Genomic DNA, 288,358 nt, shown 5'->3' on the forward strand with positions numbered 1-288,358 from the left:
TCCATCGTCAATCATCCCAGTTTTGGTACATTTGTTTTCCAGATACATGAACTGTTGAAATATTACATTTTCATATGTTAAAGAATGATAAAGTCAAACAAATGCAAACGCAGAATACACTTTTTCCTTCGTTGCAAGTAACGTAACCGTAGCTTAATTATTTGTCTCCCCTGCTGGGCGATTTCGTGAGGGCAAAGCCGTCCCTTTATCTTGTGCCTTGCATTCCCGTACTCACCACGGCACCTGACACAAAGTTGAAACTTTGGGAAAGATATGGATGATGACATCCTAAAAGAAAATTTTAGTTTATTTGGCAACAATGCTGAAGTGTCAAGATGATGACAGATCCCAGTGGGAAATCCAAAGACTGATTTCGTGAGTTGCAAAAAAACTTGACAATACCAACAAGTGTGGATGAAATTAATTAAAAGGAAATCAGTGGGGAAAAATCATATTTGTCAGCTCTACACAGAAGTAGAGCACAAGCCAGGATAAAAACAAATTTGAAGCAGCTGAAACATGAAAGAATTAATCCAATCCAGGTGAATATAAGCCTACCTAACACCACTGACAATGAAAAGAGGAATTTTGTCTTCTTGGACATAACCAGTGCCAAGATGATGCTGGAGTTAAGAGAGAACCAAAGAGCTTGGTCTTTCCCAGCTTCTCCTTCCTCAAAGAGGCAAAGCTGTTCCTGCAATGAATGGGCACATGTATGTTGGTGATATATATTAGCTAGCCCAGAAGGAGAAAGAGAATCTCACCTGCCCTTCCAGGATATGCAGGGGCAGATGGTGGCTGGCATGGGTGTTCCCTGCCAATGCCATCCTGAATCAGTTCCAACCTGCTGCTATCGGTTATTTGTGCCAGTGATGCAACAGGCTCAGGGTAGACCTTCTAACCAGTTGGTTCAGATGAGACCTAAACCAGTCCAACAACAAGGTGGAGACATCAGAGCTTCAAAGGAATGCCAAACACTATGGGCCAGGCCATGTCCAACCCTTTGCAACCTAGCTTCAACTGGAAATGGTCCTGCCTTTCTTGGCTTCCCCATACCATTCAGAAAGTCAAGATCCCCACTGCTATACAGAAGTTAGCATCTCAGCCTCTGCTATCACTGCCACCCCTTAAGCTGTTGCTCCATATAAATAATTTCCGATGTCCTCTGGGCACCAAGCCTGGAGTTTACGTGCAGAGCAGGAGTCCCCAATAACCTCTATGGTGGGCATCTCTCCCCAATGCTGGTCACTGTTCACCAAAGGAGTAAAAGATGCTGGAAGAATGTTACAGAATGCTGCTGTGGGTTGTCAGTTCTAAATCCTGCAATGCGATGCACTCTCTCAAATAGCTCTGCTCCAAGGTGTATGAAGCTGTGGTACCACTATAGGCTTATCACTCCCTGTCCAATAGAACTTTCTACAATGACAGAAATGTTCTATAGTCTGCACTGTCCAGAATAGTAGCCACTAAGCAAAAAGGGTTACTGAGTGCTTGAAATGTGGCTAGTGTAACTAGATTTTTAATATTTATTTAAATGTAACTAGTCTAATTAATTAATTTAAGTAGTCACATGTGCCTAGGGGCCACCGTATTGGACAGGGCAGTTTATCACACCAAGAAGGAAGCTGCCCATGAGAACAACAAAAAAGTGAAATAGCTCCTCATAGGTTATAGTTGAAGAACTGAAAATTCTCACTTGCCCTGTGGAAGTCAACACCAAGAATATCAAATGAAAGCTTTAAAAGGGCATTTTGTATCATAAATTCCATTATCAAAAATACAGTGCTTTTCACTTATAAAAATCCAGATTTCTCTGTGACCCAGTTTTAACTTTCTTTTTTCTATTTCTGCATTTTCTTCTCCCTGAAAATTGGTTTTATTGGAGATACCCAAGCTTAAGTTTCTCCATTTAAAAGAAGAAAACAATCAATTCAATAAAAGCCACGAAAAAAAAAAAAGACAAAAAAAAAAAAAAATAAATAAATAAAACAATAAAAGGCACGAAGAGAGCGGGGGGAGGACAAAAGAAAAGAACAAAGAACAACCATTCTAAAAACAAAACACAAAAATAATATGGTAGAAATAAATCCAAATATATTCATGGCCATAATCACAGAAAATAGAAACAGAGTCAACTGTGGATAGGGTGGAAAATGTTCTCCTTTCCAGACAACATATATGCTTAATAAATGAGAAAGAATTAGTCCGGGAAAAATCTAACTGCAGTAAAATACAGTTTTTCTATTTTCTTGTGTCCTGAGATAACACACTACAAATATTGAGGATATATATTAAAAATCCATATCTAACTCTATGTATTCAAAGCACTATAGAAACCAGTTCTCCCTGCATATCAACCATGGGAAGGAAGTATATGCCAACAGCCGCTGTTCCTCGTGGATATGAATTGCAAGCCACCAGAACTTTATCGGGAGTAGATTATTGCAAGCCTACATGAAGTTTAGGATTAAAAAGGTATTAGCTCATGGGAGAGATGTAAAGTATGGGATTTCCATAAATCATTTAAATTGGGATTGTGTAAGGGAAGGGCTTTTGGCTATGACTAAAATAATTTTGATGTTTCAAATTTTCATATACCTGTTGCAAAAATTTCATGGTTCATGCTACTATTAAGAGCAGTGCTATGTCTTCCAAAGTGAGGTATTAGGATATACATAGAGATAGACAACATCCAAAATGAGACATACTGAGAATTTAAAAATTTTAAACCATTAATAATGCATTTGTAGAAATCTGACTTTTGTAATAAATGAAATGAAATCAGTAATTTCATGAAATTACTATGGAAGGATTTTCCTAATTTTCTAGTAAGTTTAACAATCTTAGTGATCACTGGAGAGAACATGAAAGATAATGTCTCCTACCAAAACATAATAGCGCTAAGAAAACCAGTATCACTGAACTTGTGTATATTTGAAAGCATTTTTATTTGTATTGAGTTTTTTCCCCATTTCAATAACTGCCTTTTTAAAGCATTCAATTTGGATTAAATAAAAAGTGTTGGTGAGTTTACTCCATCATCAGTAACTTGGTCCCAAATTCAAAGCAAACCAGTATTTATATGCAAGGTGGAAGTACAATAAAGAAAAAGACTTTTGGGCTTCCCCGGTGGCGCAGTGGTTGAGAGTCCACCTGCCGATGCAGGGGACACGGGTTCGTGCCCCGGTCCGGGAGGATCCCACATGCCGCGGAGCGACTGGGCCCGTGAGCCATGGCCGCTGAGCCTGCGCATCCGGAGCCTGTGCTCTGCAACGGGAGAGGCCACAACAGTGAGAAGCCCGTGTACCGCAAAAAACAAAAACAAACAAACAAAAAACAAACCTAAGGACAGCCAATCACAAAGAGCCAACTAGGTTTTCCCAAATAAGGCCACCACTTAAGCTATAGCCAATCATCTAATTTCCTTGCTTCGCTTCTATGTCTCCTCTATAAAAGTCTTGCCCCAGCTCCTGTTAGTGGAGCACTTCTAACCACTTCTGGTTGGATGCTGCCCAATCTGAATGGATTTTTGCTCAGATAAACTCTTAAAAATTTTAATATACCTCAGCTTATCTTTAAACATATCCATCTGACCCCTCCTGTCATCTTCTAGCTCCTTCATCTTGTTTTATTTTTTCTCATTACAGTATATTTATTTCTACCCAACACATAGAGTTGTTTGTCTCCCTGCACTGGACTTTATGCTCCTTGAGGGTAGGACCTTTGATAATTTTTGTTCATTGCTATATCCTCAGAACCTAGCACAGTACTTGGCAAGTGTAGGAGCACAAATACTTGTTGGCATGAATGAGGTTCTGGAAGGTAAGCATTCCTATTCTAACTCCCTGGCTAATGGATTAGACCCTGTCCCTGAGGATGTGAGTTCTCCAGGTGTTTAGCCCTTAGTTCTTTCCTCCTGTTTCTCTCCATCAGTTCTCTACAATCACAACTTTTTTCTTAATGCAACTTTGATCCATTTCTTATCTTTTGCCACCATTTCAAATTTAGTCCCCTTGTCCTTCCTCTGTGACCTCCTGAAAACTGCTACCTTCAGTCCACTGATGTCTCCAAGATACATGAACATATTACTATTTCTTCCTCTCTCTTTCCTTGTTTGTTAATATTATACTGAACACACACACACACACACACACACACATGAGAACTCTGGACTAGAGACAGATCGTTATTATTCACTTTAAACCAAGTAAACACCCTGTGGTTCCCCAAGTCCCTATTCTTTCCCCTGGCTTGATACAACAAAAGCCAGATATTACTCTACAAATACAGGGGTTGTATTGCAGGAAAGCGTTCCCCACCACCAACAAAAAGGAATCAGGACATTTATATAAAAGAATCAAGCAGCTGTCCCCTTCCCCACAGAAAGTCTCCTTGGAGGTAGGATGGAAAGGATCCTGGATTCTCATGTAAATAAACCTCTCGTGGAAAAGACCATTGTCTTCAGCTTTACAACCCAGGGATGCCTTCAAGGTCCTGGCTTTCCCCCCTCCCTCCGCAACTCTAAACACATGCCTCTCTGAGGTAAATCTCTACAGAACTCTCATTATCTAATTAGTCGTAAGTCACCTTTAAGGGCTTGGTAGAACCAAGTTCCAGTAACATTTGTTCAGAAAGCCCTAGCTAGGTAGACACATAAAAACATTTTCTCTACAGCCCTACACCATTCTACCCTCCAAATTTGCTAGTATCCATCAAAGAACTTAATCGCAAGCATCAGAAACTTATGACTGATTTAAGCTGAAGAGGAGTTACTAGGAAAAAAACAGCCAGGCTTAGGAACCAGGCAAATCCAAGGGAATCTGGACAGCAGCCAGGTTACAATCAGGATCACTCTGCAGAAAGAGTCTGATGCACAGCAGACTATTTTTTGCTCTAGTATCCTACTTGGTTCACCTGAGTCAGGCCTCACCCTCTGCAATCAATCTTCCATACTTCTATTATACATATGTCTTTCAAATATTTGATCATCCCCCTGCTTAAATTCTGTAAAGTGGTGTTTTGTTTGTTTGTTTTCCTTTTTTCTTTTGGCCGTGCTGCATGGCTTGTGGGATCTTAGTTCCCTGACCAGGGATTGAACCCAGGCCCTCAGCAATGAAAGTGGGGAGTCTTAACCACTGGACCACCCTGGAATTCCCTGTAAAGTGGTCTTTATCATGTTCAGAACACAGTTCAGACTAGTGGAATGGCATGCAAGGCCCTTCTAAATCTCCATTTTCAGCTTCATCTTCTTTTGATATTCTGCTATATGAACCCCTCACTCCAACCATGACAAAATATTTGTTCTCCAAATGTATAGTGCTTTCTCACATATCACATCGATGATGTCCTGTTACCTTTCCTTGGAATGTTCCTCCAGCCTCCTTTACTTGCTTAATTCCTACTTTTTCTTCAAGACTCAGCTCATGACACTCCCTAGATGAGTTAGGGGTCTGCCCTCTAGGATCCCATTGTTTATTCTACACACATATATTACACTTTAATCACCATGTGTTAGGTTGTTTTACTGTCTGGCTCACTCACTGAGTGATTTCATTGAAGTCTTTCTATCTCTATATTCTCCTTGTTCCTCCCTACAATAGCTACTCTTCTACAAGACATACTGCCTCTTATGAAAATCTCACTACAGATTTGATTCTGGAAATATGCTCCTGCATATGGAAGGGACACATGATTTTCAGTAGAAAATATTAAAAGATATCACCCCAGCAGCAAGTCTCATTGGTAAGAGGCTACATAGCCTCAGGAAAAGTTACCCAGGTTTTATCAATTTCATATACACAGAAATTCTATCATAAAGTATTTAAAAGTCAATGTCTTATAACACCCTTGGCTGATATGCCTCAGTGATGTTTGAGGTAATGTTACTTACGTGAAAGCAAAAATCTGGATTTTGAGAAAGACAAATAATGTATAATATCACTTATATGTGGAATCTAGAAAAGACAAACTTCAGAGAAACAGAGTGTAGAGTGGTGGTTATCAGGGGATGGGGGTGGGGGAAAAGGGGAGATATTGGTTAAAGGGTACAAACTTCCAGTTATAAGATTAACAAGTTTGGAGATGTAATATACAGCATGGTGATTATAGGTAATAATATTGTATCATATACTTGAATGTTGCTAAGAGAGTAGATCTTAAATGTTCTCACCACAAAAAAATAAATGGTAACAATGTGATAGGATGGAGATTGTCATCGTTTTGCAATTTATAAATGTATCAAATCAATACACTGTGCACCTTAAACTTACAAAATCACATCTCAATAGAGCTGGGAAAACACACACACACACACACACACACACACAGAAAACAGCTAATGCAAGAGGGAAAAATATCTGGGATTTAAGGAAGCAGGTAATGTTTTAAGACATTAACATGTCAATAATACGGGGTGGCTTTGTGCTATCACCCCCGTTAAGCAAATCAGATAATTGTTTACATCCCTGCCAGTACTTTGATGCTGTAATTGCAGTAATTGTATGCTCAATAAAAGTAATGGAGAACAACCGACAGGCAGTCATGAGCACATGGATGACCCAAAACAAAGCTGTCAGACTCTGCATGTTAGGCTGTAGTTATGGACCAGAGCAGAATCCACCATGATTGGAAGTCTAATTTTGGCTCAGTACCATGACTCTGGGAAAACCAGAGAAGTATTTCCAAATCATTACTGCCAGGTATTTTATAAGCTCAGGCTAACAATTAGCCATACTTACATGGACTGTGGTAATAATAGGTAATAAATATTTTCTTTTATCTTTAAAACTGCATCCTTTTTTTTTTCTTCTATACCAGGAAGGCTCAGAAGCTTGTCGTTAGAATAATGAGACAACAGACCCAGTTCTAAGATGAAATAGGTATTTTAAATAGATGAGTAAATTCCTTTTCATTTTATTTTTTATTCTTTTCAAAAAATCTATTTAAAAAAACTTTTTTGGGCTACAAAAGGTCTTAGTTGCGGCATGCGGGATCTTTCATTGTGGTGTGGGCTCTTCGTTGTGGCACGCAGGCTTCTCTCTAGTTGTGGCATGAGTATTTTCTCTCTCTAGTCGTGGCACGTGAGCTCCATGGCGCATGGGCTCTCTAGTTGAGGCACGTGGGCTTAGTTTCCCCGTGGCATATGGGATCTTAGTTCCCTGACCAGGGATCCAACACGCATCCCCTGCATTGTAAGGTGGATTCTTTACCACTGGACCACAAGGGAAGTCCCTAAATTCCTTTTTAATGACTATTATTATCTCTCAAATGCAATTAAGTTTAAAATTCAACTGACAGAAAAACATTACACAATTTGTTAACACATATATGTATAATAGAACTATATATTTATAAATTTACACATTGATATTAATTCATTTTTTAAAAAAATCTTCAAGGGTAATACCCATGAACCTGATAAAGGTGTTACTTCTGAGGAGGGACATTATATTGAGAGAAGTAAAGCTAAGGCCACATGCAGAAATTTATGCATTTATTTTAATGTCTCTATATTTTTTATGTTTTTATCAAAAAAATCCCAAGTTGTATTAAGTATTAATCTTGCCAGTTGAAAAAAACAAAACAGAAAAAACACATAAACTGGTAGAGCAGGATTTGACAAGGACTTGATAGAATTTCCCATGCCCCTAATAGCTCTGCTACTATGACACAGTTATATTATAAGCATAATTACATAAAACATTCAGAAATAATTTTAATATGTATCTGGTATTTTATTATATAGATGTAGTATAATTTTATTCATAGGTCTCTTATTTTGTTCCCAACTATCTAAAACAACTTTTAAAACTTTTTATTACGTTTGCCAAACACAAACAAAAGTAGAGGGAATATTCACAAGTAACCCCCAAGTATCCATAATCCAGCTTCAGTGATTATCAATTTAAGGCCAAATATGTTTGCCTAAAATAGCTACTATGTAAAGTAAAATGAAAACTTTACTTTCTCTACTCATATAACTTCTTCCTCTTTGTAATCATCTTTCTCTAAAGAAGAAATTTTTAAATAAATTTATTTATTTTTTATCTTATTTTTAAATTTTTGGCTGTTGGGTCTTCATTGCTGTGCACGGGCTTTCTCTGGTTGCAGTGAGCAGGGGCTAATCTTCCTTGCAGTGCATGGGCTTCTCACTGCAGTGGCTTCTCTTGTTGCGGAGCACAGGCTCTAGGTGCACAGGTTTCAGTAGTTGTGGCACACAGGCTAAGTAGTTGTGGCATGTGAGCTCTAGAGTGCAGGCTCAGTAGTTGTGGCACGTGGGCTTAGTTGCTCCGTGGCATGTGGGATCTTCCTGGGCCAGGGCTTGAACCTATGTCCCCTGCATTGGCAGGTGGATCCTTAACCACTGTGCCACCAGGGAAGTCCAAGAAGAGATTTTTATAAATATCTGGATGCTGATCCACTCACCATTCTCAACAGTTTTAATTAGGCTTTGAAATAATCTTTCATTAATGACAAGGTCATTTATCAGAGTTTCACAACTACCTGGGCAAGCTTATTTAAAATCTAGATCCTCTAAGATTTTTCTCTATCCCTGTGACAAAAATGAAATATCAAAAAATATAAAAATCCTGTGCAAAGAACTACAATGATAATTATGTATATAAACCTATCAGTGTGCACTGACAGATATTTAAAGAGTTGAGTAAAATAGAGGGATCAGAAAATAAAATAACTTGGAAAAAAAGTTCTAAGATTTGTACCCACACTTAACATTTTCTTTCAAGCCATGGTCTTTGGCTTTAAACATCTTTTGATCAAATGAAAATAAACTCAGGTGGCAGATGCAGGCCAAGTTCACTATTTCAGGGCCTCCACATGGCATCTTCCTGGAGGTGCTTTGCAACTTAAAATAGTGTTCACGTCCAATGCTTGGCAGAACAGAATTCAGAGGCCAAGACCGTGAACCAGACTGGAGAGCAAGATAAATGGAGTGTAGGTAGATCAGAGAAGACAACACCGGGGTGTTTTAGCACAGTGGTAATTCAGGACCATGGACAGTGATGTGCGTGCCCTTACCACCTCTGTTTTGTTTTGTGTTTTCTGTATCATAAAAGTATATTTTTTAACATCTTTATTGGAGTATAATTGCTTTACAATGTTGTGTTAGTTTCTGCTGTATAACAAAGTGAATCAGCTATATGTATACATATATCACCATATCCCCTCCCTCTTGCGTCTCCCTCCCACCCTCCCTATCCCACCCCTCTAAGTGGTCACAAAGCACTGATCTCCCTGTGCTATGCAGCTGCTTCCCACTAGCTATCTATTTTACATTGGGTAGTGTATATATATCCATGCTACCCTCTCACTTCACCCCAGCTTACCCTTCCCCCTCCCCGTGTCCTCAAGTCCATTCTCTACGTCTGCGTCTTTATTCCTGTCCTGCCCCTAGGTTCATCAGAACCATTTCTTTTAGATTCCATGTATATGTGTTAGCATACAGTATTTGTTTTTCTCTTTCTGACTTACTTCACTCTGTATGACAGACTCTAGGTCCATCCACCTCACTACAAATACTCAATTTCGTTCCTTTTTATGGCTGAGTAATATTCCATTGTATATATATGCCACATCTTTATCCATTCATCTGTTGATGGTCACTTAGGTTGCTTCCATGTCCTGGCTATTGTAAATAGTACTGCACCACCTCTACTTTGGATAGTTTGCTTTTATAGAAAAGCATATTTTATTGTGTATCATGCAGTAGTGGCTGGAGTGAAAGCACAGGCACAGGTCAGAGGCCAACTGCAGAGGCCAATCTGGCATCCACAGAGCCCAGGCAGAGGCATGGTAAAGGTCTTAAAATCAGTTATCCAGGAGTCACACTCAGGGAAAGGAAAAGTCAAATCTGAGAACAAAAATAAGGATTGGGGTACAAGCTAAAGCTGTATAAAATAGAAACGGAAGGAATTCAGACTTGAGAACTAGAAACAGCACTTTCAAGTGAAGCAGCAGGCAAGCAGCTGCCAACAACAGTGCACAGAGAATAAGGTCTTCCTGCCCTTTGATCTGATTCAATTCAATTCAATTTGATTCAAGTCCACAAGTACTCAATGCATGCCAATAATAGTGAGACAATGGTTTTAAGCAATAATCCTGTGTGGACAGATAACAGCTAACAGATTCGCGCTGCTCACAGGCGAGAACAGCATTAAATGGAGGCGATTGATTACAACTGTGATGTAGGTCCTCTGGAGCCCTCATGGTCTTGACATTCTAGAAGCAAATACCTTAACTCACTACCGATTATTTTGCTCTAACCCAGAGAAGATTAAAAAAAAAAAAAAACAGAATGAAAAGAAGAATGAGGTAATTGGGGAAGGGGGAAAAATGATGAGTACTGATTATTCTCATCTTTATTTTAGGAATTTCATTTTAACTTTTTCTGTCAAGACAAAAAATGACTTTATATGAATCTGCTTTAGGAAGAAAACCACAAATGTGTGTGTGTGTATATGTGCATATTAGTTGAGAAGACATTTTGTCTTGATTTTATCCAAAATAGATAAAGGGGTGCCAACACAACTGGGAAAAATAGACAAGTAAGCAGAGTATATAGAGAAAAGTTTTTTCCATTCAAGAAGAAAATCACCTCTTACTTAATGGAAGAACAGAATTCTTATAATCTCTTTTTACATATTTTAAATAAAGGACAATCTTATTAAAAGAAACAAACCAAGAGTACAGGAGGTAAGATGGTTAACATCAGAGGCTCTTTTCTCAGAGACTGACAGTGTTGGCCAACTAAGTGGGAAGAAACTCTAACTAGAAGTTCAAGAGTTTGGCAAATAAGCAAGCAGAAGTAGTAGAAGACCATATACCCACTTTATTTTGCTACATCACCAGCATAATTATCATGGATGCAAATGTAATGTGGTATTAACATAAGTTCATTGACCTCCTCAATGGATTTGGTATAATATGACTGACTACATGGATGTCCTCAAAATTCTTCAATGCTCCATGTGTACTTTTTCCAAATTTGTGCTTTGTTGGTTACAGGATAAATTTCTAGATAAGAGAGGCATTTTCTTGTCAGAGATATACAGGAAACTATACCACTGCCTAAGACATTCAGGTCTTGTCTAATAACTGGGAATATCAAGGGTCAAGCCTGGACCATAATGATTTTTATTCTGCACATGCTATGATTAGGGCCTTAGAGCCAACTCCTAGAATAGGTGTCAACTAACTGTTTCTATAAAGGGCCAGATAGTAAATATTTTTAGGCCTTTGTAGACCTCATATTCTTCTCCATCACATATTCTCCTTCATTTAAAAAAATTTTAAGCAACAATTCAAAAATGTTAAAAAAAAATTCTTAGACCACAAGCCAGATTTGATCCATAGGACATAATTTACCAACTCCTGCCAGGAAAAAAGTTAGAAGATTAGAGTTAATTGGTCTAAAGAAAGTAGTGGGATGAGGGTCTATCAATGAAAACCAGAGAAATATAAATAACTTTCTAAAGAAGATGTGCCATTCTTTTTTTCAAAGGAATGATATGGCCATGCTATTTATGTTTTGGTTTTTCTGACAGCTAAAATTAATTTGTCCTTTGGAAAAGGATATGATGTGTCCATTCCCTATGAGCAGCAATGTTTATAGGAGTAAATTAATAAGAAAGACTGCTGACAAACTCAAGTGGAATATCACTACCCTCCTTGATTTTCTTCTTCATGACAGAACTGTTTAAGCAATAACTTGAGAGAAGAAAACTTTCCTTCTATATTATATGGAGAAAACCTGTATGTGGATAGGTGTGTGTATTTAGATATAGGAAATAGATGAAATATATGTTATATCTATATACATATATGATACTGAATATATAAAATGTGTATATATAATTATATAAACATATTTACATATTTTCTCTAGTTCACAGTTCCTACTTTTGCAGAACACAGCTTTCATATATAATTTCAAAAGATATATAAAGGAGCTAATAGAATATGATCAGATGAGTAGGAATGGTCACTGCACAGCCATTCAGTTAACTAGTTTTGTGCAATCATTGCCTCCCACCTCCATAAGGTACTGGACATACCCACTCATGTAGCGAAGAGGTCTCCAGTGTCACATTATAGAGCAGTACTCACGTCTGGAGTGAAGAGAGTTCTGCATTTGCCTGACAGCTATTGCCAAGGTACACCTTACCTGTTTCAATTAATCAATCTGCCACTCCTCTTAGGGGAGGAAGTTTTTCATAAATGTATGAATTTAGATTAAACTTACTGTCAAGGAGGTGGCACTGTCTGCTACAAATGGATCCCATATGTGCTAATTACGGTACAGAACACAGGAGCTATAGAGATTAGCGTAATGACTTGGATGGATGAACAAATAGGTCAGCTAGAGATGAGGGAACTGATTTGTCTAATATTAGAACCAAGCCCTACAAACCCCCTGCCTGAACTAAATCATTCAATTGCTTCTGCAGCTTTAGAACTTAAAGTATGATTTTAAACCTTCAGAGTTTTTGATTTTCATGTATTTGCAGGTCATCTGCCTCTGGAGAATTACAGGAGATGTAAAAACACACTATCTAACAAAACTGCATTCCTAGAGGTTTATGATTTGTCAAAAGATTCTCTACCATTCTGTAAGGCTTTCATGATTTCCCAAATACCCATCATATAAAGGCTCTGTACATGAAAATCCTCAGCAACTGCATGGGCTGCAGTCATGAACAAATATCAAAATATAACAAAAAGATGTTCCTCCATAACATTTATCAGTAGATGGGACTTTATGATTTGAATAGATAATATATGGTGATAAGCTGCCGACACATTGGGTTGGCAGCTGATCTAGGAGTTGAGGGACACAGGCTCTCAGTTCATTTCTGCCTTAAGGGCCTTTGTAAATTTAAGACATCTAACACCTCAGTCCCTCATTTTTCTCTATAAAATTGATTTCACGTGCCAGGATCTATACCTTAGTTAATGCTAACATTATCTGAAAGAAGGAACAGGAGAGGGTTCTTTATTGTGCATTTCTCCCTGCCTTTCAAATGTACCCTTCTCAATTTTTATCCCACAAAAATAAACAGACCAGATTAAGTGATAGGACGAGAAGGATCATTGGTTAAAAAAACAAAAGCTAAGCTACTGGGCAATATGATCTGATGTAACACGTCAATTTCCTTAGTTAACCAAAGACCATCTCTGTATGTGCTGCCCAGACATCTCACCTCTATGGCGAGAATTGGGTCAGAGAGTTTAAGAGACCAGTTTTTACCACCATAGGAAAAATTGAAGGTTATTCACATTATGGGATGTAACGGGGCCGTACTGAGTCAAAATCAGCATTTAGCCATGTCTGGACCAGACTTTTGTTTTGTTTTTCTACTTTTCTCCTCTGCTGTCTCCCACACCTGCACACTCCCGCCAACCACATACCTGAGGCCACAGATGGAGAAAACAGTATGTTCTGTGTCTTGGATACTTGTCTCCTGGCTCTGTTCCATTTATTCCTATTGGAGCCCTCCAGAAAGAGAAGTTACAAAAAAAAAAAATTCCAAGGAACACATTACACGGCACTCTAGGAGCTAAGGGAACACAGCTGGACATAGTGAGGAACAGGGGTATTATCCACCTGTCTTCTCACAGCACAACATGACTTGGCATCACCAACAATAGCTTCAGAAAATGCAGGGCGGCTTCAGCACCTCCAGATTTGGCAGCTCTGAAAGCAATGAAAGATGGCACCTTCAATAGATTCAATATTATATTGGAAGTGGGCAACAATGCCAGGTACCACTTTCAGGGGCTTCCCTTCACATTAACCAGGTGACCAGAATCCCAGAGCATATGAGAGGGCCTCCTAAGCTGATGTGAATCATTCCTTAAGATTCAGAGGGATCCTGGAAGTCCAGTGATAGTAGGTGGGGGCGGTAATGTGAAATTTGATTGATCACTTATTTAACGCCATTTGTACCCACAGGCTGGTAAAGACTGAGGAATTCAGCATTTGTGGATTTTCTGGTAAAAAATCCAGATTTCAAATAAACCATGGAAATGCATAAATTTCATCTTCAAGTTATATGGCCCATTTGGGGGCAGAAATATAGTTGGCATATTCATATGTTATAATCAGAGAGGTGTTGGGAAGAACCCTTGCTAGAAAAAAAAATCATTTCCATTGACTGCTGAAATTCCACCATAAAGAATATATTCCTTTTTTTAAGCACTGATCTCTGAGAGCAGATCTGTTCCTTTATCAGATGAAAAAAAGGTGGAAAAGGAGTAACGGGGGTAGCAAAGAAGTGAAAATGAGAGGAAACAATGAAGAAAATGTCTTGTGCCTTGAAGTCTTCCTCTGGCTGGAAGGCAGAAGGAAAGGGCCCTTTCAGTCTCTGCTTCAGTCTCCCCCCTCCCCAGTGTGTCTCTGAGCAGTTTCTAGTTATGCTGGTAAGATGGGTGGCATGGCTGGGTGAAAGGATCACTGGACTTAGGAATAGGACACCTGGTTTTAGACCTGTATCTCTAACTAGCTAACTACAGGTTCTTGGAATGGGGGATGGTGGGAGATGAGTGGCCATGATTTGTAGTATTTGCCAATTTCTGTGATGTCTATGTTCCCACCATGACTTATTTCAAGCTACCAGCATGATGTCACTGAACGTGGAGTTGTGAAGAGATGCAAAGTGGCACATCACATAGTACTGCTACCATACAGACATAATAGATGTAAACAGTAACCGCAAGAACATAGATGGCAATAGAATGTAGAAAAATAATTAGGAAATGATGAGTTCTAAGTAATTCTTACCTGTGTGTGTTCAAAATAGCTGAATTTTACTGAATTACTACTGTGGGTCAGACTTTTTTTTAAATTAAGGTCTAACTGGCATAAAATAAATAGCACTTACTTAAAGTGTACAATTTGATAATTTTTGGTATATGTATGCACCCATGAAACCATCAATAAAATATCCACCACCCCCAAAATTTCCCTTGTGCCCTTTTGTCATTACAAAATGACATCCTCACATCCTCACTCTATTCCCCAGGCAACCACTGATCTGCTTTCTGTCACTATAATTTGGATCTTCTAGGACTTTATAAGAGTAGAATCATACAGTGTGTACCCTACTGTTATCTTGCTTCTCTCACAGACTAATTATTTTGAGATTCACCCATGTTGTATATATCAATAATGTATCCTTTTAGTTGCTGAGCATATTCCATTGATGAATATATGATAATTTGTTTATCCATCTACCTACTGATGGATGTTTGGGTTGTTTCTATCTCAAAGTTTAGTGACACTCATTTTAAAAAAAAATTCTTGGGATTTCCTTGGTGGTCCAGTGGTTAAGACTCTATGCTTCCACTGCAGGGGGCACGGGTTCAATCCTTGCTCAGGGAACTAAGATCCCACACCAGCATGCCATGTGGCGCAACCAAAAAAAAAAAAAAAAATTCCTTTTACTCTTTGAGTTTCATTGTAATGGCTTCTATAGCTATGTATTCAAGTTCATCCATTTTCTGCAATGTCTAATCAGCTGTTAATCCACTCTAGTATATCTTTTCATCTCCAACCTTGTAGTTTCATCTCTAGAAATTATATGTGGGTCTTTTTTTCTATCTTCAGTGTTTCTACTTAAATGTTGACCACATGGAATATAGCTAAAATAAATAATTGTTTTACAGTCTTTCTGTTAATTGTGACCTCTGCATCTGTTCTGAGTTGGTTTTAATTGATTACTTTTTCTTTTTATGACTCCTTTTTTCCTGCTTCTTTGCAATCCTGGTAATCTTGCATTAGATATTGTGAATTTTACTTTGTTGAGCGCTGCATGTTTCTGTACTCCTCTAAATTTTCTTGAGTTTTTCTGAGATGTAGTTAAGTTACTTAAAAACAGTTTGTTCCTTTTGAGCCTCAATTTTTAGGGTTTTTAAGGTGAGGACAGAGCAGTAGTTAGTCTAGAGTTAGATGTTCCCCACTACCGAGGCAAGACCTTTCTGAGTATTTTATCCAAATTATGAGTTTTTCCAGCTGGCAGGAACAGGTACTATTTCAGATCGTGTGTGAGCATAGAATACTATTTTTGGTAATCCTTTCAGATAGTTGTTTTGCCAGGATCAAGTAATTTCGTTACATGCAGGTACTGGTTAGTACTCTGCAGAATATTCCAGAGGGACCCTGTCCAGAGCTCTAAGATGCTCTCTCCCTGCAGCTCTCTCCTCTGCTAAGTTGTCCTGAGAACTGTAGCTGCCTTGGTCTCACTAGACCCTCAGCTATATCTCAACTCAGCGAGTCCAGGCTCTGGCTGTGTGCTCCCTCTTTGCTCCATTGCCTGGAACCTTTCTCAAGGCAGTAAGCTGGGGCCACTTGCAGGCTTCTTTTTGTTTGTTTCTCATCTCTCAGGGATTGCTGTCTTTTGTTACCAGATGTCCAGTGTCTAGAAAATTGTTGTTTCATATATTTTGTCTAAGTTAAAAATCTTCTTTTTCAGGTGGACAAGTCAGGTCATTTCCTGTTACTCCATCTTGGCTGGAGGCAGCGTAATTACCTTTATTTTTAGTATAATTTATTTCATTATAAGTTTATACAATTTAATTTTTAATAAGGACTGTGTAAATCAACTGGCTCACAAAGTTCCTGAAAATTTAGCAATTGGCTTTCACAAATCAGTATAAGCTGCCGCCAGAACACCACCGAGCCTCACTTTCTACATCCATCTGACAAAGAGATTACCTTATTCAATTTAAGATTACTTCTAGTTATCAAGTCTAAAATTCCATGGCCTAAAGAACTGTTCTGGTGAGATTTATTCAATAATTCTAAAAATTCTAATTAAAAAATGAAGCAAATAAAATAAAATTAATAAATTCTTTAGGATTCAGCCTCAGGATTTAACTTACCGTATTACTCTCTTCTCTTTATTCAGTGGAGTCTCTTGCCTCTATGCAGGCCAAGGCACATTTCTAGCTCAGGCCTTTGTCATCTCTAGATTAAGAAATTATTGCAGGGCTTCCCTGGTGGTGCAGTGGTTAAGAATCCGCCTGCCAATGCAGGGGACATGGGTTCGATCCCTGGTCCAGGAAGATCCCACGTGCTCCGGAGCAACTAAACCTGCAAGCCACAATTACTGAGCCTGCGTGCCACAACTACTGAAGCCCACGCACCTACAGCCCATGCTCCACAACAAGAGAAGCCACCGCAATGAGAAGCCGATGCACCACAATGAAGAAAAAGAAGGAGAGTGTTCAAAACAATAAAATTAGAAATGAAAAAGGAGAAGTTACAACGGACACCGCAGAAATATAAAGCATCATAAGAGACTACTACAAGCAACTCTATGCCAATAAAATGGACAACCTGGAAGAAATGGACAAATTCTTAGAAAAGTACAACCTTCCAAGACCAAGACTGAACCAGGAAGAAATAGAAAATATGAACAGACCAATCACAAGCACTGAAATTGAAACTGTGATTAAAAATCTTCCAACAAACTAAAGTCCAGGACCAGATGGCTTCATTAGAGAAGAGCTAACACCCATCTTTCTCAAACTCTTCCAAAAAATTGCAGAGGAAGGAACACTCTCAAACTCATTCTACGAGGCCACCATCACCCTGATACCAAAACCAGACAAAAAGAAACCAGATACTACAAAAAAAGAAAATTACAGATCAATATTGATCCTCAACAAAATACTAGCAAACAGAATCCAACAGTACATTAAAAGGATCATACACCATGATCAAGTGGGGTTTATTCCAGGAATGCGAGGATTCTTCAATATATGCAAATCAATCAACGTGATACACCATATTAACAAATTGAAGAATAAAAACCATATGATCATCTCAATAGATGCAGAAAAAGCTTTTGACAAAATTCAACACCCATTTATGATAAAAACTCTCCAGAAAGTGGGCATAAAGGGAACCTACCTCAACATAATAAAGGCCATATATGACGGACGCACAGCAAACTTTACTCTCAATGGAGAAAAACTGAAAGCATTTCCTCTAAAATCAGGAATAAGAGAAGGATGCCCACTCTAGCCACTATTATTCAACATAGTTTTGGAAGTCCTAGCCATGTGAATCAGAGAAGAAAAAGAAATAAAAGGAATACAAATTGGAAAAGAAGTAAAACTGTCACTGTTTGCAGATGTCATGATACTATATATAGAAATTCCTACAGAGGCCACCAGAAAACTACTAGAGCTTATCAATGAATTTAGCAAAGTTGCAGGATACAAAATTAATACACAGAAATCTCTTGCATTCCTATACACTAACAAGGAAAGATCAGAAAGAGAAATTAAGGAAACACTCCCATTTACCACTGCAACAAAAAGAATAAAATACCTAGGAATAAACCTACCTAAGGAGGCAAAAGGCCTGTACACAGAAAACTATAAGATACTGATGAAAGAAATCAAAGAGGACACAAACAGATGGAGAGATATACTATGTTCTTGGATTAGAAAAATCAATATTGTGAAAATGACTATACTACCCAAAGCAATCTACAGATTCAATGCAATCCCTATCAAACTACCAATGGCATTTTTCACAGAACTAGAACAAAAAATTTTACAGTTTGTATGGAAACACAAAAGACCTTGAATAGCGAAAGCAATCTTGAGAAAAAAAAAAAAAAAACAGAGCTGGAGGAATCAGACTCCCTGGCTTCAGATTATACTACAGGGCTACAGTAATCAAGACCATATGGTGGGCTTCCCTGGTGGCGCAGTGGTTGAGAGTCTGCCTGCCGATGCAGGGGACATGGGTTTGATCCCTGGTCCAGGAAGATCCCACATGCCATGGAGCGGCTGGGCCTGTGAGCCATGGCCACTGAGCCTGTGTGTCCGGAACCCGTGCTCCTTAACGGGAGAGGCCACAACAGTGAGAGGTTCGCGTACCGCAAAAAAAAAAAAAAATTAAAGACTGTATGGTACTGGCACAAAAATAGAAATATAGATCAATGGAATAGGATAGAAAGCCCAGAGATAAGCCCACACACCTATGGTCACCGAATCAATGTCAAAAGAGGTCAGAATATACAATGGACCAAAGACAGCCTCTTCAATAAGTGGTGCTGGGAAAACTGGACAGCTACATGTGAAAGAATGAAATTAGAACACTCCCTATCACCATACACAAAAATAAACTCAAAATGGATTAAAGACCGAAATGTAAGGCCAGACACTATAAGACTCTTAGAGGAAAACACAGGCAGAACACTCTTTGACATAAATCACATCAAGATCTTTTTTGACCCACCTCCTAGAGTAATGAGAATAAAAACAAAAATAAACAAATGGGACCTAATGAAACTTACAAGCTTTTGCACAGCAAAGGAAACCATAAACAGGATGAAAGGACAACCCTCAGAATGGGAGAAAATATTTGCAAATGAAGCAATGGACAAAGGATTAATCTCCAAAATACACAAACAGCTCATGTAGCTCAATATCAAAAAAAGAAACAACCCAATTAAAAAATGGTCAGTAGACCTAAATAGACATTTCTCCAAAGAAGACATACAGATGGCCAACAAACACATGAAAAAATGCTCAACATCACTAATCATTAGAGAAATGCAAATCAAAACTTCAGTGAGGTATCACCTCACAGTGGTCAGAATGGCCATCATCACAAAATCTACAAACAACAAATGCTGGAGAGGGTGCAGAGAAAAGGGAACCCTCTTGCACTGTTGGTGGGAATGTAAATTGATACAGCCACTATGGAGAACTGTATGGAGGTTCCTTAAAAAACTAAAAATAGAGCTACCACATGACCCAGCAATCCCACTCTTGGGCATATACCCAGAGAAAACCATAATTCAAGAAGACACATGCACTCCAATGTTCACTGCAGCCCTATTTGCAATAGCCAAGTCATGAAAGCAACCTAAATGCCCATTGACAGACAAATGGATAAAGAAGATGTGGTACATATATACGATGAAATATTACTCAGCCATAAAAAGGAATGAAATTGGGTCATTTGTAGAGATGTGGATGGACCTAGAGACTGTCATACAGAGTGAAATAAGTCAGAAAGAGAAAAACAAATATCGTTTATTAACACATATAATGTGGACTCTAGAAAAATGGTACAGATGAACCGGTTTGCAAGGCAGAAATTGAGACGCAGATGTAGAGAACAAACGTATGGACACCAAGGGGGGAAAGTGGGGGGGGGTGAATTGGGAGATTGGGATTGTCATGTATACACTAATATGTATAAAATGGGTAACTAATAAGAACCTGCTGTATAAAAATAAATAAATAAAATAAAAAATTTTTAAAAAGAATAAAAATTATTGCAACTGGTATTTCTGCTTTTAGTCGTGTTTCTCTTCAATTCTACTCTCCATGGCATCAGGAGAACCTGTTCTAAAGTCACAGGTTTGATCAGGTGTTTTCCCATTGCCTACAGGATGAAGTCCAAACTCCTTAGGATGATATACAAGGCCTTTGCAATAAAAGAAATATAACAAAATAAATCACTGCCAAATCTTATTCCCCTTAGTAATATACATCCACATCCTTGTCGTGGCTCCATGGAGGCACAGGGTGATTTCCCACCCTTTGACTTTCAACTTGCCCATGTGATTGCTTTGACCAATGGTATGTTAGGAATGTGACATGAACAGGGGCTTAAAAGGAGCTTGCATGGTTGGGCTTGTGCTTCTGCCATCACTCTAAGACCCTTGGTCCCTGCAGCCTGAGTCCAGAATGAGATATGTGGGCTGGACCCACAACCTGAAGCAGAGCTTCCCAGCCAACCCCTGCTTAGATCAGCTGATTAGCAGTTGAACTGCAGACCTATGAGCATGAAAATAAATGCTAATTATTGCAGGCCAAAAATATGTTCATGGTTGTTTATTACACAGCTAAAGATGATAGATACAATAACTAACATTTTAGTCCTTATTCAGTGCCAGGAACTTTCACATCTATTAGCTCATTTAACTTTCCCAATAACCTATGAAACAGTCTTTCTTGCACTGTACGGATGGGAGAACTGATATTCAGTGAGCTCATGTTACTTGCTTAAGTCTATAGACTAAGTAAGTGTGGTGGATATGGGATTTGAACTCAGATTTGTTTTTCTCCACTACACAACTTCATTTCCTAGTGCTCCCCTAATTTCTGCTATTTTCTGCTTTGGCAATAACATACTCTAAAATACCATTTATATCTCCAGCCTTTGCACATGTTGTACCCCATGCAGCACCTACCATATGGTAGGTACTCAACAAATATTTATGGAGTGGCTAATGAATAAGTGGCTGTTTAGAATTCCTCTTTTTTGTCACCTAGATAATTCACAAACAATCTTCAAAACCTGGTTTAGAGGTCACTTCTATGTGAAGTTTTTTCTTCACCTCTCCAATTTCCTCCTTTGTGCTTTTCAATCTTTACCACAGTCAAAAGTTCTGCCTCTCATACTAAACTGCAGTTACTTCATGACACATTTTTTTTCCTGATCTTAGGATTTCTCAACGTTAAGTTTCACAATAATTCATGTTGCATTCCTAGGGCTAGTCTGGGCACATGCCTAATAAGTGTGTTTTCATTCTAAGTGGTATTTTTGATCACCAAAATAATACCAGATCTAAGCTTCCAGGAAATTCCAATGAATTTAAGCATCATGACCATCCATCAATGCTATCCACATTTATAAGCAGATATTAAAAGCAAAGTTAAAACTAGTAAGTTTCAAGAGGTGTAGGAAACTCCTTACCTGTACCCTAGGACTTTCCACCTCTCCTCCATGCCCCTCCTGAAAATCACTGCAGAGCAGGATGTTATGATGGGAAAGCACCGCACCTGTGAAGCGCATACTTGCAGGGGGAAGAAAGTTTGTTTAATTTCAAGGTTTCAGACTGATTTTTCTTAACCAAACTATTTGAAATGCATAGAGTTTTATAAGGATACATAAAATTAACTACATTTTGAAGTAAGTACTTTTAAAATCACTTATTCTGATAGAAGCTGCAGAAAAGACTCCCTGGATAATACTTTATCAAAGAATAGCAACAACCACTAGATGTCAGCACTTATGAACTGAAATCCTGCCAATGGTTCTGATGTCAGTTTCATTTTTTTCTTTAAGGTTATGATTTATGAGAAAAGATAATTGGAAAACATATGAAATGTTTGCTTGAAATATATAAAATAATATAGTTAGAAAATAATAAACTCAATTATGGTGACAATTCTTAAAACAAGAATAAAAATCTAACTTTAAATGACCATTTTGCAAGCCCTGGAGGTTCACCAACTGGCACTTTGCCAAAACAGGACCAGGACAAAATTCCATGTGCAAGGATTCTCTACAAGCAGTACCCTATCATCTCAAGAACCAAATAACTGGACTTTGAATCTAAGTATTTGGGAGTTCCTTCAGGTCATGAGAGCAAGATGTTCTTCACAAAAGAACCTCGCTAGCTATGGTCCTGCACACGTGCTGCCTGTGTTGCTTCTTGGCACCTGCCCAACAACTATTTTCAGTCTCTCCTTTCAGATTTAGGCCATAGAATCACTAAGTTCCCTTGTGCACCTCTTTTGAAGCATAGCCAACAAAACAAATCAAGGTCAGTGCACTGACAGGCTGCTTAAAATACAAAAATTGTTTGCTTGTTTTTCCTAGAACATAAAAATCCCTCTTGGGCCACTTCTGAGCAGCAAAACAAAGTGAGATGCGTCAGGAGAAAGGAGCATGGCAAAGGTGTGCCGACTGGGCGGGGTCTGTGAGTCTATGGCTGGAAGTACTGCAAGTCTAATTAGCTGCTTAATGAACTATTATTAAGCTGTCTGGGGTTGAGTGAGGAATGTACACAGTTGGCTCAGCTGACTGGCATCATTTTGCTCAGAGTCTGCAGTGAAACAATAGAATTTGTTAGGTCATTAGATATATTTTCATAGGTAGTCTCAGAGATCTCTTCCATAAGTAAGGTTCCATAACACGTGAGGCTAATTAAATAGCCCCTGTCTCTTCCACCACCTGAACTTAGTTTTAAGAATATGAAAATGTTTTTTTCTTATTTAAAAATAAAAACAAGGTAAAAATCACACCACAGAATTAACATTTCTATTGAGCGTGCCTTATGACAGAGAAGTAAAATAAAGCTCTAATATTGCTTTCCATTTTCCCCAGCCTCACATTTTTGTTTGCATGCTCTGAGGATTCTGTCCCAGACTATTAGTTAAATTATTATAATACACTAAAATTTTCTTTCAGTGATTATAAGATTTATATTCCACTTTCTAACTATAATTACCAGAGTTATTTGAATTTAATTCTGTGTTTAAGTGGGTTCAATGTGTATCGACAGTTCTTTCCTACATAACTTGAATATATATTTTCATTTACATTTTAAAGATGAAGAAAAAAATTCTTAAACTGCTTTTTTTTAAATTTAATTTTTTTTGCGGCATGCGGGTCACTCACTGTTGTGGCCTCTCCCGTTGCGGAGCACAGGCTCCGGATGCGCAGGCCCAGCGGCCATAGCCCACGGGCCCAGCCGCTCCGCGGCGTGTGGGATCCTCCCGGACCGGGGCACGAACCCATGTGCCCTGCATCGGCAGACGGACTCTCAACCACTGCGCCACCAGGGAAGCCCCTTAAACTGCTTTTGTTTACTTGTTTCATTAAAGATTATATGGAGGTTTAGAGATAGAATTAGGGTTGACATTCTTTTCTTGTTTTGTAGAGTCCTTATTTTCTTTAATCTCCTTGAGACTCAAAGAAATTATGTAAAATTTTGTTCTTCTGAAGTGTACTCTTTATCATTTACATCCTCTAGTCCATTCTGTTTTTCTTCTAGCATTTCTGTACAGGTTTCATGGGAGTGTCTCTTGCTATGTGCCAAAAAATAGTGTGGTGGAATCATTTTAATGCCTTTCCTTATTCATTTGGGGACCCTTTGAATCATTATTTTAGAATATGAGGTGGAGGTTTCATTTTGATGCTTTTTATCCTATAATCAGTCCCCTGGTTGCCTAAGAGTGGGTGGGTGGGTGGTTAAAAGCCCATGGGCTGAAGGAAGCCACAGTGTTAGGGCTTTATGTTAAAAACTCTACCACTGCCCAGTTATACCAAAGTATGAAAAGTATTTTATCATTCTTACTCAGTGGAATATCCTTGGGTGTTGGTCAAAGGATGAGTCAAAGAATTTGATTAAATATACACACTACTATATATAAAATAGATAGCCAACAAGGACCTACTGTACAGCACAGGGAACTAAACTCAATATTTTGTAATAACCTATAAGGGAAAAGAATCTGAAAAAGAATACATACATATATATATGTACATAAATACGTATAACTGAATCACTGTGCTGTGCATCTGAAACTAACAGGACATTGTAAATCAACTATACTTCAATAAAACAAACAAACAAAAAACAATAACCCCAAAGAATTTGATTTAAAAATCAGGTTAGTGTGATACTCCATGATTTTTTCTTTCTTTCTTTCTTTTTTTGTTTTTTTGAGCAAGTCAACTTATTCTTTTCCATCTAATCATTTTCGTTCCTCTGAGCAAATCTGGTTTCTAATATCGACTCCCCTCTCTCTTACCCTTCAGAGCCCTCTCGCCCTGATTAAGAAGCCAGGTTAGAGAATTTTTAAAGTGGTAGCTAGGGGCCACAGGGTCTATTACAACCGACCATCTGCAGGGGGCTCCAGGAGGCTTAGTCTCTGCTTTTCTTACTGCCTCCCATGCTTTTAGTCTTGCATCTTCAAAATGGGGGTACAGGGAATGCCCTGATGGTCCAGTGGTTAGGACTCCCATGTTTTCACTGCTGAGGGTGCAGGTTCGATCCCTGGTCAGGTTACTAAGATCCTACAAGCCACGCAGCATGGCCAAAAATTTTTTTAAATGGAGGTACAGTGGGCACCTTATCTTGACTTACTTCTGATAATACTACAAATAATCTCAAGTAAAGGAATGCTTTGTTGATGCCATGGAAAAGTACATAACAAAATGTTACTCTGAGGATTCTACTTGGTATATTATGTACTCTATCCTGTTCTAATTTTTCAATAAACTTGTTTCATTTCAGTAACTTTAAGATTAGAGTTTAGAAAATTAATCAGCTTTAATATTGCAGATAAAATTTTAGTACTAAAAATTTACATGTAGAATGGTTATATGTAAATAATAAGAAAATACTTTGTAGAAAAATGGATAGAATAATGATTAAAGAAGCAGCAATAATAAAAATTTTTCCAAATGAAGATAAATACATTAGAACAAGTACATAGGCTGAGAAAGGGCACAAATCTTATTGAAATGCAATGAAAATTGTATTCAATATAATCTAAATATCAATCTGAAGAAAATATTGAAGAAAACGGGGTCTACAGCCTCTTTTGAATTAACTGAGTTTAGAAACGTTCAAATATTTGAGGATGCTGGAACTGCTTTCGCATTTATAGATGTGCTCTAACAGATTTTCCCAATTATCATGAAAACTATTCCAGTTTAGTAGACCACAGGCATCAATCACAAGCCCTTGAAACAACCTCCCAGGTGTTTCTATGAGATGGTGATTACATTACACGCTCTCTCACACACACAGATATTATAACTTGAACCAGACAATTCCCTCATAATACACTAATTATCATTAAAACCCCTTCCAAGTCAACTGTTCAGCTAAGTAGGGATGCCTGTGTTTCAAGCCCTTTGGGAACCTTGCAGAAATTTGAGAGTCTAAAGAATTTGATCATCTCCACACCACTCTGAATCAACTGTTTATTTTATGGCTAACTGCCCCACAGCTTTATTGTGAAGATAGGAGCATCACCATAGCAAAGCGAGTTGTTAGATAAAAACACCGTTTTATGAATCAATATCATAGATAATATTTGAGTCCCAATTCTGCTTCTTATTAGTCTTATTAGTTGAAACACAGCCCTCCTGTTCATGTTTCCGATTACTGTCCAAACAACCCTTGGAATAACCATACCATCCTCTACATCTCTGCCCAATGTGGTTCTGGGAGGTGATGAGAGTTGGCTTGAGCCTCTACCTACTATCAGGACTGGGATTCCCAAGTCCATTCCTTTGACTAGTCCATGTAGCTCATGTTCTTCTTTGGCAAACATTGCAGGATTCTAGTCCTTGGCAATGCTTTCTGGGCTACCATTTTCACTATCATCCAAAAGTGGGCACACTTCTTTGCATCTCCAGCCATAATGTGGTCTTTGTTGTATTGACCCCACAGTGGAACACAGAGAGGTGATAAATGTTCTTTCTAAATGATACCCTTTTGGACTTCCCTGGTGGCACAGTGGTTAAGAATCCTCCTGCCAATGCAGGGGACACGAGTTTGAGCCCTGGTCTGGGAAAATCCTACATGCCGCAGAGCAACTAAGCCTGCATGCCACAACTACTGAAGCCCATGCGTCTAGAGCCGGTGCTCCGCAACAAGAGAAGCCACTACAATAAGCCCGCGCACCACAACGAAGAGTAGCCCCCGCCTGCCGCAACCAGAGAAAGCCCGTGCACAGCAACAAAGACCCAACACAGCCAAAAAATAAAATAAATAAATTTATTTTAAAAATAAATAGGGGCTTCCCTGGTGGCGCAGGGGTTGAGAGTCCGCCTGCCGATGCAGGGGACACGGGTTCGTGCCCCGGTCTGGGAAGATCCCATATGCCGCAGAGCGGCTGGGCCCGTGAGCCATGGCCGCTGGGCCTGCGCTTCCGGAGCCTGTGCTCCGCAACGGGAGAGGCCACAACAGTGAGAGGCCCGCGTACCGCAAAAAAATAAATAAATAAATAAATAAATAAATAAATAAATAAATAGATGATACCCTTTTGGCCTCCAATTATAACTTTTACTATGAAATAATTCCTCACTCTACTGAACAGTCCCCTCTATGAGGGAAGGTACCAAATCTATCTTGTTCATTGCCATATCTCCAGGGCATTTCCTGGCACACAGTAAGTACTCAATACTATTTGTTCAATGAATGTTCTAAGTCCCTCAAGGATTGGCTAGAGAATTTTTTTTTTTTTTTTTTTTTTTGCGGTACGCGGGCCTCTCACTGTTGTGGCCTCTCCTGTTGCGGAGCACAGGCTCCGGACTCGCAGGCTCAGCGGCCATGGTTCACGGGCCCAGTCGCTCCGCGGCACGTGGGATCTTCCCAGACCGGGGCACAAACCCGTGTCCCCTGCATCGGCAGGCGTACTCTCAACCACTGCGCCACCAGGGAAGCCCAACACTGACTTTTAAAATAGACTTTCCGGTGGGCTTTTGGTCTAGACAAAATGGTATAGACTTTTCTAACCAAGAACAACTATAAACCCTGGAAATGACAAAAGAGGCAACCATAGACTAGGGACCCAAGACTGGAGAAACAACACAGTGGCTGGGTATCTTATGATCCTCCCCACCCAGCACTAAGAGGTAACTCATACTCCATGTCTTCCAAATCCCAACCTAGTGGCAGGAGATGGCCCAGGTAGACTCATTCCTCCCCTGTATCAAACAAGAGTCCTGCCAACAACACCAGACAGGCCAAGTGACACTGGCAAGGGGGACAGAGTGGAAGCTCCTCTGAAAACAAGTGGCCCGGGGGTACAACTTGTCATCCCTGTGGGCTGAAGACTTCCTTTTCCCACCTAGAAGCCAGGTGGCTTGCACTGGGGAAGTGTCTCTCAGCCCCACAGGTGGCAACAGCAGGGATCAGTGGAAACCCTAGTGGCACCAGAGGAGAGAAGCAGACCAAAATAGTACAGCAAAGGCTCTGAATATTAAATTGTCATTGAAACCACAGGCTACAAATACACCAGGTCCTGCATGCTAAACCTGAGCAGAGTGACTGCCTGCTAAAATAAAAGATTTAAACAGGACCTCGAATTTCCTAACACAACAGCCCAAATATCCAGGATACAACAGAAAATCGCCTCTAATACTAAGAGACAGGAAAAATCACAACTAAATGAGAAAAGACAAAATGAAACAACACCAACACGAAGATGCATCAGATGTTGGAATTATCTGACATGGATTGTAAAGAGGCACCATAAAAATGCCTCAACAAGTAATTTATGATTTCTCTTGAAACAAATGAGAAGACAGAAAATTGCAACAAAGAAATGTAAGTTAAGAAAAAGAACCAAATGGAAAATAGAAAACTGAAAAGCACAATAACCAAAATAAACGAATCACTGGATGGGCTCACTTGTAGAGTGATGACAGGATAGAAGCAGTGAACTTGAGGACAGATAAATAAAATTCACTGGACCTGAATGACAGAAAAAAAAAAATAGACTGAAAAGAATATCCTCTTCCTGATGAGATCCAGAAGAACCTCTCTTTTGCTATGTGGTGAATTGTTTCCCTGTCTGACACATTAATCCCAACCCACATCCTCTACAGAGGTTGGGGGGGATTTCATCTGCCCTTTGTCTTAATTTCATTTTCACAAGGACCTAGCTCTTAGATGCAAAGCTTTCTCCCAGGGCTCTGGGGCCTCTAAGCAAAAAAGGAAATTCTGTAACCTGCTTTGAGGTTCACACTGGATAGATTAATAACCAATGTCACCTTCTGCATCCTTCCATCTCCCATCCATCAGACATTTCTTATGCTTCCTCATATAAGATAGTGTTGGGCTGCCCTACCAGGATTCAGAAGCACAGTCTCCTAGCTGGAATCTATGACAATCCTTTAAGCTCCAGAAGTTAGCTCTGCAAAATGGAGAAGTAAATGTTTAATGTAAATATATAAACAATATATAAACTTTTATTAAGCAAATACTATAAATTAGTTAGCTACTCATTATACAAAGTAAAAAATATACAGAAAGTGATATTAAAGAAATACCTCTTTTTAGATACAAGTCACATTCCTTTCAGAGTAAATGTTAACTTATATCTATGACTCCTTGATCTTTAGTTTTCTCTGCTACCTTTAAGAAAAATAGAAATATCCCACTTCTGGTATTTTGGACCTGTTCACAATTGTGTTCGCTGTTCAGTTGGTATGTTTTACTTTGGGAACAGTTTCAACATCTAAAGCCTTACTTTAGCTGTTTCAACTGCTTTGCAACTTTGTGTTGTCAATGCTTAGGCTGGAAGTCTCTTGTTAACTAATTAGCTCTGGCTAATTACTTGCATATTCTAATTGCCCTGCCTATCTGTCTGAATCCACCATAATCTCTGGGACCTGATTTCTTGGCACTTCTCTCACTGTCAGATTTAGCTTCCGTCTGTTCTGAAGCTTGCCTGCTAAACCCTTCTCCTTCCTGTCTCTCTCTTCAAACCAAGAGCCTAAGAGAGGAAAACACGGACTCAAATCACAAATCACAAAATATGACTCCTGCCACTTCCTTCCCCCAAACTCATGGTAAGCTCATCATGATTATTCACACAAAAATTTCAACAGGAGCTACACTGTTCTAGGCAAGGGGCTGGTCTGTTGAGAAAAGTAACCACACACGCATCTTCCCAGTTAAGTCTCTCTTCCGATCTGATCTACTGGTTTTTGTATTCATAATACTTTGCATTATTTTTCCTGAGTTTAAATCTTAGCTTAAGGACCTACTATTCCTGTGTCCATGAGCAAACTATTTAATACCCACTCCTCCCCCAACCCCAAGTCTCAGTTTATCTGTTTATAAAGAAAGAATTATTTTAGTACCTACAAAAGTTGATTCTCTGGTAAGGATCAACTGAGTGTTATGATCACCTGGAATATAGTAAGCATGTGATAAATGTTGGCTATTGTCACTCTTCTGATTTCTGTTACTAAAATAAGTTGTTCCCATATCCTTTATTTACTAAATTATAAATTCTGTGAGTGCAGGACAGTCTTATTCCTCTCTGTATACCATTTTAGAAGGCTTCACTTGAAGCTGATTGACCATTTCATGGTTGCTGTTGCCACCCCTAATGTCACCATTGCCACAGACTGTGTCACACTCTTCCAACCAGAACCCTCTGCTACATGGCAGCAAAAAAAAAAAAAAAAAAAAAAGCAGAAGTCTCTGCTACATGGTGACAATATATACTCATATATATTCTAAATATGTCTCAATACAAATGTACTAATAACCATATCCAACTTAAAACTGTCTTCTAGAAACATGGCTGGGTGGCTACTACTTGTCTCTGTTCCCACTCTCTGGGCTTGACATTTGAAGCAGTGATTCCAGGTAAGTGGGTCATTCCAAGGTCTAGACGGTGAGAAGTATTAGGAAGCTTGATTGGCTAGTTTTCAATCTAGCTTTTTTGTTTTAATCTCCATCTGTCTTGCTTCTCTGTATATATCTTAGTTGGTTCAGAACTGGGAAAGGAGAATGGAGTATTATTTAATGCCTCATCAAGTCAGCAGAAACTAGTGACAAAACCAAGGCACAGTAAAGGAAGAAGAAAAATTCCTGTACAATAAGGAAGTATTAAAGAGAGACTGAAATAAGGAAAGCAAAACAGAAAGAAAAGAAGGATATATATTTTAAATAACTACCAGTGATAAGAATGGCACTAACAGTTGCTTTTGATGCTATTCCTGAGAGTCAATTGAGGAAGAGACTAGGTAGACACTGAAATCTAGAATGCTGATCTCTTATCTCTTTATTAGGCACTTTATTTGCAGATTAAAAAATTAGTAATTGACCATTTATAATACAGAAATGAAATTACAGATACAGATACTGGTCACTAAGGAACTTCATCATGAACAGAGATAGATTAACTGATGACTTTAATACCCACCCACCAGAAAAGCCTTCATAATTTTTATGCCTTCTGTATAATTTAGTTCTTTTGTTCTCTTGAAAGTGTCCCAGAAATTATGATTCAGGGGAATTGATTTGAGGTCCAGGAATTTAAACTTCTGTTAAACGCTAGGTGATTTTGGTGTAGGTGATCTGTGGAACACCCTTTGAAAACATGACGTGAGTAGCCTTAGAATCTTCCTCTGTAAAGGGAAACAACTATGCCTATTTCATAGGTTTCTTATGAGATATAAATAAGATAATGTACATAAATGCTTAGAACAGGGCCTGGCACTTAGGATTCAACACATGTTAATTCTTCAACTGCACCCCTTCTTTTCAACTTTAGAGATTATTTTCCACTATACAAAAAAGGAAATGTGGAATTACAATATAATTTCTCCCTACTCAATCAGATCACAATAAATACATTCTGGTTTTCAGCTAGATTTACTTCTGAATAGATTTACTGACTGCTTAACATTAGTCTACCACCTGCCCCAGGTTAACCTCCATTATACTGTGTTTCTAATAAATGGAAATCAAGATGGCTATCACAATATTTTAATTCTGTCCCATAATTTGAGCTAACTTGTTCATGCTCATCTTAAATAGCAAATACAATTTGTACTTTAGCACCGTCTTTCTAGCTTGATCTGTAGGGCCGAAAGCACAGCAATTTCAGCTACTATGGGAAGACTACTGGATGGAATGACCCGGGCGGATCAACTGCGAACCCTTTGTGCATCAGCTCTATAGAGATTTACAAAGTCAAGTGTTTAATATAATCTACGCTAAAGCTAAATAACAAGACAAACTGTATGCAAATCTGCAGTTTTTTAAAATTAATTAATTTATTTAATTAAAAAAATTTGGGGGGGCTTCCCTGGTGGCGCAGTGGTTGAGAGTCCGCCTGCCGATGCAGGGGACACGGGTTTGTGCCCCAGTCTGGGAAGATCCCACATGCCGTGGAGCGCCTGGGCCCGTGAGCCATGGCCGCTGAGCCTGCGCGTCCGGAGCCTGTGCTCCGCAACGGGAGAGGCCACAACAGTGAGAGGCCCGCGTACCGCAAAAAAAAAAAAAAAATTTGTTTTGGCTGTGTTGGGTCTTCGTTGCTGCACACGGGTTTTCTCTAGTTACCGCGAGCGGGGGCTACTCTTTGTTGCAGTGCAAGGGCTTCTCATTGTGGTGGCTTCTCTTGTTGCGGAGCACGGGCTCTAGGCACGTGGGCTTCAGTAGTTGTGGCACGTGGGCTCAGTAGTTGTGGCGCACGGGCTTAGTTGCTCCGCAGCATGTGGGATCTTCCCGGCCCAGCGCTCGAACCCGTGTCCCCCGTGTTGGCAGGCAGATTCTTAACCGCTGCGCCACCAGTGAAGTCCCAAATCTGCAAAGTTTTGATGCATCCTTCCTTTTCCTTCTTTGACATTTCAAAATATGTTGCAACAAAATAAATCCAATGTGTTTATTTTCTCAATAGATCTATTCTTATGGTTAGTCCTTGACCCCTCTGTGAATTTTTGTTGGAGGAGAATCTAGAATCTAAAACTTGACCTAAAAGTCAGTAGAGACATCTTCATGGCTATTAGTACCTGAGGGGCATTTCTAGTTAAAAAAAAGAAAGAAAACCACATAGAGATGTGTCATTTCCATCTCTTACCCACGGGCTAGAACTAGTCACATAGCTCTGCCCCGCTGAAAGTGACCAGAAGAGAAACTATGGATGTGGGGGAGCATCAGAAGTATTTTCTACAGGCCACCCTTCTTACCACCACAAAGCCTTATGTCTCTTCTTCACAGACACAGAATCAGTAACCTCTTTCCCAAGGGAGACAATCCAAAAGTGACATTCAGTTATGGCATGGAGCTCAAAATACTAGATCTTTGAGTGATTCACAATGGTTCCTCATTGGGTCCATGTGGGAATCCCCTTTATTTCAGAATATATGAACTGAAGAGATAAGATATCAGCCTTCCATTTCTGGAACACACCCAATACACAATGGCAGAACTGGTTCTGCAGTCAACACTCTTATTCTGAAAGGAAGAAGAATGAAAGACACAACAGTAGTCACTGGTCTAAAGCAATCTGGGAATCCTGCTGGGTGGATGTTGTGAGGCGCCCAACCCAGCTGTAGGGAAACCTTCCTTGATTAGGTACTGATTTTGTTCCTTAAAAGGAACTTGCTTGTTTGTTGCTCTCCATGGCCTCGGCTCCCCTTCCCTACCAGTCCCAACATGCCCAGAAGATTCTTCCTTTTCTACTACCTCTTTGGCTACATTTGAAGTGGTTGTTGAAGACTATCCCTTTGTTGGGGGCTGTACATGTTTCTCAACCCTATGCCTGCCCAGATTCTCAGAAGCTTAAGAGTAGTTGATGGAGTGTGTCAAATACCAACAATATAATTTGTACCGTTGACTTACTTTGATAGTAATCGTAATGGTACCACCTCTTCTCCCATTTTACGCCTCTCTTTATGTTTTTTCTTATGCTTTCTTTTTGCCTTCAAGAGGGATCCATCTTTTATATCTCTAGTATCCTTTTCCTCTTTAGTAGAGACTTCTAAATTAAATAATAAGTTAAGAAGTAAAGACATAAGTTTAGAAAAAAGAACACCTCATTTATTTAATCCTTAAAAAAAAAAGTAGTAGTTGAAAGTCTAGAACGGTTTCACACAATTTTAGACAAGGTTGGTAATGCCTTTGGCAGCATAACTCTAGCAAAATATAGGCTTCTTTTCTATATGATAACAAGCCAGTTACTGGCTCAATGTGCCATGAACAACATCCATAGTTTATTCTGATTTGAATTAGTTCTCCCATCTCTCTCTCTTTCTCCAATAATAGATGGTTTGAAAGACCCACACTTTAGCCCCTTTTTCGTGAAACACCTCATCCCAATGAAAAGATTTATGGGTGCCACATCCTTGATTTGATCTTTGTACTTAGATTCTTAATCCTTTTAGAGGTTTTTGTTTACTCTGGCTTCTGCTTCAAGATCAATTTTTAATGAGCCAAAGCTTTTCAAACTCTTGCGTTTTACTGTATGAGGTAAAAATGTAGTTGCCTTTTTAAATATTGCACAACCCTGAATTTTTGACCCTCTTTTGGCTAGTGGTAATAAATCCTTTCCTGTCTCAAAGGCTTAGGAGAATTGGATGAAACTAGTGCAAGTATTCATCTATTGAATATATTTTACAACTGTTTATTGTGTACCTACTCCAAAGAATAAAAGCAAGCAAACACACCTGTCCTCGTGGGGCTAAATTATTATTACATTGTAACATACGAAAATGATGCTACTGACGCACCATCATTAAATCTTGGATCTTAGTTTTCCAGAAGTAAGGAAATCGTGATAAATTTCTTATTAATCTGTACTTTTCTGTTTTCATTGTGCCCTTAAGCAATAGCAGGGCAGGATGAGGACTGTGCACTGGCATCCACCCTGGATGCTCCAATCCAGTGGTTTCCAAGTGGAATGAGCACAGAAGATAATCCAATGAGAAATGGGAAATACATAATTACAATTTTATTCTTATCTCATTATCTTAAATTTCCACTTTGTACATGTTTTACAGTGCACATAATGTATTTTTCTGGTCTGAATATAGAGTTTTGGGTTTAATTAGTAATAAGTACATAAAAACCCATGCAAACAAAGTCAATTATTAACTCAAGGAAATAAAAATGCAGTATGGGGTAAGAATAACAACACATCACTTATATAAGATTATGTTGCATAATCTTAATTATGTAAACATTCTTAACCATAGTCAATAATGTAAACACTTAATTACATATGCTGGGAAAAGGGGAGCAGGAAGGGAAAGTGTAACGGTCTTAATACACAAGTATATGCATACAATCTATAAATAAATAAATAAATATACATATATTGGAGGAGATGTGTGTTCATTGATGAGGTAAAACATACACATTTTTACACCATGGCTCTAATAATTTAAAATACAATTAAAATAAAAATTTTTAAATGAACAATAATGATTTTTTTAGAAGTTGGAGCTAGATAAGGAAGTTTGATTTTAAAAAGTTGGGGGTTATAATTCTTTCTATGACTATGATACAAACTATTGGCAAGGCTGTGGCCAATAGTAATAAATAATCTTTCTGCCAAGCATTCCTTTTCTCCTGGTTGGCTTACATGACCAGACTACCCATTCAAAGGAGGCTTTACTGGTTATTTCTAGCCAACTGCCTTAAAGCCCTGAATTAGGTAGACTCCTCTAAAGCCAAGCATTTAAGGCATTAACAATTTTTAAGTGATATCTGATTTCTCTAACTTTTAAAAAATTTATCCAATTTACCAATTCATGAGGTTTTATAAATTCTAATGTTTGAGAGAACACTGGAAATATGAAGATGTTCAAACACATAAAATTAGAGAGACTAGTACGATGAACTACCACATACCTATACCAAGATTCAACAATTAAGGTTTTGTCATATTTGCTTCATTGATCCACTCTCTCTCATTTTTTGGAGACTTTTTTTTTTTAAACAATTGAGTTTTCAAAAAACAGAAAGGTTTTTTTGTTGTTGTTGTTTTTGTTTGTTTGTTTGTTTTCGGTACGAGGGCCTCTCACTATTGTGGCCTCTCCTGCTGCGGAGCACAGGCTCCGGACACACAGGCTCAGCCGCTCCGCGGCATGTGGGATCTGCCCAGACCGGGGCACGAACCCGTGTCCCCTGCATCGGCAGGCGGACTCTCAACTACTGCGCCACCAGGGAAGGCCCAGAAAGGTTTTAAAGAGTGTTTTTCATAGAATTAGCATTAATACCTCGTCATACTTTATTGCTTTTACTAAAACTTTTTCAAATAAGTAATACACTTACATGGTTCAAATATCAAAACTATATAACAGGCATATATTTAAGTCTTGCTCCCACCCCTATTCCATCCATTCTGATCTATCTGTCCCCCATAGGCAAACGTTTCATTTCCCAAGTATCTTTCTAGCATTTCTATATGCAAATAACGACAAATATAAGCAGTATACTCATATTATCTCCTCCCTTTCTCACACAAAAGGCAGCATATGTAGTGTCTGGCATGCAGCTTTTTATATTTAACTATGTATCCTAGAGTCCCTTCCATATAAGTACACAGAGGGATTTTCCATCCATTGTATCAATGTACCATTGCTTTTTATTTACTCAGCCTCTGTCAATGGATACAGGTTATTTCCATTCTTTTGCTATGATAAAAATGTTCAACCCGGGTACACACAAAATTTGTTATGCGTGCACTTATATCTGTAGGATAATTTTCCAGAAGAGGGACTGCTAGGTCACAGAGTATATTTATAATTTTAATAGATATCACCAAAATGCCCTCTCTAAATGTTGTGCCTCTCCTGCACTCCCACAGCAGAGTATGAAGGTAGTGGTTTACCCACAATCTTGCCAACAGTGCTGTCAAACTAGGATTTTTGCCAGTTCTATAGGCAAGTGCAAGTTTGTCATAACTTTTACGAATGTTAAACTTTCTGCCCATTTTCATTTTTCTCCTCTATATGTGAGAGACAGTTCAAAAGATACCTTATAATTTGGGTGATAGCGCTTGCTTTATAAACTTTAATTTTGAAAAGACGACAAATTATGTTTGTGATAGGCATATAGAAGTCTAAAATAAGCGTCTGTGACTGGAGTTATTTCTTTTACCATAATAAATGGGGGGAAAAAACCCTATGTGGATCTAGTCAGTTCCCTGCAGAAAGATATTCATTTTTCAGTGAAGAAGCAAAATCATCTAGTTCTAACAATGATAATGTTATGGGATGAATTGTGCCCCTTCCAAAAAATGTTGAAGTCCTAACCCCCAGTACCGGTGAATGTGACTTTATTTGGAAATAGGGTCTTTGCAGATGATCAAGTTAAGATGAAGTTATTTGGGTGGGCTCCAGCAAACAAATACAATACTAACCTTTCTTTATTCATTTTTAAAAAATCTAATCTTTCCTTTTTCTTAAACTCTAGTTTAAAAATTGTCTTAGAGCAGGAAAATAAAGATAGAAAGAGCCTAGTTTTTAAATATCATAACACTCAATACTTGTAATTCATAAGTAAAATGACATGATCTCTGGGATTTACTTTCATATACTATAGCCATCAAAAAAAGGGGAGGGTGAGATATAATACATCACATTCTATATTTTCTAAATGTCTTAATTAGTTGCTCGAAAATGTATTCAGGGTGCATTCTCATACACTAACTAAAAAATGACATTTCTTTTATATCCACTATGTGTCAGGCACTGTTGTAGGCACTGAGGATATTAAGAAGAGTAAGATAAAGCCTGTGCTCTCAGGGAGTAATTATCAGATATAATTTTTAAAGTAAAGCAAATTACCGCCATGGCCCCAGGTAGAAAGATACATTTTTAGTAAGTAATTGCCAAGAGCCACACCCAAATGATAAATTCATTTGCCTTTAATGTTGTCTTGCGGCTTTTCACCCACTTCTAATCACGCTAAGATATTCTTTAGTAAGTGCTTAGTCTATCAAAGTTCATTATCTCCCCTTCCTGGAACCTGATATGAAATAAAACATTAAATATTACAATGTCCCATTTTTCATTTTTGTACCAGCACCATGATGCTATGGTGATAATTAGTTTCTTTTTGAAATCAAAAAGAAAGATGACCTCGTGATTATTTGGAATACTAAGTCTAGGTTATGTTTTAATGTTTTAAATTTTGTTTTCTGATTACAATTCTTCTCAGGACTTTAAACAGGTATTACATAAATATACTTAAAGTCTTACAAAGCACCTAAAAGACAGAGTATTGCAAAAAAAAAAAAAAAAAGACAACAAGAACAACCCAGTTCATTCTGTAAGTGTATCATTTGTAAGCTCTACTTATAAATAAAAAATTACTATAATGCTTTTAAGTCAATCATATCATATTTCAGATGGTGATATATAATTAATTGCTGTTTTTATTTCTACTGATCAATGTCTGCATCCTTTTCCACTAAATTATATTTGAAATCATAAAGTATGTAGTATTGTATCAAATCTATTGCAATAGATTGATACAATGGTTAAAACTAAGAATTGTATCCAAAAGAATCCTCAGTACTACTCAATGAGTAATGTGAAGTATTTACTTTATGAATTTGCCAGTGTAAAGGCAACTTTAAAGTCAGTCATGTTCTGTTCTACACGTTCAGTGGAAAATTGGGCAGCCTTTTAGGAAATGTATCAAAGGTGGCCGACCTGGAAAATTCTTGGGGAGTCAAATGGGATTTTGCTTTTGATCACTTTGTCTGCACTTATCTCATCCCCAGGCCGGAAGTGTTTTCTCTAGACAGTGGTTATCCCTGACAGATGAACTGGTTTCCTAATCCTAATCCAGGAATTGGAAGGGAAAAAAATGATCATCATTACACAGGAATGGTTTGGAGGCTTGCCTTTTAGTCACAGGTTATCCAGCTAACTGACCTTTATTAGTCATGTTCAAACTTTTCCACTTTTAATTTACGGAAATTATATACATACATCTGGTTTTTAGTTTGCTGTAATATTTAATCCTTTGAATCAGTTCCACCAAATAGTCTATATTTGATCAGACCCATTCACAGATCACAAGGCTGTGTTCAGTTTTGCAGCTGGTCAGACAATGACTGATCAGGACCACGCATTTGGTTCTGAGAAAATAAAGAGAAACTTTGATAAGAAAGAACTATTAAGTCATTACGTCGAAAATAATACGGGAGAAGGCAGTGATATTTTGGGAAGATATACCAAAATACCACAGTTAGGTAAACACATAGTACAGTATGTTTGGCCACAGATCTTTTGGCACTTTGTGAGATAACGTCTGTATTCAATTCGAGGTTGAGTATTTTACTGTTTAGGAAATACAATGTAGAACTGAGCTGATAATAGGTTCCTCAAACTTCTGACATTATCTACGATGCTCACTGGATTCTGAGATACGTTACTCATTACTGCTTTGAACTGCACAGTTAGGAGTTCACTATCTCCTAGTACCTTCACAGAGTTTGTTGCTTAAGGAGCAGACAGCGGGGCTGAGGATACGATTTGGTACCTTCTTACAGTTTCGCTTCTGCCTCTCTCCAGGCGCGGCCCAGGGATCGCCATCTGAGGCTCCTCCAGGAACCAGTGCAGCGAGCGGCGGGACCGAGTGACAGGCCCCTAAGCTCGCAGCCGCCAAGAGAAGAGCCTGCGGCGGCGGCGGCGGCGGCGGCGACCGTGCGCGCCCACAGCCCGCGCGGGGACGCGCCTTCGGGTCGGGGCGGGTGGCGCGCGTCCCCGCGAGCCCGCGGGGAAAGCTCCGCCGCCGCCGCCCGCGCCCGCCCGGCCCAAGAATGAATGGAAAGTTCAATCTCGCGCGCTCGGAGCGGGCAGCCAATGGTGAGGCCGGGAGCGGCGACGGGCAGGTGTGCGCGTGCCGCCGCCTGACGCAGGGCTCGAGTCGAACAGCCTGGTGTCGCCGCCGCCGCCGCCGCCGCCGCGCTCCGCGCCCCCCCACCCGCCCCGGTCCAGCCCCCTCCTCCCCGCCGGGCTGTGGCGGCGGAGCGGCGGCAACAGCGGCTTCCACTCCGGCAGCCGAGCACCGCCCTCGCTCTCCGGCCCCTCCGCGCAGCGTCCCCTCGCCGGCTCACAATGTGCTGACCCTCCCGGCCCCGCCGCGCGCATCCCGGGTCTCCGGCCGCCGCGCTCCCTCAGGAAGTGACAGACTCCAGGCCCCTTCCTCCGCCCCGTCCCCCCGGACTAAACGCCACACACGTACTCACACCCTCTCCCCCGCCCTACCCGGGCGAGCGACGCGACCATGAGGCCCCGGAGGTAAGCAGCGCGCCCCGTGGCCGGGCGAGTGCGAGTGCGGCCGGGTGTGCGCGCGGGTGCGGACGCCGCTCGCGGCCCCGGGTCTGGCACGTGAGCAACGTCGAGTGGAGCTCTGTGCGGCGGAGCAGGAAGAAAGGAGGCGTGAGCGCCAGGGAGGGGGGAAGGACGGGGCCAGGTGGGGAAGTGACAGGTCTCGCAGCAAGTTGCCGTTTGGGAGCCAGAGCGGTGTCCTGCCTTTGCCGGCCCTGATTTATTGCCCCAGTGTTCCCACCGAGATGCGGGCGGGCGATGTACTTCCGGGTTCACACCTTTCTCTCCTCGCTCCGCGCCGCTGGGTCGGCGCTCTGTGCCGGCGCGGCGTAGCCTGCACGGCCGACGGGTCTCGCCGCGGCCGTCGCCGCCCGGCAGCAGGAACTGGCGGGCCGGGTGGGGAGGGGCGCGGGCGACTCGGGGGCAATGGTGCGGCGCGGGCTGTGGTCCCGGCAGCCGGTCCGCGTGGCCGGGGTGGGCGCCTCGGGCCCGAGGGTCTGCGCCGCCAGGGGGCGTCCTCTCCTGCCCTTCGCGCACTCCGCAGCGGAGCTGCTTTGTAGCCGCAGGCGTCGGGGATCCTTTTTGCTTCGGGATTGGTAATGTAAATTCATGAATTAGAATTAAGGATTTGAGGAGAACAGAGAGAGAAAAACGCACTTGGACTTAGGTTGCTTTTGAAAAGAAAACAACCAAAGAAGAATCAATACATTAGCAGGAGCAGTAACTCACTATTGACTGGAACACTGGATGCGGGCGCCTTACGAGGATTTGTACTCCAAAAACTTTTTTTTTTAAACTACATGTTGATAAATACTGAGTGTTTTCGAGTAACATCTTACAGTATGTATTTAGTGTCTTCATTGCGGAAATTTCTTAAATGTAAGTAATAGTCCGCCATTTTGAATTGTTTCATGTAACAGACTGAAATCTTAGGTTCCTGTGTTTCCTTGAGTTTCCTTTCTGTTCCCTCTGTGGATTTGTTTTCATCCACAAGATATTAAGGTTATCAGGTATTATTACTGCTCATAGAACTAAATTCTTCACTGAGGATTTTTACACCTACAGTTGTTAATGCGGGGGAAAATATGCTCGTGTTTTATTGTAGTTTTGAATTTCTTGGTCAAAATATTGTGGAAGTTAAAATTACACATGACAACTGGTATTAGAATGAATTTTAAAACATTTAACAACATCCTTAGAAAAGTATGACTTAAAATTATTTTTAGTCGGATCAAAAAAATCCTCATGTTTCATTTTTTGTGCAGATTATTACCATATTTAGTTAGGTGATAATGCAGTAACGCTTTTTAAAATGCATCTGTTGGTAAAGCAAAATTTTAAGTCCAACAGTAAGTTGCGAAGCAATTTAATTTTATAAGGACTGCGGGAAAACTGCAAAATTTTAAATTGAATTATTGGGAATTTATGGCAGTTTATGTGGTTTACAAAATATAAATTTAATTGTTATGAAATTTATGCCATGGATTTTTTTTTGTTATGAGTTTGCACAGATGTAATAGAGAGGTCATATTATAAATTAACACAATCTGTAATAGTACACCATTTAGACTAATAATTAACAGACCCGTGTTCATTTAGGGGACAATTCTTGCTTCTCATATTCTTTATCTCTGAATGTATGAAATAGGACAATCCAGGTGCCCAAATTTCCTAAAGAGCTTTAGGAATTAAACTGACATAGGCCTCTTTCTAGTGCTTGCTGGGGAGGGGAAGGTACTACAAATGAATAAAATGCTTTATTTGACTTTTCCATTTTACAAATAGGATCAGCTAATCGTTGCTTGGTAATAAAATGTCAAAAAGAATATAAGGATATGAATCAATTTGTGGCGCATATTGGTTATTAGAACTGTTTATAGGTGATCCTCAATAGATCTGGAAGCAAATGATTCAACGAGCAAGCCTCATTAATCCTTGTCAAATTGTATAGTGTCGTATTACATGTCTGTGCCAAATTTCTTTCAGAAACAATGAAAAATTTGTTGTGAAATTAATCACGATTTAAATTAAAAATTGACTGTATTATGGGGGAAAATGCAGTTAACTATACCTCTTTGTAAGTGAAGCAGATTAAGTTTTAATATGGTAGTACTCAAAGTTAATCTTCAGAATGACTTATTTTAAAGTGTGTTATACATGTAAATTAAAAAAGAAAACACTAGAATTTTAATAAATATAGTGGATTTAAGGGTTTTTTTCCTGTTTACTCTGAACAAAGAGAAGATTAAATAGATCTTACCTGTCTAATAGTTTGATAATGTTTGGTATCTGATGATGTACAATAATTTTTTTTTGTATTTGTAACACACTGCTATCATACTTTACAAACCACAATTAAGAGAAAAATAAGTTGTTAAATAAAACATATGCATGTTTTCAGGTAACAGTCTTCATAACAATCTTCACGTATAGAATTGATGTTTCTTTAAAATAATTGAAGTGCTATTCAAAACTACCAAATTTGGGGATCGTATTAGAAAGCTCAGGTCAGGAAATGATCATTAACATTTATGTTAATGCATAGTGGAATTGACTGAAAAGAAAGGAAAATGGAGATTCAGAGATATATCAGTTCAGAAGTAATTAAAGCTATTGATTATGAAAGGGACTATACAAAATTTTGGTCAACTAAAGAGTTTTCTTATTTGGTAACTTTTAGTAGAATATTATTGTCTTTTAAAATTCTGTAGCCCATAAATACCCATAACTTTTGGTGTTTAAATGCTTTAGAGCCTGTACTTGATTCTCTTGCTTGTTAAAAGGACTGTGTTTGCATTATAAATAAGTACGGTTTTTGATGAACCACGTGGTAAAGAATTTCTAGTTTGCCAAGCATAACAATGAAAATTCTTTACATTACAAAACTTAAGACTGATTTATATGAACATATCTAGGAATATATGAAGTATAGAATCACATCGGTTTGAGAAACTTGCCCAGTATGTACATGTACACTGTGTTGGATTTCTCTGACACAATGACTCTCTATGAAGTCGCTGACCATAGTGCTGAACCAAGACAGCCATGTTGGCCACTGCTAAATCTGACTGAAAACTGTACACAGAAATTGTGTAGATGTTCAAGTAGCATCATCATTGTAGGAAATATATACATATATTTCATATGTACTTTTTTATATCTTCTTTGTACCCAGATGTATTGAAATCAACCAAAAATTGTGATAGAGAAATTTTATCTCTGAAGTATATTAATATAACATTGATTTTAAGTAGTGTCAGTAAAATCAATGGGATCAATGCTAGAGGTTTTCTCTTTCTTGGAAAGCTGCCACTTGCAGATGAAGACAAGATTTTAAAACAAGTTAAGTGACCAATGAGTTCTCTCAAAAACTGTACAATTTTAGGGGACACCACTGTAAGCTTGAGTATGAACTTGATATTTGCAATTTTTGATTCAGGTTTATATCACTGTCTAAGTGGCACTATCAAAACCAACATCAAAACATGGTTATCAAAAGTAATAAAATTACATCACTCATGAAGCAAGTTATACTGAGAAACAATAATACAAGCACTTTTTAAATAAAGAGAAAAATATAAATTTTGAAATTATAATAATCTTGACTTAGCACTTTGGGGAAATTTTCTATTGTTTAAACCAGGATAAACACCAGGCTGTCACTCCTAACAATGTTATTGTGTTCTACATTGTGTGAAATGAACACTGGTATGAAACCATTGTAGAAATTACCTGAAAAGGAATGTTGTAACATATTTAATATTTCAGTAAAAAGTACTATTTTAGGCATAGAACTATGACATGATTTTCCTAAAAATAGAATGGGTTGACATGCAGGATCATCAAATTAAGGGTCAAAGGTGACAAACCAGGACAAAGGGCATGCAGCTCATTTTCAAGCAATCAGTTCCTAGTTTTTTCATGGCTGAACAAAAGCTTAATTATATAGGAAAAAGAACTTAGTATTGAATGACCAGTTCTATTGGTGGAAAAACATATTTTAAATTTTTTAGATATTTTCAAATCAGTATTTCTTATTTGGGAATGCAAGAGCCAAAATGCTACTTTTATATTTTTCAAACAATTCTTTTATGTAACATTTCTTTCAGACACTACAAAAACATTTCAACTAAAATATTCTATACTGTATAGGTTAAAAACAGGCTTTACTTTTTTGTAGATTTAAAATTTTAGAAAATATGTGTAAATTATGTTTTGTCTTTTTTGCGTTAGGTTCTTGGTGTAATCTCCTTTGCTAGTTAATATCTTGATTTTTAAAAAATATTACATTTATTACACCATTAGATCACTGGCAGTGATGTAAAAGTGAGCAGCCTCTAAAACATCTCTTGATCTTTCTAAAATGTTTATTGAAGCTATTCCAAATGCATGAAAAGTTCTCATTTATTTGTTAATCTCGTGATATAAATTTTTAACCATTAATGTTGTATATCAAAACTTAAAATGTCTATCAAATAAAATTTCCTTGTTAACATTGTACTTATATAGAACTGTTCAGGTTTACTTAAAATCATTTTTGTTTATCATATCAAGAAGCTACCTTAAAGTTTTTATCTTAAAGTTATGGTGGGCCTTCAAAATATATGTGATTAGCTTCTTTACGACACGACTTTTGCCATTATTTTGACTCTTTTTAATCTAAAACCACTATTTTTTTCTTCTATTCAATATGACCTCAACAGTGACTCAGTTATGAGCTTTATTATATGAAACTGTTGTTTGATATGGTAGAAAATACAGACTGCATTAGCAAAACCAACTGTGCCATGGCTCAGTTGTTTTACAACATTCACATTTAAACTAAAGAATTGTGTTTACCAATTAATATTTGTGTCATAGTTGGTACCTTTAAACAATTTTGACAATATGCTAGTTGACTTAAATTATTACTTTGAAATTTTTTATTTTCTAGAATAAATTATGTTTTGCTACAGCAGTTGAAGAGAATGCTAGAGCTGCCCATATCTTAGGTGAAATCAATAAAATTTCCATTTGTAAAATGGTTAAAGTTAAATTCATCTCTATGATTCAATAGCAGTATGACAAATACTAGCCTTTAATTTAAGGTTAACTGGTTTTTAATATGTTACAAATAATTTTTCATTCATAAATATAAAAGTAATTTTGAAATGTTTTTCATAAAGTAGTATAAATTTTTTCCATTCTCTAAAGATAATGTTCAAAATAGTTTAGTAAATGTGAGGTTTCTTGTTTTAGCACTCCTATCTATACCTATGATTTTTCAATTGCATAAAGTCACATGTAAATATTTGTCTTAACTTTAGTTTTAAGTATTTTCTTTTAAATTTTCTGTATCTGTATATAATTGAAGGTACAGCATTTTTAGTTTTATCCAGAGTTACAGTAGGATGATGAGTTAAATTACACAATAATTTACCCTGATTTTGCTTAGATAGCATTTGAATTTAGTTTATTGACTAATCAGCAAAAAAATAATTACAGTGAAACATTTTACTGCATATTAAACATTCCTTTAGAGGACAGTGTAAGAAAACATTTTCTTAAAGCACACACATTCACTGCAATGTTGAACCTCCACATCTAATGTTTTATTTCGTATGTGTATGTGTTATATTTAAGTTATAGTAAACGTAAATAAGTACTGTGCTTTAGGTTTTACTCTGGTGTTTATAGTATGTTTGCTGTATGATTTTAAGTAATCATTTAAAAACTTTTCCCCCCCAACTATTCTTCTAAGAAAGGAAAGTTACATTATTGCCTACTTTGCTTTCCAAAGAATGTATTTAGTTCAGGGATGGCTGAGACACATTGTAAATAGGCTATAATTTTTGTTATAAACCATGAAGTGAATATTTAATGAACTATAATGTGCTTTACCCTTACATTATTTTAGAAAATATAGTAAGAAACAAAAATTTAACCTTTTTTTTAAATGTTGAGAAGTTGTAGTGATGAGAATAAATAATGAAATACTTTTACTTTATTATGGTGAATATTCTTGATTGCTAAATCATTTTTTGCCAACCTAAAGTAACTTTTGCTTTTTATTAATATTAGAAGTAAAAGCTAATATGATGTCAATTGAATTTAAATAAAGTTCTCAGTAATATGTTATATAGCAGTATTTTATTTTATTACTACTCAGTTCTCTGGGCTTAGCATCTTGGCAATTTTAAAATAAATTATAGTGTATAATGCATAGTAGTAAGCATTTTCCTTTACATTGAATAGTTACAATAGTGGATTAACAACAATATGCAATGTACTTGAGAAGAATATTGTTACATATTTTACTAGGAGGAAATATGAAATCTTGGAGTGTTTGTAATGAATGGTGTTAAGTTAGGCAATTTTATAATATTAAGTCTATAGTATATTTAAAATAAAATCATTGAAGTCACTTTATTTGTACATATTTTATGTTTGCAATAGTCAAATGAATAATTCCCTATCACATTCTCTTGGTGAAAAGATTTTAAAGAAAAAATTTGTTTATAAGTCTATTTAATTCATAAAAGGCATCCTAGAGATAGTCAGCCCAGGTTCAGAAATTCATTAAGTCTTTGATTCATTAAAAAATATGTATTGAACACTAAAGAATGCTAGGATTACAATGATGAGCTAAATGTACTCTATTCCTCCCACCATAGAACATACAGTCAAGTTGGGAGAGAGAACATCATGGGCTATTACAGTCAATTACAGTACAGTGCTAAATGGTAGAGGCATTGTACTCAGTATGAAACAATAAAAAAAAAGAGATCTAAGTGGAGGTTTAAATGATGATTAGGGATTATCCTAGTGAAGGGGCAGAGAAGTGCATTATAATATTAAATAGAGATACCTGTGTATAAAATTATAAATAACTGTTTTGGGAGTACTTCGTGCATTTAAAGAATTATTGTCATTCTTTATTGTTATTTCTTTTCAAAAAAGTCACCTATAGTCAGAATATGAACATTTAATATTGTGAATATTTTATATAACATTAACCTAATTCCTATCATAGTTCATATGGATGGATATTAATATCCATATTTAAACTTAATTCTATTTTCTCTTCCAACTCTTTTGTTTGTGAAAAATTTTAAATCATTATTTAACATCAGTGAAATATATTGATATCTGTGAAATAATTCCACCTTTTCCTTTGAAAAGGTTGATAATATTAAAACTACCAATAACCAAAACCATCATGTGTAAGTTTGGCTAATGAAAAATCTGAACATCTTTATCATTCAAATTGTCCGGCTTTCTTTAAACCCAGAAAGCTCATAGTTTGAGCTCTTAAAATTAAATAGTGTTATTTAGCTAATTCTTACACCATTTGCCTTTCACTTTATATTAGATCTATCATTTATAATAATTTATCATCTGACTTATTTGAAAAAAATGTTTGCAAACACTTTCTGTGTTTCTTTCACATCTTTAGAATATGTTATTTTGAACTTTTTTGCAAATATATAAGCAGAGAAGATCAAGTCTGGGCTGTGGGCTATTAGAAAAACATGGGCTAGGTTTTGCTGAAATTTATTTATAGTATTTAAATACCCCCTCACTAAACCAAATGTGCAAAATAAAATTTAATATAGGCTCAATGTAAAGGAAAACTAGTAAGTTTTAATAATGAATTTTGTTAACATTAGGGACTCATCTTTTTTTTAATTTATTTATTTTTATACAGGAGGTTCTTGTTAGTTAGTTATCTATTTTATACATATTAGTGTATACATGTCAATCCCAGTCGCCCAGTTCATCCCACCACTACCACCACCACCACCCCCACCCTGGCTATCCCCCCTTGCTGTCCATATGTTTGTTCTCTATGTCTGTGCCTCTATTTCTGCCTTGCAAACCGGTTCATCTGTTCCATTTTTCTAGATTCCACATGTATGTGTTAATATATGATATTTGTTTTTCTCTTTCTGACTTACTTCACTCTGTATACCAGTCTCTAGGTCCATCCACGTCTCTACAAATGAGGGGCTGTCATTATCGTTTGTCTTTTGGTTGTAAACACAGGATAACTAAAGGACTTAATGCACAGAGGTTCACGTGCCTTTTGTTCACATTCTTCCTCTATTCTTTTCAAATCTTACTCAGTGAGATTGTCATCCTTTGTAAGAAGAATCTTGGGTCAACATTCAGTAGAACTCTGCATTTGGAAAAGCCTCCATTTCGTTTTGAGAAGAAAATTAGATCACAACTTAGAGAATTTACACATAATGATTTATTTTTTGTGATACAGTGTGTAAAACTTAGTTAAGGGAGGAAAGACAGCCCTGGGTGGTAGCAGGTGAGTGTATGCACGTTCAAACCAATCTGTTTTCCAAGCTTTAATAACTCGGACTCGAGGATAAAAATGATAATTCAGTGGTCGTCAGGAATTTTTCTTCCAACCGCTATACTTCATTACTGGGTGACCTCTTTATTGCAAGTTTTATTGTGTTGTGACATCTGCCAGTGGATATATTAGAAACATTAGTACTTGCTCATATTTTTTTAAGGAGAACTGATTTTGCTTATAAAATCTGGGTTAATGCATATTAGATACCTTTAATTAAATATACTCAATGATTAAATGTATTACCTCTTAAAGTAATATTTTTCTCAAAAAGTATTTGAATGTAATAGACCCAGTATCAGGGGTATAGTATCACAATTAGAGTCTCATGATTTATCTTCTAAAAGATATCTGAATAGTCAAATTAGTCCATCAAGGAACACAGTATTATAGGTTAAGTTAATTTTTAACTGTGGTTAAAAAAAAGAATGGGATTCTTGAATTACAGTGTAAAATTAAATATTAAAAAAATTTAAAACTGCATTGTTCCTGAAATCTGAATCTTTGACTACATCTTAGTGGTCTTGTTTAGAATGTTTTTTAAACTACCATCCTTTAATTGGAATGAAAGGCAAGTTTATGCCAATTGGTTATCTAATTTTGCTAGGTGAGTCTTAAATTGTAAAAAAAAAGTTTACAGGTCACTTCACAGAGTCAAAACCTAAGCATTTTATTGCTTTCTAATGAGCCATTAAGCTGAAGAAGAGGCAATTAAATGAGCAATTAATGTAGTACTGACTTGAGCTCTCTGATTTTAGGTTCTTCAGAAGACAATGAGGTCATTCAACCAGGTTTCATCAGCCCCAGGTTAGTCTTTTTTTTTTAATTAAATTTTTACTTAACTAATATTTATTTTAAAAGATCATTGGAGGCATATGAGAAAACATGACAGCCCTCAGGCATTCTCCACTTTGGCAAGCTGGATATGGTACCCATCTTGTACCTACTGTACTCCAGATCACTTCATCTATAAACTGATACTCCCACCAGAATTGCATGGATGAAATCTTCTAATTAGCTCCTTTTCCTCCTGATTTTAGCAATATTAGATTTTGTGATTCCCTTTTCTGTATCTCAGGCAAAACAGATAATATTTAAATGTTAATGGAGCTGAATGAAAAGTATTTGTGGCTTGTTCATTTTTGTAAAGCCCGTAGCAAAATAGGCACTCACAAGTATATGTTGAATTAATTTAAAGCTAGAGACTTGCTCCTGTTTTCAAAAAATTTACCATAACATAAATAGCACAGTCTATTAGCCATGTTTTTCAGGGAATTAGAGAATTTTCCTAATCTAGGAAAGCTCCATTTATTTTGCTTTTCATGAGCATGTATCAAATTTGTTCCTCATTATACTACAAAAATGAGTCATGTGAACTTCTAACATCTTAAACCTACACTTAAATATATATATATATATATATATATATATATATATATATCTCCTTTCATTTATTTAGATGTACTGTAAACTTAGGCTTTTAATGGAGAAATACTCTCTTACATTACTGAAACTAACTGAAAACTGACAATACTGTTTTCAGTAACAGTTTTATTTGTATTACTGTCTTAATGTATTACTCTGGCTTCCGCTCTCATGCAGTTAATGCCTTGGCTCTACTCCTGACTAATACTGCTTTCAAAACTCTTAAGAGCTATGAGATGACAGAGTTTATGAGCATTTATAAGTACAAGTGAAAAGCTGTTATTCTATTATTAAGCTTATCAAATACAGGATTGTAGGTAGCCAGAGGAAAGCAGTAGGGATCAAAAGGTTTAATGAGGAAACCACTGATAGGCATTGCCTTTTGACAAGCACTTTACTTTTTTCTGGAGTGAATCCTTTGACATAGAGATGATGCTCTAAAGAGTACAATGAAAAAGAAGAGGCTGAAAAGTTGCTACAATATTTTAATTTACCAACTCTTTCCCCCTTACTATTGATTGTGGTTTTCCTCTGGGGGCAAATTGGAGGCAGTCCAGAGGCCCTTTTCTCTTCTGCTGGGAAGTAATGTTAACACCAGTGTGTTAAGTGACTGCAATAAAGTTTCATGTCTCTGTTTCCTTGTGATTAAAAAGGGTTGGCCGGGGAGAGGTTGCACTTTCACCAAAAGAAAGGTTATTGCCAGAGATTGCATTTAAGCCAAAGATTTGAACATCAACTGCTCCAGTGTCCTCACTTTGCAGGTGAGGAAACTGAGGCCCAGAGAAGCTTAATGATCCAAGGACACACACAAGGTCATTAAATGGGACCAGAACTCTGGCCTCCGGTTTCTAGCTGGGTGCTTTTTCTCCACAGATTTGCCTCCTGCACAGGCATCTTTAAAGCCTGAAGATTTCTTCTCATTTGCCTCATCTTTTACTCTTGTACTATTTTTTCCCTTCCCAATTTCCACCTACCTGTCCTCTTCCCCCAAATTAACCTAAAGTGGAAATATTAAAAGGAATACCTAGGAAGCAGTCCACACTCCTTTTTTTGTTTGTTTTTGGGTTTTTTTTTGCGGTACGTGGGCCTCTCACTGTTGTGGCCTCTCCCGTTGCGGAGCACAGGCTCCGGACGCACAGGCTCAGCGGCCATGGCTCACGTGCCTAGCCGCTCCGCTGCATGTGGGATCTTCCCGGACCGGGACACGAACCCGTGTCCCCTGCATCGGCAGGCGGACTTTCAACCACTGCGCCACAGTCCACTCTTATTCCAGTTATTTGTTTTGATGAGATTAAGTTTTAAAGGGTAAATTTTCATTCATTGCTTTGAGAGAGAGGGGAAAATTGTATGTTTACATTATTTAGTGTCATTTCTGCAGACTCAGAATATTTATTGCAAAAAGATCTGTAAATTATGAGGCATACCTGTTCAAGTAGTAGAGGTGAAAAATCTGGACTCATTTTTCAAATGAAGAACCTTCATTTTGTGCTATTCTGGGCAAAGTAATGTAATGCTTATTACTAAAAGATTTCTCTAACCTATTGCTGTCTTAATTAAAATCATTTAGGAGAGTATTTGCTGTGCACAATTCAGAAAATATTTGGGAGGAGTAATAATAAAATTTTTATTTTTCTTTTAAATGAAGAAGTATGTTAATAGAATATGATTTTTTGCTATTCCAGTTAAAAAAATAAACTTTCTACAAAATGATGGTGTTAAAATAATGCCCCTTTTCTGAATTAATTTTGTTGCTCTAAATACTTGGCTGAAAGGTAAGGGACCAAAAAGAAGGAAACATTTTCAAATGCTTGTTTTTTGAAATATAAAGGCAATCTTATCTGGCACACTTAAAATTTATTCTAATCGTTTCCCGTATTTCCATAATTTTATTTAATTATACCTGGGGAAATATGTTAACCTATTTAAGGAAAATATTTAAGAGATTTTTACAAGCTGTGTAAAAATCACCAAATTGGAACAATTGTGTTAAGCCAGAGCATTTTGCTCTCAGATAAGGAAATTAAATGAGAACGGAATTTTGCTCTTCGGAAACAAAAACAAATAGCCCCCATATTCTAAAGTGCCTGTGCTATAAGACCAACGCACCCAGTCCAGTACTCCTTTCAGCTGACTCCGTGTTGCAAGAATTTCAAGGAAGTTATTTGCGGGTAAAGTAGTTTACTGAAACGCAGTGGGAGGGATCGGCAACAGTTTGCCCGACGTGCGGGTCCGCAGCCTTTGGGCGGGAAACCTCAAGCCGCGGCCAGACAGCGGGTTCCCTAAAATCGCCCCTGGCCGCCCCCCACCCCCTTCCCCGCCGACAGCTTTTCCTGATCCTCCAGAGGCGCACGGCGATGTTTTCGTGGCTTCCCGAAAGGACGGCGCCAGGGGTCTGTGTGAAGACAGCTCCATTTTAGGCATGGCCTGGTGGGGGAGTAGGGGGTGGAGTGGTCATTCTCTCGGGTCCCCATGACCCCTCCCCCCCTTGACTTCACTTTTTGGTTTGCGGAGACTGACATCTCCCAGATGAAGGAATCAGATTATACATGATACATGTCTGGAAACGCAGGGGAGGTAGTAGGGTGCGTCAAGCGTTGCCTCCATCCTGGTGAAGGCAAAGGTTTCTTTTGTTTGGTGTTCCTCTTGTCGGGACGAAATGACAAATGTGAATGTCCCCTAATTAGTGAGAAATCCTCAGCCTTCTTTGGAACGGCTTGACTTCTCGAGAGGAGGTGGTGATGTGGTGACTAAAGGGAAAGGTGACTGGAGAGAGAACGGGGAGAGGAAGTGGTATGGGCGGGCGGTGGAGGGAAGGGGCAGATACGCTGACCTGGGGGTCTCGGCGACCCTGGGGGCGCGAGCTGCGCGTGAAGATCCGCGGCTGCGAGGGCAGCGCGGGGCTGCAGACCCCGGCCTTGTCGGCCGGGACGCAGAGCACGGGTGGAGCCGCTCGTCGCAGTGCCGCAGCCCCTCCTCCTAGTTTTAAGAAGAACCGAAGCATTGTTTCAGCTGTAATAGAAGTCACTCATTGCTTATAGTTGAAAACAACGACGGTGGGCTCTGGCACCTCTTTCGGCTCCTTGCATTGTACTGTCGGAATTCTTAAAAAAAAAAAAAGAAAGAAAGAAAAAGAAAATATGTACGTTTTTTAAATGTAGAAATCTTAGATTGTGATAACCAACGGGCGTATGATAGGTTATTTCCTTGATTTTTTTTTTTTACCCCCAGTGCATTGAGGATTCTTTGTAGCTACTTGAACTCATTTTAAAGACATTTTGCAAGAAGTATGATAAATCAAGCCACTGAAACATTTGGCTTCCACAAGTATAAAACATGCGTTTTGAGTCAAGCACAGGTCTTTCTGGCACTAAAAACAAGTAGGAAATGAGAAAAAAATTAAAACCAGAAGACTTCAGGAAGGTGACAAATTGGAAAGCGTTCTAGGAGATTCATGGGACCATTTTAGGTGAAAGAAGAACTCTATGAGCTTAAAAAGATGATGGTTAGTTTCATAAAAGGATCTTAGGCTCAAAAGACTGAGGGGGGAGCAAGAAAAGATGAGCCTATTTAAAAGACAGTGCCATATCCCTGAAATGGGGACTGATATTTTCTGTCACTGTCTCCTTCCTTCTCTTCCCTCCCTCCCAATTCCCTTCCCTGCTTCTCCTCCCTCTACCCTTCCTCTTCCCTTCTCTCCCCCTTTCTTTTACCGACCCCACTCCAATCCCCACCCCCAACCAGGTATGTAAAATGCATTTGCCTTAAATTCTTTGTGAATGAATGTTAGAGGATTTCTCAAAGTCCCCAGTTGGAAAAAGCTTTCTACACGACTTGAAAGGCCGATGTCCCTCTCAGGAAATGAATGAGTCGATAACCTCTGACACCAGTGACCAGTCCAGTGAACCCTACCTTAATTCCACTAATACTGGAGGCCCCCAATCAGGCAAAACTGAATCTCATAACCATACCATCCAGTGTGGTTCACTTATGGCATTTCACCCTTTTCATCTATGTATTTATAGGTTTGAATTTCATCAGATTTAACAAACAAGGATTCAGAACCCACCTACATATTTCTGATTTTATGATGATTAGACTATTTTTTAATTAAAAACAAGCTTACAGATAAAACATTGTTTATCATGAATGTGTGTCAGTGACAAAACTAAATTATACTGCCTGTGAATTTTATGATAATTTTACATAAATAGTGGCATTTCCTCAATTTGCATGAATACTTTTCACATTATTCCTGTTACCAGATGTTGATTTTTAGAAGTAGTTCTTTCATTTAAAATATTTTTAAAAACACAACTTATTCAAATTAGTTTTTCTATTTCCTGTTATTCAAAATATTTAACCTGGAATACCATCGTTAAAGTTATTTCATTATAGGTCAGTGTAATCCGTTGATTTCTACTATTAATGCCTAGTGAGTGTTTTGTTAGTAAATAATTTTTTTGAGAGCTTCAGCTTTTGGGACTCTTGCAAAATCATTTACATTTTTACACTTTTTCTTTCCTCCCTACCAGCTGGCACATGGTTATCCCCCCCCCATACACACAAAGTAAATAAAATGAGAAAGCTTTGCCTCCTTTCTTGAGAAACAAAAGAAATAAACAGACGAAAAATCTTTTCAAGTTAAATCAGTCTCGATTGAAGCCTTTTACCACAAACAGCTGAAAATAACATTTATTTATATACATCAATTTACTTCAGATCTGAACTAATTAGTATAAATTTATATTTCATTGTTTAGTATGGGGAGGAGGTGTAAATAGGTGCATTATGTGGATTTTCAAAAGCTTTTAGATTCGGTCAGAATCCCTACGTTTTAGTTTGTGTGAAACAGTGTTAGAGTTAGGAGTGTGTTTGGAGAGACGCGGAGGGGGGTTGCGGGTATAGTGGGGGAGGGTAAGCTCCGTAGCTTTGCCGAAGGGAAGTGGTATCTGTACAGTTTCTCGGTAAACTGCTTGTTTAAGAAAATGGGGGTGGGGTGGGGGAAGAGTAGTGGTGCGTTTTAATGTTTCAAAGACGGGTTTTATATTCTAAAGGAAATCCAGCATTTCTAGTTGATCTATAACATTTACTGTAGTGGTCGATGAGGGAGGCAGTATTGGTGTCAGCATCTAGTAATCAACAATCGTTTGAACCAATTTTAAAGGTAAAGGGTAAGCAGTTTGAAACCGGGGGCTGGCCGGGGAAGGGACGGTAGGAGCCTAACCCGTTATTAAGTTTTCGTTTATTCAACTCTTCTGTCCCCTGGTAGTGGACTTTTAAAATGTCAGGGTCCAGTCAATAAGATATAAATTTACCTTTTTTCTCCCACTTGCCTCCCTTTTTCACCCCCTCCCCCCGCCCGCGCCCGCTGTTTCTCCCCCACCTCTTTCTCTGGCTCCGCAGCCGCCTGTGCTGGCGGCTCCTCTTCACCTCCCCTGCCTGGCGCTCCCCTCCCCCTCCCTGCCCTACGTCGCCTTGCTCTTGGGGAACAATCGCCACTGATTGAGGTTCACTCTATGTTAGGCTGGAAAACTGGGCTGTTATTTAGGAAGTCATTAATCACATCTCCTCCCCCGGAAAGAGATGGCGGAGAAACCTGTGAAGTACAATTCCTTACCAGCCCCCTCCAAAATGTTCCGAAATGGTAAACCTAAACACAATTTGACTACAAGAAGGTGATAGCGATTTTTCCGGTAGCATTTTATTTTAAATTTGAAACAAATTTCAGGTCACAGGTAATTGTGTGCATTTCTCTTATTGTAGGTGTAGGTTACCATTATCTAAAGTTTCATGGGTGTGTAATTAGGTTCAATTAGATCTTTTGTAAATTACATATTTTCCTCTAAGAATGGAATTAAATATGAAATTTGCATCCCAAGCAGGTTTACTGTTAACGGAGCAGCTGAATTCTTAGGGGGAAAAAAGCGTAACGTCGGTTGCTTTATTTAAATGGCTTTTTCCCCCTTAAATGAGATTATTTAGACAGGCTTGTGTGTAAGGCACGCGTGTGCACATATATGACTGTGCCGTTTTTCTAAATCGACGATTCACAAGGACCCTCCATTGTGTTTAAGTAAAAGCACGAAATCGGCATTCTGATTTATCGTAAAGAAGCGTCCCAAATTGTCTTTAAGATAACATGTTTGAGTTTTTCGTGTTCATTCATAAATTATTTTGATGTCAGCATAGATGAAATGGCGATTGGTTATCTCTTCCTCTTGCCAGCCCCTTAAGGATCCGAGGTGAAATTAGTAGCAAGAAAGCATGTAATTGACAAAGTCACGTGTGCTCAGGGGGCCAGAAACTGGAGAGAGGAGAGAAAAAAATCAAAAGAGGGAAAGCACATTAGACCATGCGAGCTAAATTTGTGATCGCACAAAATCAAGATGTTAGATTGATGCAGAAGATCACTCCGTTGCAAAGGGAAAGTTTTCATCTCACGAGTTTGGAGCAGAGGGCCCGTGGGGCAACATGGCCGAAGGTTAATTTTCTTTTCTATTGTTTTACTGTGATTTTCTCTCTTCCTTTCTCCCGCCCTCTCCCTCTCCCACCCTTCTTTGCCCGTCCCCCCTTCCCCTTTTACCCCAATACTGAGCAGTACCCCCCACCCCCCATCGCGCAGTGGGGCTTTCTGCAACCTATTGTTATAGATCTCCAAAAATGTTTTGTACCGCCCACACTGATTCACAACTTGAAAAGCTTTCAGGGGGCTATTGTTTGAATTGTTTGAGTGTGATTAAGCGCAGTTTCAGTTAGTGAGCCCAAGAAAACTTTTATACACCTGCCCCCTCCCCCATTCCACCCCAACTTTAATTGAAAGTTATTGGGGGGGAGGGGAATGCACATTGCAAATAACCCTGGATCACTGCTGCCGCATGTGCATTAACTAGTTCTAACCATCTTCACGATTTCTCTTTCCTCCTCGGGCACGCCGGAGAGAATTAGTTTCGCTGAAAATTTCTCTTTGTAAATGGGATCAGTGTTAAATCAGCAACATGCAAGTAAAATAATCGCATGCTGTACTGTAATATGTGGCCGAGAAACAGAGTTAAAAGAAAACGTACACGTATGTACAGAAACGTGGAAGTTGTGATCGATAGAACAGTGTGGCTTCCTCCCTCCCCCGCTTTCCCTTTTAAGCCTTTAATTTAAAATATTTTCTGCCGAATAAAAGAAGGAATCAACCATTTAATAGCTTTTTTTTTTTCATTTCCTCTCCCCTCCACCCCCACTCCCAAGCAGGTTTTTTTTTTCCTTTCACTGAACTGTATGGGAATACTGACTAACTGACTTTTTTGTCCTGTTCTACTCAGGCGGGGCAAGCAAAGGTGGTGGAGAAGAGCCCGGGAAGCTGCCGGAGCAGGCAGAGGAGGAATCCCAGGTTTTGCACGGAACTGGCCACTGTAAGTGGTTCAACGTGCGAATGGGATTTGGATTCATCTCCATGATAAGCCGAGAGGGAAGCCCCTTGGATATTCCAGTCGATGTATTTGTACACCAAGTAAGACAAACTTTTTTTGTTTTGGTTTGGTTTGGTTTTGGTTTTGGTTTTTTCTCTTCGTCTTCACCTTTTTCATGTGGAGGAGCCGACCGGTAGTTTTGTCAGTGGGCTTACAATAATGTGCCCTTCAAAATCTTCCTTACAGTCACGAGTGAATACAGTTATTAGGGTGTGTGCATGGGCACCTTCCTGGGTGTCTTTTCCTGAACAGAAAATGAAATCTCTGAAATTTCACTTCTGGGTGGTGGTTGACTTGATTAAGCAAGTTCCCCTCTTCTTTCGACAGCGAAATTGCCGTAGTGTAGCTTCCGGTGTTACCGGTTACGATACGTTATGTGGCCTGTGCCTGGGGAATGAGTGGGAAATGAATGAGGAAACAGTGATCTTATTAAGTTTTGGTTTTTTTTAAGCCAATTTGCTGTTATAAGAAATCTGTAGGTCCCTTTATTTTAGACACCTCTAATCACAGTAGCTTCCCCAATTATTTTATATCTGTCTGTCCGGTAGTCTTTTGTAGATTCAAATTAAAATAATTTGATTTCACAGTAAAATAGAGTAGAACATTGTTGGCCTAGTATAGATTTGAAGAAATGCAAGAGAGGATTGTTGGTAATCAAACATTTTAGAAATGTGCTCCGTGTAGGGCATAGGTCCAAGGATACTGTCTCTTTAAGAGACTGAACTCAAAAAAACATGTGGCCAGAGGCGGCTCTAGCTTGTATGTTTAAAATGTGCTAGTGGGCTACTTGGGGTAAATTTCCACTGTTGCTTATATTGTGTTGTAACTTTTTAAGATGCTTAAATACCAAATAGAATGTCATTGCTTCTTATTTTCGAAATTTTACGCAGAAACAAGGAAATTAATACCTTTCCCCCTTTCACTCCTCTGTTGTGCTTAATCTCTTAATAGTAAAAAAAAAAAAAAAAGGTATTTACAGTTTGCAAGCTTGATTATTTCATCGAAAGAAGTTAGAGAAATACAAATTATCTGTAATGAATTCTTAGGAGTAAAGGGATTTAGGACTAAAGAAGTTTATTTTAGCTTGACATCTAAGTTAAAAATAATCGAATGAATGCATATCAGTCCTACAGGTTGACTGACATAGATACATGCAGAAAATAAATATTTAGTATATTTGCATAAAAATTTTCTGTTTTGTTTGATACTATGTTGCATGTTCTTAGTAATAATTTACAACCTCCTTTCCCCCCTAAGGAATATCATCTTCAAATTAAGTATATAAACAATAGAAACATATGAAACCATTCTGTTTTGATCTGTTGTCCTGTGTGCTTGGTAGCTTCCTGACCTTGCTGTGTGGTGTGTGTTTTCCTTTCCTAAAGGCCTGGCTATCATTATTGGCTGTTTACATGTGGAAGGATCAGCATAATCTGTGAATTGAAACAGGGTTTAAATACATAAATAGAACTCCACAGACAGGCTACTGGATTTTATGCCTCCTACTTTATATGGCAAAATGAAGCCACATTTTCTGCTTTTCTCCTCCCTAGACTGAATGACTGAAATCATTGACAAATCCATTTTCTCTCAGGCCCCTGCTTTCCCTGCTTTGAACCTTCTTTAGGTTGTTAAATTGTTCTTTACAATCTCATAAATTTGTTTTATAGATGAATGAAAAAAAATAGCCCTTTTCTTCTTTGTCTGATCACGCCTTGTTATAATTTGGTTTTCTATGTTTACCTTTTAATGTATTCAAATAGTAGACATTTTATTAACTGATATTAATGTTTAGAACAATGAGACATCCAATTTTAAACTATTTAATGGTTGTATGTTGATAAACATTCCTATATCCACTGAATTAAGAAATGCTATATTGCTGGAAAAGTTTTTTTTATATACATAGTGAATAGTTTCTAGAGTACAAACATTGATTACTTATATTAGACTTACTTTAAATCTTCTGTTACACATCATGTATTTACTAATAGAACAGTATTAAAATGATGTATGTGATAAAAAATTCTCTCAAAAAATATGTATTTGTATTTTTCATAAGAATATATTTGGATACATTCTTAGGAAGAAGTATGTAAAAAGTCAGTAAAACTCACGTATTAGCATTTTTGTGATGTAAAAAAACAGGGCAGTAATAATCTTTAAATTTAAAATTAGAAAGTGACATTTTAGGGCAGTTTTTGATGGTTAAAGTATTTGCTGTTTGAAATATATCTCAGTTTTTTCCTAGGGAAAACTATTTAGAATCAGTTGCTTTGTTGTTATTGTTGCTGGTTTTTTTGTTTTGTTTTTCTTTGTTTTTTTTTTTTTTTGCTTCTTAACTTTGATGCCTAGGTAAAGGGATTTCTGTCTTATATTGAAACTTATATAAATTGCATATAAATCATATGAATAATTGTTTTGAAGAAGGCAGAATCCCACTGATTTTAGCCAAGCAGCTACAAGTAACAATTTGATGGCCATAAATAATGTGTGCAGCATCACTTACACAATCAGGTTGCAATTGAGGACCATTTTATAGAAGTTTTTAAGACATTTTAAAAATTATTTTTTTAGCTGCCATTTTTACTGTATGAGCATTTTTGAAAGCATACTAGATTTTATGTATAATTATAAATTAGATTTTTCCCCATTACATCTGTATACTATTTTGTTATGAAAGAATAGGCATCATAGATAATTAGGAATTTTAAATGTTCAACTAGAGTGACATCTAATTATTATTTTAAATATATGAAGTAGTGGCGGTGTTTTTTGACTTTTTGGAAGTACATGTGTCATTGGATTTTTAAAAAAATATTCTAAAACGTTTTTAATAGTATATGTTTGGGGAAATAAAAAAGAAATGATTTTAGTTTCTTTAAAATAATATTTAAAAAATCGTGCCAAGGCACCCAGATATTTTTTCTCCTTTAAAAATACTGACTGCAAAGAACTGCACATCAAAAACAATCAGTTGCTATGAATTGAAGAGAATATATGAGTGTGTTCTTAAAATAGAGCTATACATTTATGGTTAGGTAATTCTATTTATAATTTGTTGGCAAAAATACAACCAAACTTTCTTTTAGTTTCTGTAATGCCACCAACTCCTCAAAAACATGCCCAAGACTTAGGTGCTGTCCTTTCTCTATCTTCAGACTTGTTGATAAATGTAGTGAGACTCTGCCATTTGAGCATGGTATGTGACCATTGGTTTAAAATGACTGTCTTCATTGGATTTTCTAATGTTAACTGGTGATTTAAATGATCGTATTTTTATGGATTTGTAATGAGTAGATGTATTCTGACACGTTAATACTGAAACCTTGATAGCATTCAGTATTTTTAAAAACAACAAAAATGTATAAATGTTATAGTTGTGAATTTTGTCACAGCTCACTGTTTTTAAGGTGTTCCTTAAAATTTTTAGTATTTAAAATATTTGGTGATGATTTAGTTTGTAAGTAGGATAAATTTGTAGGAATTTCTTACTTAAGCATCCAGTGCAAAACACTTGAGTAGTAAGAGTATAGACGATTAATACAGATTTTAAGTCTAGGTTCTTACTCAATTGATTTCATCAATTAGAATACAATTATTTTGTAAGTGCTAATAATTAATACTCCTATCAGTTTATTGTTATTAAGTTTTTAAAAAATTGCCTCCACAGTTAGATTGTGGGGTAACATATCTAAATTACCTGGAAAGGTCTTTGGCAACTTCCTGAAATATTATAATCTTTTAATAGTACTTATATATGTGATGATACTTTAAATGAATCACATGGTAATTAAATACTAGATCTTTTATGGAGAAGGTCAGTATTACTCAATAACTACCTGTTGATGTTATGTAAGTTTTTCTTTACATAGATTTTGACATTTATTTTTAAAGTCATTATCTCAACTAATAAGATAAAAATGATCATTGGAACTTTATTTTGTCCGGAGGGGGGTTGGAATCCATTCTCCTTATTACCCTCTCTACAGCTCATTTGCATAATAATATTTTTTGTTGGGTTATATATTTGGGATTGTTTGCCATCAAATAGGATACAAAGAATTTTTTTCAAATAAATTTTTTTATGTTTATTTTTGTCTGCGTTGGGTCTTCGTTGCTTCACGTGGGCTTTCTCTAGTTGCCGCGAGCGGGGGCTATTCTTCATTGTGGTGCACAGGCTTCTCATTGCGGTGGCTTCTCTTGTTGCAGAGCACAGGCTCTAGGCCCGCGGGCTTCATTAGTTGTGGCATGTGGGCTCAGTAGTTGTGGCTCGCGGGCGCTAGAGCGCAGGCTCAGTAGTTTTGGAGCACGGGCTTAGTTGCTCCGCGGCATGTGGGATCTCCCTGGACCAGGGCTCGAACCCGTGTCCTCTGCATTGGCAGGCGGATTCTTAACCCCTGCACCACCAGGGAAGTTCCACAAAGAATTTTTAACATAAATGTATTTCATTTGTTTCACAGTTTATGTAAGAATTCTTTTTCAAAGAGAAAGAGTAATTTCAAAATGACTGCAATTTAGCTATTATTACTCAGTTGGCTTAAATATTTAATTTGGTTTTTAAGGCTTCAATTACCTTTCAGGTATTGATGTTTTCTTCTTTTGCTCCTTATTTCTGATTTATAGTTTGATCTTTATGAGAATACAAATGCCTATATTACAAAGATTTTATATATTTTATGTTCCTTTTATTACTTTGCTCAGAAAACATTTCAAAAGAGTAATGGAAATAGAAGAAATAAGAGATAAGTTTAAAGCATTTTTATTAATAGTATAGGCTATGAAAACATTTGGAGATGACTAATATTTAAATACATGAAAATTGAAGTGTTATACGACGTTCAGTTGATGTCGCATGGAGTTCGTGTCTCAGTGTTTTTAACATTAATTAGCTACACAATTATGAAAACTGATTTACTCCAATATGCTCATGTTTAAGGGCTTTTCATAATATTTAATTACCAATTTATTAGCCATATTACTTTTGTCATAGTTTAGAGTGAAAACATTTTTCACATTCAGAATAGATATGGTTATATTTTTTTCTTGGGGCTGTTGAAAATGTCAATATCAAAAAACATATTTAGATAGAGAAATCTTGGAAGTTTAAAAATGTGATAATAAACAGTTATACCTCATTTGTTAGTGAGTTACGCATTTTAATATTTTGAAAATGGTTCCTAAAGCTACCAAATTTTCGAGATGAATTGCCCACATGACCAGTTTGGAAGAATCCCAAATGAAATGCTTTGAAGCTATTTAATCATAAAATCACATTTAAAGGCATTTAAATAAAAACTGTATAAGACTTTAATTGTCTTAAAAGATATTGGATACATTCCTTCTGGTTTTCAAATACTGATCCATTTTCAGGAACTTTTCTGTATACTTCTAAAAAGATATCCTCGTTCAGTTCAAACATGAAATGTGAATTGGGTACATAATTAAGACATCGTCTTCACTCCTCATTTTAAAGAGTATTGATGTAACTCTTAAATATTTTCCTCTTACTTACTTTTGATTCTCCTTTTTTAAAAAGACCATTCACAGCAAATGAAGGTGATAAATTCAAGAACTGTTTTTTAAACAAATATGTGACAAGCCACTTATGAGTATTTAGCATAATATCTTTAACCTGTCTTTGACTCATCTCAGAGTTCTTGGGTTTCATAAGAAGTTAAAAACTTGTTTTGTTACCTGGACTCAACATGGAAGTCCTTCGAGGTAAATTTTGTTGCTTTTGGACAGCAAGGAACCCTAATAAGGGTTTGAATTTGGTTGAATTCATCGTCCTGTTCAGAAATTGCCTAACTATTGCAGATAGTTTTGTATACCTTAACTGAAAAGTTTTATTGGTATTGGGTTTAAAAGTTACTAGTTAAAAATATGGTGTACTGTATTTTTATTTCTAAACCAAGTATAACCTAAACAAGTAAAGTAAGGATATTTCTGATTCAACTGGAAATTTATTACTTTAAATATGATATTTTGTAGACTTGATTTGGAACTAAATATTGAGATATTTCTCACTGAATTTCTCACTGGAACTTCAGCTTGTTCAATATGTAGTTACTGAGGTTATGGCTCTGTAACATATACAGCCCATAAGGAACTTAAATGATTTATATTCTTATCTAAAATAATGTGGTAACATTTCCTAATATCAAAAAAAATTGATAACAGTAATATATCAAAAAATACATTGTAGGTAAGTGGGGTACATTGAGAAATTATCTTTTAAAAGAGTACTCTATTAATTGAGTAATAAAAATGTTTGTTATGCTGCATTTTGATACATCAGGATTAATTTTATCTTCTGTCTAGCAACAAATTAGAAGATTATCTGATGATTGCCCCCCTTCCCATATCTAAATATGTGATAGTTTAGAAATGCTGTCTCAAATAAGATTTATAGATAATTGATAGCTTTAGTCTTATGTTTCTTTCTGTAATCAGCTGCAAGTTGGAATAATACCTAACTTTTCAGGTGTTGTGAAGAGTAGAGATACTATTATATAAACTGCCTAGCAGGTATGTGTTGAATAAATAAACTAAAATGTAAACTAGTCTTTTTGCCACAACAAAATCAGGGATAAGTTATTATCAGTGGTATATATTTGTGGTTGAAAATGAAATTGGTATCTTTTATGTGCTCTCTTTAAAATTAGGCAAAATGTATTGTGTAATATTAATAGCTTAATTTTAATTACAGTGAACTATATAAAAGGCTTTTTATTATAATTCTATAGTATAGAGTATTGTTTAATATTGTTTAACACATCAGGATATAAACTGAGACTTGGACATAATTTTGTGATGCAGATGTTTTTGTTTTAACAGTTTGTTTCATCATGAGATTTTTACCTGTGTATTCAGGTATACATATTCAGTTTGTATTCTTCAGTATAGGCTAAGGGAAAAATATGAAATATTGTCTTTAATAGACCTGCTGTGATAATTTAATACCTATTGCTCTATTAATAATTACTTAATACTTGTGAGATATGATACAGTGGTATAGAATCTGGTCAAATAGATCAGTGTTCAAATCCCAGTTTATTATATGTCTGTAGGGGAAGTAAGTTACCTTGTCAGTGTTTCAGCATCTTACAAGGGAAGGGACAAAAAAGTACCCACTTTGGATAGGGTTATTTTGAGAATTAAATGTTATTACACATGTAAAGCATTTAACACAGAGCTTGGCAGATAGTAAGGACTCAGCGATGTTTGTACATAATTATTATTCCAAAGGAGATATCATGTGGTAGAGTGAGGGAGAAAATATCAGAAACGAAAGTTTGGGTTTGGCTGTGCCACTTGGGTGGGTTTCTTACTTTTGGCTAGTTGCTTCCAAGGAGCTTCAGTATTCTCATGCGTAAAATGTGGCAATAATATCTTGCCGTCCCTATTTTTGAGGGGTGGGGTAAGGGTCAACTGAGGTATCATACATGAAAATAAGAATTGTAATGATCCAGGTTTAGTTTTAATCTTCATTTCAAGCACTATAATTTTTATCAATACCTTCATCATATAAATCTTTGTCAGATTTTTCAAAAGATAGTAAGCTCATGTCATTTATTTTTTTTGCCTTGTCAGCTTAATTGAGGTATAATTTATATAGAATAAAGTTCACCAAATTTAAGTATACAGTGAGATGAGTTTTCACAAATTGTGTAACTACCACCACAGTCATCATACAGAACATTTCATCAGCCCAAAAAAATTCCCTTATGCCCATTTGTAGTAGTCACCCTTGAAGAAGAGAGGCACAGTTGTCCTATATGATATTGATATGTCATATTAACTGGTTAACTGACCTGTTTCTTTTAACTTTGTCTATTTAGGTATACGCTACAACCCATTATCCTTTATGAAATACAATCCACTTATTTTCATGTTTTTTGTTTGTTTCTCTTTAGTTATTTCTGCTCAACAATGACCTTTTCACCAGTAGTTTCTGTGCTTGTGGAAGTGAGATTACTTAGCATACATTTCACTAATCTTCAAACTTAATTTCATTTACCCTTATGGTACTTTTTCATACAACATAAACTCACTGCTTACCTAAAGGGCATAATTAGACTTATTGTTATTCTTATTTCTTGTCAGAAATTTAATGAATTTCTGTCTCAACTGAGTTTTTGTGTAAACATTCTTAGAGGTTTAAATCGGCAAGAAGGCTTATTGCTGTATAAAAGTATTAACTTTTAAGAAAGTGGTAACACTAGAAAAACTTCTGGTTCAATAATTTATCTATTCAACTATTTTTTTTAATTGATCACATACTAAGTGTAAAGCATTGTTCGGTGATAGTTTTAAGAGTTCTACTCTCCAGATTGCTATATATTCTTCCTGTTTACTTCCTTTTGGCAAACTTTTTAATAAGATTTTTCCAATTCTCATTCTTTTCATACAAGGTATGAAGCAAAGGCTCATTTTTCCCATGTACTACTCACTTTCTTTTTACAAAGTTTAATTATGCTCCTCTCTCTACCCACAATTTGGGGATAATTATGATGAAAAAATGTTAGTTTTTAAACTTTTGAACTAAATACAGTGATTTCTCATCAGTCTTATATAGTCTTCAGATTTCATGCATAGAAACTAAACTGTCTTTACCAATTGCTGAGAATCATATTATTTTATTGTGCCATTAGTAATATGCTTATTTTTTACCAGCTGCTCTTTTTGTTATAAAACACTTTTTAAAATCAAACCTCACTGAAATTTATTATTTTTGTTCACCTTAAAGTTAGCTTCTATTTCAAAATCTTGTAAGTTTAAATTACTAATAATTCTAAAATTTTCTTTTCAGTTTTATTGTTCTATGTTATATAAATACTCTATGTAAATTTGAAATTAATTTTAATTTGGCCATGATTTGTTCACGACCATTTGTTAAGCTTTGTAAGCAATTCCTAGGTCTTTACTGTTAGTAGCTACAAAGTTCCTAGATGCAGTAGTTCCTAAATTCTTTTATCTTAACGTGTTTTCATTCAAATGAATTATCTTTTCCTTAGTTCAGTCTGTAACAGAAGTCTGACAACACAGGTTATATCTATCACTTTAAATACTTAATAGATCATTGATGTGTTGTAAAGCTTGGAATGAATGAATTCTATCAAGTTTTTTCCCAGCTAGGATTTTAATAATACATCATTTTGCTTACAATATGGAAACACTGGTGCTTGGAAACTAATTCCACTTTTCAGCAACTCCTTTAAATAGATTAAATGATACGAGAGACACGCACCTAACACAGTTCAGTGTAAGCCATACATTTAAAAGGATAAATGAATGAATTTTCTTCAGTTTTAACAAGAAAAAACAAAAAACTTCTCTTTTCAGGATTGGTTAAACTATGAGTCAGAAATTTAATCACAGTCTTGACCTCATTTTTTTTTTAACTCTCTAATTAAAATTTTTAGTTGAATACTAAATCTAAGGACAGTTGGATTTGCATGTTTGCCCCTTTCACTGTTTCCTCCCCCTTGCCATTGAAGAATTTTGAATGGGGAGGAATTTGCGCCCTTTGGCTCAGGTTGCAGACCCACTTGATCAAGCCAGAGCAGCCGGGGTCAGAACTATTCATTGCTTATCTTTTCCTTGGGCCACTTGTAAATCCTGCCTTTCTGCTCTGCAAAAAATCTCTTTATATTAGACTTATAATAAAGCCTGGAGAATAAAAATGGGCATAATAGTTGATGCTTGATTGTGACTTCACATGGGTTAATTTCACTATTTTTGAAGTTTTTCATGCCACTGCAGCTTATTTGATGTATGTAATTTTGTTTAAATAATGCTATTTCATTCGATACTAGAAAAGTATCCTGTTGGTAGTGAAAGTTTGGTGAGATGATATTCTGTCTCAGGTTGAGACTTACACCTTTGAAATGTAGTGATTACTTTTAAGTAAACTGAATTTATTAATTTGAATTCAATCTATAAAAGCCCCAAAGTATTTTGTTTTGATGTGCTTAATTTTCTAGCATTTATGCTGACACTTAAAATTTTCCTGAATCAACTATAGCACAAGTTTATGAACTGTATCAATAATGGTATAAAGACTTTAAATATAGACCCAGGTTTAAACAAACACAAAACACTTTGTTCTTATCTCAGCATCCCTTAAAAGTATACAGCTCTGGTTCAGGACCTCAGGACCACCCATCACCCTGGACATTGGATACTCCTATTTATTCAAGAAGCTTGTGAAGTATCTGTGTGCCAGTGGGGGGATGGTGTGTGTATCTGTGTAGGGAATCACAGTTAGGTGATTTTACCCCAACAAAAACAGCACCGTTGTTTATAAGCTGAATTATGTCCCTGTAGAATTTTCTAGTTGTAAAACCTAATTTACATTAAATGTTTGTTATTTTATGCAAGCACTGGTTGCAGTTTTCATATTTTTGATGCTTCCATAAGGTTAAAGTGGGCGTCCATTAAGATTAACCTCAATCCATTACAGCCTTTTGGCTTGCAGGCCCCACCCGTTGGCCTTGGATAGCTAATACCAAGCTTTTGTTTCTTCCTGTAGAAAGGAAAGGAAAGAAAACTGTTCTTTCTTTTTCATTGTGTAAGTCATGTGACTTCCTTTTTAGTTAGTTACAGATAGGGTTGAAGTGAATCTCAAAATGCATAACATAGCAAATGTTATGTTTATATGAAATATTTATTGAAATGTGCCTCTTATTTAATTCATGTGTTTTATGCATTAAAATATTTGTTTTGAACAACTATACCTTATATTACATCCATGCAGCTTTTTAGGAAGCCAAAAAAAAGGTTACCAAATAGATTTTAAAAATAAAACTGATCTTATCTATGTCATGGTAGTTTCTTAGTGTATTCGTTTTTCTCTCAGTTATCTTGTAGTATCACTTGAGGTTTTTTAACTGTAGCTTATTTCTCAGAACTCACAGTGTAAAGAAAGTGACAGTGGTGTTTGGGATGATTTTAGTCATGAAAATTTGCTGATAGGAAACAAAATGTGTTGCAGAACTGCATGTACATATAAGAAGGAACTAACTGGATGTATTTCTTTTTGCTCCTCTCCTCTCTCACCTCTCTATAATAGTAAGTGGTGTAGCTTGCTGTTTAGGAGAAAATGCTATCCAGCTCCTAGAATATTTACATTGATGCTTAGTCCCAATTTGGGGATTTAGTCATGATGTTATAATTTACTATTAAATATTTAATCTTTAAAATTATTTAAATTTGTTCTTAAGCTGTTTTCCCAAACCTTTAAATTCTGTTTTAGTAACGGTATAGCTGTCCCCAAATAATAAATAAAATATTTTGAAAAACAGTAGTTCTAAAGGAAGAATCCTGTCAATGATTTTTAAAATACAATGTTCTTTGACACATGATATTTCCCTGCAAGTCAGTACTTTTAAAAGACTTCTAAGGAGAAATCCTACTGTTTTAAAATCCTTTATGCATTTTTATTTAAAATGTTGTGTTTCAATAAAATAAATTCTTACATAAAAAGCATTGTTTCTTACATTTTCAATAGTCTTATACATCTTGAAAGTCAATGATATTTAATCCTATGATTGTGCCGTTATCCAAGATAACTTGGTTAGTTAAGATTTTTTAATATGAAAAATCTGTTGAGATATACAGAAAAGCTACTTAAGTTTAATAACACTGGGTTATCAGTTTTTCAATAACCAGGATCTGGTGTGAAGTCTGCAGTATGCTTGTCATGTTTTCATGTTTTCATTGACATTAAAGTGTATAGTAAGTAATTTATTTTGCATGTGCTTTACAATTATTTGAACTTCAGTATATTTCATTAATTAACTTAAATATTTATTGATATTTTATTTAATGTTTAAATTGCCACTAAAATTTTGCTTTGAGGAAAGGTTTAGGATACTAAATCTTTCAAATATGTGATACTTCTTCACTTACCATTTGGATAGCAAGGTATTCATAAAACACCAGCAATCTATTATTAAGTATTTGAATTAGTACCGACATTTTTTGTTGAAATAATCCATTTAGTATCTTAGTGTCACTCTGAGTTTAAAATAAAAAGATTAAGAAACAAAGTCTAATTTTTAAAAATTACTACCAGATTTTTTGTGTACCGCATGCTTTTTTTTTTTCTAACAAAATATGATATTAGAAAGTGAAAAGTTGGGTGCTTTTCCCTTTATAACTCTCCTTTTCTCCTGCAAAGTTTTCTTTAACTTGTGTGGAGAAGAGTAGTTAAATGAATTTATATGGCTTTAAGTGTCTTCATGTTTAGTCAGAAGTACAAGGTTCATTTGTGGGGAGTAATACCACTTGGGATATTGCTACTTGTTTTCATGAGGGTTACTGTAAATAAATGATAGGTGAATGATTTGATTTCTAAATTTTCTTCCCCTAAAATAAACTTTATAAAAAAATGGGGAATAATTTTTCAAATTGTTGAAATATCTGAAGGGCCAAGTAAATATGGACATTTGTTTCAGTACATGCTCTTTAGTTTAGGGTTGGGTATTTTTTTTAAAGATATTCTAATATAAAAAATCTTAATAAGTAATGTTTGGGAAGTAGTTAGTTATTGACCACTTTTCCTTACTCTCTGCCTTTACTTTTAAAAGTATCTGGTCACTGTTAAATCATTAATATTCCTAAAGGTAATCCAGAATTTCCTATGAGATTCAGTGTTCAACATGTATTCAATTACTCAAATTTACAAAATTCAAATGATTTTTGGAAAATCTCATAAGACATGGGATAATGTTTTCAGAGTAAGATTTTATGGAATAGAATTCATTATTTTGATACATATGTATATGTTCCCATTTTTAGCTGTAAATTGAAAAAATAAATTACCCCAATTATTAAAGCATTATGTTATCCCCAAATGATTCCTGCCCTAACATTATCATTTGATCTGCCACCAGGAATTATTACGGCCTTAAGTGGTCTCTCTCTTTAGTGTCCGCCTCCCCTTTTCCCCTCCCCCACTCCCCTTCGGGAAGGAAGCCTGGGGCCCTAGCTCTAGAGATACCAGAAAAAAGCAGTCACTCAGCAGAAAGTGTCTGTCTTTAGCAGAAGTATCATCCCTTGGAGAAGAGTGTAGTTGAGAAGAGGTTAATAACAGATATTAGAGTTTATCAAGCTTTAATTTAGAATTCGTTTTTGGTACAGCTGGATATTGTGGTGTTAAGAAAAAAGAAGTCTACTTTGTCTGTTTCAGGCATTAACAAAGTCAAATTCAGTCCTTCACCACTTTTCTCTCTTTACTTAGCTTTGGCTAAATCTTTTATACTGTTTCTAAAGGCTGTTGCCAGTAATTTTCCTAACTTTGAAGAGGAGTGTGAGTTCTGAAAAAAAAAAAGCCATGGATGGTTAGGTAATTTTAACATTTCTAAACACTTACTGATTATTTGAAATATTTTCCTAAATTTCCAAAGAAAGTTTATATGAAATGTTTTACTCAATATCATTTGTCATCTAATGTTTGTGTGTCTAGCGTATTTTTGCCTAGAAGTCTTTTTAAACCACAAACTAACTCATAAAATAGGCTAACAATGAAAATAAATTGATACTGATAGATCTAGAAATGTTTTAATTATTTACTTCCTTAGATTGTTCATAAATTCCTTCTTTTGTTTGTTTCAGGATGAGTAAGGAAATGCAGATTCAGTGTGGTAAACACTATAAACTGTAGTGTAAGATTGCTGAAGGGCCCAAGTTTCTTTGTGCTGTAGATATATGCGCTAGCATTTCTTCATCTTAAAGGGCAATCCCTTTACTTAGCTCCACATGTGTTGGTTTAAGTTTCTCATACTTACTGACCCTAGTTTGAAAAACTTAAGCAGAATGGCCATGGAATCTCACAATTAGCTTAAAGAGGATTTTAGAAGTTATAATTTATGTCTGAAAGATAATAAAAATGAATATTGTGTAATACTTACGTTTTATGGAATAAACCAAAGATATTTTGAAATGTTTGAATGTTATTTACTAAAAGGACAAACACAAAAATATGACATAATTCAGACATATTTAAAGTAATATAAAAATGATAAGTATAAGCAATCTTTTGATAGAATACTTGAAAAAGAATGTGATCATATATTCCTTTCTATTAGTCTACCCCCTTTCCAGATCAACAAACATTTATATTTGTTTTGTTTTAGCCTCTTGCTAATGCTAAGTTCCCACTACTACCATTCCCCGGGGGATAGACCCCAGTTTGCCGTCATTGATCCTAACTCCGGATCATCCAAAGACACTGGTATGACTCCCCTGTAACAAGGCTTCTGTTCTGCCAACACAAGAGAACTCTTCAGCCATAGCCAATCAATACTGTAGCAGTGATAGTGATCAGGACATCAATAACAGAATGATGATAATAGTATCGTGTAAGTTTTATAGAGTGTTTGCATGTGCCAAGTGCCGTGCTAAGCATTTTACATCCATTAAATTTTCACACCTCTGAAAGATAGTTACTGTTGTTGTCTCATTTTTAAGATGGAAAACATGATCTCAGAATGGTGAATTGCCTACCCTCACACAGTTGAGCCAGCAGTATGGCTCCAGAGCAGTGCTGTTGAATCTCTGGTTTCCAGCCACATTTTTAGCTGTTTTAGTTTTATATTAATATGCGTAACTTATGCTAAGTGATTGAGATTCAATTATGAGCCAAAAGCAGACAGGGATTCTGATTCTGACTTCACGGAGTTTAAAGAACAGTAGGGGAGACAGACAATCAGATCACGTAAATGAAAGTAAAATAAAAACCATGATGAGTGCCATGAAGAAAAGGTACATGGTGCTGTAAGTATATAACCGAGAGGGTTCTGACCTAGTTTCAGGATCAGGAAGGCTTCTTTGGGGCAGTAAATTTGTGATGGGTGTTGAAAAATGAGTAGGCAAAGAACAAGGAAAAGAATGTTCCAGCAGAGAAAGGGGGAATGTACAGAGGCAGGAGGGGAAATGAACATTAGCTTTACAATGTGTTAGGATTACAAAGATCAGTAATGTCCAGGCCCTGTCTTTAAGAAGCTTGCAGTTAGAGTGTATGTGTGTGTGTGCGTGTGTGGGTGTGTTGTGTGTGTTGTGTATGTGACCAGCCGTTACCACAGAGTGATACGTGCTAGCATAAGAGCAATAAGGCAGGAATTGCCCATGTTTTTAGTAGTGAGAAAGGCTTTATAAAAGAAGAGACCATTTGAGATTGGCCTTGGAAATACCTAGGAGCTTGGCAGCCCGAGAGGGCATTTCATGTTATCCTTGTGCAGAGATGAGGAGAGGTGAAAGAGCCTCCAAAGGCCAGTGTGTAGGTAGGGTGCCAGGTGCTTGCTGGGTGGAAGCAGCAGGTAATGGGCATGGTAGACCAGTGCTGGGAGAAGAAACTCAAGCCAGGGCTGGGCCAGCTTGAGATCAGGCAGGTTTATCCTTTGGTCCTCACCCTAAACATTGCTATTTATGAATTTCTTTAAAGTACTCCCTCTCCCAAAAGCTTCATTGGCTATTTGTTTTCAAATAGAATTTAGACTTTTTAGCCAAGCATCCTACCTCTTTGTGACCTGATTGAATCTACTTTTCCAGTCTTTCCTCTCATACTTATTTGTTTGCTTTGTCAAGTCACAATGTACCCTACACTTCTTTGCCTCTTCCCCTTTGCATAGATAATACTGTCTTTCCCTTAATTTCCTTCCTACATTCACTTTTGGAAATCACTGCCATCTTTCAGAATCCAGCCCCAAATTTAGATCCTTCTTTCCCTGATGCCTTTCCTTATCCTTCTAGCTAGAATTGCTTGCTTACTTATAAACTCCAAACCTCCGTTTGTCATAGATTGTCTTCTGTTACATTTTGTTGTCTTGTGTCTCTGACTAAATTGTAAACTCTTGAATTGTCTTACCAAATTTTGTATTTCATGCACTATATGGGAGCATGCTTTTCATAATTCATACTCAAAACCATTTCTTGAACATTCAAAAAAGTATAATACATTAGGAACATTTTCTCCTATCTTCCATTGGATAAAAAGATATGCATGTTATCCAAGAGAGTATATGTATAGTGTTCAACTTATATTCAGTTCCCTTTGAATATCACTGTTACATGTTCATTATGCATCAAGTTACGCATTCTGCTTTTGTGGGCCCAGGGTGCTTTGGGGCTTCTTCCCCTCCCTTTTTTCTTAGCAGAAAAGATGGTGGCTTCTGTGCTGTATTTATTACCACAGTTTGCTAAGTCTAAAATGTCTGCAGCTTATTGGAGGGGAAGGACCTTTGTGTCTAATTCTCTATTTAAGTCCAGAAGGCTTGAACTTTATTTTCTTTCCTTGGGTAGAACTTCCACCAGTGACAATTCCTTTCATATATACTGATTTCCAGTCTGGAGGATGTGCCTCTCTCACCCATCCCCATCTCAAACTTTTCATCAAATTGGTTTACTTGGATATGAAAAGTTAGTGTCATTTCTGACTCATGACTCTTCTTTAGCCCTCATGTCCAACCAGCAATTGTTGCTCTTGCCATTTTTATCATCTCAAAATGTCGCACAACTTCCTATCATCTGTACTTGAGATCTTAATGATGAGAGCCCAGTCTTGATTAGCTGCCTAGCGTCCTTACCTAAAAGAACACAGACCTGAAAGTTAGGCAAATCAGATAAAGCAGCTTTGGAATTAAAGACAGGTATATGATATGATTTGATGCCGTAGTCTTTCTTCCAGGGGTGAGCTTCTGCAGGTAGATCACTTTCCAGAGGGGATCATGGTGGTAGGCAGTCTCCATCAGGACTTAGCTCCATTAATTCATTCAACAAATAATTATTGAACACCTAATATGTGAGATATAGCAATGAGCAGAAGAAGACAAATGAAAATTCCTTTTTCATGCATTCCCATTCCTCTATCTCTTTTTTTATATTCTATCTTCACTGTGAAAAAATAGGAACATAGACTAACAATACTCAATATAAAATACAGTATGTTTTTAAAAATTAATTAATTAATTTAGTTTTGGCTGCGTTGGGTCTTTGTTGCTGTACGCGGGCTTTCTCTACGGTGAGCGGTGAGCGGGGGCTTCTTTTCGTTGTGGTCCGCGGGCTTCTCATTGTGGTGGCTTCTCTTGTTGCGGAGCATGGGCTCTAGGTGCGTGGGCTTCAGTAGTTGTGGCACGTGGGCTCAGTAGTTGTGGCACGTGGGCTTCAGTGGTTCTGGCTCGCGGGCTCTAGGGCGCAGGCTCAGTAGTTGTGGCGCACGGGCTTGGTTGTTCCGCGGCATGTGGGATCTTCCCGGACCAGGGATTGAACCCATGTCCCCTGCATTGGCAGGCGGATTCCTAACTACTGCGCCACCAGGGAAGTCCCCAAATGCTATTTTTGAATCATTTGTTTTTTATGCTGTTTGCCTAACATTTGTTTTTGCAAATGGGGAAAATAACTCTCAATTCTCTTTCTCAAATCACTGCCAATTATAAATTAGAGAAGTTTAATACTAATCAAATTATAATAGGAAAATAAATTATAAATTGGAAAATTTTATCATCTGGAAAAATTCAGGAAAAAAACAACAGAATCTTACTATGTCTTTATTTTCACATGCTAAATATAGAAAGGATTGGTATGTTGTATTTATTTTGTATAAAAATTTAGAAGGTCGTTATTTAATCTTTGGCTAGTTTTCAGTTTTATAGGCAAGTTAATATTTTTTTCTCCTAGCTGATAATGGAATTCAGTTCTGCTAACTATATTTAGAGATTACCTTAACTTCTAAAATATATTATTTAAAATTCTGTAATTCAGTTTCTTAAATTTAATAAAATGCCATGAAATAATTGTTATTAAAATTTATCAGTTTGTACAAGTTCTGATGAATCTGTATATATAACCAAAGCATATTTAGTACCTGTCAGTGTTATTTGCAGTTGAGAGAAGGTGAGTTTTTATTTCTTTTAGAAAGGAAGATGTTTGGCTACAGAGCAAGGAGTAAAAAAGCATTCTGGGCAGGGAAAATAATGCAGATATTAAAAGGTAAAAGCAGTCTTTTTTTTTTGAGTTTGAAAATTTTGTATGACATATGGAGTTCCCAGGTGCCCCTCTCGACTTGAAATCCCCAAATTGGTTTCAGAGATACACAAAGATATATATTCCTTTTTTACTTTCAGAAGATTATATGCTTACCTAATTTTAAGTGGCAAATATACTGCAGGTCTGTCTGGCATTATAGGCATTAAAAACCTATATTAAAGGAACAATTTTCATTTAATATGAAAGGAAACAGGCTTTATTATACCTTCTTTAAATGTTCCTTTCTCAACAGTGGTTCATTCATTATCTGCTTATCCACATATTTACTAGTTGTCACCCCTGAGTCTTCTTTAAACACTGAGATTCCCCCTCTATACTCAAACTGAATTAACCTTTTCATATCATTCCCACTTAAATTCTTGGCCACCCTACTCATTTTCTCAACACAACCACAAGGAACAGCACACCCTAATCCTGTGTTATTAATTTTATTCTTACCATATATTTAAACTGCTATCAGTTTCTGCTGTGTATTTCATGCTATAAATTTTCTCTTGTCTCCTGGATGTTTGGCCCATTCTTAAGCTAATGTTTATCAGAATTGAGGTTGGATGCCCCAGTAGGTTCTGGAACATCGTATTTTAGCTAGCAAAAATAAAGCATCACAAAGGATGCAGGACATATTCTTCCACATTATAAATTCACCTTAGCCTTTGCTTTCTTTGTGCTATTATTTTCCCATCTGTTCTAAAACACTTCTATTTTAAAACCTTTCACTCATTTTGCTCCTCTCACCACTTTGTGTGTGTCTGTGTGTGTTTCTCCTCTTGGTCAACTTCCACCCCCACTCCCTCTTCCTGGTGTAAAGAGCTTCTGTAGGAAATTGATAATCAGTGTCTTTCTGCTTCAAAGTCTTTAACACATGGAGCTGGCTGCTAAGAGAAATTGACCAGGTTCCTGTGATCCTTGTCAGTTTCTCTGATTAATCAATTTTTCTTTACTGGAGGAGCTGCTTTTAACAAAAGAAAACTAGCTTGAAATTTCAGTCATTTGCCCATTGCTGCCTAGCTTGCATCTGCTCTTCTTCTGTTCCTATCTATCACTTTACCTTTTATAAACTTTTAATTCTTGGCTTTCAGTTACCTCATTTAAACTGGAGGGTGAAGAGCCAATTTCGTTTAATTTGTATATCCTCCACGATTACAGCTAATTCTAGTACTTGCACAATTTAATTTATAATGCTGCTTCCTATTCAAAAGGGGATGACTGCAAATCAAAATGAGTGTTATTTCTTTCCTAACTCTTGTTGACTTTCCTACGAAAACCAAGGCAAAACAATTCCAAAGCACTTAAAAGGAAATCATGCTGTCATAGAAGCTAAAGCAATGAGATCTAGAAAAACCAGGGAGAGTTACTATATTTTTTTTATAGGGATATTTCTTTAAACATGTCAAGTAGTATTATACTTACATACAGAGTTACAAGAATTTGTCTTTAGGTCATGGACAAGTTTGAGCAGCTAGTTAGGCTGATAATAAGGTTATAAGATCTGATGAAAAAATTTTACAGAATGACCAAAATGTATTTGGACTATTCCTGAAGCACTATATAAAGGTGTTTGCACACAGTGATATTAGCTATAGATAGGACTGTCATAGGAAGGAGTTAATTTGAATGGCCTCAGGCTCAGTGGTGAGATTGAACTATGGCTAATGCTCTAAAGCGTGTTTTGCAAACAAGTAGTTTTATGGTGTTTTAGGAAGTGTTCCCTGGAAGGGAACACTTATTCAGTAAGTTTGGGAAATTCTTGGTTACACAAAGTTAATATATGACTTTTCAATGCCTTATTATGCTAAAGTATGCTATCAGCCACCAAGATAAAGATGTAGAATGTGGTATTTTTACATGCTTGTTGAACATTGGCACATTGGTACCTCTTTTTTTTTTTTTTTTTTTTTTAAGAATCATCTCATGGGACATAGTTCCATGGGAACAAGCTCTGAGAAATTCTTGGGTTATGGTCAAGAATTAATTAATATTAGTTAATTATCATATATTATTGTGTAATAATACTGTGTATCAATAAATATTAATATCTTTACTCTTTAGCTCAAAATTTATCCTTAAGTTGAAAGAAGTTAAAGGTCTTTTAAACATCTTCTGAACATTTTTAATGATATATTTTTATTTTACAAAACCGGAGATATAAATAATATTCAAGACATCCAGAAAAGCTGGGAGAAGGGGGTGGTACATCATATAAAAATAGCCTAATAGATGAACTAAAATCACGTAAGTATTTATAAAACATTAGCCATGCATCTGGGCATTTAAAGGAGAGTGAAGATAGCTCAAGATTGGTAAATGTTATTGGTAGTGATGGTATAAGAAAGCTGAAATTTGGCCGGGGAAAGTGGAATAAAAAGAAACAAGTGGTACACATTTGTCTTTCACTAGCAGCTTCTGGGAATGGCCTCTGGCCTGGGGCACCTGGCTTCCCCCATTTTTTTTTTTTTTTACTTTTTAAAAATTGAGCTATAGTTGATGTACAATATTATATGTTACAAGTGTACAACATAGTGATTCATAATTTTTAAAGGTTGTAGTCCATTTATAGTTATTAAATATTGGCTGTATTCCTTGTGTTATATAAAATATTCTTGTAGCTTATTTATTTTATACATATTAGTTTGTACCTCTTAATCTCCTTCCCTATCTTGGCCCTCCCTGCTTCCCTCTCCCCATTGGTAACCACTGGTTTGTTCTATCTGTGAGTCTGTTTCCTTTTTGTTATATTCACTAGTTTGTGTTATTTTTTTCAAATCCACATATATGTGATATCACGCGGTATTTGTCTTTCTCTGATTTGATTTATTTCACTTAGCATAGTGCCCTCCAAGTCCATCCATGTTGTTGCAAATGGCAAAATTTCATTCTTTTTTATGGCTGGCTCCCTTTTTTTGAGTAGCAGCAGAGTTTGCTTGAAGGCAGCTACCCCAGTTATTCAACAGGACTATATCAGGTGTACTCTCCTGGCAAACTTTGGTATCCTAGAGTAGTGATGCCACACTTTTTTTTTTTTTAATTTCTGATCTCTTGCAGACCAAATACCATTGTACAAATGCTTTTCTTAGTTTGTATACTTGTCATGGTCCAGTAATGAACAGCTTACTTACCAGCGCTGATCCTCAGACTGCACCAGCACTGTTTCTAGATTATCACCACTTCTACCCTGCTCTCAACTTGAAAATGTCTCACCACTTACAACTGCCAAAAATTCTTCCTACTGAGGACTAAACCTTTTATTCTACAACTAGAGAAAAAAGTGATTTAAAAATATAAATGTTGTTTCTGTATCAGAGATTGTAATTTTGGCAATTTGTGGACCAGTAAACTTTTTTTTTTTTGGCTGTGCTGGGTCTTCATTGCTGCATTCGGGCTCTTCATTGCAGGCTTCTCTCTAGTTTCGGTGTGTGGATTAGTTGCCCTGTGGCATGTGGGTTTAGTTGCCCTGTGGCATGTGGGATCTTAATTCCCCAACCAGGGATCGAACCCGCATACCCTGCATTGGAAGGCGGGTTCTTTTTTTTTTTTTTTTAAATTTTTTTTTAAATTTTTTTTTAAATTTATTTATTTTTGACTGTGTTGGGTCTTCGTTTCTGTGCGAGGGCTTTCTCTAGTTGTGGCAAGCGGGGGCCACTCTTCATCGCAGTGCGCGGGCCTCTCACTGTCACGGCCTCTCTTGTTGCGGAGCACAGGCTCCAGATGCGCAGGCTCAGTAGTTGTGGCTCACGGGCCCAGTTGCTCCGCGGCATGTGGGATCTTCCCAGACCAGGGCTTGAACCCGTGTCCCCTGCATTGGCAGGCAGATTCTCAACCACTGCGCCACCAGGGAAGCCCGGAAGGCGGGTTCTTAACCACTGTACCACAAGGGAAGTCCCTGGACCAGTAAACATTAAAAAAAAAAAAAAATAGGGTGATTTGGTAAATGTTTAATAACCGGCTTTCCAAAAAAAATTGAGTGTGTCTTATAAGTTTTACTGATATAAAGGATGTACAATACAATTTACAAATAATACATGTATAATACTCTTTATTATAAATTCCATGTGGCCAGTTGATTCTCACAGAATACCTTCTTTGATTTTTTTTCTTGAACTCTTGTATCTATAGCCAAACTCTGCTTGCAATTAATGAACAAGTGTAGTTCTTACACGAATATTAAGTGATTTTTATACTAATGAGTTAGCACAAAAGTAAGACAAAAATGATGTATGTCAGAACTTTATTGTGATTTTTTTTGATGACTTGGATAACAGTTTTTGAATATTGTAAAATATTTCCTCAGCTTTTGTGCTGTTCACAGTGTAACAGCTATAGACATGAATCACTGTTATATTTAATCTGTATTGTTAACATTTTCTTCATCGCTTTCCTAAGTGTCTAGACAATCAGCAAAACAATATATCATGCCATGATTTGTAGTACATGCCATGATTTGTAGTTTCCATGGTATGAACATCATGGCCAATTTCAAGCTATCAATGTAATGTCAGTGATGTGGACTTGGAAGAAAGGCACAGTGACACACCATTATGTAGTAGTTCCACTGTACAGATTCAAAAGATGTAAATAACCTCACAATGTAGATAATAGTAAAATGTAGTAAAATAATTAGGGAGTAACAACTTTTTAGTATTTTTTTTACCACTTTTCCATACAATTTATTTAATTTTATCTTTATACTTTAATATTTAATAGTGGCTGTATTTAACAACCATCTCATGGGATTCATACAAATTTAACAATGAGGTGTCTTCAGCTGGTACAAGCCAGCTCCAGCACACTGCTGCATTGCTGTTTCTTATTTTGCCATGTAAGGACATTTGTAATTACTGTAAGTTCGTGGGAGGGATACCATCTCTGAATAAAGGAAAAGCCCTAAGAAAGACAACTTGCAAGCATCGACATTGTTCTTATGTTTTACATTAATGCAATGAAGTATTTAAAATATCATCTGAGTTCCCACACAGCTATATGGGAACCACTATCCTGGATAGTGTAGTAGCATTCAAATGAAGCTAATTTTTATTTAAGTGTAGTGAATACATACCAGGGATCACTCAGATACTTTTCTGTTTTGGTAGGGATAGGAGTTACTGTTAGTCTTAAGAATTTCATAATCTGAATGGATGAGGAGAGGCACTCACAGATAAGAAAGAATGTAGAAAACAAACCCCAAAGACTTAAAATTTTGCATAGGTTTTTATTTTTTTTAACCTTGCCCATTGCATTGGTAGGTAGATGCTCTGTTAAGAGCTATTATTATGCTAGGGTTGTTATTTTTGAGTTGTAGGATAGTCCTTGAGCACTACTTTGTGCACTACTTCCTGCAGTTTATGAGGTATACATTTTTTTACACTTCTCTTCCCCCTCTTTTCCTTCCTCCCACTTCAATTCTGAATTAGCTTTCTATTACCACGAACTTAGTGGCTTTAAAACAATACCCATTTATCAGTTCACAGTCTATAGGTCGGAAGTCTGGTGCAGTGTGGCTGGGTTCTCTGTTGCTGGGTGCTCAGAATATCAGAAGGCTGAAACCAAGGTGTCAGCCAACTTGTTCTCATCTCTAGCTCAGGGCTCTCTTTCTATTTGTATTGCTGGTACAAATTAGTTCTTTGTGATTATAGAACTGAAGTGTCCATTTTCTCACTGGCTATGAGCCAGGCACCACTGTCAGCTCCTAGAGGCCATATTTACATCCTTGCCTGGTGGACCCAACATCTTCATGTCAGCAGTGGTGGGTCTTGCCTGCTTCCAGTCTCTCTGACTTCCCCTTTTGTCACCAGCCAGAGAAAATTTTCTGCTTTTTAAAAACTCATGTGATTATATAGAGCCCCAAACACACCCCATAATCTCTCTTTTGATTAACTCAAAGTCAACTGGTTAGTAACTGTAATTATATCTGTGTAACATAATTACAAGAGTGATATCCCATCATCTTCACAAAGGAGAGAATTATTTGAGGGTTAGGGAAAATTGGGAGTGACAGAATTCTGTCTACCACAAATACTACTAAATACATCATATCTCATTTAAACATAATGATGGCTATGTTAAAACTTTCCATATAGTGATAAAACTAAAAATTATATCTGAACTGCATAGCTATTTCCTTCAGAATAGAAATTAATTTTTAGTATACATAAAATTTAATCTCTTGAATTAGTTTCTTAAAATAATGAAGCGAAGTTATTAACATTTAAAAATAGTGAAGTAAAATAGTGAAGACAAGATTGTATTATATTTAATTCTTAAGTCTAAGTAGTAATTATTTACTTAAAATACATTAATAGAAGAGACAACTTATTTTGGACGTTATCTAAATGTTGGTTTAGAAAATCAGTTCAAAGATATTTAAACATTATGTAAAAATGAAGTACCTAATACAGTTGTATAAAATATAGAGCCTTGTGCCTGAACAGGTAGTCCAACTAATATGCTTACTCAAGAAGAGGGAGTTTCACCAAGGTAGAGGAAAAAAGGTTGAAACTCATAGTAAATAAAGATTATTGTTTATCGAAAAACCTGGCTTATAAGGAAATAGTTAACCAAAGGCTTATGGCAAAATTTATTGCATTATTGATAATGCAAATATCGACATGAAGAAAAATGTACAAAAATCAGCCTATGGTTGAATTATGGTATGTCCATAGAGTGGAAAAACTTGGACCTATTCATTCATCCAGTATTTATTGAATACCTACTATGTGCCAAACACTTTGCTCAGTTCTGAATAAAGTAATATATTAGCCATCAAAAAATAATTTGGGGCCTCCCTGGTGGCGCAGTGGTTGAGAGTCCGCCTGCCGATGCAGGGGATACGGGTTCGTGCCCCGGTCCGGGAGGATCCCATATGCCGCGGAGCGGCTGGGCCCGTGAGCCATGGCCGCTGAGCCTGCGCATCCGGAGCCTGTGCTCCGCAACGGGAGAGGCCACAACAGTGAGAGGCCCGCATACCGCAAAAAAATAAAAAATAAAAATAATAATAATAATTTGAAGAATAACTAATGACTTTGAATATGTTCATTATGAGGCGTTAAGTGCTATAAAACTAAATTTATTAAATACAATTCTAGGTCTATTAACTGATATACACAGAAAAAATTGAAGAAAATAAATGCATTTTAAAAAGATAAATTTTGATTGTTCCTTATTTTTTCTTAATCATGATTAGGAAGAGGTTGTACACCTTTCTTTCTTAGCTACTCTCAGCATTTACACTCTGGTAGTCTATAAAACATTGCTGAGTTCATGTAACAGCTGTGTTACATATCTGTTGTGACTTTTGACATATAAATTTATTTTGACAATTTTTTTTAGTATTGTAAGCTGCTGTGTATTAAAACTTAGTGTAATCTATAGCATGGAATACTTTTCTGATGCCATAGAGTTTAATATTATGTTTTTTCTAAGTTATTCAGAAAACAAATGTCTCAATAGAAAAAAATGAAGAAAAGAGGAAAATGCCTTTTTACTCAAAAGGGAGAGGAAAATAGCATGGTTTGATTATTTTGGAGAGAGCAAAAGCCCTCTATTCAAGGGGAAGGAGAAGGGGAGGAAGTGGGAAAGGCAAATTACAATTAGGAAGTTTCTAATAAGGGTCAGACACTGTGAATGCAAATTTGTTTCATTTTATTTAATCTTGGTATTCATCTGGGTTAGATATTATTTCATTTTAAACTGAGAAGATTGAAGCTCAGGTTAAATAAACTTAACTGATGTCATAGAATTAGTAAGTGCCAGAGCTAGTATTCTCATCTGTGACAACAGAGCCTTTACTATTATATTTTCGGTGGGAGAATGGAAATTTTTTTTTTTTTTTTTGCGGTATGCGGGCCTCTCACTGTTGTGGCCTCTCTCGTTGCGGAGCACAGGCTCCGGATGCGCAGGCTCAGCAGCCATGGCTCACGGGCCCAGCCGCTCCGCGGCATGTGGGATCTTCCCGGACCCAGGCACGAACCCGTGTCCCTTGCATCGGCAGGTGGACTCTCAACCACTGTGCCACCAGGAAAGCCCACGAGAATGGAAATTTAATTTAATTGTATGCTTTCAGTGGTTATATCGTTTCAGTGGAGATTTTAGATGTGAAAGGACCTAGAGAAATACGTAAAATGTCTTTTTTATAACGAAAGCATCTTTCCATCCAATACCTGAGGTTTGATTTAGTGGTGAGAGTTGTAAAGCAAAGAACGTTATAAATTAATACAGACTTACGGGCTTCCCTGGTGGCGCAGTGGTTAAGAATCTGCCTGCCGGGCTTCCCTGGTGACACAGTGGTTGAGAGCCCGCCTGCCAATGCAGGGGACACGGGTTCGTGCCCCGGTCCGGGAAGATCCCACATGCCGCGGAGCGGCTGGGCCCGTGAGCCATGACAGCTGAGCCTGCGCGTCCGGAGCCCGTGCTCCACAATGGGAGAGGCCACAACAGTGAGAGGCCCGTGTACCGCCAAAAAAAAAAATATATATATATATATATATATATATATATATATATATATATATATATACATATAGACTTACTATTAAAGAAAATCAACTTAAGATGCCGAAATTAGGTATTTTATTTTTTTATTATTATTTCTTTACATATTTATTTATTTTGGCTGTGCCGGGTCTTAGTTGCGGCATGTAGGATCTTTGGGATCTTCGTTGTGGCATGTGGGATCTAGTTCCCCAACCAGGGATTGAACCCGGGCCCCGTGCCTTGGGAGCATGGAGTCTTACCCACTGGACCACCAGGGAAGTCGCTAAAACTAGGTATTTTATTTTATTTGTTTAATTAATTAATTAATTAATTAATTAATTTTATTTAATTTATTTTTGGCTGCATTGGGTCTTCATTGCTGCACGCGGGCTCTCTCTAGTTGCGGCATGCAAGCTTCTCATTGTGGTGGCTTCTCTTGTTGCAGAGCATGGCTGTAGGCGCGCAGGCTTCAGTAGTTGTGGCACAAGGGCTCAGTAGTTGTGGCTCGCGGGCTGTAGAGCGCAGGCTTAGTAGTTGTGGTGCACGGGCTTAATTGTTCCATGGCATGTGGGATCTTTCTGGACCAGGGCTCAAACCTGTGTTCCCTGCATTGGCAGGAGGATTCTTAACCACTGCGCCACCAGGGAAGTCCCAAACTAGGTATTTTAGATTTTGCATTGCATAATTATTCTTCTAAGTTATGTTTCTATGAAGGAAATATTTAGGGCTATGCTGTTCAATATGATAATCACTTATAAAATACAGCTCTTTAAATTTAACTTCAATTAAAATTTGAAATTTAGTTTCTCTGTTGCAATAGCCACATTTCAAGTGCTCAGTAGCTGCATATGACTAGTAGTTATTGTGTTACACAGTACAAATATAGGACCTTTCCATCATCACAGAAAGTTCTGTTGGACAGTGCTGACTTAGATTCTTCATTTTTATTTTATTGAAAATAATTGTTTTCTAGTTGTCAGGTTAACTTCTAATTGAAAAAAATTTTACCTGTCTAATAAAAGTAGTCATACCATAGTTTTCCCATTTATATTTCTTTGGGATTGGAAGAAAATTAGAAATTGATTAAGGCATTTATTAATGGCTTTTAAAAAACTTTTAGAATTGATTTTTATGCTTAATATTTGAAGACTTATTATATATAGCTGTAGTTCATCCATATTCATATATGGATATTCATATATCCATAATTATATTGTATAGTATTCTCTTATATGAATATACCGTATTCTATTATCATTATTATTAATCAATTGATTTTTAAATTTTTTGCCATTATAAACAATACCATACTGAACATTCTCTTACAAGTCTTCAGGTACACATATGCAAGAATTTTTCTAGACTATATCTAGAAAAAAATATTTGAGTCATAAGGTATGTGTATTTTCAACTTGATTAAGAAAAGCTAATTTGTTTTCAAATGCTAAATTGTGGTTATATCAATTTCTACTCTGAGATTATAAAGTTGTTTTCCTTCATTTTGTTTTTAAACCTTTAAAGTATTTTCTTTCACATTTATGTCCCTGATTTTATGTGTTTATTTTTTAATTTTTTTAAAGATTTATTTATTATTTAATATTTATTTTGTTGTTGGCTGCGTCGGATCTCAGTTGCAGCACGCTGGATCTTTGTTGAGGCATGTGGGATCTTTTGTTGTGACGTGGACTTCTCTCTAGTTGTGGCGTGCGGGCTCTCTCTAGTTGTGGTGTGCAGGCTTCAGGGCACGTGGGCTCTGTAGTTGTGGCGTGCGGGTTCCAGAGCGCGTGGGCTCTGTAGTTTGCGGCACATGGGTTCTCTAGTTGAGGTGTGTGAGCTCAATAATTGTGGCACGCGGGCTTAGTTGCTCCGCAGCATGTGGGATCTTAGTTCCCTGACTCCAGGGATCAAACCCATGTCCCCTGCATTGCAAGGTAGATTCTTTACCACTGGACCACCAGGGAAGTCCCTATGTGTTTATATTGATTAGCATTATTAAGATTACTTTTATTGTTGAATAAGTAGCCAGTGTTTAATTTGTTCATTTCAGGATTTAAAAGGTAAGATCTTAAATCTTGTTTATTTCTTATGAGCATCAGTATAAGCAGCAATTCGGAAAGTCCTAAACTGATCATCTTGTAAAGTTTCTTTTTCTTTTAGCATTTTGCAAAGAAGTTATTTATCTCTAAAGATGTCATTAAGGTACACCAGTGCTTGATAGAACATCCTTTAACTTTTAGCCTTACTTTTTTTTTTCCTATGAATTAAAAATTTTTAATAGTATAGAGAGGTCCTGTGTACTCTTCACCCAGTCTCCCCAAGTGGTTACATCTTACATAACTATAGTACAATATCAAAACATTAAAACAATATCAAAATATTGGCATTGGTACAATGTGTGTAAAGCTCTGTGAAATCTTATCACGTGTGGCTTCGTGTAAGCACCATCACAATCAGGATACAGAACTATGTGAAATGGTGTAGCACCAGGAACATTCTTTGTGGTGATAGCCTTACTCTTTTTTTTTTTTTTTGCAGTACGCAGGCCTCTCACTGTTGTGGCCTCTCCCGTTGCGGAGCACAGGCTCCGGACGCACAGGCTCAGTGGCCATGGCTCACGGGCCCAGCCGCTCTGCGGCATGTGGGATCCTCCCAGACCGGGGCAAGAACCCGTGTCCCCTGAATCGGCAGGCGGACTCTCAACCACTGCACCACCAGGGAAGCCCAGCCTTACTCTTAAGATTCATGGAAAAATTATTTCTTTTGCTGTGAATTAGCAAATCAATTATTTAACTTATTTATGAAGTTCTGTTTTGTGTCAGGCATGGTGTTAAATGCTCAGGATACAAAGCTGAATTAAGTCAGGTCATGGCTCTGTCTTCAAGGAGCTTGCAGTTCAGAATAGGAGAAAAAGCTATATATACAGAAGTGCATTAAAGTGATGTAGATGCTGTTAGGAATTACATTGGAATTCAAAAGGGGAATATATGCTTGATTTTTGTCAGGGTGTTAAAAATATTTTATCTGTGGTGATTGTTAAGCTGAGTCTTGTAAGAGGAGAGCATTTGTCAGTCAGACATCTAGGGAAGTGATTCTCAGAGTGGGAGCATTATACCCAAAGCCTAGCATTTTTAGGACATTTCATATAGTTGAATATGGCTGAAGGTTGAGGGGACAGTACAAGAGAGTCAGTTGAAGAGGTGGGAGGTTTGGCCTTCAACTTAATGACACTGGGGAGCCATTGAAGGATTTTAAGCAAGGAACTAATTTGAGCAGGTTTTCAGCCTGGATGGTTTTGTACCATATTATATTGAAGATGGATGTGAGGGAGGTAAGAGAACTATAGTTTAAGGGGGAGGGTGGTAAGGACCTTAACTAAGTAGTAATACTGGGTATAAACAGGAAGATGAGAGATGTTATGAAAAACATTAAAAATACTCAAGATTTGGTAAACTGTTAGTTGTAGAGGAAAGTCTAGATTTCTCACTTGGGTGAGTGAATGGGACAGACACAGGTTTTTGGGGCCCAGATACTGAGTTCTGTTTTAGATATGTGAGTGTAAGAGCCTTGTAACCATCCAGTTGGATAGATCCATGTGGATCTTAGAAGGCTGGATTGTAGTTATCACTTTAGAAGTCATCAGATTTAGGTGGTAGTGAACATGAGGTGGATAGCATCACACAAGAAGAAAATGTGACTGGCAAGAAAAGGATCCAGGAACAGAATTTGGGGATGTACCAGTAAATAAAAGGGATTAATGACATATCTGTGTGTTCCTTCTTTGTAGTGAAATAAAGATATAAAGTTTGGATCCACAAGGAGCTTATCTGTTTTTTATGGAATTAAGGAACAAATGTATATTTGCTTGTGGTGGAAGCACATTTACTTAATGTATATGTAATATGAACTGTAAAAGTATATACTGAAACTAAAAATAGTTTGGTTTCAGATAATAGGCACTTTTAGTTAATAGGTGATTTGAACAAGATTCAAAGAAGCATTATATAATTATATATATGTAAATGCCATCAGGAACACACTTGAACAACAACAACAAAAAATTGTATATATGAACTTGAGGCAGCAAGGGACACGGCACATCATGTGGAACCTTGGAGCATCTCAGTTAAGGGGGGTTGTTAGAAAAGACTTATAGGATTTGGGTTTATGTTAGGTGATTTGGGGAAAGGGTCAAGGAAACTGGGGTTTGCTCTGGAATGGATGCTGTGAGAAGAAAGCAATCATTCTGTGGTTGGGTATCTTAATAATACTTCTCTAGAAGGCAGGAAGAACACAGCAGGGCTATGACTGGAATTGGTAAGGAAGCAGACAAATTATCCAGAAAAGGGGAGTGTTTGACCATTTTTGGGTTTGGACAATATTTTTGTTTCTTGTTTTTGTTTCTGTTCAGGTAGAATCACAGAGTGGCCTTGTCTGAAATCGTTTGTGTTGAGAATAAAATGTTTTGCTATGCACACCCTGGTGTAGCTGTGAGTGCCAAGCCAGCATCACAGCGCCTGACTCAAGAGTGACAGGCCAGCCCCCAGCTGTCAGGGGCTGCTTTTGTCTTTCTCAGTCTATAACAGTGATAAGGGAAGAGGAGAATTTAGCAAGGGCGTGGTGGCAAAGATAAATGTTGGGTGTCGTTAGGAATTACTCTAGTTAAGTTTGTAGTTGGAGTACAATGAGGATAGTAAGTAAGGGCAGTTAGGAAGAGTGGAACGGTAAGGAAAGACCATTGGTGAATGGTTTTAAATGATCAACTTAGAATATAGTTCAGGTAGATTCCTAAACCAGATTACGGTATGATGAAATGAATGTTTGTGAATGATACAACTGTTTTTAAAATTATTAACTACCTAAAAATGATTTTAATGAACATTTCACCTTGCCTATAACTTAAAATAACGATTTTTCTTAAAAATACTTGTCCATATACTTCCTTACATTGTTATAGTTATAATTTTATATTCTGAGCTTTAAAACGTTTTTGCTCAGTGTACCATTGTACACTTTATTCTGTGTCTTTACCTTGTTTGAAGAAGATCATTCCAATAGTTGTATGTGAGGCTATCAGTTTTCTCAGAAAGGGAAAGACAGTAAAAGCAGTGATATAAAAGAAATGGTAAACATTTTGGAGGAGGAATTAACGAGCCTCTGTTACTGATAAATAGAGTAAAGGAACAGAAGAATAAAAAACTCTGAACCCTTGACAGTGACAAAATTGAACTACACCTATATACATAGTTTCTTTGTTGGATAATAGAGTATCAACAAAAGTATGTAATACCCACCAATGCTGTTTCTGTAAGATATCCTGAAAGTTGCAAGTTATGCCTGATTATTAAAATAATAATGTGTTTTTAGGCTGAAAGATTTGACATTTGGTGACAGTGGTACAAAATAATGACGGTGGTAGAGTTTGCTAGTGGTAGGAAGTTCATACTTATACCGAACTCAGAATTTGTAATCTGCGTGTGGCTGGATTCACATCCCATAAAAATTAGTCTAAGAGCATTAGTGAAGGCTCACACTTCCGGGTTTCGATGCCTAGCGTCCCCATTAGCGTTCCTGGTATTCATCGGAAGGAGCACTAGCATTTCATCCTTAATTTATTCCCTGGTGCCTTTTTGATAAGGTTGTCTTCTTTAGATGCCTTCGAAAAAACTGTCTTATTTATACACAGTAATAAACTGAGGAGAGAAAGGTTCCATTATTGGAACCTGATTGTTCAGCTTGTTTTAAATGTTTTTATACTGTAAAACATAAGTACTTTTGTTATCCACCCAATTTGTTCTAATCATATATAGAATAGGTTTAGATACAAAAATGTAATACAAATAAAACCATATTATAACAGAATATTAAAGTTAACATGCCTAATTCCTGGCTCATAATTTTAAGAAGTATTTCATGTTGTAAAAATTCATAAGGAAAAAATTTATAAATGGTTGAAGTTCATTGCAGTACAATTTATTGTATAATTCAAGTCCTGAGACTACATTTATTTCATTCATAAAACATAAAGTTCAAAAAAGAAGGATGTAAAATTATTTATCATTTTATTTAGATTTTTCAATGTTAAACTTTAGCAGGGATCATACTTAACAAAGTATATACCCTAAAATAGTTTAGGATTAAATGATTTACTTCATCTAATTTTACTCTTAGTATAATAGTTTAATTTATTGTTAAAATGTAGACAATAATAACCAAGTAGTTATTTGTGACTTAAAACTTTTTTGACCTTTGCCATTTATATTTAGCTGCTTTTTTTCTCTCCAAATGTGCCAGCTGTGTCATGTTACAGCTGCATGTATAAAAATTTAATTTCTTCTTGCTTTTTCATTTCCTCTTAGGATCCAATATCACTAGTCATTCACTGACATTGACACTTAAAGTCAATTTTATATTTAGATGACCTATTGTTTATAAAAGTAATGACGGCTGTTTAATGAGTGAAATCTTTTATTCCAAATATATTTTAATTTCATAAACTACAGTTTAGTTACACATTGGAGTCATACATTCAAGTAAAGTGAGTAAATTATGTATAAATTAATATGAATATATCTGAAGGATAAGGTAAACCAGATTTTTTTAATATTGTGCTTGACCATGGATCTTTTTCATGTTAACTCTATTTAAATTTTTAATTAGATTTTAAAAGCTTGTAGAAAATTGTTAGGAAATTAAAACGCAGATTGCAAAATAAGAAAATTATTTGCAGTGCAGAGGCAAAAAGTTGCTATCCTTGCAGTATAAAGAAGTCTTGTGACAGTAAGAAAATACAAGCATCCTCATAGAAAATCAGCAAAGGACAGGAACATAGAAATTCGTAGAAGTATAAATAGAAATGAAAGAAATGTAAGTTTAAGACAGCATTTAATGGATTAAAGTTTGGCAAAGTTATTTATTTTAATGATCATACCTGATGTTAGTAAAGTTGCAGAGAAATGGTCAGTCTCATATACCTCTGGCAGATATATACTGATACAAATTGCTAGAGTATAATTTGACAATACATGTCAAAAGCCGCCTGTAAGTAAGGATGGATGTACACAAACGTTTTTATCATAGCACTTTTTTTTTCTTTTTTGTCTGTGTGGCATGCAGGATCCTAGTTCCCCGACCAGTGATCCAACCCGCGCCCCCTGCACTGGAAGCGCGGAGTCTTAACTACTGGACCTTCAGGGAAGTCCCTCATAGCACTTTTTATAAAGGGAAGCAACTAAATTTTCATCATTAGGTAATTAGTTAAATTACGAACATCTACAAAATGTAATATTGTGTAGCCAGTTTTTTAAAATGATGTTTTCAAACTTAGATTGTTAACCTGTATTCAGAAGTGCCCTTGATTTCTTTGGAGGAAGTTTGAGGACCCTGGGAATGGGGGAGGCTGAACACAACTTAATTCTGCTTCAGCCACAGCAGCTTTGTCTCTATTTGTTTTTGGTTTTGTTTTTATTAAAGTGTAATTGACTTACAATATTATATTTGTTTCAGATGTACAACATAGTGATTCGATATTTTTATACACTACAAAATGATCACCACAAGTCTAGTAACCATCTCCCCAGAGTTACTACAATATTGCTCACTATATCCCCTTTGCTGTACATTATATCCCCATGGCTTGTTTACTTTATAACTGGAAGTATATACCTCTTAATCTCCCTCACCTATTTCACTCATCACCTCTCCTCTCTCTTCTCTGGCAACCATCAGTTTGTTCTCTGTATCTGTGAGTCTGTTTCTGTTTTGTTATCTTTGTTTGTTTTGTTTTTTAGATTCCACATGTAAGTGAGATGGTACTGTATTTGTCTTTCAAGTGCCTGACTTACTTCACTTAGCATAATACTCTCTGGGTCCATCTATGTTGTCACAGATGGAAAGATATCACACTTTATTAGGGTTGAGTAATATTCCAGTGTGTGTGTGTGTGTGTGTGTGTGTGTGTGTGTGTGTACCACATTTTCTTTATTCATCTGATGAAGGACACTTAGGTTGCTTCCAAATCTTGGCTATTACAAATAATGCTGCAGTGTATATAGGAGTGCATATATCTTTATGAATTAGTGTTTTTGTTTTCTTTAGACATACCCAAAAGTGGAATCGCTGGATCATATGGTAGTCTCTTTGTTTTTTATACAGAAGTTTCAAATAAGAGTCTGCCTGGAGAAAGGGTAGGAAAGTATACTTGCAGCTTTAAGAGGTTCAGTGCAGTGGAAAGTTGCTCATGTTACTGTGCTAAATGAAAGATAGTAGAGTACAAAACATTGGGTTAGAATACGATCTCAATGTTTGAAAAAAGTCAGATCTCCATCTGCCTATGCATATGAAAAAATGGAAGTTTAATGGTAATAATGGTAATAAAGTGATTGAAAAAAATGGTAACAGTGGTATGATGGAATTTCATGTGATTTTTACTCTGTTTTTCTTATCTGTAGGTTTTATGTTCTATAATTTTATAAAATTAATTTTATATTTAATTAAATGTTTTATAACTATAAAATTAACAGGTACTATTTGTGATAAGAAAAAAAGGCAATAGTGATAACTTACAAATACTTTAAAAATGTTATCAAATGTACATACAAAGTTCCCTTTTAATGCATATATGGTCAGAACTAGTTTTGGCCTTATTGGCTAACTATTCACAAGACCTTTATTTATATAATAGAAGGTATGTTGTAACTGAGTTTCTCTTGTACTACTATTTTTAATGGGTAAAATGGCTTAAGTTTAAAGAATATGTAAAGAAAATAAGCAGAACTTGGATTAAAAATATTTATTAAATTAAAAAAAATAGAAAATGCTTCTTTATCCTAGAAACAATAACAATTAATCATAGAATTTACTACATGCCAGGTACTGTTCTAAGTGGTTGATGTATGTTAACTCATCTAATTCTTATAACAACCCAATTTAGGTACTGTTATTATATACAGAGAGCTTAAGTAATATGACCAAGGTCACATTCAGACTACCTGGATATATCTCCTCTTGTTTTCAAAGAATTCCAATTCCTTGAATCCCAGTTCATATTACTAATTGCCTTAAATTTCAGGAATAGTTCGCAGATGGTAGATGTGAAACATATAAATATGTTGACATGTTTGTATATATTTTACATTTCATTTAGATTTTCAGTTTTTTATCTCATCCTGTTAGAAGCCTTTGACCTGCTGCTGCTCTTGCTTCACTTATTGCCACCATCTTATGCAGAAAGGAAACAAGAGGATCTTCTAAGTCGATGCAATGCCCTTTTTTAAAAAAAAAATAAATTTATTTATTTATTTTTGGCCACGTTGGAATTTCATTGCTGCATGCGGGCTATCTCTAGTTGCAGCGAGTGGGGGCTACTCTTCGTTGTGGTGTGTGGGCTTTCTCTTTGTGGTGGCTTCTCTTGCGGCGGAGCATGGGCTCTAGCTGCGTGGGCTTCGGTAGTTGTATGCAGGCTCAGTAGTTGTGGCTCGCGGGCTCTAGAGTGCAGGCTCAGTAGCTGTGGCGCACGGGCTTAGTTGCTCCATGACATGTGGGATCTTCCCAGACCAGAGCTCAAAGCTGTGTCCCCTGCATTGGCAGGCGGATTCTTAACCACTGCACCACCAGGGAAACCCACAGATACCCATTCTTATGAAAACACTTTAGAAGCCTATCTTTGGTAGCTTTGGCCCTGAGTAACTATGTTTGCTTTAACGTAAGCTGAGCACCACACTTATATGGAAATGTACAGTGTTTACATGCTTTGCCTCTGGAACATATATAAATCATTTGCCCTCGGAACGTACACAAATCACAGTTTTTTATACTTGAAGATGGCATTTCTTTTGGTATTATTTCCTGGTCCAGACTTCGCACTGTCAGCATGATTTATGCTTGACTTATTTATGGTAGTAACTGATTGTCTTGAGCCATCCACGTACTCTCTTATCTGTGATCCTGTGGGCCTTCACAGAGCTAGGTAAAAAATCTGGGAGAGGTCTGAGTGCATTTAGACACCAATCATTTCTATGAATATGCTTTTTTCCAAGAGGAGATAGTTCATTTCCAAAATGTTGTTTAGGTTTGATAAGTGTCAGAAAAAAAAATTGTCAGGATTCTAAGGGAAAATGGGACATGTATAAGAGAAAGGAAGAATTATTAACTAGGGCAATGAAGTATTCAGAACAGTTGGATAGAGAAGACAGGAGAATATAAGTATTGGATAAACATGCTAGTGAAAGTATCATGGAAATTGAAACAATATTACTGAAAGATGATAAGCTAATTAAAGCAATATTATATTCCTATGAGTAAAAGGGATATACAAGCCCTGCTCCAAGATTTTCTGGATATTAAAAAAAAACATATTACTAGCTGGAAGTTAATTTTTTCTAGCAAGTATTTAAACGATAGAGATAGGGGAGGAAGGATAAAATACATAGCACAGTCATAAATTAATGAAGCCCTTGCTTAAACTTACATCTTTTTCTCTTCTGTCTGATTATTTGGAGTAATTTGTAGTAATGTAGAAATTGTAATGTGGCATAGCTGGGACATTGCCTTACATGTATCCAGTGATTTATCCAGTGAAAGAATTAGAGCAGAGTTGTGGAACTTGTTTCATGCCTGGGAAGATCCCCTGGGGCTTTGTGACCCTTCTGTGATCATTGGAGCAGGCTGGGCACTTGAAGAGATCCTCTGATTTTTTTAGAGGAGGAAGGTTTGTTCACTTTTTTTGCCCAACCTTGCACCAGCCATAAAGATTTTCTCCCATGACACATAATATCCTGCTCTCTGATACATAGATTGGAAAATGAAGGTGGTCATGCAGTTAATAAAAAAAATTCAAAATCATGGATCTCATGGTCATTACCTATGTTAACTCTTTTACATTAATAGGACTGAACAGTATAGTGATCTAGAGAATTCTCTGGCAGTCCAGTGGTTAGGAGTCAGTGCTCTCACTGCTGAGGGCCAGGGTTCAATCCCTCGTCAAGGAACTAAGATCCCACAAGTCTCGCGGTACAGCCAAAAACAAAAACAAAACAAACAAAAACAAACAAAAAAACCCCAAAACTGTATAGTGATCTATTTTCAAACCTCCTTTGCAAAATACCTCTCAGGTCTCTGACATAACTCTAAAACCACACTGTTCAAGATGGCAGTCTAGCCCGAGTGGCTATTTAAATTTAAATTAATAAAAATTATAAAATATTTGGTTCCCCGGTTGCACTAGCAGTATTTCAAGTGCTCACTACCCACATGTGGCTAGTTGTCAGCTACCATCTTGGACAGCTCAAATATAGAGCATTTCTGTCATTGCATAAAATTCTATTGGTCAGCACTCCTCTAGAGGATATATCTTTTGAGGCAGTCATTGATTTTGCCTTATCCATAGCTTTTAAAGCATAGGTTTATTGATGAGAAACCATGGTGTTTTTTCAAGTTGGGCAGACGTTCTTGTACCTTGACGGTATATTACAATGACACAGTAGATTTGTGAGTTAGCTAACTTTACTATGAGGGGAGTTTCATTCAAGTTAATCAGTAATGGAGATTACTGTGTTAAGCTGTAAAATACTATAAAGTTAGGCTTGTGGGAAACAGCATTATGTAGTTAGTGAAAAAGAACACTAACTTCGAAGAAAGTAAATGTGATCTTGTCCCAGCTTTGCCACTAGTTATAAGACTTTGGTCATTTCATTTTCCAAAGTTAATTTGGGATTTAATTTCTTTATCTCTAAATTGTAGGTTTAAATACAATATTTTTTAACATCTCTTTTGTTACAATATTTAATTCTGGGCCCTTTGTTCCCTCAGATATAACTTTTATCAAAGACCTACTGTTTTGAATAGGAGAAGTAATACAAAGAGAAAGAGGAGGTGTTGATGAAAACTGCCAAGAGAACCCTGCCCTTATTCACTATCATTTTAAGATAGCGTAGTTAGCTATAGAAACCACTAAACCGCTGCTCAGGAATATGAGAAGGACTGTTGGTCTTAGATTATAGCAGCTTATCCGAAAATACTGTTGCTTTCATTGTGTTCACTCCTTCTGCCTAAAAACCTTCTTTAGCTTTGGACTCACGCAGCATGGTTTTGGATTTAGACAGCATTTCCCCTGATGACTGAGCAAGTTACATAACCTACCTGTCTTCATTTCCTGTTGGATGAATGAAATGAAGTGATATCTCTTGGGGCTTACGGTCAATTCAGAGGGAAGGACACATTACTACAATAATAGATGGAAAAGTCTGTTATAGATGTGTACCAGGTATTTATAAAAACAGAAAGGAAGGTTGTCTACCTGAGACCAGGCCAAGGTAGAGAAGAGAGCAGTAGAAGGTATTCCAGGCAGAGTGGCATGAGCATGGACACCGGTATGAGAGGTAAACAGGTAGAACACTGAGAAGGAATAGAAGAGTATGATAAGAGTTAAGCCTAGGAATTTAAGCAGAGGCTAGAAATTAAAGGACTAAGAAGTTTGAACTTCATGCCGAACACTGTGGGGATAACTGAAAGTTTTAAGCCTGGGTATATGAGCAGGGTAGTGTGAAGGTCTGGGTAGAGAAGGCGCATACCTGTGCCTCAGGATATTCACTCTAGAAGCAACGTGGAGAATGGGTTAAAAGCAAAGAGACCAGTAGGAAGCTGTTAATCCAGTTAAAGTGAGATATGATGAAGACTTGTATTAGGAAGATGGGAGAAAGCGAGCAGATGCTACAGGTGCTAAGTAAAATCATTATGAGTTGAACGTGGTGACTGGTTGATGTGTGGGGTTAAGGGAGATGGAGGTCTCTGTGTCAAGCAACTAGATGGATGATGATCACTTTTCACTGGGTAAGGAAAACAGTGACGTGACTGGTGAGTTAACGTAGTGTGTGTCTCAGAGGCTATACCTCAGAGCCAGACCTTGGATTTTACATCTGAAATCCTAGCTTTGCCATTTATTAGCTTTGTGGCCCTGCCTTAATTTCCTTCATCAGATTCACTTACACATACATTAATGTGTTAAAATGCTTAGAATAGTTCCTGACAAGTAAGCATTATATGTGTTTGCTGTTATTGTTCCTGGAGGATATGCCTTAGTTAAGTTTTAGACATAATAAAGGAGAGTCATGTACCTATATGTAGTAAGCAGTTGGATATATGAGACTGGATAGAGCTCAGTAGAGCAGTCTGTGCTGGGAATACTATAATGGGAGTTATTATGTAAGTAGTAGTTGAAATTAAGGGAATATAGAAACTATCCCAGGGGAAGCAGATACAGTGAGTAGAAGGCCAAGGTGGAGTTCCAGGGAACAACGATAATTTAGAAGTCAAGGAAGACGGGCTTATGGGTGTCAATGAGGGGGGGTGTCAATGAGGGGGGGTGACAAGAGGCATAGGAAGAAAATTAGTCCTTAGGATCCTGGATACTCAGGGTAGTGAGGGAGTGATTAATGTCAAATGCTGTAAAGCTGACAAGATAAAGATTAAAGATTGAAGAGTCCACTGATTCACAGTGAGAGCCTTTTTTTTTTTTAAATAAATCTGTTTATTTATTTATTTATTTTTGGCTGTGTTGGGTCTTCGTTGCTGCGTGCAGGCTTTCTTTTTAGTTGCAGCAAGCGGGGGCTACTCTTTGTTGCAGTGCGCAGGCCTCTCATTAAGGTGCCTTCTCTTGTTGCGGAGCACAGGCTCTAGGTGTGTGGGCTTCAGTAGTTGTGGTACATGGGCTCAGTAGTTGTGGCTTGCGGGCTCTAGAGTGCAGGCTCAGTAGTTGTGGCGTACGGGCTTAGTTGCTCCGCGGCATGTGGGATCTTCCTGGACCAGGGTTCCAGCCCGTGTCCTCTGCATTGACAGGCGGATTCTTAACCACTGTGACACCAGGGAAGCCCCACGGTGAGAGCATTTTTGTGGAGTTTAGGGCAGAGGTCACTTTACCAAGGCCTGAGGAATGAATGGATGAGGAGGCAATGGAGATGTTGAGTTTCAATCTCTCTTTCTCCCCCTTTCTTTCACTGATTGTTTTAAAAATTAATTTTATCAAAGTAATAGTTTAAAAAAATCAAATAGTTCTATAAGGCTTAGAAGGAAAAAAGGAAAAGCAATCCTGTGCTCCATTCCTCCCCACCCCACTTCCTTTTTTATAGAGGAAACCAAAATAAAATTGTCCAGCTGTTTCTTCTGGAATTTACTGCCCTGTTTCATACTGCTGTTTCTTTTGCTCCTTAGATATTATCTATAGACTTCCTACTGCAGAATATGATTACCTTTACCTCCCCCATTCTTAAAAAAAAAAAAAGTTTAGGACAATTTTTTTTTCTCCCCTCCCTCTTGAGCCTCCCTCCCACCGTCCCTATCCCACCCCTCTAGGTTGTCACAAAGCATCGAGCTGATCTCCCTGTGCTATGCAGCAGCTTCCCATTAGCTAGCTATTTTACATTTGGTATAGCACAATTTTTGATTAAAGAAATATTTAGTATTACTTTATTGTAGCAACATAAAAGTTGTTAACAGGAATCACAGTGTACTGTGATTTTTCCTGTTTTAAAAACAATTTTTAGAGTTAATAATTGCTTTTTGCTTTTTCTTAATTTATTATATATGTATCATTACTATGTCTCCAAAGTATTCAACAGAACTGGAAAGCTACTCCATAGCTTCAAATATCTCAGATCGTCTGCCAATTTCATTTCTTCTTTCTTGGAGCATCCCTTCTGGAGTTTACCACACTCTTGCTCCATGCTAAACCCTGTTGTTCTGTTCAGGCCTGCTGAATAGCTCTTGTCCCATGCTTTTTTTAACTCTCATTCTGGGAACTTTTTTGCCTCTTTGCTATTTCTGGATCTCATGTCTTCATATTTCTTGGTTTTTATTCCATGTTTGGATGGAACACATCCATAAACTTCTTCCTAAGAAAAGTACTAAGGAAGTACGTTTTCAAGACTCCATGTGTCTGTTAGTTTGGCTAGGTATAGAATTTATATGGAAATATTTTCCCCTCACATTTGAAAATATTTTTCTCTCATCTTCTAGTGTCTGTTGTTGCTGTTGAAAAGTCAGATGCCATTCTGATTCTCACTCCTTTTTATAAGACTCCACCTTGCTTTTCTTTCTCCCTAGAAGCTTTTAAGTCACTCCCCTCCCACCAACCTGGGTTGTTCTGAGGTTTCACAGTGATGTGCCAGGTTTTGTTGTTTTTTTTGTGTGTGCCAGGTTTTTTAATTAATTTTTTACATGACTTGATCCTTTCAGTATGAAAACTCATGTCTTTCTGTTATTGGAACTATTCTCAAAGTCCTTGCCTCCTTGTTTTTTCTTTTTGTAACTCCTATGGGAGGATGCTGTATTTTAAACTTTTCACTCTTATTGTTCATCATTTTTGTCTTTGTGCCCTTTTGGAGTATTTAATCAATTTTCTGACACTTCTGTTGAATTTTCAGCGTCTCTAATCGTATATTCAATTTCCAAGAGCTCTTTCTTGTTTTCAGGAGAACCCTGACTTGTTTCATTTATAATATATAATCTTTTATCTATCTGAGGATGTTAATTGCAATTTTTTAAGCTTTATTCTCCCTACTTGTCCTATTTACTCCAGACTTTTTTTTTTCTGTTTGCTTATGTTGGCTCCTTTTCCCATGTTGAAAGAAAGGTGATTCTTGGCTCTCCATTCTTAAGAGTGACCAAGATGTTTTGTTATGGGACAATTTTACTAAATGCTTTGACACCACATAGCATGGATTGCCTTCTAGTATAATTTAGTCTCCCGCTTGCCAGCCCATAAGATAATGGCAGATATTTTAGGTGTTGGGTATGGCCACAACTCACTTCTAGATTCCTTTTTCTGTACCATGCAGGAGAGTCTAAATTGTGTTTTGGTAACAAACAACCTCAAATTTTCAGTGGTATACACGATTAAAGTTTTATCTCTCTCACATGTACAATGTGATCTACAGGACCCTGTACTCACGGTCCTCACTTTAGGACTCAGGCTAATGGAGACTCTATCATGAAACCTCCTTCTCTGATTGCTGAAGCAGTTATAGGTAATAACAGCAGATTGGGCACTAGCTCTTATAACTTCAATCCAGAGGTATGTAAGCCACTTCTACTCACATTTCACTGACCAAAGCAGGTCATATGGCCATGCCTAATTTAAAAAGTGGTGAAGTGCGAGCCTACCATTTGCCCTGAGGGAGTGAACAACCAGAATGTTTGTAACAGCTGTAATAGCTACCACAATCGTACTCCACTTATGCATATTCTGTAATTTCTTTATGCTTTTGCTATTTTAATGGATTTTGCAATAGATGTATCTTTCAAGAGTGAGATGTCTAAGTTCTTTTCCAGCTTCAAAGTCTATGGGTATATGAGTTAAGAACTGCCATTCACCCCTGACAACTTCTTGAAAATTACTGTGTTCAATAAATGTAGTAAAAATAAAACCACTAATATTCTGTCAAAGATGGGAGCTATTTTCCTCAGTAGCAGTTTATTTCTTTCAAAAAAGAAACAGATTCAGAAGCTTGACAGAATTGTAGGACATTTTTGTTTCTGTCTTGAATCACTGGCGATATTTAGTAACTGCTTTGATTCTTGAATTATAAATGTCCAATGGGGAGGTTTTAAATTTTTAAACAACCACGATTCCTCAGTTAACTTAAATGGTCTTTCTTGGTTGAAAATAAACATGTATATTTTAAAATATATCTTCTTAAAAATTATAAGTTACTGTATGTTGTCATATAAAAAAATACCTCAAGTATCTTAATACCCTTCAGCCAGATAAAATTTCACTCGCATTTATTTTATTTTACGCTTTATTTCAAACTTTGTTTTAAATTTTTTTGCTGATGTTATCTTTGTAAGCCCAGTGACATTGTAACACCACATTGCTAAATCAGTAAGCTTTTTCTCTGTCCATGACTGTTTTCCCCAAATATTCAATTTAGTAGTTTTTTTTAATGATATAATTTTGTTTTCCAAACCACTAAGTTGTTCATTTTACTCTAAAAATAAATTAATAGCTTTATTTTCATTCTGTGTTTGAAAATGACATTGTATCTTGACAGTGACCATACAAACACTTTGCTCAATTTCATTATTTGAAATACATGTATAAACAAGTTTTATTTTCAAAAAGGAGTACCCCAGCACCAAGTAATGTTATAATATTTGCTTGCCTTTGAATGATGATTTTATATGAAAGTTTTGGGCACTCTTCACATAGTGGAAACAGTAGAACAATTTGTTATTAGCATAATGGAACTTGTTTTGCCTTAAGTCTAAAGACTCTACACATTTTTTTAATTATTATTTTTTATTCAAGTATAGTTGATTTACAGTGTTGTTAGTTTCAGGTGTACAGCAGAGTGATTTAGATATATTATATATATATTCTTTTTCAACACATTTATTTTTAAATATCCTACTTTTAGGCAAGAAGTAGAGAATTCTTTTTAGCTTTAAAAGTAGTTATTTTCACATTACACACACATTGATATTCAGCTGAAGAGGAACTCTTAAGATATTATAACAAAGCATTTTATGTGTTCACTTGTTAATAAGCAGCTGACAGTTGTATTGTATGCCTGGGTCTTGCCACATTTGTGTATATCACATGTGCTCTAGTAGTGACTGCACTTGTTTGATTTTTTTGAGTGGCCTTGAACAAGCCAGAAGCTTTAATGAAAGAGCAATGGAGGGCTGTACTATTTTAAATTAAAAGCGCAAGTTTTAATATATGCACTGAAAGATACCAGTTGAAACTTCTGAAATGTGAACCCCCCCCAAAAAAAATGTGTAAACCTGGTGGTACTGAGTAACATGTTAGGCATTCTACTGACTTAATTTTGTGTCTAATATGATCATTGTATGTTATAGATCTTAAGGTACTTAAAAGAATATTTTAAAATAGGAATTCAGATCAGTTATTGTAGAATCACTGAAGCATTTCTCAGAACTCCAGAGTTTTTTAAGTAGCAAGGTATAAGAGTCATTCTTTCAAAGGGCCTCAGATGGGTGTGAGCGAGGGAGTTGTGGAAAGCTGAGTTACTGATTTTTTTCTGCATTGGATAAACCCAAAAACGTAAGTTTGGAGTTTTTTGGGGGGTTTTTTGCGGTACGCGGGCCTCTCACTGTTGTGGCCTCTCTCATTGCGGAGCACAGGCTCCGGACGCGCAGGCTCAGCGGCCATGGCTCACGGGCCCAGCCGCTCTGCAGCATGTGGGATCTTCCCGGACCGGGGCACAAACCCGTGTTCCCTGCATCGGCAGGTGGACTCTCAGCCACTGCGCCACCAGGGAAGCCCTAATAATGATAACTTTAATTTCAACTTAATACTTAAATTTTTTTTAAGTATGGCAATATATCTCTCACTCAAAGTATCTCTTTATCAAAGGTGTGTTTTTAATAATATTTTTAAATGAAAAATGTGAAACATAAAGAAGTTGAAATAATTTTAACAGTAAACCATTATTATATGCAACATCTAGATTGTATAGTTAACATTTTCCTGTACTTGTTTTTCACCTAACTCTATATCTTTTAGTGTAGATCCATTAATCTGTCTTTTTAATGCATTTCAAAAGAAGTTGCAGACATCAGTGCACTCCCCCCTAAATCCTTCAGCATGCGTATCATTAACTAGAGTTCAGTATCTTTTTTGAGGTAAAATTGATATACAGTGAAATGCATGAACTGTAAGTGCACCGTTCAATGACTTTGACAAATGGCTACACTTTTGTAACCTGCCTTAGCCACTCTTAAAACACTGAACATTATCATTACTCCAGAAGGATACCTTATGTCCTTCCTAGTCAATTTTGTACTCTTTTTGTATAGAGCTGCTTTCACTCAGTACTGTTGGGAGACAATTTTCCTGGGGTCTCCCAGATTGCTGCGTGTTTTTTTTTTTTTTTGCGTTACGCAAGCCTCTCACTGTTGTGGCCTCTCCCGCTCCGGACGCGCAGGCCCAGCGGCCATGGCTCTCCGGCCCAACCGCTCCGCGGCACATGGGATCCTCCCGGACCAGGGCACGAACCTGCGTCCCCTGCATCGGCAGGCAGACTCCCAACCACTGCGCCACCAGGGAAGCCCTGCTGCGTGTTTTATGCATGAGGCATTGACTCTCCTTTGTTCTAGGCTATATTTTCAAGGATATTTATATAGCAAACAGCTTTGGAACATAGAGACAGTGTTTCCTTCCAGTGTAAAGGGCAATACTTACTGCCCATTATAAAAATGCAGGTTCCCTAAGGTCAGTGTTCCTCTCTTATAATGCAACCCACTGTGTGTAAGTTTTATTTGACCTTCTTCACATCACCCTGTGGGAATTGGGGCTTGTAGAACCAGCATAAAGAAGCTGATACTCTGGTCACTACTATTGCTCTGAATAGTAAACTGTCCTTTGTCTCAGAATCTGTAGTACTGTGCCTTCTACCAGCATCTTTGAAATTTTAGCATTTTTTAGCTTGCATTTGAGGTAAGATAAAAGACCCTTTACAGTTCTTGACAGGTATTGTGATATATATACCAGTAATTCATTCCTTTTTATTTTTCAGTATTGTCTGTTATATGTACATAGCACTATTTATTTACTTGTTCTTTTATTGAAGGATATCTACCCTGTTCCTGGGTTTTAGCTGTTAATGGATAAACCTGTTATCCAAAGTCTTGTAAAGATTTGCATACAAGTCTTTGGGTAGACATCTGTTTTCATTTCTCTTGGGTAAATACCTAAGAGTGAAATACTGGGCCATACGACAGGTATATATTTAAGTCTATTAGAAATTGCAGAACTTTTTCCAAAGTAGATCTGCCATTTTATACTCCTACCAACAATTTATGAGAGTTCTAACTCTTCCATAAGATTTTGACTCCAGTTCAAATCTGTGGATTTTTTTTTTTTTTTTTTTTTTTTTTTTTTTTTTTTTGCGTTACATGGGCCTCTCACTGTTGTGGCCTCTCCCGTTGCGGAGCACAGGCTCCGGACGCACAGGCTCAACAGCCATGGCTCACGGGCCCAGCCGCTCCACGGCATGTGGGATCTTCCCAGACCGGGGCACGAACCCGTGTCCCCTGCATCGGCAGGCGGACTCTCAACCACTGCGCCACCAGGGAAGCCCAAATCTGTGGATTTTTTTGACCATACCACCAAGCAATTCTGTGACACCAGCTAGGTGTACTACATTCAACTCAATTTTGACTCTGTCTACCTGGAGGTAGCATCATATCCCAGGTAAAAGGCAGGTTAAAGGCTCAGCCCCAGAAGACTGCACCCCTCCTTCAGATGCCAGTTCCACCTTGTCACCTGTGCTTCTGACTGAATGGCTGTTAGATTAGAGGCTCCTGGACTTCCCTGGTGGCGCAGTGGTTAAGAATCCACCTGCCAGTGCAGGGGACACAGGTTCGAACCCTGGTCCAGGAAGAGCCCACATGCTGCGGAGCAACTAAGCCTATGTGCCACAACTACTGAGTCTGCACTATAGAGCCCACGACCTGCAACTACTGAAGCCTGCATGCCAAGGTCATGTGCTCTGCAACAAGAGAAGCCACTGCAGTGAGAAGCCACCGCAATGAGAAGCCTGTGTACTGCAACAAAGAGTAGCCCCCACTCGCCGCAACTAGAGAAAGCCTGCACACAGCAACGAAGACCCAACGCAAACAAAAATAAATTAAAAAAAAAAAAAGATTAGATGCTCCTATGACCCCCCCACCCGGTTTTGCTTGATTTGCTAGAGCAGCTCACAGAGCTCAGAGAAGTATTTTACTTACTAAATTACTGTTTTAATATAAAAGGATATCACTAAGGAACAAGTAGATGGAAGAGACTCATAGGGCAAGGTATGTGGGAAGAGGGACAGATCTTCCCTGCCTTCTTTAGGCACACCACTCTTCTAGCACCTCCACATGTTCACCAAACCAGAAACTATCAGAACCCAACCTTTTGGTTTTTTGGAGGCTCAATACAAAGGCATGACTGATTAAACCATTGGCCATTGGCAATTGAACTCAACCTCTAGCCCTTCTGCCATCCCCAGAGGTTGATGAGAGGGGTGGGGAGTGAAAGTTCCAACCCTCTAATCACAAGGTTGGTTTCCCTGGCAACCAGCCTCCCTCTAGGGATGCTATACCAAAGTCCACCTTATCAATATAACAAAAGAAACCTTAAGGAAATTCCAAGGGTTTTAGGAGCTCTGTGTCAGAAACTGGGATGAAGACCAAATATATTTCTGCCTCCCGTCCCCCACCCCCTAACTGCAATGGCTAGAACCTCCAGCACAGTGTTGAACAGAGATGATGAGAATGAGCATCCTTGCTTATTCCCAGTCTGAGGAGGAAAGTGTTTAATACTTCATTATTGAGTTTGATTTAGCTTTAGGTTTTTTTTGTTTGTTTTGTTTTTTCTTTTAAACTAACACTCACTTTACTTATTTTTATTTTTTGGCTGTGCCATGTGGCATGTGGGATCTTAGTTCCCCAACCAGGGATCAAACCCACACCCCTGGCACTGGCAGCACAGAGTCTTAACTACTGGACTGCCAGGGAAGTCCCTGGCTTTAGCTTTTCCATACATGTCATTTAGTAGATTGGGATGTTTCCTTCTGTTCCTAGTTTGTTGAGAGTTTTTGCTGAATTTTATTTTCAGTTATTATTTTCTCTTTTGATTGTTAAGTCCTATTTTTCAAAGAATTGTCCATTTCTCCTAGGTCATCAATTTTATTGGCAATATTTGTTCATAATACTCCCTTATTAGCCTTTCCATGTAAGATTGCTAGACCCTCTTTGGTTCCTGCTTTGGGTAATTTGTGTTCTTATTTTTCTTATTAGTCTACCTAGGGGCTTATCAGTTTTGTTGAAAGCCCTGACTTTTGAGTTTCTTAGTTTTTTCTGTTTTTCCCTATTTTATTGAATTATGCTCTTATTATTTTTTCCATTTACTAACTTTGGATTTTCTTTTTTCTCACTTATTAAGGTGAAACCCTATGACACTGATTTGCGACCTCTCTTTTATTTATAATATAAGCATTTACATCTGTAGGTTTTTCTTTATGGTTGGTTTTAACCACATTCCACAAATTTTGATATGTTGTATTTTTCATTATCATGCATATAAAACATTTTTCAAATTTTTTGTGATTTCTTTAATTTATCAAGTTAATCAAAAGGGTCTTGTTTACTTGCAAATATTTACATTTATTTACCTTTCTATTTCTTTTTCATTTTTCTTATTGATTTGTGGGATTCTTTATATATATTCTGAATACGAGTCCTTTGTTGAATGTATGTACTGCATATTTCTTTTCCCACTGTGTGGTTTGCCTTCACTCTCTTTTTTTTTTTCTTTTGCGGTGCGCGGGCCTCTCACTGTTGTGGCCTCTCCAGTTGCGGAGCACAGGCTCTGGACGTGCAGGCTCGGTGGCCATGGCACACGGGCTTAGTTGCTCTGCAGCATGTGGGATTTTCCCGGACCAGGGCACGAACCTGCGTCCCCTGCATCGTCAGGCGGACTCTCAACCACTGCACCACCAGGGAAGCCCCTACCTTTCTATTTCTTAATCAGTATTGTTTTCTATTTTAATTCTGTTTTGACCTGAGACTATACTCTGTAAGATCATCTAAAATGTATTGAGACTGTTTTTTTATGGCCCTCCTTATGGTCTATTTTGGTGAGTGGGCCATGTGGAATTACAAAGAATTGTATCTTGCAGTTGATGGGTGTAGTTTATATATGTGTGCGTGAGATCTATATCTATTTATAGCTGCATATCCATACCTATATCTATGTCTATTAGGGCAAAGTGGTTAATTGTGTGTTTTAAGATTTTCTTTTTGTCCTAAGTGATTTTTTTTTCTAGTTTTATCAACTGCTGGGAGTAGCATATTAAAAAGCCTCCAACTATGATTGGATTTTGTCTGTTTCTCTTTCTAATTCTGTCAGTGTTTGATTTATGCATTTCAGAGCTCTGTTACCAGGTACGTAGATATTTATGATTGTTGTATTTTATTTCATTTTGAAATGTCCTTCTTTATTTCTGGTAGTACTCTGTCTTAAAGTCACTTTTACTATTATTAACAAAGCTGTAGCCTTCTTATTGCTTATTGTTTTCATGTTATGTCTTTTCCATCCTGTAGTTTTTTTTAAGTGTCTTTATATTAAGGTGGTTCTTTTGTAAACAGCACATAGTCAGATCTTGCCTTTGTATCCATTCTATCAATCTTTGTGTTTTAGTTGGAGAACTAAAATGTATTTATTTATATGCTTTGATTTAGATCTACCACTTTGCTGTTTTTTGTTTATCCTGCTGGTTTTGTTTTTTTTGGTACCTATTTTCTTCCATTTCTGCCTTCTTCTGTCTTAGTATGATATTTTTAAAGTTCCATTTTAAATCATCCACTGGCTTTTTTTTCTTTTCTTTTTTTTTTTTTTGTGGTACGCGGGCCTCTCACTGTTGTGGCCTCTCCCGTTGCAGAGCACAGGATCCGGACACGCAGGCTCCGGATGTGCAGGCTCAGCGGCCATGGCTCACGGGCCCAGCCGCTCCGCGGCATGTGGGATCTTCCTGGACCGGGCACAAACCCGTGTCCCCTGCATCGGCAGGCGGACTCTCAACCACTGAGCCACCAGGGAAGCCCCATTGGCTTTTTAATTATACCTTTTTGTATTATTTTTAGGGCTTGCCCTAAGGTTTGCATTCTCAAAGAGGATATCATAAGAATGTGAAAATTGGTTTTAGAGGTAAGGGCAAAAACCATCCTAGATATTACAGTAATTTGTGGCCCTGTAAAGAGCCACAGTACATAAGTAAATATTCAGTATATCAGTGTTATTAAAGTTCCATGTGGGAGGCAAGTAAGAAAAAAGTCTCCTTATGAGGGGATGATGAAAAACAGGTTGAGAAATACTTGTCTCAGTTTACAGTGTACATCCTTAAACTTTCAATAATATACATAGACTTAATATCCTACCACACTGTGAGTAAAATCAGAGATATGTTTTTTAAAAAATCATTTTTATTTCCATGACATCTTAAGTTATGCCCTTTAAGACTGCTTTATTTTTTTAAAGCAGTTTTAGGTTCACAGCAAAACTGAGATAAAAAAAGTACAGAAATTTTCCATATACCCGGTGCTCCTACCCATGCATAGCCTCACCCATTATCAACGTTTTCTGCCAGGGTGGTAGGTTTGTTACAGTTGTTGAACCTACAGTGATACATCATAATCACCCAAAGTCCATAATTTACCTTAGGATTCACTCTTGGTGTTACATGTTCTGTGGGTTTGGTCAAATGAATAAGGATATGTATCATTGTTACATAGTATCATACAGAGTATTTTCACTGCTCTACAAGTCCTCTGTGTTCTACCTGTTCATCGGCCGCCCTTCCCCAGACCCCTGGAAAACACTGATCTTTTTACTGTTTCCATAGTTTTACCTTTTCCACAATGTTATGTAATTGGAATCAGACAGTATGTAGCCTCTTCAGATTGGTTTCTTTCACTTAATAATATGCATTTAAGGTTCCTCCATGTCTTTTCATGGCTTGATAGCCCATTTCTTTCCAGTGATGAATAACATTCCGTTGTCCGGATGTACCTCAGTTTATTTATCCATTCACCTGCTGAAGGACATCTTGGTTGCTTCCAAGTTTTGACAGTTATGAGTAAAGCCGCTCTAAACATCTGTATGCAGGTTTTTGTGTGGACATAAGTTTTCAACTTCTCTGAGTAAATACCAAGGAGTGACATGCAATTGCTGGATTGTATGGTAGGAGTATGTTTAGTATTGTTAAGTAATTGCCAAAACTGTCTTCCAAAGTGATTACACAGTTTTGCATTCCCACCAGCAATGAATGAGTTCCTGTTGCTAAATATCCTTGGCAGCATTTGGTGTTATCAGTGTTCCAGATTTTGACCATTTTAATAGGTGTATAATCATATTTCATTTTAATTTACATTTTCCTGATGACATATGATATGGAGCATCTTTTCATATGTTTATTTGCCATCGTTGTATCTTCTTTTAGTGAGATGTTTGTTTAGATCGTTGGCCCATTTTTTAATCAGGTTGTTCATTTCCTTATTGTTGAGTTTTAAGAGTTCTTTATATATTTGAATAACAGTCCTTTATCAGATGTGCCTTTTGCACATATTTTTCTCAGTCAATGACTTTCTTCTCATATTCTTGACATTGTCTTCTGCAGAGCAGAAGTATTTAATTTTAATGAAGTCTGGGTTATCAGTTATCTTTTCATGGGTCATGCCTTTGGTGTTGTATTTGAAAAGTCTTCATCATTCCTAAGGTCATTAGGTTTTCTTCTGTGGTATCTTCTGGGAGTTTTATAGTTTTGTGTTTTAAATTTAAGTCTATGATTCACGTTGAATTAATTTTTGTGAAAGGTATAGGACTGTGTAGAATTTTTTTTTTTTTTTTGGCATGTGAATGTCCAGTTGGTCCGGCACCATTTGTTAGGAAGTGTTTTTTTATATGTATATATAATTATATCTAAATATATAATATATATTTAATCTAAATATGTACTATAATATATAATATAATAATTATTAATATATAAAAGAAATGTAGAATTATTTCAGTTTGATGAAATATGAATATCATTGAAGGTTAGATTCAATCGGGATATTTAAAAATTTTTTAATTTAGCCATCATGTATTAAGTACCTCTAATTTTCAAAGGGACACAATAAAAATAAGATGTCCAACAATAAAAGGGTCGAATACTTACAATTCAATGTATCAGCTGAGAAGTTTTACAGAAAATTTTTAATAAGAGTTAAGTTAATAAGAGTTAAGCAAAACAAGGGGTAAAAGATGAGCATGAGTTGGGTAGGGAGGTCAGCTTCAAGATTCTAAACCTAATGTTGAGACCTTGGTGTTGAGGGACAATTGAAATACTCTGGAGAATGTTACACTAGGCATCATGGTATACAAGGGCTTTTGGTGTCAAATGACCTGGCTTTGAGTCCTGGCTCTACCATTCATCAGATTTGACCTCTCAGTGTCCTCATCTAAAAGAGACAAAGTCACACTACTTTGTCCTTCCTCCCGCCCTCCTTCCTTTGCTCCCCACCACCCTGATTCTCTTCCTCTGCCTTGAATATATACTGAGCACCCGCTGTGTTTCAGGGATGGTTTTAGGTGTGGGGATGTAAATGAAAAATTACAGTACTCCTTTTTAGGAAGTTTGTAGCCTTATAGGGAAACAGACACATGATAATGCAGTATGGTAGGTGTTATAATGGTGAAGTATGCCATATATAATTAAAAAGAAGTACCTATATTTGCTCAAGAATGTCATGAAAGAGTTTGAAGATGAGATCGTGTTTAAACTGAAACTCAGTAATGTGCAGACATTTGCCAAGTGGGTGTCAGGGGTAAGGGTAGGTTGGATCAAATGAAAGCATTCAGACAGTGCCTGTGGTTTATTTTTCCCATTATGGTTTATTATAGGATATTGAATATAGTTCCCTGTGCTGTACAGTAAGACCTTGTTGTTTATCTATTTTATATATAGATATTTGTATCTGCTAATCCCAAACTCCTAACTTATCCCTCCCTGAACCCCTTTCCCCTTTGGTAACCGTCAGTTTGTTTTCTATGTCTGTGAGTCTGTTTCTGTTTTGTAGATAGGTTCATTTGTGTCATATTTTAGATTGCACGTATAAGTGATATATGGTATTTATCTTTGTCTGACATACTTCACTTAGTATGATAATCTCTTCATCTATAGGTCCATCCATGTTGCTGCAAATGGCATTATTTCATTCTTTTTTATAGTTGAGTAGTATTCCATATATATACCACATCTTATTTATCCATTCATTTAGGTTGCTTCCATGTCTTGGCTATTATAAATAGTGCTGCTATGAACATAGCAGGTGCATGTATCTTTTCGAATTAAAGTTTTCTCCAGATATACAACCAAGAGTGGGATTGCTGGGTCATATGGCAACTCTATTTTTAGTGTTTTTTTTGCGGTACGCGGGCCTCTCACTGTTGTGGCCTCTCCCATTGAGGAGCACAGGCCCTGGACGCGCAGGCTCAGTGGCCATGGCTCACGGGCCCAGCCACTCCGCAGCATGTGGGATCTTCCCGGACCGGGGCCCGAACCCGTGTCCCCTGCATCGGCAGGCGGACTCTCAACAATTGCGCCACCAGGGAAGCCCCTATTTTTAGTTTTTTAAGGAACCTCCATACTGTTTTCCATAGTGGCTACACCAATTTACATTCCCACCAACAGTGTAGGAGGGTTCCCTTTTCTCCACACCCTCTCCAGTGTTTATTATTTGTAGACTTCTTAATGATGGCCATTCTGACTGCTGTGAGGTGGTACCTCATTGTAGTTTTGATTTGCACTTCTCTAATAATTAGTAATGTTGAGTATCTTTTTATGTGCCTATTGGCCATCTGTATGTCTTCTTTGGAGAAATGTCTCTTTAGGTCTTTTGCCCATTTTTTGATTGGGTTGTTTGTTTTTTTGTTATAGAATTGTATGAGCTATTCGTATATTTTGGAAATTTAAGCCCTTGTTGGTTGCATTGTTTGCAAATATTTTTTCCCAGTCTGTAGGTTGTCTTTTCATTTTGTTTATGGTTTCCTTCGCTGTGCAAAAGCTAATAAGTTTGATTAGATCCCATTTGTTTATTTTTGCTTTTATTTTTATTGCCTTGGGAGACTGACCTAAGAAAACATTGGTATGATTTATGTCAGAGAATGTTTTGCCCACGTCCTCTTCTAGGAGTTTTATGGTGTCGTGTCTTATATTTAAGCCTTTAAGCCATTTTGAGTTTATTTTTGTGTATGGTGTGAGGGGGCGTTCTAACTTCATTGATTTACGTTGGCTGTCCAGCTCTCCCAACACCAGTTGCTGAAGAGACTGTCTTTTCTCCATTGTATATTCTTGCCTCCTTTGTTGAAGATTAATTGACCATAGGTATGTGGGTTTATTTCTGGGTTCTCTATTCTGTTCCATTGATCCATATGTCTGTTTTTGTGCCAGTACCATGCTGTTTTACTGTAGTGCAGACAGTGCCTGTTTTTAATAGGTTCTTGAACCTGTTTGTTTTCTCTTACCTCTCTCCCATACGCAGACCTGGATACTTACAAAAATAGTATAAACCATTTATTGAGCTGCTATTCAGTCTGCTAAGCACTGTTCTAGGCATTTTATATTAATTATTTAGAATCTAGCAATAACTGTAGTAGACATTTTTTATTCCTTGAAGATATTATTATCCCCAGTAGATAGATAAGGAAACTGGAGCACAGGGTTTTTTAACATGTCTATGGTCATGCAGTTTGAGGTTGTAAGTAGTAGGGTTAGGATTCAAACCAGTATTCAAATCCAACTTTAATCACTGCCTGCTTTCCATTATGTCACTTTAAATACCATTCCAGCAGTTTTGCCAGTTTTAGTGTACCCTTCTCAGTTTTGAAGTACAGGCCAGATGAAGGGACTTAGTTAGGATTTACTTCAATATCAAGAAAAGTATAAAAATCTCATTATTTTTAATCCTATTTATGTGAAATTTAGTAATTTGACTGGGGCTAAACTGAATTTTATCTATTCACATAAAGCTCAGTAAACATTGACTTCTACCAGGCCACCATATTTCTTTTAGCTTCTATTTTCTTAAGGGATTTGAGTTAAGTAAGAACTAAAATCTCGAGAACCCGTAAAGGGAAATTTCAGCATTGACTAAAAAATAGTTACTTGTTCATTTCAATCTCTGTCTACATAGACAGAGTGAAGTCATAGAATTAAAAATACATATTTTAAGAAAGGATAGAGACTTGTGTTCTATAACAGAAAGAAAAGAAGGAGACCCCCCCCAACTGTAAGCAATTTGTCTATCGTTGTGTAACACATTAGTTGTTGGAGCCAAGACTGAGTCCCAGACCTCCTAATACTTAGTCCAGTGATATTTTTGTTGTGTTCTTATACGTACCTCAGGCTTAATGGTTCCTGGGGTATCTTGACATGTAGATCAAAAGCATATAGTCCTTGGGGACTTCCCTGGTGGCGCATTGGTTAAGAATCCACCTGTCAATGCAGGGGACATGGGTTCGAGCCCTGGTCCGGGAAGATCCCACATGCTGTGGAGCAACTAAGCCTGTGTGCCACAATTACTGAGCCTGTGCTCTAGAGCCCACGAGCCACAACTACTGAGCCTGCGTGCCACAACTACTGAAGCCTGCGTGCCTAGAGCCCGTGCTCCGCAACAAGAGAAGCCACCGCAATGAGAAGCCCGCACGCCTCAACGCAGAGTAGCCCCTGCTCGCTACAACTAGAGAAAGCCCGTGTGCAGCAACGAAGACCCAACACAGCCATAAATAAATAAACAAACAAACAAATTTATTTTTTTAATAAAAGCATATAGTCCTTAAGAGTCTTAACCAATATTCATGCATATTATGTAATATCTCTGCTGCATATTGTGTAATAATTAACTGCCCTTCACTCATTGTATATTTTTCCACTGATACCTTAGAAAAAAATAGTCTTTGCTTCAGAAAAATATATTAAAATATTGAAAAGAAGCAGAATATACTTGAATTTTCAGCTCTTTAGCCTCCTAATGTTATCTGATATTCCAGAATTTTTTTTTAACATATCTGTATCACCCAGCTTTATTGGACTGAAATTCTCCTACAACTTAATTTTAATTATATTCTTATTATTCTGCCCAACAGTGAAGTGAATCACTTAAGGCTTTTCTTATCGTTAGAGTAAGTGAACTATCAAGAAGGTATCAAACAAAAATAAACAAATGGGACCTAATGAAACTTAAAAGCTTTTGCATAGCAAAGGAAACCATAAACAAGACAAAATGACAACCCTCAGAATGGGAGAAAATATTTGCAAACGAAGCAACTGACAAAGGATTAATCTCCAAAATATACAAGCAGCTCATGCAGCTCAATATCAAAAAAACAAACAACCCAATCCAAAAATGGGCAGAAGACCTACAAAAACATTTCTCCAAAGAAGGTATACAGATTGCCAACAAACACATTAAAGGATGCTCAACATCACTAATCATTAGAGAAATGCAAATGAAAACTACAATGAGGTATCACCTCACACCGTCAGAATGGCCATCATCAAAAAATCTACAAACAGTAAATGGTGGAGAGGATGTGGAGAAAAGGGAACCCTCTTGCACCATTGGTGGGAATGTAAATTGATATAGCCACTATGGAGAACAATATGGAGCTCCCTTAAAAAACTAAAAATAGAACTACCATACGACCCAATACTGGGCATATACCCTGAGAAAACCATAATTCAAAAAGAGACATGTACCACAGTGTTCACTGCAGCAGTGTTTACAATAGCTAGGACATGGAAGCAACCTAAGTGTCCATTGACAGATGAATGGATAAAGAAGATGTGGCACATGTATACAATGAAATATTACTCAGCCATAAAAAGAAACAAAATTGAGTTATTTGTAGTGAGGTGGATGGACCTAGAGAATGTCATATAGAGTGAGGTAAGTCAGAAAGAGAAAAACAAATACCGTATGCTAACACATACATATGGAATCTAAAAAAGAAGAAGGTTCTGAAGAACCTAGGGGTAGGACAGGAATAAAGATGCAGACGTAGAGAATGGACTTGAGGACATGGGGAGGGGGAAGGGTCAGCTGGGACGAAGTGAGAGAGTGGCATGGACATATATACACTACCAAATGTAAAATAGATAGCTAGTGGGAAGCAGCTGCATAGCACAGGGAGATCAGCTTGGTGCTTTGTGACCACCTAGAGGGGTGGGATAGGGAGGGTGGGAGGGAGACGCAAGAAGGAGGAGATATGGGGATATATGTATATGTATAGCTGATTCACTTTGTTATAAAGCAGAAACTAACACACCGTTGTAAAGTAATTATACTCCTATAAAGATGTTAAAAAAAAAAAAAAGAGGTATCAATTGGCCTGTTCAAGGAGTGGTGGTTAAAAAAAGTGCCAGCTTTTGATTTTTAGAGTTGTTGTCTTCCAGCCAACAGTGTTAGATAATCTTTTCTGTGATGAAGCACTTGGAGCAGTCTTGCAAAGATGTTTGTACAACATCACTATCCATTTACCAATAAATTTTTCCATGGGGCAAGTAATAATTTACAGCAGGTGATATGTATGGCTCAGAATGTATTTTGCAAAACGAGTTCCTCCTTTCATTTTTAGTTTATTTGTAACCATCTCTTGCTAAGACTATGACAGTTACCTTGTAACAGGCATCCCCTGTAACAGACATTCAATCCTCATGTCTCCTCACATCCATGGTATTGCCAAAAAAGTGATATTTTTTGAAAACACAGATTTGATCTTACAACTTATGAAAGCAAAACGTATCAGTAGGTGTTTATTTCATACAGAATAAAATGCTTAGGATGTCAATAAATAATTTCCATTTTCTGGCTCTAACTTGCATTTTCCAGCCTCATTTATGGTCACCCTCTTCACACTAATATACTTAAAGTAAGCTTCTTCCCTTCCCCAAATATCTGCTAAGTATCCTGCTGTACAAGCATAAGGTTAAACCATTAGCTCAGTTTGGATTACTGTTTTCACTCTCCATTGAAATCTCACTCTCTCTTCATGCAAGGAGAAATGTACCTCATGTGTAAAAGCTTCCGTAATATGTATTCCATAAAGTATGCTTCACCCAGGATAGGCCTCTCCTTGGCATTCCCTTTAGCTCTGGGAAATTTTCTCACACTATTCATTTAATAATTTATCTCCTCCATCTTCTGTATTTTCTTTCCCAGGACCTCTAATCCAAGGTTTGGGTATATTTCATTTGAGGGGATCCGTTTATCCTATGTGCCAAGAGATTTTCTGAACTTTTATTTCCAACTCAATTTTTTTTAAATTGTCTGAGAGTATTATTAAAATTCTCTGATTGTTTCTGTTCTTGTTTTATTGATATTATATTGTCTCAAGTATCTGTAGAGATATTAATTAGGTGGTGGATAAAATTTCTTTTGTTCCCTCATTTATCTTGGCTTTTTTTCATTATGCTACTTGTTTTGTGATTCTTGGTTGACCCTTCAGGTATAAGAATGAGGGATAGGAATGATTTAAGGTTGAGTGGGTAGGGAGACAGCTCTTGCACCTGTGGCTTCCTAATTGTCAGAATGAATAGAGGTTTGTGTGTAGGATCCAATTTTTCACAAGTTGTCTAGATACTTCCTTCAGTCTCTTAAGAGAAGGGCCTCACATTATTTGCATTGGGGTATTGTTTGCCTGTTTTCACATGTGTAGGTGGTAATAAGGGTGGGAAAATGAAACGGGCATCTAGTCCATATACAAACTTTCCATTAATCCTTCTGTTTTCGTTGTACATGTAGTGTCTCAGCACAGTCTCTCTGAGTTCTGTTAGGAATGCTGGTTCCTACTTCTGCAGCTCCTCTTTTTTAGTTTTCCTAGGGTATGGCTCCTTCAACTCAGTTGACCAGTCATCAGTCTTTCTAACTTCCAGAAATTTCTTCAAGTCTGCTTTCTCTTGATGGCACCCCCCCTTATTCTCTTCCTTATTGTGAATTTATTTCTTTTTATTATTTTATTGTAGTTTTGATGCCTTTTAAAGAGTAACATGAGACATGTTTATTCAGCCTGCTATCTTAAATTGGAAGTCAGCTTATGTTTCCTAGAGAAGAAAATATACTCTTACTTCTAAGGAGAATCAAGTATAAAACTGTAGCAACACTTTATTGCTTTCCTAATCTAGTTGGAGAGAAAAACACATGTGCCAAAAGAGATAAGTAATCTCATTACTAATTGGAACCTTGGGTAGAATACTTGGCAAATAAAGTTTAGTATTTGGACCACTGTCGTTTGACTCCATGTTCACGTCATTCTTTGAAAGTCATTTAAAAATGATTGGGAGGTGGGACTTCCCTGGCATTCCAGTGGTTAAGACTCTGAGTTCCCACTGCAGGGAGCGCAGGTTCGATCCCTGGACGGGGAACTAAGATCCCACATGCTGCGTGGTGCAGCCAAAATACATACATACATACATACATACATACATACATACATACATACACACATACATACAGAAGGAAAGAAAGAAAGAAAGAAAGAAGATGGAGGATTTATGAGAACAAGGTTCTCCTCTTTAAAAAAATGATTGGGGGGGCTTCCCTGGTGGCGCAGTGTTGAGAGTCCTCCTGCCGATGCAGGGGACGCAGGTTCGTGGTGCCCCGGTCCGGGAGGATCCCACGTGCCCTGGAGCGGCTGGGCCCAGTGAGCCATGGCCGCTGGGCCTGCGCGTCCAGAGCCTGCGCTCCGCAACGGGAGAGGCCACAGCAGTGAGAGGCCTGCGTACCGCAAAAAAAAAAAAAAAAAGAAGAAGATTGGGAGGAGGAAAAGGAATATAGCAAGGAAATTGAGAGTCAGTATTTTTATAATCCTGAAATAAATTTTTTCCAAAATGAATTTTAAATTTTGGAATAAAAGGAAGTGGGAGAAAGGGGAACCTTATTGGTTGGAGGAAGAGGAACACAAATTAAAGGTGTTAGATGAGTTAATATGTGCACATTCAAAATTGGCCTGTCCCCTTTGTAAGTGCCTGATATCTTAGCAGGCATGTCAGCAGCTTCTAAATGCTTCTACAATCATTTGGTCATTCCTTTGTTCATTTATTCATTCAGTAATTGCGATTCTTTCCTGTAGAAGATAAACGTCTATTTTGTCCAAACAAATGTTGAAGATGACAATGTAAGCCCAAACACCAAATGTCTCGCCTTATGAAAGTCTTACACGTAGATTGAGCAAAAATCTACATAAATCTGCGTTCTTGGTTCTCATAGGCAGAGCATCATGAATTGTGAGGCATATCAATGAGAGTGATTAGAGAATATTGGAAGAAGGAAGAACAAGAAAAATAGATCCATATTAACTTCTGAATGGAGTCAGAGAATAACATTATTACCACGAACCATTATAATCCTATCAGCATTTTATTCCAAAGGTATCATGCACAGTGTCACCTTGACACTAAAAGTAGAAGTTATTTTATGTAGCAGAAGTAGGAGCTGGGGAATTTGACTTGGCATGCGCAATTCACTTAACCCCTTAGAGTTCAGTCCACCTTTTTTTTTCAAGTGAGAGTTGGACTAAATAATGATTAATGATCTTACTGATGCTAAATCTATGATTCTTTTAAGTACTTATTGAATGATAGTTGTTTGCAGGCATTAGGCTAAGTCCTTTGGGAAATACTAAGATATATATCACAGTCCCTGACCTTCAGGAGAAGAGAAATCCAAGAGAGCAAATAAAAGTAAGGCATACACAAATATCTGCATTACACAGCAGTGTATTATAAAAACTATATAGAATAATCAATTAAGTGAAAGAGGAGGGAATTTCCAACTTGGGCAATTGAGGATGATTGCAAAAAGGATCATATGAATTATGCCTTGAATCTTGAGTAAGATTTTGACAGACAGCTAATGACTAAGAGAATAATGCATCCCCACCAGCCTAAGTTGGAGTACAGAGATGAGAAAACGTGAAATGTGCTTAGGGAAGTACAAGTCAGCCAGCTTTATTAGAGTAATGGGAAAGGAAGTGGAAGATATACCTAGAGGTAACATTATGAGTGGTCTTACCTACAATTTAAGGGAAGTATTGTAGATTTTTGAGACAGGAGACCAACAGGCTAAGATTTATTCAGAGAAGATATGCAGGTGTGGAAGATGCTAAGGAGTAGGGAGGAGACTTGATGCTGAAATAGCAATGAAGAAACTATTACACTCATCCAGGTAGGAGATAGTTAGGACCAGAAGTAGGGCAGTGGCAATCCAATGAAATGGTTGGGGCAGATGAAAGTAAGAATACACGTGATTCAATAAATGGTTGGGTAAAACTAAGGATTGAAACCAGTATGACTGGAAAAATGGAGGCATCTTTAATAAAAATTGCCAAGGCAAGGGGAGAAGTTGATTTTTGTGAAGAAATAAAATAAGCTAATTCCCCACCTTTAACAAATCTTTCCCACTTACGTAGCAGCAATTTTGGTGTAATAGCAAAGATAGAATATTCTTTGTGAATTCTTGTCCTTTTCTTGCAAAGCCATTATAGTTTCTTACGGATATTATTATTATTGTCAATTATTGTGAATCTAAATTGCCTTATGTACTCATTTGGGGAAGGAGGGGAGTATATGACAGAATGGGGGGAAAAAGTATTCTTTCAGAATATCGTGAAGAATAGCCAGAAGTTAGTTAAGAGCAGGATTTTACTTTAGATTCGGAAATGCCGTTCACTTACAAATGATACCTATCAAAAATTGTAATAATGGAAAATGAAATCAAATTAAGTGTGCCAATACACTAGGAACTATGAGGAAATAAGTGACAGAATTTTGATTATAGAAACAAAGCATGAACATATGATAGCTCTAATTAAAACTGCTATCCCTCCCTTCTCTTAATTGCAGTAGTTGACCCTATGCGCCACTTCATCTGATTTGATAATCTGTGCTTTTTAGAGTGGGGAGTAAGAAAGGAAATGAAAGCAAAGGACTGTTTATAATTAGTGAGGAGAGAGCTTAGGAGAAAAAAATTGAAGATTTGGAAATATTATATAAAGCTTTAAAAACAATAATTAAAAAAAAATTTTACAGCCTGTAGGCTGTAGGCTGTTGTGATTTTTTTTCCTCTAATTCCTACACAGCATCAGAGAGCAGAAAAGGTGCTGCCAAATTACACTTCCACTTGCAGGCTTTCTCAGCGTCAGACGACCTGCACTAGAAACTGGTTAAAACCCCTGTTTTCATGTGCCGTATTACTTTCATAGTGAAAAGTCTCCTTTTGCATTGAAATTTGAAGTGTTGTTTTTATCTTTTCCATGTAATTATTTGGTTATATGTAATTATTTACCTGCCTTTAGAGTCATGGACTTGGGAAGGGTGGAGATTTTTCTGGTCCAGCATTTCCCTAAGTATGTTAGTCATCTGTAGTTATAAAGAAAGGTCTCTGGGATCAATTAGGTCGGGAAATTCCTGAGTTAAACACAGTTAAACAAGATTTTTATTTCAGTGGAGGTTGGGGAGAGTATGAAATCTCAGAGACTTTAATATGCTAATATGATCCAACTAAGAAGAGACCAGGTGTAGCAATTCACAAACTTATTTGACCACCAGATCCTTTTTCATGGAATCTTTTTTAGGACCATTGTTTCTCTGAACACATGAGGGGAAACTCAAATTCCTTAATTTTACAGAGTAAACAGAAAAGAGAGAAATGACTCATTCAAAGTTGCATGCTGCCTGTTTTCTTAAAGAACTGCACTTGAACCAGGGTCTCCTACCTACTATATTCAGATTTGCTTCCTTTTGCCCCCAAATTCAGAAAAGTCTTGAAGAACTACATGGTACTCAAAATTAGATCTGTAAGACGTACACAAGGGGATTTGAAGAAATAAATAAAATTAGAATGATTTACTCATTTTAATATAGTTTGAATTGGCACATTGACTTTGATGAAGAGTTAGATTGAAAGAGCCAGTTATTTGTAACCAAAGTTACACTTTTCCAATCAGGAAACTTTTTTTTTTTTGGTAAAAACCAAGTATCTTTCAAATTACAAAAAAGCTCAAACAACATAATAATGTGTGTATCCAGAAGCTTCCCCACTTTCCCAAAAAAGGACTAGAGAAAAATGACTGTTCATGATTTGCTGTCGATTGTTCCAGACCCCATTGCTACATAAGTAAACATGTATCTTTTAAACACTTCTCTACATAGATGGTGTTATGGTAGACACACTGTTCTTTACCCTTACTTTTTTTACTCATCAGTATTACATGTTTATCTTCCCCACATTAATACATATAGATCTTTTAATGGCTCAATACTGTTACATTATATACCTCTACTATCATTTATTTCATCAGTTTACCATTGATGGACCTTAGGGTAGCTGTAATTTTTCTACCAGGCAGCAGTGCTGTAGTGAATTTTGATATAGGTTTTTGTGTGTGATGAGGGTGGAGGGACCTTTGTGTGAGTGTGTCTGTAGGAGAGTCCTTGAAGTGGAATTGCTGGGTCAAAAAATATACACATTAAAATTTTTGTAAGTATTGCCAAATTCCTTTAAAAACGGTATTAGTTTATTCTCCCACTGCCAGCATTACAACAGGAAACTTTTAAATGGTATGCCTTTCACTGAACTTTAAAAAAAAGATTTTATACTTAGCAATGAATAACTGGGGATATCTTGCTGTGTTAATCTTAAAATCACAGAGATAATTTATAAAGCATTAATAATCATGATCTCTCTTTCTCTCTCCCTCCCTCCCCTGCTCTTCTCAGAGCAAATTATTCATGGAAGGATTTAGAAGCCTAAAAGAAGGAGAACCAGTGGAGTTCACATTTAAAAAATCTTCCAAAGGCCTTGAATCAATACGGGTAACAGGACCTGGTGGGAGCCCCTGCCTAGGAAGTGAAAGAAGACCCAAAGGGAAGACACTACAAAAAAGAAAACCAAAGGGAGACAGGTAATCATTTTACCTTGTTAGCCTGTGAGTTTATTGTATTTGGAAAAGATTTCTAAAATTTTTATTTATATTTTTATTATGTTATAAAATCTAGCCACAATAAAATAAAATGCAACCACTGAGCATTTGAATCGAATTTATCAGAAATATAGGCTATCTTGCAACTTGAACTCTCTGCAGAATATACTTAACTGAGCCTTCAGCATTGCGCACTAGACAGTCTCCCAACCATTATTTCCACCAGACTGTTCAGAGACCACAAATGGGAAGTTGAAGTTCCCAACAAACAGAGGTGCTCCTCTGTACATCTTAACACCTCACCTGTTTTTTCAAATGAAAATACGTTTATTATTTTGTCTGTTTTGAAAAGATACATCACTACAGAAAATTCAAATATAAAAAAATCACTGGAGATGTTAACTACAGGTGGGAATCATAATATATATGCAGTATTTTTGAAACTTGCATTTTTTTTCACTTAGAAGTGTATGATGGAACATTCCATGTTAGTCTTCAGCACCTGCATAAATTCCCACTGTGTGAATGTACCAAAATTTAAAACAAGGCTATGTTAAATTAATTTAATTGTTAAATTTAGGCTATTTCTAATATTTTAAATTTATCAATAGCATCATAGTAAGAATCCTTATATGTACCTTTTTTTTAATTGTCTGATTATATCATAAGGGATAAATACCTAGTACTGAAAAAATCTGGATCAAAAACTATGCACTTTAAAAATTTTGGTATCTGTTTCCAAACTGCTCTTCAGAAATGGTTAGGGCCAATGTACAACCCCTTTAAAATTGAGACTGCTCATTGAATAATGTCATCTTTTAAATCTTTTCCAATTACATAGGTTAAGAAATGCAGCTTACTTTTTTTCTTTGCATCCTTTGACTAAGGTTAAATATATTTTTATATGTTAATTTTCATTTTTATTTTTTTCTTCTGTGAATTGCATGTTTCTTGTCTTTTGCTTATTTTCCACTGAGATGTTCATTTGCTATTGTTGATTTCTAACTTCTCTCTTTAGAAAAAAATCTCAGTTTTCCTCTTTCCTGTGCTGGGAAAAACTCAATTCTTCCATATCATGTTTCTCTCCTCTGTGTCTCCATTACTTTTACACAGACTACTTCACTTATGGTCACCAAATTTGTGGAGGTTTTTCCCCACACCAAGCAATTCTCCACAATGCCAGCTGGGTGTCCTACAATTTAACTCAATTCTGGCACTGTCTACCTGGAGATAATGTCGGGTCCCATAGATTAAGGGCTCAGTCCCAAAAGACTGTCCCACCACATTTCAGATGCCAGTTGCAAGTAACCCAGGTTACCCACAACTTCTGTCTGTGTTGGCTACAAATCAGAGGTTTCCACGACCCTCTCCTCAGGTTTGTTTAATTTGCTAGAGCAGCTCACAGAACTCAGGGAAATGCTTACATGTACCAGTTTATCAAGGTTATGATAACAGCAGATAAAGGATACAGATAACAGCCAGATAAACAGATACATAGAGTGAGGTCTTTTGAGGGTCCTGAGCATAGGAGCTTCTGTTCCCAGCGGGTTGGACTGCTTCACCCTCCCAGTGTGGATGTTTGCCAACCTGGAAGCCCTCTGCATTTTGTACTTTGGGGATTTTACAGAGGCTTCACCACATAGGCTTGATTTTCAACCCCTTTCCCTTCTCAAGAAAACTGGGAGTGGGGCTGAAAATTCCAAGCTTCTAATCAGAGCTTGGTCTTTCCAGTGATCAGCCCTCACTCAGGAGCCATCCAGGAGCCCACCCAGTGTCACCTCATTAGAACAGAAGGCCCTCCTATCACCCAGGAAATTACAGGGGTTTCAGGAGCCCTGTGACAGGAAGAGAGGTCAAAGACTGATATTAGAAAAAGAGCTGCTTCTAGTGTTCTTATCACTTAGGAAATTACAAGCGTTTTAGGAGCTCTGTGCCAGGAACCAGGGGCAAAGACCAATATATATTTCCTGTTATCTCACATTCTCTTTGTATATTTATCATGGTAATCTTTTGTCTCAAATATATAGGAAGTATGTTTTTCAGCTCGTGAAATATATGTGCGCGCGCACGCGCACACACACACACACACAATGGACTATTACTCAGCCATAAAAAAGAATGGAATCTTGCCATTTGTGGCAACATGGATGGACCTTGATGGCATTACTCTAAGTAAAATACTATATACAGATGCTATACATCTGTAATATATTTTAAAACTTTAAACAGTTTCCACAAAGGTGTGAGGTAACATCTCATGGTGGTTTTGATTTGCATATCTCTGATGATTAGCAGTGGTGAGTCTGTATGTCTTCTTTGGAAAAATGTCTAGTCAGGTATTTTGCTCATTTTTAATGGGATTGTTTGGTTTGTTTGTTTGTTTTGATATTGAGTTGTATGAGCTATTTATATATTTTGGATATTGACACCTTCTCAGTCATATCATTTGCAAATATTTTCTCCCATTCAGTAGGTTGTCTTTTCATTTGTCAATGGTATCCTTTGTTGTGCTTTTAAGTTTAAACTTAAGCTTTTAAGTTTAATTAGATCCCATTTGTTTATTTTTGCTTTTGTTTCCTTTGCCTTAGGAGACAGATCCAAAAAAATATTGCTAGAGTTAATGTCAAAGGGTGTTCTCCCTATGTTTTCTTCTAGGATTTTTATGGCTTCCAGTCTTACATTTAGGTCTTTAATGCATTTTGAGTTTATTTTTGTATATGATGTGAGAAAATGTTCTGATTTCATTGTTTTACATGTTGCTGTCCAGTTTTCCCAGCACCTCTTACTGAAGAGACTGTCTTGCCCCCATTGTGTATTTTTGCCTCCTTTGTCATAGATTAATGGACCGTGTGTGGGTTTATTTCTGGGCTTTCTATCCTGTTCCATTGATCTAGGTGTCTGTTATTGTGCCAGTACCATGCTCTTTTGATGGTAGGTTTGTAGTATAGTCTGAAGTCAGGGAGCATGATTCCTCTAGTTCAATTCTTCTTTCTCAAGATTGTTTTGGTTATTCAGGGTCTTTTGTGTTTCCATACAGATTTTAAAATTATTTGTTCTAGTTCTGTGAAAAATGCCATTGGCATTTTGATAGAGATTGCATTGAATCTGTAGATTGTCTTGGGTACTATGGTCATTTTAATAATATTAATCCTTCCAATCCATGAACGTGGTATATCTTTATATCTGTTTGTGTCCTCTTCAGTTTCTTTCATCAGTGTCTTATAGTTTTCTGATTATAGATCTTTTACCTCCTTAGTTAGATTTATGCTTAGATACTTTATTCTTTTTGATGTGATTGTAAATGGCCTCTGCCCATTTTTAAATTGGATTGCTTGTTTGCTTTTGACTGGTATGAATCCTTTATATTCTTTGGATATTAACCCCTTATCAGATAGATGATTTGCAAATATTTTCTCCCATTCTATAGGTTGCCTTTTTTGTTAATTGTTTACTTTGCTGTGCAGAAGCTTTTTAGTTTGATACAGTTCCATTTGTTTTATGCTTTTGTTTTTGCTTTTGTTGCCTTTGCTTTTGGTGTCAAATGCAAGAAATCATTGCCAAGACCATTGTCAAAGAACTTAAGGCTTATATTTCCTACTAGGAGTTTTATATTTCAGGTCTTATGTTCAAGTTTTCAATGTTTTGAATTGGTTTTCCTGTATGGTGTAAGGTATTAGTGCAGTTTCAGTCCTTTGCATTTGGCTCTCCAGTTTTCCCAACACCATTTATTGAAGAGACTATCCTTTCTGCACTGTATATTTGTGGTTCCTTTGTTGTAAATTAATTGAGTTTATTTCTTAACTCTCTGTTTTGTTCCATAATATATGTTTCTGTTTTTATGCCAAATGCTTGAGTACTATTGCTTTGTACTGCAGTTTGAAATCAGGGAGTGTGACACCTCCAGATTTTTGTACTTTCTCAAGATTGTTTTGGCTATTCTGGGTCTCTTGTGGTTCCATACAAATTTTAGGGTTGTTTGTACTATTTCTGTGCAAAATTCCATTGTAACTTTAGTAAGGATTGCATTGAATCTGTAGATCACTTTGGGTGATATGGACTTTTTAATAGTATTAATTCTTCTAATCCATGAGCACAGAAGTCTTTCCATTTATTTGTGTTTTATTCAATTTTTTTAAATTATTCATTTTCTTTCATCAGTGTCATGTAGTTTTTAGTGTATAGATATTTCACCTCTGGTTACATTTATTCCTAGGGATTTTCATTCTTCTTCATGCAATTGTAAATGGGGTTGTTTTCTTAATTTTCCTTTTTGATAGCTAGTTGTTAGTATATAAAAATTAACTGATTTTTGTATGTTGAGTTTTTTTCCTGCAAATTTATTTAATTCATTTTTTAGTTCTAACAGTGTTTTGGTGTAGTCTTTGGACGTTTCTATGTACAATACCATGTTATCTGCAAGTAGAGACAATTTTATTTTTTCTTTCCAATTTGGAATGCTTTTCTTTCTTTTTCTTATGTAACTACTCTGTCTAGGACTTCTGGTACTATGTGAATCAAGTGGCAAGAATGGGTGTTTTTGTGTTGTTTCTGATCTTAGAGGAAAGCTTTTGGCTTCTCACCATAGTATGATGTTAGCTGTGTCATATATGGCCCTTATTATGTTGAGGTACATTCTCTATACCTACTTTATTGAAAGTTCTTACCATGAATAGATGTTGAATTTTGTCAAATGCTTTTTCTGCATCTACTGAGATAATCATGGTTTTTATCCTTCATTTTGTTAACATGGTATATATCACATTGATTGATTTGCAGATGTTGAATCATCCTTGTATTTCTGGAATAAATCCCACTTGATAGTGATGTAGGACCCTTTTAATCTATTGTTGAATTTTGGTTTTCTAAGAGTTTGCTGAGGATTTTGCATCTGTGTTCATCCGGGATATTGACCTGTCATTTTCTTTTCTCATAGTACTCATGTCTGGTTTTGGTAACAGGTAACATGTCTGGTTTTGGTAACATCTCATAAGATGAGTTTGGAAGTATTCCCTCCTCTACTATTTTTGGGAAAAGTTTAAGGATTGATATTAATTCTTCTTTAAATGTTTAGTAGAATTCACCAATGCAGCCATGTGGTCGTGGACTTTTTTGATTTTTAGATGTTTTTGATTACTGATTCAGTCTCCTTACTAGTAATTCATATGCTCAGATTTTCTATTTCTTCATGTTCTAGGCTTGGTAGATTGCATGTTTCTTGAAATTTATCCATTTCTTTAGTTTATTCAATTTGTTGGTTTATAATTGCTCTTGGTAGTCTTTTATAATCCTTTGTATTTCTGTTGTATCAGGTGTAATGTCTTCTCTTTCATTTCCAATTTTATTTATTTGGGTTCTCTCTCTTTCCTCTCTCTCTCTCTCTGAAGTTTAGCTCAAGCTTTGTCTATTTTGTTTATCTTTTCAAAATATCAGTTCTTAGTTTCATATATCTTTTCTATTGTCTTTTTAGTCTCTATTTCATTTATTTCCACTGTGGTCTTTGTTTTCTTCCTTCTCCTAATTTGGGCTTAGTTCATTTGTAACCTTTTGAAATTAGCTTTTTTTACTCAACATAATGGCTTTGAAATTCATCCCAACTTTTGAGTGTATCAATATATTATTCCCCCCTTATCCACAATTTTGCTTTCTGACGTTTCAGTTATCCATGGTCATCAGCTGTCAAAAATATTAAATGGAAAATTCTAGAAATAAACAATTGGTAAGTTTTAAACTGTGCAGTATTCTGAGTAGTGTGATGAAATCCTGTACATTTGCTTTGTTCCATCCAGACCTGGATCATCCCTTTGTCCAGCATACACTGTCCATTAGTCAGTTAGCAGCCATCTTGGATATCAGTTTGACTATCATGATGTCGCAGTGTGTGTGTTCAAATAACCCTGTTTTTACTTAATAATGGCTCCAAAGCACAGGAGTAGTGATGCTGGCAATTTGGATATACCAAAGAGCAGCCACAAATTGCTTCTTCTAAGTGAAAAGGAGAAAGGTCTTGACTTAATCAGGGAAAAAAAAATCATGTGCTAAGGTTGCTAAGATATGATATGAAGGAATCTTCTATCTGTGAAATTGTGAAGAAGGAAAAAGAAATTTGTGATATTTTTACTGTTGCATCCCAAGCTGCAAAAGTTATGGCCACAGTGCATGATAAGTGCATAGTTAAAATGGGAAAGGCATTAAATTTATATAGTAAGATGTTTTGAGAAAGAGATATTCATATAACTTTTATTATAGCATATTATAATGTTTCTATCTTACTATTAGTTATTATTGTAAAATCCAGAAAACTGGATTGTTTTCTTATTGTTGCATTTTGAGAGCTCTTTATATAAATTGTGGATACAAGTCCTTAGATTTGTGATTTGCAAATATTTTTTCTGAATTTGTGGTTTATTGTTCCAGTCTCTTAAGTATCTCCCACAGAGCAAAAGTTTTAAATTTTGATAAAGACATTTATCAATCTTTTGTTTTTTGTCATGTTTAAAAAATCTTTGATTAACTCCAAATTTGATTAATCACAGAGTTTTTTTCCCCTGTGTGAGGTGTGAGGTTGAGGTCTAGGCTCATTTTTCGCCTGTGAATAATATGAATTGTTCAAACACCATCTGTTGAAAACTATCTTTTCTCTTGAAATGTTGAGTTAGAAAGTTTAATTTCTGTCATTTCAGGTTAAAAAATTAAAGCTCTAAAGTGTTTATTTTAATAAATTCAAATTTGGTTTCGTCATTCAAGAGAACTTATTTGTTCTCTCTCTATATACATCTATATATAGAATCATATTTTTGAGAAGATTTATGTTTCTGTGGCAAGAAACAAAAAATAATTTTAAAGATTCTGTCTTAATTTTAAGTAAACTATTTGCAAAAGAAAGTGGGTTTATTTTTTTATTGTCTTAATTCTGCTGAATTTAGTATGCTGTTACTAGCATCCAGCTACATAATAGCAGTAAATGTTAACTTTTAAATTGTCTTATGTTTAAAATATTTTCTTAAAATTTTAAATGAAATTATTTTTTCTTTATATTTGCTGTTTACTTTTTCTTATGTTCATTATCAGAAGAGTAAAGAGATTTAATGACCTTATAAAAGCTCTCTTTATACTAACATGAAAGTTGTTGTTAATAAAAGATTTAAAAACTTAATTCTTATTCTGAAAAACTGGCGTAGATTTTGGTATCTTTTTATTCTTTAAAGAGCTACAATTTACTATGAGGAAAAAGAAGTAACTTCTAACAGAATGAAATTGTGGGGAAAGATAGTAGAATGAGGATTTTATTTATTTGTCACTATCTTATTTATATGAAATTATTATGTCAACCTGTAATATAGAATTAAATATTTTATATAATAAAATTTCAGTTCATATTAACTTATGTGTTATATTAGTAAAAATGATGTGGACTGAAACAAATGGTCTGGAAATGTTTCTATGTAGATTAAATTATTTTAATCCTTAATAATTAAACAATAAAAATATGTGTAATTTAAAAAAATATTTGAAATGCATATATGCATGATAGGTATAAATATATTGGGTATATACATATAATTTTGTGGGTTTTTATTTATGGTTTTTTTAACCTCCTTTTTTATTGTAATTTTTTTCTAGCATAGTGACTGTCTTCTTTGTTCTCAACCTTCCACATCTTTTGACCCAACCGCACAGTGCAAGAAGTGCTATTCATAATAATGCAAGTTCCCTTTCAACAATGTTGACTTGAGATTTTTTAAATAACTTAGAAAATAATACCAACGTTCTATTGCTTTCATTCCATTTCAGGCGATAATACATTTGCATCACTGCATTAGCACATGAGTAAGCTTCTTGATTTTCTACATGAGTTGAACTTTTAATGTATTTTGTTTAGAAAGAAGGTTAATTGTTACGATGTTCAGTGTTACTGCTTTTGGCATGGAAGTGTAGGAAAGTCATTTGTTCATGTTAGAAAGACTTGTTAATTTATCATTTTTAAGATGCTCTTCATTTAGACTTAAAAACTGATTATGAAATTTGACATTCCTTATAGTCCAGTATTAAAATGGTGTTAGAATGGTACATTATGTTATATTTACCATTTATGGCCAGAAAGACCAAAGTGAATGTAAATAGAAACTCATTATATATGTCTAAATTATTCTCAGCTCAGAAGAGCTAACTTGCCTTTTTTAAAAAAATTAAAGATGTATGATAGAAGAGTTATTTTTACAGGGTCATAGTTTTGTGATTTCAAATTTTTTAATTTGCAAGAAGATTTGGAAGCCATAAGGATTTTGCTTTTGTCTGTCCTCACTGAAGGACTGTATATTTTCACCTATTTATTAAAAAGAAAAAATACTTATTTAATGCCCTCATTCACCTTTAGAGCAAGTGAGCTCAAAACTAACTAGTGGTAACCCTCCTCCACCCCCTCCCCATCCACCTCTATGGCAGTATAATCTCTTCCACTCATTATCTCTGTGGTATAGTTTGAAGTTTCCCAGGTACTTTATAGTTAGGAATTCTAGTTCTATATTTTTGAAATCCACGTAGCATTCCTGGAAACAATAAAGCTGTACTCAGGTTTATGGTGCCATTTTATTAAGGATATCTGTTTTATATTAAAAGTTCTTTCAATGATTTTATTTTCATATTTATTATGTCCCAGAACCTGCTCCCAAAAGAAAAAGAAAAGTGCTCTTTAGGTGCGGGAGATGTTTGAAAATGTAAATCAACGAATTCCAATAAATAACTGTTTCACCCTGATACTTGTGTGATTAGATTTAGGAATTTGCTGTTTAGTAGGTTCCTATTGTGGAAGAGAAATCTCTCAGGCATGAATTGATAGTCCAGATCCTTTGAGGTCTGTCTATTCTGACCTATGACCCCTATTCTTACAAGGTCAACATCTGAGGGCAGGAGATTAAGGCAGTTTAAAGACCGGAATGGTAAATGGAATGGAAAAATTAGCCAGCACATTTTGGGTGCAAAACATCAAAGTCATCAAATAGTTTGCTTATTTTAAACCTGGCTTGTGGTTGTAACAAGCTAATTTTACTGTGTTTGTTGGAATCAGAAAAATTTATTAATCATAATTCACTACAAGATTCTATTTATACAATGTTAACTGTATAATACAAAAAAGCTTGATCTCAAAATATCAGGAAATGCAAAAATAATTTGTCACAGTTTCAATACATTTTAGTTTTTCATTCAGTTTAGATGCTTAATTTAAATCGAAATTGGGAAAATATTTACCTTAGCTTTTACTATGAAATAATTTTATCAGCAGTTGAATGAAATATATATTCAATTATATATAATTTAAAGTGACTGAGGATTTAGTTGTAATTATATACCATTGACATAAGAAAAATCTGTTTTTAAAACATAGAGATAGAAAACAGAAGAAAGTAAATTGGTTAAGCAGAGACCATTTCCTTTTTTCCCTTTCCTTTTTTCCCTCCCCTTCTTAGACTTTGCTCTTTTATATTTTACCTCTTTCCCTCTTATGTCTTTAATTGTATGCTCTTCATTGTAATTTCAAAATAGACTTTAAATCTTAGTTCCTAAGTTTTGGTCCCTTGTAAGCAATTCCCCACCACCCTATATTTTACATTTGTTTGTATCCTGGACAGCTGTGAATCTGCATCTTCTGCTTCTTACTAATGACTGGCAAGGGCTGGAGTTGAATAACTGAACTGTTGCATCCACGTTTCCATTCATTCATACAGTGACTAAGAAAATTAGCAAAACCAGTGGAATACCCAAGTCTCCTTAATTCTGCATTTTTTAATTCTACCCCAAATTTTCCTTATTAGATACCTAATTTTAGGGTGGTTTCCTTTCTTCTTGTGATTATTTGGCCAGAGATCTCTTAATGAGGCAATTATGGTTGTTTCCTTCATTCACATTATCTTAGCAGATGCTCTCCCTGCTGTGACCTCTGTTCAGACTGGGCAGACAATGTGCCATTCTCATCACCCACCACAAGATATTGTGTGGGCAGAGCTTCATTTGGCGCTGCATAGGTCTCCCAAGTTGCCTGATGAGAATGGTCAGAAGCCAAGTGGCAAATAATCATAATTTTAGGTTGATTCTCTGATTGCCGTTTTATTCTAAGCAAAATAAATAGTAAAATCATGCCTATAGAAAAGAAATGGTCCAGAAGAAACTTATAACAAGTAGAAATTGTGGGTTTAAGAAGTAACTTTACATAGCTTCCTTACTTTAGACTGGTCTTGGTGAAAATAAGATGATTTATTGTATGGTTTTAATACAAGGGATTATGAAAAATGGCTAATACTTTTAAACTTGGAGATCCTTTCAAAAAAGGAAATTAATTTAGCCTTTAATACTAAGTATGTATATTTTTAATGAACATGCAACATTGTTGTTACTTTTAAACTTTAAAAAACATAAATCCTCATGCTTATATCTGCTAGGAGATCCAGTCTGTTCCTGTTTGAACAATAAGGGCTGATTAAGATGAAGACTAATCAACAGAAAATGTCTATACTTTATACTGCCAAATCCCTCCACTGAAATACTAGTCCTGTGTCCCAAGCCCAAGTGCCACTTTCAGAGAATTACAAAGTTGTTAGCAGCCTTCAGCTAGGCTTTCTTTATTCTCCATTAATAGGAAAGTACAAGTCAAATTCAGTTCTTATGAACTTGAAGAGCCTTTTGCAAAGCTCCTTGTAAATTTACACTGGAATTTTTGTATTTTGAAATTTGGTTAAAATAAACATTAAGAGCTACTACTTGAATTATTCTCATATGATAAAGAGATGGTTCTTTTTGTTGGTGTAGATAGGATCACCAAATTTTAATAAATAGATTTTAATATGCTTGCACTTATCAATAAGAAGTAGTAATTTAGTAAGACAGTTTCCACTTCTGTAAAATCAGATTCATAATAAATTACCATGTAAAGTAAAAATTTTAACATATGCATTTTCATATAATGAAGAACTACCTGTAAAGTATAGATACTTTGGATATAAGCAGAGAACAAATATTAAATTTAGAAAATGTTTTTGTAAAGGGGAAAATGTTCTCTTAAAAGAAAATCTAGAACAAGTCAAGCAAGAAGTCAAGAATTTTTACCTCTAAAACTTTTCTTTAAGTTTAAAATTTTTCTTTAAGTCTTGTCTGTTGCATAATTATTTTAAATATATGGGCTAATAAGGATCAAAGTCAAATGTTTCCTTTCCTTTTGGGATAGAGAGTTAATATTATCTATAGTTTTTTTTTGTTGTTTTTTTTTTTGTGGTACGCGGGCCTCTCACTGTTGTGGCCTCTCCCGCTGCAGAGCACAGGCCCTGGACGCGCAGGCTCAGCTACCATGGCTCACGGGCCCAGCCGCTCCGCGGCATGTGGGATCCTCCTGGACCAGGGCACGAACCCGTGTCCCCTGCATCGGCAGGCGGACTCTCAACAACTGTGCCACCAGGGAAGCCCTGAAATTATTTTTAAAACTCAGTTTTTCAAGACTCTTCTACTAAGGACAACTGAATTTCATAGATATCCTCATTAACTGGGAAAGCAGTATATGATCATGGTTAGAGGAGCTCAGTTGCCTGTGCTAAATTTGAACCAGACCTCTTTATACTTAGCCTGCTTCCTCACTTCTATACTGTCACAAATAAAAGCCTCTGGGGACAGTGATTTTTTTTTTTATAGGATCATTGTATGGAACTGCTATTAAGTCAATTCTTTCTTTTTCCTACTTGGCCGACTTGAGATTCTGTTCTCTGATTTAAGCAGTTGCTTTTAGTCCTCTCAGTTTTAATAGCCCATCTAGAGTCCCCTCTTGGGTTTGTTATTGATACTACTGGAGGTGCTACCAATGCAATAAGAGAAGAAAACTAAATAAAAGATCGAAGATTGGAAAAGAAGAAAGCAAATGCTTTGTTATTCACATCAGTATGATTTTATGTCCATGGTTATCCATAGATAAATTATTGGAATAAGTAGAATAAATTTAAAAATTTAACAAGATTGCTAGTTATAAATTCAATACACAAAAGTCAAACTAAGAACAAATGAATATCTGGAATGTAAGGACAGTTCTACATCCTAGGAATTCACAATTAGAAACTGGTATTTTAAAAAGGGTTTGCTGAGACTTCCCTGGTGGCACAGTGGTTAAGAATCCGCCTGCCAATGCAGGAGACATGGGTTCAGGCCCTGTTCTGGGAAGATCCCACATGCCGTGGAGCAACTAAGCCTGTGCGCCACGACTACTGAGCCTGCGCTCTAGAGCCCATGAGCCACAACTTCTGAGCCCGCGTGCTACAAGTACTGAAGCCCACATGCCTGGAGCCTATGCTCTGCAACAAGAGAAACCACCGCAGTGAGAAGCCCGTGCACTGCAATGAAGAGTAACCCCCACTCGCCACAACTAGAGAAAGCCCATGCAGCAAAGAAGACCCGACACAGCCAAAAAAAAGAAAAAAGTGCAATCATTAGGTGTCATGGCACAATTAAATTCTTAAAAACATTTAAAAAATTAAAAATAAAATAAAAAGGGTTTGTTTCACAATTGGAACATAAACTGTAATATACTATACCTAGGAATAAATCTAACAAAACTATGAAAGACTTTTATGGAGAAATGATAAACTTATATTGAGATATATAAAAGCAAACCTAAATAAATGGAGAAAGGTATTTTGTTAATAAATGGCAAGACTCAATATTTTAAAGAGCATAATTTCCTATAAATTAATCTACAGATTCAATGTAATTTCATTCAGAATTCCAATAAGGTTGATTTTAAATTGACTTGGAAGTTAATAAGACCAATAATAACTTCACAATTTTGTAGATGAAAATCGAAGTTTGAAGGCTCTCCCTACCAGATATCTATATTTATTATACAACTATGTACGTATATGTAAATAAGTGAGGTGATGGCCCAGTGAAAGATGAATAGACCATTGGCAATGAGAATATATACAACTCTTAATATATGGCAGAGGTGCCTTTCAGATCTTGGAAAATAATGCAAAGATTATAAATGGTCCTGGGAGTATATCTGACTATAGAGAAAGAGTAAAATTGGACCCCGACCTCATAACATATCTAAAGATCTAAAGGTGTAAAGCAAATCTTTACAGCTGTTAAGTTTGGGAAGGATTTTTTTTTTTAAACAGACACAAAAAACACAAACTATAAGCAGTTAGATTAAATTGACTACTTCAGAATTTATAATTTCTACCTGGCAAAGGTTTCAGTCAGGAAGATAGAGCCACTTTAAGTGGTATGAAAATTAAAGATTCAGAACTTACACAAGGGACTTCCCCTGGTGGCGCAGTGGTTAAGAATCTGCCTGCCAATGCAGGGGACATGGGTTTGAGCCCTGGTCAGGGAAGATCCCACATGCCGCAGAGCAAGTAAGCTCGTGTGCCACAATTACTGAAGCCTGTGTGTGCTCTAGAGCCCGCGAGCCACAACTACTGAGCCCGTGTGCCACAATTACTGAAGCCTGCGCGCCTAGAGCCCGTGCTCCACAACAAGAGAAGCCACCGTAATGAGAAGCCCATGCACCGCAACGTAGAGTAGTCCCCACTCACCACAGCTAGAGAAAGCCCATGTGCAGCAACGAAGACCCAATGTAGCCAAAAATAAATTTAAAAATAATTAATTTTTTTAAAAAAAGAACTTACACAAACAGAGTTGCTGGACAAGGGAAGAGTCAGTACATACAGTACATTAGAGAAATATTCACTAACCAGTCTTCAGAAGCCCTGGACTAGATAGACAAATAAGAGCATGCAGGGAAATCCAAAAAGCCAAGCATATCTGGTATTGCAGAGGAACTGGGGAGAGGGAGCCCCTGGGGAGAGCTATGGAAACTGCTGCCTCTGTGTTGTGACAACCTCTCTGGATTTGCAGACAAGGGATGGTGTCAGGCTGCTGGTCAGTGGGACCAACATTGGGAAGACAAGGTGGGCACAGAGCACCAGAGAGGACAAGCCAGGACGTGCTGGGCAGATCTGTGTGTGCTACCGTGGCTGACCATGATAATGGCTTCTGCTTTGTTTTTGCTTTCCATGTCTTGTATATGAGTTTCTCTTTTGGCTGACTGTAACCCAGAACCATCCAGAAAAAAGACTCTGGGAAGCATAGTTACCAGGCATAACCTAACTGACATAAAATAGTCCAGCACCAACAGTATAAACAAAGTTAGAAAATACAATATAGAGTGGGAAAAGATATTTGCATTGCATGTAGTTGATAAAGAATTAATATCCATAATATATAAAGGACTACAAATCAAAAGGAAGTAAAAGCCCAACAGAAAAATGAGCAAATAAACAGTAATTTATAAAAGAAAAAAATAAATATTCAATAAACAAATAAAAAGATACTGATTTAAATGAGATACAAGTTCACTCCCATAGAAGTAGCAGAAATTTTAAGGTCTGACCATACTAAGTGTGAAGAATGTCACACAGTCCTGATGGGACTCATAATCGATGAATCCACTTGAGAGAGCAATGTGGCAATATCTGGTGGAATCAAAATTTTTCATATATTTTGATTCCACTTCTAGGTGGATTTACCAGAAAAATTTACCACATTTTTCAAAAAGTGGGCTGGGACCCACTAGTGCCTTTTGATATTAATTTGGTAGATTATGGAAAGTATTAGTGCTATTTTTTAATGAAATAGAACAGAATAAAAATCATCAGAGTGCATTGCATGTAGTAAGAGTAACTATTGTTTCATATACTTTTGGGTTATGCTGGGTGTTTGTGTGTGTGTGAGTACTGAATCGTGACGCAAAATGTTTTCTCTGTGGGTTATGGTCACGTACACAAAGAATTGTGCAAAAAAATGTTTATTGCAGCATTGCTTGTAATAGAAAAAAAAAAAACCTTAGAAACAACCTAAATGTCTGTTACCAAGAGGATGATTAAATTATAATATATTCTCAAAATGAAATTGAGTTAAAATGAACAGATTACAGCTACCTTTATCAGTCTGGATTACTTTTTAAAAAATCCCGCTATGATGTTAATTAATAAAGCAAGCAGCAGAATGATCGATGCAATATTATTCATCTTTATTAATTTTTTAAAACCATCAAGTAATATTATGCATGTCTGTGAATACTTATATTTGTGGTAAAAATATGAAACATGATGAACACTGAGTTCATGATAATGCTACTCTGATGCCCAAGAAGAGAATGGGATTGGAGGAGCATATAGGTTATGTTGACCCATTTTTTTCAAGTTATTTTTGTGTCCTTTATTTTTACTTATTTATTTTTTGGCTGTGCTGGGTCTTCCATTGCTGTGCGTGGGCTTTTTTCTCTAGTTGGGGCGAGCGGGGGCTACTCTGTTGCTGTGCATGGGCTTCTCATTGCGGTGGCTGCTCTTGTTGCGGAGCATGGGCTCTAGGTGTGTGGGCTTCAGTAGTTGCAGCACGCAGGCTCAGTAGTTGCAGTACACGGGCCCCAGGGTGCGCAGGCTTCAGTAGTTGCGGCATGCAGGCTCTAGAGTGCACAGGCTTCAGTAGTTGTGGCTCGCGGGCTCTGGAGTGTGGGCTCAGTAGCTGTGGCACATGGTCTTAGTTGACCAACGGCATGCAGGATCTTCTCGGATCAGGGATCGAACCCATGTCCCCTGTATTGGCAGGCGGATTCTTAACCACTGGACCACCAGGGAAGTCCCTGTGACCTTTAATAAGTTACTTATATAGATTTCTTGTGATGATTATTCTTAGGTATTTTTGATGCTATTGTGAATAATTTTTTTTCCTTTTAACTGGCCATTGCTATTGTAGAGAAAAACTATGAGTTTGGGCAATAGTTTTGTCTTCTCCAATAGTCATACCTATTATTTAATTTTCTTTTTTTATGGAATAGACTAGAATTTCCTAAACAGTGTTGAAACTGCTGCTGACAGCAGGCATCCTATCTTCTGATTTAATGAAAATGGCTTTAATATTTCAAATTTAAATCTGTTATTTTCAGTTAATAATCATCATGTTTAATTGCTTCCCTTCTCTTTTTATTATGAATACCTGTCAGATTATCTCAAAAAACTTTTCAGCATCTATTGACATAATTATGTAATTTTTGACTTCAAGTTATTGATAAAATGAATTACATCTATAGATTCTATGAAGTTGAATAATTCTTAATTTCCTGTGGGAAAAAACCCTTCTTAGTCATGATATGCTGATATATTCCGTTTCATAATATTTATTGGTCTTCATGAACTTGGACTTTTTAATGTGTTTTCCTCATCATGTTTTATTACTAAGGCTATTTTATTTCATGTTTAGGTAGTTTTCTGTCTATTTCTATGTTGTGGGGTAATTTAATATACATAAGAATTAAAGTACTAGTCTCCAAAGTGGAAAATCTATCTCCAATAGATAGACAAGATAATAGATTCATTTTATTCATACATGGAAAAAAATATCATGACTTGTGTTTATATTTATTTATTTAATTTTTTTGTTTAATAATGTATACATTTACTTTATAAAGTATGCATCTACTTTATAAATACAAACAAATATACATATATTGGGATGGATATTCAAAAATATTTTACTGATAAGTGTGTGATCAAAATGATTTGGAACGCACAGCTTAAAAGGTGATAGAACTGAGCTACAAAACATCTAAGCCCTTTCTTTGCCTTTTGTAGTTTAAAAAATTATGTTCTCACAGTCTTATCTATTAGGTTTTTCTACTTCTTTTTTTTTTTTTTTTTTTTTTTGCGGTATGCGGGCCTCTCACTGTTGTGGCCTCTCCCGTTGCGGAGCACAGGCTCCGGATGCGCAGGCTCAGCGGCCATGGCTCACGGGCCCAGCCGCTCCACGGCATATGGGATCCTCCCAGACCGGGGCACGAACCCGTATCCCCTGCATCGGCAGGCGGACTCTCAACCACTGCGCCACCAGGGAGGCCCGGTTTTTCTACTTCTGATTGGTCAAATTTGGTATATTTTGCTGGGGAATTATTTACTTCCTTTATATTTTCTGATACATTGCCATAAAGTGGCAGTAAGATTCTCTTATTCTTTTAGTCTCTCCCATGGTGCAATTGGATTTTAATATCTCTAGCACTTTACATTTTTATTTTGTCTGTTTCTTCCTATTTAGGCTTCTTGTGGATTTATGTTTCTAAATAATTAGTTTTTATCTTATCTATATTTTCTGCTGCTTTTGTTGGTTTTCTCTGTTTCTTTACTTTCAGATCTTACAGTAAAAAGTCTTCAACTTTTGTTAATTTTGTTTTATTAATTTTGTTTATTTTTTCTACTTTCTGAAGTTGAATACTTAAGTTTTAGTCTTTATTTTTATTAACAATAAGGATTCCAGACGATAAGTATTCCTTTAAGAAAAGCTTCATTGTGTTGCATAGGTTTTGGTATGAATTTATTATTTTCATTATTTTCTGGATAATTAAAAATTTTAATTTTCACTTTGCTTCAAGGGTTATTTCATTTTTTTTCATCTGTTTGGAGATACATTGGTCACTAATCTTTCAGGTGTAAGTAATATGAACCAACTCATAATGGCTTAAGACAATCATTCACAGTTGTGGTCCCTGGACCAGCATCAGCATCACAAGGACTCTTGTTAGAAATGCAGATTCTCAGGCCTCATCGAGACTTACCCACCAGGATATGGACCTCAGCAATCTGTCTTTTGTTTTGTTCTGTTATTATTTTTTTTAAAAAAAAACAAACCCTCTAGGTAATTTTGATGTGCTCTGAAATTTGAGAACCACTGGCTTAAGGAGGAAAAAAGGAAATACATTGACTTGCATAATTTATAATTCCAGGAACTAGAGTAGTTTCAGAGATATCTGGGTTTGAGTGCTCAATCCACATGCCAAGAGGGATAGAATTACCAGCAATTCTAGCAAAAGCCCAGGATTGCTCTAACCTGTAATGCGGCGCTCTGGTTTGCTAGACAGCAGTCATTTGCCCACCCCTTGAGCTGAGGAGTGAGGTGAGCCCCATCTAAACCACAAGGGTTTAAAGTAGGGAAAGGAGGACTCTCCAAAAGCAAACCAAGGTGCTGTTATGAAAAGAGATGTTGGATGAGTTAGGCAAAAACAACTATTATCCATAAAACAGTGCTATTCAAAGTAGCCATTCTGCAAACTGTTTCCGTTCTTCAACAACACTAGGAACTTGTGCCATAATGTAAAACATGCTACTTCCTTCACTTGAGAAAGTCTTAGTACAAAAACAGGGTCACCTGTACTAAATATTCATTTTTTCATGTGTTCAGAAATTTTCTTCTGTAATTTGTTTACATATTCCTTTACTTGTCTCCTTTTCTCCTTTTAGAACCCCTCTTATTCAACTGTTAGTGCCAAAATTGGTCTTTAAAGTTTCTTATTATTTTTTTTCTTAGTATTTCCATCTGTCTTACTTTTTGTTGTAAGATTGTTCCTCTTGAACTTCCAGCATATTGAGTTCTCAGGTGTGACTCTCTCCTTTCACTGTTCTTCCTATTTAATTTTAAAATTTCAAATCATGTTTTCAATTCCAGACAGCCTTTTTTTTCTCTGTTCTAAACTAACTGGTTTAGGTTAAAATTTTCTTCAGAGAATTTCAGTGGGAGCATTTTCTAAAGGTGCATCTTTCTTCATCAGATTACATTGTCCCTGTGTTTTTTTTCCTGCTGTTTATTTCTCCAGTCATGGTTTTTCTTCCCTAAACAAGAGTATAGAGCTGGCCTTTAACATTTTTTGAGCAGAGGCAAATCTCTGAGCTGTTGAAGGTATAGTTTCTGCTCTTCTGAGCCGTCAGTAAACAAATTAGCAAACCATGACCCTTTTGCTAAGGGAGATAGGAGGATGGAGGACAGTGGAGAGAAGCTCTGTTATCTTCCTCTGCTCACTGAAGAATATATTTAATTTACCAAAGGAACAAAAACTGAAAACACTTAGGAATAAAGTTTAATAAGAGATATGCAGGACCTAAATAGTGAAAATGAAAACTATACTTTGTTAACATAAAAGAAGAGTTAAGTAATCTAAACAGATGTCTACAATCTGTCCTGGGGTATATTATCATTGTGTGTGTATGTGTTTCTGTACTATTAAAATTGACATTTTTTTCCTTCTTTTATTTTTATAATCTTTTTTTCTAAATGGAATTGATCTTGTATAACATTTTTGTAACCAGCCACCTTATTAACTTCTTTTTATTGATTTTAATAATTTTTCAATGTATTTATGGTTTGCAAGGTATGAAATATTTTCACCTACAAATAATAATTTTGCCTCATCTGAGATCATCTTTGGCACATCCAATTTCATTGCTCTTTCATTTGGTGAGTTCTTGCATTTTGTTTCTGCCTTTGTTTCTTATAGATCAGATAAATAGTGATCTATATTTTTTCTGGTTTATGGTTTATTTCTTTTAACTCTTAAATCCATCTAAAATTTAATTTATACCTTTACATAAAATAAAGCTTTATTCTGAATTTCCCCATACTCCGTATCTCATGTTTGAACTCTTTCCATTAACTTGAAACCTCTTCTGTTACATAATGATTTCTTCTATATGTTATTTCTAAGATGTGTGTTTCAGGACTCTAATTTTGTATTGTTTGTCTTGATTTTTCTTCCACCAAGTGTCTTTATTTCTCTGTATTTGTAATACCTTTTAGTACCTAGAAAGCAAATCTCCCTTTATTACTGTTCTAAAATATTCTTGTGGCTCCTGGATGAACTTTATTTTTTTTTAAACTTTTTATTTTATATTGGAGCATAGCCGATTAACAATGTTGTGATAGTTTCAGGTGCACAACAAAGTGACTCAGCCATACATATACATGTATCCATTCTCCCCCAGACTCCCCTCCCATCCAGGCTGCCACATAACATTGAGCAGAGTTCCCTGTGCTATAAAATAGGTCCATGTTGGTTATCCTTTTTAAATATAGCAGTGTGTACATGTCAATCCTGGATAAACTTTAGTATCACTTTGTCAAGTCTTTGTCACTACCAAGAGAATCCCACTGGTATTTTGATAGGAATTCAAGTTATTTTATTCATGAAATTCCTGAGGTGCAGGAATCCTTACAGTTGATAAATCTGAGGAACAATATTATTGATATAAATAGAAATTTAAATTTCTATAGTAAAGCCATAAATCTAATCATAACTGTAAACTATCACTTCATATACTTTGGTCTATTGTTTTCATGCTCTAAGAATTGAATTAATACAGTCATTGGATATTACTTTAATAGCAATAGTTTAATATCTACAATTGTGTAATAAGTGAAATTTGGATCTATGATATATTAGAAAGGTGTTGTTAAAGATAGAAGGGAAAATAATGCTATAGATATATGTATTATGAATAGTCTAGCAGTTAAACTGTTAAAAGTAGAAATAGAAAAAGCAGATAAATAATCCCATCACAGACTGAAAATTATAGGAGTACTTGAAGGCGTTGTCTCTTCTAGGTATATTTTATATAGGTATGCCTGTTTAATTAAATTCTGGGTGACCCTTTATCTACTCATTTTAAATTATATTTTCTTAAAAAATTAAAAAGCTATCATGTCTGCAAACACTTGAGCCATGCTAAAAAAAAAAAAAAATCACTCCTTTTTTGGCTCAGGAAGGAAGTCTAATGTCTCGTAATGCATGACCAGGCTGCTTTTCAAAGTCCAGTTGGTGGGATGCTGAGCAATACCTGGCCAGAACTCAGATCTGTAAACTTGACCACATGCCTCTCCAAATGATTAATATACGATGTGCTTGCTATCTAGTACTACTTTTTAAAAAATCTGAAGCTTCGGGGCTTCCCTGGTGGCGCAGTGGTTGAGAATCCGCCTGCCGGTGCAGGGGACACGGGTTCACACCCCGATCCGGGAAGATCCCACATGCTGCAGAGCGGCTGGGCCCGTGAGCCATGGCCGCTGAGCCTGCACGTCCGGAGCCTGTGCTCCACAATGGGAGAGGCCACAACAGTGAGAGGCCCGCGTACCGCAAAAAAAAAAAAAATCTGAAGCTTAGATATTCTTTCTTTCATGTACTGTTTTCTGTCTATTTTCTGAAATGGCATTTTTTATAGTTAGTAATTTTAATTAATACTAAATGGCTTTGTAATGTTTTAAAATCACTGTTTTTATATTATCAGGTCAATTATAAGCCTCATTAACTTTCTTAAAATTTTTTTCTTAAGTCAGACATAGATCACCAAAATATCGGAGAAATGTTGATTTAGCCACTTTTGTTTCCTTAGGAGATTCAGTACATGGTATAAAATGTAAGACTGTTTTACAAATGATGTAAAAGGTGTATAGGACTCTCTAGGTTAAGTAGCTATACCTAAAAGAAAAAAAAATGCACTTATATTGGGAAGTTGCTAAGAGGATAAATGTTTAAAAAAGTTCTCATCACAAGACAACAAATGTTTTTAACTGTGTGATGGATGTTAACTAGACTTATTGGGGTGATCATTTCACAATATGTAAAATATTGAATCATCATGCTACACACCTGAAACTATTGTAATGTTGTATGTCAATAATAACAATTTTTAAAAGAAGAAAAAATGCCATTTTTAATGAATAAAAGAAATAGACAACCAGGGAACACCTAGTTGTAATTGAATTACTAAGGAATGTCGAGTTCTAGCTTTGTGTTTAGTTGTCTCAAAGGACTTTTTTAAAGTTTCAAAGAAGTGTGTGTCATAGAAAGAGCGGAAGTCCATGAGACCTACAATCTGAGTTGCTTTGACATATAAAATCCATGAGGATAGGATCTGATCTTCCTTATTTATCATTGTATATCTAGCTTCAAGCACCTGTGTGGTATAGAATTAGTTGTTGGTAAATATTCCCAATGTCTCTGTGTGTGTATGTGTGTTTGTGTGTTTGTCTACATATGTATGTATCAATATTTGCCTAAATGTATGGCTCTTTCATAACCTGGTAAGTTTTTAGCCAGTAATCTCTTTTCTACTGTTATACAGTTTCATCTTATCTAAAACCCATAACATATTCAAATTTCCTCCAAATAATTGTAAAATGTCCTCTTCAGCTGGCTCATAATCAGTATCTAAAGTGGTGAATTTGTCAGTTTCTCCTTCTACATCTGTCCATTTTTGTATGTATGTATATAAATATTTAAATTATAAATTCAATTATTTTTCATCATGTAGCATCCTTTTCTATTCCTAGGAATATATTTTTGTCTCAAAGTATATTTTTTCTGTTAATATTAATAAAACCAGGGCTTTCCTGGTTGGCGCAGTGGTTAAGAGTCCACCTGCCGATGCAGGGGACGCGGGTTCGTGCCCCGGTCCGGGAAGATCCCACGTGCCGCGGAGCGGCTGGACCCGTGAGCCATGGCCGCTGAGCCTGCGTGTCCAGAGGCTGTGGTCCGCAACGGGAGAGGCCACAACAGTGAGAGGCCCGTGTACCCCCCCCCCCCACACACACACGAGGCCACAACAGTGAGAGGCCCGTGTAGCCACACACACACACACTATATATACATATATATATATATATATGTATAAATAAAACCAGCTTTCTTTTGGTTAATATTTGTCTGACGTTCTAGTCTGCTAAGGTTGCCGTAACCAAATACCACAGACTAGGTGGCTTAAACAGCAATTTATATCTCACAGTTCTAGAGGCTAAAAGTCCAAGATCAAGGTGTTGGCAAGTTTGGTTTCTCCCGAGGCCTCTCTCCTTGGTTTGCAGATGGTGCCTTCCCACTTTGTCCTCACCTGGATGCACACATACCCCTGGTGTCTCTTCCTCTTCTTATAAGGGTACACTAGTCATTTTGGGTTAAGGCCTCACCCTGAAGTCTTCATTTAACCTTGATTACCTCTTTAAAGGCTCTCTCCCCAAGTACATTGATGATTAGGGCTTCAGCATATGAATTTGTGTGGGGGGCTACATAAGATCTAATATATAATATAGTTTCTTTCCTCTCTTTTTTTTTCAAGCTATTCATATTATTTTGTTTTATATGTCCTTTATAGACAACATATATCTGATTTTTATATTTTTAAATCTAATCTGACAGTCTGTATTTAAACTGGTACATTTAGTCTGTACACATTTAATGCCATTATTGATATATTTTTATTACAGGTTTTTTTTTTTTTTTTTTTTTTTTTTTTTTTTTTTTGCGGTACGCGGGCCTCTCACTGTTGTGGCCTCTCCCGTTGCGGAGCACAGGCTCCGGACGTGCAGGCTTAGCGGCCATGGCTCACGGGCCCAGCTGCTCCGCAGCATGTGGGATCTTCCCAGACCGGGGCACGAACCCGTGTCCCCTGCATCGGCAGGCGGACTCTCAACCACTGCACCACCAGGGAAGCCCTATTACAGGTTTTGTGCTATCTATTCAGACTGGATTTTTTCCTACTTTTTTCCTTTCTTTCTGTTATTGTTCTCCTTTCTCCTTCTTTCTTTTTTTTTAAATTTTTAAAAATTTTTGTTATTTTTGTCTGTGTTGGGTCTTCATGGCTGCACGCGGGCTTTCTCTAATTGCGGTGAATGGGGGCTACTCTTCATTGCAGTGCGCAGGCTTCTCATTGTGGTGGCTTCTCTTGTTGCGGAGCGCGGGCTCTAGGTGCGTGGGCTTTAGTTGTTGCAGCTTGTGGGCTCAATAGTTGCGGCACACAGGCCCTAGAGCGTGCAGGCTTCAGTAGTTGTGGATTGCAGGCTCTAGAGCGCAGTAGTTGTGGCACACAGGCTTAGTTGCTCCGTGGCACATGGGATCTTCCTGGACCAGGGATTGAACCCATGTCCCCTGCATTGGCAGGCGGATTCTAAACCACTGCACCACCAGGAAAGTCCCTCTTTTACATTTTTATCTTATCTTTCTATGCTGTGTTCTATGTAATTTCTTGATATTTACTTTCTAGTTTATCAGTCTAACCTTTATCTGTGTCTAAGTGCTGTTTAATAATTCCACTGAGTTTGAGAGGTCAGCAGTATTGATTCGATACCTAATAGTCCTTCAAATATGCCTGGTTATTTTTGCTAGTCTCTTGTTGGTTGTTCATTTTTGTAACTTCGTCTTTTTCTTTCTATTTCTTTAAAAACTCTGTCTCTAACTATTTTATAGGTTGTTTTTGACAATGCCGATAAAGTTCTTAGAAGTCTAACTTGGTAGTTTGTTGTTTCTGCTGACCCTTACCTCATGTTGGTTTATTTCTTGGTGTCTCATTATCTTTGATTATGAGGTCATACATGTTTGATTATATCTATGGAAATAGTACAGGCTTAAATTGAGAAAACTTTCCTCTAGAAGTAACTGTGTTTGCTTCTGCCTGGAACTATGGGTTTCCATAGCCCTCATCATTATAACTAATTTCAAAAATCCCTTGGTGTGGAAGATAGTTAAGATGCTGCTGGCCCTGTGACTCAGTCTAGTCACCTGTTACAGCACTAATATTATTATCCATCCTCAGGGAAGCCCTGCCTTTCGTGTTTGCTTATAACTTACTGCTCCTTGCTCTAACTTTACCTTTAAGGTTATTTGGGGAGGCTCTTACCTTTATTTTCTGCAAGCCCAGCTTTCTGCAAGCCCAGCAATGCATGCAAATGTGTGTTTTTTCCATGCGTTTTTTGGAGAATTGGTTGGTCACAATGCTGGAAGCAGAAGTTCTTAATGTTCTCTTCAGCTATTTCTGATCTACTTTTTAAGACATCCATTGAGTTTTTAGTTCCAATTACACTTTTTAAAAAAATTTGAGTGTTCTGTTTATTTTTTTCAAATCTGCTTGTCTTTTGCTCCTGACCATAGTTTCAATCCCTGGTTATTTCTTTAGATTAATGGTTCTCAGTGAGCATGGTCCTATCACACAGAAGGTGTTTGGAAATTTGTGGAGGAGATTTTGGTTATTTTCCCTACAAATGGTAGTCAGTGATGGGAAAGGGTATTTTGATCATTTCCTCCACTTCAGTCAATAACGGGAACGGTTGTGTAGGAATGTTAGATGATTTCAGTGTATGAGACAGTCTCAAAGGACACACACGTTGGCCTCTCTACATTTACTAATGTCTTTTTTTTTAACATCTTTATTGGAGTATAATTGCTTTACATTGTTGTGTTAGTTTCTGCTGTATAACAAAGTGAATCAGCTATATGTATACATATATCCCCATATCCCCTCCCTCTTGCATCTCCCTCCCACCCTCCCTATCCCGGCCCTCTAGGTGGTCACAGAGCACCAAGCTGATCTCCATGTGCTATGTGGCTTACTAGTGCCTTACCTTTTTGATAAAGACTTTCGTTGTTTCATTGATTTAATTTCAACTTTAATTTTTGTTGAAAATCAACTGGCTGCACAAAAGTAGCATGTTTATGGATTCTCTTATATTAACCTATCTGTCCATCCTCATGCCAGTACCACCCCATCTAGTTTATTGTATGATAGTTGGGGTTGATTTTTCCCTGAGGGGACATTTGGCAATGCCTGGAGACATCTTCAGTTGTTACAATTAAGGAGCGGGGTTGCTGCTGGCATCTAGTTGTTAGATGCTAGGGATACTGATAAAAAATCTTTCGGTACATAGGACAGCCCCCACAAGAATTATCTGGCCTGATGTCATTGTGCCGAGATTGAAGAACCCTACTGTATCTTTATAGTAACTCTTGAAATAAGGTAGTATCAGTCCTCCAACCTTGTTAATCTTTTTTCAAAATTGCCTTGGATATTCAGGGTCCTTTGCATTTTTATAGAAATTACAAATGAGCTTGTAAACTGGAAATTTGATTGGGATTGCATTTAATCTATAGATTAGTTTGGCGAGAATTTACATCTTAACTGTTTGGAGTCTTTGGATTCATTAACCTGATATATAACCATGTATTTAAGTTTTCTTTTATTTCTCTCAGTAACGTTTTGCAGTTTTTAGTATTAAAAGCCTTGCATATCTTTTGTTGAACTTACTCTTGAGTATTTTATGTGTTTGGATGCTCTTATATATAATTTCCTTAAATTTTGTTTACTGTTTGCTGCTAGTATATAATAATACAATTGATTTCTTGAGTACTGCATTTATCTATTAATTCTGTTATCTTTTGTAGACTCCTTAGGATTTTATGTGTTAATAATCATGTTGTCTGCAAATGAAGATAACTCCTTTTCCATCTTTATGACTTTTATTTCTTTCCTTTTTTTGTTTTGTTTTTGTGGGGTTTTTTTTTTTCTCCTTATGCACTGGCTAGGTACTTGAGTAAAATTTTAATTAGAAGTGATGGACATCCTCTTTCTTTGGAGGAAAGTGTTCAGTATGTCAGTATTAATTATTTTGTGATAGTACTTTGTCAGGTTGAGGAAGTTTTCTCCTGTTTCTAATTTCTGAAAAATTTTATTCATGAATGAATGTTGGATTTTCTCAAATGCTTTTCTGTGAATGTACTGATCAGGTGTTTTTATCTCCTTTATTAATACGACTTTTAAGTCAGTTAATTGACTTTTCAATGATAGTACCAATAGATATGTATTTCTGGGATAAACTCCAGTTGCTCATGATACATAATCTTTTTTATATATTGCTGGACTCTTTTTGCTAATATTTAGCTAATGATTTGTGTGTTCATGAAGGATATGGGTATATAGTTTTATTTTCTTATAATGTATTTGTCAGGTTTTGGTATTAGGATTATTTAGATCTTATAAACAATTTCCCTCCTTATAATGAAAACTATTTTGTAATATTGTATAGTTTATTTAACATAGAATTCACTAGTAAAACCATCTGGACTTTCTTTGTGGAAATTTTTTTTATTACAAATTCAATTTCTTTAATAGATAGAAGGTATAAATAGTCAGAGATCTCCAGGGAAACAGACCAGATTTTTTAAATCAAAAACTAATTTTAAAAACCTGGTTTTTATCAAACCCGACAATCTCTGCTTTTTAATTGGAGAATTGAGACTATTTGTATTTAATTATTAACATAGTTAGATATAAGTCTACAACTTTGCTATTTGTTTGCTACTTTTCTCACTTTTCTTTCTATTCATTCCCTGTTTTCTTTCTGATTAATATTGTTTCATGTGCTGTAAAATGTAAAGCACTTACAAATGGATAATTTCATTCACCCCTGTGTCATCCTTTGTGCTGTTTATTGTGTCATATATATTTACTTTGACATAACTTGTAAATTCCACAATTCAGTGTAATTGCTTTTGCTTTAGATTAATATTTATCTTAGAAGTAAATAAGAGTAGAAAATAAGTAGCATTTTATGTTTATGTACACGTTGCCAATTTCCAGTTCTTTTCATTTCTTTGTATAGATTGAAGTTTTCATGTGGTAGCATTTCCCATGAGCCTGAAGAAATTTTTTTTCCTTTTTTTTTTAGCATTTCTTCTTGTGGAAGTCTGCTGGCCACAAGTGCTCTCAGGTATCTTTATTATATCCTCATTTATGAAGGATATTTTAATAGATTCAGAATAGTCAATTAAAAGTATTTTTTCTTTTACTGTTTTGATGATGTTTGTTATCTGGCCTCCATTAGTTCTGAGAAGACATTAAATGTCATTCATTTCTTTGTTACATGGTGTGAAATGTATCCCTTTTCTCCCCTTGCTCCTTTATTTGGGTTTTCAGTAGTAAGTATCATTCATGTGCCAAGGTGTGTTTTCTTTGCATTTATCATGTTTGGTATTCTCTGAGCATTTTTGATCTGTTGATCCAAGATGTTTTTCATAAAATTTAGGAAATTTTTAGCCATTATTTCTTCAAGTTTTTTTTCTCTTTCTGCTCCATTCTCTCCTTTTTTTTCTGGGACTAATTACACATATAACACACTATTTTGTATTATCCCACATGTCACAGACACTCTGTTCGTATTTTTCAGTCCTTTATTGTATCTGAAATTAGTTCATATTATTTCTTTTGTAGTCCATCTTTAAGTTCACTGACTTTTTTCTGCAATTTCCAGTTAGTGAACTTTTCATTTTAGATATAGCTTTCAGTTCTAGAATTTCCAGTTGGTTTATTTTGTTTGTTTTCTTTTTTTCCCTGCCACAATTCCCCTTTTTTTTTTAAATTAAGCAAGTCCTTCTTTTCCTTTTCATTGTTGAATGTATTTATCATAGCTGTTCTGAGGTCTTTTATTTCCAACTTTTGGGTCTTTTCAAGGTCTTTTCTCTTGTTTGTTTTTTCCTGCTTCTTCATATGTCTAGTAATTTTTTGTGTGTGTGCAGAATGTTGCTGCTAATAGTTGTAGGGAATCTAGGCTTTCACCTTTTTTACAGGTGTTGAGTTTTATTCTGGTAGGCAATTGAATTACTGTTAGTTTTTTATTCTGCCAGCCCTGTTTTTATTCTAAGTTAGTGTAGATCTATTTTGGTTTTGTGTTTAGTCCTAGGATGCAGCCTTTCCTCTGGGGTATGGTCCTTATTCCTAAGGTATGAGTTACTGGGATCTCAACTGAATACCCAAGGTGCTGGATTAAGAATCCAGTGTGGTCTTACCACCCTGTCTGGCTAGAACTCCTGTATCTGACAGCACTTTGTGACCTTGGGTATCTGGTATCTGGTTATCTCTGCACCAAACAACAGCACCCTCTTTCTGCTGTGCTTAGCAAGTCTCATTCTGTATATGGAGGTAGAGGGTTCTCTTTTGCACACATTTCTTCTATCCAGTAGTCTGTTCCATAATTTCAACTGCTTCATAAACCTTTAGCTCACATCTTTCATTCTTCTGCTTATTAACATCACTGTGCTGTGCCTGGGTTCTTTCTCTTTGACCCTTAGTCCCAAAGTCTACTCAGGAAGCCAGATCACACGTGCTGCTTATTTTGAATGTTTTCCTTCCATAAAGCATCAGTTTTTCACTGCCCGTTGTCCCATCCAGTGCCTGTAAACAGTTACCTCACATATCTTTTCCAGTTGTTTAGTTGCTTACTGAAGAAGAAGTCTAGTAACAGTGAGTCTGTCATGGTCAGAAGCCTACTGAACCTATGTATTCTTAATTTGTCTGCAACAAATTAAGATTTAAAAATTGCATGTAGAAAGTATTTATTTTAGGTTTGCAGTTTGCTTTTCAGACCTACTGAAATACTGTCTCCAGAAACAATTTTTCTATAAGCTCTTGTATTATTGTTTTGTTTGCCAATCCATCATCTATTCCTTGTCACCTATTAAAGGGTATGGTTTCCAAGGTCTTTTTATATACTTGACACTGAATTTATGTCTCAACATGAGGTACAGTTAAAAGATACATGGTAAGTTTTCTGCTGTACTTCATCACTATTGTCCACTATGTTACAACATGGGAAATTGGGTACTGCACTTATAAATAAGGTCTAGCTCACTTGAAGAGTGTTGTATTTTCTCATATTTTATATATTGATTGTTGTTACATTTGCCTTGACATATTATGCTACTTCAATTAAGGTCATTCCCTTTCTCGTTTTATATATACATTCGCACTAATTTTTATTCTAGTATTCCCCTGTACCTCTTCTTTTTTATTTTCCTGTGCTTGTATGGAATGGCTTCTCTTAAGTCCAGATTTATTTATCATAGACAAGTACCAAGCACTGACAATTTCATTATGTCTTCTAGTGTGGTTTTGTTACTGCATTTTTTATTGAAATATGCATTATTTTACTATTACTTTTTCTCCTATATTTTATACTTAAGGGATATATATATAAATATATGCATATATAATGTGTTTATGCAGACTAGATTATTTTAAATTTCTGTCACGATAAGAATAGGGGTATTACAAAACTATTTATTGTACAAAGTAGACATGGGCCTGATAATGTTAAGAACCATTGCCTTAAACATATCAAAATGTATTTATTTTACAATTTGAATCTAATCAACCCAATATCGGAGGTCTTTGGTTCTGATTCTACTGGCTGTAGTTCATGCTACCCTATTTTTCTTTTCTTTTTTATGATTTTTTTTTTTTTTTTTCGGTACGTGGGCCTCTCACTGTCGTGGCCTCTCCTGTTGCGGAGCACAGGCTCCGGACGCGCGGGCTCAGCGGCCATGGCTCGCGGGCCCAGCCGCTCTGCGGCATGTGGGATCTTCCCGGACCGGGGCACGAACCCATGTCCCCTGCATCAGCAGGTAGACTCTTAACCACTGTGCCACCAGGGAAGCCCTATGATTTTTTTTAACCAGTTATATTTCTTGGACTTTTACCTGTAGAAATTCTTTGACTCCTGGCTTGAAAAATGCATTTTTTTTCCAGGGATTTTTTTGTATTTGCCTGGAGACATTTGTACCAAATGGGAACCATTTTATGAGAAATGCTCAGCTTATGCCACATGTCCACGTGAGCTGCAGCCTGGGTTGTGGTTATCACTTCTCAGGGGAGACTTGTTTTCTCTTCTCCCAGCACCATTCTGGGGGTGGGAAAGTTTCCATGCCATACTCTTCTTCAGGGCAAATTTGTTTTTCATTTATCTTTACATTGTGGGTGCAGTTTTGGGGGGGTTTCGGCTCTATGGGACAGGATCTCCTATGACACCCCCAACTTCTGAGCAGATCCTAGACTTTGTTTCCTGCCCCTTCTGCTTCATCATCCCCGTTACAAGGTCAAAGCTTAAGGTTGGCAGTGTTATATGGATGCCTCCAGGGTGAGAGTCTGTTTCAATGCTCCACTTACTGCCCTGGTTTCCTGCTTTCACTTCCTTTTTGACTTCTAAGCATTCCTTACTTTCTTGCCTGATCAGTAATGCATTTCAAAAGATGTTTTAAAAATATTTTGTCCAGTATTTTTAGTCATTTTCAGTGGTATGGTCAGAGTATTTTTATATGCTACTTTGAAGGCAATATAATTCTTTTTTTTTTTGTATGGTTGACTCAAATTTTTTTTTATTTTTTGCTAGTGTGAGTATTTTAAAAGTATTTGTGTCATTTTTCTTTCCCTTTTTGTGAATTTCCTGTTCGTATCTTCTTTGTTTTTCTATTTGTCTCTGGTGATTTCAAAAATATATATATTATACAGCTTTGGAAGGGGCTTATTCTCTGCTCTCTGAGGGACTCCTTTTTCCTAAGATATGCGTGTTAAACTCTGAGGAAGTTAAGTCTGATACTGGCACTGCAGTTCAATTTTAGCTCCTTAATCCTTTTGTATTCATTGTATGTTCTATCTGAGGCTTCTTACTACTGCTTGCTTGCTAAATCCATCAACCTATTTTAATACTTCATCTTATTAGCCACTTTCTCCACTACAAAACTGTATTTTCTTTTAAAATTTGAATCTAATCAACCCAATATCTGAGGAAACTGGGGAAGCCCCTCTTTTTTGCCTTCCTACTGTCGACTGAAAAAAATTGCACATAACTCTCAACTTTTAGGTTGTGCGATGAATGTTGTTTCAGTGGACACTACTACCCCTCTGACTGTTCCTTCTTAGACACCTCACTGGTTCTTCCACCTGAAAATTATTAAAGAGAAGTATTTCTGAAAACTTTGCAGGTCTCTTCTCACTCTTCACATTTTGCTGGTTGACCTTTGTCCCATGGCTTTAACTACTATCTGTCCTTTCAATGATATCTCCCAAATCTGTGACTTCAACCTTAGCATCTCCTCAACTTTCAAACTAGCAGTATCTCCAAGGATGCACATCAACATACAGTTAACTTTTAGTTCTCCCATTACATCTTTGAAAACTCCTTATATAGTGAATACTGAAGCTTAGTCAAAAGTCCGAAAGACTTGTCAAAAGGTGACTAGATAAAGGGAAATTGAGCTGAATTTGGTAGTTTTTGCCCAGGAGATGAGGCTGTTGCCATAGGGTTGTATGATGGCCTAGTGGGTGCCTGTTAATCTGCAATATTGTCTAGAATAGAGGACAGTAATGTCAGTACAAAAAGTATGGTAGGTGGGAAGGCATGCCTTTATTTCTTTTTGGCATTAGTTACTCTGTACCTCACCCACTTTCATGATGATGCCCTTTTGGTACTGAATTCTCTCTTTTCCACCTTCAGGTTCCAGCAGCTCATAGTAATTTTCCTTTTCACTGTTTTTATTTTTTATTACACTATTAAAAAGTAATACATGGTGACTAATTTAATAAATTTTTGTTTCATTTATATTATCTAAGATAATCCTAACATGGTCATCACTGGTTGGTAATTGAGTGGACCAAGTGGGTTGTTAGATGTACCTGGAGTATAAGAATGACCTATCTTTGACATGGCATCAAGACAGAGACCAGGAAACTATCCCCAAGTGGACAAGATACTGAGAAAACTGTTTATAGGTTTAAGAAAGTTGACCCAAGAGTAAGCTTTATGTTTCCATTTTGCTTTTAAAAGACAAAACAAATAGGGCTTCCCTGGTGGCACAGTGGTTGAGAGTCCGCCTGCCGATGCAGGGGACACGGGTTCGTGCCCCGGTCCAGGAAGATCCCACATGCCGCGGAGCGGCTGGGCCCGTGAGCCATGGCCGCTGAGCCTGCGCGTCCAGAGCCTGTGCTCCGCAGCGGGAGAGGCCACAACAGTGAGAGGCCTGCGTACCACAAAAAAAAAAAAAAAAAAGACAAAAAAATAGTGAAGATTTTCATAGTACTTTTCCTTTTCTTTGAGGCATCCAAGTAATATAACAGTAGACACTATGAACGCAATGATGAATGATGGAACTTACAGGAAAATTAATCAGTATTGGAAGACATCTGGAAACAAGGGGTCAAAATGGCCTTGAAGAGATGAATTGAGTTTGAGATTATAGAAAAATATCAAAGTGGGAATAATTTGTGAGTGATCAGCATAAATAAAATAGTTTGTTTAAGGAAATGGATGAGTTTTTCAAAGGAGAGATGATAGATAAGCTTATGTTTAGATTTTGGTGAATCCAGGAAGATACTGAGAATAAGATAGGAAAATAATGTCAGAAAGGTAGAAAGAAAAGCAATATAAAGAGTGTCCTAAGAGCTAGATGAAAGAGTAGTTTATAGAATATAGGAATAGTGAGCAAATTTCCCATACATAAAGCTGTATTATATACAGATTAGTGTCTTTATAATTTTCTTCATCTACAAAATTTTCTGATAGAATTTATTAAAACAAAGTTACTCTAGATTTGATTTTTAGGGACTCCAAGTTATAAATCAGAAAAATACTGAACATTTCAACAGTTACCTACATATAAGAAAAAATGCTTGGCATCTGCAACAAATCAAATTAGTTTACTCATCAAAATGCAGAGTAGGAGATGGTAAAGAAAATCCCAGTGGACAAGGAATGGTAAATGCAAATTAATTATAGAGCATTCATAAGATAAGCAATATATCATTATTAGGCTATTTAGTTTGTTCTCTTTACTATTCTTGAAAATGGAAAGATATTTTAAGCTTTTCCTGTTATTTGTTTTTGTTTTCTCCCACTGTAATTCATGAGAACTTCAGTTCTTCTACCATTACTTATCTCACCACCAGTGGAGTGGAAGTGCTTCAGGAATATAATATCTAAGATTGGGATAGGGAAAGAAATTGTACCTACCATTTATAAAGAGCTTTGTAATTTGTAAAGCATTTTAAAATATTTATTTCACTTGAGACCAACGGCAACCCTGTGAAGTAAGTGAGAATCGTTATCATCTTTAAAAAGGATTCCTGAATGATGAAACTTATTTATGGATGAGGAAACCCAGAGAGATTAAGTGATTTATCGTGCATCACTGGAGTTATAAGGTGAAATCCTGGGCTATCCATTATTAGGTTTGTGGTCATGAGCAATGCATGTGTCAGCTTTGAAACTCAATTTTTTCATCTCTAAGATGAAAGATTAAAAAAATATTGAACTATAAAATATATTTAATATTCTGCTTCATAATCTTGGTTTCCATTTGCTTTTTTTAAATAAGTTTATTTATTTTATTTATTTATTTTTGGCTGCATTGGGTCTTCATTGCTGCGCGTGGGCTTTCTCTAGTTGCAGCGAGCAGGGGCTATTCTTCGCTGCAGTTCATGGGCTTCTCATTGCGGTGGCTTCTGTTGTTGCGGAGCACGGGCTCTAGGCATGCGGGCCTCAGTAGTTGTAGCACATGGGCTCAGTAGTTGTGGCTCACGGGCTCTGACGCACTGGCTCAGTTGCTCTGTGGCATGTGGGATCCTCCTGGACCAGGGCTCGAACCTGTGTCCCCTACACTGGCAGGCGGACTCTTAACCACTACCACTGTGCCACCAGGGATACCCTCCATTTGCTTCTGCAAGCTAGCCAATTAATTGCCTTCCTAGACATATCCTCCAGGTTTCCACTTCTGTTTTCTTATTCATGCCATATATTCAAATGGCATGTTTTCTCTTCTATCTAAACAAACCTTACTCATTTTAAATAGCCTTTAACTAGCTTGTTGTAGCCAGGTCAGCTCCTTTACAAAGCCATTCCTATTGCTCCCAATAATTGTGACCATGTCTCCTTTTGAAAAGATGTTAACACTTTCTTTCTCTTACACCATTTGTCAAACTCTATGTTTTATTAGCTGCCAATATACCAGGAAGAATAGTCATCACCAGTTACTATCTGAGTTTAGTGGACTCTTGTAAAACATATTTTAAAAATCATTTTACAGGTAGTTTACAGATATAAAAATAAAAGGATGTTGTGAAAAACAACTGGATTCGAAATTAATAAGAATTTAAATGTAACAGACCCAAATTTTATTCCATATTTTTCTGGTGTGAAGATATACACATCCAAAAAAAAGTATTCTTTTTTACCTGTCAGACTGGCAAAAATAAAAATCCTTGTTAAAAAAAAAAAAAGATATACACATCCAAAATTGGCAGTATCCTTTGAACGAAAGTAATTGCTCATAGCTGAGCCAGGAACATAGCTATCTTATAAATAATGATCTAGATTTCAAATATATTTCTAAGAGTCCAGCTTTTTATTACCTCTGGTTTTTCTTGCACTTCTATCATCAAAATACAGTGCTTTGAAAACTTTTATGGCTCGTAATTTTGTTGAAGAGAGGGTGGTCATTTTCCTCATCAGTAGCAACAAAATATTTTCATTTTAGATATTGATTAGAATGATCAATTCAATGAGCTTTTTCATTTCTGTGCTGTTTATCTCCTTTCAGTCAGTGCCTTCAGCATTTATCTACTTATGAGTCATATCAAGTAAATTCCCTAGCACAAGCTTGATAAAAGGTGAAAGCGTCCTGTTACATGTCCTTTTTAGTAAACATATCTTGTCAAAAAAAATACTGCATGATGACATTCTCCTTGAAGGACTAACTGAATAACAGATTTCCTTTTTGTCCATAGAAATATATTGTTCACTCATTGATTCTTGAGTTTGATAAAATATATTTCTAGGATATATTATGTGAAGACTCATAATCTGAGATTTAGCTTATATGATTAATTTCATCATCATCATTAGAGTCTGGAGTATTACTGTCTGTCTTTTTGTATTTGTGTTCTTTTTCATCTAACAATAACGATTGTGAAATATCTTCTATCATTTTCTTCTCTTTGCTGTTATGGACAGAAAATGAAAATTTCTGAATTCTCAACTGTGTTCAATGAAGAGTTAAAAGAAAAAGACAACAGAAGTCCTGTCTCCTGATGTCTTTTATACCTTCTGGAAAGATCAGACGAAACTTTGGGCAATGCAATAACAAGGATGTTGAAATAGCGATGATTTATTTCACTATTTTATCATCCCTCTAGATGATCACATCATTTTTAAATTTTCTCTTTTTTTTCTGTGAAAGCCTTAAATTCAGTATGGTTAGTTATATTTGCCAGTTGTCAGAAAATTATTTAATTGTATAATTAATAGATTTCTCTGGAGGCAGATCAAAATAATGTTAAGCAGGTTAGGTTCTCTGCAAACAGTTTTTGAACACCAGGATTGCATGGGGCAATTGAGTAATGACTTATATAATCTCAATTCCAAATGAACATGTAGCATAACTGATACTTAGGGTTATAAAATTATAGAAGATCTAGACTATTGCATCTAGGTATTTAAAATCCCCCCCCCTTGTTTTTTCTTTCTCTGAGTTGCTTCTGGTCTCAGGTGTCTCTCCTCCCAGCTTGGACCAACTCATTTCAATAAAGCTTTTATGAGAAAACTTGTCCTCCTCATCCTTTTGTCCCTCCCCACCATCCACCTTTCCAACCCCAACTCTAGATAAATTTGGGTCTCTTCTACCTCCCATTGCCCACTATGGGGCTGGCAAATATTTCTCAGATAAAGTCATAAAATCAGGCTGAGTTGTGAGTTGTGAGTGTAGAGAGATACCAAGATCATAGACAGTTTAAATTGGGAGACAATCAAGAGAATTCAAATCTTAGCACCATCTTGCAAGTGAGATGGAGAGTTAGTTAGCAGTAGAGCTAAAAACAAGTGCTGAAGTTTCCTGACCTTTGTTTCAACGAGTTTCCATCATAGTGAATTGGGAAGTAGGAAAGTTACATAAAATATGAGAGAAGAGAAAAACCATTAAGGTGGCCTGAAGTTCTGTAAGAGAAATATTCTAAGCCCCCTCCCCACCCCAGCTTTATTGAAGTATAGTCAACAGGTAAAATTGTAAGATTTTTAAAGTGTACATTGTGATGATTTGATATACGTATACACAGCAAAAGAATTCCTCCCATCTAGTTAATTAACACGTCCATCACCTCACGTCTTTTTTTTTTTTTTTTTTTTTTTGCGGTATGTGGACTTCTCACCGTTGCGGCCTCTCCCGTTGTGGAGCACAGGCCCCAGACGCGCAGGCTCAGCAGCCATGGCTCACGGGCCCAGCCGCTCCGCGGCATGTGGGATCCTCCCGGACCGGGGCACAAACCCGTGTCCCCTGCATCAACAGGCGGACTCTCAACCACTGCGCCACCAGGGAAGCCCACCTCACATCTTTATCTTTTCTTTTGTAAGAATATTTAAGTTCTACTCTCTTGGCAAATTTCAATTATACAGTACAATATTATCATCTGTAGTCACCATGTTATACATTAGATCCTCAGACCTTATTCATCTTACAGCTTGAGAGTTTGTATACTTTTTCCAACCTCTCCCTATTTCTCCCACCCTCCAACCCCTGGCAACCACTTTTCTATTCTCTCTTTCTATGAGGTCGACTTTTTTTTTAGATTCAACATATAAGTATTTGTCTTTCAGTGTCTGACTTATTACACTCAGCATAATGCCTCTGAGGTTCACCCATGTTGTTGCAAATGGCAGGATTCCATTCTTTCTTATGGTTGAATAATATTCCATTGTATATACAAAAATGCCACATTTTCTTTATCCATTCATCCATCGATGAACACTTAGGTTGTTTCTATGTCTTGGCTATTTTAAATAATGTTACAGTGAACATGGGGGTGCAGATATCTTTTCAAGATAAGGATTTCATTTCCCTTGGGTCTATACCCAAAAGTGGAATTGCTGGATCCTATGGTAGTTCTATTTTTAATTTTTTGAAGACTCTTCGTACTGTTTTCCACTGTGGCTGCACCAATGTACATTCCCACCAGTAGTGCACGAGGGTTCTCTTTTCTTCACGTCCTCATCAATACTTGTTATCCCTTGTCTTTTCGATGACAGCCATTCTAATAGGTGTAAGGTGATATCTCATTGTGGTTTTGATTTACATTTCCCTGATGATTAGTGATTAGCACCTTTTCATGTATCTGTTGGCCATTTGTATGTCTTCTGTGGAAAAAATTAAATTTTCATACTATTTTCAGCTCCTTATCATACATAGTTGGATGTAATTCCCAGGATTATGAAAGAGCAAAGTGTTTCAAGGTATAGGAAAAATAAGATCACTGAGAAGAAACACAAAAACGTAAATTGGGTCCAATAACCCTGAGACTTAAAGTTAGTTGTGCATTTATCTGATCTCTTTTCTAGATTTTATGTGCTTAAAGAACAAGGTCATCATTATGTCATAATGATCTTTGCATCTCATGCAGTGGCTTATCTGGGATAGATTTATTGTATAAAAATTATAGGACAGTTTTCAAAAAAGGTAACATCATGACTCTTATACAGATACAAAATGAGCAAGTGTTAAAGATTTTATTTAACTCAAATGAGGGAAACAAGCAGATGTTATAACCTTTTCAAAGGAGAATCCAAAGAACAGACACATTTGTAGTTGAGGAATATTGAAATTATGCAAATGGAAGCAACACTAGCTTTTTCCACGTGGGAAAGGGAAGTAAATTGAACCTGACAGGGCAGAATTTGCTACTCCACGGGCAAGAATAACTTTGCCAGTATCGGTGATTTAAAGAGCTGTAAGATAACTCCCATACAGTCAGAATCAGATAATCCATAATTGTGAATGCTAGGTCTAGGCAATGCACAGTTTTCCAGGGAAGCACAACTTTTTCCTTACACATATGGTGTGTTCAATTAAATTATAAACATAAAACATAAAGAGAACTTCACACTCAGTGTGGATAAATAACACTTTGCCACTTGTAGGTCTCATAATTTTAAATGTTTCTTTGTTTTCTGAAATACATACATACATTTTTAGAGTTTCAAGATCAAGTATCATCCAAAGAAGCTTACCTCCTTTCACCACACCTACCAGTATATTTGTCAAGAATTTTTTTGTTAGGGAGTTCCCTGGTGGCCTAGTGGTTAGGATTCTGGGCTTTCACTGCTGTGGCCTGGGTTCAATCCCTGGCTGGGGAACTGAGAGCCTGCAAGGCTGCGCAGCACAGCCAAAAAAAAAAAAAATTTTTTTTTTTTTTTTTGTTAGAGAAACACAGAAAAATTCTTTAGTGGCTTTGTTTCTTTTGTCCCACTGAGAGAAAACCAAATTCTTCATGTAAACTTTACCAGCCAAATTTAAAGGATGACCAAAGGAGATGAAAACTCCATCGTTCAAATGCTAAAGGAATTGTATTCAAGGCAAGCCATAGTTTGGCTTATAGAATATGCATACATAAATTTGTTAATGTGTAGAATCTAGTCCTAATGGTTTGCACTTATTAAGAGTATTTGGGCATGGCTTGGCTCCGTCCAAGGACCTACCTGCTCTTCTCATACCTACCTTCAGTTTTTACCTCCATCCTTGGCTCCACAGCTGTCTCTTTTTATACTAGTGGCTGTGTGTTCACAGAGTCACAGCTTTAAAATGTTCACGTAGGGAAACAAAATTCCTTAAGGAATCAGTGATGAGAGGAAAGATCTGCAAGGATGCCTTAGCAGCTTGACCATCAATCTTTAGTCATATGAAAAGCTGGGATGATGTGGAGGGCAACTGCAACCAGTAAGGAGGGAAAAAAAGAAGTAGCCATGAGGCCAAGAATCCCTGACATGGCTTTAATTTTCAAGATGAGACCTCTACAGAGAGGAGATAATATCACAGTTTATAGAGGTTATCTGAACATAGTAGCAATTTTCCTTGTTCAGCTTTCACCTACCTACCTATGTATGTACATGGTAAACAATTTAAGAACTGCTGATTCTTGGCAAAGAGCAATATATAGCCAGTCACAGGAAGACCCATTGGGCTAGAGGGGAAAGTGAACAGAGGTCATTTACATCTCATCTGTACTTCATCATTTTCCTCAGCAGTAGCTGGTGCTGGAATGGGAGATCAAATTTATCGATTGTTCGAAGCCTTTCCTTGGTGATTTCAGCAGAATAGTTTTAACTCCTTCTGATTCCTGAATAGCTGTAGAGATAGAGATGGTTTGGCACAGTCTTCTTTTGCATCTTGCATGTGAATTAATCCTGAGGGTACGTTTTGGGTAGATCACACCAAGCAACGTGCTCTAGGACGACAGGTCCTCTATAAATATATTTTAATGCTACTCATATAAACATTGTCAAAGTGGAAAGTTTACACATAGTTCTTCTTAATTCAGGAATATAGCAACAATTCAGTGTTAATAGTAAAAATATTAATTCACTAATACAACAATAGGGTGTTGTTTTAACACTATCTTCATAGAAACTCAAATGCTACCAGCATTATTACTGGCATCAGAGGTAATTAAGCCATGGTAACGTCAAAGCTTTAAATAACCAATTTGGCTAAATAACAACAACAACAATAACTCATTTGGCTAAAACTAGGATTGTATTTTTTTTTTTTTTTTTTTTTTTTTGGCTGCACTGGGTCTTCGTTGCCGCGCACGGGCTTTCTCTAGTTGCAGCGAGTGGGGGCTTCTCTTCATTGTTGTGCGCGGGCTTCTCATTGCGGTGGCTTCTCTTGTTACAGAGCACGGGCTCTAGGAGTGTGAGCTTCAGTAGTTGTGGCACGAGGGCTCAGTAGTTGTGGCTCGCGGGCTCTAGAGCATAGGCTCAGTAGTTGTGGTGCATGGGCTTAGTTGCTCCGCGGCATGTAGGATCTTCCCGGACCAGGGCTCTAACCCATGTCCCCTGCATTGGGAGGCAGATTCTTAACCACTGCACCACCAGGGAAGCTCCAGGATTGCATCTTTTAATCCAGCCCTCTTTTTGCTTCCAGCTTGCAAATAACCAGCATAAATCTGGAACTGTTATCTAACCTTCCTCTGTGCAGTTCATCAGTCATGGCACTAAAATTGATTCTTGACCTCTATACATCATTCTTCCCTTTGAAACTTCTCATGCTGTCTCTTCCTTCTCTGCTTTAATGGAGGAGGTGTGTGTAACAAAATATGAGCGAGTCACTTTTTAATTTTGCAGTCCTCATTTGAATACCTAAGGTTTTTTAACCCTTAAGTATTTTTACTATGTGCTTAAATTTTCTCATATATTGTTTTGATGTTTACATCTACTTCTCTAGATTACAAATTACTGTTTCACCTATCAAGTAATCATAATGAAATTTGTCTTTTAAAATTTCTTGTGCCTCTGACCAAATGTTTAATAATGAAAATATTCAATGTACAATATAAAGATCACTTTAGAATGATTTGTGAAATAATGTCAACCATAAAAATAAGGCTGGTTTCCTGAGCCAGAGCCTAAAAGAAATCATGTGATGAGCAGGAAAAAACATTTATAAAAGTTGACACAAAAGCAGTAGTGGAATTGTCCTTCTTCAGGCCAAACCAGTGCTTATTTACAGCAGATGTTACACCTGTGACACTGGTGAATGTGAAACGGTGTAGTAGAAACCAAGCAGCCCTGGGGTTTTATGTTTTCAAGCAAGGCTGCTGTGACAGATAAATGAACCAACATTTCCAGATTGCTGTAATCAGATTATTATAATCTGATTCTTCCATCTAAGTAAATACCTAATTTCAACCATCTCAAGATAAGTTAAATTTTGAATGTCTTTCCTTCATATTTAATACCTGCACTAACCTTCTGAAAACACTATACCTTAAAGGTCAATGTGATCAAATATGGTAGATACAGTGACCTTGGTTCCAGCAAGAAACCAGCAGTTTGGATAGTTGTAACACTGCCATTTCAAAAATACATGTGGCTTTTGTGTGTGTGTGTGTGTGTGTGTTGTCCTGACCTGGACACTCCTCCCTAGCTGTGTTGGGATCATGCAAGCCGTGCTGGCAGAGTGCCCACTGCATGTAAGATTGGGTCCTATTTTATAACAGACTGCTTTTACTCCCAAGAAATTGGAAAGCATTAAGTTATCTGTATTTGAGTCCGTTTTTTCTCCTTGTTTTTTCAAATTTTCCATTAGCCAGAAGGGATTACCTGTGTGGGATGTCCTTTGTCACCTAAAAGAGAGATAACATTTCTATTTCAAATACAGATTTAATTTATGACCTAGAATTCATTATTATACTCTTTCTCAAGTTGTGGTGCAAAGTAGCAAATTCTCAACAAATGATTATTGTTCTGTGGAATTGCCGAATAACCTACAAGTAATTTTTTTAATGTTTTTTTATTGTGGTAAAAGTCACATAATATGAAACATATTTTTCTAACCATATTTAACTATACAGTTCAGTGGCACTAAGTACATTCACATTGTTGTGCAACTCTCACCATCATCCATCTCCCAAATGTTTCACCTTCCTAAACTGAAACTCTATCCCTTTTAAACACTAACTCCCCGTTCCCCTCCCCACCCCCGACTCCCAGGTCCCTGGCATCTCCCAATTTACTTTCTGACTCTATTTTTAAACATAATGGAATGAAATACAAAAATGCCTGATGCCTTCCGTGTGGTGGAAGGGCCCTTACATGAAAAAGGCTCCCTTTTCCCCAGTTCCTCCAGTGATTTCTCTCCCTTTCATGTCCTCTACTCTTTAAAAACTGTTATATGTTCCATCCCTGCTTCTTTTGACCCTGCACCACCATTCATCACATCTGTCCCCCACATTTTTCCATCTTATCTTCTTGTTTTTATAAGATGATGAAAGGTTTGTGAATAGAACTATTACTATATTTTAGCTGGTTGTCAAGATACTGTGGGGCATTTTTAGCTGGTGTTATGATACAGACGACAGACCGTGGCATTAATCAGAGAGAGTGTCCAAAAACTAATAAACATAAGACAATCCAAAAAGCAGTCAGGCAAAGACATCAAACAAGATTTTATATACATATATATACACATATGTATGTATATATTACCGTCCAGCCAACTATGCACATACATTTTATTAGTATCTAGTACAAAGTTGTACTCACTGTAGATATTCTTAAGTGTTTTTTTGTTTTTCATTTGAGTTTATGAAAATGATTGCATGGGTATTATAAGCAGTTGAATCCCCACTGATAGGCAAGGTATCTAGGTAATTGCACATCATAGAACCGGATGGTAAAAGAGGTTAGTAGTTGGTAAGTAAAAAATACCCTTTGAACTCAGTGCAAACCCCGTATCAGTTTAGTAAATGGTCTGAGCACTGAGGTTTGGAGGAGGCACAGAGTATTCATTTCCTCTGCCAGCAGCTTAGAGTTCTGAGTTCACATTAGTTCCATCCACACCAGACTGACCCTTGCTTACTATGACTAACACTAGGCCATAGAGAGCCATCCAAACATCTAGCAGTTGTTCACCAGAAAGAACTGAATGGCAGTTATACTGACTAAATTTTGCTTTTTAAAAATAATATTGAAAACCAATCCTTAGGGTGGTCTAACTAATAAGCAGATTTTAAACCATCCATTATGCACTTTATTTTTCTCTTAGTTTAAAAAAGAGTGGGCAGTAGTAACTTTATCAATGGTGCTGTTTTAGCTGAAATGTAGTTTAAATATTAGAGGTTTTAAAAATTCCATGGCTAACAGATTTTATAAAAAGCAGAGATCTTTTTATTATGTTTATATTCATTTGTATATAATAGCCAGAAGAATTTGGCCATTAGAAATGTTTGCAGGAGTATCTCTATAGGAAATAAGTTTATATGGTTTTGAGAATTACTGTAGATGGAGGCAACAGAAGATGGAGAATTAAAAGAGTTATTATGGGAAATCAATAAATGTTAATTGGTAATGATGGTGAAGTTTAGAGAATGGAGCAATTGATTCAAGAGCTGTAAATTATCACCCGTTTTGATGACATGGGTGCCTCCCCATTGAACCCATCCTTGATTGATGAACTAAGAACTGAGTAATAACCTCACAAACAGAGAAACTACTTGTGAAGCTAAACTCAGTAGATTTTTCCAGTGTTTTCCTTCCAAAATAAGCAGGAATCAGTGATGGTAAAAAGTTGTGGGCTTTTGTGCTTACAGCTATAAGTTTCAGGGAATCACTTTAGTTTGCAGTAAAGAAACAAGATCTATACACACCTTTTTCCTCCCTCCCTCCCTCCCTCCCTCCATTCCTCCCTTCCTTCCTTCCTTCCTTCCTTCTTCTTTCCTTCCTCCTTCCTTTCAAGGCATCGGTGAACTGTTGAAACAGTGTTTGGGGAGTATTCAGTGTTCTGTTTTGAACCACATTCCTTGTGGTTGGGATTACAGAGCGCTCTCTCTTGGTCAAGGTTGTCGGCAGTAAACTCAGGTCTGCAGACAGCTGTGGTCCTCAAGTAGCTGCTCACTATCATCTGGGAAGCTTTTTAAGAAGTACTGATACCTGGGGGTCTGCCTTCAAAGATTCTGATTTAATGGTCTGGAGTAGGGCCCAGGCATAAGTATTTTTTGAAAAGCTTCCAAGATGATTCTAGAATCGCTGATGTACAGGTTAACTGTTAGATGACTGACAATAATAATGAAGGTCAAATTATAAAATGGAAATGCAGCTTTATAATTGCTCTTTTTCCTTTTTCAATTACATAAATAATCTATAAATTTTCTGGTTATTTAAAAAAGAAACTATGCAAGAATTTATGGAGTAAAAATGAAAGTTCACCTTCACCTTTACCTGTATTCTCTCCATATGTAACCACTGTTAGTTAATGTACTGTTTATCCTTCCAGTGGCTTTCCATGCATTTAAAAATGCATATTTACTTATATAGGGTTTTTGAAACATAAATGAGATTACACCATCTTTTGTTTATTATTCTGTGGTTTGCTTTTTTCACTTAATTTGGCCTGGAGATCTTTCCATGTCAATACATATAGATCTACCTCATTTTAAAAAATATTCTTTTACTTCATTCCTTTCAATATCTGTAGAGTGTTTCTCAGTATATGTGGGCTTTGATTTCCTTTTTCATTTTCACATATTTGTAGCTCAATGGTAAAGAGCAAAAACTCTGTAGCCAGACTACCTGGTTTTGACTATAAGTATTTATTATTGTTGGTGGTATTATTACCATTTAATTTTTCTATTTTTTACCAATATGGACAATACTCTAGTTAATATTTTAGTACCCAAATCATTGTGCTTATCAATGAACATTCCTGTAGGGCACATTCCTAGCGTTAGAGTTGCTGGCTCAGAGAGTATGCATATTAATATTCTGAAATGTGCTGTCAAGTTTCCCTCCAAGAGCAATTTACATTTGCTCCAGCCAATAGCATCTCACTGCAGTATTTATTTCGAGGCCTCAATAAATTGTTCACATCACAGTGTGGCTTCATGGGCTAATAATCACAATGACTGGAATTTATTTTCTTTATTTTGGCTGGAATTTCATTGAGTCAGTTTGATAGTTTTATAGCATATCAACCTGAAGTTCCAATTTATGGTCTTAAACGTATGATTAAGGAAAATGGAAAAATTATTTACTGATTTTTTTTGTTTTTTTTTTTTAGACAAAAACTTTCAACATAGAAAGTACAAGAGGGGTAGGGGAAAAAAACTGGGCTTTGGCAGTGAAGAGTCTGACCTGGACTAGTTACAGCCTTTAGATGGAACAGCTCAAAGAGAGAAGCTCACTTCCCCACACCATAATGACAGAATAGTAACCCAAGTCTCAAGAAAAATCTACTTCAAATCTGTGTGTTTGTTGGTGTTTTAAATTCAGGACCCTTATATGTTTTTAGACTTCTACATAATAAAATTTACATCAGTATCATTGGGTATAATGTTTTTATATAATGAAAATGCAAGTGAAATTTATTACTTTCAATTCAAATTTCCTTCTCTGTATACTCTCTTGAGTCTTAATTTTCTCATCAACACAACATTGATATTTAGTACCTACTTCATAGGATTTGGGGGAGGAGTCAATTTTATATTACATATTAAAAACCTTTAGGGACTTCCCTGGTGGTCCAGTGCTAAAGAACCCTCCTTCCAATGCAGCGGACGATCCCTGGGTCAGGGAACTAAGATCCCACATGCCGTGGGGCAACTAAGCCCGCACACCACAACTACAGAGCTCGCGTGCCTCAACAAGAGAGAGAAAACCCACATACCTCAACGAAGATCCTACGTGCCACAACAAAGACCCAACGCAGCCAAAAAATAAAAATAAATAAATTAAAATAAAATTTAAAAAAAACCTTTTGCACCATGTCTGGAATATGGTAAACTCTTAATAAATTGAACCTCAGTATTATTCCTATTATTATCATTTTAATTCTGTTAACAGTGTGTTCAGCCCTGCTGTGGATAGATTATTTTATTTTTAGCATGAGTTAAGGTAATCGAGGAGGGATACTGGCTTTTGTATTTCAGAAGATACACATGAAAGATTTTCTGGTGTTAAAAAATTTTTTCTGGTGTTAAATATGTATTTGTTCCATAAGAACCCTTTTTAATAAACATAAATCACTATTAACCAATATTTTTGAAAACTCAATATTTTTTCCATTGTACTTAGGAAAAATATATAAAAGTTAACATTATTAAAATGTTTTTATTGTTTAATTGGCTTACAGTCTTAGGAATTTGGATATAAGAATAATAAAAGAAACAAATCTGCATAAAGAATAGGTTGCTTTGATAGAGGTCAGAAAATGTGTGCACTGTTAACTGTTTCTAGCTCTGTGGTTCATCAGCATTTTCCAACTCTCCTCTTGGTATTTTGGGGCAGATCCTATGGAGTGAATAAGCTATATACCCAGTTGTGAATTTAGATTGGAAGCTTTCAGAATAAAATGAGGCCTTCTGGAAGGTTGGCCTAAGAATCTGTCTCTCTTACTCTCAGGAGGTACAGGGTGGGCATATTGCTTCCGCCACTCTGGATCCTTTGCTCTCCTGCTCTCTTGGGGTCTGTGATGGCATTTCTGCCCATCCCCCTCCCTCCCACGTTCAGACTGGGATCCAGCACTCCCAGGTCTTGGGCTGAAAGACACACAGTTGAATTAGATAACAAGTGTTCAGACAGAGTAAAATCGAAAACTGTAGCCTTGATGAATGTCATTAGTATCATTTCTGGATTTTAGTTGGACTGTATCGGAGTTAACAACAATAATCTCTTCAAAGAGTTGGTTATCATTTCTCCACATTAGTTTCTGAAACCCTTTCTGATCTGTGACTTTTCTTTACCCCTCTGGCCTCCCGTTTGAAACTTTACTGATCCTTTCTCTCATCTCTCTTTTCCAGGGATTTTATTATACTCCTTTCTATATTCATCCCTCCTTCCTGCCCCATCGCTTGCACTTTTCCCACTCTGTTCTCGCTCACTGATACTGCTTTACTTAACTGTTCTTTCAGCATTCCCTTCCTCTTTAGAAGTTTATACATCACTGTATCCTTATCCTTAATGCCTCCCTCTAACCCCCCAGAATATGGATCTGAGTTTCCATATATATTCTTATTAAGTTAACACTTTAAAAGACTTAGAAGCGCCTACGTTATATTTTTTTCTGTTACACTTTTAGACAAGCAAAGCTGAATTTCTCTCTTTATGTAGTGTCACCTCTCATTTTATTTGATCACTTCTGGGACCTGTTTTAATGCTCGTGTCACAACATAAAATTCATGCAAATTAACAAAAGCAAGCTGATTTGGAGAGGTGTGGAGAGTGAACAAAGGAGTCTAGTATCGTTCAGAGCTTTGTATGGAGAATGTGGTGTGATATTATTTGTGAGCTGTTCCATTTTCCTGTCGGTCCCTTGGGAAGGAAGGAGTTTCATAATGGGGTGTGACCTGCACTTCTAGTAAGCGTGATTGGCATTGAATGTTTAAGTAGAAGAGGAGAATACATATCATTTCTCCCCTTTAAGGCAAAGCACAAATATACTGAATGCAAATCTTTTCAGTGTGGAAGGCAGTCTGGCCTAATGATAGCATGAATCTGAAAAGCTAAGGGAGTGAATTAACTATGCAGATCAAACTGCAAGGAAGCCAAAATTCTGTAGTATCCTTAAAAGTAACTTCTAGGGCCTCCCTGGTGGCGCAGTGGTTGAGAGTCCGCCTGCCGATGCAGGGGATACGGGTTCGTGCCCCAGTCTGGGAGGATCCCATATGCCGCGGAGCGGCTGGGCCCGTGAGCCATGGCCACTGGGCCTGCGCATCCGGAGCCTGTGCTCCGCAACGGGAGAGGCCACAGCAGTGAGAGGCCCGCATACCGCAAAAAGAAAAAAAAAAAAAAAAAAAAAAAAAAAGTAACTTCTAAAACCCAGATGTAATGGTAAATACACATACAGAATATGATGGAAGACCCCATTTGAAAAAATGGAATTCTGACATCAGCCCCTTGGTGAATGAGTGGGCAAATGGTTCCCTGAATTGGGTAGCAGTGCACATACCACAGTGACTGATGAAATTGATGTGTCCGTGGGAGAGCGGCTGGCTCTATTACTCAGTCCTTTAACCTATTTTCTCTCTCTTCAAAAATGAGCTCCTGAGTGGATGTTATCCTCAAGGAAGTGAATTTAATTCAAAAGAAGCTGTTTTATAGATGGGCAAATTTAGTTTAAGAATTCACTTTTCCATTATAGAACTATGTGGAAAAACATTATTATAAGTAATATGCTTATACTTCTCAAAGATGCCATTTTTGAGTGTATTTGGGGGACCTGAATTTCAAGCATTAGTAATTTTTATTCTTTAATTTTGAATTATCTCAGAACATGTGGCTAAAAAAACATTGAATCTGCATTGTAATAGTTTCATTAACTTATTAAGGTATGTAATTACACAATAAATAATTTAATCATAAAAAGTGATTTCTTAGTTTTTCCCGTTAACTTGAAAATATGATGCTTTCTTTTTTCCTGACATAAATACTTGTTAATTACTGCAAAGAATAAAGGCCCATCTTGTGAATCCATTATTCTAAAATTTGCAACTGGAGAAGCGGGCTGTTAGTTATCCTGGTTTTTGCCAAGTAAAAAAAAATTCACTCTATAACTTAGAAGATAAAATACATAACCATAAGTATCCTACATATACTTCCCAGTAGGTTAATAATAGTTTGTCTTAGAAGTATATGGTAATATGAGTTATTAAGCTTGCTAGTCTCTCACACACACACAAATCTAATTAATTATAATTAACTATTTTGTCATTATGATCTTAAGCTGATTCTCACAGTTACCACCTATTTTGCTCTCATTTTTTTAAAAACGTGACCTATTGTGTAAATTTCATAATGAGAATTATGGAGTCATAAATGTATTTGGAAAATAAATTTAAAATAGAAAGCCCATAAAACATTTCATTTGGAGACAAATCAGTAAGCAAATTTTGTACTCAACAAGTAGGTTAAAAACCTTCATAAATAGAAAATTTTATTCTCTCCAGTTGATGGTGTTTTATTGTTTTTAATATAAAATTTTAGAAGAAAGAAAATGTGACTGAAATTGAGCAATGTAGCTTCCTAATAATTTCTCAGCTTTTAGAAGCTGTCAGAATTTCAAACATATAGTACAAGCTGTGCCCCCAGTGTGCATTCAGGTATTAATTAAAGATGGATTTATATTTATTTCAATTTAGAAGAATTTACCCTGAAGGAAAACTAACTTCTTACAGAAAGAAAAGAAAGTTTTTCCCACCCCTGAACTAGCATCAACCTTTATTAATCTGATCTAGGTATCAAGAAGCTTTCTTTTACAGCATTCTTCTGATTCAGACACTTTCTATCTTGTTCTAATATTACTTGGTAATTCCCCAAATACCATTCAGAATAGATGTCTGACTTATTTATCAAATTTCACTGCACTAATTTGTGCGATGGGAAAGAATTCTTCCAGTTCAACGGGTTTCCACAGCCAAATAATTAACACCCAAAGAAATGGTAAACTCATAAAACGTAATTTGGTCTATAATTTTCCCAGTTGCTGGTTGAGTTGGAGTTGCATTTTAGTCCACAGCTGTGTTTTTTAACTGCCTTTTCCAAGCTAGCTGGTCGTTTTTTGTTGAATGTGGCTGCCCTCTAGTGGACTAAGTTTCCTTTACAATAACCTAACTGTCAAATCTAAAGCAGTCATTTACATAGGGAAGTGATTAGTCTTTCATGCTTTCGGAGTCCTGTTTTTCATTGACTTTTGTGTTTAATACAACACGTTTGTTGTTAAGAAGGCGTATTAAAATAAACTGATCTCTTTGATGGTCTGAGTATTTTAGTATATTTTCGACTTCTGACCTATTTTGTGAGACATGCTCCTCCTTAAGATCTTTTCGTTTTTCTTGTTGCAGATGCTACAACTGTGGTGGCCTTGATCATCATGCTAAGGAATGTAGTCTACCTCCTCAGCCAAAGAAGTGCCATTGCTGTCAGAGCATCACGCACATGGTGGCGAACTGCCCTCACAAAACTGTGGTGCAGCCGCCCGCCGGTTCTCAGGGAAGACAGGAAGCAGAGCCCCAGCCGTGCACCGCGTTCCCTCGAGAGGTGGGGGGTGGCCACGGCTATCCGTCGTCACCACCGTTTCCTCAGGAGGCGAGGTCCGAGGTCTCAGAGTGGCCAGGCACGTCACCTGCAGAAGCTTCCTCCACAAAGTCATCTGCAGCACCAGAAGATCAAAGCAAAAAGGGGCCTTCCGTTCAAAAACGGAAAAAGACATAACCCTTTTTCTTAACGTATCGTTTTCTCTCCCCGGTTGGGAAGTCTACCTCATGCAAGTACAGGGGAACAGTATTTCACAAACAGCAGCTGACCTGGGATTTTTAACTACTGTTGAGGAACTGTGAATTTTTTTAAACAGACAAATCACTCTAAGCAAATTACCTTTGAGCAGGGTGTCATGTGACTCAGAGGATGAGATGCTCTGTGTATCTGTATGTGCATGTGTGAGAGGGAGAGAGCCTGAGCCTGTGTGTGTGTGTAGGAGGATTTTCTATAGAACGTAGACATATATATAAAGAGGGTTTGTCTTTATATATGTGTGTATAGAGATGTAAGCACACAGCCTCCCTCGCAGAATTGGACATCCCCAAGAATTGAAAACCCAGGTAAAGCATTTTAGATGGTTTTGAAAATAACCCTTGGAGTTTTTCTTGAAATACCATTCCCTTTATATTACATTAGGAAAACAAAACAAAACATGACTGTTACCTTTTATGTGAACCAAAGGATACTTCAGATCTCAGCGCTGCCAATCCTATGGTACTAAAGGTTTTTAAGACATCAGTTCTCCCGAATTTGGGATTGCCTCTTTTTCTTGATATCTGTAGAGTGTGTCCCCCACCCCACCCCCTTTGAAGGCAGTACCTTAACTCCATATGCCTCTGACTGCCATAAGCTTTTTTGAATCTGGGATACATAACTCCAGAAAAGACAATGAATGTGTAATTTCTGTGCCGATATTTCAGTGTTTTTAATTCATATGTTTTGATTGTAAATTAGATGCCTATTCAGAGAAATGAAGGGGAGGGCAATGTATAAAGGTAGTGACTTGATTGTTTTCAATGGTATTTTGATACTCGTTATAATCTTTTACCTGTTGTGAGGTTTTTGAGGGACTGTGGCAACAGCAGCTTCCCTTGACCAAGTCAGTCCTTCTAACCATCACTTCGAGTGGAGGCCTCCTTGTTTACTACTGAAGACCTTGGAGGAAAACTCCAGTTGTTTGGTGTATGTTTTTGGTGGCTGTTTTTATTCCCCCTGGAGAGTTACCTAACTTGTTTCTGAAACAAACAAACAAAACAGCACAGATGTGAGTAAAATGCCAGGGTTGAGAATGAACATTTAAGTGGATGCTCACAATTGCCCAATTACGTATGACCTTGAATAATATTAAAAAGCACCCTGTTTGATGGCGGGCAACTAGAGTCATGAGCCTGGGGTAAGAGGTTCCCAGACCTCTCCTACCAGAGAGCTAGGAGTATTTTATACAATACAGTTCATGTTAGGGGAATTCCCTCATGACTGCTACCGAAGGGACCTATGTGGGAGATTCAGGATGAACATTCAGTGATGGGGACAGAGGTGCTTCTCAGTTTGGTCCTCAGTTACAGTAGTAAGCTGGCTGGGGGCCAGTCATAGTATTGGTCCCTTCAGGTTTCAGTCATGAAGAACATTCATTCTGGTGTCATCCTGGTTCTAGATGTTACGGATCAATTTTGGAAACATTTCCAAGAAGGTACCAATCAGTGGTAATGCTTAACATTGGCAATAAATATAGTTGTGTGAGAGCCTGTTGGTGTAAGCTCAGATAATCAAAACCAGAAAATAGCATGATTCAAATGAGACACATTCTGCTGAACAGTTTCTGCTCCCTCCCCGACTTGTCCTGCTGAGGGAGGCTTGTTGTACAGTTGCTGCCGTTTCAGCAAGCAAGCCACGCAGAAGGAGAGTGAGCCTCGGGCTGGGCCGCCAGCCCTTCTCAACTCAGCTTGAGTTGACAGTGTTTGTGAGAATCTCCATGGGACATACTGAAGTATCAGTGTGCTGTGATGCAAAGCTTACCTTTGACGATATTGAATGTGATAAATAGCTATAGAGAAGTACTTCCTTGCCTTATGTGAGGATCGTAAGCTTATTTAAATTATGTAGACAAATCAAAGTGGCATTGCTTAATTTTTAGCAGGTATAATAAGCAGGTTAACAGTAAAAATGCAAAACATAAGTCACTTTGAAAATTCAAACCAAAGTTCCTTGACCTTATTAGAAATAGGAAATTATGGACTTGAGAATTGGACATTCCCTGTTTACATATAAAAAGTTCAGAGCTGAGTTCATGGTTTTAAAAAAGACACACAGAAAGAAACATGTTATAACTATGGACCTTATGGGTGCAACTTGAAATCATTTTTCAGCATCTCACCAGACTGAACTAAGCACATACCAAACCTATCTTATGATTAAAAGTTGGGGTTTATTTTTTATATAAGAATATTATCACTATTACATAACACACTCAGGACAAAGAACTTTGCTCAGGGAACATACCATATAATATTTTTGTTTCTTTACAGAATAGTCTACAGTCCTGCTTACTCAAAACAAACCAAATAACTTAGACCTTTATGTAAGTATTATGTACTGATGTTAGTAATAACTACCTCTGAGTTTGACATAGATCAAAATTTCTGAATATCAGATATCGGTTCTCCTATTTTTATTTCATGTGAAAAGTACTCTAAAGGAGACTCCCTCAACTCCTTGCATATGTGAATATCACTGACGTAAGCACAGTGTCCATTTACATGGGTGAAATATTATTCTGTTTACAGCAAAAGGCTACCTCATAGTTGATGCATAGCACACCTCTATGCTGCTCCAGCCTTACAATGGCTGATAATGCTCTGGTACAGACCTTGTTATCTATAGTATAGATAGCAGTTCACAACTGCATGTTTCTGACAAACACTTGTGAATAATGAAGCATCTCGTCTAGTTAGCAAAGTCTCCGAGCATTTCCTTCAAGTTATCATGTATTTTGTTTAAAGACTTATAGGGACTCTTCCACTGAAGCAAAACAGAACACACAAGCAATCTTGGAAATAGCTACTTTGCCCAGAGGTCGGTCGGTAGCGGCAAGAGGTTGGGAAGAGAGGTTGGTTGTACGAGTGTTTTTGTGCTGGGCAAAAATTATCAGAGAAAGATGCCAATCTCCTTCATTTGTGTCTGTGCTGCCCTGAGGCCAAGTGTATTGCAGCATTATAGCCCAGGCACATAATTAACTAGCACTGGCTGCCAAGGAGTGAACGTGCAATGCCATTTCTAGCTACTGAGGGGTAGGGTCTGTGTGAAGCATCAGTTTACAGGAGTTGCTAATGGGTTGGGCAGTAGGTCAGTGAATTAGTTGCCCCTTGACCTCACCCCCCATGTCAACACAAATGTAATTCCTTAGAAAGATGCACTACCGGTCTCTTAGCCCTGTGAGCTATTCATTGCTACATGGCAGATTATAGTAGAAACAGATTTATACTTGCATTTCTAGTCTTTACTAGAAGCCTTTGGATGTATTTTTACAACTGAAAGATTTAGAAAGATTTTTACCTGCTTATAACTTGGAAGTTTGGCGTGCAATGTAGGGGAAAAGATCAAGAAACATCATGTTATTAGCATTGGTCCATCTACAAATAAATATAGGGTGTTTTTATTGCCGGTATTTTTTTCATGTTCTGGCCCAGTTTTATTTTGCACCAATGTGGCCCCAAGTTACTGCTAGTTGTATTTAGTTTGTGAATAGAAGCCCATAAGTGTTAATAGACTTTGTAACATTCACTGTAAGATGAATTATACAGGACATGGGAGATCTCATTAAGTCTTAAAAAGTTAATTTAAATTAATTTATCTGTTTTCTCTAAGAAATGTTTATCATAAAATATATATGTGTATTTCCCCTTTGGTTATAAAATTTGGGGAAGTATGTACAAGTGCAGCTGCACGGACTTTAATTTTCCAGCTGTCTTAATGAGGTTTGTTTGTTTTAGGGAAGAACAACTTGTTAAAAGCATCGAATTCTGTCTTACATTGCTGTCAGCAGCCTCTTTCAGATGTGGTGGTTGTGTGATCTGTGTCATAGTTGTTCAGTTAGAGTGAGAGGTTGACCTCTGAATCGTTGTTAAATTGTCTACTTGGAGCAAAGCTGCAAAGTTACGGTAAAGTGCTGTACTGTGAGAAACTATTAGGACATTTAATACATCTGTGGCTTCACGTGTGTGAGAGTTACCAGCTTGAAAATGATGGTGTTGACTACCTCCTGAATTACAGCTACCAACCACTGGCACCCACCACCAGCTGGCTTTAATTAGTGTGTGTTGCTTCTTGGTATTAACAACTTTAACCATAATAGAGACCAAAGTGAACACTGATTTCTATATGTCTTTAATATGGTGTTTTATCTAGTGTTTTAAAATTATCCTGTGTAGTATTTAGATGACCTCATTGTCCATTTTGGCTCATGTTGTTTACAAGTGAAAATAAAAAACACTTGAACTGTATGTTTTTAAAGGACAAAAAAGGAGTTAGATGGTCGGAATGGCATTTCACTCATGTACAGTCATCCTGATGGACTGAAAGTACTGTTTGCCTTTCTGCAGACCGTGGATTTTATATTCTCATCTCATGCCTAATGTCTTATTCTGTCAATTATGGATATTTTGAGGTTTAAAGAAATTACTTGATTAAAAATAAAACATATAACGTTGGCATTTATGATGAGTTTTGGAGATTTTTCGTGATTTGTGTGATGGCTAAATTAAATGAATGGGTAAAATACTTGGGCAGTATTTATTACCAATATGAGCATAAATTAAATAGCTTTAACATATCCTCAGATAGCAGTGATTATAAATATAAAACTTACTTATTACAGTACAGATGGTGAATAAGTTCCGTCTGAATGAAGAAGGAAAGGTGTGTCCTGTTATCACTAGGAATCATTCTGCGTCAGCCAGCGTGGACTGCGCAAGCTTGTGAATCAGGACACATACTTCTTGGGGTCAGGAAGAGTAGCCCGAAACAAAAGTGTTCAAACCCTTTTGGAGAAACCATTTTAGAATTTTCCTACAATTTTTTCCCTAAGAATTTTCAAGTATTTGAAAAGAACAATCAAGGCCAGGCGGCACCAGTACCAAATATCTAAACTGTGAATGTAGATTTACCAAACTTTGTATGCAGCCTTGGTATACTTTACAACCAACTTGATAAAACCGCTGAGTTCTATAAATTGGCCAGTCCCACAATTACACCGATTTTCATTTCTGCCCTATACCTGGATGATTCACTTTTTTTTCCCTTGTGGTCTACTATGAAAAAAAAAAACATATAACATCATTTACCATGTTAGCCAGTTTTAAAGTGTACAGTAGTGTGAAGTATACTCACTTTCTTGTGCAACAGTGAGTGGGTGATGTGAAGGGCTCGATCGTGAATGCTCATGAGAAGCTTATTACGTAAACATTTCAACCATGTTTACTTTAATTGATAATTACTATTTAAAAGAGTAGCTTTTTGTTGTAAAAGTAGTGCTGTACTTTACTGTAGAGAATATGGAGAACCTTGAAAGAAAATTTAAATGGTACATAATCCCATCACCTGCATTTTATTAATTCTAAGTTTAAATTTAGTTTTATTAATTAAATTTTATTAATTTCAAATATGGACAACCTTTCAAACACATATAATCCCATCACCTATAAATAACCATTAACATTCGTTATTAATTTTCTTGTCTTTTTTCAATAAATTATGGATAGATTTTTAAAAATAAAATCCAAATTTCTGTCATCTTCAATGTAGAAATCATCATATATTACTCTTTCTAATCCTTTCTCTCTCATTCTCTTGCTCTCTCTCTCTCTCTCTCTCTCACACACACATACACACACACACACACACTTTGCAAACTGGTCTTAGGTATCCTGGAAAGTGATAAATGTTTCTGAGTCTGCATATGAGGCTTGTTTCTTAGCCCAGTATTTCCACTTAAAAAGTTTCTTGACTTTAGGACATATGTATGTATAATTTGTTTCTAAAATTAATCAGTTTCTTGAAGGTGTGAATTGTTTTTCTCAAGGTCAAGAACCTCAATTTCTAGTTAATTTCTGAGCTGCCTAGCATCTGGAGCTATCTGCCTGTTCCAGTTTGTAAAAATTCTTTAAAGTACCAACTCCGACCTTGGGATTTTTGCTTACACTCAAATGACATGGTTCATTTTGCTCTTTTGTGGAAAACTGGACTGACACCTAAGTATTATGGCAGCAGCAATACTGCAAAATCTGAGTACAGAGAAAGACAATTTCAAACTTAAGACTCAAACGGTATTTACCTTTGACTTAGTTCAAATACATGTATTATTGACATGTGGTCCTTTCTTACTGTTTTCCACAATTTCCTCTAGGAGTGTGGCCTCAGATATTTCTGTCAGATATTTCAAGTTCTATTTATAATCACTTCTTTCATTTAGATCGTCATGTCACATATTCAAGCCATTACAGTTATCTCCACATCGGCTCTTCAAATTCTCTCATTTCTTCATGAAATTAATTCTGTATGAATAATTTTCATTAGCTAGTCCAGATATTAGTTTGCCAGTCCTGTGTTAAACTGCTTCTGTCACTCATCCAGAGCAATCCATTCAAAACAATAATAATAAAATCTAATTATGACCATAATAAACTTTCTCATGGTAGAAAAATTTGAAGAATACAAAGGAGGGGCTGAAGTGTGAGCAGCTGTTGTAGAAACATTCTGGAGATGTGCCAGAGCTTACTCTATTTCCTTTGGTTTGTATTTTTGTTTTATTTGTGAATACTGCACAGCATTAATGGGGAGACAGATCAGATTGCCAGGGAAAATTTAACATAGAACAAAGCGGTTGGAAGAGACCCTAGAATGTCATTTGGCCCAATATTCTGTCTTTACCTAGGATCACACTGGATCATCCCAGCTGGTTATTCCAAAACCTGCCAGAGAAGATTCAGCAAGTCCCATCCAAACCCCAGCACAATGTCTAAATGTTCCAACACAATCCCTAACCCCACTCAAAACCAAACCAAAACAAATAGTCAATTTATAAAAACCTCTGGGCCAAGGTCAGATTATTTAAGACATTCCATTTGGAGGTGCCATGTTAACCTACAGTGCTGCTTTTTAATTAAAAATTATTTCTTTTTTTAAAAAATTATTTATTTAGACTGCACCGGGTCTTAGTTGCGGCATGAGGACTCTTAGCTGCGGCCTGAGGACTCTTAGCTGCAGGATGCATACAGGATCTACTTCCCCGACCAGGGATCGAACCCGGACCCCCTGCATTGGGAGCGCAGAGTCTTATGCACTGGACCACCAGGGAAGTCCCTGAAAAGTATTTCTTAATGGAATACTGTCCCAACTAGAATTTTCTTTAGGGCTTCTGTAAAAGATAACCTAAATAATATAACACAATTAAAAATCATGTTCTAATATAGTCCACTGTACAGTGGGCCTTTGGAGGTGTAAAAATTCTTTATGGTTAAGGTGAAAGTCTGACTTTTAAGAAACTGTAGAACTGTAGTTTAATAATTCTGTGATTAAAGACCAGGTATGATACATTTCAGTTATGCATGATACCACCAGAGGGCACTCTTCGCTCACTCAATTTTACATCACCTCATAGCTACCACATATTTGAATTTCTAAACATGAATGATAAACTTATCTAGGAAAATTTCTCCCTAGAAAAATGTGTAATTATAAGTAATGGCTTTATAGGCTCTTATGCAGAAGGCTGTCAATGTGAAGTTCATGATGCTAAAGGGATATTGATAGTCTCAAAGTATTTTATCCGAGTATTTCTAGATTTTCTTGTAATAAGAAACTTCAAAAGTACAAACACCTATATAGCATTAAATGCTCATATTGCATCACTACCCCATAAATTCTCATCTACCTTTTAAGCTATAATACAAGACTTTAAAAATTTTTGTTTGGCATTTTATATTACGTAAAACTTTGGTGGTGTTCTTCTCACTTAGACATCTTAATAAGTCTGTCTACGCTCCTGTTATCTAAGAATCTTAAAATACACTATCACACCCAGGTGTTCTAGATTTGGGATCTGAACATGTGCACCTAGAAGCAAGGACTAATTAGATACAAGTTCCAAGAGAATTCCCAGGTATAATTTAGTGAAGAGATATTTTTCACCTTAAGCTTCCATTTGTGTGTTACTGGTTAATATAATAGCTTTCACTTTTATAGTGTTTTATAGTTTACAAGGGCTTTGAAATTTGGTTCTTACAGAACCCTTCTAAGGTAAAGATGGCAGATATCACTATACCTATATTACAAAGGAATATACAATTGGGCTCAGGGAGATGACATTAACTGCTCAGGTCACACAACCAGGCTTGGAGCTAGAAAAGACACTTCAGAATTCTGATTCTAATTATTATTTTCTCCCAAACACCAAAAACAGGCAGTAAGCTTCTTTCTGACTCTGCTCAGGAAGCTACAGGGAGCCAAAGAAAGTGAGTAAGGGAGCTGAAAGGATCACAATCACACACCAACAGTGGTCAGAAGATACAAACTTCCAGTTACAAAATAAGTAAGCCCTGGGGATGTAATGGACAGCATGGTGACTCTAGTTAATACTGTTCTACACATTTGAAAGTTGCTAAGAGAGTAGATCTTAAAAGTTCTCATCACAAGAAAAAAAACTTTGTAACTGTGTGTGGTGATGGATGTTAACCTGACATATTTTGATGATCATTTCATTAATATATACAAATATCAAACCATTATGTTGTACATTTGAAATCAATGTAATGTTATAGTTTAATTATATCTTAATTAAAAAAGAATAAATGTTCCAAAAATAAATACTGGTATTCACAGAAAAAAATCACACACCAAGACTGCCTACATTTGCTTTGGTCTAACCATTTCCATCTCTATCGCCTGCTTCTGCTATTCACTCTTCAAATCCCAAACTAACATTATTGTTTTTTGTTTCCTAAAGCAGGAAGCAAGACCAAGAAAGTCTTCACCTGCAAAGTCCAGACCAGCCTGCAGCTACAGCCAAATCACCTGGGATGCCTAGACCAGTGAAGGTTTCTGACCTTCCTCCAACCCAGTGCTTCTCAAATTTACTACCCATTGGAATCAGCTGGGAAGCTTTTAAGAACCCTGATGTCCAGATAAATTACTTCAGAATCTGTGACTCCAATGCGCAGCCAGAGTTAAGACTCACCGTTCTAGGTGTGTTGTGTTACTGGAGCCAGATTTTAACTGGTTCCCTAAGTGACTCTTTTATTAAAAGTTTGGGAACTATTGGCCTAGAGCCAAAACAAAACCAAAACCAAACAAAAAACCACACACAAAAAAAGTTGCTTTTTTAACTGAAAACCATCAGGCTATGAATGAGGATACTTGGGTTCAACTTTCCCAGCCATACCCTCCTCATCTGCTAATAAGGGGGTTGGACTAGTTAAGGGGACTTCAAAGTGTGGTCCCCTTAATAGTAGCATCAACATTATCTGGGAACTTATTAGAAGTGCAGTTTTCGGGCTCTACCCCAACTGTACTGAATCAGACTCTGGGGAGGGGCCCAGCGGGCTGGGTTTTTAAGGAGCCTCCAGGTGATTCTGATGCTAATCAAGTTTGAGAACTTCTGGACTAGCTGAAATTTACATACTCTCTTTGCTCTAAAATTCTACAATTCTTTCCCCTCCAAAGGAAACCTCAATCCACACCATTCTGGAAGGGCTAGAAGGGGTTTGTCAGCAAGCTGACTGCTTTAAGGACAACTTTTGAGAAACCTTTAAATGATAACGCAAGGAAACATTGACTGCTTGGTGATGAAAGACGTGGGTGTTGCTCATGATAATGCTTTCACAACTTCAAACCGAGGCGGCATTCGCGAAGGACAGTCCAAGGACGGGAGCGCCCTGGATAGGAAGACAGCAGGTAAGACTTTGCCTAACCCCCCAAATCATCCTCAAGCAAAAAAGAGGCCTGACTCGGACCACGAGGCTCATGTGAAGCACGGAGACGCCATGTCAGCGCTTAAGTCCGCACGCTGGCCAATTACGGGCACCAGAACTGGAAGATCCCTCACTTGGTCGGACCTCCTTTTACAGATAGAACTGAGGCACCCTCAGGAGATGTGAGCTGCCCAGGGTCCTAGCATTCTGTAACAAACCGCGACTGGAATACATGTCTCCTGAGTGACTGAGAGCTACCCCTCCCCCTTAATCTCTGGGGTCTAGATGAACTTCTCTCCGTCCTTCTATTGTCGAAACGTACTCATCACGTGCTCCACGCGTATCCATCCCACCTGCTCTTCGCTCTCGCGTGGTCCCCGTGGGAGATCATCAAGGATATTGGTTCAAAACAACCACAGCTGAAGGTGTTCTCTTTACCTCCTGGAGAGCCTCGTTTAGCCTAATGCTGGCGTTTTCTACCCATAGCCACCTCCCCCGAGAGACGCTTGCAGCCTCCTTTCCCTGCCTAATGCTTCCTGGGGCCACATGTGGGAGACAGGATGGGTGCCTCTCTGCTTCAGTCCGACAGGTCCAGAGAGACTGCAGCCCGGACCCCGGGCCTGCAGACATTTCTGCTGTGAGTGGGAGGGATCTTGGTGACTGACCCGTGCCCGGCCTGCCCCTCCGGTCCTGCTGGTACCGACCCTCTGTCTCTTTACAAGGACTGCTGTTGCCAAGATTCCAGAAGCCTTAAGGATTCAACGTGGCGACCAAAGGAAAAAGAGAAAAGGGGATGAGAATGAAAATGTACTTCAAGCCAACTACATGTTTGGGAAGGTTCTAGAATACACACAAGGACACAGAAGCTTAAAAAGGTGTAACTACTTGCCGAAGATCACATGGTCAGAGCTGGTGTTCAGAACGAGGTAGATCTGACCTCAACGTCATGTCCAAGGATAAAGACTGCCTCCTTTTTCAGGTCGGTGCTTTGAGCTAAGAGGGAGGTCAAGGTGGACAACAGAGATAAAAACCCGTTTGGGGCAAAGTGTAACTAGGGCCCCACCCTTTCACATGAGCTGATAGATTATTTAAAGGTCAATATAAATTTTAGCTTTTCTTTTTTTCTAAAAAAGCCTCTCCCTAAAAAGTACAAATTTTTTGTTGCTCAAAAAATTTAAAGCATTATACTTTTTTATTTCAGCATGGAAACTCCTTGATAACCTAAGGTGAGAAGCTGAGAACAAGATTTGTACTGGAGGATGCAGGCTTCCTATCTAAGAGGACTGGAAAAAGCAGCAGAGTGAGCAGGTCCGCAGGCTGAGAGATCTGGGATGGATCCCCCCCTTTTACTAGCTGGTTTGTTTGGGCAAAATCAATCTTTTTGAGCTTCAGTTCGATTGTCTTAACCACCTTCCAGGATTTTTGTGAAAATACTAAATCGTGTATTCTCTCATTTTTTTTCTTTTTTTTTTTTTTTTTTGGCTGCACAGCACATGGGATCTTAGTCCCCCAACCAGGGATTGAACCCACACCACCTGCCTTGGAAGTGCAGTCTTGACCACTGGACTACCAGGGAAGTCCCCTAACTCATGTATTTTAAATGCCTATAACAGTCTTTTGTAAATAGTAGGTACTCAAGAGACAGCTATTATTACTCATCACATTATAGTATAATTATTCTTATAGCAAAATGTATCAATACTAATAAGGAGAAGAGTTAAAAGAGGTCAGATGAGAACAATAAAAATAGTGGGAAGCACAATGAAAAAGGTTAGCAAAGCCTCCATGATAACAGAAACCCTTTAAAGAGAAATGAGTTCGTTCTGTTTTCCGTGCATCACGGCCCCCATGGGAGGCTAGGGCCTGAGGCTCGGCCCCTGGTCTGAGCTTTCTGCAGGGGACTCTGGGTTTCACCTCAGTCCGTGTCTGCACAAATGGCCTAATTATATGTAACCACCAGCGAATGGGAGCAGCTCTCAAGTTTTCATCATTTGCAGATAAACATCAAGAGGTAAATGGCGCTAATCATTTACCTCTGAAGGCTCCCTTCCTCTGTGAGCTGGGTTTTGGTTGTGGGACCTCATTTACTCAGCTGTGAGGTAGTTAAGCTTCGTTCAAACCACGTTTGCTTCTGCTGGTCTGTGATGCAACAAGTCAGAGGGTGAATTCCCCAGCCACAAGGCTTCGTCCCCAGGAGCGGGCCCAGGGCTGGTCCTGCGATGTGGAGTCCTGCCAGTACCGAGCAGCTGGACCAGGCAAATGGGGCAGAAAAGCAGAAAGCTTTGCTGCATGCCAGGAAGCCGTGAATTCTCTCATGACAGGATAATGAAGGAGGCTGGGAGAGCTTGACGGTCAGTGGGGATATGTCTGCCCCTAGTATATAGCAAGGAATATTTTTTTTTTTTTACAGTAAGACCTTGTTCATCTGTTTTATATATAGTAGTGTGTATCTGCTAATCCCAAACTCCTAATTTATCCCTTCCCCATCCCCTTTCCCTTTTGCTAACCATAAGTTTGTTTTCTGTCTGTAAGTCTGTTTCTGTTTTGTAAGTAAGTTCATTTGTATCATATTTGAGATTCCACATTTAAATTATATCATACATTTGTCTTTCTCTGTCTGACTTAACTTCACTTAGTATGATAATCTCTAGGTCCATCCATGTTGCTGCAGCGAGGAAATATTGATGTAGTGTGTTCATTCATATTTATTCATCACACATACACCTTAGCAGAAAATTTTTTACATATTGGTGACATGGCTTATTGAGAAAGAGAATTAATTACTTTGCTCGTCATGTAAGATGCCTCTTCTAGTTGGATCTAGTCTTGGGGCTGATCAGGGCAAGTTTATTAGGTGCCAAGGACCTACGATCAAGGGCCAAGAGATGGGCTGCCCAGTTCCCTTTCCAACACCGAGCACTGGTGATGGGAGGAGAGAAGGGTTTCTCCGTGAATAGAGTAGACCCAGGGGAGGTGTTCGGGCTCCTCTATGTGACCCCGTGTTGTTGAATCTCATAAAAATAGACGAGAATGTTCAGATACAGTGTATTAAAAAGTTGAAATCTATCCTCACAGTGAAACTCTGGAGGCTTCTCAATCGCTGCATCCAGGCAACACTGCCCACTGCCTCGTGGCCCTTTCTTTTCACGGCCAAAGGCAGCAAGATGGCTGGCTTTTGAAATTAAGTGAAACTAACTCAAGAGCATGCCCTCTGCAGGTCTGCTCAGATTACCTAAACCCGAGAAATTCCCATAACCTCTGAAGGTTCTTGAACCTTTGGGCATGGCGTTAGGGCAAATCAGCTACATGTAAGAGAAATGAAATTAAAAATATGCACATATTCCAAGTAAGAAATTTATTTGATCAAATGACAATATATGAAGATATTTTAAACTGTAAGGCTCCATTCAGTCGAAATGTAAATTTATTATAAAGTAAAATGGTATCAGTGTAAATGGCACCTAAAAGCAGAAAGAATGCGATTCCTATAAATAATGTGTCTGTAAAAAACCATTCACAAAATCCTCGTGTACTTTAAAACTAGATTGCAAGTATATCGGTAAAATCTGTAAATAGTACTTAAAGTGGGTTCCTTAAATTTCCCTTACAATATGTTGTTACATACAAGGTACTTGGGGTCCTGTGATGATCAGAGCATGGCTACCATGAGTGAGAAGATGTGTCCCGAGTGCATGGCAACCTCGAGTTCCCTGCACAGTGTCCTATCCCTTCACATCCTTGGGAATTTGAATTGAGTGGGTGGGAATTTCTAATCACTCTAGTTGGGGATAATTAGAAAAAGAGGTTGGGAAACCAGGGTTGGAAAGAGGGAAGGGAGGGGAAACAGGGTCAACGGTTTCTGCAGAGCAGCTTTAGAAATGACCAAAGTAGGCCTTCCCTGGTGGCGCAGTGGTTGGGAGTCCACCTGCTGATGCAGGGGACACAGGTTCGTGCCCCGGTCCAGGAAGATCCCACATGCCGCTGAGCAGCTGGGCCCGTGAGCCATGGCCACTGAGCCTGCACGTCCGGAGCCTGTGCTCTGCAACAGGAGAGGCCACAGCAGTGAGAGGCCTGCGTATTGCAAAAAAAAAAAAAAAAGAAAAGAAATGACCAAGAAAATGGATTTTAAAAATAATAATAACAGTGAAATCCTTGGAGCTGTACCTCAGGGTCTGCACCAAGCCCCAAGGGTTGGGACTGACCAGGCTTCCCAAGTGCTCGGCCAGGAGCCACCATGCACTAGCATGAAATCTTCACTGGCAGGCAAGGTCATCACCTGGGTACACTGGAGACAGGGCAGAGTATGTAGGTTACACAACTTTCCCTAAATGTTTTTTCCAGCATCCAAGTGACTCTGCCTTTGGGGCCACGATAGGACCTGGGAGGCAGCAATCAGCAGCTCCAAGTTACAGAATCAGAAAAGCTTCAGGCATGTGGAAGAAGAACCAGACACGAAGAAGGTGGCGTCTCCCAGTGGGCACAGCATAGTGTTCCAGCAAAGCACAAAGGTACAAAATGATTAAAGTGAAATGGACCATAGGGAGAAACGGAAAAGATCCCAGGAAGCTAAGGATGGTAAGTGAAAAATAATTATGTAGCACCCATTATTACTAATTTAAGATCTAGAAACATCATAGGGTTTGTGCTATTAATTTATAAATATAATATTTATGAGGGCTTGCAAAATATCATAACTGACATACATTCAGGTATAAATGTTACAGTCCAGCTTCATACAACAGACTTGATGTTACATTTAAACGTAGTAGATTTGGGGTAATATACAGAATAATTTTTGCAGACCATTTTCTGAACCTTGGTCACACAGCTAAGTGAAGGCCAAAGAACACAGGAAGCATCTCATTGGTGGCTTTGGCAGCAAACATGTTTTTTATCTATGCATTATACAAAGATACACTTGTTCATTTGTACACATAAATTTATAAAAATTATCCATAGGAGATCTTGTATGTTTTCTTACCTGCTTCTTTACTATCAAGTCTAGTGGGAAGACTACTCAATGTCTTCAGCTCCTTTTCTCTGAGACTAACTGTTGTCCTTAGCAGGATGTATTTAAAAATAGTTTCGTGTTTCCCATTCAAGCTAAATGGTTCTTTGAAGACTCCTGATCTTGAAATTACAGTCTTCCTTATCAATGGCACTGATGTGCACACATGTTTTAATAAAACCAGTAAATGACTTCATATCACCTAATTTTAGCAGTGTGCTTTTAAACATGTTTGTTCCCAGCACTATAGAAAATAACCTCCAAACACATCCAGGCCGATCATTAGAGATGACACCCTCTGTTGTCTGAGGTTGACAAAGTGAGACAAACCTGAAGATGGGTCAGGGTAAGAAAATCTCAAGGTTCTGTGGATTCACAGGACATTAAAAACATGGCTTTAGCAGTATCTAAAATTACTTTCTACTCAGAGAAGGATGTAATATCTAATTACTCTATAGAGGGATTTTGTAAATTAGGTCTTATGCATATGTACACTCAATGGCCTACATAGCTTCACTCCAATAGTTAAAGGAAAGCAGTATTAACACCATTACCTTATATACTTGATTCGGGCATTGAAAGAAAGAGTTCAACCTATTATATCTTTATAGTCTTAAAGCCAAGGCAGAGTCATTCACCTTTGTTTCATTTCCCCAAATAAATTTCTAATTTAGCAAACAGAAGAGACCACTATAGTAGGAAAGTGAAATCAGCCTTTCTACTGTGAGGCTAATAAGCCAACATTTGATGAATATGTTAGGAGCTGGATACCCAGTCTGTGAAAGTTTTCTCAGTGAGTGACCAAGCATGTAAATTTGACTCAAGTGAAATTACTAAAATAACTGGCTTTAAAAAATGAGTTTAGGAAAACGAGGTGACCCTGGAGTAGCTGATTTTTATATCTCCTCTCACAGAAATCACTTCTTGGCAAAAGATGCTTTTGGCTCAGCTCACCTGAAAATAATTTCACTTGGAACTTTTCTTAGCTGTTTAACATAATGGGACTGACTCAAAGTTGGTTCCAGTGGATGACACAAAATAAAGGTAATAGGGCGTGATGGAGCACAGCCCATCAGGGGGCTTCCCCCAACTAGGTGGCCTGGTGGAGGGCCACAGTCACACTGACCTGCTGGATGATTTAAGCAAACTTCGAATTTCCCAAATACCACCACGTCTGGAATGCAGGCCCTCACAGCACTATCTAGGCTGAGCGATCATGGCAGAGCTTGTGGTGGACCATCTGCCCGCACACAGCTGTGTCCTTGTTTGCATCTCTGGCACCTGGTCCCTGGCACACACAGTAAGGAGACATCTATGGCCCTGGAGGAACCATCTGAATGTCACAATAGCAGCTGAAGAGTGCAGCGGCTCCATCAGCCTTGTCATTCTGTGACACTTGTTTGGCCACTTGACTCTCCAGTCCTCCCGCCCCAAGGACCGTACTTCCCACAGCAGAGTGTGGGGCAAGATGGCTCCACATCGCAGCTGGGCTGGTTTAGCCAAAGGCCGACCCCAGGCTCAGAACCGCTTCCACTGTTAACGTTTCCAGCTTTAGGGTTCAGCCCAACTTCCAAACAGCATAATATAAGGGTAATGTGAGCAAAGTCTGATGAGCTTTGTTCATTATCAAGCTATCCACACAATGCCCACCAAAGGAAGGCAGTCTAGTAGAATGATGTGTCTGGCCTGAGAGAAAAATATACATGAGTCATATCACACCTTTCTTTAAAATTTTCCAGCCAAAAAATCAACTGAGCGAAGCCTGAGATTCCCTGCTTTTTAATGTTACCTCAGCCTCAATTTCGAACTTACATTGTTTGTTAAAACTATCAAACGGACAGCCCCATTGCCATGGCAGAGAAAAAACTATCTCTGACAAAAAGGAACAGCTCGGAAAGATAAGTGAAGGCATTTGCAATGACAAAGCGCTAAGATTTTTTTAAGTTAAATGATAACATATCTAGAAAACTCTGTGAAAATATATCTCTCAAAAATAGCACTCGGTTTAGTCAGAAGGCTCAGTGGAACAGAAAGCTGACCAGTAAAAAGAGAAGATAACCTTCCCATGTTTTGAATCTCCCTCCCTTTCCTGCCCTCAGACTCTCCCAGGCTGGGAGTGTCAATATTAAAGCAGAACAATTGAAAAGCTGTGAAAAAGTGCTGGTATTTTTCAGGATCTCTTCCAGACAGTTTCCCTCTTGGTAACGTGAATCCTCTCTTGGGATCAAGGCCAGCGACGAACTTCAAGCGTATTCGAGGACACAGGTTCAAAGACCTCGTCATCGATTTCCACCCCTTCCTCTATTGGGTTCATCTTCGCAGAGGCTCGCTGGTGTAGGGGTGACACATCTGTCAGAGACACAGAAAGAAGAACCACTTAACGGACAGCCTGCCCTGATGCTGGCCTGACAGATCAATGGCAAACTCCAACTGGAAAATAAAACTCTCTGGGCATCTATAGCTGGCACCAGGAATGCAAGAATGCAGTTTCCGTAAATACTGTAATTTTTTAACTTAATTTTTATTTTATATTGGAATACAGTTGATTTACAATGTTGTGTTAGTTTCAGGTGTACAGCAAAGTGACTCAGTTATACATATATGTATATCCACTCTTTTTCAGATTCTTTTCCCAGAGAGGTTATTACAGAATATTGAGTAGCATTCCCTGTGCTCTACAGCTATCAACACCTTCCAGTTGGCTCTGGCTGCCAATTAACACAGTTTATTCTAAAAGGATGTAAAACAAATGTCTTAGAACTTCAGTACAGACTTATCAAGTGTGAAATTGTTAAACAGTTACATCGAGTTCCTTTTGCTTGGGGGATGTTTCATATTATACCACGTGACAAAAACAAAAAACCCAAAAACCATCCTGCCAAGAAGACGTACACATCCCTTCCATAGATAGCAAGGCCTGGCAAAGGCACAGCCAGCAGAGCAGAATTTACTCTGAGCTGTGTACCGCGTTCGGTGTGTTCAGGTGGGAAAGAGAACGGGAGCACCAGGCAGCCATCCTGAGGGTAAGAGAAAAACTCAAACTCAGAAACACGGGCTCTGAGCAAATGCAGAAGACAGACTTAGAGGTAAGAGCCCTGAACCAAACAGTGGACACCTCCACTCACGCCAGACCACAGCGGGTGACAACACTGGGGACACCCACGGGGGCTTTGGATCTGGGAAAAGAGTCTCTTCTCAGCAGACCTGTTCAGACAGTGGCTCGTGCTGGATCCTAGTTGAGAAGAAAAGGAGCTGGTGATTAAGACCCACTGTGCGTCCTTGAGGGTCATTGCCTGCAGGTGCAAACCAGCCAGGGGCCTCCACGGAGGATGGGCTCAGGCTGCCCTGCCAGGCCTTTTCCTGTCTTCCTAAAGTCCAGAGTTACAGAACCCCAGGAAGCCTTTCTCTACACAGACCACGGCGATCTTACATAAGAATCCATTGAAACTCTGCTATCCAAGTGGTAAAAAGTTAGGTAAGAGAAATTCCCTTTGATAGAACCCTATCCTTATTAAGCTTATTTCTATTTCAGGTGCTTATGATTACATGAGGGCCTGAGGGCCTCTCCTCACAGGAAAAAGTAAACAGACATACTTGTTGTCCTTAAATCCAGAGTGAAGGTCACGTGTTCCAGAGAATGAGTAAGCGACCTCAAGTTTCATCTTCAAGTAAGTACAGGACCATGATGCAAAGTTTGTCGAGTGACTTCTCGCTCTGCTTCAGAAATACTTTTTAACAAGGAGTGACACTTTTGTAAACTATCCAATATAATGTGGTAAGATTTTTCCCCCTTTTTTCTGTTAACTTTGATGACATTTTCTTCATTCCTTTCAAAGTGTTCTTATTTTTATTATGTTGAACCATCTGGCCAACTGCTTTAGCAAGTAATTAAAAATTTTAATTAGATTATACATTTTTTGATGAATGGGGATGGGGAAAAAATTTTTTTTAGGCTGGGGAATGTCTTTTTTTTTAAACATCTTTATTGGAGTATAATTGCTTTACAATGGTGTGTTAGTTTCTGCTTTATAACAAAGTGAATCAGTTATACATATGTTCCCATATCTCTTCCCTCTTGTGTCTCCCTCCCTCCCAAGGGGAAAAATTTAATGGCTTCTTTGCTAGAAAGGATTATCATCCCCTTTCCTGCCTTTACCTACTTACATCATAAGACTTTTTTAAATTAAAAAGAGGTTCTTGGGCTTCCCTGGTGGCGCAGTGGTTGAGAGTCCACCTGCCGATGCAGAGGACGCGGGTTCGTGCCCCGGTCGGCGAAGGTCCCACATGTCGCGGAGCAGCTAGGCCCGTGAGCCATGGCCGCTGAGCCTGCGCGTCCGGAGCCTATGCTCCGCAACGGGAGAGGCCACAACAGTGAGAGGCCCGTGTACCGCAAAAAAAAAAAAAAAAAAAAAAACAGTAGAGCCTTCACCAGAATCTATGTGAGCCTCAAGAAATACAAGAAACATCTTAATCACAACCAGGGGAATGCAATCAGCCAAATTCCAGAATGCAGGGAATTCTACAGCCTCACTACTCAAAGCATAGTTCAGGGACCAACCACATCAGCATCACGTGGGCGCCTGTTAATAAGCACATGGACTTCCAGGCCCCACCCCCATCTGCTGCACCAAAGCCTTTCATAAGATCTCCAAGTTATGCATATGCACAGGTATGTTTAAGCATCTCTGCTCTATAGGACAAACAAAAGAAAACAGCTGAAACACAGAGAGACAGAAAGAGATGGAAAGGGGAGCCTAGAGATTCAGAGACTTTTCAGCCAAATGCAATGGGTACATCCTGATATTGATTTAAAAAATAATTATGAGAAATACTGAAATGGATTTTAATATTTAAATCTACTTCTATGTTTGAGTTAATGACTAGAATGAATAATGTCAAAGTTTTTTGGTTAGGAAAATATATAAAATAAATTTAATTTTTACAGAGCAGCATTGCTCATCATTCTGTAAGTACATATATGAGGCAATGTGAAAGCTAACCCAAAGCGAACTGACTGGAGAATATTATTGGATAATTTTAAATGTCCCTGCGTAGAACCTCCATACAATGATTAAGGCCAAAATTTTCTTTGAAATGGAAATTAACTGGTCTAAGAAAACCTATTTGTGGCACTGCTTGGTCCTAATGAAGGATTCGGGGGATGGTAGGTTTCTTGAAGGAAGTGGGATGGAGGGGGAAGAAGTGACTTGTGGCAAACACTACCTTCTCCCTAAGTGTAGTGGACTCGTCTGCAAAGAGGTGAGTAACAGCAGCTGCTGTGCCCAGCTGGCAGAGTCATCAGGTTCAAATGCAAGAATGAGTGTGAAAGTGACCTGGAAATTATAAAGCACTGGTCAAACATTTCATGCATTTTTTTTCCTCTTCTTTTTAAACCACAGAGGCAATATGGTCTAAAATCATGGACTGAGGAATCAGACAGGATATGTCTGTCTGCCAGCACCTCCCCCTGAGGATCTGGAACAGTGAGTACGCATCTCATATTCCCAATTTCCTCTCGGGAAAGTGAAATGATACTCATCACGGTAGATTGTGTTATTGTCAACATGTCTGCTTTCCCTCCCTTCCTGTGTAGCCCCTGAAGGAGGATTAAAGAGCCACCCATTCATGATGGTTCTGGCCAAGTGACTTCTCTGGTCCAGGGGACATGAGCAAAAGTGTCAAGTGCTACCTCAAAACAGGAGCTTTAAGAGCCGTGGGGTGATTCTGCCACCACTGTCTTCCCTATGCCACGAGTGGCAGCTACCCAAACAGCGGCTGCTCCGTTGGTGTTCCAGAGTGAGGAGGTTACAAGCTGGAGCAGCATCCAGTGTGCAGGTGAAGGAGAAAGAAAGCATTGCAGCCAGAGATTCGGGGAACCGTCTGCTGGCACTGCATCATCTAGTGAAAGCTAAGATATCTCTCCCCTGTGTAGACTGCAGTGAAGATTAAATGTGATTATGTATAGAGAGTACCTGAAAAAAATAACACCTGCTATTGTCAGTAAATGTTTGTTCCCTTCCTCCACTAGCATTCATGAAGCTGATACTGTTGCCGAGGGCAGCTGCCCCCATGTGCACATCAAAAATCCAGACTAATAAGAGCTTAGGCACTTGTTTTAGGGACCTAACATTGACTAAGGCCTACAGTCCTGAGAGATTGGTTTTGTATTCTCTGTTTTACAAGGAATGTAATTTGTAATTTGGAAAAGTCGATGGCATATTGATGGATCTGGCAAGAGAAAAACAAAAACAGCCTTCAGTAGTTCCAGGATAGAATCTAAGTAAGAGAAACAAGAACGAACCAGTTTTTAATGAATCATGTGATAGGGTGAATTAAATAATTCATAATTAATATCAGTGTTGTGCTCAAATAATAATGTCTTTCATTAAACTGCAGGAGTGATGCCAAGAATGAAGACTGGTCAAAAGGAAGCAGGTATGGGGCTTCCCTGGTGGCGCAGTGGCTGAGAGTCCGCCTGCTGATGCAGGGGACACGGGTTCGTGCCCCGGTCTGGGAGGATCCCACATGCCACGGAGCGGCTGGGCCCGTGAGCCATGGCCGCTGAGCCTGTGCATCCAGAGCCTGTGCTCCGCAACGGGAGAGGCCACAACAGTGAGAGGCCCGCGTACCGCAAAAAAAAAAAGGAAACAGGTATGAACATGGATTTGCTGTGCGGTTCACACACACACACTCAAAAGTATGCACACATATGTGGCTCTATGCATTTGCATCAATATGTAAGATCTTGTATAATAAACCTGAGGCTAAAATAATTAAATAAACAACATAAGCAAGTTGTACACATTTTCAGTACAGCAAAGTACAGCTGGACAAGGGAACTGAGAAGTAAAGTTGCCCCCCCCTGCCCCCAAGGGCTGCCCACTTCTTCACAGACACAGAAGCTTCAATTATCCATGTGGGGAATGGACTTTTGGATTGAACTCGCGATTCACTATAAGGGAGAGGGAAAGAAACAGACCAGGAGTTGTGACCAGATCCAGGCCAGTGCTGAGATATGACACCTCATGTCAGATTAGAAAGGTCGTACGGCTTACTCCAAGTGACACAGCTAAGAATTATTAGAGCGAGAACCCAGGTCTGTATGCACAATGTGTGTGATCCATCCACGGAACACCTGGAAATAAAGGTTTCTGAAGGCAAGTACAGTGCAAACATTAACCTTGAAAACATGTTCTAATTCTGTTTAAACAACACACTCTAGAGAAGCTTTTTTTTTTTTCTAAAATGTTAAAATGTCCAAAAGATTTAGATTATACAAGAAAATATTACAGAAAAACAAAACTGATTTTAAGAAAACGACTGGCCATAGTATAAACTGCCCATTCTCAGGGCTTCCTAAGCAAGACTGTAGGACTAAAAAAAAAAAAAAAAAACTACAAAAAAAAGATATTATACAGGAAAAATAATTCACATACAATAGTTCACTGTAATTCCCTTTCTGCTGGCCTTTCTTAGAAATCACTGTACATGTAATTAGGATGGGTCCATTTGAAAATGCTTACCGACCATCAAACTGTTTCAACATGGCAGATAAAACATCTGACATGCTAGTAGATTCAGAGTTTGGTCAACCCCAGCTGTACTTTCTGAAAGTTACCTTGGAATAAAATACAGCCATTTCTACGCTCTCCTTTGCATTGTTCCTGAAATCTCCCTTAGGCCCACGACGCATTTCTATGCCTAGACTTTGCTTTGAAGATTACATTGACATGGCCTTGTCAATTCCAGCCTCTCCTGACTATGCGATACTTAAAATCCTTAATCCGATTTATCCAAAGCATCCAAAGTTACAAGATCATTTACATAAACGCTTAGGGTTGTTGAATGCGTATCTGGATTTTCTTAAAAGTTACCTTGGGGGCTTCCCTGGTGGCGCAGTGGTTGAGAATCTGCCTGCTAATGCAGGGGACACGGGTTCGAGCCCTGGTCTGAGAGGATCCCACATGCCGCGGAGCAACTAGGCCCGTGAGCCACAACTACTGAGCCTGCGCGTCTGGAGCCTGTGCTCCACAACAAGAGAGGCCGTGATAGTGAGAGGCCCGTGCACCGCGATGAAGAGTGGCCCCCGCTTGCCACAACTAGAGAAAGCCCTCGCACAGAAACGAAGACCCAACACAGCAAAAATAAATAAATAAATAAATAAAAAACTCCTACCCCCGACATCTTTAAAAAAAAAAATAGTTACCTTGGATTAACATACTATTGGAAGGATTAATAATTTTTAGCTTATGCAGTGAGAGAATCTGTCTGCCTGTCTGCTCTTTCCCGTGAATTTGTTCCACAGTCTTATACTACCTTTCTTGGAATAATTCTTAAAATAATTTTAAGCATTAATGTTAAGCATTTAATCTTCAACATCTGTGCCATTAGTATTATTTAAAATGTTTCAAAACAATCTAAACTATAGTGGAATCTTGGAAAACTTGGTGGGTGTGTGAATGAGGAGACTCAGGGGTGTTGAGTGGCCTTCTTCATCTTCAGGAAAATTCTATTACCCACTCACCTGTTAACTTCTGCTGGTCACACTGAGATAACCAGCTGGCAGTACAACCTCCAGCTGTTGCTTCCTACCATTTTAAACACGATGCTGGGCCTAGGCTTCCACTAAAATCATGAAAACAACAAGGCTTGGATACCCAGCACACCATATGGACTCTTTCATACTATTCTACTGAACCAGTGTTTGAGAAAAGCATATGGCAAAACAAGTGGACAGTTTCTGAAATGGAAATAAGCATTCTAGAGTTGGATTTTAACTGATGTGCAATACAAAAAAAAAGCTAGAAAAGTTTTGATTATTTTTATTGTTACCTTTAGGTTGCCAAACACTTGCTACTTGAAAAGTTACTTTTCTGATCAAAGTTGTCATTTGTTCTTTTCTAGCAATAGCCGTCAGAATCCCAGTGTGGGGATAACTTACGAAGAGAGGAAGCACTGGAGGTGCCCCGAAGAAACTGGTGTAAGCCGTCTTCATCTTCACTGGAGCTGACTATACTGTTCCTCATTTCCAGCATGGACAGCTGTGTGCAAAGGCTGAACTGGTGGTCCAACTTTTTGACCGTCTATAAAGCAAAGTTTTAAGATTTCTGAGTGCCATGAGACTTAGATCATCTATTCCCTGTAAGTAACATTTACTTTTCCTTGAAATAGAAGACTATCCGGTACATAGTCAGTGCCCAATAAATGGTAGCTGTAATTTTTATTATAAGCTATTACTACAAATACATTAGAAAAATATAATATACTCAATAGCCTATTTATTAATCTGAAAAATAATAAGCACCAACCTAATTTGATAACAGCCTTCACCAAGATGACTCGAAGAGTGCACACACCCATACTCATAGTCCCTGGAGAACAGTACTTATCACGGAAACAAGGTTTGCAAGTTCTCTTCTGTAATCATTTTAATTTCCTTCTAAGCAAATGTGGGGAAGTGGAGATCAAACTGCAAATTGTTGGAGATCTATACAGCTCTGAAATTCCTAACCGAATGGCCGCAGGCTTCCATCCCATACCTCTCGTCACTTATGGGCGTTCTGGGAGGGGACCTGACCAGTAGAATGTGCAAGACTGGAAGACACAGGGTTGAAAAGCCAACCTCCTGCTTGCTAGGGCTGATCAGCATTTATCAATCTGCAACCTCCCCCTGCCCCGCCTTCCATGGCCTATACCACTGCCTAATCCTTCCATTCATTTATCATCTTCCTTAGATTGCTTGAAAGACTCTTTATGAAGAGGATAGCACCTCATCACCACAAATGGAGGTCCCTGACATTCACAGACACCTCACCAGGTCATGGAAAATATAATAATTGCATAATATTTCCTCACGCTTAAGAAATGATTCCCTGAAGGGTCTCTAAATTACAAGCATCCCCACTTCACTTAACATATGACTAATTAATGAAGATTCAGGAAAATATATATTGCATAAAAGGAGATATACCTAACTATACATATGTATTTGACAAAATAGACTCAGAAAAACACTTACTTTGTCATTTAAGGTGGGATCATTCAATGAGTAGAGCTTATTTGTAATGTCTTTTCCTATAAGATACCTAAATATTTCATATAGGAAAGGCTCTGATTCCAGAAAGTAAGTTAATCTTTCTCTTGACCAGCATAAAAATCTGCAGTTATCATCTGCAATAATGGTGACCTGCCAAACAAAGAAACAGAGAGAAAAATGTGTATGAATTATGATGTCAGTAACTTGGGGGGATGGAAGAGTAGAATAATTTAGTGGATATTATCATAGCAATGCTTTGTCATATTAGTTAAAATAAGATCCATACACATTAGCTTCTATAACTAAGTATAACATTACATTTAAAATCAAGCAATCTGTAGACTAAACGAAAGCAAAGTCTTCAAGTTTTGTTGTTCTGTTTTGTGAGGTCTGGTGATAAAAGAATGGCCACCGTGTCAATAGCACTGCTACAGCATGTACTAGGCTGATGTCCCAATTGGATGTACAATTTATGGCTAAATATTTCTTTATATCCAGATAATTATAATAATACTAGAGAATGAGAAAGCAGACTCACGTGAATTGGTTTTAGGGCCCAGATGGTTACTGATAAATATGGCTAGTAAGGGTCCTTCTCTGGGTCCTTCTGTCATAGGTATTTCTTGAGTGTGACCTACCAAGGGTAGCCCACTGGGGACACACACAGAGATCCCCCAGTTAGCTCAGAACTGGGAAACCATACCTTTTCCTTAAGTGTTATTATATGGGAAAGTGGGAAAGCATTGTAATTGCACTACACAGAATTTAAGTATTCCTTAAATACATCCTCTCTCCAGAGCAAGGGGCCACACCCTCACTCCAAGTTCAGGGTCAGGACACCCTTCCTCCCATGCAGGTCCTTCTGTCAGCTTCACGTGGCACTCCTATCACTGAACTCAAGCTCATCCGTGGTCCACTCTCTCTCCTGAGCACCCTGAGGGCAGGGACTGTGCATCTTCATACTGAATGCCTGGCCTCCAACACTGAGTGCTGCTCAGTGCAGGTTTACTGATGAAGAAATTAACATATGAACACAAATACTGTTGAAGGCAAAAACCATTTTTACATCTTCAACATTAAACCCAATGCTTGTCCAAGTGGGAGGTGAATAAAGGTTTCTAAATTGACATGAAGTCATATCTGGGCTCAGAGCAAAGATTTCCAAAGGAGCTCTTTACCCTTTGTTAGTAAAAAAATTAAACATATTTCAGATGACAAGTGGGTATTTATGTCTACTAGGAGGGAAAACAGAAAACCCAGCTTCTCTCCTTACGTCAGTGGTTGAAATCTGACCTTTAGTAAATTAGAGGGTTTGGCTTCAAAAGGTGGGTCAGTGTTCCTAGAAAAATAAAACTGCACTTATTTATTCTATTAAATAATATTAAATACATTAAATAATAAATCCCCCAAACCAAACACATTGGGATTTAAGAAATGCATCAGCAGCTCTATTGCTCCGTAAAACACTAAATTTCATTTATTCTTTCAACATACATTGTTAGGCTCGTACTTTATGCCAGACACGGTTCAAGGCACCGAGGTTACCATTGTGAACAAAAAAGCCAAGATCCTTGCCCTGTGATGCTTACATTCCAGTGGAGGAAGCCGATGATGAATAAAGAAATGTGACAGTCTCAGGTGGCAATGAGTGTTTTGACAAATACAGAACAGGGGAAAATGGTAGAGAATGAGTAGGAAATGACAGGTACACATAATGCCACTCACTTTAGGTATGTATTGTACTTTAACATTTAAGGTGCTTTTATATCTATCATGTAAGCAGGTCCTTAAAATTGCCTTTGAGGTAAGACAGATAACATTCTTCCTCATTTTCCAGATGCCAAATGAGAAGCACCCAGGAGCTTCCCTGGTGGCGCAGTGGTTTAGAATCCACCTGCCAATGCAGGGGACACAGGTTCGATCTCTGGTCCGGGAAGATCTCACATGCTGCGGAGCAACTAAGCCCATGCGCCACAACTACTGAGCCTGCACTCTAGAGCCCGCAAGCCACAACTACCAAGCCTGCGGGCCACAACTACTGAAGTCCGGGTGCCTAGAGCCTGTGCTCCACAACAAGAGAAAGAAGCCACCGCAATGAAAAGCCTGCGCACCGCAACGAAGAGTAGTCCCTGCTCACCGCAACCAGAGAAAGCCCGCATGTAGCAACGAAGACCCAACGCGGCCATAAATAAATAAATAAATAAATTTATTAAAAAACAAATGAGAAGCACCAAAAAAGTTAGGCAGGAACACATGTTAATGAATGGTGGAGTGAGCACTGCTGACTTCCAGCCCAGGCATATTTTTCCACCAGGCCAAACCCTACCCAATGTGTCCTAGATTCATCAAGACAATCACAGAGAAAGGCATTTGGTGAAGTGACCGCAAGGCTGACTCACCATCAAGAATCCTGCATACAAAGAACAGCTGAACACGATGTCCTGAAGCCTACATTCTAGTGGAGGAAGCTGATAATAAGTAAAGACATGTGACCAAGGGGAAAAAAAGATTTAAAGAAGTATAAGGTCAAGTATAAGGTCAAGAGCCATATAAGCCAGTCCTGAGGAGTTCCCAGAGATAGTAGGAGATGGGCACGTAAACAGAAGGCAACTGAGTAACATTCTAGAGGAGTAATTAGAGAAAGTGAGCACCGGGCATGCACGGTGGCCCAGTCCGGCACGAAGTGTTGAAGAAAGGGTTAGGAATGTTGAGGTCCCTTCATTTTGAGAAGATGTCGTCCGTGCCTTTGGAAAATACAGTTCATGAACAGTGGGGGAAGAAGTTAAAAGAGGAGTTGGAAATCATCCAAGAAAAGAAGTCGTCGTTGTACTCAGGTGATGTATATGCATTTAACTTTTCTTCAACCATTTTAATAACCTCAAGTTGCCCTGAGGCAATAATACTTTCAAAATGATACTATAATTTGCTTAGCCACCATTTCCTATATTTTTTTAAATGTTTTTTAATAATTGAAGTATAGTAGGGCTTCCCTGGTGGCGCAGTGGTTGAGAGTCCGCCTGCCGATGCAGGGGACACGGGTTCGTGCACCAGTCTGGGAAGATCCCACGTGCTGCGGAGCGGCTGGGCCCGTGAGCCATGGCCGCTGAGCCTGCGCGTCCGGAGCCTGTGTTCCGCAACGGGAGAGGCCACAACAGTGAGAGGCCCGCGTACCGCAAAAAAAAAAAAAAAAAAAAAATTGAAGTATAGTCGATTTACAGTGTTTCAGGTATACAGCAAAGGGATTCATTTATACATATATATATATATATATCTCCTTTTTCAGATTCTTTTCCATAATAGGTTATTACAACATATTGAATACAGTTCCTCGTGCTATACAGTAGGTCCATGTTGTTTATCTACTTTATATACAGTAGGAAGCCACTTACTTTATTGAAGTATAGTTGATTTACAATGTTAACTTCTGCTGTACAGCAAAGTGATTCAGTTATACATATATATTCTTTTTTAATATTCTTTTCCTTTATTGTTTATCATAGGATACTGAATATAGTTCTCTGTGCTCTACAGTAGAACCTTGCTGCTTATCCATTCTATATATAATAGCTTACATCTACTCACCCCAGCCTCCCGTCCATCCCTCCCCCAACCCCCTCCTGCTTGGCAACAAGTCTGTTCTCTATGTCTGCGAGTCTGTTTCTGTTTCATAGATAGGTTAATTTGTGTCATATTTTAGATTCTGCATATAAGTGATATATGGTATTTGTCTTTCTCTTTCTGACTTCCTTCACTTAGTGTGATAATCTCTAGTTTCATTCATGTTGCTGCAAATGATGTTATTTCATTTTTTTATGACTGAGTAGTATTCCATTGTATATATGTACCACATCTTCTTTATCCATTCATCTCTTGATGGACATTTAGGTTGTTTCCATGTCTTGGCTATTGTGAATAGTGCTGCAATGAACATTGGGGTGCATGTATCTTTTTGAATTATAGTTTTGTCTGGATACATGCCTAGGAGTGGGACTGCTGGATCATATGGTAATTCTATTTTTAGTTTTCTAAGGAACCTCCATACTGTTTTCCACCGTGGCTGCACCAACTTACATTCCCACCAACAGTGTAGGAAGGTTCCCTTTTCTCCACACCCTCTCCAACACTTGTTATTTGTAGACTTTTTAATGGTGGCCATTCTGACTGGTGTAAGGTGGTACCTCATTATAGTTTTGATTTGCATTTCCCTAATAATTAGTGATGTTGAGCATCTTTTAATGTGCCTATTGGCCATCTGTATTTCTTCTTTGGAGAAATGTCTATTTAGGTCTTCTGCCCATTTTTCGATTGGGTTTTTTTGTTGTTGAGTTGTATAAGCTGTTTGTATATTTTGGAAATTAAGCCCTTGTCGGTCTCACCATTTGCAAATATTTTCTCCCATTCTGTAGGTTGTCTTTTCAGCCTGTTTATGGTTTCCTTTGCTGTGCCAAAGCTTGTAAGTTTGATTAGGTCCCATTTGTTTATTTTTATTTTTATTTCTGTTGCCTTGGGAGACTGACCTAAGAAAACATTGGTACAATTTATGTCAGAGAATGTTTTGCCTATGATTTCTTCTAAGAGTCTTATAGTGTCATGTCTCATGTTTAAGTCTTTAAGCCATTTTGAGTTTATTTTTGTGTATGGTCAGAGGGTGTGTTCTGACTTCATTGATTTACATGCGACTAGGCAACCATTTCTTATTGATGGTGGAAAATGATTTTAAACCTGTTAAAATTATTATTCAATTTAAATGTAGTAACAATATTCAAATAGTAAGCTATACCTACAGTATGTATGAGTCTTACAAGTCCCTAAAAGCAGCCATTTAGTTGGAAGCAGGTAGTTAGCATATCAACTGAGGTCATTTCAGTGGATAGCTAATGCTTCATTACTGTCAAATAGACAGATTTACTTAATGATTTCTTGTCACAACAGTCAAGTGAAACATGTCTTTAATCAGGAATTTTTATGATGCAATCTAGGAATTTTTAAAGCTTCCATGAAATACATTTGCTTCTTAGGTTATTAGGGTACCTCAGCAGTGCCATGCTTGAGTTCTTGTGAAGAATTTCACAGAGGAAATAAAAGCAAACACGGTAATAGAAGACACAAAAGAATTTCTCTCAGGTAGGGAATTAGACTAAGCGTTTGTAACCGGGTTTGCTGTGATTACCTCAAGGCGCTGGATTAGTCCCAAACCAATCCTACACCCTCACATAATGAAAAGACCTTATCAAGAACAAGAGCATTGGAGGGAATTGCTGAATGTCCTGGAATGGGAATGGCAGTCTGACACTATGACTGGCTGACTGTCCTCAGGGGAGAATTTATTATTTTCTTTGTGTACTGCACAAAGTTTCACACACCTGGAACATGAAAATGTCCTGGAAGTGGTCTATTCAGCCAATTCTTACTGAGTTTTCATCTGCACTAAAACACAGCAGAGTCAAGACTGGCAGATTAAATTGCTTTGTAAATCTTAACCCAAAGATTTACTTAACACTAAGATAAGGTTTTATTTAAAAGCCAGTTATAACTCAGTGTTCATTTATTTCGCCAGAGCTTGGACATCTGCCTCCAAGACATTCTTCTTCCCTTAAAGTCAATAATGGTTTGATTTTCAAGCTTCACAGCACAGGATGTGCTATTGACTATGGGAAGGCAACAGCAGGAGATAAAATCCAAAAGCAAAATGGAAATGGCAAAGCTCGCTGGATATGAAACAACTGTACAAAGAAGAAACCAAACACAGAAAACTACCTTTTGTGATAATGATACTCAAGATTCTCCAACAGGGCTTCCCTGGTGGCGCAGTGGTTGAGAGTCCGCCTGCCGATGCAGGGGACACGGGTTCGTGCCCCGGTCTGGGAAGATCCCACGTGCCGCGGAGCGGCTGGGCCCGTGAGCCATAGCCGCTGGGCCTGCGCGTCCGGAGCCTGTGCTCCGCAATGGGAGAGGCCACAGCGGTGAGAGGCCCGCATATGGCAAAAAAAAAAAAAAAAAAAAAAAAGATTCTCCAACAGTTCTAAGCAGCAGCTTGGGTCTGTAAGTACTAACACAGCACCTAGGGGGCAGCTGGAAGTTTAGAGTCGTCTCAGCTCTGTCACTCTGCCGGTCATCATAATTACCGCACATTCCTGAACAACATTCACTGTGCAATCTCAAGGGACAGTCATCGAGTCCACTTGCTTCCTTTCCTCCTTTCACCCTACAGTAGAATTCAGTAGCACCCGTACCAAAGAATGAATTTAAAGAAAGAAAAATGCAAAGGAAGCAGCTCCTTGTCAGAACACTTGTAACTGTTCAGAGTTAGAGACAAATGAGATTAGCAGGTAAAAAGGCATGTGGACAGAGACGTCTGGCCATTGACTCTCAGGTGTAAATGCCACTGGCACAGATAGCGAAAAGTTGGTCCTGGGAGCGCCTGCCAGTTTTCACTGCAAACTCGCTTCAGGAAGAGGCAATATACTCCTACACAGATGTGCAACAGCTATTTTTACTGTTGAGTATCTGCCAGTAGGAACATTTGGTAAACAATCAAAACAGAATCTTTCCCGAGGGCTTACTGTGATGGGAATCTGCTCCAGCTGTACAGGATGCAGTCTCTATGATGCCAGGGTAGGTTTTACCCATTGACCCATCAGGAAATGCCACACCAGACTCTACGCCGAGAAAAGCTGACTAGTCTTCAGAAAGGCTGAATGAATAGCCTTCACTCAGCTAGGGTACCTCGAGTTTGGTCATGTTTTTAGAAACATGAGGAACATTTCTCAACTACTGAATCCCAATCCCTAGTCCCCAAGAAGAAAGAGAACTGTGACCAGTGGCAGAAATGCCTTTCTTGTTGTTAATTTAATTATAACTATAACATAATTTGAAGTCCGGTGGAAAAGACAGTACATGTTATATCCCAGGGGTTATGTGCTTCTGGAAACAGAGGAGGTTCAGTTCCCACCTTTTCCCCAAATGCCAGTCTCTTCAGGATTATATGAAACTGAGCTATTGTGTGAAACCACTTGCTACTATAAACAGAGAAATGGATGCAGCAGATAAATGTTGGGCTTTGGAAGAAGAAATTGTAAGGTGGTCAGAGGAAAGAGGGAGAGAGAAAAGAAGTGGCCCTGTGCCAGTTTGTAGATGGTGGTGATTAAAGATACTATAAGAATAAATCTCAGTGCAGAGCTGACCCTTGAAAACGCAAGGGAGAGTGTAAATGAGGGGAGACAGGGTACAGCATCTGCTTTCTCCTCTATCTTAAGCTCAGTGAGCCTGCAGCCAGCACTGCACCCAGGTGGTAAATTTATATGAGACCTTCTAGTAAATGCACATAACTTTAACCAGGTATGTGGTTACTCGGGCCAGTTACTCAGGCAGGGTAGGAGCAGGGCAGGCCTGACACCATTGTAAATAAACTTAAGTAGTGTCTGTGAATGTGCCCTTTTATCTCCATGTGGCATCCCAAATTGTGTGGCATTTCAGAATGAGACTCAAAGATAAGATTCTGTCATCAAGAAACACTGATTTTTTCCTCCCTCAGGTGATAGCATCCCCTTCTATTCCATTTCCTACCTGAATACATTTACCCTCCGGCTCATAAGAAAACCTGTTCTCAGGATATTTCCTTACTTCTGTTTATCTAGAGGCTGAGACTAAAGGAAACTCTCACCCATTTTCTTGGTTACTCTCCTAACAATAATGAGGGGAATAAAATAGGAGAGCTGGACACTCGCAGAAAGAATCAGAACAAAGCGTCACATAATGGAGCACTTTTTTTTAAGATACAAAAAGAATCAGGCTAAGTAGTCATGTTCAAATTATTATAATTGTGAAGAACTTCATTCTTTGCCCTTAAACATATTCATTAAATTTAAAAGAGTAAAGTGGTTACAGTTTTTTTTCATAAGGATTAACAAAGTAGGTTCTTTAGGACAAAGTCAGTTTTCTGTTTTTCCCCAATAAAAGTAACCAATTACATGCTTTAAGAACACTGATTATCTATAATTGACACTTTCCTTTTTTCTCATAACAAGAGCATTAGATGTTCTCTATGGAGAAATTATAAAAATTCAAATAAGCAAAAAGGAAGGAAACAAAAAAGCAATCAAACTCACAACCCAGAAATAACAGTGTTAACACAATGGCTAAATCAGGATAGATCTTTCTAGACCTCTTCCTGTGTACATACACACACTACTTTAAGGTTTACAAAAATGGGGTCATACTATATATTCCGTATGGTAATCTCTTCTTTCAGTAAATCATGGCCGCTTTCCCATCCATATCCTTTGGATTTTGAACGAGACATTAACTAGTTTCAATCTTCTTAAAAATCATGCCAAAACATACCTGGAATTTTTCACCTTTGTGCATCTGGGTTGATCTAAATTCAGGAGAATCTATAAAGGCACAGGGGTAAATATTATGCAGAAAATGTCCTCGATAGGAGACCTTCATTCTGATAACAGAAATTAGTGTTAATAAATGCATAATAATCCACACATAATATGACAAGCCTTAAAATCTCCATAATCTTATGGGTTTGTATTTTGTAAAATTTTAAAGAACCCCCCCCACAGGTGACTGACATAATTAAAAAGCCCTTCCTGAGGCACAAGTATTAATTTCAAAATAAATTTCACCAACAACAAGGGAAAAAAAAGTGTCCGTATTGAAGAAGACATGTGCCTTCCAGTGGTTATCATTGCTGTTATAGCTGGAGTGACCATATAATTAATTACTCAAACTGGGACACTTTTGAGAGGGAACAGACACTGGCTGTCTCCCCAGGAGACTGATATTCCTAGAAGTTGTATTTCTGTGATGTTCAAAACATTAAGCAAGTCACCTCTGAAACACGCATAAGCTCCTTAAATTTTAACACCCAATTTAAACCTATTACAATTCTGCCTCATTAAATTTAAATACTTCCAAAAAAGTTGAAAACTTCACAAGTGAAAACCCTGACATTAACAAGATTCACAGCAATAAATTCTACATAATTTTACCATGTTGCTCTGAAATATTCTAAAATGCAGTTGTCTGATGAAAATGCGCCACCAACCAGCTCTGTGATCACTTCCTTCATTAGTCGGCAACATTTCCTTTCATTCATTTCCTACCCAGAAGCCAGGAGAGGATTCCAGGCAAACGAAGCATTTCGATTTCCACAGAGCACTTACTTTCCCTTCAGGAGAATACTCAGACGGTCGTCAACTGAGGTTATATCCTCTGCAGCATAGGTCTCGCCCTTTTTCAATGTTTGGATCATGCAAAACTGTCCAGTTAATCTTTTGAACAAATCTGGAGGCACACGGAGTGGTTCAAACAATCGCCGGTAGATGCTTTTGAGTTCCTTTTCGATTTTTACCTGAAAGGCAGCAGTGACCAGATGCCACACTAATGCAGCAACACCAAAACATTGGCTTCTGTGGTGTAAAAGGGATTTTGAGAATAAACAAATCTGCAGTGGATGCCATCACCCTTCTGTGTGTTGGTCAATGGAATCTGACACAGAAGAGTAAGTGGTGATGTAAGTTTAGATGCTAAAAGGGCACTTTTGCAGTTAAACTGAACCCTGAGAGCATATGGTGAAGATCTGCACTATTGATTACGTCTCTTTCTACGCGCTACCAAGCAACCGTGGAGGTTTCGAATGCTGTCACGTTCGCCTTGCCAGTCGTAGCATTGCCTACAAACAACGTAAAACCCCTTCATTTTTAGAATACTTTTGTTTCACAGAAGGAAATTACACTAACTTTGAAATATTACAGCAAGAAAATAAGTACATAAATTAGGAATCAACTTGGAAACAAATTTATGAGGATACATACATTAAACATTTTTTTCTATATATAATTATTATCTAATGAGTTAATATAGGAAAGCAAACATCCACAGCTGAAATTGCTGCTTCTCATTTATTCTGAAGCAAAGTGAAGAGTAAAAAAGTTTCCACGTAGCAGTCTCATCCTGAGCTACCATAATCTCAGTAGAATAGAGAACCCACTGGCCAGTAAGGCTGGATGCTAGAGGGAGGGAAAGCAAAATGGCTCAATCACCTCTGCTGTCAGACTATTCAAGGCCCGGGTCAAACCCCATCTTTGCACCCAGCATTAGTCTGGGAAATCTGTACAGCATGTGAATGAACTTTGGGGTTCAAATGATCATCCATCTGAATGAAATCTATGGTAGCCACACCGTGAAGCCTACAAACGCAGATGACCAGGGCTGCTCAGATGTCACTGCAGCCTTTGCAATGCTCCCACTGTCCTGCTGTTTCCTTTTAACGAAGTACTAGCATTTCTGTTTTTCAGAAAGGTAGGTTTATTGTCAGAGCAGAAACAAAAGCACAGATACTAAGGGATTTACTTACCTGGTGCCACCATCACATCAGCAACCTCTGAATCTTATGTTCAGAACTTGGGGTTCCAGTAAGTTCTGATATTCAGAAGCTGAAATCCTTATCATTACTATCATCTACCTTCTGCACTCCACAGCTCTCATAATGAGTGTTTAAAATAATTTATTCACAAATCTCTCTCACTTCCAGCATGCACACTCGCCAATGTGGCACAGCAATGAACATACGAACTGAAAAATTGACTCATATCCATAATCTGCTCATCCTGCAAGTCTTAGCTCAAGTCCCAATTCCTTCATGAAGCCCTCTTAACTCTTCTCTTTGAAGGCATCCACTTATCAAATGTTTTCTTGAGCACCAATTAAGTGCTAACCATGCTTGGCAGGAACCGGGGATACAACAGGAATTGTGGTAGATGATATTATTGTTTCCAGCTATTTGCTGCTTCCACCCCCGTAAGAGGATCATATATCCTCTTATCCTATCCTACTCCCACACCATCAGGCTTGGTCATGTCACTTGCTTTGGCCAGTGAGATGGGAGCAGAAGTTTTAAGAAACATTGGGTGTTTCTTTTGTTCTCTTATGTTTTTCTCTCTGCCATGAGAATGCGTGTCCAAATAGAACCTGCTGCTTCAGCAGAGACCCGGAAATGAAGAAGACACATGGAATAGAATCACAGCTGCCACAGTCCATATATTAGGTTGGTAAGGAAAAAAACCTGTTGCTGTTGTAAGGCACTGAGACTATCAGATTGTTTGTTACACAGCATAATGTAGTGAAAACTGACTAATACAGTAAGCAAAACAGACTGGGTTACAATGTTTGAGGAGATGACAGTCTAGTGGAATGCCTATTACATATATCACCTGTATCATCGAAATTATAATTTCCTATGAATTATCTTGTTTTCTAATAGCTTTCTGTGTGCATGTCTGGCCTTGAACATAGATTAGAGCAAGCATGTTATCTTTTACTTTACTGAATATTTGTATGTGCTTTGGACAGTCAACAAACAGCTGTAGAGTGATTTCTAGGAGCCATGCTATTTTCCTATTCTGTTTACATCTGTTTGTTCTTGGTATGACCAAGGAAATACAACAAGGAGTGGAAAATAAAAAGTTAAGTACTAGTGTTTTCGTAACAACTCACCAAAAATGGTGATTTCCTTAAATGAGTATTTTGGACATAAGAAAAAAACCAGCTATTACATTTTAAAAAATAGCATGAAAAAATAGCATAAGCTATTTGTAAATCATTAGCAAGTTCATGGAAGTTGTCTCTGAGCACTTCATTTTATAACAAGGCAAAGATTTTCCAAAGTGACATTTGAATACCAATAGGCAAAATAAATAATGAAGTTAGATGACTAAAAAGAGAGAATACTGTCATGTTCTCTCATGTCTAAATTGCCCTAATGATTAAAGACATTTAAAAAACTCATTGGTAGAACAAATTTCGTGGTGCTCAAATATTTCACTTTCAGAAAGAAAGTGAAAGTCTCAGAAAGACTTTCATAGAAAATCTCATCTTCAGAAAAATGATATTAAAGGGCCTAAAGATGTTAGATGGTCATTCTCAGGTCTGAACAAAGTACCTAAAAAGCAAAAGCTTTAAAGTCTCTTCTTTATTAATTAATTGTTAGTAATTACCGGTCTTTTCTTGTACAAAAGATATGAAAGATGCAAAATGTTGATCCCCAGGAACACCGAGTTCCAGATCATGATATCCAAGGCACATCGGTAGAGAGTGGCCCAGACGATGTAAAGGGCACATCCTGTTGAATAATGACGTGGGCATGTTAGGTGTCTAGAGTAGCTTCAGCATGTAGCTTAATACATTTGTCATCCTCCATGTATAAAATAAACCAAACACATCTTAGAAATACCTAAGACAAATATCACATTAAGTTACATTTTGGTTTTTGTTTGATTACCAAAACAAACAAAACCAAAACACACTTTGTTGCAGAAAACTTGTAAAGTATAAAAACCATTTTTTAAAGGAGGAAAAACAACTTCATAATTCTACTACTTAGAGACAACCACTATTGATATTTGATACTTCCTCACAGTCTTTATGTATTTTTACCTGATGGCAAACCTAATGAATTCACAATTTAAAACCTTTTCTTTTACTTATTGCAGTGATTTTCCCATTTCATTAAAACTCTTCGTATACATAGTTTTTAATGACTGTAATTAATTATACCATAATTTATTTAACTATTTCCCTAGTGGTAGATGGGTGAAATGTTTTGGCTGTAATTTTTGCTAAGTAGCAAAAACAGCTTTATACATAAAAATGTATCTGTTCTTGTGACTGCTTGCTTAGGGTGGATCACCTGACAGTGACCCAAGGGAATAACTTTATAGGTTTTGATGACACTAAAGAACCGTTTTCTAAGAGGTTTGTGCAAATTTGCAGTTTCTTTTTTTTTTTTGCGGTACGCAGGCCTCTCACTGTTGTGGCCTCGCCCGTTGTGGAGCACAGGCTCCGGACGCACAGGCTGAGCGGCCATGGCTCACGGGCCCAGCCACTCCGCGGCATGTGGGATTTTCCCAGACCGAGGCACGAACCCGCGTCCCCTGCATCGGCAGGCGGACTGTCAACCACTGTGCCACCAGGGAAGCCCTGCAGTTTCTTTTGACCAGTTTTATGATGGGAGAATCAATATATATCTTAAATTTAAAATAAAATTATCAATATCATTATCAACACAAATATATCAACAGCACATATGCACATAAAAACTAAATCTCCCATTTTAAAAAGTTATTCATTTGCAATTTTAAAATTTCATCAGAATGATTTGGGGCACCTGAATAATAGCCCAAAATATAAAAAGTTTAAGGTTCTTTAGGTAATATTGCGTAGCAAATATTGAAGACATGTAAAATCTTATTACTTAAAGGAGACAGGGTAACATAATGGAAGGACTGACTGGGAAGCTGGAGGACCTGAATTATAGTCCTGGTTTGACCACTTTTTCCTAGTTTTTTTTTTTTTTTTTTTTTTTTTTTTTTTTGCGGTATGCGGGCCTCTCACTGTTGTGGCCTCTCCCGTTGCGGAGCACAGGCTCCGGATGCGCAGGCCCAGCGGCCATGGCTCACGGGCCCAGCCGCTCCGCGGCATATGGGATCCTCCCAGACCGGGGCACGAACCCGTATCCCCTGCATCGGCAGGCGGACTCTCAACCACTGCGCCACCAGGGAGGCCCTTTCCTAGTCTTAATTTGGGATGAGTCATTTAACTTCTGCAAGGCCTCAGTTTCTTTGTTTATCAAGTGTTGGACTAGGTGATCTCCCTTGGTCTGTTCCACCTCCAAAACTCTGTCTTCAAAGTCATAATTAGCTTTTGCTTTTTACAGGGTGTGGTTTTATCTTTTCACTCAGCACTCTGCTCCTCCTGCTGTACTCCCTACCTGACTCAGAGGTAACAGCCACAGGAGTCCTACAAGCTACCTTCTAGCTACCCTTGTACCACCTTCTTTGACCCTTCCTTGTCATTTGTCATATATTTCAGGCACCATGAGCTTCTCTTCATTCTCCCTCCACCTGCTGAATCTCCCTCTCCTCTGTGCCTTTTACCTGGATACCATACACACTCACACTCAGAGAAATCCTTCTCATCTTCCCAAAACCAGCTCCAAAGTTGTCTCTTCAGTGGACCCTGGTCTGCCTTTCTGCTGAGCCCATCATGCTGTCCATTTCTCCCTGGCATTGGGTGCACACCTGCATCACAGCATCTGATCTGTCCTATGTGACCGCCCATCTGTTTCTCTCCAGCCCCCAAAAGAGTGTCTTTCTCAAGGATGGGGACTGCATTTGTCAATTTCTGTCTGACATATTACAGGTGCTCAAAAATGCACCTGAATAAATGAATCACCAGGGACATAATCATACAGAGAGTAATCTGTCAAGGATCACTGGCTAAAATAGTAAATTCGATTGTTTTAGTATTTTGATGTGGATTAATTTAACGTGCTTCATCAGGGTTAACAGAGCAACCCCCCCCCAATTTTACTTGAACTATTTTGTCTGGGTAACTGTTTTTGTTCCCAGTGTTGCTTTACTTGCTGCAGCAAGTAAATGCCTATTCAAATAATGATAGTTAAAATTATAGAGTACTTACAATGTGCCAGGCACCACTGTAAGTCAAATTTCACACACACTCACCCTCACCAAATTCTTACAACCCCAGGAGGTGGTATTTTTACCCTTATTTGACACGTGGGGAAACTGAGGTATAGAAAGTTTATTGACCCAGGTACGCAGTTAACAAGTATGTAAATCCTCTGAAACCCCCAATACAAAGTCCATCTGATGCAAGTTATAGAAAAGTTACATAAAATCTCAGTTAGGTATCTTACCTATAGTTAACATCCCCCTAAGAAGTATCATATGAAGGTGAAGAGTAGTTGGAATAACCAACCCAATTGCAAAAAAAATATTTGCTACATGAAAAACTAGATGATGTATCTCTTTCCAGTTTTCACAAGTGGTCTCATTGGAAGGCACAGGTAGGATAGTTTCTAACTCAGGTGTAAAACCTATTGCAGTTGATTCTGCCAATGGGCTGGACTTGGTATAATTCATCTTGAAAATTCCTATAAAAACAAATAAACAAAAGGACAATCAAAAAATGACAGCTGTATCTTATCACCCCTATGGGTGTTATACCAAAATTTTTTCTGTGAACTAAATGTTGGTAAATAGACTTCTCTGGTGGTTATGAATTAGACAGAGCTACGTTCAAATCCCAGCTCTGTCACATATTAAATGTATCTATTTCCTTATCTGTTAAATGACGATAATACTTCATTGACTTTATGAGGAAATGAAATATGTAAAATACTTAGCATAGTGTACAACTATTCTCTGATATATATATATATATATATATATATATATATATATATATCTCACTCCATATATCTATATGTTTGTATCTAAACATACTTGGAGGGGGAGAGAGAAATGAGGGAATTAACTAGTCTAAAAGACAATCACCAATGTTCATAAACCATAGCTATTACAGTTATTTAGTATAGCTTTCTATCATTCTCCCACTAGCGACACTGAATCCAAACACAGGAAAAATAACTAGAAAAACCGATTTTTTAAATACCTTCAAAAAATTAACACCTTACTATTTACTATTTGAAGGCTTAGGATATTTGGAAGGCTTTAATTTCATACTGTTGTTAAATCACTAGAGCATACATATATACATTCTAAATTATCATATATGACATAATAAATATATTACTATAATCATTTATATGTACAGAGAGACTGTTAACATTTACTCCTTTAACTGTCTAAAGATTTACTTTCCCATAAAAATTCTAGTTGGTAGCATCTCACAAATTGAAAAATAGTAAACTTTCAGGTTCCTTATATGGAAGAGGGGTCATGAGTATACATTTGACTATTTAATATTAGAATCTGTAGCAAATACATTTCAAAGAATATACATTTTACACATGCTTACATAAACCTTAACACAAAATGGCACTATTTCCTTACTATATGACCTGTCCTCTCTGGTACTTAAAAATCTCTTTCTATTGTTAATTATACAAATTGATCCCTGGCAAAAACTATGTAGATTTACAGAATATGTGAATTGTTCTGTTTCGGGCAAAGAATTCCCAATGGGGACCCAAAATATGTTTAAATTTAATTTAGAAATATGATTTTCTTTCCAAATAAGGTCACACAATAAGCCATACTTTTCCATTTTTTTCTTTTCATCCATCACACTAAAATGAAGGCTTTAGGTGGTAGAATCAATTGGTATCAGGTTGGGCATTTTGAAAGGATGTTAATAAATAAATGTGAAAGAATTCCACATCTCTTAAGATGATAGAAAACTATACATGCCTAAATTTACAAACTGTGAATGAAATGATCAAGTCAATTAAAGATCTCTTCCCATAATTCTAGAACAGTTCATACATACGAGAAATAGTTGACTTAGATATTGATTTGCTGCAAAAAGAAATCATTAAAATTCAACTACTTTCCAAATTTTTTTTTTATTGAAGTACAGGTGATGTACAATATTATACAAGTTACAGGTGTATGATATGGTGATTCACAATTTTTAAAGGTTACACTCCATTTATAATTATTATAAACTATTGGCTATATTCCCTGTGTTGTACAATATATACTTATAGCTTATTTCTTACATAATAGGTTGTACCCCTTAATCCTCGACCTTCCAAATGTTTGGCTCAATAAAAATACAAACCTATTAGGATGGGGGGAGGAATCATTATTTTAATAACTCAATTTATACAAAGTTTGCTTTCAAGAACCAAATCAGAATTAATCTCATAAGCTTTTCAGGAGGGAAAATGATATTAAATGTCCTCTATCACTCATGATGTCAATATCAGCTTATGCATTAGTATTACATAAGCTAAAAATAACTGCCATTTCTACTGCACTTTAGAATGTGTTTTCATTCCCATTGTCCCATTTGTTCCCCTAACTAACCTAAGTTCTCTACGAGACAGGGACAAAGTCATATTCACCTAAGTATATCCAAAGCCTTGCCTCTGTAGAGAATGCCAGAGGTGAAAGCCATATGGAAGGTACACAAAAATGACAGACATTTTTAGAAATTACTTTTCTGTTTCCCCAAACCTCAGTAGTAAAGATAGGAGAGCGCCAAGCCTGCCTGAGGCTGGGAGAGTCAGGTTGTAAACTACAAGCACCAGGAAGCCACATAAGCCAGGGAAAGTCACTTCTGCTCCTTGGGTTGGCTTCTTCCTAGGAATTGAGACAACTGGACTAGATGGTCTTTGAAACCCCTTCAAGTTTTAATAGCCTGTGGCTCTAACAGATATTTATATAGTCAGTTAAGTAATACATATTCCCCCTCACATCCACATTGATTACACCTGTACTGCCAACTAATTCACTGTAATTCAATTTCAGGCTTTTAAAATTTCTCCAACTGGCACTAAAAGTACCAATTTCTGGCCAAGAGAAATGATAGGAAAACTATGATCTACTAACCCAAGAACCAAGGACACGGTAATAAGAATTTTTAAAAGGTGAGATAATCCTACAACATATTTTGATGCACCACACCTTGTTAAATATATATGTATAGTCCATATATTTGTTTAATTTTCTATATTCAATATATATTGTATAGTAATTAACATATATTATACATAATTTATTTTATTTGTATGTTTATCTATATGTCTATTATTTATCTAGGTATACTTATCTATATGTCTATTTTGAAATACCAGTAACCTACTGTCAATTAATATGGATCAGATCTTGCCAATAAATATGGAAACCTCTTGCCAAAGGTTTCAGCTTCCTTTGACCACTACTTAATAGATTTATGTGGCTTGCACTGAACTATCCTTATACAGAGAATGAATGAGTCTAACGAGGAAGGTTAGACTGGTAAATTGGTAAACGTTCAGGTTAATTTTGACTAAATCAAGAGAAATTTTCTTTTTCCTCTGAGTCTGATTTCTTAAATTACCTGTTCTAGTTAAGGCTTGTTTATCTATTGCTTTTCAGGTAGGTGTGAGCAGGGCTAAATAGCTAAATGGTGAAACTAACACTAACCCTTCACCAAACTACGCCAATGAAGAAGATAACAGCAGTGAGCAAAAGTCGTGCTCATAGACTAGCGCAGTTCATTCCGTGATTCTAACTGAACCTTCGTTTATCTTCGGAATGACAAGGGCACTATGTTGCTAAGAGTCTTTTCGTACTTATTCTTGCTCCAAAGCCAGCAGTTTCTGAGACTTATCTGGCCAACAACACGTTTCCCAAAGCCTCGGAAACGAGGGCGCAGGTGGATCTCGGTTTCCCCAGCCATCTGCTCTCCCCAGACGCCCAGCTCACCTCGCTCCTTAAAGAGGGAAGGTCTGTGTCAACTGGTCTTGATCCGAGGCTCTCGGGCCACGACGGGTGTGCAGTGAGCGCCCTGACCCACCTCGTATTCGCAGCGCCAGGCCAGAGCGCGCGACCCGGTAAGCCCGGCTGCGCGCTGCCTCCGCGTGGGACCCAGAGGCCCTACAGGGGGCGAGGAGGAGCCGTAGTGGGTTCGCGGGCCCGGAACCCTGGGAGCCTCTCGGGGAGGGGAGAGGCCGAGCTCACCTAGAGCTTGCGGGCAGCAGAGCGCGGGAACCGGCACCCGATAGGGCCCAAGCGCCCGAGGACGCTGGCGCTGCCAGACCCGAGTGGCGGCAGTTGACATCCGAGGGTCTGTGACCGCGACGCCCAGACCCGGGGTGAAGGGCGGCTTCCAAGGACAGGGAACCCCGCGAGGGCGCGGCCAGCGAGGAGAGGGCGGGGTTCCCAGCGGCCGGGGAACCGAAAAGAGGCAGCCGCCGCCCGGGAGGGCAAAGTTGCTCCCAGTTGAGCAGGGATCCAACTTTCGCTTCCCGATTTAGCCGCGGGAGCTCGAGGCTACAAATAGCCTGGCGCGTTGTGGGAGCCCGCGGCCGCTGCGCCTCCCGCTCCTTACCTGGCTCGTCCCTGGCGCGGAGCCCGGGCGGTACTGGCCAAAGTTTGGGGCGGCAGTGGCGGGGCGCAGGGGACACGGACGCGAAGGCTCGACGGGAGCCCGACACGAAAGCCTCGGCTGATCGGCGGGTCGGGAGGCTGCTCGGCCGGTGCCGGGTCCCCGCGCCCGCAGCGGCTTTGACTAAAATAGGCATCACTGCAGCTGCGGCCGGGGCTGGGGCCGCACAGCGCACGCGCCCAGCGTCCCGGCGCCCCCCGGCGGGCGGAGTCCCGGGCCTCAGCCAGGACTCCCCGCCCCACGGCTCCAAGTCCGCCGCGGCGTCTGCACAAGCGTGGTCCCGTTTGAAGCACCCGCTTCTTTCTTTCCTGGTTTCCTCTCTACTTCTCGGTTCTGTCCTAGTTTGGGCACGAGTGGGGGGCGGGCAACAACTTGGGGCCAGCGGCGTTGGCCGCTCAGCCTCATGGGGATAACTCGAGTAGTCGGGTCCCAGGAGGGAGAGAAATCAGAAGGAGAAATGAAAACTAGAATCATTTCCCCACAAAGTCGAACGACCCACTCTCATAACTCCTTTCTGGGACAGTTGCCCGCATCTCAGCACAAGCCGGAAGAACCGGGAGAGAGCGCAACTCGGCGTCTGAACCTGGCGGTGGAGGCTGGCGGTTTGGTCCACACCGACGCGCGACTGCGCCCTCGGGGACCCGGCGAGGGGCCAGAGCAAGCCCGCCCTGCTGCTGCGGGGGCCACGCGGGAGAGACCTTCGACACGAGCCGCGGTTTTGTTTCCATGGAAGAAGGTACTTATCTGAAATTTGCATTCCCGTGGCGGTCCCTGGCCCTCCACTCTAGGCGAAGCTCCACCCGGAGGTTGCCACGTGAATTTGGCAGATTTGGGACCCTGACTTGAAAAACGAGATATGAAAGTACGCTCCAGTCAGTCTTTACTGTTTATAGAGCACAACTCTTGGGTAAGAAATGCAGGGCAATTTAATGAAGAGTTGGTATGGGGAAGGAGTTGGAGGACAAAAGAGGAAGGTTAGGTGGGCATTCACAGTTTCCACCGAAGTGTCCTATTGACGGATAAAATTTGTGCCCGTTATTAGAGTGTGAGGTCGTTCATGCGTGCCAAACATGAGCCAAAGACCACAGGTACTTTATAAAGTGAGGACCTGGGTGTGCACACTCGCCAGGCCTCTCCTGTTGCAGAAGCAGTGCAGCATCTTCTTCAGGAATATGGGCCATAGTGTTGCACAGACCAGGTTTGAATCCTGCCTCTGCCACCAGCCAGCTGTGTGACCTTGGGGAAGTTACTTAGCTTTTCTGTGCCTCAGTTTCCTCTTTTGTACCTTGGGGGTGATGATGGTGATGATGATTGCACCTGCTTCTCATAGGATTGTTTTGTGGACTAAATGATTTAATATACATAGAAGGCTTACAATGGTACCAAGTAAGTTCTATGCGTGTATGAATATATATTCTACTTGTAGAGTTCCTTCTCTAACATCTTTGAAATTTGCTGTATCTATCCAAGATTTATTTTCAAGGCTACTTCTTCAGAGTCTGTTTCTTTTTAGATGCTCTGCCAGCCATTTTGGTAGCTGCCACTACATACATTTTAAGGTGTAGGTTTAATAGTAAATGTGCACAAAGATTTTGCATGGATATTTATTGGAGAATGGCTTGTAGTAATGAACACTGGAAATAATGTGTAATCATAGGGGACGAAGTAAATTATAGGACATCCAAATAATCTTGTTCTAAGCAGCCATTAAAAATAATTTATAGAAAGATATTAGAGATATAATAATGTCTGCTAATTATACAGAACAGAGGTCAGCAAACTGGCCCAGAGGCCCAGCCTACTACTGATTTTTGCACAGCTCATGAGCTAAAGCGGTTTTTACATTTTTTAAATAGTTGAAATCATCAAAAGAAGAGTAGTATTTCATGACGTGAAAATTATTTGAAATTCAAATTCAGTTTCCATAAAGGCAGCATTGCGGAGTTGTGATAGAAACTATATGACCCTGCAGAGCCTAAAATATTTACTATCTGGTTCTTTACTGAAAAAATTTACAGCTCTTTGATATAGAGTGTACTTTGTGCCAGGCACTGTGATAAGTGGTTAAATGTATTAAGCCACTGAATCCTCATGATAGAAGTAGTTACTATTATTATCTCCATTTTGTAGACGGGAAACTGAGGTAATAGCGAGGTCGAGTAGCCTACCCAGGGTCACACAACTAGCGAGAATCTGAGCCAGGATGTGAACCAGACAGTCTAGCTCTACAGCTTATGCTCCCGTCCACTACCTGTACAGTTTCTGCCACCTTCTGTCACTGCCTACACTGCCTCCCGTAAAAAGATGTTAAGTAGAAAAAGGCAGGTTACAAGAATGCGGAGAACATTACAAACCATCGGTGCTGTTAAGCAGTAAAATGCTTACATTCCTTACTTCAGAGTGCTGAAGTTGTAAGTGATTTTTCTTTTTTTTTTTTGCGGTACGCGGGCCTCTCACTGTTGTGGCCTCTCCCGTTGCGGAGCACAGGCTCTGGACGCGCAGGCGCAGCGGCCATGGCTCACAGGCCTAGCCGCTCCGCGGCATGTGGGATCCTCCCGGACCCGGGGCACGAACCCGTGTCCCCTGCATCAGCAGGCGGACTCTCAACCACTGCGCCACCAGGGAAGCCCGATTTTTCTTTTTTTCCTCCTTCTTCCCCTCCCTCTCTCTCCCCCTCCTTTCTTCTCTCCCGTTTCTCCTCTCTCCCTCTTCATCTTCCAACTTCTCCGCCCCTTCCTGCATCTTCTTCTGTGAAATTTTCTATGATGATTATATGTTACTTTTATAAAAATTTAAACACATGTTTACTAAAATAATAGAGCCCAGGTTCTGGCTTTTGCAGACTGGGATGCCAGACTCCTGTTACGGAGTCAGCTGTTACTGGACATACTCCTTACCTAACAGGATCAGATGCCTGTAAGGCGTTTAGATCATATCAAGATTGCATACTTTTTTGAAAAGAATACTAGATGCGATATCATAAGACTTGAGTGCTGGCCTTGGATAGTCTGTTTGCTCGGAGTTTGTGTTCCACAGAAAGAGGAGACTGAACTAAATCCGTGCCCCCTCACTGTAACCCTTCTAAGGATTAAAAGCATAATTTTATGTTTGAATTTCTTATCATTGATATATGAATATCAGCTCTATAAAATTCAAAATAAGAATTCTAGACACAGAAACTTGGGTTTGGGAGTGCCCTAGGCTCCCTGGTCTCCTCCTGCTGGGCTTGGAAAGATCAGATTGAAAGACTCAGCGCTATTTGAAAATGAATATGATGCAAGGAGGTAACGTGCATAGAAGTGTAGAATGAAAAGGGTACGAGGCATAAATAACAGAACACAGGGCAGCCTGTCTCCTCTGCAAAAGCTCTAGCTAGTACAGCTTAGATTGACATAAACAATTATTTCTACCTTTATTTCTCTATGGGCGTCCTAGTCTGCTTTTATCATTTGGACAAAACCTTGATAAGATTTCAAAGTTCATATAGAACAAGTTTGTGAAAATAAAACATGACCTGAGGGAGTCACTGGTTTTAAAAGTATGTCGCATTACTGGGGCTTCCCTGGTGGCGCAGTGGTTGAGAGTCCGCCTGCCGATGCAGGGGACACGGGTTCGTGTCCGGGTCCGGGAAGATCCCACGTGCCGCGGAGCGGCTGGGCCTGTGAGCCATGGCCGCTGAGCCTGCGCTCCGCAATGGGAGAGGCCACAACAGTGAGAGGCCCGCGTACCGCAAAAAAAAAAAAAAAAAAAGTATGTTGCTTCCTTATCTCTGTCTGCCCATGGTTTACATCAGTGTAGACTTTCTTTCAAATGTTACTCCGAACTGCACAGAGGCCATAGCTGCTTCTGGTATGGTCTCATGGCAGACAGCTGTGATCAACTCTTATACAATGATTTGATTAGATTCTTTCTGTACCTAAGTTCATCTCGTTAAATGTTACATTAACTTTTTCATTGACCAGTTTGACAACGAGACTCATTGACTGTTTTTAAATTTCTCTGCTTTTTTAAAAAAAATTAATAGGCTTGGTTTTGGTTTTGTTAGAGCAGTTTTACGTTCACAGATGATTGAGCAGATAGTAGAGAAAGCTCCTATAGAGCCTCTTTCTCCCCTGCTTACAGTTTCCCCAATTATTAACATCTTGCATTAGTGTGATACATTTGTCACAACTGAAGAACCCATATTGTTACATTATTATTAACAAGGGTCTCCATTAGGGTTCATCTTTGTGTTGTACAGTCCTATGGGTTTTGCCAAATGTATTTGTCATGTGTCCACCTGTGACATAATAAATATAATTCTTGGTCTCTTCTCCTGTTCCTGACCCAGAGTTCCTAAAACCCTTGTAGCAATTTCTTGAGTGACTGGGGTGCGAGGACCATCTTTTGTTCTAATATTTAGTCTTTGATCCCCAATTCCTGACACAGGGCTCTTAAAATCTTCATAATTTCCTGAGTGATGGGGGCGATAAGAGAGTCTTACACAGAGCTTCCTAAATCCCTTGGAAATGCCTGGGTGATAGGAGTGTGTTTTGTTCTAAGGAGATGACCCTGTGTGGGCTCCTGGATAGCTTCAGGATGGGGTCTGGTCACCAGAGAGACCAAGCCATGACTAGAAGCTTGGAGCTTTCACCCCCAACCCTCCATTCTCTGGGGAGGGGAAAGAGGCTGGAGATTGAGTTAATAATCAACCATGCTGATGAGATGAGGCCTCTCAAAAAATCCGTAAACCAAGGGGTTTGGAAAGCTTCCAGGTTGGCGAATATATCCACGTGCTCGGAGGGTGGCACACCCCAACTCCACAGGGACAGAAGCTTCTGCACCTAGGAAGCTTCTGGACCTTGCCCTATGTACCTCTTCATCTGGCTGTTCGTATGTATCCTTTATTATAACCTTTATAATACACTGGTAAACGTGTTCCCCTGAGTTCTGTGAGTTGTTATAGCAGGTTATCAAAGCAGAGGACAGAGTTGTGGGAACCCTGATTTATAGGCAAGTTGGACTGAAGGGTGAACTTGGGGGCCCATTACTTATGATTGGCATTAGAAGTGGGGGGGTGGTCTTCTGTCACTGAGACCTTAACCTGCGAGGTCTACACTAACTCTGGGTAGTTAGTATCAGAATTGAGTTGTGGGACACCCATGTGGTGTCTGGGGAGTTGGAGAATTGGTTGGTGTGGGAAAACCCCACACACATTTGGTGTATGAAGAGTAGAGGAAACAGAGTTTTGTTTTGTTTTTGTTTTTGTTTTAAGTAATGGCATGTACCCACCATTACAGTATCATAGCTAATAGTTTCACTGCCCCCAAATCCCCTGTGCTCTGATTCATCCCTCTCCTCCCTCGCTTCCCTAACCTCTGGTAACCACTGATTTTTTTTTTTACTGTCTCCATAGTTTTGCCTTTTCCAGAATGTCATATAGTTAGCATCATATAGAATACTGACCTTTCAGACTGGCTTCTTTCGCTAAGCAATTTGCATTTAAGGTTTCTCTGTGTCTTTTTGTGTCTTGATAGCTCATCTTTTAATCACTGAATAGTATTCCATAGTATGAATGTATTGTACCACAGTATGTTTATCCATTCACCATTTTACAAACATCTTGGTTTCTTACAGTTTTGACAATTATTAATAAAGCTGCTATAAACCTTGGCGGGCAGGTTTTTGTGTGGACGTGTTTTCAACTCATTTGGGTAAATAAATACCAGGGAGTGCAATTGCTAGATTGTATGGTAAAGCTGTGTTATCTTTGTAAGAAACTGCCGAACTGTCTTCCAAAGTGGCTGTACCATTTTCCGTTCCCACCAGCAATGTGTGAGAATCCCTGTTCCTCTGCATTCTTGCTAGCATTTGGTATAATCAGGTTTTTTTTTAATCTTAGCCTTTCTAATAGCTGTATTTTTTGTTTCTTAGACTGACTCGGTTAATTTGTTCAAAAGAACTGGTTATGCATTGAACAGGTGTTTTATATCTTGGCTAAATTAAAAACAGGAAATAAAGCAAAGGGGTATAATCTCTCATATTATTGTTGTTGCATTCCAAAGGCCCACAGTCTAAAAAATGGTTAAAACAATGTCTAAATATTTCTAATACTAAATTCAGGGAGGAGCTCCCTAAAAAGTTGGATTATATTTGATTCATTGAACAATGAGCTTTTACCCAAAAGGTTCAACCCTTAAAAGAAACAAAACCTAACCAAAAAAGTGACCCAGTACTTTAAGAAGACAGTGAATTATAAAGGTAGTCGAAAGAGTCGGGGATTTGGAATCATCAGCTGGATTTGAACCGTGGTTTTACCTTTAATAAACTGGGTGAATTCAAATCATTGATTAAACTTTTCTGAGCCTCAAGTGCTTGTCTGTAAAACTGTGAAAATAATTCGTAGTTGAAAGGATTGTTTTGACCTTTAGAAACTATGTTTTAAAAAATGTCTGGCATCCAGCTTTCGGTAGCTTAATTATACATCTTTTTACCCTCCTTATAGCACTCTGCAATGGTACACAATCAATAAAAATTATTAGAATTCCCATCACCAAAATTCCCTAATCTGATGAAATAGTTGAAGTATTCTATGAACACATGAAGTAAAGATGTAGTTTCATCTTCTATGTATTTGCCTGTTTTAAATAGCTAGAACACAGCATACATAAGACAGAGATTTCAAACAAAATTTGTAGATTGCAAGACTTTGGCTCATGCTAAAATATCCAGTGGTTTGGGATTTCCCTGGAGTAGCGAGAAATGAGATATTGGCTTCAAAAACAAATTCATAAAATATGCAATAGTATAGATTCTAGAAACTGAGCACTTGACAGAACTAAGTTACAGTAATTCACTGTCTGGGAATGGACAGAAATGTGCACACAGTGACTATAGTCAGAAACTAGAACCCTGATACTCCCTGTTTATTCTTCCTTGCGTAACGTTGCTTCTAAAACAGAAGAGTTGCATTTGTGAATTATTTGTTTTAAATATTAAAATAACAAAGGCCATATATGAAGCATTTAATAAGATTTCCTAATCTTTCAGAAAGTAATTTCCAAAAGAAGGAATTTATTATAAGTAACTAAGTATAACAGAATCATGATTTTTTTAAGAAGTGTGAAAAGAGGATCAGAGAAGTAGCTCCAATTCACAATCATTTCCCAAAGAAGCCTCAAGGCCGGGCCCAGGTTGGATTCTTAAAACAAAAATGGATCTCAGGGCCAGGCAGATCCCCCAGGAAGAGCAGGTTCAAAAGTTTGGCACCAACTACTGTAAAGACTTCTCTTGTGTTTTGTTCTTTCCCTTTGGGGAATTTCTAGAAATTCACAGACCCTTGAAGCCTGTCTTATGAATCCCACGTTAAGCACCTCTACTTCTAGAGAAGAGAAATGCTACAACCCTGAGGATGACGCTTTTAAAGGTACCGGGTTTTTTTAGTGTATAAGTAACTCCTTTATATGAATAATTAATTTAGTGATTAGAAAGGAGAAGTTGTTAATGATAGAAAAATAACTTTTGGCAATTCTTAATAACATGTAGTCTGAATGTATAGACAAGATTTTTATTGAAAGTGAAGCCAGGGGAATGACTTTAATCTGTATCTGATGAAAGCAAAACTTTCTATCATAGAGTTTCTACTGGGAAGTATCATTCTGTTGTGTAATTAATTCTCAAAAAAAGCTGGTTTTGGAGGCCAACAATAGCCAGCCCAGTAATTGACATTGGCTAGAAACAAAAACCCGAAGCAATGCATTATAAAGATGGAAAAATAAAATAAAGTTGGGAATATGGTGCTGCCATCCGGCATTAATTGATGTGCAAAAGCACTCAGAGTTCCCAGGAGAAAAGAATTATTTACATGCAAATTTTTATTATTACGACTACTTAAATTATTATAATAAATTCATGAAAATAAGGCACCTCGCTAGCTAAATGCATATATAAAACCTAATAAAATATTTAGAGCTACATACCAGCAGCTTTATCATTTGGCATAAAAAGTGGTAAACAAGATGACATATTTCTTTAGTGCAAGATCAAACATATTTGGTAAAATTTAGGACCACATAAAATGATGACAATGATGTTTGGTTTGAAAACTGCAGAGACCCTCACACACTTTCATAGGAGAAAAAAAGGTCATGATTTGAAAAGATATAGATTTTACAGTCATTGAGTCGCTTTAGCGTTTGGGAGGAATAGAACTACCTTGGTTAGCACATTTTCCGACAGAACACCATTTTGGTTTATATGCCATATACAAAATTATTCGTATGCAGTTTTACTGTGTACTACAACTTAGGGATTTCTTAATATTTTTTACATCAACTACACCACGTTAAATTATCCAAAGAGAAGTGTAATGAATATAAACTCAGAAAATGGCGTCTAAGAGCACAGAGCATTCCAACGTGAGTCAGGAAATCTTGCAGATGATGTCATATGACTGTTTAATGAATAAATAAAATTTCTAATACCTAGAAAATTGATGTTGAGTAGGAAAAAATCTAGTAGAAAATATTACTATTAATGACCATTATAAGATGCCATATGATGAAATCATTACAATGCCTTGGTATTTATTACTTACATAATTAATGGGTTAACATGTTGGCATGTGATTCCCACGTGTTTTAAAGGGATATTACAGAAGTGGATTCCCCAAAGCAGTTTGTCTCTATCTCTATTACGGCTTTATTACTTGCTACCTTTTACATATTTATGGAAAAGCCTTACTTCTCCTTCTAGGTTGTAAGTTTATGGTGGGTAGGAAGTGTGTCTGGTTTAACTTTCATGTCTCCATGGTACCTAACATGTGATTCACATATATTTGGGACTCAGTAAATATTAGTTGATGGAATACTTGCATTTGCTTTTAAGTATTGTCTTCTGATAGAAGACATCTTCTGATGGTGTTTTACAACTTAAATTATTATGAATGGTGGATATAACAGTAGAAATATATACCACCAACATATTAATAGAAGTTGGGTTAGCATAGTGAAATTACTGTCTTCTTTTTTCTATTCCAACTTGTTTATGATATGGTCATATTATCTTCCTAATAGAAGGAATAAATAATAACAAAATGACACTTAATATTCTACGAGATTAAAAATCACTTTATTAGAATTATGGTGACCTCTCCACTATAATAGTGACCTTCCTCTCCCCTCTCCACCCTCATACTCCCCACCACCACCTTCCTCTCCCCGCACTTACCATCTAGGTGATTTATGATGGAACAGGAACAAGGTGGAAAAGGTAGGTTTGGAAGGAGAGAGAAGAGGTGATGTTAACCCTGAGATGCTCATTCATTCGTTTAGAAATACTGAGTGGTCTGAATGGTGGCAAATGCCTGGGGTCAGGAAGCAGCAGTTGGGGAGGAGGGCAGAGACCTCAATGCCACAGGCAACTGCAGGACACTGGGGGCCACCATCCCAGATGCCCAGAGACCAAGTGGCCAAACAACATTCAGTCAATCCAAGGAGGACTCACAGGACAGAGAGAGGCTGAAACACCTCTCCTGCTCTGCCATGAGGCCTTGTAAATTTGCCCTGCACCTCCCAGAGCAAGGAGAGAAACACAGAAAGATGGGTTTCATTTTAAATGACTGTTTAAAACGGGAAGAAATTACTTTTAAGTGGTAGGATCAAGTGTATTATTCTGCCATCCCTGGGAAGAGGGATTGAGAGCAGGATGAGATCAATTGACAGGTTAAAGGAAAGGTGTGTTTCGCATGTGTCTGATCAGTGTCTCCTCAATTTACACCTGCTATACATTTTATTCATTTCTTTTTCAAAAAAATTAATGAGCACTTGCTATATACAAATCACTAGACCAGGAGTGACTTTTTCACAGAAAAATATAATTGTAATAAAAGTATGGAGACTGGCATTAGGTGAGGTCACTGGAGCTCCCAAACTATAAAGTTTTGAGAAAGATGAAATACAATGACCAGTTATATTAGTTAATTTATCACTTTATTTTATTTTTTAAGGGTTTTTTTTTTGTTTTTTTAAATTTATTTTGGCTGCGCCGGGTCTTAGTTGCAGCACGCAGGATCTCGTTGTATTTTGTGGGATCTTTTTAGTTGTGGCATGCAGACTTCTTAGGTGTGGCATGCGAGCATCTGAACTCTTAGTTGCGACATGCATGAGGGATCCAGTTCCCCAACCAGGGATCTAACCCGGGCCCCCTGCACTGGGAATGTGGAGTCTTACCCACTGGACCACCAGGGAAGTCCCTGATTTATCATTTTAAATGGAATTACTTAGAGGGAACACAGTAATCTGTTGCATGTTACCAGCACAAAAGTCTCTAAGCTAAGTCAGCTTGCAGGTTTTCAACCCAAAGAATGATCTTGGAACCTGAAAACTAATCACTATGCATTCTGAACAAGTGCTGTTTAACTCGCTTCAACAATATCGGGAAGAAAAATGGCTTTGAAAGTCATTTAAAATAATAACAGCTCTGTATCATGCAGAAAAAAAATGACGTGCAGAAAAAATGACATTATTACATGTCTTACATTTTATTTCATGATAAAACTGCCGATGGCATTGCATCACTGAAGTCAAATTGGGAGGGGGATCCAGTGTTGAAACTCAGATATGGATTCAAGAACAGGTGCAATTACTTTCCTTGTACTCAACAAATATTTACAAAGCAGCTGTCATATGTCAGGCACTAGTTCCCAAATGGTAAGCAAGATGGAGACTAGTAGGGGAGTTTAAAAACAGAATTCTTTTTCTCAGAAAAATAGACATCGTGCTTGTGCATTGGCTAAACTTTTATCTCAGATGAACCAAGTTATATCCCACTTCAGATATATTCCCCGTTCTTCAGAAACCACCAGTTACCTCACATCAAAAAATATCTTCTCTATCTTGGAAACCCTACCAGTTACTATTTGAAAAAGCTTCAGTTTACAAAGTTTCATTGTACATAAAATTTTAATCCCATCTTAGAAAAGAGAGAGGGAGAGACCTTCAAGATGGCAGAGGAGTAAGACATGGAGATCACCTTCCTCCCCACAAATACACCAGAAATACATCTACATGTGAAACAACTCCTACAGAACACCTACTGAACGCTGGCAGAAGACCTCAGACTTCCCAAAAGGGAAGAAACTCCCCACGTACCTGGATAGGACAAAAGAAAAAAGAATAAACAGAGACAAAAGAATAGGGACGGGACCTGCACCAGTGGGAGGGAGCTGTGAAGGAAGGAAGGTTTCCACACACTAGGAAGCCCCTTCGCGGGCGGAGACTGCAGGTGGCGGAGGGGGGAAACTTCAGAGCCACTGAGGAGAGCGCAGCAACAGGGGTGCAGAGGGCAAAGCGGAGAGATTCCCGCACAGAAGATCAGTGCCGACCAGCACTCACCAGCCCAAGAGGCTTGTCTGCTCACCCGCCAGGACAGGTCGGGGCTGGGAGCTGAGGCTCAGGCTTCAGAGGTCAGATCCCAGGGAGAGGACTGGGGTTGGCTGTGTGAACACAGCCTGAAGGGGGCTAGTGTGCCACAGCTAGCCAGAGGGAGCCTGGAAGAAGTCTGGACCTGCCTAAGAGTCAAGAGACCATTGTTTCGGGGTGCACGAGGAGAGGGGATTCAGAACACCACCTAAATGAGCTCCAGAGATGGGCACGAGCCGTGGCTATCAGCACGGAGCCCAGAGACGGGCATGAGATGCTAAGGCTGCTGCTGCAGCCACCAAGAAACCTGTGTGCAAGCACAGGTCACTATCCACACCTCCCCTCCCAGGAGCCTGTGCAGCCCGCCACTGCCAGGGTCCTGTGATCCAGGGAAAACTTCCCCCGGAGAACACATGCCTCAGGCTGTTGCAGTGTCACACTGGCCTCTGCTACCACAGGCTCGCCCCACATTCTGTACCCTTCCCTCCCTCCGGCCTGAGTGAGCCAGAGCCCCCTAATCAGCTGCTCCTTTAACCCCGCCCTGTCTGAGTGAAGAACAGACGCCCTCGGGCTACCTACATGCAGAGGTGGGGCCAAATCCAAAGCTGAACAACAGGAGCTGTGCGAACAAAGAAGAGAAAGGGAAATTTCTCCCAGCAGCCTCAGGAGCAGCGCATTAAATCTCCACAATCAACTTGATGTACCTGCATCTGTGGAATACATGAATAGACAATGAATCATCCCCAAATCAAGGCGGTGGACTTTGGGAGCAACTGTAGACTAGGGGTTTGCTTTCTGCAGCTAATTTTTTTCTGGTTTTATGTTTATCTTAGTTTAGTATTTAGAGTTTATTATCATTGGTAGATTTGTTTACTGCTTTGGTTGCTCTCTTCCTTTTTATATATATATATATATATATACACATATATATATATATTTCCTTTTTCTCTTTTTGTGAGTGTGTATGTGTATGATTCTTTCTGTGATTTAGTCTGTATAGCTTTGCTTTTACCATTTGTCCTAGGGTTCTGTCTCTCCTTTGTTTGTTTGTTTTTTGTGTACTTTTTAGCACTTGCTATCATTTGTGGATTTGTTTTTTGGTTTGGTTGCTCTCTTCTTTCTTTCTTTCTTTTTTTGTTTTTTCATATTTTTTATTTTTAATATTTTTTTAATTTTAATACCTTTCCTTCCTTCCTTCCTTCCTTCCTTCCTTCCTCCGTTCCTTCCTCCCTTTTCTTCTGAGCCATGTGGCTGACAGGGTCTTGGTGCTCTCGCTGGGTGTCAGGCCTGTGCCTCTAAGGTGGGAGAGCCGAGTTCAAGACATTGTTCCACGAGAGACCTCCCAGCTCCATGTAATATCAAACAGCAAAAGCTCTCCCAGAGATCTCCATCTCAACGCTAAGACCCAGCTGCACTTAACAACCAGCAAGCTACAGTGCTGGACACGCTATGCCAAACAACTAGCAAGACAGGAACACAACCCCACTCGTTAGCAGAGAGACTGCCTAAAATCATAATAAGGTCACAGACACCCCAAAACACAGCATCAGATGCTGTCCCGCCCGCCAGAAAGACAAATCGTGTCAAGTATCTTTTCCAACCACAACACTATGAGACTAGATACCAATTAAAGGAAAAAAACTGTAAAAAATACAAACACATGGAGGCCAAACAATACACTACTAAATAATGAAGAGATCACTGAAGAAATCAAAGAGGAAATCAAAAAATACCTAGAAACAAATGACAATGAAAATACGACAACCCAAAACCTATGGGATGCAGCAAAAGCAGTTCTAAGAGGGAAGTTTATAGCAATACAGTCCTACCTCAAGAAACAAGAAGAATCTCAAATAACCTAAACTTACACCTAAAGCAATTAGAGAAAAAAGAACAAAAACCCCCCAAAGTTAGCAGAAAGAAAGAAATCATAAAGATCAGATCAGAAATAAATGAAAAAGAAATGAAGGAAACAATAGCAAAGATCAATAAAACTAAAAGCTGGTTCTTTGAGAAGATAAACAAAATTGATAAACCATTAGCCAGACTCATCAGGAAAAAAAGGGAGAAGACTCAAATCAATAGAAATGAAAGAGGAGAAGTAACAACTGACACTGCAGAAATACAAAGGATCATGAGAGATTACTACAAGCAACTATATGCCAATAAAATGGACAACCTGGAAGAAATGGACAAATTCTTAGCAAAGCACAACCTTCCAAAACTGAACCAGGAAGAAATATAAAATATAAACAGACCAATCACAAGCACTGAAATTGAGACTGTGATTAAAAAATCTTCCAACAAACAAAAGCCCAGGACCAGATGGCTTCACTGGTGAATTCTATCAAACATTTACAGAAGAGCTAACACCTATCCTTCTCAAACTCTTCCAAAATATAGCAGAGGGAGGAACACTCCCAATCTCATTCTGCTAGGCCACCATCACCCTGATACCAAAACCAGACAAAGATGTCACAAAGAAAGAAAACTACAGGCCAATATCTCATTTTACTTCTCAAATGAAACATAGATGCAAAAATTCTTAAGAAAATACTAGCAAACAGAATCCAACAGCACATTAAAAGGATCATACACTATGATCAAGTTGGGTTTATTCCAGGAATGCAAGGATTTTTCAATATACGCAAATCAATCAACGTGATTCACCATATTAACAAATTGAAGGAGAAACCACATGATCATCTCAATAGACGCAGAAAAAGCTTTTGACAAAATTCAACACCCATTTATGATAAAAACCCTCCAGAAAGTAGGCACAGAGGGAACTTACCTCAACATAATAAAGGCCATATATGACAAACCCACAGCCAACATCATTCTTCATGGTGAAAAACTGAAACCATTTTCTCTAAGATCAGGAGCAACACAAGGTTGTCCAGTCTCACTACTATTATTCAACATAGTTTTGGAAGTTTTAGCCACAGCAGTCAGAGAAGAAAAAGAAATAAAAGGAATCCAAATCAGAAAAGAAGAAGTAAAGCTGTCACTGTTTGCAGATGACATGATACTATACATAGAGAATCCCAAAGATGCTACCAGAAAACTACTAGAGCTAATCAATGAATTTGGTAAAGTAGCAGGATACAGAATTAATGTACAGAAATCTCTTGCATTCCTATACACTAATGATGAAAAATCTGAAAGAGAAATTAAGGAAAAACTCCCATTTACCATTGCAACAAAAAGAATAAAATACCTAGGAATAAACCTACCTAAGGAGACAAAAGTCTTGTATGCAGAAAAGTATAAGACACTGATGAAAGAAATTAAAGATGATGCAAATAGATGGAGAGATGTACCATGTTCTTGGATTGGAAGAATCAACATTGTGAATGACTCTACTACCCAAAGCAATCTACAGATTCAATGCCATCCCTATCAAACCACCAATGGCATTTTTCACAGAACTAGAAGAAAAAATTTCACAATTTGTATGGAAACACAAAAGACGCCAAATAGCCAAAGCAATCTTGAGAAAGAAAAACGGAGCTGGAGGAATCAGGCTCCTGGACTTCGGACTATACTACAAAGCTACGGTAATCAAGACAATATGGTACTGGCACAAAAACAGAAATATAGATCAATGGAACAGCATAGAAAGCCCAGAGATAAACCCATGCACATATGGTCACCTTATTTTTGATAAAGGAGGCAGGAATATACAGTGGAGAAAAGACAGTCTCTTCAATAATTGGTGCTGGGAAAACTGAACAGCTACATGTAAAAGAATGAAATTAGAGCACTCCCTAACACCGTACACAAAAATAAACTCAAAGTGGATTAAAGAACTAAATGTAAGACCAGACACTATCAAACTCTTAGAGGAAAACATAGGCAGAACACTCTATGACATAAATCACAGCAAGATCCTTTTTGACCCACCTCCTAGAGAAATAGAAATAAAAACAAAAATAAACAAATGGGACCTAATGAAACTAAAAACTTTTGCACAGCAAAGGAAAACATAAACAAAATGAAATGACAACCCTCAGAATGGGAGAAAATATTTGCAAATGAAGCAACTGACAAAGGATTAATCTCCAAAATTTACAAGCAGCTCATGTAACTCAATATCAAAAAAACAACCCAATCCAAAATGGGCAGAAGACCTAAATAGACATTTCTCCAAAGAAGATATACAGATGGCCAACAAACACGTGAAAGGATGCTCAACATCACTAATCATTAGAGAAATGCAAATCAAAACTACAATGAGATATAACCTCACACCAGTCAGAATAGCCATCATCAAAAAGTCTACAAACAATAAATGCTGGAAAGGGTGTGGAGAAAAGGGAACCCTCTTGCACTGCTGGTGGGAATATAAATTGATACACTGTGTTCTCCATAGTGTTCTCCACTATGGAGAACAGTATGGCGGTTCCTTAAAAAACTAAAAATAGAACTACCATATGACCCAGCAATCCCACTACTGGACATATACCCTGAGAAAACCATAATTCAAAAAGAGTCTTGTACCACAATGTTCATTGCAGCTCTATTTACAATAGCCAGGACATGGAAGCAACCTAAGTGTCCATCGACAGATGAATGGATAAAGAAGATGTGGCACATATATACAATGGAATATTACTCAGCCATAAAAAGAAACAAAATTGAGTTATTTGTAGTGAGGTGGATGGACCTAGAGTCTGTCATACAGAGTGAAGTAAGTCAGAAAGAGAAAAACAAATACTGTATGCCAACACATATATGTGGAATCTAAAAAAAAAAAAAAAAAAGGTTCTGAAGAACCTCGGGGCAGGACAGGAATAAAGACGCAGACGTATAGAATGGACTTGAGGATGTGGGGAGGGTGAAGGGTAAGCTGGGACGAAGTGAGAGAGTGGCATGGACATATATACACTACCAAACGTAAAATAGATAGCTAGTGGGAAGCAGCTGCATAGCACAGGGTGATCAGCTCAGTGCTTTGTGACCACCTAGAGGGGTGGGATAGGGAGGATGGGAGGGAGACGCAAGAGGGAGGGGATATGGGGATATATGTATACATATAGCTGATTCACTTTGTTATACAGCAGAAAGTAACACACCATTGTAAAGCAATTATATTCCAATAAAGATGTTAAAAAAAAAAAAGAAAAGAGAGAGAAACAGCACTACAAGGAGCACTGAATTAGTTCACCTAGAATATAAGTGGGGGAGGTGGCCTGAGATAAGATTTCTGGAAATATGAAAATATCTCAAATGAAATTGGACAGATCCAGAATTTAAAGGATTTATTTAAACTGCATCAAAGAAGCTTGGCCATGCTTTCTTATTATATAAACTTATAGCCATTTTAAAGACTTACATTTAATTGCACATTTCACTTGTAAACCACATGTGAGCTCAAGGTAGTTGCTGATGATTTGGAAGAAGAAATACTCGTGTTTGGAAGATGTTCCCCCACTGACAAACCCAGCAAATGTGCAACTAGCATTTTGACTTTGAGTTTTCTTTCAGTTCAGACTGGGGGCATTTTACTTCTCAAGTCACTTGGTAGCACCATGGTCAATATAGCATGAAAAACACAAGGACACTGATTTGGAGGAACTGGCTTGAGTTGAGTGTCACCATTCACTGTGATTCAACCTCTCTAATCTTTTTTAGCCTACTTTTAAAATTCTTTTCCATTATGGTTTATTACAGGATATTGAATATAGCTACCTGTGCTATACAGTAGGATCTTGTTTATTTATTTATATATAATAGTTTGTATCTGCTAATCTCAAGCTCCTAATTTATCTCTCCCCTACCCCCCTTCTCCTTTGGTAACCATAAGTTGTTTTCTATGTCTGTGAGTCTGTTTCTGCTTCATAAATAAGTTCATTGGTATCATATTTTAGATTACACATATAAGTGATACCATGAGGTATTTTTCTTTCTGACTTAACTTCACTGAGTATGATAATCTCTAGGTCTGTCTATGTTGCTAAAAGTGGCACTATGTCATTCTTTACATGGCTGAGTAATATTCCATTGTATAAATGTATATACCACATTTTCTTTATCCATTCATCTGTTGATGGACATTTAGGTTGCTTCCATGTCTTGACTATTGTGAATAGTGCTGCTGTGAACATTAGGATGCATGTATCTTTTCAAATTAGTTTTCTCTAGATAGATACCCAGGAGTGGGATTACTGGATCATATGGCAACTCTTTTTAGTTTTTTAAGGAACCTCCCTACTGTTCTTAGTAGTGGCTGTACCAATTTACATTCCCACCAACAGTGTAGGAGGGTTCCCTTTTCTCCATACCCTCTGCAGCATTTATTATTTGTAGACTTTTTGATGATGGCCATTCTGATCAGTGTGAGGTGATACCTCATTGTGGTTTTGATTTGCATTTCTCTAATAATTAGCAATGTTAAGTATCTTTTCATGTATCTTTTATTGGCCATCTGTATATCTTCTTTGGAGAAATGTCTGTTTCTGCCCATTTTTTGATTGTGTTGTTTGTTTTTTTGTTACTGAGTTGTATGAGCTGTTTGTATATTTTGGAAATTACGCCCTTGTTGGTCACATCGTTTGAAAATACTTTTCCCCATTCTGTAGGTTGTCTTTTTGTTTTGTTTATGATTTCCTTTGATGTGCAAAAGCTTTTAAGTTTGATTACAACCTCTCTAATCTTTATCCATAAAATGGAATTCTTCCAAGGAACAAGCAGATGAAATCATGTGTAGACACGTGCTTTGTAAACTATAAAGTATTAAATATATGTAAGATATTGTTTTGTAATTATATAACTTGGGAGATAAGTTTAGATTGAGTAAGAGTAATCTCAAGTTAGATGACTCAAAACATCTGGTGTTAAATCAAGTGAAGCTAAAAATCGTACTGTAAAATTACATAGAAACAAATATTTTTGGAGTCCTATAAATAAAATTAAATTACATTTATTGAGATCACCAAAGCTTGAATTGAAAGGGAGTAAAGGGAAAAATTATAGTTCAAGACACAGATGATCTGTTCTAAGGGGGAAAAAATGTTCCCTGTCAATCTTTAATAGCTAGCAGGTTTTAAAACTAGTCAAATTTAGCATAATAATAAAACTTCATTATGTGGAAACCATGCTGATATTGTATGCAAATGTACGATCCAGCATGAAAATGACGGAAATGCTCATAGTGAGATGACTAAGAGCTAAAGTAACTAATTTTCATTCTTGCCACGTCTTTTCATTACTGTAAGATTTTTGATCTTGAAATAATACATCGTTTTATCAAATTAAACCTGTATTATAATAGGTCCATATGATACGATATTGATATTTTTTATTGATATATGTATGTGTGAACTTTTAGTAGAGTGAAGAAAAATAATGGAATTAGGCCCATTGATTTCTCAAATTTGTATAAAAACTTTTAGTCTTTTACTAAAAAATAATATTAATTTGGAAATACCATTTCTGAAGATTAATTTCTTCTATAACCGTATGCAACATAATGGAACATGGAACCTAGTTTGAAAGTGCAATCCGATGCCACATATATATTTACGCCCTTGGTCCAACCAGGGGACTCAAGTACATAATGTTGTATAATATATCGCTCTTATAGTAATATATACTCTCTGCCTAGTACTGTCTGTTTTTCTTATGGCTCTTGCCAGCTTAGTTGAGAGATTTTGCTTTGTAACTGCTCTGTCAAATCAATTGTGTCCTTCTGGTTCTGTGCAGTGTAGCAGTATGACATCCAGAGCTTATTCAGATGGGCAGAGAGCAAATGAATTTCCTTCTGCTCCTCTGTTGAAGGGAAGAGACATTTCTTCGACCTGTAAATGCTGAGAGCGTCGTACTATCCTTTACAGTAGATGAATCTCGGCACCGTGAGCTCCTAAGGGTGCAGAGTCCAGGGCGAATCACACTGGTCCCTTTTTATATTTGCACAAAGGTCAGATCAGGTTCAAAGGACTAGCTCCCCTCCACATCCTGCCCCGAGGGGATAGGAAGCTTCCAAACATCCAGGTGAAATAAAGGTGTGTAAGAGGGGCCTGCAGCTTCTGGAAACTGGCCTTGGTGACTGGGATGCGAGTGTTTATGGGTTCATTTTAAGACAAAGCCCCTCCCTTTCCTCCTCAGGCTACTTCTCAGCTCTTCCTGACAGTGAAATTTAGGACAGAAAAATCACAAAGCAATCACCCCAATTCCTTCAAGTCATAAGGACCATTCTTGGCCAGCAGCAGCTGCGTGGGCCTGCGACCTATACAGTCCCAGAGAGCCCCAGGCTTACAAGAGCCCCACGCTTGGCATAAACGCTCTACTGTCTCGGTCTTGAAATTCTTCATACTCTGTGGACAAGGCGCTCCATTTAGTTTTGCATATACAGATTTTGTATATGAAGCCACAAAGCATTTTTAACATAAGGAAACAACTGGTTCCTCATCTTATTGCGATAGATGAATCAAAGGAATTTAGGGCTGGAAACAATTAGGGTAAGATTAAATTGAGCCCAATTTTAAATAGAGATTAAATTTAAACGCACTGTGATATTGCACTTCTGGGGTACTCTTTCAGGATTATCAGTGCTTTCTTCTTTCCATCTGGGTCGATTAGAGTATCTTGAGATAGTAAAATGTGGTTTGCTAGACATTTCAAAGCAAACATACAGAGTAGATACATAGAGGTCACTATAGGGTTTTTATTTTTTTAAGTGAGAAAAGCTGGGTGCAACCAAGGTGTTGGATAATAACCAATCTGTTAATACCGAGGGACAGTGCCAGGCCTACACAAAAGTGTGAAGATGGAGAGGTTTCACAGCATCTCTTAGCTTCTCTTTATCCTGTTATGTTTGTACTCCTTCTTCCTCATCCTAAAAATGGTTCGATTTCTGGAAAACTTGTATATATATTCTTCTCCTCCCTCTGCCACATGATTTGAGCCAAAAGTCTATATCCCATTTCTGTCTGGCTTTGTTCTCCGTTGACCTTCATGGCTAGAAAGCTATCTGATAATAAAACCCCGTTGTATTGTTAGCCGGTAGCAACTTAAGGTGTGACTGCTACTTGGGGTACTCTGTGTTTTGATATCTCATACCACAGAGTCTTACAGATGCAAAGAAATGAATTTTTCCCAGAGTCATTGTGAAACCACTGACAAGCCCATGGGTGCTTCCTGAAGGCCTCCAATGGCACCAGGCTGCCATTGTGTCTGCTCGTAAGTGCTGCCCATGATGGCCATGTGTGGTTGGGAGACAGAAGAACCTCCTGACTATTCGTTTAGTTCATGCCGAGTTTGAATAGCTCAGTAGCTCATCCAGACTAATGATTCAGACCTTGTCACACTGTCCCACTTACGGCAGATGCTAACATACAAAGTAATGGACTTTACATAACCCCACTACTTCTTCCCCATTCTCCTTGCTGACTTTGCTTCCTAGGCCACTGAGAAAATAGAAGTAATTATGAGAGAACTTTCACAAGCTCCCGTCACATCTCTCATTTGCCAGCAACTACACTCCCATATACTCTGCCTTCTCTCCTTAACTAATGATTGTCTATTGACCTTGACTCATCTGCTCAAGGTCATCACTCCAGCAATTCACCCTTCTCTTCTGGATCATTCCCATCAGTATACAAATATGCTGGTATTTCTCTTATCTAAGAAAAAAAAAACATCCTCTCTCTTGATCCTACTTCCTGCTCAGGCTACCAACCATATCTGTTTCCCTTCACATCAAAACTTGATAAACATACTTACACTTGCTCTTCCAGCATCTTGCCTCACATTTCCCGTCAACCTCCTTCAGTCACGTTTTTGTCCCCAGTCACTCCACTAAAACCTCTCCTGTCAAGTTCACCAGTGACCTCCATGCTGCTCAACCCAATGGTTTATTCTCAGACTTCCTGTCACCTGACTGTCGGCTACACTTGAAGCAGTTCATCGCTCCCTTCTTGAAACACTTTCTTCCCTTGGCTTCCAGGACTGCACACTCGTGGTTTTTTTCCTACCTCACTAGCTGCTCTTTCTCGCATCTTCTGCTGACTCTTTCCCACCTCCCTGTCCTCTTAACAAGGGAGTGTCCCAAGGAAAGGTCCTCGGACCATTTTTTCTTTTGAATCTACATTCACTCCCTTGACCATTTCAACTAGTCTCATCGCTTTAAATATCATCTATATGTGAAATACCCCCAAATCTTTATCTCCAGCCCAGACCTTTCTCTTGAACTCTAGACTCCTCCAACTATTTCCTCTACTTCAGAGTTGAATAAGCATCTCACACTGAACCCTGATCTCCCCTTCCAGGTCCACTCCTGTCCCCATCTCCCCTAGTCTATTCTCAGCAGACTAGCCAACATGATTCTATTAAAACGTAGGGCAGATCACATCACTCTTCTATTTAAAACTCTCCAGTGGCTTCTGGTCATTCTCAGAATAAAAGTCAAAGTTCTTATCATGCTTATTAGGCCCCCATAGTACCTCTTTGCCCTCTCTCCCGTGTGCGCATTCTGCTCTAACCATGCCGGCCTCCTAGCCGCTCCTGCTTTTGCCTAAAGACCTCATTTGCTCTCCTTCGGCCCAGATGGCTTTCCCCAAATAGCTGCATGCATCGTTCCTTTGCTTCTTTCAGGCCTTTGCTCAAACATTACCTTTCTCTCTCGGGCCTTCCTTGACCACTATTAAAATTGCAATGCCCCTTCCTAGCCACCTTCCCTGATTTAGCTTTCTCCATGGTACTATCTCTTTCTACCTCTAGGTGTTTCTGATTTATTTTATTATCTGTCTCCCTCACCTCCAGAATGTGAGCTCTATGAAGGATAGGATTTCTGTTACCTGAAATATTCCCAGTGCCCAGGTCAGCATCTGGAGCCACAGTAGGTGCTCAATATACACTTGCTAAATGTAGGATGCTATATCTTTCTACTAAAGAACATGACCTGCACGTGAGCTTCAGAAAACCAGTTTTTTCCAGGTAGGGATCAGATCTGTCTCTTTACAAAGCTGAAGGAGTGGCTGGAAGGCAGATGCCCGTGCTTGCGGTGGCGTGCTTGCGGTGGGTGGAGCTTTCAGTAGGAGTCCCTCACTGTCTAGCCAAACCACCCCCTCTTGCCCTTTCAGCCGAACATGGAAAATTGAGATGCTGTGCTACATTTTTACTATTTATTCACAAGTATTCTTTTTACTCAGTAATTAGTATGCAGCTTTGCTTTTCATGAAATGCCTCTTTTAAAATATGTTATTGTAATGATTAGGACTATTACTGTAATGTACTGTAATCATTACTGGTTTTTTTTTTTTGGTGTTTTTTTCTGTGGTACGCGGGCCTCTCACTGTTGTGGCCTCTCCCGTTGCGGAGCACAGGCTCCGGACTCGCAGGCTCAGTGGCCATGGCTCACGGGCCCAGCCACTCCGTGGCATGTGGGATGCTCCCGGACCGGGGCACGAACCCGTGTCCCCTGCATCGGCAGGCGGACTCGCAACCACTGAGCCACCAGGGAAGCCCATTACTGTAATGATCAAGCTGATGAATTATTTGTAGCAATAAAATAGTCTTCAAGATTGGCATACTGTTACCTCTTGCATTTATTCTGCTTTCTAGTCATATTAAATAACTTCACATTTAAAATAAGTAATTGCTGCCCACCACAATAACACATGTTGCTTTCATTAGAGGCTGTAGCAAAAAGTGAATTCTGGAAACATGGGTGTGGACAGTAGCTACCCACTCTCCTGCTGAGAGCACTTACTGGCTGCTTCTTGAGAAGCAACACCTAACTAACTCAGTAGGGCAAGGCAGCAGATTTGAATAAGTCTGAGGACATATTTGAGAATGCAAAATTGCATTCTCCCAGTGCTGATACAGAAAAGGACAAACTGCCCATAGTTACTCACCGCCCCCCCATATATTCCAATGAGAAGTACAGAAAACAACTTGTAAAATTTCTTCACAATGCACACGTTGAGATGAATGAAACAGCTGGCAGTGGCATCTCGCCTCTGAGTTGGATTTATAAAAATATTAGTGAGCTCAATTTTCTGTATTTTGCTATTTCATTCGGGAGTGATGAAGAGAGTCTTTTATCATTATAAAACTCCAGGCTTCGCTGTCATTTATCACAATGTTGTCCGGAATTCTGAAAATGTTCTGTCAGGGTTGATCTGGACATTTCAGGACTTGACATTTGATAGAAGTTGGGTAACCGAATATCGTAATGGTATCTTTTTCCTATATATACCCTGTCATTCAAGGCATAGAGTTTATCTGCAATGTCACTGCCAATTAAAACTGAAAACAGGCGGGAGATGTAACGATGCTGAGCCAAGAGCAAGTATAATTTCTTTCTCCTCCAGGACACATATCGACAATCAGTTTCTGCTGTGAGGGTTACCTAAACAAACATAAGACCACACATAATCAGAGATTAGGAAGCAAGAAACATTCTGCCATGTGGGGTTTTTTTTGGCCCCAAATTTTAAATGAATTTCTCGTGCTGATTTTAACGTTAAAAAAGCCTACCAACCCACAATATATTGTTAAAATAGAAACTCCAGGGCTTCCCTGGTGGCGCAGTGGTTGAGAGTCCGCCTGCCGTTGCAGGGGACACGGGTTCGTGCCCCGGTCCGGGAAGATTCCACATGCCGCGGAGCGGCTGGGCCCGTGAGCCATGACGGCTGAGCCTGCGCATCCGGAGCCTGTGCTCCACAACGGGAGAGGCCACAACAGTGAGAGGCCCGCGTACCGCAAAAAAAAAAAAAAAAAAAAAAAAAAAAAACTACAAAATTTATTACTATATATGTAATTTATAACATGAATAATCACAATGTTGTGCCCATCTCCAGTTTATCTGTTTTCTAAGTTCTAGATTTTGCATTTCAGTGATGTGAGAGCTACTTGATATTAAAACATAATAAAGTTGGCTAATGTTAGAGAAATATTTCCAAGTCAATCCTGAAGACTGTAAGCATTTAACCCTAATGCAGTTTCTGCAGTACCGAATAGAATTAACCTATTCTGCAGATGTATAGGAATTTGTATTACAAAGACACACACATGTATACACACACAGGTATGTTACATGTATTAACCAGAGGAAGTATACCATAATAGACAGAACCTACCGAAAGGATTATCTTTCAAAACTACCAGATATGGCAGCAGAGTAGTGACAGTAAGTTTAGCATTTTGTTGCTAGAAAACAACTGAAATTCATCAGTATTTTGAATTTTAAAAGTCACTTATTTTGTAATAAGGGCAGATTTTTTGTTCTTGGTGTTTTTCTAAACTGTGACAGGTGGCAGTGTTTAGTTTAGAGTCAAATATCAATTAACTGTATTTTAATTCCCATATACTCAGTTAAGCAAAGAAAAATGTAAGAATATTTATCAGACTCCTTCCTGTCATATGTAATACCCAATCTTCTCCTTGTTGCTGGACCTATAAGGTGACATTAATCAGCAAGACTCAAGCGGAACTGGGAAGACATGCATGATACTAAGTACATTCCAAAGTTAAATATAAATTATTCCTATGTCATCTGCTGCTCTGTTTGCTTGTTTGCCTGTTTTTAAACAAACAGAAGAGGCAGTGTTCACAGTGTGGCTAGTTATTCCTTACCTGAAAAATGCCTTCCTCTGTGGGTTTCAGTGAGTCCCATTCAGGAGAATCCAGGAACTGGAAGGGGAAAATGTAATGCAGAAATTCGCCATCAACTGTCACTCTGATCCTACCCAAACACAAAGGACATCAGTTATGAGGGAAGGAGAAAGAGAGCACTAAGTTGGGGACGAGGATAGGGAACAGTATTTCCGATCTCTGATGGTTTTTTTGGCTTTTAAAATCTTTAAGGGCAAAATATTAAATTCATACATTACAATAAGTGACAAAAATCCCCTTTAAGATTTATGTACTGCTGTTCCTCCCATGGTTAGGATTCTGGAACAGTGGGTAAGATTCATCAGAAAATTCATCAAACTGTACATTGATGATATGTGCCCATTTATGTGTATATAATATATTTCAATTAAAAGTTTCAATGTACTCAGTCAGATTTTAAATTAAGTAGGAGAACACTGAAGAACATAAAGAAGTACCACTGGAAATACCTCTGTAAATGAAATATTTAACCTTTTAAAAAAACATGAATAATCACATTAGTATTTCTTCCTCCAAACTTTCTGTTTTCAAATTTTATATATAGTGCACGTCCCCTTCTAGCAAGTGGGCAATTGCTAGAATTTACTGAAAAAAATGATCATTATAAAATTTAAGTGTTCTTTATTATTTAAAAGAATGCCCTATCAGAATCTGTTCAAAATACTTTGCATGCTAACATAAGTATTCTATTAATTTAAGCTGGCATCATCCTCTTGACTCTCATGATTAGCTTGGAAACAAGTAGCATATCCAGACAAACCAATTCATACATTTGATTTCTATGAAGAAATATTAAGACTCTAAATTATAACCTGCTTCAAGTAAATAATACCCTGTACTCTAAATGCCTATGTCCATGACTCATGTGTCAAGGGCTTTCTCATGCCTCAGCATGCTAAATGCTGCCCAAGACTATGCTGTGTTGAGATGGAAAATGCAGCAGAAAGAAACACAAGCTAGTAAGTAATAAAGAGGAAAGACATGCAAGCGTCAAGAGTACAAACCTTCCTGAAACAAGCAGGGAGAGTTTGTCAATGGAGGTTTTCCCCTGCATGGCATAACAGTGCTCCTTTTCCAAAGTAACCACTTCTGAGCTCATAGCAATAGTTCTGAAGTCGGGCAAAGAGGTCCCCAGAGGCTGGAAGAGGGAGCTGTACAACAGCTGAAATTCTCGCGCAAAGGTTATGCTGCGAACTTGATAGGCGATGTGAACAAACCGCATGAAGCAGATGACAAACAATATAAAATTCCAGGAAAATATGTCAGCTGCACAGACATCTACCCAAGCCCAGATAGCAGAACAGAGAAAACCCAACCCCAGCAAACTGAAGACGTAAAGGAGCCCGAAGAATCCACTGCCACCCATGAAACCTACTACAAATAAAATACTGGCAAGATGATAGATGGCTCCTTCCGCCTCTTGCTTCCAGCTGGTGCAGACTGGGTGCTCATCTATTAGGTTCTTCCATAAACTTGAATTTCTTTCCATGGCTCTATTACCGTCTGGTTCACTTCTCAGTTGATGTTAAATGATATCGAAGCAAGTAATTAAGTCCTTTGCTTTTCCATCATCAGAGTTTTGCTCAGTCTTCACAAAACCAGAGGAAGCCCGGACACTGGAGTTGGGGTGATTAAGGGTTTGGTGTGTATGAATCTTGAAAAACTAAGAATCCCATGCTAGCATCCTTAAGTTCATCTGGGCTCCTGATTTAGATCTAGCCCACAAATATTTTGTGGTTTCCTGTGTAAGAATAAAACAGAAAGGATTCTAATTAAACAAGGAGAATTGAGAAGTATATTCAATGAGCCATCAGCATTACTTATTCAAGTTGACATCCTATTTTCTATGAAGTTAAAATGTTTTCAGCACAAAGACTGAAAGTGTTAAATTTCTAGGGTATAAAAATGCATATTTTAGAGTTAGGCTTATTAATCATCATAAATTATTTACAGAAATTTTAGTATTTGTTACAATTAACTAACTACATATTTTTCAAGAAAGCTAAGTGCTATAATCAGCTGGTCCCTTTAAGAGTCATTCAGTATACCTCAGAATCTCTTGGGACAGTGACTAAATATGCAGATTCATAGACTGTTTCTGGATATACTGAGTCAGAATCTCTGAGGGTGGAGCCTAAGTGTTGGTATTTTGAACAAGCTCCCCACATGATTCTGATGCATCAATCCATGGCCTTCCATGGCCCACCCTTTTAGAGATACTGTTTGACAATATGTTATTCACTCTTTATAGATGAAGAATTCGAAGCTCAGAGAGGCCAAGTAATTTATCCAAGGCCACACAGTGGTTGGTGGCAGAGCAGAGCTTCAGGACTTGAGCCTGCATGCCAGATCCAATCATGTGATCTCCCGTGAGTGAGATTTGAAATTAGGCATGGTGAGAAGCCCTAATAAATCAATAAACGTAACAAGCACACAATTAGGAGTCAGATTTTAAGAGCACAGAGTAGACTGTGAAAATGTTTAATTAATTAGATCTAAATTATTTGAGAAATAAAAATTCAGTTCTCCTTCACTGTATTAGAGGCTATTTCAGGTTAAAGGTTGCATCCATAGAACTAAATAAATAATATTAAAATTCCTGCTACTTACACATTTATTTACCAGATGGTCAAAAATGTTAGCGACGTGTTCCTCTGCACATATATTCTCTACCCTTTCAGCCATATGGTAAAAATGCTAATATGTGATCTGACTCAGGAGAGATTTAACCATGATGACAGAGCTGTAGGGTATGTATCATTTATCACCAGGTTTCTTAACAATAAATGGTTTCAGTGTGAAGCATTCATTAGATTGACTTTTTTGAAATCAAAATAACATTCAAGAACCTTGAACTTGTGTGCTATATTTAGTGTTTTTATCTTGAGACGGATTTTTCCAGAACACCTGTTAATAAAATATCAGATATCATAGATCTTGTCTCATAGAAAAAAAGTTCACAAACAGAGGTGAAAATGACTTAGCTGAAGTGAAAAAAGCAATAGCGTTACTACCAACAGAACTAGAAGTGAAAATAAAGAAGCTGCTGCTGCTGAAGTTCCTGGTTTTTCATCTTGGGCAGTGATTCTCTCCTCAGAAAGTAATGACATTAAGAATATCACCAGGTGAATCATGAAAAAAAGAAGCAACAACACAGACCTATAACTTACAACCATATTGTTATTTCTACTTATGCTGCTTTCAAATACATTTTACACAGTCTGCATCCCTCTAATGATCACTCCACCCGTCTCTCTGTGAGAGATGAGATTCAAGGCAGACTGACATCCTGAATATGTTTCATTTCTCCTCTTTAAACAAAACACAAAATTATATATTACTGCACATTCAAAACAAAGAAACGTTTTTTAAAAATACAATGAGTAGTGACAACTGTGAAATGCAGACTGCAAATGTCAGTCCCCCTGCTGTTTTACTTTTAAAACGTGGGTATTTTAAATTAATCAGTTCCTTAGGATACCAAGCACAGCCATGAAGCCAATATTAAAAAGCACCACCAGGAGAGCTCTGAACTGGGGTTTGAACTTCCTGAAAAATTTATAATCCTCAACAAATTGTTAAAATGATGCTAACAGGGAGAGGCCACGTAAAATGTTTGTGGCAATTCAGAGGGGAGCTTATGGGAATCTTGTCCCCTTAAACTCTTGACTTGGGGGATATACTGGGCCACCTACATTCCTGGAGTGTGACCCATTATGATTATATGAGGAACTGTGTTTCCGGCCCTTCCCAGTCGGCTTCTGTTTCAATAAGCTGCTACCAAGCCGACTTCCTATCCTTGACACCATCTCACTCAACAGGGAGTGCTGACTTGCCCTGATTAAATTACTCCACACCCAGCCTTTCTCTGCTTGGTGTGTTTTTATTCAGTCACCAAAACAGATGTACTCTATTAGAAGAGGAAGAACTGACAGGGGCAGGTGATGAGCCTGAGTGTTCATCTGACATGTGCCAGCAGCGCTATATGAATGCTGCACATGATTCATCAACCAGCTGCCTGCTTTAAAGGCCTGTAGGCCTTAAGTCATGTTTTTGGGTAAATAACTGCTGAAATGCCAAAGGAGCACAATGGATTTCTTAAGCAATAAAGTGGGTCGTCCCTGCAAAAGAAGTTAACACATGGGGATACAAATGACGGAGACAAAATAAAGGGCAAATAAACAAAATATTTCCAAGTTTGCTCTTTAAATTGTAAGACCCTGAGTTCTAGGGAATAAGGAAACGTAAAGGCAGGGACAAAGACGCTCAGTGAAATGTAATCTAAACTGGGTGGCAAACGGATGAAGATCAGCTCAGAAATGGCAGTTATCGGTTCAGAACGTGGACATTTATTACCTCGCTGCATCACACTTACTGCTGTGAGGGAGGCAGTATCTAAGGCATCATGCTCAGCCTACAGATGAGCAAGGCGGGGCACCAGACAGGTTAAGTAACTTGCTTCAGGGAAAGGAGGCAGTAAGTCACAGGGTGGAAGTTCAAGTCCTCCTCCACTCAGCTTCATGCCCTCCCCAGCAGGCAATGTGTCTTTCAAGGTTGTGAATCTGATTTAATGTGTTGGGAGACCAGTGGGATATTCTGCCAGGACAGCTTGCCAGTAAAATAATAATCCTAACAGTGGATATTTGAGACCTGCTATATCTGCTTGTACTGCTCAATCCATAATGCTTAGAATACTGCCAGGGACACAGACATAGAAAGGCACTCATGAAGTAATCTGCTGTATTATTATTCAACATTGACTCACTTCCTCTTCTAGATTCCAGAATTCTTAAGGGGCAAAGACAAATGTTTTTGTACTTCTGACCCTTGGCACTCAGTGAATGTGGACTGAACACACTGGTATAGAGGTACAAGCCCACTCTGCCTTTTCCATCCCCACTCTCTATCCAGTTCAACAGATGTTCTAACATCTTCTGTCACCTAAAGGAACAGAAGTGGAGGAGACCTTGACTGAGGGCTCGGGACATCACTTATTTAAGATGTCTGGCACAACTCCAAATTCATAGGAGAATGCTTCTGTCCTCTTAGAACATTCAGTTCCTTAAGAGCAGCTGAATTCCTGGTCTGATTAAAACAACTCTGGCAGCATGTGGTATTGTGTTAGTTTGGGTTGCTAGGCAACGAAGAAGATCAAAATTCCATCAATATTCTACTCATTAATTGGAATCATATCCCAACTTTGGTGTGTGTTCCATATGGGAAATAATCATGAACTTAAAGCTAGTTTTTGCCCCCCAATATATATGATCATGCCCTAATCGCTGGAAGCTGTGAATGTAATCTTATTTGGAAAAAAGGTCTTTGTAGACATAACTAAGTTAAGGATCTCCAGATGAGAAGACCATCCTAGATTACTTGGATGGGCCAAATCCAATGGCAATTGTTCTTATAAGAGACACACAGAGGATGCAGATAGAAGAGGAGGAAGCAATGTGACCACAGAGGCAGAGACTGGAGTGATGCAGCCATAAATCAAGGAATGCCGACAGCCACCAAACAATGGAAGAGGCAAGTAACAGAATCGCCCTTAGAGCTTCTGGAAGGAGTACACCTACCAACACCATGATTTCAGACTTCTGGCCTTCAGAACTATGAGAGAATAAATGTATGTTGTTTTGGAAAAAAAAAAAAAAAAAAGCTAGTTTTCTCTGCTTATCTTTAAGGAGCTGCACTTATTCAGCAACTATGTGCCAGACATATTTGAAAAATTATCTCATTTAATCTTCACAACAGCCCCATGAGGAAAGTACTATTATCTCCATCTCACAGATGAGAAAACTCAGAGAAGTCAAGTAAACTGTTCAAGGTTACCACACTGCTCATATTGGAACTAAGATTCCATCCAGGTCTGCCTGACTCTGAAATTCACAGTTTAAACTGCATCATTCTGCTTCCACAGTACCAGGATTTAGAAAATGTAGGCTTTGGTTTCCTCCCTGCTACTTAGATGAACTCAGACATATTTATTCATCAGTAAAGCAGAGGTAATATCACCTATTCTGTCCACTTTAAAGGGTGCTGGAAGATTCAGATGAGAAAATCTTCATTAAAAATTCTTAGCAAATTTTTAAATAGAAATGCCATTGCTGTATTTGTTGCTTGTATGTTATAGAGCTGAGCCATTTGGAGAGTACAGTTTTCAAAAGTTTTCTTTCCCTCAGAGGATTACAGTTGAAGACGAACCATCCTTATACTGTAATTCTAAATTTACTCATTTCTGCAGGATTGATCTCTATCATTCTTCCCTATCTCGTGTCCTGGCCGCCTACTGCTGGCAGGTATAGACCCAGAACCAACCCATCCTTAAGTCTTCACTTTCCAGTGGCCAAGAAGCCAGTCTCTGGAAGCCAACAACAATCCTGTTCCTTAGATTAGTGTTTAGTGCTTCCCAGCAGGTGTGTTCAGATCACTTCCATCAGAATCACCTGGACACAGCCAACATCATCCTCAATGGTGAAAAACTGAAACCATTTCCACTAAGATCAGGAAAAAGACAAGGTTGCCCACTCTCACCACTATTATTCAACATAGTTTTGGAGGTTTTAGCCACAGCAATCAGAGAAGGAAAAGAAATAAAAGGAATCCAAATTGGAAAAGAAGTAAAGCTGTCACTGTTTGCAGATGACATGATACTATACATAGAGAATCCTAAAGATGCTACCAGAAAACTACTAGAGCTAATCAATGAATTTGGTAAAGTAGCAGGATACAAAATTAATGCACAGAAATCTCTGGCATTCCTATGCACTAATAATGAAAAATCTGAAAGTGAAATTAAGAAAACACTCCCATTTACCATTACAACAAAAAGAATAAAATACCTAGGAATAAACCTACCTAAGGAGACAAAGGACCTGTATGCAGAAAATTATAAGACACTGATGAAAGAAATCAAAGATGATACAAGTAGATGGAGAGATATACCATGTTCTTGGATTGGAAGACTCAACATTTTGAAAATGACTGTACTACCCAAAGCAGTCTACAGATTCAATGCAATCCCTATCAAACTACCACTGGCATTTTTAACAGAACTAGAACAAAAAATTTCACAATTTGTATGGAAACACAAAAGACCCCGAATAGCCAAAGCAATCTTGAGAAAGAAAAACGGAGCTGGAGGAATCAGGCTCCCAGACTTCAGACTATACTACAAAGCGACAGTAATCAAGACAGTATGGTACTGGCACAAAAACAGAAATACAGATCAATGGAACAGCATAGAAAGCCCAGAGATAAACCCACACACATATGGTCACCTTATCTTTGATAAAGGAGGCAAGAATATACAATGGAGAAAAGACAGCCTCTTCCATAAGTGGTGCTGGGAAAACTGGACAGCTACACGTAAAAGAATGAAATTAGAACACTCCCTAACACCGTACACTAAAATAGACTCAAAATGGATTAAAGACCTAAATGTAAGGCCAGACACCATCAAACTCTTAGAGGAAAACACAGGCAGAACACTCTATGACATAAATCACAGCAAGATCCTTTTTGACCCACCTCCTAGAGAAATGGAAATAAAAACAAAAATAAATAAATGGGACCTAATGAAACTTAAAAGCTTTTGCACGTCAAAGGAAACCATAAACAAGACAAGAAGACAACACTAAGAATGGAAGAAAATATTTGCAAATGAAGCAACTGACAAAGGATTAATCTCCAAAATTTACAAGCAGCTCATGCAGCTCAATATCAAAAAAACAAACAACCCAATTCAAAAATGGGCAAAAGACCTAAATAGACATTTCTTCAAAGAAGATATACTGATTGCCAACAAACACATGAAAGAATGCTCAACATCATTAATTATTAGAGAAATGCAAATCAAAACTACAATGCAATATCATCTCACACTGGTCAGAATGGCCATCATCAAGAAATCTAGAAACAATAAATGCTGGAGAGGGTGTGGAGAAAAGGGAACCCTCATACACTGTTGGTGGGAATGTAAATTGACACAACCACTATGGAGAACAGTATGGAGGTTCCTTAAAAAACTAAAAATAGAACTACCATATGACCCAGCAATCCCACTACTGGGCATATACCCTGAGAAAACCATAATTCAAAAAGAGTCATGTACCACAATGTTCATTGCAGCTCTATTTACAATAGCCAGGACATGGAAGCTACCTAAGTGTCCATCGACAGATGAATGGATAAAGAAGATGTGGCACATATATACAATGGAATATTACTCAGCCATAAAAAGAAACGAAATTGAGTTATTTGTAGTGAGGTGGATGGACGTAGAGTCTGTCATACAGAGTGAAGTAAGTCAGAAAGAGAAAACCAAATACCATATGCTAACACATATATATGGAATCTAAAAAAAAAAAAAAGGTCATGAGGAACCTAGGGGCAGGACAGGAATAAAGATGCAGACCCAGTAAAGAATGGACTTGAGGATATGGGGAAGGGAAAGGGTAAGCTGGGACAAAGTGAGAGAATGGCATGGACTTATATATACTACCAAATGTAAAATAGATAGCTAGTGGGAAGCAGCTGCATAGCACAGGGAGATGAGCTCAGTGCTTTGTGACCACCTAGAGGGGTGGGATAGGGAGGGTGGGAGGGAGACGCAAGAGGGAAGAGATATGGGGATATATGTATATGTATAGCTGATTCACTTTGTTATAAAGCAGAAACTAACACACCATTGTAAAGCAATTATACTCCAATAAAAACGTTAAAAAAATAAAAAAATAAAAAAACTTTATAATCTTAAAAAAAAAAAAAAAAAGAATCACCTCGGTGGCTTGTTAAAATGCTCCTTCCCTGGCCCCACCCCAGAACTACTGAGCCAGGAAGGGACCCAGATAGATGCATTTCTGATAGGCTCCCAGTTCATTCTTATGCATACTAAAGTTTGAGAGCCATTATTTTATCTTGTTCCTGAAGGATCTCTGAATTATCCTTGCTTGCAGAGCCTCAGCTGTTTCCATTCCTGGCTGACCACTCGCTGTCCTCCCATGCTGATTACTCCATGTAATGTTCCCTGATCCCTAGTTGTCTGTCCACGGCTGTAGTGCTGGTGTCAGTGCACCATTCTGCTATATAGTCTGTCCAGTTGGCATTACTACTTAAGAGAAGGGTCCTAGTCTTAGCTGTGCCCCTAAACAGCGTGTGATTTTAAGCTTCCCAGACCTGTTACCTCATTGATAAAATGAAAGAGTTGGACAAATAATGTACAGTTCCTTTTAGCTCTAAAATAACACAACTCTCCATGATATGAAATAGAACATTATTCCTAGCATAGGTCAAAATGTAGAGCTGAGGGGCAGAACTGAATTATGACTGCAGATCTTAACACCAGGTTTATGACTGGGGCCCAACTCTAGAGATTGTTTAATTATTTAAGGACTGTAGTAGGGCCCAGCCACTGGAATTTTTTCAGAAATTTCCCAGTGATTTTGTTGTGCAACCAGGGTTACAAACTTTTAGGGGGATAGGGTTGAGAGACACCAGAACATTCTGTAGAGTAAAGGGTCTGGATTTTAATCCTTATTAGTATTTTTTTTAATTTATTTTATTTATGGCTGCGTTGGGTCTTTGTTGCTGCGCACAGGCTTTCTCTAGTTGCGGTGAGCGAGGGCCACTCTTCATTGCGGTGCACAGGCTTCTCATTGCAGTGGCTTCTTTTGTTGCGAAGCACGGGCTCTAGAGCGCAGGCTTAGTAGTTGTGGCTCACGGGCTTAGTTGCTCTGCGGCATGTGGGATCTTCCCAGACCAGGGCTTGAACCCGTGTCCCCTGCATTGGCAGGCAGATTTTTAACCACTGAGCCACCAGGGAAGCCCTAATGCTTATTTTTAAAGGGCTGGAAAGGCACATTTTCTCCTGTGTGTCTTCATTTCTACGCTTTGGTCAGGTCAGGAGGCATTTTTCTTCCTCACCACTCATCTCCAAGGGGGCTCAAGGTTTGTGGATATTCTGCAGAAGCCTTTCCTTAACATGGTGGCTGAAGTGCACCTTCTAGGTTCTGAGTTTTTATGGCCTTTATTATCGGTCTACATGGCTTTCACTATATATTATATTGCCCATTATATATATTTTCCTTTTTAAAGCGTCATAATTTGCTTATTCTCTCAGTTGGGGTATATATTTAAGTATTTTATTAAAGAAATGAATGTAGATAGTGTGTGCATTTTTTAAATATTGGCTTTATTAATTGGTCATTATATATGTATGTATATGTGTGTGTGTGTGTGTGTGTGTGTGTGTGTGTGTGTGTGTATAGCAATGATAACAGTGGTCAGGGAGAAAAGCAGTGTGTAGAATACAGTTTCGGAACAAGCAGGTTAATAAGCCAGGAAGTCCAAGTGAGATATGATCAATACCTGAATCAATGGCTTAGGTGTTGGACTAAAAAGAAAGGAAAGCATATATTAGACCATGAGGAAGAAATGAAAGGAAGACGTGTCTCTACTGAGACAGAGGAACAGAAGAGGGATGAAGATGCTTTCATCTTCCTTTCATCCCTTTCTTTCCCGAAGCTTGGAAAGAAATCAGAGGAAAGGGGGACTCATTTTGAGTCATGTTTAACCTGATGCACTTGGTCTAGCAACAGAGTTCACAACAGAAGATAAGGGGCAGGATGGAGGGGTATGTAACAGTTGTCTTGTAATAACACAGCACAATCCTGAATAAGGACTGGAGCTGGCAAGATTATCTAGAAAGTGAGTACAAAGAGAAATGAGAGTTGAAGTTAAATGCCCATGATCAGAGGCCTTAGAATTCTAGGGGTGTGCTGGCTATTGCAGGAGCCATGAGCCACATGTGGCTATTGAGGCCCTGAAATATGGCTAGTCTGAAGTAAGATGTGCTGTGCACAATGGATTGTGAAGACTTAGTACAAAGATAAGGAATAAGTCGTGAATAATTTTTATATTGGTTACATGTTGAAATGATAATGTTTTGGAAATACTGGGTTAAATAAAACATGTTATTAAAGCTAATTTCACCTAATTCCTCTTATTTTTTAATGTTGCTAGTAGAAAAATTTAAATTACATATGTGGCTTGCCTTATATTTCTCTTGGACAGTGCTGGCCTGGAGCTTCTCAAGCAATAAGAGAGAGGAAATGAAAAGACTTGACATGATGCTGTGCAAACAGTGCATATGTATAGCATATAAATGTATAAATATGGAAGAATTATCTAAGATTAAGAGCAAAGAGTTGGTATAAATGTAAATGATATTGGCTACAATATTCATATACTACAGTCAGATGTTATCCAAGGCATAGATGTGTCACCATCTGGTTTCTGCCTAAAAAGATGGCCAACCCCACTACAGCTCTTGGCCTCTTTATCCTACCAAGGAAGGCACTACTTTTTCCTTTTCCCTTAGGAGAATTCCACTTTTCTAAGCAATTATATTACATGGTCTTGTTTTATCATTTCATCTTCTGATGATACCTCATGGTATACACTGGATATCTCAGACAATCTTATAAATTTTATGCTGGAGATTGGATTGTGGCCTTCTGGATTCCAGAAGGTCCACACCAGCCTTTGTTTGCACGTAATACCTAAGTCTCTTCATGTACCACTAGGCTTCTAGGCTGGAGTATGCTTTTTTTTTTTTTTTTTTTTTTGCGGTACGTGGGCCTCTCACTGTTGTGGCTTCTCCCATTGCAGAGCACAGGCTCCAGACGCGCAGGCCCAGCGGCCATGGCTCACGGGCCCAGCCGCTCCGCGGCATGTGGGATCTTCCTGGACCGGGGCACGAACCCGTGTCCCCTGCATCGGCAGGCGGACTCTCAACCACTGTGCCACCAGGGAAGCCCACACTAAACTTATTGTGGTCATCATTTCATGATGTATGTAAGTCAGATCATTATGCTGCATATCTTAAAATTATATAGTGCTGTATGTCAATTATATCTCAATAAAACTGGAAGGAAAAAAAGAAATTACAGGCACTTCCCTGGTGCAACAGTGGTTAAGAATCCGCCTGCCAATGCCGGGGACACGGGTTCAATCCCTGGTCTGGGAAGATCCCACATGCCGCAGAGCAACTAAGCCCATGCACCACAACTACTGAGCCTGCGCGCCACAACTAGAGAAAGCCCTCACACAGCAACGAAGACCCAACACAGACAAAAAAAGAGAAAAAAAAGAAATTACAATTTTTGGAGCAACAGAAGGATAGGTTGAGTCCTATGTTGAATCACGCAGTGCCCTATAATTCTGAATTTGAAGACACAGCAGTAAACCTCTCCTTCTCAAGCTCATCATTTGATTGCTTTAAACGAACAACCCCCATACTCTGCTTCAAGTTCTTCTGACTTCTTCATGTCCTGGAAATGGTTAAAGGCACAAGCAGGAAGCCATTCACTTTCGATCACCTGCTATCATGTCAAGCAGTAAGTTCACCTAAGATTCCTGATGAAAGATGCAAGAGAAGCTGGAATCATGGATGCACTAACAGTCTTTTCTTGATATGAGTCCAAGGTAGACACCTTTACTTACCTCTCCTCCAAGTTTCCTATATGCAGCAAATGAACTCACTTTTTCTATGTTTATTTACTTCAGGTTCTCATTTTCCTTCCTGGAAAACACACCTATTAAGTTCATGTGTGCTAGCTAATTGGCTATAATCTTTCATTTGTCATTTTTTTGGGCTTAATGAGCAAGTGGATCACACACCAGGGTCAACGATGTTTGAAACCACCAAACCAGCCACTACTGGTGCTAACAGGAGCACTTCTGCAGGGAATGACCATTTCAAGTGTTCGTATATAGACAGGAGCTTTCTCTCTGACTGTGAGAAAGATTGTTCACTGGTCCTCCATCCATGTACTCAATAATCTTTCCATTTCTTTGATTTCTTTCAGCCTCATTGTTATTGACTTTGTAGTACTTGAGCTTATTCCAGCCATAGATGTTTCTTTTTTGTGCATTTCCTGTCATGATCTGCAATGTGGATTATTCCCTTATTCCTGCTGCTCAGGAAATACTACATATTCTCTTGATTCTTTCAAAATATTTGATTATCTCAAGCTTCTCTTCAATACTGAAGCTTTCCTTTTGCATGCACTATTTGCCTTTTTTGAATCAAGGTGCTTAAACATCCTTGGGATGTTGAATGAGTGTGTTTTTATGTAGAAAAATTCCTAAGTGCAGAATAGCAAAACACAATCTTGCAGGATACCACATGGTGAACCAAGGTAGCTGGTAGACGTTGAGGTCTCTGTGTGTTTGCATTTTGTGTATTCCTACAGGGCTCCGTTAGCTGGTTGCAGTTTACTGTGTTCACCTGGTGTTTCTGGCTGAGTAAATCATATATAAGCAAGTGCAGAATTTGTGTTATGCTCAAATTGTTCCCTAATATTTCAATTGCATTGGAATGACGCTGGTTTTCAAAACAAGCATTATAGCATAATTGACTGCATCATCAACTTTCAAATGGCCAGGAAAATATTACTAATTAACATACGCAGTAATTCAATATCCCTGCCCTCATGAGGCTTGCATTTTAGTGAAATTCAAATGTTGACATAATTAAAACCCAGCTTCAAATTATGAGATCTAAAATAATCTAAAAATATATCTTATATGCAAAAAACTTAAGCTACTTAAAACTCATTTAAAGTCAGTTGTTGCATATTGAATTTTAAAATAAATGCTACATTTTAAAAGACAGTCTAAGGTCTTGAAGATCAAAATGCAAACAAACTTGTTTTTTAGAACTTCCATCAAAGACCAAAAGCAAAGAGACAAATAAACCCCCAAACATTATATGTGTCATTGGAGTACCACATTACACAGTAATGTGTCTGTATCCTTCTAGTTGTATAAATGCAAAGAAAGACATATGGAATGATCTTCACTTAATCTTAAGGGTGGTTATCCTTGTATGGTGGGACACTACTTTTTTCTTTGCACATATCTGTATTATTTGCTTACTTTATTATTTATTTATTTATTTGGCTGCGTTGGGTCTTCATTGCTGCGTGAGGGCTTTCTCTAGTTGTGGCGAGCAGCGGGGCCTCTCTTCCTTGCAGTGCATGGGCTTCTCTTTGCGGTGGCTTCTCTCGTTGCAGAGCACGGGCTCTAGGTGTGCGGGCTTCAGTAGTTGTGGCACGTGGTCCACAGAGTGCACGGGCTTCAGTAGTTGTGGCACGCAGGCTCTAGGGCACAGGGCTTCAGTAGTTGTAGCACGTGGGCTCAGTAGTTGTGGCTTGTGGGCTCTAGAGTGCAGGCTCAGTAGTTGTGGTGCATGGGCTTAGTTGCTCCGTAGCATGTGGGATCTTCCTGGACCAGGGATCAGACCCATGTCCCCTGCACTGGCAGGTGGATTCTTAACCACTGCACCACCAGAGAAGTCCCTGCTTCCTTTATAATAATCTTACAAAACCAAAAGATGGTTTTATATTAATTTGAGAATTTTTAAATACAAAAATTTCAGGGAATAAAAATCCATGAATCCAACAACCATAATTAACAAATATCAACATTGTGATATTTTTGGATCCTTTTAAAATAAAAAAAATTTTCACGAAAAATTGAAGATCACCATGGATTGCTCTCCAGTATCATTCCCCACCCATCCATTCCCTCTATATAATTGTATTTTTCTTTCCTGTCCATATAGAATAATTTTTAAAATTCCAATTAAAAATGAAATGCTAGATTAGAAATATATCTTATAAGGCGGGGTTTTTTCAGATTCACTCTTAAATTTCTGTTCTGATGAATAATTTTAAGCATATTCCAAAACTGAGAAAATAATATATAATAAATCCCAAATACCCATTACCAAGATTCAACAATTGTCAAGATTTTGCCACATGGAGTTTCTGAAATCAAAAGCAAAAAATTGTGACCTACTGTTCAACCTACAGTTTGTTCAGTCAATAAACAAACACCTACTAAGGAAGACAGGGAGAACTAAGAGGAGCTGTGCTCTTATGATGTGCCAGACACTGGGTCTTCCCTATGCTGACCCACTTAGGAGTCACAACAACTCTGCAACCCAAATAGTATTATCAGCATTGTTCAGAATGGAAAATGAGGCTCAGAGAGATGAAAGTTATTCTATAGGCTCAGCTGCTATACACCATTTTCTAGACCATAAATCCCTCCTCCCCCACCAATTTCAGAGTGTGTGTGTGACAGTCACTAGAGGTTATTCTGCTGAAAAGCACAAAATGAGAAGATCTCACTTTGGGTCTGTATGAATTCATCCCTGAATTCTCTGGGCTGGAGGAGGATCCAGCATTGTTACAGGAACTTTAAGTTAGCAACTTTGGGTTATTTATTTAATTTATAAAATAACCGGTTGTAAATTTCACTTTAAGACATTTTCGTCTAACTACTTAGATAAAAGAGAGAAATATTTTCCCCTTTCCTTTAAAAAAAAAAATCTCATTAATGACTCAATATACTCTGGTAAATTCTTACTTATTCTCTATAGCTCATAATCCCAGCTGACCAACACCCGTAATTACAAAAAAAGATTTCAGTTGCAATTTGCAGGCTTGCAAATTTATCCTGGATATTTTCCAAAGCTGTTTCAAAACTTCTTGCCTGTCATGTCGCTATGTGTTGTTATGCTCATATACTACAGCAAATGCTTCATAACCATTCTTGATCTTTCCTGGGGACTGTTTCAAAATAAGCAGACGTGAATGCTCCAGTGTGTCAACCCTATTAGTCAGTCTTGTGATAAGAAGCATGGGATTTGGGCTTCCCATGACACATTTTTATTTAATAACATAGAATATCACCATTTAGAAACCCAGGATGCACAATGATTCAGCTATTTTGAGAGACTGATGAGATTAAAGAAACTCAACTATCAAATGTCTCCCAGTTTATATGTATAAAATTTTAGGACAGATAACATCTTACTCTAGATTTCACTTAATATTTGTATCCCAAACTCTTCAAAAGACAAACCCAGTCTCCCAGAGAAGGAAAGAGCCTTAAAGATCATCTGGGATCAGCCAGACCTCTTCATTTTGCAAATGTGGAAGGAGATCCAATTTTCGTTTTGTTTATGTTTTGTTTCAGGTAGTTCTTGTTTGGTTTTCTCTTGCCACAAAGAACAATGCCAAGTTCCGGTACTGTCACACCAGGGATATGTTCATGCAACAGTCCTTGGTATTAAAAATAACAGAAAAGAAAATAGCCACCAAACTTTAGTATGAACAGAGAGCAATACTTTTTTTAAGGCTGCCATAAAACTCAATTGCAATGTGCAAGCTTGCAAATTGAAAATACCTAACCACAAAAGTTGGAGTAAAAAGTCAGGAAGGAAGGCTGTCACATTCTAGAAGTTTAGAAAATCAAATTCGGTTACGTAGAAAAGTGGGTTTCTAATTCTACTTTTCCATTTATTTACATATAGAACTTTTTCACTTTTTGCAAAATATCTCCCGACTAAAACAATTTTTTTTTTTGGCCATAGTCCTATTACTGTATTTGATTCTGTGCCTTTAATCTTTTCTTAAAATACAGACCCTCAAAATGTATCATACCTCTGTAGCCGACCTTGGTGAGGAGGTAATTTAGTGGTTTTCAAACGTCTTTTTCTTTCCTTCCTTCCCTTTTTTTTCAGGGGCATTCCCCAAATAGAGTAAACAGGTCAGCGTGACCTTGGATGAGGTCGCTCTCTCGGTCCCCAACTCAGCGTGAAACCCTGACCCTAGTCAGACCCTTTGCAGAAGGAAACTTCCCGCCGCTGCCCGACTTCCCCAAGGCCAACCTAAAGATATCAGGGCCCCCAGAAGCAGCTTTTCTCCCTCGAAAATCCGGCCTTTTGGGGGGACTCCAAGGTGCCCGGGGCAAGAGTGGGACCAACAGCAGAGGTGGGAGGAAGATTCACCTCTATGCGCTGACGACCCGAGCGCCGACCCGCAGCAGCGATCACCCCACGCCCGCCAAGCTCGAGCGGCGCCGCGCAGACCCGGGGCTCGCCGCTGGCTCGAGCGGGGCTGGAGCCCTGCGGCGGCTCGGCGCGCGCAGTAGCACCGGCGGCGAAGCACGGGCGCTGCCGGGGGTCTGCGGCGAGCGGCCCCCACCCGGGGGCGGGGCCGCACAGAGGCCTCGCCCGGCGAGCGGCCCCAGCGTTGAGAGGTGTGAGGGTGCGGACGGCGGCGGGAGAGCGGCGGCCGAGGCGCCCCGGCTCCCTCCTTACCTGGCCTTCTCCGGCCCCGCGCTGAGCTCCGGCCTCGAGCCCGGAGAAGTTTCCCAGCCGAGCGCGCCGAGCCCTAGCAGCCGGCGCGAAGCCCCCGGCGCCCGGCTCGCGCTCTCCTGGCCAACCCCGGGCCGGCGCCCGCATCCGCGCCCGGGCGCTCGGTGACCGCAGCCCGGCTCCGGAGCGGAGCGGCGCGGCGCGGCGGTGCAGGCGGGGGCCGGGCACGGGCGCGCGCCCCAGGGGCGGCGGGGGTGGTGGCGGCGGCGGCCGCGGGCGCGCTGGGCCCGGGCAGCCCCAGCCTCCTGGGAGCCGCCGGACTTCTGATTAACTTAGCGATCGCGGCGGACCAAAGTTTGCGAAGATGGGTTTCCCGAAGTGAACACCAATCACAGTTATAAAATGAACCTTGTATTATTCGCTGTTATCCTCGGCAGTGAGCCATGGGGTTGACTCCTGGGATGGAAAGCAACTGTACGTCTGCCCTCTCGCTACCTCACACCCAACCCCACCGCCCCGCACTGTAAACAAAAAGAGGTGAAATGACCTGAGAGGCGATGGGAATATTTGGGTGTATAGGACAGAGACGTTTAATATCTTGATTCAAATCAATGAACGTCTGAATAAAGCAAATGTATAAAGAGCATGGACGATCATAGAAGGGAAAAAAATTAAATACAGATGATAAAAAAGTTCAAATCAGTAATGAACCAGTGCATACAACTTAAGGCAAAAATCAAATGCATATTTTCCTCCTATGAAGTTAGTGAAGTTTTCTTTGGTTTTGGTGGTCAAACCCTATGGTGGTTGGTGAGGGAACAGTGAAATACAACTTACTCGAGTGTTTCCATCTCCTCCCCTCTCTCAGCACCCTCACCCGCGTTATATAACTGTGTTGGTGACAGTGATTCCCGGAACAAAATATTTACTGAGTAATCAGTGTCTCTTTTGGTCCCCAGAATAACAGTTAAAGTAATATAAATGGTAAAATTAACCTCCTTTAATTGTTACTGGGACTGAGGGCCAAAAATTAACCATATTCCTGCAGCCCGAACGCAGCTAGAAACCGCTTGTCTTCCAGGCTTTTGCTCTTACTCTTCATTCTAGGGATTGACTCAGAGATGTTGGAAATCCAGTTTAAACTGAATATGACTGGGGAAGTGAGAAGGTCATGATCTTTGACATCAGATGTATTCTGGGTTTAGATTTTACTTCTTATTTAGTGTTGTACATTACAATGTTTTTAAGGATTATATTCATGGTCATTTTTATTTTTATTTTTTTTCATGGTCATTTTTAATTTAAAAACTCAGAAGCAGCAAAGATATGCTTGTGTGATAGATTGTAAGGTGGCTTCATGATTCCCACTGCCTCCTGGGTTTCATGCCTTTGTTGGATCCCCTCCCCTTGAGTACATTTGGGACCTGTGACTTGCTTGTAAACAATAAATACAGCACAGGTGATGGATGCCACTCCTGTAACGACATTACTCTACAGAAGACTTGGTCTTGGTGGCACACTTTCTCTAGAGACTGTCCGTTTTGGCTTGATGAAGTAAGCGTCCATGCTGGGGAAGTCTACAGGGCATGGGGCTGTAGGTGGCCTCTAGGACCAGCCTCTCGCCAACAGCCAGCAAGAGGCCAGGGCCCTTGGGTTCTACAAGCACAGGGAAATGAATTCTGTTGACCATCTAAGTGACCTTAGAAATGTTCTTCCCCAGTCAAGCCTCCAGATGAGAATGCAGAACAGAGGACACCTTAATTTTGGCTTCGTGAAACCCTAAGCAGAGGACCCAGTTTAGCCATGCCTGGACTCCTGACCCAGCAAAATTGTGAGGTAGTAATTGTGTGTTATTTTAAGCCATTAAGTTTGTAGCAACTAATACAACTTGTATGTGTGGTTCAGGTATTCAACATATTAATACATACAGTGTAGTTCCTTCTTTGATAAACTTTGTGTTAAATATTGCTGTCCTGATGCCTTCTGGTTTTTCTCTTACTCCTTCACATACATGTCCCTGCCTTGACCTTCACTGCAAAGTCTTCATGAGACAAAAACTAATGAAGTGGTGCCCTATGGATCAGCCACAGGTCGAGGGCTCTCTGGGATTTCCAACTGCATTTCTGCTTCAAAGACTGTGTATCTGAGATCCATAGCCTTCATCCCTGCAGGTCCTTTGGGATAGTCTCTTGACTAAACCTCTGTGGCAGGACAGAAACACAGTCAACTCAGGTTGTACAACTCAAGTTGCAACTGTAATGTGAAGAATACTTATGGTAAAGAACTAGGAGCAATTAAGTACTAAACCAGGTCTCATTTAATCTAGTTAAATGAGGTATGAATTCAGCCAGGCTTGCTCACTAACCCCTTCCTTCCTTCCTTCCTTTCTTCTTTTTTACCTTCTTTCTTTCTTCTGTGTTTCTTTCATTTTTTTAATCCCTATATAATTCTCCGTAGTTCTATTTCTCTATATCACTCATTTTCATTTATTTATTTATTATTTATTTAAAAGTATAGTTGCTGTACAATATTGCATGGGTTATAGGTGTACAATATAGTGATTCACAATGTTAAAGGTTATACTCCATTTATAGTTATTGTAAAATATTGGCTATATTCCCTGTGTTATACAGTATATCCTTGTAGCTTATTTTGTACCTTATAATACCCTACCCTTATATTGCCCCTCACTCCTTCCCTCTCCCCATTGGTAACCACTAGTTCGTTCTCTATATCTGTCAATCTGCTTATTTTTTGTTTTATTCACTAGTTTGTTTTATTTTTTTAGATTCCACATTTAGTGATATCATACAGTATTTGTCTTTCTCTGTCTGACTTATTTCACTTAGCATAATGCCCTCTAAGTCCATCCACATTGCTGTAAATGGCAACACTTCATTGTTTTTAATGGTGAGTAGAATTCTATTGTATATATATGCCATATCTTCTTTATCCATTCATCTGTTGATGAACACTTAGGTTGCTTCCATATCTTGGCAATTGTAAATAATGCTACTATGAACATTGCGGTGCATGTATCTTTTTGAATTAGTGTTTTTGTTTTTTTTTGTATGCATACCCAGGAGTGGAATTGCCAGGTCATATGGTAGTTCTATTTCTAGTTTTTTGAGAAACCTCCATAGTATTTTCCATAGTGGCTGCACCGGTTTACATTCCCACCAACAGTGTAGGAAGGTTCCCTTTTCTCCACATCCTTGCCAACATTTGTTATTTATATTCTTTTTGATGATAGGTGGGAGGTGATATCTCATTGAGGTTTTGATTTGCATTTCCCTGATGATTACTTGAAAGCTTTTGCACAGCAAAGCAAACCAACAAAGAAATGAAAAGACAATGTACTGAATGGGAGAAAATATATGCAAATGATATGACTGATAAGGGGTTAATATCCAACATATATAAACAGCTCATTCAACTCAACATAAAAAACCAAACAACCCGATGGAAAAATGGGGCAGAAAAACTAACTAGACATTTTTCCAAAGAGGAAGTGCAGATGGCCAATAGGTACATGAAAAGATGCCTTCATTTTCTTTTTATTAACATAAATTTTTATTATACCAGTAATATATTAATATAATATCATATATTAGTATATATTGTGTGACATCAAACTTCATTTGTCAGCTATCTTTTTTAGACCAAAAAATAACTTGGAACTCATTACTTTTTTCATATATATATAAAATATATATGATATATATGATTATATATATATCTGTATGAAATACAGATGTATATAATTATTATTTTAAACTACTGCATGCTATTATGGTATTATTAGTGTATCACAATGTATTCATCCCCTTAACTATTTAGATTATTTCTGGGGCTTCCCTGGTGGCACAGTGGTTAAGAATCCACTTGCTAATACAGGGGACACAGGTTCTAGCCCTGGTCCAGGAAGATCCCACATGCCACGGAGCAACTAAGCCCGTGTGCCACAACTACTGAGCCTGCACTCTAGAGTCCATGAGCCACAGCTACTGAGCCCATGTGCCACAACTACTGAGCCTGCGCTCTAGAGCCTGTGCTCCATAACAAGAGAAGCCACCACAATGAGAAGCCCACGCACCGCAATGAAGAGTAGCCCCCACTCTCCGCAACTAGAGAAAGCCCGTGCGCAGCAACGAAGACACAATGCGGCCAAAAATAAATAAATAAAATAAATAAATAATGAACTATTTAGATTATTTCTGATGTTCTGATATAAGCAAATGCTGATTGCGTGGTTCCTTTGGCACATGTGTGATGATCTCCCTAAGGTAGATTAAATACCAGAAGTGAAACTCTGAGTATGTCCATTTTATTTTTATTTTTTGTATTGAGGTGTAATTTACATACATTATATTAATTTCAGGTGTACAACATAATGATTTAATATTTGTATGTGTTGTGAAATGATCACCCCAATAAGGCTAGTTAACATCTGTCACCATACAGAGTCACAGAATTTTGTTTTCTTGTGATGAGAACTTTTCAGATCTATTCTCTTAACTTTCAAATATGCAGTACAGTATTATTACCTGTAGTTGACATGCTGAACATTGCAGCGTATATCCATTTTAATTTTATTAACTACTGACTAATTGTTCTCCAAAGTGTCTGTGCAGCCCACACTCCTACCAGCTGTGCAGGAGAGAGCTCCCTTCTGCACAGGCCCCACTGACACTTGATATCACCCACTTTAAAATTTTTGCTCTAGCTCTCCTATTTCTTTTCTCCTTTTTCTCATCCTCATCATTCTCCTCCTTTTCTCTTCTCTCCCTCTGTTATTTTCCCTGGCTCTTGTTCCCTTTCTCTTGGTTTCCTTTGCTCTTTTGTTTCCTCATCCTCTTTTGCTTTCTTTATTCATAATTTTTTAACTTTGAAAATTTAATTTATAATCTGATTTATTACTTAATGAAGATCATGAAAATATCTGCCAGCAAATGTACATTTACAAAATCATTGTCAAAGGTTGCAGTGTTTTCTACATCATTGTTCCACCATACTTTAAAAAATTGAGGTAAAATACCCATAACATAAAATTAACCATTGTTAAGTGTACAATTCAGTGACATTTAGTACACTGACAGTGTTATACAACCACCATCTCTATCAAATTCTAAAATATTTTCATAGCCCCAAAAGAAATGGGTATGGGTACCCCATATTCATAAAGCAGTCACTCCCCAATTCTCCCTTCTCCTGGGCCCTGGCAACCACTAATCTGATTTTTTCTCTATGGATTTACCTATTCTGAATATTTCATATAAATGAAATCATACAATATGTGACCTTGTGTATCTGATTTCTTGTACCTTGAATGCGGTACACGGGCCTCTCACTGTTGTGCCCTCTCCCGTTGCGGAGCACAGGCTCCGGACACGCAGGCTCAGCGGCCATGGCTCATGGGCCCAGCCGCTCCGCGACATGTGGGATCCTCCCAGACCGGGGCACGAACCTGTGTCCCTTGCATCGGCAGGCGGACTCTCAACCACCAGGGAAGCCCTACTTTGAATGTTTTTGAGGTTAATCCATGGTGTAGCATGTATCAGTACTTCATTCTTTTTTAATGGCTGAATAATGCTCTATTGAATGGATATGCCACACTTTGTTTATCCATTAACCAGTTGATGAACATTTAGATAATTTCCATCTGTTGACTAGTGTGAATAGTGCTGCGATGAACATTTGTGTATAAATTTTTGTTTGAATATCTGTTTTCAGTTCTTTTGGGTCTCTACTTAGGAGAGGAATTACTAAGTCATATGGTAATTCTATGTTTAACTTCTTGAGAAACTGCCAATCTGCTTTCCATAGCACCTGTACCATTTTACATTCCTACCAGCAGAGTACGAGTGTTCCTGTTTCTCTACCTTCCTGATGACACTAGCTATTTCTTGGGGTTTTTTGTTTTGATTGTAGCTATCCTAGCAGGTATAAAGTGGTATCTTGTTGTTTTGATTTGCGTTTCCCAATGACTAGTATGTTGAACACCTTTTCATGTGTTTGTTGGACATTTGTATATCTTCTTTGGAGAAATGTGTACAAGTGCTTTGCTTATTGTTTTTTATTATTATAATCCTTTTTAAAAATTATTTGTTTATTTATTTATTTATTTTTGGCTGCGTTGGGTCTTCGTTGCTGAGGGCGGGCTTTCTTTAGTTGCAGTGCATGGGCTTCTCATTGTGGTGGCTTCTCTTGTTGCAGAGCATGGGCTCTAGGCTCACGGGCTTCAGTAGTTGTGGCTCGTGGGCTCTACAGTGCAGGCTCAGTAGTTGTGGAGCCCAGGCTTAGTTGCTCCGCGGCATGTGGGATCTTCCTGGACCAGGGCTCGAACCCGTATCCCCTGCATTGGCAGGCGGATTTGTAACCACTGCACCACCAGGGAAGCCCCATCCTTTACTTATTTTTAAATTGGGTTGTTTGTCTTTTTGTTGTTGAGTTGTAAGGGCTCTTCATATATTCTGGATACTGGATGACTCCTATCAGATGTATGATTTTCAAATATTTTCTCCCATTCTGTGAGTTGTCTTTTCACTTTCTTGATAGTGTCCTTTGATGCACAAGTTTTTAATTTTGATGAAATTTATTTTTTCCTTTGCTGCTTGTGCTTTTGGGGCCATTTCTAGAGTCTACTGCGAAATCCAAGGTTACAAAGATTTACCCCTATGTTTTATTTCCAGAGTATTATGGTTTTAACTCTTACATTGTTGATGTATTTTGAGTAAATTTTTACATATATTGTGAGATAGAGGCCCAACTTCATTCTTTCGCACGTAGACATTTGGTTGTCCAGCATTATTTGTTGAAGAGTTTATTTTTTCCCATTGAGTGGTCTTGGCACCTTTGTTAAAATCAGTTGACCATAGATGTATGGGTAAATTTTTGGATTCTCAAGTCTATTCTGTTGATCTTTATGTCAATACCACATACTGTTTTGATTACTAATAAATTTCTTTTCTGGTAAGTTTTAAAATCAGGAGGTATAGGTCTTCTAATTTTGTCCTTTTTCAAGATAGTTTTGGCTATTTGGGCTCCAATGAAATTCCATTTGAATTTTATTAACATCGTTTCCATTTCTGCAAAAAGGTCATTGAGGTTTTGATTGGGATTATAATGAATCTGTACATCACTTTGTAGTATTGCCATCTTAACAATGTTAAGTCTTCCAGTATATGAACATGGGATATTTTTCATTTATTTAGGTCTTCATTAATTTCTTTCAGCAATGTTTTGTAGTTTTCAGTGTACAAATCTGTACTTTCTTGGTTAAATTTATTCCTAACTCTCTTGCCTTCACTCTCCATCTATCCTTTTTCTTTTTCATTTTTTGTTGTTGTTGTTTTTTTGTCTCAGAAGCTGAACGTTTCTCCCATTTAAATACCAAGTCCAACGAATGGTCAGGAGCATTATTCCTAATAGCCAAGAAGTGGAAACAGCCCAAATGTCTGTCAACTGATGAATGGGTAAACAAAATCTAGTATATCCATACAATGGAATATTGTTCAGCCATAAAAAGGAATGAAGTGCTGATACATGAAATAACATGGCTGAAACTTGAAACCATTATGCTAAGAAGCCAAACACAAAAGGCCACATATTTGCCTTTCCTTTTTGGAGCAATGAAATGATCTGGAATTAGATAATGGTGATTCAACATTGTGAATATGGTAAAAAACCACTGACCTGTATGTTTTAGAGGGTAAATGTTATGGTATGTGAACTATATCACAATAAAAAAGTAAAAATAAGTTAAAAAAAGAAAAAGTGCATTACACAGTTTTAGGTCAAAGCACTTCTTAGAGTTGTCTAGACTCTACCTCCTTACTCTTCCTGCAATCTTCTCATAGAAAATCTTTGAGCTTCTCTTTTCTGTGCACATGGCAGAATCAAAGCTGTCAGAACTGCTTCCAGAACTGAAAGTGCCAGTGTTTTTCGGTGGATAGGATCCCAGCAGGCCTTAGGGCAGCAGGACCTGGGCTGGTGATTTGGCCCGGGAATTAGGAAACCTCTTGAGGTGCACTCCAGCAGAGTACCTGTCTTGGCTAGATCTCCATCAGCACCCAGGAAAAACCTGTCATCTCTGTTGCTGTCTGCAGTAAGTGCTATGTGGTGTGTCTAGGTTGTTCTTTAGTTTGTTTTTGGCTTTTTTCCTCTGCTTTCCCAAAGCTTTGTGGGTTGTCTCCATTTGAACATGCTCTTAGAGTCAGTCCCTTGAGAGATTGGAGAGCTCCCAGGTTTTAGGTGAAGGTCACATCTTGGGGAAGAAGTTTGCACCTTTATCCACGCAGAAGACCTTAGTCTTTGTTTAACAGCAGGAATACCTGCTTAGAGTAGATTGGGGGATCTCTGAGGCATTCAGAATTCTTATGAGTTTAGTGAACACTGATATTAGGAGAGCCTCTGGTTAGTTTAGAATTTCACTGCTTCTGAACATCCACCTTGAGATATTTCCTGAAAGATGGACCATGAACTTCTGTGTGAGGCCCAGATAGTATTCAAAGTTTCAGTCCTCATCTCAGGATATATCCTTATATTACATAGGGCAGAAGGCAGAAGATTTAGGTTAGGATAGAGTACTGAATGTTTTGGAAACAATAAAACCTAAATTTTTACATCATCAAAAGTATAGTATCATTGTTCTTAAATAGATTTTGTTCTGAACAAGACCTAAATTCAAGAAATTCAGTATGTAGCTAAACAACAGTTATTTTTCAAATGGTAAATAAAGCTGATTGATATAAAAATTATAGTTAGATCTAGGCAATATCATTATGGAGCTGATTAAAGAAAGGTAAACACTGATGTATAAACAACTGAGCAATAACTATGAAATATTCCCATTCCACCTGATCAAATATAAAATTATTTGTAGTCAATTATATCTCAATAAAAATCATTGTAAAAATAAAAAAAAATCGTAAAGTAAATAAAAATGGGGAAGATTACAAATGAAGACTAACCAATAATAAAGAAATTTATTTAAATATTCACTCATCAAAGAGGCAATTCTAATATGCAAGTGTACAATTAAACTCTTTTTATAATTTCAAGACCATTCAAAGAGAATATTCTTCTGTGCATCCTATAAAGAGGGTATTGCCACATGAGCAGTTGTAACTGGAACACAAATCTTAATGTCTGGGCCATGTAAGCAGTTGTTCTCTCTTAGGAAATGGGATGGAGAGCTAACTATTATCTAACAGCTACTTCTCTACTTCGTGTGAAAGAGGTTCTTAGAAAAAATATGAAGGTCAGCATTTGAGATCCAAGTCAGCATTTGTGAAGAGGCCTCACTCTGCTCCGTCAGAAAAACTCAGCCACAGCCAACCTTTGAGGCCAGGAACCAAATGAGTGGGGTGACCCTGCCATTTATGGGACCTGGGAGGGGCTGAGGTTTTCTTGGCTTGGTTCATGGTAGGGGGCAGAGACCAGAGTTGCCCTTTTCTCTCTGTGCTCCTCAAATCACTTCATTGGTTGCAAATTCATTCATTCAACCGACAGATATTTATGAAGTGCCACCATGTGCCAGGCACTGTTAGTTCTGGGTTCAAATGGGTGCAAAGCCTTCATTATGGCTCTATGGTACATAGCCATATGTACTGGGAAAATATACTCAGGAAAAAAGTAGATTAACCTTTAAATGTATTCTGCCTACATCTCATATTTTTAAACCTGATTCAAGTGACTTGATATAGTTCCTTTAATGTATGGGATTAGTGAATAGGACATGTCTCATTTTCTGCCTAATAGGTAATAGTTGGAATTGAGGCACAATGCAAAGAGAAAAATATATTATGTAAAAGTATCTCACAATAGTAAACCCTATGTTAGGGCTTGTTTTTGCTAGATTTTAATTAAGAAAGCACATTTTAAAATTCAGTAGCCTTAAGGATTTTTATTTATTTATTTTCTTAATATTTATATATGTAAGTATATATTTATTATTGAGATAACATTGGTTTATAACATTATTTAAGTTTCATGTGTACGACATTATATTTCTACTTCTGCATACTCTACAGCTTGTTCATCACCAAAAATTTAGTTTCCATCCGTCACCATCAGCTGACCCCCTTTACCCATTTCACCCTCCTCCTACCTCTTCCCCTCTGGTAACCATTACTCTGTTCCTTAGAAGATTTTTAAATCACAAATTATCTCTGGGTTCCAGAAGGGAGAATTAGTGTTCAGAGTTAGGAGAAAAATGGAAAGTTGCTGAAAAGTAGAAACACAAACCAACTAAAGTGAAAAGAAAACAAGAGGATAGAAGTGTGGATTCCTCTGTAAGGACTTTGCAGTTTGTACTGACTATTTTTTAATATTATACTACATTCCAAACACAATTCTATTAAGAAATTGTAGGTGAAAACTTTATTGTTTAGATGTGCTGGTCTTTTAAAATTATGTCTTTCATAAAGCTTAGTAGAATGTTTGTATCAGTATCATCTTTAATAAGTTACAAGACTGAAAATTACAGAACTAAAAAGGTTAGTAGACCTTTACAGAAGGTCATCAAAATAAAGTGTGGTTTAAGCACAAACTCTAAACAGTTCTAAAAGTAGACAGATAATTTTACTATTGGCCTGGTGATGAGGTGTGGTAGGCCATTGTTGAATTTTCAGATTAACAGAGCCTACAGGGGCCTTATAAATCAGGAGGCTTATCATTCATGTTAATTTTTGTAAGTTCTTCTTAGGTTTTAATATTAACCATACCTCTGAGACTGTAATCAAGATGATAAGATGATCTAGCTGAGGGACTTCCCTGGTGGTCCAGTTGTTAAGACTCCACGCTCCCAGTGCAGGGGGGCCGGGTTTGTTCCTTGGTCAGGGAACTAGATCCTGCATGCCGCAACTAAGAGCCCACATGCTGCAACTAAAGGCCCCTCATGTCACAGCAAAGATCCCACATGCCACAACTAAGACCTGGCACAGCCAAATAAATAAATAAATAAATAAATAAATAAATAAATAAATATTAAAAAAAGAAAAGATGATCTAGCTGATTTTGATGTTCCTGAATCATTAGATTTTTTAGCCTTTTTTTTTAACGAAAAGGAAAAGAAAATATCTGACTCTTTAAAAGTGCCATACTGGGGACTTCCCTGGTGGTGCAGTGGTTAAGAATCCACCTGCCAATGCAGGGGACATGGGTTTAAGCCCTGGTCCAGGAAGATCCCACATGTCGTGGAGCAACTAAGCCCATGCACCACAACTATTGAGCCTGTGCTCTAGAGCCCACGAGCCACAACTACTGAGTCTGCATGCCACAACTACTGAAGCCCACGCACCTAGAGCCCATGCTCCACAACAAGAGAAGGCACCGCAATGAGAAGCCTGTGCACCGCAATGAAGAGTAACCCCCACTCGCCGCAACTAGAGAAAGCCCGCGCACAGCAACAAAGACCCAACGCAGCCAAATAAATAAAATAAATATATAAATAAAATTTAAAATTTATTTTTAAAAAAGTGCCATACTGGATTGGACCTAGAGGAAATGTCAAGTAATTCCTATCCGGATTGCTTTCAATGAGTGAGATGATGCAAATTAAGTCCTTAGAACAGCATGTGGCACATAAGCTATCTCATTATTATTGTTACTATTATCCATATCATAGACTATTATATAGCTGAGTTTTATAAGGAAAAGATATACTATATAGTAAATACATGATCTTTTTAAAATTTATTATTTATTTATTTATGGCTATGTTGGATCTTAGTTGTGGCACGCAGGATCTTCGTTGAGGCATGCGGGATCTTTCGTTGTGGAACGTGGGCTTCTCTCTAATTCTGGTGTGCAGGTTTTCTCTTCTCTACTTGTGGCACGCAGACTCCAGGGTGCATGGGCTCTGTAGTTTGTGGCACGCAGGCTCTCTAGTTGAGGCACGCGAGCTCAGTAGTTGTGGCGCACGGGCCCAGCTGCCCTGCGGCATGTGGGATCCTAGTTCCCTGACCAGGGATCAAACCCGCGTCCCCTGCACCGTAAGGTGGAGTCTTCACCACTGGACCACCAGGGAAATCCCTTCTTTTTTTAAAGTTGAAGTATAGTCGATTTACAATGTTGTGTTAGTTTCTGGTGTACAGCAAAGTAATTCAGTTATACATACATATACATATTCTTTTTCATATTCTTTTCCATTATGGTGTATTACAGGGTACTGAATATAGTTCCCTGTGCTATACAGTAGGACCTCGTTGTTTATCTGATCTTCTCTATATTGTTTATCTTATTTTATACACTTTTCGGTTTTTTCCTTTTTTGTATTAACTATATTGTATGTATAATCAGGAAAAAAGCAATTAAAAGAAAACCCTTTAGAAAGAACAAGGCCACAAGAAAAGATCTGACTTTACTGTGGAACAGGGATTTGAGTAATTGGTCTCTTTCACAGATCTGTTTATACAGAGGGATAGGCTGGTCTGGTGACCACAGGTATATGGCACCGGCCATCAGGAACATTCCCCTGATTACACCCTATTATGCCCCACCCCCCTGGGCCCTGTGCGCTTCCTCTAGGCCAGGGGTAGGCGTGGATACTCACTGTTGGCCGTGGAGCCAGTGCCCTTGGGGCCGCCTGTCCAGCAAAAGTGCCTGTGGATCCGTCACTTTTCCCGTGAATCTGGTATCTGGGCCTCATTTCCCCATCATCAAATGAGAAGACAGTAATGTCTGGTTCCCCTTTAGAGAGGCATTCTAGGAATCAGCTGAGTAGTATCTGTAACTAGCTGGTGGGCGAAACCCACCAGCTCTAGCTTTGCTAGCTTTGCTCCATTTATTAGTGATGTCCAGGGTGGCTTCCTAGAACTGTGGATGGAAAGGACTCTCGGGAGGCCCCCATCCAGCCCCTCTTCAAGGAAGGCTGCAACCAAGCCACCCAGACTGCCAGGATGCTTCTTCCCTGGCTTCCCTGCATAATTTATTTATGGCTCTAAAACCCAGCAGAGTCAGTAATGTCCTCTCTCTCTTTATATCTTTCCACTCTTAAACTGCATCCCTATTGGGACTATTTTCAAACGGTTTCCTTAGTCTTCTTTGGACTTCCTCCTACTTCTCTGCATTCAATGCGAGAAGCTCTAAACTCAACCTTTCCTCTAATAGATGCTAAGCAGTCTTGCTTGAGCAGAGTAAAGGACAATTTGTATCCTTCAATGTCATACAAAAGTTATTCTCGGCAGAGGGAACACGTGGAGGGAAATTAGGGGCTGCGGTGAGCTGAGATCAAAATTCTGCTCCACAGCCCACCTGCCGGTGACTGCAGGCGAGTCAGTTATTTGCTTTGCCTCAGTCCTTAGAAGGTGAGAAAGGAATACATACTAATACTTCATAAGGCCACTGTGAAGAGTAAATGAGATAGTATATATAAAGTGCTAGGTTTATGTTATGCATGGTTTTTTCATACGAAACTGGCTTAAGTACAAGTCAGTTTCTTCATCTGGTGTTCAGCAGAAGAAACGTCATCTGCTCCAAAGCTGGAGAAAAAAGTGACTATAGTGGATTTACTGACAAACAGAACTATCCTGTGCTCTAAGAGATGTTCAAGAGTAATTTTAACTATGTTTAATGTTTGCCTTAAATGCTGATTTTAAAGCCAAGCTCTATGATAAGATCCAACTTCCTTGAGTAAGCGTTTACCTTACAATTTTATAGTTCTCAGCAGTTTACAATGCAGTTCCGACAACTCACTTTTTAAAGCTTAGTGATTTTGGAATCATTGGCCCAAAGATAGATAACTTAACACTTATAGTCCTCACAATGGGATAGCTTGATTTGGAACTATCTCCTTTAATTCCCAGAAATCCCTATGAAATAAGAGAAAAAAACATATATCAGCAGTGTTTGAAGTAGTCAGTGCATAAGAGGTAAAAGGTATAGCCCCAGCTTTGTAGGACAGATCAAAAACTGTGTTGCAAATGAGACAAAATCCCACAGATTCAATAACAAATAAATGAAGAAAAAAAACCCAAACCTTAGCATGTTTCCCATATGTCCATCAAGATAAATAACAGGTAACAACTGCTTTTAATATAATAGATGAGACACTGTTCTAAGCAAATTGCATGTATTAGATGTTTAACCCTCATATGAATTTATGGACAAGTATTGTTTCCATCCTCGCTTTCTAGGTAAGGAAGCTCAGGCATGGAGAGATTAAGTCATTTTTGCAAGGTTTTACAGCACACGTGGCAGGGCTGGATTCAAATGCAGGCAGGGGGTTCCAGGAGGCCACACCTTCTGCCCATGTACCACCTGCTTCTCTTGAGTGTCGCAGGCTGGGAACTACTGGCACAGCCCAGTCTTTATCCCTAACTGGGGAAGCAGTTGTAGTACAGTACTTAAATGCACATATTTTGGTGTCTAAAAGATTCCTCCCAGCGGCCATGGCTCATGGGCCCAGCCGCTCCGAAGCACGCGGGATCCTCCCGGACCGGGGCACGAACCCCGCGCCCCCTGCATCGGCAGGCAGACTCTCAACCACTGCACCACCAGGGAAGCCCTCCTCTTTTAATCCTTGCTCCACCACTTAGTGGAGAAGCAGGAAGGGAAGTGATTGCCTTCCCTGCTCCCTCCATCTCAAACCCTGGCTGGTAAAGAAACTGAGATCTAAAGGATTTAGATACTTAAAATAAAAATCAGGTTCTATACCCAAACACTGAGTTGTTTTGCCACCTCTGAGTCAGCTTGCCATAGTCAAATCATCATGCATTCAGAAAGCTTCCTATACATCAGCTGTCTCAGATGCACTAAGTGGTGTTTGGTTGTCTTGTTGTTGTTGTTGTTTTTAATAATCTACTAAGTATACATGGATAAGGCAGTGTGGATTACGGAGAACGCGTATTAACACTTTGAGTTAACACTAATTCAAATAAGATAAATTGTTACTAAAACTTACTACATTCCCACCAACAGTGCAAGAGGGTTCCCTTTTCTCCACACCTTCTCTAGCATTTATTGTTAGTAAATTTTTTGATGATGGCCATTCTGACCAGTGTGAGATGATATTGCATTGTAGTTTTGATTTGCATTTCTCTAATGATGAGTGATGTTGAGCATCCTTTCATGTGTTTGTTGGCAATCAGTATATCTTCTTTGGAGAAATGTCTATTTTGGTCTTCTGCCCATTTTTGAATTGGGTTGCTTGTTTTTTTGATTTGAGCTGCATGAGCTGCTTGTATATTTTGGAGATTAAACCTTTGTCAGTTGCTTCATTTGCAAATAGTTTCTTCCATTCTGAGGGCCGTCTTTTCGTTTGTTTATGGTTTCCTAAGCTGTGCAAAAGCTGTTAAGTTTTATTAGGTCCCATTTGTTTCTTTTTGTTTTTATTTCCATTTCTCTAGGAGATGGGTCAAAAAGGATCTTGCTGTGATTTATGTCATAGTGTGTTCTGCCTATGTTTTCCTCTAAGAGTTTTATAGTATCTGGCCTTACATTTAGGTCTTTAATCCATTTTGAGTTTATTTTTGTGTATGGTGTTAGGGAGTGTTCTAATTTCATTCCTTTACATGTAGCTGTCCAGTTTTCCCAGCACCACTTATGGAAGAGGCTGTCTTTTCTCCATTGTATATTCTTGCCTCCATTATCAAAAATAAGGTGATCAAAGGTAAGATATGTGTGTGGGTTTATCTCTGGGCTTTCTATCCTGTTCCATTGATCTATATTTCTGTTTTTGTGCCAGTACTATACTGTCTTGATTACTGTAGCTTTGTAGTATAGTCTGAAGTCTGGGAGCCTGATTCCTCCAGCTCCATTTTTCTTTCTCAAGATTGCTTTGGCTATTCGGGGTCTTTTGTGTTTCCATACAAACTGTGAACTTTTTTGTTCTAGTTCTGTTAAAAATGCCATTGGTAGTTTGATAGGGATTGCATTGAATCTGTAGACTGCTTTGGGTAGTATAGTCATTTTCAAAATGTTGATTCTTCCAATCCAAGAACATGGTATATCTCTCCATCTGTTTGTATCATCTTTAATTTCTTTCATCAGTGTCTTATCGTTTTCTGCATACAGGTCTTTTGTCTCCTTAGGTAGGCTTATTTCTAGGTATTTTATTCTTTTTGTTGCAATGGTAAATGGGAGTGTTTCCTTAAGTTCTCTTTCAGATTTTTCATCATTAGTGTATAGGAATGTCAGAGATTTCTGTGCATTAATTTTGTATCCTGCTACTTTACCAAATTCACTGTTTAGCTCTAGTAATTTTCTGGTGGCATCTTTAGGATTCTCTATATATAGTATCATGCCATCTGCAAACAGTGACAGCTTTACTTCTTCTTTTCTTATTTGGATTCCTTTTATTTCTTTTTCTTCTCTGATTGCTGTGGCTAAAACTTCCAAAACTATGTTGAATAATAGTGGTGTCTTGTTCCTGATCTTAGTGGAAATGGTTTCAGAGTTTCACCATTGAGAATGATGTTGGCTGGGAGTTTGTCATATATGGCCTTTATTATGTTGAGGAAGGTTCCCTCTATGCCTACTTTCTGGAGGGTTTTTTTTTTTATCATCAATAGGTGTTGAATTTTCTCGAAGGCTTTTTATGCATCTTTTGAGATGATCATATGATTTTTCTCCTTCAGTTTGTTAACGTGGTGTATCACATTGATTGATTTGTGTATACTGAAGAATCCTTGCATTCCTGGGATAAACCCCACTTGACCATGGTGTATGATCCTTTTAATGTGCTGTTGGATTCTGTTTTCTAGTATTTTGTTGAGGATTTTTGCATCTATGTTCATCAGTGATAATGGCCTGTAGTTTTCTTTCTTTGTGACATCTTTGCCTGGTTTTGGTATCAGGGTGATGGTGGCCTCGTAGAATGAGTTTGGGAGTGTTCCTACCTCTGCTATATTTTGGAAGAGTTTGAGAGGATAGGTGTTAACTCTTCTCTAAGTGTTTGATAGAATTCACCCGTGAAGCCATCTGGTTCTGGGCTTTTGTTTGTTAGAAGATTTTAAATCACAGTTACAATTCCAGTGCTTGTGATTGGTCTGTTTATATTTTCTGTTTCTTCCTGGTTCAGTCTCGGAAGTTTGTGCTTTTCTAAGAATTTGTCCATTTCTTCCAGGTTGTCCATTTTTTTGGCATATAGTTGCTTGTAGTAATCTCTCATGATCCTCTGTATTTCTGCAGTGTCAGTTGTTACTTCTCCTTTTTCATTTCTAATTCTTTGATTTGAGTCTTTTCCCTTTTTTTCATGATGAGTCTGGCTAATGGTTTATCAATATTGTTTATCTTCCTAAAGAACCAGCTTTTAGTTTTATTGATCTTTACTATTGTTTCCTTCATTTCTTTTTCATTTATTTCTGATCTGGTCTTTATGATTTCTTTCCTTCTGCTAACTGGGTTTTTGTTCTTCTTTCTCTAATTGCTTTAGGTGCAAGTTTAGGTTGTTTATTTGAGATTTTTCTTGTCTCTTGAGGTAGGATTGTATTGCTATAAACTTCCCTCTTAGAACTGCTTTTGCTGCATCCCATAGGTTTTGGGTCGTCGTATTTTCATTGTCATTTGTTTCTAGGTATATTTTGTTTCCCTCTTTGATTTCTTCAGTGATCTCTGTTATTTAGTAGTGTATTGTTTAGCCTCCATGTGTTTGTATTTTTTACAGTTTTTTTCCTGTAATTGATATCTAGTTTCATAATGTTGTGGTCGGAAAAGATACTTGATATGATTTCAATTTTCTGAAGTTTACCAAGGCTTGATTCTGACCTAAGATATGATCTATCCTGGAGAATGTTCCATGAGCAATTGAGAAGAAAGTGTATTCTGTTGTTTTTGGATGGAATGTCCTATAAATATCAATTAAATCATGTGTCATTTAAAGCTTGTGTTTCCTTATTTATTTTCATTTTTGATGATCTGTCCATTGTTGAAAGTGGGGTGTTAAAGTCCCCTACTCAGATTGTGTTACTGTCGATTTCCCCTTTTATGGCTGTTAGCATTTGCCTTATGTATTGAGGTGCTCCTATGTTGGGTGCCTTAATATTTACAATTGTTATATCTTCTTCTTGGATTGATCCCTTGATCATTATGTAGTGTCCTTCTTTGTCTCTTGTTATAGCCTTTATTTTAAAGTCTATTTTGTGTGATATGAGAATTGCTACTCCAGCTTCCTTTTGATTTCCATTTGCATGGAATATCTTTTTCCATCCCCTCACTTTCAGTTTGTATGTGTCCCTAGATCTGAAGGGGGTCTCTTGTAGACAGCATATATACAGGTCTTGTTTTTGTATCCATTCAGCCAGTCTATGCCTTTTGGTGGGAGCATTTAATCCATTTACATTTAAGGTAATTATCGATATGTATGTTCCTATTACCATTTTCTTAATTGTTTTGAGTTTGTTATCGTAGGTCTTTTCCTTCTCTTGTGTTTTCTGCCTAGAGAAGTTCCTTTAGCATTTGTTGTAAAGCTGGCTTGGTGGTGCTGAATTCTGTTAGCTTTTGCTTGTCTGTAAAGGTTGTAATTTCTCCATCATATCTGAATGAGATCCTTCCTGGGTAGAGTAATCTTGGTTGCAGGTTGTTCCCTTTCATCACCTTAAATATGTCTTGCCACTCCCTTGTGGCTTGCAGTTTTTGCTGAAAGGTCAACTGTTAACCATATGGGGATTCCCTTGTATGTTATTTGTTGCCTTTTCCTTGCTGCTTTTAATATTTTTTCTTTGTTTTTAATTTTTGATAGTTTGATTAATATGTGTCTTGGCATGTTTCTCCTTGGATTTATCCTGTATGGGACTCTCTGTGCTTCCTGGATTGGACTGACTATTTCCTTTCCCATATTAGGGAAGTTTTCAACTATAATCTCTTCAAATATTTTCTCAGCCCCTTTCTTTTTCTTTTCTTCTTCTGGGACCCCTATACTTTGTATGTTGGTGTTTTTAATGTTGTCTGAGAGGTCTCTGAGACTGTCCTCAATTCTTTTCATTCTTTTTTCTTTATTCTACTCTGTGGTAGTTATTTCCACTATTTTATCTTCCAGGTAACTTATCCATTCTTCTGCCTCAGTTATTTTGCTATTGATTCCTTCTAGAGAATTTTTAATTTCATTTATTTTGTTGTTCATCATTGTTTGTTTGCTCTTTAGTTCTTCTAGGTCGTTGTTAAACGTTTCTTATATTTTCTCTATTCTATTTCCAAAGTTTTGGATCCTCTTTACTATCATTACTCTGAATTATTTTTCAGGTAGACTGCCTATTTCCTCTTCATTTGTTTGGTCTGGTGGTTTTTTACTTTACTCCTTCATCTGCTGTGTATTTCTCTGTCTTCTCATTTTGCTTAACTTACTGTGTTTGGGATCTCCTTTTCACCAGCTGCAGGTTTGTAGTTCCCATTGTTTTTGGTGTCTGCCCCCAGTGAGTACGGTTGGTTCAGTGGGTTGTGTGTGCTTCCTGGTGGAGGGGACTGGTGCCTGTATTCTGGTGGATGAGGCTGGATCTTGTCTTTCTGGTTGGCAGGACCACGTCTGGTGGTGTGTTTTGGGGTGTCAGTGAACTTATTATGATTTTAGGCAACCTCTCTGCTAATGCGCGGTATTGTGTTCTTGTCTTGCTAGTTGTTTGGCATGGGATGTCCAGCACTGGAGCTGCTGGTTGTTCAGTGGAGCTGGGTCTTAACGTTGAGACGGAGGTCTCTGGGAGAGCTCTCGCCGATTGATAATACGTGGGGCCGGGAGGTCTGTGGTGGTCCAATGTCCTGAACTAGGCTCTCCCACCTCAGAGGCTCGGCCCTGACACCTGGCCAGAGCACCAGAACCCTGTCAGCCACACGGCTGGAGGATGGGCACGTCAGAAAGGAATCGGGTTTCCGGCCCTTGGATAGTAGCTGACTTGGGATTGGGGCTCCACAGCTCTGCCTCAGTGGTTGGCCTGGAATATGTATTTAATAACCAGTTTTTGGGCCTCCCTGGTGGCGCAGTGGTTGAGAGTCCGCCTGCCAATGCAGGGGACACGGGTTCGTGCCCCGGTCCGGGAGGATCCCCCATGCCGTGGAGCGGCTGGGCCCGTGAGCCATGGCCGCTGAGCCTGCACGTCCGGAGCCTGTGCTCCGCAATGGGAGAGGCCACAACAGGGAGAGGCCCGCGTACCGCAAAAAAAAAAAAAAAAAAAAAAAAAAACAGTTTTTTACAAAATTTGCATAGTTGTTGATCCCCTGCATCTCCAAATTTACCTCTAATCTGGTAATTCTATACTCTTATCCTCACTAAAAAATCTTCAAACTGAAAAAGCAAAATGTCTCTCTCAAAAACTATTATGCAGAAAGGAAGGAAAATCAACTGATGCTTTGTTCAAATGTGGCCAAAATATTAGCTCTGATTAACTCAACCACTGGTTCTGAGTTATTTCACAGTAGCAAGGACAAAAATTCTTGGCTCTGTTAATCACATTCGGATGAAACATCAAGTTTTATAGAAATTATCCCCATATCGCTGCTTTTTTCTGGCACATTAATACAACTAATTCATCAGCAGAATGAGCAAGCTATTCTTGCAACAGACCGGAGCTTCCTTTGATGAAACAGAGCCACCACAAGCTGTTCTCTGGAACCTGGGAAAGGATTGTATTAGTCTGTGTTGTACATGTTTTGCTTTTGAATTCATTTGGCCCCCAGTGATCATAATAGCTATTCAAGGCAATAGGAAACCTAGTTACAGAACATCAATGCCAGGTTCTTGCTGGTTTATTTTTCAAATATGCTATTTTTAAATTACCTAATTAACACACATACACATTCACATACCATTTCAGGCCATATGAATTTCTTCATTGTGTGACCTGTTCACTAACCAAAATGGATGATTGAGAGAAGTAAGCACAAATGAGCCAATCCACAGTGGAAATGGGAATCAAAGCAACTGATCTGAACTTGGGAGGCTCCTATTTCCCCTCCATCTCGAAGGCACATACACACATGGGTCAGATCTGGTTGCCATGTGTGTAGACAGTGAATAGCAATTCTCTACCAGTACTGAGCTGACAAAGGAGACCCAGAGAGCAAAGGTAGTTGGTAAGGAGTGGTAAGAGTGCTTGTCCCTCCCTCCAGTTTTTCAAGAAACAGCAATTCCCTCTTGAGCAAAACAACAACAACAACAAAATAAACCACCCCCCCAGAACTTGTCACCATGTATATAGCTCTATGACACATTTCCTTTTAAGAATATCTCCTACAGCTAGGTAATAAAATATATATGGTGCATGATTCCCCCAATGAATTGGGCTTATTGGTTTAAAGAGTAAATTGATCTTTGGGACTATGGTGGAGATGTCCTTTCTGGAAGCTATAGTAATATTTCTGAGCTATAAGGATTGGTTCCTATGGACTAGGGTTGACTAAATTGTACACTTGTGTTCTAGGAGGGATGGGAGAACTTGGCCAGAGTCACAACAGGAGGGTATGAGAAGCTGAGCTATCACAGTTGCAGGAAGGAAAGAGTGGACCTAGGGACTTAAATATACTCAAATGTAAAATTGTCTTTCAGAGGGTCCTAGGTGTAAAATGCTTGAATTAATCCTACTTAAACCATGTAGAAAAACAAACATCTACCAGACAAAGGAAAAGTCATGAAAATTCATCTAAACAGCTAAAAAACAGAATGTGTAGACTCCCTCTCAATTGTGGCTTTTTTTAATCCACCCATGATGGCTGGTTATTCAGCTCCTTTGGCATTCATTCCAAAAACCTCTTTGTTTCTTGATCTGCACAGAGAAGTCAATTTGCAATGACAAACTGACATGTTAAACACGAATCTCAAATTTAACTGAAATTATTTCATGCCCCCATGAAGCATAATAATCCATTATTTTGTTTTGTCTTGACTATGGAAGGGCAAAAGAAGCAGAACTTTAAATTAAAAAAAAAAAAAAGCTCTTAAACTCCTTTTACCTTGTCAAAGGCATAGCGAGGTTGGAGGTTGAGTATTTCCATTTAGTGTTTGAGCTACTTGAGAAGATAAATTGGGTGAGACCACACAGAAAAGTCCCCATTATTTTGTGCCCTTTGGACATGCTGTGGCTCCCTCCCAGGAGTTCACACCATGCTCCTTCTGAATTAACTGAAGTGACTGAGTTTATGCCAAAATATGCTCTGAGTAATATGTCCCCACAGAGACGGCTGTGGTGTGACTGGCAGCAAGCCAGAGTTTTGTCCTCCTTTGGCTCTAACCTCTCCACCCCAGGCTGGGGAGGCCCAACTAGTGAGTGAAGAAACAAAGAAACACTCCATTTGCTTGTGGAAGTGGAGTGAGCCAGGGAAGGAGCCTCCTCCTCCACTCAAAGAAGGCTCTTTCAAAAGCTGAGAACTGCCTCCTTTCTACCTGGGACAGAGGATCTGGTGCAATTAAACATTCAATTTATAAGGCTTTTACTTCCATCACTTTTAAGCCTCACCATAAGCTAGTGAGAGAGGTAGGAGTGGGTGAAATGCAATACATAACCCTGCAATATGCTGAGCCTGAACCATGGAGTAGTTACTCTGCTGGGATCATGCACACAAAGTAAATATAATGAGGTCCCTGTTCTGAAGGGAGTGACATGCATTCTAGTGGGAAATTGAGACTGGAAATTGTACATGAAATTGTTGTCAGTATTGGTATCCTAGGAAGAGGCTGTTTTGAACTCAAGGATTCAGTCTTGGCAAGAAGATTGCAGGGGTGGGTGGAGGGGTGTTTGGGATATTTCATACCAGTAAAATGATTTGCTATATGTTTTAGTAATCAGTATACGTAATTTTTTTCTTCCTATCCACCTCATTCTAAAAAGTATTTGAAGAGTTCCTCCGAGATGACAGCATAAGAAGACCCTGAACTCACCTGCCGTGGACACACTGATTTTACACCTACATACAGAGCAATTTCCTGAAGAAGAACTGAGGGCTGATTGAACAGCTTCTGCACAACTGACCATAGAGGGGCCACACAGAGACAGGTAGGAGAGATGGAGACAGGGTATCAATGGGACCTGTAGTAGGGACGTCACTGAGGTGCCCATGTGCCCTGGGGAAGAGCAAAAAAACCCAGCAGTTTAAAGGGCATCTATACTATACATGAGAGAAATCCACTTACAAACCCTAGAGCATCTGCCGAATGGGCAGGGAACTTCTGGGACTCTCTCCAGGGTAGGAGTTGCCAGAGATTGCCATTTTTGGCAATCCCCCTCCACCTTGATAGTGTACAAGGGAACATGGTCCACTCGTCTAGCTGGCATACCAAGGCTTCCCTAGTGCACCCCAGGCCCTTGGCCTACACCTCCAGCCATCCCTTCGAGGTGGCTCCAGCTTAGTGCACCCTAGGCACCCCACCCACACCTGCCGCAGGAAAAAAGTGCAAAAAACACAAACACATGGAAGCTAAACAACATGTTACTAAACAACCAGTGGGTCACTGAAGAAATCAAGGAGGAAATAAAAAGATACCTGGAGACAGATGAAAATGGAAACACAACAATCCAAAATCTATGAGATGCAGCAAAAGCAGCTGAAAGAGGGAAATTTATAGTGATACAAGCCTACCTCAGGAAACAAGAAAAGTCTCAAACAACCTAACCTTACACCTAAAGGAACTAGAAAAACAAGAAAAAACAAAACCCAAAGTTAATAAAAGGAGAGAAATCACAAAGATCAGAATAGAAATAAAAGAAATAGAGACTGAAAAACAATAGAAAAGATCAATGAAACTAAAAACTGGTTCTTTGAAAAGATAAACAAAATTGTTAAACATTTAGCCAGACTCATCAAGGAATAAAAAACAAAGAAGGCCCAAATAAATAAAATCAGAAAAAAATAGAGGAGAAGTTAAACTGACACCATGTAAATACAAAGGATCATAAGAGATTGCTACAAACAATTATACGCCAATATAAAAGACAACCTAGAAGAAATGAATAAATTCCTAGACATGTACAATCACTTAACAGTGAGTCAAGAAGAAATAGAAAATATGAACAGACCGATTACCAATAATGAAAGTGAATCAATAATCAAAAAACTCCCAACAAGCACAAGTCCAGGACCAGATAGCTTCACAGGTGAATTCTACCAAACATTTAAAGAAGAGTTAATACCTGTCCTTCTCAAACTATTCCAAAAATTGTAGAGGAAAGAATACTCATTCTACAAGGCTAACATTACCCTGGTATCAAAACCAGACAAGGGCACCACAAAAAAAAAAAAGAAAGAAAAAGAAAATTATCAGCCAGTATCACTGATGAACATAGATGTGAAGATCCTCAAACATTAGCAAACCAATTCAACAATACATTAAAAGGATCACACACTATGATCAAGTGGGATTTATCCCAGGAATTCAAGGAAGTTTCAACATATTCAAGTCCATAAATGTGATACATCACATTAACAAACCAAAAATAAAAATCATATGATCATCTCAATAGATACAAAAAAGCATTTGACAAAATTCAGTATCCATTTAAAGTAAAAACTCTCAACAAAGTAGATATAGAAGGAACATACCTCAACATATTAAAGACCATACAGGCATACCTTGTTTTATTGTACTTTGTTTCATTGTGCTTTAGAGATATTGTGTTTTTCAAAAATTGAAGGTTTGTGGCAACCTGGTGTCAAGTAAGTTTATCTGTGCCATTTTCCAATAGCATTTGCTCACTTCATGTCTCTGTTTCACATTTTGGTAATTCTCACAATATTTCAAACTTTTTCATTATTATTATATTTGTTATGGTAATCTGTGGTCAGTTATCTTTGATGTTATTATTACAAAAAGATTGCAACTTGCTGAAGGCTCAGATGATGGTTAGCCTTCTTTAGCAATAAAGTATTTTAAAATTAAGGTATGTACACTTTTTCAGACATAGTGCTATTACACACTTAATAGAGTACAGTATAGTATAAACAGAAATTTTATAAGCACTGGGAAACAAAAAATTTGTGTGATTCACTTTATTGTGATATTTGCTTTACTGCAGTGGTTTGGAACTGAACCTAAAATATCTTTGAGGTATGCCTATGTATGACAAGCTCACAGCTAACATCATACTCAATGGTCAAAAGTTGAAATCTTTTCCTCTAGGATCAGGAATAAGACAAGGATGCCCACTCTCGCCACTTCTATTCAACATAGTATTGGTAGTCCTAGGCACAACAATCACTCAAGAAAAAGAAATAAAAGGCATCCAAATTGGAAGGAAAGAAGTAAAACTGTAACTATTTGCAGATGACATTATGCTATATATAGAAAACCCTAAAGCAGCAACCACAAAACTATTAGAATAAATGAATTTAGTAAAGTTGCAGGATACAAAATTAATACACAGAAATTTGTTGCAGTTAATAATGAACAATCACAAAGAGAAATTAATAAAATAATCCTATTTACAATTGCATAAAAAAGAATAAAATACCTAGTAATAAACTTAACCAAAGAGATGAAAGACCTGTACTCTGAAAACTGTAAGACATTGATGAAAGAAATTGAAGACAACACAAATAAATGGAAAGATATACCATGCTCATGAACTGGAAGAAATAATATTGTTAAAATGTCCATACTACCCAAAGCAATCTACAGATTCAATATAATCCCCTTCAAAATACCCATGGCATTTCTCAGAGAACTAGAGTAAATAATACTAAAATCTGTGTGGAACCACAAAAGATGCCAAAGCAATCTTGAGAAAGAAGGACAAAGCTGGAGGCATCATACTCCTTTATTTCAATCTAAACTACAAAGCTATAGTAATCAACACAGCATGGTACTGCCACACAAACAGACACATAGATCAATGGAACAGAATAGAGAGCCCAGAAATAATCCCATGCTTATATGGTCAATTAATCTACAACAAAGGAGGTAAGAATAAACAGTGGAGGACAAGACAGCCTCTTCAATAAACGGTGTTGGGAAAACTGGGCAACTACATGCAAAAGAATCAAACTAGACCACTTTCCTACACCATATAAAAAAATAAACTAAAAATGGATTATAGACTTAAATAGACTTAAATGTAAGACCTGAAATCATAAAAATCCTAGAAGAAAACATAGGCAATATGCTCTTTGACATAGGTCTTAGCAATGTTTTAAAAAATCTGTCTCCTTAGGCAAGAGCAACAGAAGCAAAAATAAATGGCACTGCATCAAACTGAAAAGCTTTTGCACAGCAAAGGAAACCATCAACAAAACAAAAAGGCAGCCTACTGAATGGGAGAAGATATTTGCAAACAATATGTCCTGTAAGGGTTTCATATTCAAAAATATAAAGAAGTCATACAGTTCAATATAAAAACCCAAATAATCCAATTTAAAAATGGGCAGAAGAGCTGAATAGACATTTTTCTAAAGAAGACATACAGATGGCCAACAGGCACATGAAAAGATGCTCAACATCACTAATCATAAGAAAAATGCAAATCAAAACCACAGTGAGATATCACCTCACACCTAATAGAATAGCTATTATCAAAAGACAAGAAATCACACATGTTGGCAAGATTGTGTAGAAAAGGGCACCCTCATGCATTGTTGGAGGGATATAAGTTGGTACAGCCACTATGAAAGGCAGTGTGGAGGTTTCTCAAAAAATTAAAAATAGAACTACCATATGATCCTGAAGTTTCAGTTCTGGGTATTTATCTGAAGAAAACAAAAAGTGATTTGAAAAGTTATATGCACCCCCAATGTTCACTGCAGCATTATTTATTATACAGTAGCCAAGATGTGAAAGAAACCTAAGTGTCCATAGATAGATGAATAAATAAAGAAGATGTGATATATATATATATATATATATATACACACACACACAATGGAATATCAGCCATAAAAAGCATGAAACCCTGCCATTGCAACAACATGGATAGACCTGGAGGATATTATGCTAAGTGAAATAAATCAGAAAGAGAAAAACAAATATCATATGATTTCACTAATATGTGGGGGAAGAAAACAAAACAAACAAACAGAAAACATAAATAGACTCATAGATACAGGTAACAAGCTGGTTGTTTCAGATTGAAAGGGGTAGAGGGTTGGGCAAAATAGATGAAGAGGATGAGAGGTACAGACTTCCAGCTATAAAATAAATAAGACCTGGGGATATAATGTACAGCATAGGAAATACAGTCAATAATACTGTACTAACTTTGTATGGTGACAGATGGTAACTAGACTTATCATGGTGATCATTTTGTAATGCATGAAAATATCGAATCACTATGTTATACACCTGAAACTAACATAATACTGTAAGTCATTTATACTTCAATAAAAAAATAAAAAGTACTTGAAGTGTCTTCAAAGATAAAAGATAGATATGAGAAGTATCCAAATTATCTAAGAAGTTGTATTAAATTTATGTTGGCAATGCTGAATTCACTTTTATTTTTTAATTAACTATGGAATACATCGAAAAATATTTATAAAATATTTGTCATCCCTGGGAACTTAAAAAATTCTGTTATAAAATATATACAAAAATTAAGAGAAAGATATGATGAACTCCTATACCTACCACCCAACTCTATCAATTATCCACACATGGTCAGTCTTGTTTCATGTAACCCTTATGTACCCCATTATTTCAAAGGAAGTTACAGAGTTCATATTCATTTCATCCATAAATACTTAAAAATGTACCTCTAAAAGATAAGGACTTGTTTTAAACTTAATACCAAGGTCATATCTAAAATTAATAATATTTCTTTAGTATCATTAAGTATTTACCTAGGGCCCTTTATAACAAATATAGTTGCTGCTGTGATTATCTATTGCTGTGCAACAAACTACCCCAAAACCTAGAGGCTTTAAAGGAGAACCCATTATTCTCTCTCATGTAGGAAAGTTTTTAGTCATTAAGTCAATTTCTTTGGGAGGGTTCAGATATTTCATTTCTTCTTGAGTTAGTTTTGGTAAGTTTTAATTTTCTAGGAATTTGTCTATTTCATCTAAGTTTTAAAATTTACTCTCATAAAGTTGTTCATATCTTTTTATAATGTCTATAGTATCTGTAGTTATGTTTCCTTTTTCATTTCTAATATTGTTTATTTGTACCTCTTCTCCTTTTTTCTTTGTCTCATTAGAGGTCTGTCAATTTTATTAATCATCTCAAAGGACCAAATTTTGTTAATTTTCACTATTGTAAGTTTGTTTCCTGATTTTTAATTTCTGCTTTTATCTTTATTATTTCTTATCTCCATCTTTCTTTGGATTTATTTTGCTGTTCTTTTCCTAATTTCTTAAATTGGAATTCTTTGTTCAATGATGTGTAGCCTTTTTTCACTCCTAATCTGTGCAACAAAAGCTGTATATCTCTCTAATTATTGTTTTAGCTGCATGCCAAAAGTTTTGATATGTAGAATTTTCATTATTGTTTAGTTCTAAATGTCTAATTTCTTAATTTCTGTTATAATTTCTTCTTTGAATAACTGATTATTTGGAAGTATAGTTCTTTATTTTCAACTATGGGATATTTCTGGTTATTATTTTGTTGTTGGTTTCTAAGCTATGTGGTCTGTCTAATACCATTCCTTTGAAACTTGTTGAGATTTATGGACTAGTATGGGGTTATTTTTTATTACAACTTTTTTTTCTTCTTTCACGCATTGACAATTGTCTTTGCCATCCCCTGAGAGATAAGGGTTATTCTAGTTCATCCTTCCATTGAGGGTGTACGCTTTGGGTCCTAGCTCTACCGTCTGTCTGTTCAGGCCCTGGGTTTTATCTCCTCTACCCCAGCCCCAGAAGGCTGTGCATATCAAAGCTCCTGTTCATCCAATTCAGTGCCTGCCCTCAAGATGGAAGCAGCATCAGTCTTCTCTCCTCCCTGCATGCTCTGCTTTTTTTTTTTTTTATTGAAGCATCGTTGATTTACAATGTTGTGTTAATTTCTTCTGTACAGCAAAGTGAGTCAGTTATACATATGTATACATTCTTCTTTATATTCTTTTCCATTATGGTATATCCCAGGACATTGACTATAGTTCACTGTACTACACAGTAGGGCCTTGTTGTCCATCTATTCTATTCCCTTTTAGTTTTTGACCTGAGTATTCCTTACAGTCTATTCTAGCCAGTTTGTCGATGCATTTAAGAAGATTTTAAAAAAATAAATATTATCCATCACTTTTCATTGGTTGTGAACCTAGTCTGCATTCATCCATCAGCAGAAGCCTATACTGACATCTTATTTGACTACTGTTGAATTCCTGTAACATGTAGTAAGTAACATGTTCAAAGAGGTCAAGGCTTGGCCATTTCTTGACGCAATCACTAGAAATACTGTTAGGGAAAAATTTAACAGGATATGTAGAGTGAATGTTCACAAGTGTTAACCAAACATCGAATTAAAAAAATACACACTGAAAAGAGAAAAATGATATATTTTTGAGTTCCATTCAGCGTCCTCAAAACTACAGCCAATAAATCTGAATAATTCTGAAATGACCCCCATATGTTTGCTAAAATGATACATAGGAGTGTTCATAGCAACATCTCTCCTGTCAAAAATTGAAGAAAAAAACAGCAAATACCTATCAATGGTAGGATAGATAAATAAGTTGTGGAATGCTTTATAGCAATGAGAATGAACAAACTACAACCCCATGCAACTATATATACGAATTTCATAAATATAGTGTTGAATGAGAGAAGCTCAATACAATAATATATAAATTTGTATGATTCTATTTATATAAAGTTCAAAAACAGACCAAACGAATTTATTGAGTTATAATTCAAGGTGGTTGTTACCTTTGAGAGAAAATTAGTGAAAGGGATGGGCACACGAGGACTTCTGAAGATCTAGTCGTGTTCAATTTCTTAATCTGAAAGCTTGTTACACAGGTGTGCTCATTTTGTGAAAATTAGTTGAGATGTACACTTTTAATGTATGCATTTTCTGTATATATATGTCAATAAAATTTTACATTACAAAAAATCCAAAATGAGAGATAAAAAGCCATGAATTTATTTAAGAAATGAAATATCCACCTGATGCTGCTCTTGATTTTTTACAAAAGGATTGTGCTAATAAAGTGTTAACATAATGACATTGTAGCTGTTTAATGACTTCTGGAAAGCTGGGGACCTTGATCTTGAGAAGTGAGAATAGGAAAAATGGAGATATTTTTCTTCTAAGTGTAGGAAAACACTGCTTTCCCCAGACCAAGTTATACTGTAGAATTGTGAAGAGCTTTTCCTTTTTTTTTCCGTTAAAAAAATTTTTTATTGAAGTATACTTAATCTTCAATGTGTTAGTTTCAGGTGTACAGCAAAGTGATTCAGTTATTTATACATATATATATATACATATATATAAATACACACACATATCCATGTTCTTTTTCAGATTCTTTTCCATTATAGGTTATTACAAGATATTGACTATAGTTCCCTGTGCTATATAGTTTTAGAGTGGTTATGTTTACGGATCACCTGCAAAATTCTTGGAAATTTAAAAATCTGTTCTTGTGAGCTAGTACAAAAAGGGTCCAGCACAGAAATCCCTTTTCTACCCCTGAGCAGCTTTGTGTGACCTTAAAGAAATTACTTTACTTATGGAGCTTTAGTTTTCTCATCTCAAATATAGTGATAACATATTAGGTTATTGAAAGGATAAAACATTTATGACCACGCCCAACAGATGGTTAGATCTCTTAGATGGTTAGATGGTTAGGGCTCTTCTTAGTACATCAGAGATCTGAGCCATGTGTTAATCTTCTTCTTTGACAGTTGTCCTCATTCTACTCTAAGCCTGTTGCTTCAACTGTAGAAAGAGAATACATGCCTACCACTCTGACACCTGGTAAGTAATCTTTTAATTATTAATAATATTATTAGAATATTGTCAAATAGCAAGTTTGGTTCTAGTTGTCTTTTTTAATTTCTGCAGTGATTTATAATCTGAGTGCAGTTATTTCTGTGGGAACCCTAAATTATTCCTCTGTGTCTACCACAAAGAAAAATCTAAGTGGCTTCCATTTTCTGCCCTTGCCCTCTCTGTAAAATCTTCTTTGCCACCAGTAAAGCATCATTATCTTACTAAGAAATGCAGTGGGTCATTTCATTCTAGATCTGTGGTTTGCCTTGAGCTAGAGAAATATTCTAAGTTCTCTAAGGAAGACTTCCAGCTCAGCTTACTTGCCAAAACTTGTCAGTAGATTCGTGGATTCTTTACAAGCAGAATTTTGGTTCCTCATTTTAATTTGTGCCCTAAATTTAAACATAGATTATCCCTTATTCTGTTGTTTGTCAGGATTCCTACATTTTTCATGTTAACCTCATTTTCTACATTGTAGTTTTCCATTCTGAGATGGAGATAAATCATATTGTCCCAGCATGTTTGTAGTGTATTAATCATCCAGTTCTCTTCAATGGGCTTTTC

General features: G+C 38.0%; 4 protein-coding genes across 6 annotated transcripts; 2 read left to right on the forward strand and 2 right to left on the reverse strand.

Moving 5' to 3' along the window:
- Nucleotides 1–48,727: 48,727 nt before the first annotated feature.
- LIN28B (lin-28 homolog B) lies at nt 48,728–171,056 on the forward strand (the record flags this gene model as incomplete). Its single annotated transcript, XM_081251117.1, has 4 exons — nt 48,728–48,761; nt 56,693–56,880; nt 120,676–120,860; nt 170,687–171,056. 4 exons carry the CDS (start codon nt 48,728–48,730, stop codon nt 171,054–171,056), a joined length of 777 nt encoding a protein of 258 aa, XP_081107243.1.
- A 13,128-nt stretch (nt 171,057–184,184) lies between these two features.
- POPDC1 (popeye domain cAMP effector 1) lies at nt 184,185–214,971 on the reverse strand. 2 transcript variants are annotated; one of them, XM_081251116.1, is made up of 9 exons: nt 214,762–214,850; nt 214,137–214,307; nt 210,617–210,853; nt 207,897–208,021; nt 205,065–205,252; nt 204,232–204,340; nt 195,871–196,038; nt 194,794–194,935; nt 184,185–188,201 (listed from the first exon to the last, which is right to left on the reverse strand). In XM_081251116.1, exons 3-9 carry the CDS (start codon nt 210,840–210,842, stop codon nt 188,077–188,079), a joined length of 1,083 nt encoding a protein of 360 aa, XP_081107242.1. In that variant the 5' UTR covers nt 210,843–210,853; nt 214,137–214,307; nt 214,762–214,850; the 3' UTR covers nt 184,185–188,076. The 2 variants fall into 2 exon arrangements, with proteins under 2 accessions (XP_081107242.1, XP_081107241.1); XM_081251115.1 differs by lacking the exon at nt 214,137–214,307 and having other exon boundaries at nt 214,762–214,971.
- Nucleotides 214,972–214,981: 10 nt separating this feature from the next.
- Nucleotides 214,982–287,767, forward strand: LOC308626269 (uncharacterized protein). The gene is made up of 5 exons (XM_081251118.1): nt 214,982–215,554; nt 222,123–222,223; nt 258,731–258,846; nt 279,765–279,929; nt 287,707–287,767. The coding sequence occupies exons 1-2, from the start codon at nt 215,222–215,224 to the stop codon at nt 222,138–222,140; spliced, it is 351 nt and encodes a 116-aa protein (XP_081107244.1). The 5' UTR covers nt 214,982–215,221; the 3' UTR covers nt 222,141–222,223; nt 258,731–258,846; nt 279,765–279,929; nt 287,707–287,767.
- Nucleotides 237,751–257,255, reverse strand: POPDC3 (popeye domain cAMP effector 3). Of its 2 annotated transcripts, XM_081250971.1 has the most exons (5): nt 257,014–257,028; nt 251,997–252,169; nt 240,842–241,578; nt 239,799–239,907; nt 237,751–238,572 (listed from the first exon to the last, which is right to left on the reverse strand). In XM_081250971.1, the coding sequence occupies exons 3-5, from the start codon at nt 241,324–241,326 to the stop codon at nt 238,291–238,293; spliced, it is 876 nt and encodes a 291-aa protein (XP_081107097.1). In that variant the 5' UTR covers nt 241,327–241,578; nt 251,997–252,169; nt 257,014–257,028; the 3' UTR covers nt 237,751–238,290. The 2 variants fall into 2 exon arrangements, with proteins under 2 accessions (XP_081107097.1, XP_081107096.1); XM_081250970.1 differs by lacking the exon at nt 251,997–252,169 and having other exon boundaries at nt 257,014–257,255.
- Nucleotides 287,768–288,358: the final 591 nt, after the last annotated feature.

Source organism: Mesoplodon bidens (genome assembly GCF_964165515.1).
Source record: "Mesoplodon bidens genome assembly, chromosome: 12".
Lineage (NCBI taxonomy): Eukaryota > Metazoa > Chordata > Mammalia > Artiodactyla > Ziphiidae > Mesoplodon > Mesoplodon bidens.

Bases quoted from the DNA above. Each gene is read 5' to 3' on its own strand.
- LOC308626269 (XM_081251118.1), top strand. From the start codon at position 215,222: ATGGGGATAACTCGAGTAGTCGGGTCCCAGGAGGGAGAGAAATCAGAA.
- POPDC3 (XM_081250970.1), bottom strand. From the start codon at position 241,326: ATGGAAAGAAATTCAAGTTTATGGAAGAACCTAATAGATGAGCACCCA. The intron at 239,908-240,841 runs GTTTGTACTCTT...GTGTTTGGGTAG, and splicing joins TCCCTGCTTGTTTCAGGAAG to GATCAGAGTGACAGTTGATG. The intron at 238,573-239,798 runs GTAAGGAATAAC...ATGTTTGTTTAG, and splicing joins CAGAGGAAGGCATTTTTCAG to GTAACCCTCACAGCAGAAAC.
- POPDC1 (XM_081251115.1), bottom strand. From the start codon at position 214,954: ATGCCTATTTTAGTCAAAGCCGCTGCGGGCGCGGGGACCCGGCACCGG. The intron at 204,341-205,064 runs GTAAGTGCTCTG...TTCTGTTATCAG, and splicing joins AGTATTCTCCTGAAGGGAAA to AATGAAGGTCTCCTATCGAG. The intron at 194,936-195,870 runs GTAAGTGTTTTT...TTTGCTTTATAG, and splicing joins ATCCCACCTTAAATGACAAA to ACGGTCAAAAAGTTGGACCA.